The 288,358-nt window shown below is 44.3% G+C and overlaps 2 protein-coding genes across 17 annotated transcripts; both read left to right on the plus strand.

The window, feature by feature from the left end:
- The first annotated feature begins 676 nt into the window (after positions 1-676).
- Positions 677-58,981, plus strand: GPATCH2L (G-patch domain containing 2 like). Of its 11 annotated transcripts, none has more exons than XM_076345145.1 (11): positions 677-746; positions 1,665-2,335; positions 8,683-8,747; positions 12,109-12,285; positions 12,621-12,700; positions 14,790-14,854; positions 15,657-15,696; positions 17,805-17,890; positions 20,547-20,588; positions 27,388-27,479; positions 32,729-33,829. In XM_076345145.1, the coding sequence occupies exons 2-11, from the start codon at positions 1,677-1,679 to the stop codon at positions 32,899-32,901; spliced, it is 1,479 nt and encodes a 492-aa protein (XP_076201260.1). In that variant the 5' UTR covers positions 677-746; positions 1,665-1,676; the 3' UTR covers positions 32,902-33,829. The 11 variants fall into 11 exon arrangements, with proteins under 11 accessions (XP_076201260.1, XP_076201262.1, XP_076201261.1 ...); XM_076345144.1 differs by lacking the exons at positions 677-746; positions 15,657-15,696 and adding exons at positions 1,420-1,555; positions 15,749-15,803; XM_076345147.1 differs by lacking the exon at positions 20,547-20,588.
- A 28,395-nt stretch (positions 58,982-87,376) lies between these two features.
- On the plus strand, positions 87,377-224,523 carry ESRRB (estrogen related receptor beta). 6 transcript variants are annotated; one of them, XM_076345156.1, is made up of 8 exons: positions 87,377-87,525; positions 117,976-118,076; positions 179,410-179,819; positions 190,711-190,827; positions 206,440-206,550; positions 207,199-207,360; positions 213,351-213,620; positions 220,067-224,523. In XM_076345156.1, exons 2-8 carry the CDS (start codon positions 117,997-117,999, stop codon positions 220,309-220,311), a joined length of 1,395 nt encoding a protein of 464 aa, XP_076201271.1. In that variant the 5' UTR covers positions 87,377-87,525; positions 117,976-117,996; the 3' UTR covers positions 220,312-224,523. The 6 variants fall into 6 exon arrangements, with proteins under 6 accessions (XP_076201271.1, XP_076201272.1, XP_076201274.1 ...); XM_076345161.1 differs by lacking the exon at positions 117,976-118,076 and adding an exon at positions 93,734-93,763 and having other exon boundaries at positions 87,498-87,525; XM_076345157.1 differs by lacking the exon at positions 117,976-118,076.
- The last annotated feature ends 63,835 nt before the right edge of the window (positions 224,524-288,358 follow it).

The following is a 288,358-nucleotide window of genomic DNA, read 5'->3' on the forward strand; positions in this document are numbered from 1 at the left end:
GTTAAAAAAAAAACAACATGAAACATGAAAAATAAAGGGGAATGCTAAGCAAAACTGGACAGTGGCAAGGTCACACCTGGCTTTACTCTGATGGCTGCCGGTGATATGTAAAATGATAGGAAAAGAGGTGCAAGGCTTAAGGAGAGAGGAATAACACAGGGAGGTTTAATTTAGGAGGTAACTAATTTCCATCCTGATATACGCAATTAAATGTGCCAGCAGCGAAATGGAGGAGTTTGGGTACCGAGTTTATTCGTTGCCTATTAAAAAAAATAATATAACCAAGCACCTGAAGGGTAAGCATATGGCAAGGGCTGCCCTGTTAGCAGGTAAATGATCCGCGGCACCAACCGCAGCGTAAATCGACTGAGAAGCGATCAAGATCCTCACAGCCCCGCAGCCCGGCCTCAGGGGCGGGTCTGGCGGCGGGGGGTTGGCCCGGCCGTGAGGCCGCTGCGCCGCGGCGGCGGGATGGGGGGTTGGCCCGGCCGTGAGGCCGCTGCGCCGCGGCGGCGGGATGGGGGTTGGCCCGGCCGTGAGGCCGCTGCGCCGCCGGATCGGCGGGATGGGGGTTGGCCCGGCCGTGAGGCCGCTGCGCCGCCGGATCGGCGGCGCAGCGGCCTCACGGCCGGGCCAACCCCCCCCGCCGCCAGACCCGCCCCTCAGGCGGGGCGGGCGGGGAGGAAGTGGCCCGGGAAGGCCGGAAGCGCCGTTGACGAGGGGCTGGCGGAGCGGGGCGCTGGCCGGTGAGTGGGGTCGGGGTGAGGCCCGATGGAGGGCGGCGGGTCCGTGAGGGGGGCGGTAAGGGCAGGGCTTCCCCGTGGGGCCGGCGGTTGTCCGGCAGAAGTACCGGCTTCTCCTCAGAGGAGGGAGACGGAATGGCCGGGTCCCTGAGGGCGCTCGGACTAAGGGAGGCGGCCTGCGGCAGCAGGTGCTTCACCGGGATGGGGGCGCGGGTGTTTCTGAGCTCGGTAGGAGGTTGGGAGAGAAATCCCACGTCTGCAAGGCACGGGTGGGGAGAGGGAGGTGGCGAGGTGAGGGATTTGGCCAGGACTTTGGTATTGGCTCCCTGACAGCCCTGAGGTGGAAGGGGCGGGATTTTTTGGCAGTAGAAGTTGGGGCTCGGTCTCATACACCCTGTTCTAAGGAGCATAGGGTCCCGTGTGCCTTGTTTTGCTATTGAAGTGATTCTGGCTTGCAAACTACCTGTTTTACTGTCTGTTTTACTCTCAGCTTTGTTGCTTGTCTACTTTTTGGAAGACTCAATCTCTTTGCCGAGCAGACTAACCTTTCTCTGTGGCTTGCCGACACCAGGTAGTGAACTAGTTGCAGGCTCTCATACCCTTAGGATATGTAATAGAGCATGTTGCTTCAACACAAAAGATGCAACCTTAAGGCCTTTTTCAGACACAGAGCACTTGACCCAACTGCTGCAGTAGTGAGATCTCTGCTGCCATGGTTAGAAGAGGGATTTAACCCTTGCAAAAGGAAGGAGTGAGTGTTAGCCCAAGAAGCGGCAGTTGTCCTGCATTGGGTTCTCCCAGGCAACTTCAAAGTAAGTGTGTAGCTTGGTTAATGTTACAAAGGCTATAGCATACTGTAGTCTAGTGATGTGTTGGTAGTGGCATTTATGTCTGGTGCTTATTGTTTGTTGTCATTTTTAGTAGGCATTGCCAATGGATGAACTGGTGCATGACTTGGCCTCAGCCTTAGAGCAGACTTCAGAACAAAACAAGCTGGATGATCTATGGGAAGAGATGGCTCTAAGCCCACGGCAGCAGCGGCGTCAGCTTCGCAAGAGACGGGGTCGTAAACGACGCTCAGACTTCACACATCAGGCAGAGCATGCCTGCTGCTACAGCGAGGCCTCGGAGTCAAGCTTGGACGAAGCTGTCAAGGATTGCCGTGAGGTGCTGACAGCCAATTTCAGTGACTCTGATGACATGGCAGTGGTTAAACGACACCCAGCTCTCAGTGCCACCCTGAGGAGCAAGCAACACTCGTGGCATGAGTCAGACTCCTTTACAGAGAACGCGCCCTGTCGACCTCTCAGGCGCCGACGGAAAGTCAAACGTGTGACATCAGAGGTGGCTGCCAGTCTCCAGCAAAAGCTCAGGGTGTCAGAGTGGAACTACGAGAGGGGCTGCAGGTTCAAGTCAGCCAAGAAACAGCGTCTTTCACGCTGGAAAGAAAATGCCCCTTGGACATCATCCAGTCATGGCCTTTGTGAATCAGGAGAGAACAGGCCCTTCCTCAGCAAAGGGGGAAGGAAGGAGCAGATGGAGTGTGAAGCTGATGAACAGAAACAGGGCTCAGATGAAAACATGTCAGAATGGTGAGATCTCAGTTTCTTCCCTCTGCTTCAGATGGCCGCCTTGCTTGCAGCTGCTTGTAAATCCTGTGCCTTGCTTTTAGAAGTTCTTATGAAAATTATTCAGTACTGTTCTCTTTTTGAAGAGGAGAAATAGCTCAGCTACTTCTAAACTGTAGATTTTTTCCGAGTCTTTCCTGTCAATGCTGTACTGATGACCCAAAACACTTCCTTGAAAAGTTGGCAAGCTGATATGTTTCTTGCTCCTCTTACACAAGGAGCCCTCTGAAATGTCTGTGGCCCTGCAGCTACAAAGTGGCATGCTTGTGGCCTGAGTTTTGGAGAGTAAATCCACTGTTGGCCCTTGTGTTGCATGATTGATATGAACTGATCTCAGTTTCTTGTTTTCAGAATTTACCGTAAGTAGTAATAGAGAACAGACAGATCTCCCATCGTGACCGTTAGCCCTCTGGGCAGGTGCTGTGTGAACCTCAGTCAAAACATCTTGTTTGCAGTTCTGCATCTCTACTCTGGATCTGGAATAAGGTCCTGAAAGGCTAGCTATGGGGGAAAATGTAGTGAGATGATAAAGAAGTTATCTTGGGGGATAAGATATCAGTTGGGGGAAACTGAATTAATACTTACAGGGTAAGCCTGTGCAAACAGTGGAGTCTGGCATGTCTTCATGTCCAGTTTTGGAGAACTTTGAATATGTGGCAGAATCTCATACAAGAGGTGAAAACAAGAAGTGTAAATGTTATGGTCTGAATTTGTTTGTGTGTCACTCTTGGGAAGTTTTCCCCTTGAGTGTGACTGTTAGTCTCTCCATACAAGGTTTGGGGTTATAAAACTGTAAACTTCTGTACGAAGAGATTTTTCAGTTTAGAAAAGAAACAACTGCTGAGAGTCAAATGGAGGAGATTTCTTAATGACCGGCATACAGAAAGTGATACGGTCATTTATTTGCTAATTATCATTGTGTAAGAAGCAGGAGACATTGAGGAAACATTTAAAACAAAAAAAAAGTATTATTTTTCATGAAACATGAGGTTTGGAACTCTGCTGTGGGACATTTTGGAGGTCAAAAATTTAAATATGTCCAAAAGGGGGATGTGGAGCATAGATTTATCAGGGGCTGTTAAGCATTACAGCCCAGATGGAAGATCCGGCTCAGGAAGTCCTTAAACTGCTGACTGCTAGAAGCTGGAGGAATATACAGAGGAAACAGTCGGTCTGTATTTGTCATGTTCTCATATTCTTTCCTCAAGCATCCACTGTAATAGGCACTATCAGAGAGAGGACAGTGGATTTGGAAAGTATAATTGTTTGATCCAGTATAATTGTGCATATGTTAAGGTTCATTTAAGTGTTCTGGCTGTCTAGCTCCCGCAGTTTGTCAGAGTGGAGAGGTGGCACTTGGTTATCGAGGACTTTGTGGATAATAGCTGGAAGTGCAAACTTCTCAATGGTATTTTCTGGGAGACTGTGAAAAGCATAGGTTGTAACATGTCTTCACTGTTCTGATCCAGGGAGCCACTATTGCATTTTTACTGAATCAGTGTGGTCTGTATGTAACCATTACAGGGTGGAAGTAGCAAAAAAGCGGTCATTTTTTGCCTTAAAAAGTGGCTATTGTTTGCTTAAAAAGTGGGTACAAAGCGGACCTTGTAAAGAGACTAGTGGATGCCTTTTTGCTATGAGTTGTTAAAAGCACTTTTATCTTTTCAGAGCTATTTGCTGGTAGTCCAGGAAAGGGAACATGCTGAGTAGCCCCTGAGTGTTGCATGTCAGTGGTGATGGACTGAGAGATACCCTTACCTGATGTGGCAGTGATGGACAGTGTTCCTTGAGGGTTTTTTCTTCTACCAGTCAGAGTCTGTTCCATCATGTCAAACTTGAACTTAAACCAGCAGGCTTTCATCCAGCCTTTATTTGTGCCAGCCTTTGAAAGAGTAAATAAACAGCTTTGTCCGGACTGTTACTTGAGGACCATGCTGGAGGATCACTTTGTTCTGTCTCAGTTGTCCCTTGCTCTCAAAGTAATTATTGTGCAAGTGTCTGCATCAAATGACATTTACCATCTGCTGCCAAGTCCTTGGGATTCTCTTTGGAAATCCAGGGGTTGGAATATTTGACCTCTCCAACACCACATGTGATCTGTGCTATGACTCACCAGGGAGGGTCAAAGTTGGAGAGAGAAATACAAACAACCCTCTTCACTGCAGAGTATCCCTCACGGCAGTGAAGGATTGTGCTTTGGTCTCTGCTGCTCTAAATATAGCACTTTACTGCTAGCAGCAGAGTGAAACTGGCTGTGCTTACCTCACTCTCACTCTGCTCTAGCTGTTTTTTCTGGTACCGTACAAAAGAAGTACTTTGCACAGATGTATAGTAAGGGCATATCCTGAGGAAGGGAGAAGAAAATTGGATGCCTAGGAGATGGAATGGTATGGTTGTCATCACAAGCTGATGGGAGGGAAAGTGACTGATACAGATTGTGGGACTTGCAAGCAGTCTGTGGTGATCTGGTGATTCACGGAACACTTTGATACTGAATTTGTTCCACTACTGTTCACTCCTCTAGCAGTGGGGAGTGTCACAAAACTAATGTGTTTTTAGGCAAACTAAGTTGCATATTCATAACTGATTTTTTTTCCCCCCACTTTCTTTTTCATCCCTTCCACTGACACTTGCTTTTCTTTGTTATGTAGGAATGAATCTCTGTAAATGCTAAAATATCCAGCATTTTCTCTAGTTTCTAGAAGGCTCCTTATCCTAAGTCAGATCAAAAACCTACTGTATTCGGTAGATGAACTCCCATTCACAGAGAAAGCTTTGGATATGGATCCTTAATGAGGAGGTAGTTTTTATAGTTTGCTTGTGAGACTGCACCCACTCTTTTTCTGGAGGAAGATGTGCTGCGGTATTGTGATTCAAAGTGTGTGTGAAATGAAATCTTTGAAATTGTTTGCCAAACATGGCAAGAGATTAACACAAATTGAGAGAAGGAGAGATGTGCAGGAACATGATGAGGGAACGATGATAGTTCTAAATTGGGTAATGACACGACTGAAAGCCTGATATATAAATGGTTGTGGAAACAACAGAGGAAGCAAGTGGTCTTAGTTTAAGTAGCCATTTGCATATTTGTACAAAGGTGACAGTTAACTGCTAAGACTGTTAGAAGTAACATGTCCTTCTGTCCCTTAATGCTTTGAGATTCCCTGCAGCCATAATAAAGCAAAGGCAAATTATATATTGAGTGCTGAAGTTCTTTCTCTTGTTGGTCTAAGCTGAGTACTCCCAGAATGGTCTGGGTTTGGCTTGAGGGCAGAACAAACCATAGTACAAGAGCTGTCTTGAAAAATCACTTTGAATGATGTGCTTACTAGTGAGAGATGCGCAGTTTGTCTAATCTACTCTCAAGTGCCATAACTCTTAACGTGACTTTTTCAAACTGGGGATTGTACTGACCCACCAATGCTGTGTGACTTCACTGGCTTGATGCTGATGTATTTGTCGTGATTTAACCTGGATAGGCAGCTCAGCTGCCCGTTCACTCCCTCACAGTGGGATGAGGGAGAGAATCGGAAGAGTAAAAATGAGAAAACACATCGGTTCAGATAAAGTTGATTTAATAGGTAAAGCAAAAGCTATGTGTGCAAGCAAAGCAAAACAAGGAATTCATTTACTGCTTCCCATCGGCAGGCAGATGTTTAGCCATTTCTAGGAAAGCAGGGCTCCATCATACGTAACAATTACTTGGGAAGACAAACGCCATAATTCTGAACGTCCCCCCTTCCTTCTTCTTCCCCCAGCTTTATATGCTGAGTATGACATCATATGGTGTGGAATATCCCTTTGGTCAGTTGGGGTCAGCTGTCCCAGCTGTGTCCACTCCCAACTTCTTGTGCACCCCCAGCCTACTCGCTGGTGGGGTGGTGTGAGAAACAGAGATGGCCTTGGCACTGTTTAAGCATTGTTCAGCAATAACTAAAATATCTCTGTGTTATCAACACCGTTTTGGTCACAAGTCCAAAACATAGCCCCATAGAGCTACTATGAGGAAAATTTAACTCTATCCCAGCCAAAACCAGTACAGTATTCTGGCCTGGGAGGGTAACCAGTGCTCATCCCGAGTATGCAGTACAGTCGCTTTACCCTTTGGAAGGGAGCTGTTTCGATGACAGCCTGCAGTGGCAGTCAAGAGCCAGGCTAAGCTGATGAATTGGAGGTCAGTCTCTCCGTAAAGAAAAAATTCCTCTCTCGGAAGGCAAGTGACAAAGACAGAGTGTTCAGCTTCCCCTCCTTCTCCAGCTCAGCCTGACCTTCTGCAGCCCCTCGGTGCCTCTTGTTTTCTTATTTTTATAGAAAATCAATATCCCTCCTGACACAAACAATAGCTCAGGCGAAAGAATAAATGGGGAAAACCTGAGATCTCTGTCCATCACCTCTCACTTTAACTCCCCCAAACTATTTAATTATAAGCATGCTTTGCTCCAGGTGTTTGCGACAGTGAAATTGCTAAATGAGGACCATTTTAACCAAAGATTGGGTGATCAATAACACTCTATAGCAGTAGCTTGTCAGATCAATAGCATTCATTATTTCATGGTTAAGGTAAGTAGCCTCCTTTGCAAGTGGAGGTCATTAATCAGTGCTTACTGGACCTGCAGAAAGGCTTGTGTAGGAGTCTAGTTTGTGTTCAGCCCTGAAGTGTAAAAGGAGTGGTGAAGAGGGTGAGATCTGTGAAAGTTTGTTCCAGTAAAGCACTGGCAGTAACGCGTATCTATAAGGAACTAAAGAGCTCAATACAACAGGATGCTTAAAGTACTGTTAATATGATCTGGAATCTTGACTTAATGCTTTTTCCTTTCTCAGGCACCCTTCCTCTGAGGATGCTAAAACCCTTATGAAGCAGTCACTCAGTCCTCACATCTGCTGCTTGTGAGGACTATTAATCCAGGCTTTCAAAAGGGAAAGCAGACACGCTAAGAGATTTGCCCAGGGTCATACAGTGAGTTGGTAGGAGAGCTAGGAATGAAATGAATGACTCATGGTTCTCAGTCCTTGGCCTTAATTGCTACAGTGTATATGTGGGAGGGTGAATGGATGGCCAAACTTTGTAATGGATTGATTTGGAATTTGATATTAACTTACATACTGAAATGTGGGAATCATGTACAGACTGTTCATCCTTTAAGCTTAAATGGTCTTTATACAATGATGAAGATGCAGGGTTTGTAGATATCCAGCACGATGAGTTGATTTGGCTACACTCTAGAGTGCATTTTCTAAGAGCAATAACATGCTTACGAAATGGTGTTTTATTATGTGCCTGCAATTCTTTGGGGTGACGCATCTTGTGATCCCTCATCCTTCAGCCTTTTGAATCGAGGGGTCTCCAGTTGACACTGGTGTCTAGTGATCCAATTTCCCTGGAAAAGAGAGACCCAGAGATGCTTTCTAACAGCAAGCTCCGATCGGAGATTGATTCTAGTGCTGAGTTATACCTGATGTTGGCATCTAAGGTCTTAGTGCTAAGGGGGTGGACAGTAAGTAGTTTCTGCTTGTTCTGATATCTCTCAGCTAAATCAGAGGAAGTATTGCCTGAAGTGTCCAAGGATTGATTTAATATCGGCATTAAAGCCATCAGATGCTTGGGACTGACCTGAGCATGTGCTTCTGCTACAAATATTCATCCAGCTTTACAGTCAATTAGCGACTTTCTACACATTAATTTCTAGTTTAATTCTTTGGTTCAAGAATTAAGTCTTCTGTAACTGCTTCAGCAAATGCAAAGCGTGCTGTAACGAGGTTGCATTCAGCAGCAGCAAGTCATGCTGTGCTAAGGTATTTAGCTGAAGAGTTGTGAATGTACTAGCTGCTCTTCCCTCCAAATAAAATAAAAGTTGCCGTAGATTGAAGGGGGGTTTATGTACCTGTATAACATTTTTGAGAAAAAGGAATCTGAAGTAGAAAACTTCAGAGGGTTTTCAGTAGCTGTTAAGTGACCCAAGGACAGAGTTTTTAACTGCATTTAATTTCCTAGTGAGTATTCCAGACAATGTCATAGTTAGGTTATTAACTCTAGTACCCGAGGCAAATGCCATTGTATTAATTACTTTTTGATAACTTAGAACTAGACTAGATACAGGTTCTACTCTTTTTCAAGTGATGCAGCATTGCTAAGTTTTAACAGAAAGCAATTATGTCCCATGCTAGAGCCAGCTATGTGTCTGAAATGCAATTTCTGTGAGATGTGTAAAGCATTTTGGGCTCAGAGAAGCTAGTACAATGTAATAATGTGGTTTTTGTTTTGTCTCTGCTGCAATTGTAACAATGGGGTTTTTTGTTTGTTTTTGTTCCAGTGAAACCAGCAGTGTATGCAGCAGCAGTGATACTGGCCTGTTTACCAATGATGAGGGCCGCCAAGGTAAAAACTGTCCTATGATTTTCCTCGTGTGTTGCTGGGGAATTTCTCTTAATTTCTTTAAAAATACAAAGAAAGATCTATGTTTGAAGAGGGACAGAGGGAAGTATGGGAGAAAGGCCAGTGGCTGGGAGGGGCTAGAAGTTAAGAAATTAGCTGAGGGCTACAAAGGTGTGATTTTGAAAACAGTACACTCTTCCTGCTGAAATACTTTGTGTATCAGATCCATAACATTTGAAGTATAAGAAGCTATTATTATGGAAAGGCACGGAAATGCAAGAGGAGTTTTAGAGCTCTCCATAATGAAAGAGCAGAGCTTTTGATTTGTTTCTATAGGTGTTTTAACTGTTGTCTACGTGCCATTAGTGCCTGAATCTGTTAGTCGTTTTCTCTATAGGCAGGAAGAGGCAATGTGAAAAAAAAATCAGTTAGTACTGACAAGTCACCTAACGGACTGTTCTAAGAAGACAATAGTAATATGTGATAGGTTTTATTTCTTTAAATACACGTTCCTCTCTTGCTCTTGTGAGTACTGATTGAGCCTAGTATTTTCAATGCCTGTTGTAGAAATGGTTTCTTAGGAGGTTTGAGTGTGGAGTGTAATCTGGTTTTATTTATCAGTGACAGCGCAGTGTCCAGTTTATGGGGGATATGGCAAAAGTAAGTGTGAAAGAGGTTGTAGTAGGCACATAGGCACTCAGGACTATTATAGTTGGAGCAGGTGGAATGTGACCCTAAACACCTGTAATTCTGCGCAGCTTGTGCTGGTGTGCACTCTGATTCTGTCACATTTCATAAGCTAAGATTTGGATGAGATCTCTTCTGGGAATACGAGAGTGCTAAAGGAAGTAGTATCAGTAACTCAGTAGGAAATGCTGCTTCCACTAGCTTGTTACTGACCCAGGTATCTGTGTGTGAGGCAACACAGTGATAGCAAATATGCTTACATGTTTTCTGATGATATGTTAGGCTGTAGGGCTGATCTGTTGTGATCTTAGGTGGCTATAATACTTTGCCTAAGAGTAGGGATTTCAAATATCAGCTTTGACCTTTGCTGAAAAATAACTGTTTCCAGCCTCCCATCCTTCAAAAGCAACAGAAAAGTCAAATCTTTTATCCTCTCTTTTTACCGATGACTGTTGTGGGGGAGCTGAAATTACTGAGTGCTTGCATATCAGATGACGAAGCAGGGTGGTGACTGAAGTGTTGAATTTTTACTTCATCACGCGAGGCAAGATTGATGTAGACTGGATAAGTAGATATATACACTTATCTATATGCTTGCTCTATATACTTGCCCTGGTTTTATACCCTGTTTTAGGCATTAACTTTCAGCTGCTACTAAAAGTAGGATACCCAGTATACAAGAGCATGTAGAATATACCACTTAAATAAATTAATAAAATCCAATTACAGCCTTCCCTGTCTAGGTACTAGAAGAGATTTGACATCTTAGTCATCAGGCCTCTGTCTGTTCAAACAGTTTATACTATAATAGCTCTCTGTCCAAGATGTTTTATCTTACAGTTATGTTAAAAAGGGTTAAAAAATGTTGTTGTACTTTCAGGTTAAATAAGAAACATTTGCCTTTCCTTTTTTTTAGACAATTTCTAGTCGTAAAGTAAATAATAAACAACAGCTCTCCACTTCAGTGAGATGGAGAGAGCACAAAACTTTTTTTTTTTTTGTCACAGATCATCACCTTAGAAATAGTTTTCTAGTACAATTCCAAACTGAATAATGGGTAATTTAAGATAGCAGTGTACTTAAATTGAATGTAGTTTTTTTTCCCCCCTTCTTTTGAGGTTATGTCATGTAATATTTGTGCTGTTGCTAATTAAATAGGTTGTCTTTGCAATTTCAGCTACCAGTGCGCTTCTGTAAGCAGAGAATGGTCCTAGTTTATAATTTGATTGTAAGGGTTTTTTTTTTTGTTTAAATGCATTGGGATCTCTCACTGTGAAAGTTACTGAGGTATTAGTATATGATCCTGATTGTTAAAGTTTGTCTTGTGAAAGTAGTGATTTGAGATATGACAGTGCACTATGCTCATAGATCCAAAACTGTAGGGATGTTTTTGCACAAATTATGATCACTTAGAAGAACTATCCAACATTACTTAGTTTTAATTTACTATAAGGTAGGTAGGGATATTGTAAAATATATTTGTCACAAGCATGCTAGGTCAACTGACATCACAGAAATAAAAAGCAATGTCAGAGCTTTGGGATGAAGTGTTCTGGCTGTTCCACCTGTTGGTGATTGGAGTTGGTTTTGGGTGTTGCTGCTTCTGTTATGTGCAAGATTGCAGCATTCTTATTAGGATGAGTTTTTTTCTTTTTCTTGGTTTTTTTTTTTCTTTTGCCTGGCAAGATGTGTGGGTAGGCATAATGGACTTCAGTCAGGAATAGTGTAAGTCGGTGAGGAAAGGAGAGTAAGTGGGGATGCTTGAGTTGAGACTTAATGGTAGGCAAATGAGAGTTTTCCCTAGGTGAGGTGTGTTAGTTTTTTAAGGGAAGTACCTTGCAATTACATGGGACTCTCTTAGTTGGGCTACTGAAAAGCTAAGTGTGTCAGGTTCTTTGCCCTCTTCCTGCTTTTTCTTACACTGCTCACGTGCTACTGCTCTCAGGGGATTTCTGGCCAGGCAGATTTACCATGAATGGTGTCTGATGCAGTTCGGTTTTAGACTGCAACTGCATTAATTACAGTGACCCTGCTTTATGGAGACTTTGATTATGATTTCTGTTGCTGCTGCTCTAGTTTTGCAGAGGGTTTGTAGTTCTGACAGATTCTAAGAAATTTTGATTGAGACAGACTCACAGCGTGGTTAGTACTTACACTCAGACTGTTGTGTGTTTTCCTCTTAGTTGCGGTCTTAGGAGACTAGGGATCTTTCTCATCAGTGAGTATGCTCCCTTTGCTTACTCTGTGAGCCTGGTCTTCTGTTGTGAAGTCTCTCCCGTGACAGCCTATAAAGTGTGCCAAATGATTGGCCTCTACCTCTGTCACAGTAATTACTTCGGAGAAAGAGTTGTGCATAAGACATCACACAACATTGAACTAAGGTTGATGAGATGCGTTTGCAAGAGTGCTAAAGCTGCCCTAGGCAGGTCTATAAAGAGGGCTTTGTTCTATAGGGAAATTCTGTAGACTGATGAGTTGGATAGTTTAAAGCATTTAGTGAGGCCCCATAGTTACTGCAGATCATTGAAACAGAATGCAAATATAAGGCTCTTCAGGAAGGAATTCCTAATGAGACTTCAGCTGTTTCGCATCCAGAAATGCCTACCTGTAGTATTTTGTGGGACTGTCAGAGGGCACATTGATGTTCCTTGTGGCTAATTCCGTCCTATTTCTTTAGGAGATGATGAGCAAAGTGATTGGTTTTATGAAGGAGAATGTGTTCCAGGATTCACTGTCCCCAACCTTCTTCCCAAGTGGGGAGCTGACCACCGATCTGAAGTGGAGCGGATTGACTCGGGCCTGGACAAGCTCTCAGATTCCACGTTCCTTTTGCCCTCGCGGCCAGCTCAGAGAGGTGAGGTCCATAAGGAATGCCATGTGTTTGAGAACTTCTGATGTGATGGCAAGAGTAGATTCTGTTCATAGGTGCTGCAATTTAAACTGATATTAGTGATCTGTTTTCTTTTAATGATCCAATTAAAAATAGCTGCGCTACTGGAGAGGATACTAAAATACTCATACCAGCTGCCCACATTCTTGAGTCTTCTTTTGGCATATCTACCTCTTGCAGATTGAGAAACAAGAGACAGAGGAGCTGATGTGACCACTGAACTAACTGTTTTTCCCAGTGGTTTTATCAGGAAGAATCTTCTGTATTCGTTGCTCAGTTTTTCTGGGTTTGGTTTTCAGGATTTCATGCTCGCCTGAATCGCCTTCCAGGAGCTGCTGCCCGTTGTCTCAGAAAAGGTCGGAGGAGGCTTGTTGGCAAGGTATTCCCTTTTGCAGGATAATAATTTTGTATTTCCAATGCTGATCAGTCCTGAAGTACTATTCTAAGATATCATGTGAATTGTTTTCTGCAGAAAGGGGCCGTGTACATTTTCTGTTTCTTGTATTGTTTGATTTAACTGCTTTGACTGTCAGAAGTTGATTGAGTGACTAAGAGGATTTTAAGGCAGGTTTGGGGTGGCAAAGACAGTTGATCAGTGCTAAAAGCAGTATGAAAGGAGGTCTGAAGATGAATGACAGGAAGCATAAATATCAAGAAGATTTAGACAGAATGTAGGGGAAAATGATGATGGCATAAGACTTGTGCATGCTCATAATCTGAGACTACAAGGGCAGAGAGGTGACTCAAAGGTGAATGAAGGCCAAATTTTAGATAGGGAAGCAGACTGATATGAATGGCAGCAAAGGAAGGTGGTTTTAGCAGTTGCATTTTTAGTGGGGAGACAGAAGAATAAAAGGGTATATGCAATAATGCAGACAAAGTTACCCAGAGCCATTCACTAGGTTTATTATATGTAGGGCAGACAACAAACAAAATATTAGTGCAGTTTCTAAAGGAATAAGCAATACTTTGCAGATGCCTGTCTAACAGAGGGAGGAGATACACCTGGTCGGGTCTAGATCTTGGAGTGTTGAGTGCTGCTGTCTGTCGTAAAAGATGTTTCTGAGAAGGAAGGTGTTGGCTGTGTTTGGCTTTACTTTTATTGGGATGCGCTTTGTGCTTTTGAAAATATTAGCATATATTCTGAGCTGACTGGCTTTAGAGAGTCTGTTAGCAAGGTGTGTTAGAGGGGCCCAGAGTCTAGAGGAGTGCGACTTCTTCCTTCTGTTCAGTCACACTTGAAAGATCCTTGTTTGCCCCTTCTTTCTTCCACTCACCTTGCTTAGTTGTAACCAGTGTTTAAAATATGAATCCTCAGCTGGCAAGAGAGTGGCTTTGGGTAAGGTTCCTCAGGCCACCTGCAAGTGGCTGGGCCTGTTGGCAGCACCTCTAATGATCCAAATGAGAAGGATAATATTTACTTGTTTAATTCATCTTCATCACCTTAAAGGGATCTTTGTCATTTGCAGCGGAGGTCACTGCTCCCCCTTCCCCATCTCTCTCTAAATTGTAATCATAAATAATGAGTTTCATTCAGAGCTCCCCGCCAGCGAGCTGCTAATTACCAAAAGTACGGCTTGTAATTTACACAGTAATAAACTGTAAATTTAAACATTACGGCACTTTAAGTTAATAATTTTCCTGCTGTAACAAATAGCCCATCTTTCACCCCTGCTGCTACAACTCCCCCCAAACTTTGAGCGTGTTTTGCCTATGTACCTGGCACAAACTGTGAAGAATCTTACCTGTGAAAGCCTTTTACCCTCTTCTTCAGACCCTTACTGCAAAGTATATTTCTTTCTTGGAGGTAGTTGCCATGCAGATACGAACAGCTGGTGCTTCAGGCTGTGTGTGTATGTGTATGCCAGCATCAAGCACATACACAGGGCAGTGTCTCACGGGGAGAAACATGTTCCCAGAACAAGTCCTTTCTCCTAGGATCTACCTTTTCTTTAGCTGCTAGAGTCCCTACTGCTGAATTGCTGCTTTCAGAAAGGGCAAAAGCTTCATACGTACCCCTTGTTTCATTCACCTGTGCTTGGTGAATCCCCATTGTTAGTGGGACAGTGTGATGTCCTGTCTCTCAGCCTGTTTCTGGCCCAGCTGACTCCAGCAACCTGGAAATAAGCACTTCTCAGCTATTCCCCCTGTTCTTAACTGCATCCTTGTGCTGCATACTTTGTACAGGTCCAGTCCTTGGTGTGCCCCTGTGCAAGCAAATATCATCACTAAAATAATAAAAACCAAGCCCCACAAATAAAACTAAATGATTTTCTGCCATTCTAATTAGTTAAATCAGCTCAGTTGAGGTTCTAAAAGGAGAAAGTGAATATGTTCAGCTGAGAGTGGGCTGGAAAGGAAAGGATGTGGCCCAGGGGAGTAAGATCTGTTCTTATTGGCAGCAGCAAACTATTATGTCTGCTCACTGTGTAAGAGTCTGCAACCTTTTATCTGTCTTTGTGTTTCAGGAGACCTCCATGAGCATTCTGGGCACCGAGAGGCTAGGTCATATTAGTGATCCGCGCCAGAAAGAGTAAGGCCCTTAACAGCTGTTGTGCAGAACTTTGGGAGGGGAGGAAGAGCTATAGGGTCCTCTTCCTTCCTGGGACGGAAGGGAATGATGAGCTGGGTGGTAACTTAAGCATGCAGTGACCTGTGGAATGGGAGACAGTCCTCTACTGATGGCTTTTCCGTTTTCTTATTTGCAATTGCTGACTTCCCTTTTGTTTATAAGGCTGCCCCAGTGTGTGGACACTGCTCAAATGCCCTTTTGGTTACAGTCAGCTTTTTCTTTCCCGCTCCCTTATAAAGTGCCATTGCAATAACTGCAGATCTTCTGCACAGTACGAGAGCCCTATATGTTAGTTAAAAAGCTTCTGTGTGGAGTCATGCTATGGGTGCATACCCAGACTGCAGAAATGATGCTGACAAGTCAGCTGCGAAATTGCTTGCTTTCTTTGGTGTTCTGTCTCCTTCCCCAATTAGTGTATTTAAATTGTAGTCAGCACTGGAAATAGTCATGGTGCATATCCTTTGGCATCCCTCTAATGCTATTCTTGTTAGGCAATGGATAGGTAAGGGTGGCACCTCTTGACTGTAGTGCAATGGGTCCAGCCTTCACCAGCTGTTGGTATCCAGTTTTCTTCCTTGGATCTGAAATTTGTTGTTCTTAGTATGAGTCCTGCTGATGTTTAATCTTTCTCCTTCTCCCTCCATCTTTGTTCTTCCCTTCCCCTTCTCTCTTTACCCCCAACCCTGCTCCCCCCCCCCAACCCCGTGTTCACTCCTTCCTTGGCATTGTTCCCACCTGTCCTTCCGACTCTGCCTCCTTCCAGTTTTTGGTTACCATCCATGGGGAAGAGAGGTCGCAACCAGGTAAGCTGACTCTGCTCTACCTTTTTTATTTTCTTGGTTTCCTTCTCTCTAGAAAGAACAAAGTGCCGGCTTCTGATTTCCCACACACTGTGGCCTGTGCACATGAGGTAAGGCATCCCTATCCCTTCTCATTTTGGTAACTGATGTCTTCTGAGCTTTGAACACAACCCATGTCTCTGGCCTATTGTCTATTTAAACTGAATAGCTCAGGAGCTCCTTTTGTTTATCTCCCTGTTTCAGGTTAGTGTAGGCCTTCCTCTCTGACAGTGAGTGGGAGGGAAAATGCCTCTTGGCAGGAGGAACTTTGGCCTCTCAAAATTCCGTAAGAATTGGAACGTTTTTCTTTTTTTAAATGCTTTGTTTTGTCTTGTTTGGCTCAGGCTTCTACCTGATAGTCTCATCAACAGAGAAGGGAAAAAAATGGTGAGCTGACTGTAGTTAAATAGCAGCTGTAACAGGAAAATGTAAGAGGTGATAAGCAAGAGAAATAGGCATTCTTTTAGCTAAAACTCTTGTGTTTGCACTTTTATATTCTTCAGTAAGTCTTTCATAGCTTCAGTGTTAGAAGGCTTTTTTACTTAAGATATAAGAGCTTGGTTTCTTGATAGCAGAAAGCAAAAAGGATCTTCCATTTGAGCAGTCGTGTTGTTACAGTGTTCCTAGCCATGCACACTCCCTTCTATTCCTTTGCAAGTTGGTTTTTGGTTGGTGAGCAGTAGGGTTGAAATCTGTTTTACCCTTCAGGTGACTAAAAATACATATATGGCAAGAAATAATTCTCAGGCCTTTGTGCAATTGTGTATTTTCTGTTAATAAGAACATACCACATACCACTTTTATATTGCTAAAGATAAGAATGATAACTACATAAGCTTTAAAATGACCAAAATAAATTTTTCTTAAATGAACTTGAATCAGATAGAGAGGGTTACTGGTAATTCTCCCCTACTGTGCAGCTGCAGTGTTACTTCACTGACAGTAAACTAACAGTCCAACTTAAGGAGGAGCTCCCTGATAGCAGCAGCTTTGTGGTTCATAGTGCCTCTTCTTTCTCAGAAAGGTTGAAGTCCAAGGCCTACTACTGAGTTCTAGAGTTGCAGATAGCTTTTATGACGGTCATGCTACAGCTGTGGATTATTCATTTGTCCTTATTTAAAAATGCATCAGTAATCTTAGTAATACAAGAAAAGTGTTCTGGAGATTGGTGTAGCACTTTGCAAAGCACATGGAAATTAATTTCCTGCTTGTTGTGTGAATTATAAATAAAGAGGAGATGCTGAATGGAAATGTAATGCAGGTACCCCAGAGAAACTACCAGTCTAAACCTTCTATTTGCATATTGAGCAAAGTTTGCTCCATGCATTGATTGACTAGATTATTCCATTTCTGTCCTGACCTTTAAAAAAAAAAAAATCTTGAGTTGCATCTTCTACAAAAAGCTGTCTGTTTGATGCCTTCAGGATTTGTCTAGTGTATGTCTAACAAAGGATCTAAGATTAGCCTGACCATGCAGTGTTTCAGAAATTTGTTTTAAGCAGTTTGCAGAGAAAGCTTGTGAGGTGGGTTGGGAGTGGGAGGACCAGCTCACTTGCTGTGGAATGAATTGGGAGCTCATTGTGAGCTGAACCTGGTGGGCCTGAGTCTTCTAGAGGTCTGTTTTAGTGATACATACGACCATAGGGAATATTGGAACTGCTTTGTGGGAGGTTCTGTGCTTGCACCATTCATAACAGTGACTTTTCTCTCTACAATGTGAAGGTAGACAAGAGGCTTCCTGAAAGGGAAGCAGACTTCTTGCTCATGGCATGCAGCAGTTGAGCTCTTTGAGTATGCTGTTAGTCAACCAGAATTTGTAATAATGCGAGTTGAAAGAGGAGTGTGCTTATAAGGCTGTCTGTTGTGAGAAGATGGTTATGAGATGTGCTGTTGCATCCCGTGCTAGCCTTTTGTCTGAAGTGAGAGTCAGTTCTCACCTGGTCTCACCCCTTGATGCGTTGGAAAGGTCTCCTTGTACTGTATGAACAACTGTAGGGAATAGATCTGAGCAGCTGTATCTGGAGACTATTTCTTTTTACGCTTTGCTTAAATAAAATCTCTTGACTTTCCAGTTCAATCCATTATCTCCTCTGTACTCTCTGGATGTGCTTGCTGATGCTTCCCACCGAAGATGCTCACCAGCACGCTGCACTGCCAGGTAACTCCCTTGCTCTGCTCTGTTGGGGTTGTCTCACTTCCCTTCCATGGTTATCTTTGGTAGTACTATGTGGTCTGAACAATAATTGTGGACCTGGAGGTTAATGCACTTTTCCCAAGGAGACCTGTGTTCAAACTTAGCATAAAGCATACCGATGCAGATTATTTGAGAGTCTCAATACACTAAGCACTTAGAGTATATGAAACAGTGTATGACAGACAGGCAGAACATACTGTGCTTTTAGAAATAAATCTGATCTGTTCTGGGTTGTGCAGTGAGTTGCTGCAAGTGTGTTGTATAGGTATGTCATGGTTTAACCCCAGCCAGCAACTGAGCACCACACAGCTGCTCGCTCACTCCCCCCCAGTGGGATGGGGGAGAGAATCAGAAGAGTAAAAGTGAGAAAACTTGTGGGTTGAGATAAAGACAGGTTAATAGGTAAAGCAAAAGCCGCGCACATAAGCAAAGCAAAACAAGGAATTCACTCACTACTTCCCATCGACAGGCAGGTGTTCAGCCATCTCCAGGAAAGCAGGGCTCCATCACGTGTAATGGTTACTTGGGAAGACAAACGCCATCACTCCAAACATCCTCCCTTCCTTCTTCTTCCCCCAGCTTTATATGCTGAGCATGATGTCACATGGTGTGGAATATCCCTTTGGTCAGTTGGGGTCAGCTGTCCCGGCTGTGTCCCCTCCCAACTACTTGTGCACCCCCAGCCTGCTCGCTGGTGGGGTGGTGTGAGAAGCAGAAAAGGCCTTGACTCTGTGTAAGCACTGCTCAGCAATAGCTAAAACATCCCTGTATTACCAATGCTGTTTTCATCACAAATCCAAAACATAGCCCCATACTAGCTGCTATGAAGAAAATTAACTCTATCCCAGCCAAAACCAGCACAAGGTACAAATAGGCATAGTATTGTTGCCCACTATTAAAATCAGAACAAGATGAGAGGAGTAGTGCTGACAAGCTCATGTGGGTGACATGCTGAGGCATTTTGGAATTCTGGGTGCCTAAAATAGACCCTCTGAACAGATTCAGAACTCACCTGAGGTGACGTCTAATGGCTTGATATCTCTCTTTATTGCTGTAGCTGAAATTTATATCTGGTCTGGCCAAATGTTGAGGAATATTTGAGTCTGCATAGTTGGGGTTAATATGCTATTCAGGCACCTTCTGCTGACTAATCCTAAATTAAATTCAAGTGTTGGCCTTGGAGGTGACTCCTGTTCTTGTGCTGCAGGTGACTATCTAAAGGTAAGGTGCCCTTGAGCTCTTTCCCCGTGCAAGGAGACAGAGCCTTGCTTGAGACACAATTCTGCTTATGTGCTTGTATGAAGGACCGAATCTGAAAGAAACGTCTGGACTTTCAGCTTCATCATTTTCTTTCCCTTGTTAATTAGCAAATAGAGCATGAAAAATGTACTGAGGTTGTATGTGTCTGAACGAAAGCTTGGCACCCACCCAGCAAAGCCTCTCCTCCCACTGGCTTCTGCAGGGAATTTTGTGATGTCGCACCATGACCTCATGCTGCTGTAGCCAGCATGATAAAGCTGGAAAGGGAGAGGGAGGAAGAAATCAGCTCTTAAACATTCAACTGGATGAGAATAAAAAGAATTCAGAAGATTGTGCATCAGCAAATTGGTTTCTTTCTGTGCTTTTGCCCCCAGTCTGGGGATGTTTTGTGCCCATGAAGTAAGAAGATTGATTGGTCTCTTCATTTACAGCTAGGATAACCTTCCTTGTGCCTCAAGTGTTTTACTTAGCGCTCTACAGAAGTTTGTCTTCCAGAAAGGAGAGCTAGACAAATCCTGCTCACAAATTCAAACAGGGCAAAGTCTCTACCCTTATGATGATCAGTGAAGGCCCTTTCCAAAGCTACTAGTTATGGCAAGGGATTTCTAAACCTGGAGGGATCATGTTTGCTTGATTTTGCTGAATGCGTAGTCTAGTTAACCAAGGAATATATGCTTGGTTCCTTCCTCTAATGAACAGGTGGCTGGTGTCCTGACAAACATGATCCCCGATGAATTGTTACTGAATGTTGGCAGAGAAGTTGTCCCATCCCAGAGGCGGCTGTGTTTTTAAGTGCCTGTAGTTTGAGAAAGTAGTTCCTATTTTAGTGTGAAATGTGCTCAAGAATCTTTATGGGAGAAAGAAATATGGAGAGAATGAATGTGTTATGTGGCCGCATGTATGTGGCAAGGATTGAACTCTTCAGTGCAAGGTGCTTGCTTTATGTAAAGATGCTGCCAAGTGCATGGAAGGAAATTGCTCCTCACAGAAACATTTTCTTGACAATAGTTGTTCTTTAGGTGCTTCAAGAGCTAAGCCTATTGGTAGTCCATTTTCTTAGAGGAGGTTCAGGTGATCTCTGTAAGTGCTGTTCAGCCATTGCCCCAGTTAATGTCTTCCTCTTTTGCCATGGATGGAGTCGATTCCAGTAGTTGTGCTTTAGTAAGCTCCTAACAGCTTGCACCTCATCCTGGAGAAACTCTACTCGGAAATCTGTCAGAATTGTGTCTGTGTCGGGGAAGCTAATCCCCTGAGAATTATATGAAATGTATTAGAGAAGAAACTGTCTTGATGTTGTGGACATCCAGTTTCTTCAACCTGATGCCCATCGCGCCATGCAAAATTACCTCTCTCTGTTTAGTTTCTGCTATCATGAATGTGTCCAATGGAGTACAGTTACCAGGTGAGTCTTTTCTCTCCTATGAAAATGTTTTCTTTGTCTCAGTGGTGGATTTTGGCGCAGTTCATCTGGAAGTGCAGTTCATCTGGAAGACTGGTAACCCAGTGATTCGTTTAAACAGAGCTGAAGGCCAGAATATTGAGCACAGTTGGGGGTGTTCAAGAAAGGCTTTTCAGTGTTAAGGAGGAGGTTCTATGTGGAGGGTTCCTTGGGAAGTCTCATTTGAAAGACTGTATAAATTGTACACTACCAAGATTACCTTTCTTACTTTATGTCTGTGATGAGAAGAGATTTCATTCAAAGTGTATGCACAGCACTGGGAATTTCACACCCATCATTAGAAGCAGTTTTGTGTGTGTGGTGACTGTTATCATTAGTGGTATAATTTTATTTTGTGAAGCGAGGAGAGTTTCCTGCTTTCTTGCAGTCCTCCCGAGGGACGGTTGGTGTATTAATTTGCTGTATTGCCTCCTGGCTGTTCCCAGGCTGTTTTTCCTCTTCATCATGGAATTTTTAATGGCCCTGCTGCCTCTCGGGAGGCATGCAAGGAAGAGTACCTCAGGGATCTCTTCCTTTTTTCACATGCCTATAATTACTCTCCTTTAAGAGCACAAAGCGTTTGCTAATCATGTCTTGTCTGTTAAGGTTTCGGCTTGACGATGCAGGCTGTTAAAAGCAAGCAAGTAGAGACTTGCATGGACAGCCCAAGTGATCCTTCCCCTCTTTCCCCTCTGCCCATTTGCCTTTCTGGGAGAAAGGAGTGGTCTGAACAGAATTTTCTTCTTGAACTCCTTCTACTTAAGAGGATCTTGTACAGGCTCAAGTGGAATATCTTATTAGATTTTGGTTACTCAATCGCTCTGTCAGTGGGAAGATGTTATGGGTTGTTGGTTGGTGGAATGTTATTCCCTTGAGGCAGGGTAGGAGTTTCAGAAGAGCCTAGAGCCAGTGTTCCCTTCAATTTGAGTTTGAATAGCAGGTAGAATAAGAGAGGAAGGTAGAAGATAAACTGTCCCTAATGCCATTTACTATTTGCCTCGCCTTGAAAATAGGGTTATGGGTGGAAAAACTCAATTAAATGTTCCCGCTAGAGGTCATAGGAAAAGTGGACCTCAGATGGCAAGTAGATGTTGAAGGTGGAGATTTGAAGAATTATGTTAGAGACACCTCTGAACAGTACAGATGAATTGAAGAAAATCGCTTTGCATGTACTCTCAGTTGATATTAACCGTAAACCTAGAGTTTAATTTGGTTTAGAAGCAAGTCTCTCTCATCTTGCCTAGAACATGGGATAAAGATCTAAAGGGGTGAGCAATCATCTCCTAGTAAACTGCCAGTTGCTCCATACCCTGGATTTGGTGGTGGTGTTAGAGTGAAAAGGCTTGAATAGCTCTAGCCTGCAATGTCAAACCTTTCCTGAGGCAGCTGAAGCAGTGAACGGATGTTCACGATTTCATGCTGTCCCACTTGCCCAGGACAGTGTCCAGTTCATTCCACGCAACCTATCCACACATCTTCATCTTCCTGGAATTGTCTTCATGTAAAAATGTCTGCTGTCAACTGCTTTAGGCATCTTTCTCCCTAGTTTTTTTAAAAATCTTTTTCCATTTCACTGGAGCATTTTCATGTCTTCCTGTGCTAAAGCCTGGCTAATATTGCAGTTGGGGATATAACTGAATTCTTCTGACAGGCATGCAATGAACAGCAGCTATCAACCTAGTGTCACATGCAGTTGTCCGAGGCCTAATGCTCCCATTTTGGTGAATCCTAATTCTCTGGAGCGAAAAATAAATTCCCCTTGGCTTCAGAATTTTGTTTACTTGCTATTGCTTTCTTTGCCTATAAAGCATGTTGCCATTATCAAATCTGTGTACTCAGCAGGTCTGGCAAATATTTGGACTCTTTCTGGCACAGATATTGTGTGATTCAGTATGAAAATAGAGAATGCAATATATGGGATCACATCGTCTCTGTTTGGAATGCTTACCTGGAAAACTAGAAGAAAATGTGTTTACTTGCATTTGCCACACACAGACTTTTAGGAATGGAATTGCTACGTCATTAGAATGCTTACTTGGGGAACAGACTGCTGCTGCATGAAGACCTATGAGATTTGGATGATTTAAGAAGTAAGCTGACGTGTTAGTGATTTTGGAATCTGAAAATGTGCTCTAGAAGCTCTCCCATGAGGCTCTGCAGGGCAGAGGAGACTGCTATGCACAGGAAATACCTGCAGTGTGATGTGATTGCAAGAACCACTTGCATGCATGGGAGCTTTGCGTGCAGATTGGATGAGCAACTTGTATTGATTTACACCTGTTATGTGCAGATCAGACTTTGGTGCCCAGCTGGCTCTATAGTCAAAGAGGAGGAAGAACTCTGCTTTTACTGTTAATTTTGTGAAGCCACCATCAACAGCCTCAGGTAACACTTCAGGGCTTAGAGAGAGCGCCTTTTGTTTGGCCTGTGTTTGCTGGGAATATAGCATCACAACAGCAACAGCTGGGTTGTGTGGAGTTTTAGTAGCAGTATCCTTGTTAAAAGGCTGTCTCTGAACATTTACTTTAACATGAGGATAATAGCATCCCTTGTTTGTATGACAGTAGATTAATGGCTGCCTCTCAATACATAATCTAAGTGCTTTGCTTCCTCCAAGGATAGGGTTAGAAGCTGGATGATGTGAGATTACAGCGAGAGGCATACACCCCCAAGTGTGTGATGTGCCTCCTGCCTCCAAGAAGGCCACAGATTGTCACAATTAGCTCTACAGGGTCTTCTCAGAGCCCTCCGTTGTGAGATTTTTTTACCCCAAATTTTGAGAGAGTGGACATCACTTTAGAATCTAGACTTTTCTTCACAGGTAGTGAGGGTTTCGGGGGCCTGATGCTGCTCGGTAAGGTTCTTTGTGGGCTGGTGTATACTTGTGCTCTGTATTGTCTCCCACAGATTGTACTGCCAATCCTAATTTTCTGTTGAAACCCTGTGGTAGATGTAAAATAGTGGCAAGCTCCTGTGACCCTATAGTGCAGCACATGGTCACCTTGAACTGTAGGAGTGAGATAGGAGTCTAGTGTATGCAATTACAATTCATTTAAAAAAAAAACCAAAACAAAACTAAAGTCATAGAATATATATGTGGAAAAGAAAAGAAAGGAAGCATTACTTCTGACACAGAGACAGCAATGAATCTCAGCTTTCTGCATAGCAAAGCCTGCTTTTTCTCCAGCGTGACCTGCATGCAGAATCAGGTGCCTTAAGTACTATGTTAAGAACAAGAGACAAATCCATATTTCCTGCATAATTCCTTTAGCTTGTGATTAAAAAAAAAAAATAATCATCACTGTCAGAAAGACACTGTAGACCTTTTTTCATATAAAACAATTTTGTCTATATGTATGTAATTTTTCATTCACTAACTCCTGGCAGTGAGAGGCTGCAGTGTGAGTTGGATATATTGCAGCCATCAGCGTAGCTGCACTTTGGATCCTGCTTTATCTCTCCAGGTGTGTTCTGCTTTTTCTCTTCCCAGGTTAGAATGTCAGTCCTCTCTAGACTGTAAACTAGGTTTTCACGTTAGTCGCTGGTCACCTAGCAGATCCAACTGTGACTGAGCACTGCGACTTTGTTTTTTTTTCTTATGATCAACCAGCCGTAGTCCAAAAGTAACCAGGCAATTATTTTCTCATTACTGTTTGTGCAACATTGAAGAAAGTATAGAAGCCTAGCAGAAGAGATTGAAAGCCAGTAACGACAGAGTAAGTACTGTTCTAGTTTCTCAGTTTAGGCCCAGATCTTTCATCCCACGAAGCTCTGTGCCTCAGACCTCTTCACAGAGGGGCTTGTGATAATGCATGAATGTGCATTTTCTGTCAGGCTTTCCTCTCAGCCCTGTTCTATTCTACTTCAGAGTCATTTTTAAACTGTTCAGAAGAGTTGTTAAAATTCAACTTTGGCAGAAAAACTAATTCGTGGTTGCAGCCTGTCAGTGAGACTTTCACAATTTATAGTTCAGCCTGTCCACGACGATGTTGTATGCTGTGCATACCCATGACCTGACTTTCCCGGTGGTGGTGTTTCTAGGAGTCTGCTGTTAAACTTGGGATTCACCAATTCTATTCTCTTACTGATATAGCACCTGTATGTGAGCTAGTGGTTAGAAATTTGTATTGAAAAGTGTGGTATCTACCAAAAAAGCATATTTCATAAATTATACCTCAGACACCCTTTCTGTCCATGTCTTAATGAGGACTATCATCCCTGCGTGCATTCTTTTGCTCCTCTCTCTCCCAAGGTACCTACCACCTGGAGATTCCCTGCATGCAGATTTATGGTGCCCGTAAAGTGCACCAGCCACTTGAAAGTGACACTTTTACTACCAGGTCAGTCAGAGCCAGTGAGTAATCAATAGGTTCCTGATTTACTAACTGAAGTGTGGGTGATCAATAAGGGATAAACCTGAATGAAATACATGTTACAGAGACAATTTATGACCTCTGAGCCTTTGTGTGTAAGAGGCAGGGCTGCTAGATGCAGTGTCCTTGCTATTAGTCTCCAGCTGGAATATGATTTGCCTTTACTTTCACTACACGAAGGAATTCTGAGATTCTCATATTCTGTTTTCATTTTTCTTTTTTTTTTTTTACCCCCTGTGTAATCATGAGGTAAGGGTAGATGTGGTTTGAGCATGGAGCTGAGAGCCAGGAGCTCTTATTCAAAATCTAGCTGTAACATTTGTGAACTGGGAAAAATTGCATAAGGTCTCTTGGAAGTGATAGTGCATACTTCTTTCCTAGTCCGTAGTGATTCTCCACCAAGGGTCAGCTGGCTAATGTTGGTGTAAGTTCGTAAAATTAAAAAGGGAACCTTATTATCTGATAAAATGAGTTGGATTATTATATGTAATTATGTAGTCATCTAGTTAGTAATCTAATACTGTGTCACTGATGCAAAATAAAAAACTGAAGTTCCACTTGATTTAGACTATCTTCTCCTTGGGCTCTGTGTGCCTAGATGTTTCAGAATACACGGTAGAACTCTGTTAAAATACTATATAGCCACTATCATAATCATGTACAAAAGCAGTTTTTAGCATATGTGAAGTCACTTAGAGGTTAGTCACTTATGTGTACAAACATGAGATTTGAACATGCAGTCTATAGGTGTGCTGGTACTTTTGAAAGCCTGTAGTTCATTATTTCAGGAGACTTCTGTGTCTGGTTATATTAATATGCATTCCCTGATTTGAAAAATTGGCTGTCAGTGAAACTTAGCACAATTTAAAAATTTTTGAAACTATTCCTAAATGTCAAATTTAGATGACAGATCTTGTAGACTTCTTGTAGAACTTTTGAATTTTAGTTGAGAAGACAGAATGGTAGATATTTCTTTCTTATTTTGTGGTTGCACATTTGTTACAGGTAAGTAGGTAGACCCAGCAGCATTCAAACAATTTATAGTCTTGGCTGGCATAGGAAATTTTTTGTTCTCCCTACACTGTTCTGTATAGCTACAACAGTACGCTTTGGTTTTGCATAAATTCAGCATCTAAAATTATAAATATGCTGCTTTTTCTTTTTTTTTTTTTTTAAATAGATTTTGGCATGGAAATATGAAGCCATGAACTTTTACTTTTGTTACCTGTAAAAGATTTCAGTACTTGATAAATGAGTTTGTTAAACTTTCAGGATTTTTTTTTAATCAAAATAACAAGCTTTAAAGACACAGAAGCTTTTTATCACTTAATCATCAAAATTTATATGGTTCCAATCTTTATACCATGCAAGCACCTCACAATCTTTAATGGGTTTTATTTGCACTGTAGTTCTGCATTTTGCATGTCAGATCTGATGCAGAGAGTGACCAAGGAACTTGCCAAAGAAACTCTTATCTCAGACAAAGCAGGGATTTGAACCCAACGTCATTGCTAAATTATGCATTTGTATTCATTATGGATTGTATTGGAGAAAGTTCTCTGGTCTGCTGCCAAGACTGTCTTTTCTGAATTAAACTTCTCTTCTTCCTATGTCTAGAACTTGGAGGAGTGCTCAGTTCAAGTCAGTCCCAATAATGCAGGTTTCTTCTTAATTGGCAAATGGTTAAACTGAAGTGGTCATCAGTAGGCTTCAGACTTAACAGTTGATATGACCAGGACAGATTATGCCTTTCAGCCAGTTTACAGGTGCAGCAAGGCTGTATTACCATAAGCCAGATTCAGCTGTTTTCACAGCACTTTGATAAGGAAATAATTTTGAAAATGCATGAGACCAGTTTTGCATTCCTAAATTTATGAACTTACTACTGTAGTGGAAACAATATGCATGGACGTTTGGAATAGAGATACATTCTAAGATGACTCTACAGTACTAAATAGGTTGCAAAGTAATTCCTGAGTAAGGGAGCAAATATCACACCATTTCTTTAAAGAGCAATCTTGCGGACACTTGTTATGCTTTATAGAAGTAATGGTAGGACATGTGTCGTATCACTGCTTGATCACATCTTTACTTATGCAAAGAGTTATTTTAAAGTTAATACAAAACCAGATCCTTTAAAGGCTAAGAAATAATTATTCTTCTGAGCAGTTTATGTGCATGAGCTCTTAAAAGAAATGGGAGCATAATGGTATATTATTGAAGAATGTGAGCAAAACTTCCCTGAGAAGCTTTTGATTTGTGCTGCCTGCTAGTTAAGAAGCTGATGGGAAGGTGGGAGTTGGAGGTTGATTGGAAGAGAGAGAAGATTGGAGAGTCTTACAGGAAGGTGATGCTGGAACAGAGTTTAATTTGTTTTAATTTCTCTATAGGCAAGCAAATGTACACCTGGGACCACCATGTTCAAGGGACATCAAGAGGAAGCGAAAGCCAGTTGCAGCCTCCATGTCCAGCCCGACATCAGGTAACCTGGATTTATCTTTGTGCCAGCATTTCTAAAGTCATATCCCTGTTGAGCAAAGTGCCAGAGTCACAGTAGTCAAACATAGCATTACCTTGATTTGAAACTAATGAAACGTGTGTGAGAAAGGCAATGTGTAAGAGAGAATATCATGTGCACAGCATCAAAAGCTGCCTACTAAACAAATCTTTGATGATGCAGCTATGGTAAGTTAATATAATTTACAGTGCTTCGCTGTACAGTGGGTAATAATCTGTTTCTTCATAAGGTGTTATTTCCACCGTTCCTAAATTATGCAGTACACGGTAATAGGGAGGTGATCACTATACAAATTGTGTTCCTTCAGTGTTGGGCTAACATTAGCTCTCGTGCCCTTTTTTAGGGTGTTTCTAGACACTTTCACAGGAGCAGAAATCTGGCAATTTTTGTATCATCACTGGGTGAGACCACTGGTTCCCTGGGAGTTGTCTCACTCTTGTGGATGAAGATAGTCACTTTTTTCTTTTTCTTGCTCTGGGGATGTAGTGATTAAAATGCTGGTTTATTTTCATGTGGCATATTTCTGGAAAGTGATTGATTAGTCCTCAGAATCTGAAAAAGTTTTAATCTATAGAACACAGAGGGGTTTAGGAGACTTCTTTCTGGCCTCTCACCCTACCCCCTCTTAAAATATTTTGCCTACTATCAAGTGACCCATGTTCTTCTAACTATCGTATTAAAAAACTATTGTTGTAATCCAGCAAGAAGGCAGTGGGTAGGCTGATGGGAAAAATGGTGATGTGAAAACAGTGGGGAAGGCCAAAGGAACTGATGATGAATAGGAGGAATGAAGTTTGGATTTCTTCCTTGGGCTGGTGGATAGACAGTAGAATAATGAAGTAGGGAAGAAAGCTGTGCTAGCTCTCCAGAACACAGATCTGGATTACAGACTGTCTGAAAGGTTCTGTATTAAAAAAGAAGAGAAAAAAGCATTAAATTAATAATCTGTTGCTCAGCAAAAGCGTCATCTGTTATTGACTGTTTATTTAGGGTATTCTTTCCTGGCTTTTGAGTATTCCATGCTAGGATATTCAAACTTCTGTAGTGAAGGTGTTGGTAAAATCATGTATCTGTAGCCACAGAATTTTAGTTCTGGGATACTAGGTTTTCTTGGTATGAATACTAGTGTCTCACTGTCCCCTGTTACCTGTCCATTTATTTATTGTCCAGAGTGTATTCTGTACTGCATTGCTGGTTACTTTCTATAGGGGCAGCTTCTATTTCTATGCCTACATGTTTCAAAATATTATGTAAATTGTACTTACCTGACTAGGCAAATTGTATAGTGAACACTTTTTGAAGAGTTGAATCTGCATCTGGAGCGGAACTCAGCACTGGAAAATAGCACAGAGGTTTGGAAGGTTTTTTTATGGTTTTTTGTTTGTTTGGTTTTTGGCTTTTTTTTTTTAGGAATGAGGGAGAGAAAATCAGAATATGTATTACAAAATAAGGAAGGAGCGTGTAGTTACTGGAATCCAGACAGGATGCTTGTGCTGATCATCAACAGAAAAGTGCTGCAAGGTCTTTACGGGTCAGAAATGGTAAAGATCTCTTCCTTAGACCCTGTTTAGAAATATCCCGAGCAAAGTTAACAGCTATGGGCAGGGTTTGCTACAATACTGGCTTGCTGAAAGAAACTTTTATGATTGGGTAGCTGAAGCTGTGTCTTAGCTGACTTTCTACAGCAGTCTCCCAATTGCATCTGGAGCACAAGCATGTAACTTGGAAACTTCTGAAATCTGATATTGTTTCTATCAAAGGTGATCTGACTGTGGAATTACTAATATCTAAAGAAATACACAGGATTACTCTGCAATAATGTAGAATTAACTGAAGGCTGTTATGCTTGTTAGGCATTGATGAGATAGATACAGATTTTTCTCCCTTGCCGTGCATCTACTCGCCCCTACATAAATGTCTTATACTGGGGTTCCCCTCTACCTGAGGAATCACGGCAGCCTCATTTTCTCACCACAGAGGCTTTTTATGTTTGTGGTGTTTTACTTCTGCAAAGGATGAAACACAGGTGAATCAGAATGCAGGCCCATGCCTGTCACTGCAGTCACACAGAGTGCTGGATTTCTTCACCTTTAAATAGCTCCTTAGCTGAGTCCAACTGCTCTTGTCTCACTTGTTGACCAGGTCCTGCTTCAGTGATCTCCTTTTTTGCAACCTGAGTGCCCCATGGAGGTGAAGGACACAGCCTGAGCTGGCTCCATCAGTCAGCAGAACAAATGGGCTTGCTCTGCCGAACATCGGGCCATCTCGGATTCCACCTCTTTTATAGAGATGAGTGATGAAGAGGGGCTCGTTCCGCTTTGCCGCTGTATTAATACACATCAGGGGCCAGCTCCCGGCACTAAATCACGCTACTGCATACATCTGTTATCGGACTCCTCACCAGTGTGATGAACAAGACTGCAGATAGAGGCTTCCTCGTGTCATTCTTTATAGTATTTTCCTAAAAGAATAAATAGCTCAAATCTCTGCCAACACTCTCCCCTGTCATTGTGATGAATTTAGCTTCTTTCTTAAACATGCAGCTACAAATCTTCCCCTGTCGCCTCACCCCCCCCACCATCCACAGAAAGTTTGGAGTTGAATTGGGCTGAAATCAGAAGATGGTAATAAAAGGCATATGAGATGTGGATGCTATCTCCCTTCCAGCTGCAGGAATGAGAGAAAGGAGCTAGAGATATGTTTATTTGGGAGCCTAGCAAACTAAGTATATTCCGTGTCTTCTCACGTACTTTCATGAATGTGAGTATTTATGGGATCTGGTAAAGCATCTTTTGTCAGAGACCCTTGTATGAACATCAAAAACCATGCATTACTGTAGCAGAAGTGCCTAGGTCTCTATTGTATTGTTATAGCTTTAAACTTCTGGTATTAGTCCTGCTCTTTGAGGCTAACTGGCCTAAATACCATAACTGAGAGAGCTGTTAAAGAATAGCATTTTGGAAAAAGGCATGGCTGTTGAGAGCAACAAAAAGTGGGTAGAAAATTCAGAATTCATTTGCACTTCAGGAAGCGACTGTTATCAAAATTAAGTTGGGCAAACTTATGCAAATGTTGAGAGAGATTGAAAATGAAAGTTAGTGCTTTCCACACTAGACAGTTGAGCAGTGTGTGAGCTCTAAAGCATGAGGCTTTCACCAGGTAAGAACAAAAGTCTGGCTAGTCTAGTTTGGCAGTAGAATAAGGAAATCTGGAGGAAGTAAGGCTGGCTGTACTGGATTAGACCAGAAGTTCATCCAACTCAGTGACCAACAGCCAGTGCCTAGGGAAGAAGAAAGTCTGTACTGATAAAGGTCCTTCGAACTTTCAGTGATCTAAGACTTAGGGGCTTCAAAAGGCATGGATAGTGTCCTTGTGTTTAGTTACTTTCCATTGCAGTGCAATAAATTTGGAATAATGTCCCCAGTGGCACAGTAGAGCTTGTCTGAGAAATACTGTATAAAATGTTATTCTCATGGTAGTTATTCTCTGGTTTGAAAGGGATCTGATGAAGACTATCATGTCTGTCTTCTGTTTGTCAGAATAGGCCACAAGTATAGATGGCTGTGAAAGAAATGGTGAACAATTGTCCAGCTTTACACTGATGTTTTTAGTGTTTATGTGGTCCAGTCCCCTATATACGTAGCAGTACATGTCATAAGTTGCATCCTATTCAGGTATTACAGTGAGTCTGGGGTAAAAATCTGCATAAATAGAATTTTTTCTGCCTTGGCATGTGTTCACATTTAGCTTGTGAAAAATAATAATTTCTAAATGGTGCCAGTTAACAGCCTCTGAAACTGCTTATCAGAGAACAGTCTGATGAGTAGTAACAATTCGGTGAATTTTCCCTCTCCTATTTCTTGCTAATGCATTCACTCTTTGTCATGGTGTGATGGTACCCAGTAGCAAGAAGCCTGTTTAGTCCTTTGCTTTTTTTCTTTTTATGAGCAAAGATGGAGAGCCTGAGTGGGGAGGCTGCTAGTGAGCCCATAGTGTAGTATTGGTGGTGATTATTAGTTTAAGGACTTTGACTTACATTTTTTTTTGCATTTTTCATATGACCTTCAGATGGAGGAAGTTGATGGGCTAGAGGTAAAATATGCAATGTACTGTTATCAGCTGTGTTGTTGTGGTTGTATGGGAATGATTCACTGTTTTGGATGTACAGAAGCAGGATTGTTGGGGTTCCAGATCTACTGAGTGTGGAACCTCAAGCATTGAACGAGCTTTTTATTTAAACTTAAAAGCAATCAGTCCTCTAGTTGAGGCTTGTTATAGCCTCTTTATCCTTCATCCACTACAGAGCAGCAGACACAACTTGTAATAAAAACACACAAACAACTATTAATCTGTTGTGAGAATACAATGAGAGAGAGATGTATTTCGTACTGAAGCAGTTACTTGTTCAAAAAAATTCCAGTTGCCCCAAAGACTCCTGTGGCAATTACTCTTTTTTTATCCTGCTCTGTTCTGCTTGTGAGGATTGAGTGATTCAGAATACTGAGAATGGGAGTAAACTCGCATATCTCTAGGTTTCTGACAATCCTTCTGGAAATTTGGGTGACTGTTGGGTTGAGCTATGGATCTGCAAATCTCTCTTGCTAATTATAGCCTGTCCCATTTTGAAGCAGTGGTTGTATTGAGAAAATGAGAATGGATTCCAACCTAGCTTAGCAAGTACCTTCTTGTTATAATATGCTGATTTACCATATTGGATGTATGTGGAGGTTGATGGTACTGCCTTTACTGAGTAAAGAGGAGAGGTATATTTTCCTCTTTAACTGACCTTTGCAACCTGAAATTTGCCAAGCCTTCAGCGACTTCAAAATTCTCAGATACAGGGTTAATTTAGTCTTTGTGGAGAGATCGAGTTGTCTTCAGTTGAGTGATTATGAATTGATTGAGTATGGGACAGCTAAAGCTCTTGATTTTCAACAGGAACTTTGACTAAGGGAACTAGTTAGTGGACTAGGAACTTGGAGTTCTGAGTGTGAGAATAATTAGGGCAAAGATGTTAATGCTATCAAGAACCTATATTTCAAAGGAATTTGGCAGGGCAACTTGTAGGAACTCAGTAAATAACACCTTCATATAAGAAGTTATATATATATATATGAGGCATTTGCCATGAAGTCACTTGTTCTAACTTTTTTTTTATTGCCCTTTCCTACTCTCTTCCTCTGTTCCCCCTTTCCTGCAATTTTATATTCCAGCAACTTTATCTGTCCACATGGATGCAGCAGAGTCAGAGCTACCAGCAACACCATCCCTGAGATCCCAGAACTCTGAGTGGACAGGGAAAACACCAGCAGCCGAGAAAGCCACTATTGCTGCCTCCAGTAACTTTTTTAAAATGCCACCAGAGAAGAGCCCTGGATACAGCTAAAAGGAAGCATTGCAACTTTAAAAACTTGCTGGATTTTGGAAGTGTTTGACTCTGGTGTGTGTCTTCACCAAACGTCTTGTTTGGCAGTAGTGATATCTCCAGTATTGGTGCATGATGTGTGCCATCATCCAGACTGATCTGCGTGCCCCACATATCTAAATCATGTTTGTGAATCTATGTTTAAAAAAAGGTAATCAGTGTTGGGACCGCAGTGGCTTTTAAAAATGTTCTTGCTATTGCTGTATTTATTATGCATTCATCTCCTTCCCTGATGCCAGCTCATATGTGCTGGGTCATGTACAGATTCTTTTAGGTTTTCAGATCTTTATTCACCCCCTGGACATGTTGCTTGTTTGTGCATTTGGTGTTTTTTTGGGTGGAAGTCCCACTACTGCCCAGGGAGGCAAAAGTCTCCCCCTGCTTTCCTCCAGGCCAGGAGGATTTCTTGGCTGGGGAACGAGGGGTGAATGCAAACAAGTTGAAACATGGAACCTGAATTCTGTATTAGCAGAATGTTTTCAGGCCATGTGCTAATGGACTCGAATCATGTTGCTTCTAGCAAAGCAAATACGGTGCTTGTCCATTCAGAAATTTCCATTGGCTCACTGGCAGCATGGTCCATTAGACCTTTTCCTTCTCCCTTGTTCTGAATGTCTTTAGTCTTGCTTGTGTATTGCATGTTCTTTCCTAAATCTCCTACTGGATAAGGATTTGGGAGAACTACTTGGACATAAATGTGCAAGCTGGCGTCCTGGAAAGGAACCTGGGCCCTTGAATATCCTTGGAGTATGGTAGAGGATATACAAAACTTCCAATTTCTCCGTGTATAAATTAAAAAATGACTGTTAGCATTTCTAAAGGACGCTTGCCGTTGAAGTTAACATGCCATTGAACAAAAAAGCCATTTAAAGTATCACCTGAGTTCAGAGCATTCTGGGTATTGTCTCATGTTTTCCCTCCCTTCAAAAAGTATTGTCTGCTATATCTACTGGAGGTGTCTCCACCTACTGATGATTGTACTTTACTCTGCAGCATACACAAAAGAGATTATCTTCTTTTCATAGCACTTCCACTTGGCCCCCTGTTACCTTCTGTGTTGCAGAATATATGGAGAGTGATTTCTTCCCTCTCTTTGCTTGAATTCTTGATCACACTCCACTTATTTTTCTTGAATTACTCTGTCTGGAGCTTATTTTGGGCTGTGTTTTTAGAATATATACCTACATAGCATGTGTCAAGGAACAGGTGGCCTCCATGGCTTCTTAAGTCCTTTAAAAATAGGATATATTTGTATGCATAGAACTCTTTTTGCTTTCCTCACTGGGTGGAGCTTTCAAACAGGACCATTTAAGCTTGTAAAATTCATTTTGAATGTGGAGGTGCAGCTAGCACTCTTAAGTAGATAACAAAATTTGCATGTTTTTAGTGGTTTTGCAGTGTTGTGCTCTCCCTTATAAATCAGATAGCAGAGGGACAGATTTGATTGTGAGGATATAAAGCGGTGATTTATATTTAACTCTGTATTAAAATGTTAAGTGGTCATAACATACACAAAACAAAAATTGAATGACTCACTAAATCATGATTGACAAATAGAGTTATATTACAGACACACTGTCTGTGTCTGATCCCCTAATACCTACTTATTCTTGGGGAGAGATCCAGATTGGATTTATATTTCGCAGCCCAAGCAAACTGTCAGATCCGTCCATGTAAATCCAATCCCTCTCAAAACTTTTTTTTTTTTTGGTGGTGGTAAGTTTTAGAACTAATTAGAACAGGGAAAGCCTTTTTACCTTGCTGAAGGAGTACAGAGGTCAGTTTGGATTACAGGACAAGCTGTAAGGGTTTTGTGGAGAGAGGAGTGTTCCTGTTTTAAAGTAGTCATTGGATTGTCTTATTTTGTACTTATTTTGAGCAATGGTACTTAAGAGGTAGCACAGGAAACCTCAGCACTGGAGGGCCTGTAATCTAGAACATGCAAAGAGAAGGTAAACCTGAAGAGTAGTAGCTTGACTATCTAGTACTCGTGAACACAGTGAAGGGGAAAGGTGGTCACATTCTCCTGACAACCTGCAGATAAATTTTAGGATTGGAAGCCTTGTAACCTAACTTGCAGGCTGTTTCAGTGTCAGGGAGTGGTTCGCTAAAAGAGCATTTGTGCAACTGAGTGTTCTTAATCTCATGAAGGATCCTCCACAACCTCTCTTGGTTTGAGTCTATTCAACAGACTTACTCAGATTACTGAGCGTTCAGCTAAAATTTTAAATTTTGGCTGTTGTATTCCCCTTTTTAAAACCAATTCTGATATGTGTTGCTACATTCTGAGTATTGTTCAGAGTAGTTCTGTTTCTTCTGTGGTGACAGGACAGTTATAAAAGTTTTAAAAGAGACGTGTTTGAGGTGTTAGGGAATCAACGGCCTTCATCTCACTCATTGCGGCAGGGGGGTGGGTGTGTGCCAGACTTCACACGATTTTTCTCTGGGGGCAGGGAAAGATAATTTATCAGATTTTCCTATTGAGGTCAGTAGCACTGTTCATCTGGTTAAGCCCTTACTTAGGTTGTAAGCTCCTAGGAGGACTTCCTTGCCTTTAAAGGTTGAATGTACCTGTGGCAGTACTGAAGAGTAACTGTGGCAGGCATTATCTTGGTAAGCCGTACTTCCTGCCGTGGCAACTTTCTGGAAGTGCCAGCAGATTCAAGTTCTTGCAGCTGCCCTGTCTTTCCTATTTCTAGGTTAGAATCCATTTGCAGGTCAGTCAGGCTCTCAACCAAATTTGATTCTCCTGAGTGGTAGACAAGCTAAACAAATTATCTATCTTGTTACTCCAGGGTATTTATCAAAATTCATCTTCAGCCTTCAGTAGCTTGATACAGATTTGAATATTTGCAGCAGTCTTAGATGAACGAACTGGGTGCATTGTTTTGTCTCTTTTCCTCTAAGGCAGATTCCTCAGAACTCGCACTGTACTCACACAGTACTTGCAGTGAAGGACGCTGCTTCAGATGTGGTTTGCTTGAGTAGAAAGGAATAATAACGTGCCTTGATTTGGTAGCTGTGCTTCTACTAAGGTGGTCCAGTATGTGATTATTGCTTCAAAGGTACACAGCTCACTCATATTCCACTTCTTGTCCACCAGGACTCCCCAGTCTTTTTCCAGGTCTGTCTTCTCTCCAGTTGTCTTCTCTCCTTGTCCTTATGGGAGACTTCAACTTCCCAGACATCAACTGGGAATACCGTACTGCTGTGACAAGCAAGTCTGGGAAATTCGTGAAGTATGTTGAAGATAATTTCTTGTCAAAAGTACTCAGTGAGCAAACTAAGAAAGATGCCCTCCTTGACTTGTTATTTGTGAATAGAGAAGGACTTGTGGGAGATGTGATGGTAGGTGGCTGTCTTGGCCACAGTGATCACAAAATGGTTGAGTTTTTAAAATTTTTGATGTAATGAGAAAAATGATCAGCAGAGTTGCTACCCTGGATTTCAAGAGAGCTAACTTTAAGCTACTCAGCGAGCTAGTTAGCAGTGTCCCCTGGGAATCTGCTTTTGAGGGCTTAGGAGTCCTTGAGTGCTGATCAGTTTTTAAGAATCACCTTTTAAAAGCACAAGAGCAGGCAATCCCATTGTGTTGAAAGTCAAGCAAGCAGCACAGAAAACCAGTTTGGCTGAATAGGGAACTCCTTTTGGAACTCAGGAGGAAAAAGAAATTGTGTGATCTCTGGAAGCAAGGTCAGGCTTCGCAGGAAGATTACAGAGCTGTGGTTCGCATATGCAGGGAGAAAACACAAAAGGCCAAAGCTTAATTAGAGTTGAAACTGGCCAGTGTTGTGTCAGACAAGAAGAAAGGCTTTTTGAAGTACATTAATAGCAAGAGGAGGTCTAAGGAAAACATTGGACCGATACTTGTTGAAGATGGTCACCTTACAAATTGGAATGAAGAAAAAGTGGAGGCATTCAACACTTTTTTTGCCTCAGTCTCTAATAATACTGTTAGACCTTGGGCTGCCTGGTCCTCTGAGTTGGAGGACCACGACTGTGGGAGCCGTGACTTTCTATTTGTGGACGCTGAAATTGTAAGGGACAAGTTGTTTCAGTTGAATGCTCATAAGTCCATGAGGCCGGATGGGATTCATCCCAGAGTACTGAATGTGCTAGTGGATGTTACGGTAGGACCCCTCTCAACCATCTACCAAAGGTCTTGAGAGTCTGGGAAGGTCCCTGCTGACTGGAAGCTAGCCAGCGTTATTCCAATTCACAAGAAAGGTGTGAGGGAAGACCCAAGAAACTACAGACCTGTTAGTCTAACCTCAGTACCTGGAAAAAACTATGTAGAAGATCATACTGGGTGCTATTGAAAGGCATTTAAAGGACAATGCAATCATCAGGCACAGTCAACATGGGTTCACGAAGGGAAAGTCTTGTCTAACTAATTTGATACCCTTCAATGATAAGTTCACCCATCTAGTGGATGAAGGGAAGGTGGTGGATGTAGTTTTTTCTGGGTAATAGTAAGGCTTTTGATACTATCCCTCGCAGCATCCTTCTGGACAAGTCCAACTCTGAGATGAGCAAGTACATGCTGCACTGGGTGAAGAACTGGCTGAACGGCAGGGCTCAAAGGGTTGTCGTGAATGGGGCTGCATCTGGCCGGTGACCAGTCACTAGCAGTGTTCCTCAGGGCTCAATTCTAGGGCCGGTTCTGTTCAATACATTTATCAATGATCTGGATGCAGGAGTTGAATGCACCATTATCAAGTTTGCTGATGATACTAAACTGCGAGGTGCTGTTGACCCTCTGAAGGGACAAGAGGCTTTGCAGAGGGATCTAGATAGATTGCAGCATTGGGCAATCATCAATGGCATGAAATTTAACAAGAACAAATGCCGGATTCTGCACCTGGGACAGAGTAACACCAGGCACAAGTATAAACTGGGAGAGGAGTGGCTGGAGAGCAGCCCTGCAGAAAGGGATCTGGGGGTGCTGGTCGACAGCAGGCTCAGTATGAGTCAGCAGTGTGCCCTGGCAGCCGAGAGGGCAAACCGCATCCTGGGGTGCATCAAACACAGCATAACCAGCGGGTCAAAAGAGGCTGTTATCCCACTGTATTTAGTGTTGGTGCAGCCTCACCTTAAGTACTGTGTGCAGTTCTGGGCCCCACAATTTAAAAAGGATGTGAAGGTCCTTGAATGCATCCAGAGGAGGGCAACAAAGCTGGTGAAAGGGCTGGAAGGCATGTACAATGAGGAGCTGCTAAGGACTTTGGGTTTGTCTAGTTTGGAGAAAAGGAGGCTGAGGGGCGACCTCATTGCTCTCCACTTCGCCTCCTCAGGAAGCTGTGGAGAGGGAGGTGCTGATCTCTTCTCCCTGGTATCCAGTGACAGGATGCATGGGAATGGTTCAAAGCTGCATCAGTCAGGGGAGGTTAAGACTTGACATTAGGAAACACTTCTATATAGAGAGGGTGGTCAAACACTGGAGCAGGCTTCCTAGAGAGGTGGTCAATGCCCCGTGCCTGTCAGTGTTTAAGAGGCATTTGGACAATGCCCTTAATAATATACTTTAACTTTAGGTTAGCCCTGAAGTGGTCAGGCAATTGGACTAGATGGTCATTGTAGAATATTTCAGTTGGAAGGGACCTACTCTATTCTATTCACGAACTTCATGAGGTTTCTGTCTCTTCATTCCTCCAACCTGTCAAGGTCCCTCTGGGTACCACCCCCACCCTCCAGCCTATCAGTGGCTCCCCTCCCCAACATGCCATTATTTCTGATCTTGCTCAGAGTATGTTCTGTCTCTTTCCACCAGATCACTAATGATCACTGAACAGTATTGATCCCAGTATTGTCTTCTGAGGCATGCTTTTCATAACTGGCCATCATGCAGATTTCTAACCATTAATCATTATTCTTTGAGCCTGACAGCTCAGCCAGTTTCTCACTGACCTTTCTTACTGGAAGGCATCCCTTCCATAGCTCCCCCATTTGGCTATAAGGATGCTATGAGAGACTGTATCAAGAGGCTTGCTGAAGTCAATGTAAACAGCATCCACTGCCCCGTACGCATCACAGAGCCTATCTATTCCATCATAGAAGGCATTCAGGTTCATAGGCATGATTTTCCCTCATTTAATCTGGCTGCCTGTTCCTAGTCACCTTCTTGTCCTTTGGGTGCCTGGAAATGACTTCCAGAACCTGCTCCATAAAGCTACAAGGGACCGAGGTAGGGCTGACTAGCCTGTCATTCCCCAGATCATCCTTCCTGCCTTTTTAGAAAGGTGACATGATACGTACCCCTTCCGGTCACTGGCAACTTCATGTTCTTGCCACAATTACTCAGAGATGACAGAGGCCAGTCTTACAAAGACATACTTCTGCAAACAGGGCTTTATTTATGTACAGGGAGAAGGTGGACATTTCAGTGAAAGAGAAATCGAGAGCTGGGAGGAGCACATTTAGCAGTTGTTCTTTGCACATTTCCAGTAGTTCCAGTGAGCTCTAGTGAGGCTTAATGCCCAGTCCAATTAATGCCTTAATTTGGAGAAGTGCAAATTAAAAGAATGTAGTTTCTAGCCTTATGGATTTATGATATTAAGGTAAGGTACAGTGAAGAGTGAAGAAGGCAACAAAACCGTAGCTGGAGAGAAACTTGTAAGAGGCTGGGACTAGTGCTGCTGAATGATAGATTAGCTTCATGATTGTGGTATGCAGAGGTGTGTCTTGCCAGCATTCCTGAATAATGACAATGAGAGGGTTAGTGCTGTCCTTCCAACTGTAGAAGCTCATACTGTTACTTTGTGGCTGTTGTGGAGACCTGCTCAGTGGGCAGAGGATGAGAAGGGAAATTGGAGGAAGGGCAACAAGAAGGGTGCTTGAGTGCCTCTTTCATTGTAACCCCTTCTACACTGAAGAAAGAAGATGCTACAAAAAACAATGTGTGTGCCTGGATATCGAAAAGGAATTATGTAAAGTGGATAACAACTTTGCTTTGTTGTCTTGAGGAACAGTTTTGTAACCAGAGAACAGGTGAAGCAAAAATGAAGGACGCTACCAGTCATTTGTTCAGAAAATGTATTTTAATAGTCTGTTAGGAGACTATCAAAGGAGGACAAACTTCTGTTCTCATTTTGATACTGCATTACTGTGTCTTTGTCCCCTGCATTCTATTCCAGTTTGTGTTTTGTGCTTGAGACATCCTGCTTTTGTACCATCAAACATGGGAAAAATAGTTTACTGCAATGCTTCTTAAGGTATAAAGCATAAGGGGCCACTTGCTATACAGAAGGCAAGACAAGATTATCTTAGGCCATTAACTTTTATCCAGTACAAGGATTGAACTCAGCATAGAGAATATAATGTCTTAATTATACCAAAGTGTCTCATTCTTAAGGAAGTAAACTGTGCCATAGGCAAGTGCAGGGAGACTAAACTGTCACCAGTGCCTGAAGATGGGTGCATGGCTGGCGCTCAATCACGTGACATACAGACTTGTGCTGTGGAGACAGAGGGAACCTTCAACATCCTTCTCAACTTTAATGTGGGTAAAATGCCTTCCCAACTGCAAACCTGGCTGTTAGTGTGACTTCAGTGAGTTGACAAAGATGTATTAACTGGCATACCAGGAAAAGAGAGTTCTTGTACCAACTCAAAGAATTGGTAAAAGTGGAGAATGGACTGGCACAGCCTGTTACATCAGAGAAAGATGCAAAATACAGATACCTACAGACAGTAATCAGAAAAAGTATTGCTGAGCCCTGCATGTATGACCCAGAGTATTCATTATCTTAAAGCAGAGCTGCCAGTATTATGAGGATGATCAGGGTTTTGCAAAGCTGCCCTCTTTTCCTTGTAACCCCTGAAGGAAATGGGATGAACAGCATAAGAAAGGCTGCACTGGGTCAGACCAAAGGTCTGTCTGGCTCGGTATTCTGTCTCTCTCAGTGGCTGGGTTTGGATGCCTAGGGGGTACTGTAAGGACAAAGTAGTTATATAGTGATACTTTCCTTTTACGTTCTCTTAGCCCAGTGTCCTGTCTCAAAAAGATTTACAAACTCTTTCTTCGAGGCTGGAGAAAACTTCTGTGAACGTTTTGGCTATAGTATCTATCCTGCAACTGGATTTAATTATATTTTTAGAAGGACATGTAATCTGACTTTACAAACATGAAATAAGGATTAGCTCATCTTTCTTGGTAATCAGTTTTCTTATTAATTACCCTCTTTATAAGGAAATTGCATCTTCTCTTGGAATAGTTTTTTTCTAATATCAGCATCCTGGCATTGTTTCTTGCTATGCTTTTTTTCAGCAAGATTGAAAAGTCCTATTCTTCTTTTACAATTAGGCTTCTTTGTCATGTATAACTACCTATACCCAGTCAACAAGTCCTATGTAATCCAATAACCCATATAAGTAATTTTTCATAAGCTTCACACTGTAAAACTTGTCATTTACCCTTTAATTATGTTCCTGCATGAAAATCCCCAGTATTCCACATCCGTCTGCATTCAATTCTAGTGTCTACACTTAGAGTATTCTTTACAGAAGCAGGAACACTTGCTTCCCTATTGCTGTTCAGGCTTCATAATCTCATATATCCAAACATCATGCTAGCCCTTGCTGCCCAAACACTGCTGTAACACTACCATAAAAGTGATATTCAGGCAGTCAACTCTGAATCTAAAGTTCTTATCACTGCTTTTCAATGCTCAAGATCCTGGAAAGTAAGAATAATCTTTTTTTTTTTTTTAAAATTCCAAAATGCATTGCATTTCCTTTAGCAGTATTACAGTGCAATTTTGGACAGACAGTTTTTATAATTTGCAATACTTAAGAGCTCTGTCTGTTTAGTTTTATCAGAAGAGGATCAGAGATGTCTCGCCTGTGTGGTAGTCCTTTATGGAAATGGAAATACTAGGTAATATTAAGTGTCTCTTGTCTTGAGCGGATGAGCATAAAAATTAACTTGAAACTAAAGCCAAATGAATTCAAGTTAGAAATAGGGTGTGAGCTTTTAACAGTGAGGACAGATTAACCATTGGAACAAAGTACTGTGGGAAGCAGTAGCTTCTGTGTATCTTCAGGCTTCAATTTGAAGACAACAGCTTTATGGAAGGACTGTTGTAGCCAAATATAAGCCATTGAAATAAATACAGAGGCATCTAAAAGACACTGAATGGTCAATTTTATAGTGAAGGTCAGTCTACATGAAATGATAGTTGATTCTGGTTTAGAACCTCAGAGAAGACAGAAGACTTTTTTTCTACAGTATAGAGATCTGTTGAAAAATGGGAGGTGTTTTGGCAAACACAGGGAAAAGTCATGGTGATGGAAGTTTTATGGTGTTACCAAAAGATTGTCATGAAATTTGCATGGGAAGGTGAGGTGAGAAAAAATTTATCTGTGCCAACTGAAATGAAGCATCATTTCTGCATGCCAGTTTATTTGTGAGTAGTATAATGACGTATTGAGTGTGCAGTTTTCAGAACCTACATGATCACTCAGTTGAAGAGCGTCCTTGGTGAGGATTCCCCCTTTCTTGCTATACTGGCAGCTAGAGCTCTGCTGTCTTGGGATAGTGTTCCCTGTGTACATGCTGAGCTTCATCAGCTCTGTCTCAGTTCATTCGCTCAGCTGTGTGAACTGCCTGCACATTGCACTGAAATCAGAAACAAATGAGGGAGAGCATCGGTGGGCTTATTACCTTGATAGGATACTTGCCAAAAAAGTATGCAATGTCTTTCTTAATCACTATAGCAGTTGCTTCTGCTTTTCTCTCTCATGACATGTAAGGAAGATGCCTCCTTGTAGGAGTGCCCTTTTGGTAGCCTGTAGCCTTCACTATTACACCGAAGGAGCAGATGGTAGGTTTCTCCAAGTGGAAGAGCTCTCCTGCACTCATCTGAGAGGAGATGGTGTGACTGGAGGAAGTAATTTTCTGGTAGTGTGTTCCCTAACATTAGGGAGCAGTGACTTGTTCAGCTTTTCAGCTTTAAAATACATTACACTGTACCTTTGTTTCAAAATGAATGTAAAATTCCATTGATGGAATAGTGCCACGTTTGAATTGTTGCTTCAGATCTCAACTCCTGGACATAGTGTTAATATCCCATGCTAGCATTTGGTTTTGTTGCCTAGATTGGTGTATTCTCATTGCTGGAAGCTCTTCTAAGAGTGCCATGAACTGAGACTGGTCTGGCCTGACCAGAGCTCCTGGGCACTGCTGAAGCCATTGAATATTCTCTCAAGGTTAGCAACACCAGACAGTTAGCCAAAGCAACCATCAGTTGCATTCTAGCTTCCTCCTTCTGTCCCGGAGGGCTTACCTAGAGATAGTTCATGAACAGGTCTACTCAAAACCTTTGAAGAGCCGCATTGTGCATGTCCCAAATGTCTTATGTGGTCATAAGATTTAACTGTTTGATAGGGATTGGATTCCGGATTCCTAGAACTCTATTTTGGGGGTAATATATAAATAAGGAAGATTCTTGCTTGTATTCCTGTCTTAAACATGATGTGTAGCCTCTGAATGAGGCTCTTGCAGAATCTTTGTTCAGATTATAGAAACTGGAAATAAATCAATATATGAAAGAAGTGTTTTAGCTGATACAAAGCGAACTGAGTTGAGAGTGGGAGAAGAGAGGCTTCACTGACATCTAACTAGATTTACAGTATTGGAATGTCCATAATCTGCATGCTTCCTTGACCATTTCCTTAAGTATAAACTGTAACCTGAAGGTCTATAGGGAGTTACTATGCTTTTCTTCCTTTGAATTACAAACTTGAGTGAAGGATTTGAGGTAATTTATCGTGTCCATTCTTTGTTTTTTGCAATGATTTTGTTTGTTTCCCAGTTTGTCATGATGTTGTCTCTAGACAAGTGAGATGCTCCTTGTTTGGAATTTGAACCAATTCCAGAGTTTCTTAAGTAGCCTTTCACTTCCAAGTCACTGCTTCAGATCTGCTCAGTCCCAAAAGGGATTTCATTTAAATGAGCAGGTCAGTCTCAATTGATAGTTTAATGGATATCTATTCATTTTGTCAACGCTAACATCCTTTTAAGATAGATTGGCATCATTCTTTTTTACCATGATAGCAGTGGCTTCAAAGATCAAATGAGCAGTGGACTTTGAATTTTCTTTTGCATATATTTGTGTCCCAGTATTGATAGCTATGCACACTTGTGGAAGGAACAAAACAGGACTCGTACATTAACTGTTCCAAGGAATAAAGTGTAAAAAATTAGACCCCTAGTTGTTCGAATGCTTTTAAACAAAAAGATCAAAATCCTTTGGAAATTGCTTCAAGTTCTCAACACTATATTCATGGGAGGGGGGGTGTCCAGTTTTTAAAAGTGATGATTTTCCTCTCTCGTCTGCAAGCTGCACCTGTGAGAACTGGGAAGTGTTCCTGGTGAAATGTGCTGATTTTTGTTGGGAGCAAGGAGAAAAAAAGCTCTTGATAATGGATTCTCTTATGGGAAGTGCCCAGATTTGGCAAACATGATCAACTATGGGTAACAGTCAAAAATGTCAGATATCTAAAAATCATTATGAGCTGACTCAGTCTTCCACCTACTTGCATTTTTTTTTCCTAAGGAATGAAGCATTTCATTTGATAATTAGAGGCATTTCTATTAAAAAAAAAAAAAAAAAAAGCAGCTGAATGGTTCTTGTTCACATGTCCTTAACTTTACACCCAAGGGCTGAGAATTTTCTCAGTTCAGTTTGAATAGCTGGTGGTAAATTCAGTAACAGGGCTGACTGTGGTGGTTTTTATCTATTTTGATGTTTTTCAGACCATGCTTGCTTCATACTTTTCCAGCTCAGAGAATCAACTGAAACTACAAATGAATATAAGTAGACTTGCTACATACTAATGGAGGATTTCTCACATCTAAATAAAGGGTGTTTCAAATCTGGGGGTACAAGATTTGTTCTTTACTGAAGTAAAGCAGTTTTCCAGTAAGAGCTGATACTTGATAATAGTTTTTTAAAGAAACATAGTATAAAGTTTTGAAATGCTAAATTATATTAATTTTGTTCATTTCTAGTGAGGGAGCAACAGGGAGGTATCTGAAGATGAGAACAAAAGCGGATCTTAGTCAGGAGTTGCTGCCATTAGGCAGATGAAACATACGGATTTTGCAAAACGCACTTTTAAAGTTGCACCTAGTTGGAGAAATCTTACTTTAAGAAGTGTCACAGCTTCTTCCTCACAGACTGCCTGCAGGGGCAGTGATGGCTAAATACTGTGGTATTTAGCAGTGGTTCTGCTAAATACCAACACTGACACTGATGTTTTTATAGTAATTTTCACACCAGCTTCCTGAGAGGTTCACCAACATTGCCTTAGGACTTTTCTTCATCCTGCTTCACCATATAATTTGCAAGTGCTTGGACTCACCCAGCCCCCACCATGGGGAAACATGCATTCCCATTTTGAGAAAGCCAGAGGTGAAGATGCTCTTAATGCCGAGTGTTGTATGGTGAGTGAAACAAGTCCTGTGTTTTCTTTCCTGGCTGTCCAGTGTCACCATGAAAGGAGCCTATACAAACAAGAGCAGCAAGGGAAGCTTTCGTGAGCCTTTTATCCCTTGCTGGTCCTTTCAGGTACTGTGGAGACAGCAAGGAGTGGGAATGAGGAGTGCAGGGTCTGATTCCCGGGAGGGGGGAGAGGGACCATGAGGTACAGCCATTGCCCTGCACTCAAGCAATGCAGGGACTACCACAGGGCTACCCTGGGGCAGGTAGCATTTCCCACCCTCCTGACCACATTGGTAGGCTGCACAACTCCAAGGCACAGGCTTCCTGTGTTTACATATTTAGACATTTAAACAAGTACCTTCTTTAACCCCACCCCCCTCCCCCAGTAAAAAAGAAAACAAACTGGAAAATTTGTGTTCCCATGACAAACAAGGCTACAATTCAAGCGGCCAATGTCGCTGTAATCACTGCCCTTCTGCATGCGCAATACAATGCAGTCATGGAGTTGTGTGATTTGTTGTTGGGTTTGAGGGTCGTGTGTCCTCTCCTGTTCCCCACCCCCCTGCTTTCACACTAGCTTCCTGCCTCAGTCAGTGTAGGAGGATTAAGGCTCTCTGAATGTACAGCTGCTTGGTTTTTGGTTCCCCCCCCCCCCCCCCCCCTCATTTAGACTGACTTCAAGCTTTATTTACTGCACAGCATCCAGACTCCACTCTGAAGAGGGAAGAAGTAATTTCCTTGTTAGTGTCTTCAGGGTACCTCCTGCTATGGCAGCTTAGAATGTTAATGAATTTATTTATGTGCTGAGAATTTGGATGTTATTGTTACCCTTATTTTATAGATGAGGAGTTTAAGTCAGAATGACTGAAGCAAAAACTAGGAGTTATCTCTGAATTTGGGGGGCCCAAGATGAGATACCTGGGCACTGGCAATTTGGAGTGGCTTACTTTGTAGCTTTTTGTAGGTTCAAATCACATTTCCTACAAAGTTCCGTAGCAGCTATGAGTGCTTAAAGCTTCTGCAAATCCAGCCACAGTTACTGATGAGGTGAGTAGCACTGTCCTCATTGCTGAAGCCTCTCTCTGGCTTCTCAGATATCAGAGAGGTGGCAACAGGCAGGCATCTCTCCAGGGCTGGTGGTCAATCGCTTTCATCGCAAGAACTTTGCCTTGACAGTTTCCTGCTTTGTCCTTTCTGTCTTTAGCAGCAAAATGGGTCAGACCCAACCTCCTGTTCTTAGCCCTCACCTCTCCAGAGGTGTGCGTTCTGTGCTCTGTATGAAGCACAGGAGTCTCATAGAAGATAAACTGTGTGATCATTTGATTTGGCATTGTGTAATATGTATGCACAGAGGGACAAATTAGGATGGCAGTTCATTTCTTCACTTTTGAGTATTTTTATCTGTAACCAGATATGTGTGTGTATAGATAGAGATAGATTTTTATTTAATTTTGAGCTAGGAATTTTTGGTATGTATTCACTTTGTATTGGGGTTTCCTTATACAGTATTTTAGCTTCCCAAAATGTGCTTTGTCTCTGGAAATATGTGTGATTCCTGAACTTCAAAGGAATTGAAAGTGGAAGAGCAGCCCAAATGCATAGAATCACAGAGGATCTGCTGTGAAATAGCTTGTCTACTACAACTCGAGAAAGAGCAATAGGTAGGTGAAAACTTGCTCTTGAGCAGTTACACTTTATATACTTCTACCTGAACATCATGGGACGATACGACTATTGACTCATGTCTTGCACTGATATTTCAAGTGTTGTCCTCTGATTGTCTTCCCTAAAGTCCAAAGTAATGACTGTCCAGTGCAGAAAACCTGGCTGTTATTTAACAAATGATAGGCTGCCTGTTAATGCCCAATTCAGCAGAGTTTTAAAATATCAGAGATCTTAGTGTGTATTTTGGGAAGAATGCCCTCGGGTCAGAGATCCTCTCTGGAACCAGAATCAATCATCTGACTGAGCTGTATCAGAAAGAAGGGGAAAGGTGCAAAGAAAAAATGGTACTAACTTTTGTCTTTATTATCCTATGTTTTATTCTGTTCTCTCCATTGGCTCTCAGGTCTAGATCTTCTAGAGAAACTAGTGCATTTAAAAAAAAAAAAAAAACAAACTTAAAACCTCCCTCTCCAAGTTTTTGTAGGATTCTTGTGTCAGACGTGGGTTCGCAGGCTCTGTTTGCAGCTGAATACCTGATTTCTGACGTAAACAGATGCCATTAACCTGAAAGATGAAAATCGGAATGTTTGAATTTCTATAAATACCATCTTGAGATTTGGCAGGTAGCTGCAGTTGTGGTATCCTTATCCTTGCAATAAAGTGTTGCGGACCACATCATTCCTTGCTCACACATTGCACCTTTACACCTGTGCTAAATGGGCATTTTTATGAGCAAAGTGCATTCTTTGCTCAACAGAAGCATAAAAGATGACACATGGTGTGTTGCTGTACACCTTATCTTCTCTCTGCTAATCGCTGTGGGTAAAGTGATGATTGTGCACTACTATGTGACTTAGAAACAACTTTGCTGAAAACCACAAATTTCTTTTGGGTAAGCTACATCCCACCTGTATGTATACTTAAATTGTAACTGTGTATTTGTTCCTGGGAAGGACCCAAATGCTTGTCACAAATAGCTGGCAACTAGAAGCACCAGCACTGGTGTATTCGGAATGTGACTACTCTCTGTCATTCTGCAAGTACCTTGAGTGTTTAGGATGTGGATGAGTACAACTTCTACTGCTTGTCACTGAACTACTGCTGGTAATTGAAAATTGGAATACAGTGTTCCCTGGAGCGTTTGTCTGTCATGGAGCTCAAGAGGTTAATATGTAGTTATGTGATGATACTATAATTTTATATGCATCTGCAGATACTGGTAATAGACATTAAAGTGGGCATTTACATCCTTATTATGGGTCAGTACTTGATATCATAATAAAAAAAGTCACATCAGAAAAGTATAGGATAAAAATCTGATTATGCACCTTTTGGAATGTAAATGGCTTTAAAATTCAAATTGTCACCTGATGGGAGGATCAGGAAAGAGTCAGAACAAGGGCAAAGGGGCAAAGCTGTGAGACACAAGGGGCAGGATAAAGGAGGAAAAAGAGACAGGCTGGACTAGGCCTTTGCTTGGGTAGTTTGTATCCATATGAATACTATACCCCATTACTTAGGCACCTCATGTCATCTAATTAAACGTAAGCTTGAGTGAAAGGTGGACTTTGCGATGGGGTGTCAATAGACTCCAGATCCTCTGTCTTTCCATAGAGTTCAAATCTGCTCAATGTTGGGAGGGCTAAAACTTCATGTGGGTTAATGCAGGTTGTTCACTTGGAAAACAAACAACATCAAAGCTAATGAAGTTTTCAAGGCAAGGCAACAGCTGAAACTCTCTCATGAGGCTGTCCTAAGTAACTATACAAGTAACTGCAACTACTGGCCCTACAGCCTGAGGAGAGGGGTGGATACTGGGGGGACTGAGACTCTGAATCCTGAAGGGCTGCGTAGGTTAAAATCAACCGAGAAATAGAGCGAGGACTATAGCAGTGTGTAGGATGGACTGCATATGCAGCTGGATAGATTGGGACAGAAGTTCAGCTGCAATGCACTCAAACGGTTTCTAACACCAGTTTGAGTGCCTGTGGGAGCTGAAACGCTATAGCATGTAGAAATTTGGAAGGGTGTTGACCCTTCCATTTCTCTACTGCTTTTTTATCCAAATACATCCTAAAGCACTCTATAAGGTCTTTGCAGTTGACTGAAATTTTAGGGACGTTATTTTCTTTGTTGGAAATGTGGGGTGCAAGGCCATGAGGTGAGGTAACTGAAAGGGGAAGCTTTCTCCTTCCATCTACACCCCATTGTCTACCCATGCTTGGCTGTAAGCTCCTGCTGCTTACCTTTCACTCCTTGGACCCCTTTGAGTCATGTCAACCCCCTTAATTACAAAAAAATGACTTGATTTCTGCTGGTTTAATCAGTTGATTTGGCTCAACTGATGTGTGTGAGGAGTGCCAGAGGCAGCCCAAGGCATGAGGGCAGGACTGGGGCTGGGTAGGCTGGGAGAAAGTCCTGGGGAATAATGGTTTGAATGAGAGAGACTCACCCAACTGGCAGCACCAAGCTTTTAACTTTGGCTCAATCGTTTACAGACCTGTGCCCACCACCCTGTGTTCTCCAGGGATTCAGCAGCTCGTAGGAACTCCACACAATCCAAGGCTGCACGAGGTGCTTCGGGGGGTTGTAAAGTCATGGGGAACTGCTTCCCTAAGAACTGTGTGCTCCTCTTCTCCCAGGTGCTCCTTAGGGGTTTTGACACCATCTTTAGCTGAGGTGAGAAGGGACATTTCCTGTGACATAACCGTATATGCTTCCTAAAAAAGGATTATATCTGGAGGGGACTTGCCTGCTTTAGAGAATCCAAAGTGTCTCTCATGTGGATCTCTGTTTAGGGGGCTGATTTGTTTACTTATATGGAATAATGGGTGATGGGGCAAAATGATGGAAAATACTTAGTACCTTTGCACCATGTTGCATGTGATGAGAACCAGCCTTTCTGGTGAATGAGAATGTTACTAAAAAAGCCATCTGTCCTTTGCAACAGCTTTCAATAGAAGTAGTGAAATGCTGAGGCCCACAAACAGCGTGCTCCACGGCCTTCTGGGATGCGATGTAAGGCAATTTTCTCAGGAAAACAAGAGGCACAGAGAGAAGTTAAAACTTTGCAAGGGTTATAGGGCAAATTTGTGGCAGGCCCAAAAGGCTTTTGAGATTGCCTCCCTAAAGGCCTTATAGTTCTGTGTCCCTGCACTACTGAGGGACACTCCAAGATGCTGTCTGTCCATTCAGTGGATCAGTCAGACACCGAGCAGGCTGGTGGCAGTCAGTCAGATCCTGAGCAGGGGGCCATTCAGTGATGAACGGATCCTGGTTTGTGAATGGCCATGTCTCCTGGCTCAGATGGCTTTTGGCTGCTAAGAGAACAGGGATGGAGAACTCTATCCCGCTGTTCGCAATTAGCGTTTGTTATTAAATGCTGACAGTGTGTTCTCTCCTCTCATGTATCTGGTCTTTGTTTATGCACTGGATGTTGGCGCAGGTTTCTGTGCTGTAATGTCTTGCATTAGCTGCTCTTGAAAGGAGTCCAAGGAGCAGTGTGCTTTGAGGAGGACAGGAGGGTGGCTTGGCACCGTAAGAGCAGGAGCAATTCTGAGGGAAGGATAAAAATGGGTTAAGTGGGATGCTGGCAAGGAGCAAGCAGCAATGAGACCATGCTCATCTCTGCTCTCAAATGCATTGCCAAACAGTTTGATGGGAATGAGGAGCTAGCTAGAAGGTGTAACTGATGGCAGAAAGGTGAGATAGCCTTGGAAATGGTTAGGTAGAGGGTGATTTTAGCAGACGCGGTATCTTCAGGTGGATAGGCAATGCTTGAGGTAGGAAGCGTGGGACCTAGAGAAGGAGACTACAGTCACTGGGTATCACTGTAGGGGTAGAGGTACATAGAGAAATGATAGTAAAATGCTTGTCGTGTTTCTTCATGCAGTGGGAATGAACAGGGAAGAGTGTCACGAGGCCGGATTTGCCTCCATTGGATGCACTCACTCACTGTGTCAACCTGTGACCTGACTGGTCACAGACTGTCTTTGCCCACATTCCCAAAATACAAGTGACTTTGGTGGTTGCACAAACTAGAGTCTTGGTGTTCACTGGTCTCCAGGAATGGAGTGGGATGAGCAGCATTATCAGGTACTACTTATTCATCACTGGGGACTGCTGTGTGTAACTGCCCCTCTGTGTGTTGCCATTTCGTCCTGTGAGTATTTTGCTGGAGTCTCTGCAAACTTCTCTCCAGAGTATCTTTGACAGCACAACTGACTACTGCTAGTTATTTCAAATATTTTGGATACATAGCTCTGTTAATCCAGAGCTCATTTGTTGGAGCAAATTGGGGTCCTCATCACCAGAAAGATACCTTGCTCCAGTCACTGCTCATCTAGCCCAGCTGGAGTGAGCATCTTTATCTTTTCCCATCTCTTAGTCCTTCCCGGTCTTCCCATCCCTCTGATGCTGCTCTGCCACTGCTCCTCCCCCATAGCCCACATTCAGGTGTGGCTGTTTAAAAGCAATCACTGTCAACATTTGTCATTAATCTGTTTCCATTTTTATTTATAAAAGAAAGAGAGAGAGTGAGAACGGAACAGCAGCAGTAGCAGGGCAATTGCAGATGAATAATGAAAGGATTCATCACAGCCATACCAGGATATATATATTTTTTGCAGCCAAGCGAGACGGATTCCCATCACAGCTCGGGGACTCGTTCCACACAACCACTCATCTTTCATGCTGGGGGGAAGGGAAGGGTGGAGACAGTATCATTATGGATGTAACAAGGCTCTGAAGTGACTGGTCAAGGTTGCTGCTTCAGTTGCAAGGAATCTGCTTACAGGAATTTTCTCTCCACCAGGTGTTATTGCCTGGTAAAGTAGCTGCCTTCTACAGCAGGCTGCCACTTGCGAAACGGAGGCTTAGGGTTTGCTAATGGGAATGCTTGCTAAGCAGTCAAATCACTAAAGAAGGATGAGATGGCCAAGTGAGGGTTTCACAGGAGTGACAAACTTGTCTCAGAAGGAATGAGGGACACGCTGGGCACGGGGTTGTTCTTTCTCACCTTTTTGTCTCTCGAGCCCACTCTCAAGTTCGCTGTCATATCAACAAACAACTCTCAGCTTGCCCTGCCCCATCTAGCTTTACAAATCCGTCGCTCTGTTGGGCACACATGCTTTGTTCTTCTTGTCCACTTTTAGTAGGTAAGGTGGATGAAAATTTGTCAGACGGGGAATGATGAAGGATTCTGGAGTCCTGAAGTTCTCTGTGAAGCCAGAAGAGAAAGAACTGCCATTTAAAAAGGAAAAAGAAAGAAAGAAAAAAAGCCCGAAATAGGCCTCGTTGATTGAGGTGTGCACTCAAATCCAAAAAGGTCTCTGTCTTCTCCTATCTGCCAGGTCCAGGGGAGCCAGGCCACGTGCATCCTGCAAGGGCAGTGTTAATGCTTCAGTACTGTTTCAGCTCTGCATGCCTGGGTGCACACAGATGTAGTGGTTGTGTTCCTCCACAGCTGAAGAGAGAGTCTGACTCTCCAGCGCTCTTGTGCTTGTGGGGAGGCAATCCAGGCAATGCTGTTGCCATCCAAGGCAGAGGTGGGCTGTGCCAAGTAATTCTCAGATGCAGAAGTACAGTTACTCTGTGTGCTCCTGTGGTTTGGAGGGTCTGGGTTTGAGGAAAGAGCATGACATTTGACTATATTTTTCCATCTAGAAAACCACTAAAGCAGGCTGATTTAAAGGGCAGGATGGTCTCATTTTCAGGCACTGCAATGACCTGTATTGCTGGTTATCAGTTCTACTTCCAGTTGTGAAAGTGCATCAGCCCATAAAAAGCACAAAAGACCTTGTCCCAAAAGACTGTATATTTGTCAGGCCTCTTGGCAACCTGGAGTGCTTCATGCACCTCTGGCAAGGCATTAGCATCAGGGCATTCCTGTATTAAATCCTTCCTCCTCTCAACTGAAGCGTAAGTGCCACTGGAGGCGATCCCAGTTGGATGGGAGGGTGCAGTACAATGCCACAGCTGAAGCGATCCTTGAAAGAGTAAGACAAGCAGATATGTTGCTTTGTTGGGTCCTTAGGGCTGTCACATTGGCAAGGGGAAAAAGCTGTGATCTTTTCTATTCCAGACCCTTCTAGTGCTCTCTCTTTTTCCTGCCTCACCAGCAGTAGAGGGATCAGGGAAAAGGGATCTGTTTCTCAAGCTGCCCCTCCATTTCCCTCTTGTACCCAGGGGATGCAATGCAATGCTCAGAAGCTTAGACTCAGTCTGTGTTTCTTACCATTCCCCCTCCAACGTGTATCTCCCTTTGGGAAACCATTTGGTCCATTTCCCAATATCCTGGTATAGGATTATGACAGCTCATTATGAACTGGATGTTAGTCTGGCTACACGATCCAGCTCTATCTATGCATCCTACTAGGTCTGCATACCCATCCGTAGATGAGGATCTCTGGTTGCTCAGAATAGAGATAGGTTTTCAGTTGAATATGGAAACCATCAAGTGTTTGGGAAGTACCATAGGAAGAAGCTTCTATATAAGGTGCTTGCTTATTCAAAAAAGAAAAATTGCTTCAGCTATGATAGGTCTCATCGTTGAACAACTGCAGAAGTTGGTTCTTACAGCATATGGTTAATGGCTCCTTACCTTTCTGCTGGAGGATCTTTCTTTTATAGAAACCATAGGATCAGGTCCCTGAAGGTGGTTTTGCTTCTGTGGAGACAAGACACCGTTAATGCTAATGGTCACCTCCTGACCTTGCTTGGTTGTAGCCAAGTGCTTGGACATTGAGGGGGGGAAAAAAAAAAAAATCAGCTTACTTGCACCTGTAGTGTATGCTTACAAAACTGGGTTGAATGGGCAGGTGAGAATCTTGAGCAGTTCTGAAAATGCTGTGAGCCTCCTTTTTTTTTCTTGGTGGCATTATGGATTATTAATAGAAAGCTTGCTTTGTCACAGCCTGGGAGATTGCCTTGCTTCTAACTGGTGCTTTCCAGGTAGGTATAAACTTGATGTATAATAAATGTGTAGTAACATGTTAGTGGAGGAGAAAGTTCTCTTTTGACTCCAACCAGCAGATGGTTTACAAGATCTCATCCCTCCAGTCACCTTTGTCCCAGTGATACTTTCACTGAATTCTTTTGTTTCAAGTGATGTTTTTAGTGGCTTCATGCAGTGACTAATTTAGGGCCTTCGTTATTTGGCCTCCATGTCTATTCTGTCTAGCCCTTTTCTCTTCCTCCAAACACTCCCAACCAAACCAGGAGCTACTCAAACAGTATTTTTCTATTATTTTACAGATGTGGTTGTTGTCACTGCATTCTGTTATAGGTCACAGTTTCTAGGCCTTGCTGTGTACCCACTCATACAGGCAGTAGAACCATGGTGCAAGATTAAATATTAAAGATGACGACCAATTCCCTATCACAGGGAATATCACTGAGATATTTCGCCTTTAAATAACAAAGGTAGATTTTCTTTAGCCTCAAACAGTCTGTAAAATGTTGCAAGCAAGAAAATCATTGCTCTTGCTGAAGGCTTGTAATGCAGCAGCATACAGTCTTTTACTGGAGCTGTCTCCTCCCAGCCATGTAGGCTCTTCTCACTTGGAAATATTTAACACCCTATTAGTTTCTGATGTGTTCTTTAATATATTGGTGATCTCAATGTTCCCTGAGAGGCCTCAAATTATGAGGATATAACCAGGCTCAGGTTTGCATAACCTGCTTTGAAATACTTCACTCCATCTGATGCATACTTGGGTTATTTTAGAGTTGCCATGGTGTGAGCATGCTGAAAAATCTGCACAGTGTCCAGCGAGTGGTGGCTGAAGAGCTTTAAACTCCTCCAGCAAGGGTCATGTGAAGAAAAGTCACTGGGAGGATTCCTGGAAAAGTAGTACTTCCATCTGGGAGATGTGAGAATTGTTCTTTCAGCAAAGCAATTCAAGGACCCTGAGAAACTGCTGTAGCCTGTGGGGTCATTGTAAACTCAGTCTTTCCTCACTTTCTGTACTACTATAGTCCCTAGAAGGTTCTGGTCAATACTGAAGTCCAGCTGACCCTGAGGCTTTATAGACTTTGAATAGGAGCATTTACTGTCCAGAGCATGTACTGTCCAAACAGAGAAAGATGTGGGCCACAAGTAGTAAAGGAGAGGAAGGGCAGGATGATACACAATCTGTGATGACATCAGTGTGAAATAAAATGGCAAAAAAGAGAGACTGCTGAACTGTTGATTGCTGAATTAATTGTCCTTAATTTTCAGGACCTGAGCCAGGGCATCTCAGGATACCAGCTAAAGCACACTGAAAGTCATCAGGGAAGATACATGTATGAAGGCATCTATAGGCCAGAAGAAGAGGAATGAAGATAAGAGGTAGATGTGTTTGGAATAGAGATCTAGCTGGGGAGCAGAGCCCACACTTTGGAGATGTTATCAGAGAAATATGAATTGGATTGACGGCTGAGCAAACTTTTGTTCCTTATATGTTACCCTATTGTCCACCTTTGGATTTTTTCATTTCGAAAGCCAGACTGCCCTGCTGACTGTGTGCATGCATTTAGTTCTCTGTGTACCCTACCAAAGCAGTGGGACCCAGCTAGAGAATGGTGTCTGCCTGTCCCCAGACATCCCTCATCCAGTGAATGAGGCACAAGAGGAGACCCAGGCTCAGTATAGATGCAATTCTGATTTGAGGCCTGAGTTGGGGAGGTGTTTTGCTGGTGACAGTGGCATGGTGGTAAGCGTTGTCCTGCTTTCTGCAGTCCCCATGCTTTGTGCTCCAAAGCTATGTTTTAGTGGGAGGATCCATTTCTCTAAGAGCAATCTAAAAGGCCAAACTATTACCTGTGGGAATAGTATTTCCTGGGCCAATGCTACCAAGTGGCAGCAGTTTAGTAGTGTCTTCCCTGGTGTCGTGGTTTAATTTAATAGAAAGGAAATTAACTCTATCCCTGCCGAAACCAGGACACCTGGATAGGTCAGTCCCCCCAGTTGCTGCTTCCCCAGGGTTGCTCTGTGGTGACTCCTTCCCATGTCTGATGGGATGAATGCAAAGCGGATCTTCCCTTGCTGATTCCTGCAGCAGTGAGAAGAATTGAGGAGCTGTAATGATTTCAGTCTGTTTCCGCTATACAGTTCTGGTTAAGGACCTAAAGGCAGTGGTGGCATCAGGGGCATAGAGCTGTTGAATCTTACTTTGCATGGGTCTAAAATGTTGCAAAACAATGAAAGAGTTGGTTCAGCTGTTATTGTCTGTAATAGCCCTGGTGGCCTGTGGGCTCAGCTCAGCTAGGGCAGAGACTCTGGGTTCTATCTGAGGAAGTATTTGAACTCAAGAAGCCTCTTAAGGACTGAAGGTCTGGCATATGGGCCAGGCCCTCCACAAAAGTATTTTGTTCAAGAGCAGATGTCCTAGGTGCAGAACCAGCTATTTCAGACAAGTTACCAAAAAAACACAGACAACTTTTCTAGTACTTTCAACCTGAATACACAACATCAAAGCAATATTAGCACCTCAATTTGCAAAGTGGGAGGAGAGACCAAAAGCTATTTGCCCCCAATTACTGTTAACGAAAGTTACCCTCCTTCATTACCTCTTTCCTCTCGTAAATCACTAGAGTTAGAGGATGATTCAGTGGCAGGGTTCTGGATGTCTCATCAGAAGCCAAGGCATGATTGGGACAGTGAGACTAGATCATCCCAGCACAAGATGAAGATCTGCTAAAAGGTGCCTGTGCTGTATCCCTTCTGAGAATAGGTAGAGTTTCACCCTTTGTATTTGGAATTTTTCAGGGGTGCTGAATTTGCACTGAAATTGCAAGGAACAAAGGTTCTTCTTCAGGCTCAATTGAGTCTTACCAAATACTCCAGCTCTCCTAAATAAGGCTGGTCTCTTACTGATCTGTGCCCAGAACCAGAGGCTGCAATAAGCATGTGTAAACAAGGTGTTCCAATGTGTTACCTGTTAGTCCCTGTATTTCCATGTTCACCTCAGGAGAGTGGCAAAGGGAGGGAGAGAGTTGGGCTGCTTAGTTTGACCTTGCTTTTTAGGTTTTTCCCCTGCTGTTGTTTGTTTTGTTTTGTTTTTTATTCTCTTTGCACGTGCCTCTAATTGATCTTGAAAAGAAGGGACAGTTAAAGAAGACGTTAAGGTGAAATGAAGCCATAACTGTGACTGGAGACTTTTATTAAGTGTGGCAAAGTTCCCTGGGCTGCGTAGAAATTGTTTATTGATTTTGGTATGGCTGGGTGCTCCGGAGTAATCGCCCGCAGAACCGCTAGAGAGAGAGAGCAGAGAGTGCTTCTCCAGGTCTCTGCTGCCTCCTGCCCCCAGATGCTCTTCCTCCTGCCTGTGCTGGTGGTCTTCTCTTTAACCTGTAAATGAGAAGCCACAGCTGGTTAACTCCTGTTGCGGCCAGCTCCTGCAGCCCAGCGCTGGGCTCTGCCCTGCTGCTCCAGAAATGGCCGGTGAAAGAATATGGTAAGGGAGGAGATGGCTTTGGAGCATATATCATACAAGCGAGCATGGTGTTGCTGAGACTTAAACTGCCCTTTGGCTCTTCCACATGTTGGTTGTTACATACAGAAACCTGTCTGTGATGGTCAGCAAGGTTAGTCATCTCTGAGCCTGCTTAACCAGGGGGCAGGTCAATTTTGTGGCAGGGCAGAGATGAACATGTTCATGCTTCTCAGTAGTGTCTATGAGGTTTTGGCCCAGTATCCCCTGCCTGCTCTCACATGCCATTCCCCTCTGTGCCAAAATTGCAGGATGCTGAGGAAGGGTTAAATGGCTGTCTGCAGTGAGCCATCCTGCCTCCCCTGTACCTGTCTGTAAGCCCAGGAGAACTTCAGCCCCTCCTGGTTTTTCCTTTGCTTTTTGTGACAGCATTAGCGTGGTTTTACTGCTGTAATTCAGTAAACCTCCCTATACAGAGATTTTTCACATCCCATCTGGGGAATTTATACCATTGTCCTGTCAGAGGTGGGGTTTCTGCTTTGTTCACTTCCCACGGAGGTGCTGCACACCATCCTTGCCACACTACTTTTGCACAAGGGCAGTTAGTTCTTTTGTTGTTTCTCATCCAGAGTGCTGTGACTAAAGTATGCTCCTAAAATACATTGGCCCTTCAGTTCCAAGAAGGAAATGGAAAGGGAAGCAATTTTATTGACACCTGATTGGATAAGTGAGTGAACTTTCTGAGATATGTTGCACAGGTCATAATACCCCCTCTTCTACAGGCAAGGTGCTGGTAATTAGTGGGAGGTTTTATTCTCTCTCTGCAATTCAGAGTGCTTATTTCTACCTCCTGGTAGCATAGGTTGGTTTAATCTCCTTCCTTCTACAGAAGACTTCAGAGGCCTGCAGTAGTGTGGTTATTAGTGTGGATATTCAGATGTAAATCTCTGTGTGGAGAGGAAAAGAGAACTTGTCCACCTGTTAGGGCCCCCTTAAAATCTGCTGAGCTTTAGTACAAGTGTCAGAAAATCTGTTGTTAGAAGAAGATGAAATAACAAACTGGGTTCCTTTCTTAATCATCTAATCTGTATGAGAGTGGTAATAGGAAGCCAGAGTAAAGGTAGGATCCTCTTTTGCATCATTGGGCAAAATTTTCAGGAGATCATGTAGATGCTATAAAGAGGTGTTTTCTGCTTTGCATGTACATTATGTTTCTTTAATGAAAAAGCTGGGGAAATCTGTATTAGTTTAAAATTTAATTTCCTGAAAGACATGATGTTAATGGAAGGCAAAATATCTCTAAAGTGTTGGCAATTTAACTCCTGTCAAAAAGGTTTTGAAATGGGATAAAATAACATAAATAAAAATTTGCATCTACGTAGAGAGTTCTCTGACAAAAACGACAGGTGAACATTACTGCTATGAACAGCAGTAACAACTTCAACTCTGATCGTTTGGTGGTTTTTTGTTTTGTTTTGTTTTTTTGACCCCTGCAATAAAGTTCAAAATTTTAACTTACTGTGGAATAAGGACAATGAATTATGCTGATGTTGGTCTGTCTACTTTGGCTAGGAGGTGTGAATGCTGTAACAGAATCTGCACCAGTCTGCACTGGTACTTCAAAGCATATACTGTGTATGTACATCACGTAAACTTTTGTAATGCTTAGTTGCTTGAATGAACTAAGACGACTGATTTATTCTCTCTCTCTCTCTCTCTCTCTCAAAAGAAAGGCCTTTTAGTTAAAGCTGCAAAACCTTCTGCCGTGCTTGAGTTCCCTGACTGCAAGTTCTTGCTCGTAACTGCTGCAGCTTACTGCTCCTGTTGCTTGTGTTGGAGATTTTTGAACCCCCACCCTTGGGAAGAACAGGCTGGCTTTAAATTCCTCAGTCCTGCACCTTAGACTGAAGGAGTTATTTTTAACCTGCCTTGACCTCTGCCTGAGCAAGAATAAAATAGGGATTGGGCAGAATATGACACAAATCAATAGGTTATCCCAACAGATGTGATCTTTGGCACCGTTTTGCCTTGGACACTTGCTGCAGTAACAAAGATAAATGGTGATTTGTTAACATTGTGAACTAGGGACTGGGTGGCTCAGTGGATCGTGTGGTGGCCTCTGACCTCTGGGTCTCCAGGCTCTGAATATCCAAGATGAAATCTCATTCTGATAGTAGGAAGGGAAAAAAGGTCCACAAGGGTTGGGTGATTTTGGTTCAGTGCTAATCACAGTGCTCCACAAAACAATCCAACAAAGACTGAATAGACAGTATCTCCTGGCAAAAAGGAGTATGAGGAATAGAGCGGGAACTGTAGTGATAGAGAGCTAGTGATCAGTTACTGCAGGCTAAGACTTGCAGCGCTTTTATGGAGTGACACTGGAGCACTCAGAGCTACTTTGTCTCTTAGCCTACCTATCAAAGAGGACTTGCAGCAGGGGCAATTTGTGGTGGCTCTCAGTAAAAGAGAAATTGGTTTCATGAAAGCAGCTTCCCTTCCATTTTCTGGGACAGTTTCTGCATGTCTTTTGACCTTTGACTGATTACTGAAGGATAACGATGCAGGTTTTTTTGGGAGCTGAGGTATTGGAAACAGCAGATACAACTGGGATAGCTGTGAGCCAGTCATGTCTCCACTGACCATGTGTGATCTGTTCCATATCTCCGGAGTCCTGTTGCAGGTCCTCTGTAGATAGCTGACTTTTAATACGTTCTCAGACGTGCACAGTTTGTCTTGCTTCAGCAGTCCATGATGGTGTATTCTCCTCAGGGTGAAAATAAATTCCTGCAACAGAATTTCTTCCAGGACATCTGCAAGGATTGGTAAGCAGTATTTGAAGACAATTCCATGTTGTAACTAATCACGTGTGAACAGGCGTAAGCCGCAGTGAGTTCTTGTCTCCCTTGGCTGGTGTATAATTCCCCTTGCCATGAGGAGGCAGTATGGCAGTATCTCGTTCTGAAGCTGAACCTGTCAACTTCAACTTCTTGGCTCTGGATCTCCTTACAGTTCTGCCTACAAGACTGACACCCTGCTCTCAGGTGCTTTACCATGGTAAGTACATCCTCTTGGTCTTGAATCATCAAGGGAACAAAAAGCTTGCACTCACTGGGAGCAAGGGATCTAGTAATTGCCTTATTGATGCATGCAAGTTGCTTACATATTGCTCTTAATCTTTCCCATGTTGTAGATCCAAGGGTTACATGAGAGCTCATGTTGTGCCTGGGACCCCAAAGTCTGCCTCTGTGACAATCCCCTGCAGCATCAGTCCCACTTTGTACTTTGCACTGGGCTGTGCATTGCTGGGTTATAGAGAATGATGTGAGTCATGTCGTTGAGAGTAGCCTCTTTCCTCATTTTTCCTCATCCCACCCATCTGTATGTTATACATATACCAACAGTGAGTTGCAATTGCAATGGGCCAGTGCAAGCTTCTACTAGTGTCTCTGTTTAGTGCTATCTTACCACTGACAATTGCTCTTGAACCTCAAATGGGGAGCCAGTTTTTAATCCCTAGATTGCGTGCCCTATGGGTTGCTCACAGCACACATTTGTTACTTGAGATGTCACAGAAGGAAGTTTGAGCCAAAGAATGTTGTCCTTCGTGTTCCTCTCCTCATGAGCAGGTCGTGGTGGGAAAGACTGGTTCCTGAAAACTTTGCCCAGTGTCTTCCTTGCCCCAGACCAAGGCACATCTCTGTACCCTGCCCACGTGCCTGTTCTGGCTCACAGTGCCCCAAGCTCCTCATGGCACTTGTTCCTCCAGAGACAGGGCCTGCAGCCTGCCCATAACCAGGAACAGAGCTTGTAGCCCCCAGCTCTATTCCTCTCCTTCCATGGGGACGCAGATCTCCCTGCCATTCTTGCCTGTCAGTCCTTGGGCAGAGGTCTGTGTCCCTCTCACCTGCAGCCCAGCCCAGAGCTTACCCTGGCTCCAGGATGTGCAGAGCAGAGTGCACTGGGCAGACTGAGTGAAAGCAGCATGTCCAGCTCTCCATGCCCCTGCAGCCAGCATGCCACTGTCATCAGGCTGCCACTACAGCCTCCTTCACACCCCCTGCTTCTTTGCTATATACAGAGTACATTTGGGGCTGAGCTTGTTGCTTGTACTGAACAGGGGGAGCAGATGGGCCAGGAATTTGTTAGGACCTGCATGCTGGCTGTGAAATAACACCTAAACTGGCTATGGCTGTATCCTTGCTATGGATGTCCAGGTATGCTGCACTAGCACTGCTGTTTTTACCTACCAGGCCTGTCATCCTGTTTAAAAAAAAAAAGGAAAAAAAAAAAAGAGCTGGAGAGAGAAGGTAGCAGCCTAACAAGACCTACTTTCCACTATATTTTTAGCCTCTGATTTTATTTTTCCTAGTATAATGGTGGATTAACTGTTTCATTGTTTTGTCCAGACTGAGGTCAAGTTTAACTGATCTAGAATTCCCTGCCAACATCCCTTTTGTCCTTTTCAAAATACAGGAATCTCACTATCATTGCTTCAGTCTTTGCCTCAGTTTCATGTTGGTTTTTTTTTTTTTTTTAAAAGGTGTTAAGTGACATCACTGGTGAGATCTTTGGAGGCTCTTCAAGGTGTAAATAAAACCTTCAATGGGAAGGTTTTATTTTCAACAGATATTTCCTCATGTTTCCCTTGATTATAAAGAACAAAGGATCGCCTCCATCATAAGACAAATGGGATGAGCCATCCTGTGTCCTTCCTGTTTTAGAGAGAATTACTAGCTACAGATTTCTGCCATCTCTCCAACTATCTAGGCCTAGACAAGGACATTCTTCCTACCCTAATATTTAGTTTTTGAGGAGAGAGCTCTGTGTGTGTGTTACTGGGAAATAACATTTTTTTTTAAAGATGTGAAGACTGAGGGGCAATAAACTGCCCCAACTTCTTTGTGATGCAGCTCTGCTCAGAGCCCACTTTGGTTTGCTGCCATGGAAATAGCTTTGCATATTTGTTGGTACAAATCGTCTTTTAGGGGTTTTCTTCTGAAGGATTTGTATTCTTATGGAGAGACATACTGGAGAAGTTGGTACTTCTACAGCACACTGCATTCAGAGTGCTCTGCTGTTGCTGGAATACTGGTCAGTGGTACTTCTGAGAAACTGTGAGCCATTCCCTCACTGGTACTAGAAAAAATGGCTGTACTTTGATGGGTCTGGTAGTGGCCAGGGTCAGGCCTTCATCTTACAGTGTATGCAAGTAGCTGTTTTTCTCTCTCAGGGCTCCTGGCCCATCTATTCCATGGGTGCTATGAGGAGAGCTGTCGTGCAGAGGCAGTAATTGCAGAGCTGGTGGGAAGTGGTAGCCAGGTCCTGTCATTTCTGTACCTGCTCCTTCTACTCCAGAAATACCTCTGCGAGAAATGAACGTCTTCTGCAGTCTGTAGAATCGTTGAATTACAGAATAATTCAGGTTGGAAGGGATGTCAGGAGGTCTCTGGTACAGTCCCTTGCTTAAAGCAGGGTCAACACTGAATTCAGACCTGGTTGCTCAGGGGTTTATCCAGTTACATCTTGAAAGCCTCCAAGGTTGCACAGCTTGTCTGTGCAGCTCGTTCCAATGCTTGACTGTCCTTGTGCTGGAAAAGCTTTTTCTTATATCCAGTCTGAACCTCTCTTGTTTCCATTTGTATCTGTTGTGTATTGCCAACCCACAATCCACTGTAAAGAGCCTGTCTCTGTCTTCTTGTTAAGGTCCTTATTGAAAGTCTGCTGTTAGGTCCCTCTAAGACCTTCTCTTCTCCAGGCTAATCAAGCCCAGTTCCCTCAGTCTCTCCTCACAGGGCAAATGCTCCAGCCTGCTGACCACCTTGCTCACCCTCCATTTAACTTGCACCAGTTTATCAGTCCCTCTTGTAATGGGGCCCCGAATCTGGACAACATATTCTAGATAGAGTCTGACAAATGCCAAGTGAAGTGGAGTAGCTACATCCCTTGGCCTACTGGCTATGGTCCCATGAATACAGCTCAGGGTGCTGTTGGCCATTTTTGCTGCCAGGGCATACTGCTGGCTTATATTCAGCTTACTACCTTTCAGGCCCCCAGGTCCTCTTCAGCAGAGCTGCTACACAACCAGGCAGTCCTTAGTAGGTACTGTCACAGTGGATTATTTCTTCCAAGGTATAGGTAGGACTTTGCATTTGTCCTTGTTGAATTTCATAAGGTTCATGTTAGCCCAATTCCTGCAGCCTGTCTGGGCTATTCTGGATGGCAGCCCTGCCTTTAGCATATCAACTGGTCCCCCCAGTTTAGTGTCAAGTGCAAACTTGATAAGAGTGTGCTTTGCTGTAGCCTCTAGGTCGTTGATACAGATGTTAAACAGGACAGGTCCCCGGATACACCCCTGCATACATCTTGTTACTGGCCTCCGGGTAGTGTATAATATACACCAGTATATTGTGTGATATATCCAATCAGTTTTTAACCCATCTGATAGTCCACTCATAATAGTGTTATATCAAACTTGAGACATTCTGTGAAACAGTGTTGAATGCTTTGCTAAAGTCAGGGTAAACGGCTTCCATGCCTCTCCCCTTGTCCACAAGTCCCATCATTTTATCACAGAAGAGAATCAGGTTGGTCAGGCATGATTTATGATTGGAATATCCACACTGACTGTTCCCAGTCACCACCTTCTCCTTCGTGTGCCCAAAATATGTTCTAAGGGGACTCGCTACATCATTTTCCCAAGGACACAGGTGAGGCTGACTGGCCCTAATTTATTGGATTTTGGACCTCTTTTGAAAATGCATCAGAAGGAAGTTATAGGTCAGAGAGAAACCCATAGTCTGTAAAGTCAGCTACTTTCAGCTGCTTTTTCCTTAGTCAGCTCACAGCCAGCACAGAGTAGTTGGTAGTGTGCATGTATGGGGTGACAGAGCTGCCTCAGATTGCTACCAAGGGACATGAGAAACCAGGAAGGAAGGGCTAAGATGCAGGTTGGAGTGGAGGTGAAATCTCAGAGGTGGGGTTTAATCGACATGGAGGTGCTAGTGGAGAGGTGGAATGGAACAAGGGGCAGAGTAACTCAGCTGCAATGCTGAAGTGGAGAGAGCCTGTCACAGGCAGGCAGGTCCTAGGAGAGCATGGTGGGCAGAGCAAATGGTGGGTTTTCTCATGAGTTGGCCTTTAAGCAATAACTGATGAAGCTGAGGGTTTGCTACTTGCTCCCTAATCACAGAAATGAAGATCTCTGAGGGATTAGATTCAGGGGCCTTAAAGCCCTTTCCCTGCAACTCCATGCAGTGTCACTCTGCCTCTCATTGAGGGAGATCTGCTTTCATGCTTGGGCATCTTCCTTCATGCTGTCTGTTCTGTATCTCTCCCTTTCCTTGAGGAGGAAAATAGACCTGTACTCCAACCCCAGAAAATGTCATGCACATTGGAAGGACACGTTTGCCCTGCCCTCTTCCTTGAGAGAAGTTCAGATAAAAAATAAATGCATCTTTTTTTGCAAGCCTCAGAGTGAGAGAGCTGGAGCATTGGTCTCATTCCTCTTGAGGTGTACCTGTCGGCATTGTTGTAATCGAAGCTGCAAAGTTCCTCTGTATGTTGAGAGCTTTCTGTGTCCACTTCCTTCTTGCAAGAAGTCTAGAGAGATAATTCCCTTGTTGGCAGGCCAGGAAGAAGGGAGATAAGGCTGAGAGAGGGGAAGAGGTGGCTACTGGGAGCACCTCTTTTGATCTGATGCTGGCCTCAGGGCAAGAGGGCAGGTTTCAGCCCAGTATCAGATGTTGGTTTGTTTTTGTCAGCTCACCTGCAGTGATCTCAGGTGAGAGAAACAGTTCTGCTGAGAAGCTGTCCTATTCCTAGTGTTTTCCCAGAGGGAAAGGGTGATTTCCATGTGCTCTGTCTTCTAAACGGGGGTATTTGCAGTGAGAGGCTTTCCAGGGCAGAATGTGACCCTTATATCCACTGGCATGCCTGCATGTGGAAATGCAAGTACCTTCAGCTACTGCAGACACTTTTATACAAATTCTTGAGCTCTTCAGCATGTACCCTTGTTTTCCCTACCCCTAGCTTTTGTGTAAGAGAACATTCACAGGAGAAATGTGCTCAAGGGAGGCTGGAAGTAAGGGATAGGGATGGCTGATAGGGATGGTGGAAGCATTGGGGTTCTTGCAGTGGATGTATCTCCTTGGAAACTGAGGTGGAAAAGAGAAAGGAATGATGTGCAGCTCTTGAGAGCAGGTAATGACATCTGTAGAGACAGTATGGAGAACAAACCAGGTTGGGCAAGTGCTCTTGGCTTTCAGTTACTGTTGCTTATTCACTCATGTTTTCTTTGATATTTTAGATGCATCTGAGTGCTGGTGAAGCATTTGATTCTGCTATATGAAATCCCATTAGCAGTGTGTGTTTGTTCTCCAGATAGGAGGGGGACTAGGAACTTAAAACTGGTCAAAGTATGATGATGATGATTTTAAAAGAATTATATAAGCTTGAGACAGAAAGCTCTGGTCTTTGCCATTGAAAACCTGGTGTTTAATAGCCTGAAATGGCCAGTGAGGTGGGACAGGGATCAGCATTCAAGCTGGTATGATTAATCCTTTTCATGACATATATGGAAGAGGAGATAAACAGACCATTAATTAAATCTGCAAAGGATACTGATTTGGGAGCACTGTAACCAGTGACTGCAGTGTGGAGATGCAAAGGGATTTGAAATTAGAAACAAAGGTAGGAAATAAAGGTCCCTGCTGCCAGGACACGTGCAGGTAAAAGAAAACCACATTGAACAAGATATGTGGAGAAACCTAAAAGACTATAGTGCCAGAAGGAGGTGCAGCCATGTGAGGGTATTCATTTGGTGTCTGAAGGCTGGTAAGTTGCTGTCCATTGGGGGAATCCTAAGACTGTGCTCCTTGGAGAGAAAAATTAGTCTGACTCATTGTTTGTGTAAGTCAATGGAAAGCCTCCCAGAGGCTTCAGTGAGGTTTGGATGTGGCCTATAGACTGTGTCTGAGTGCTGATGCATGAACCAGTGGGAGAGTGGTCAGAAGCACTATGTGCACCCAGCTGCGTCAGTGGGCATGTTTTGGAGCAGAGGACCCATGTCGTCTGCAAGGAGCTTCATCTTTAGGGTGTTAGGCCAATGTAGCTAATCACAGTGTCGGAAGGGATCTGAATGGGGAGCAGGGGTGGGAGCAAAAGGATTTTACTGCAATGCAGGAGCAGCAGAACGGCAGGGGAGGAAATTAGTGAAATCAATAACCAAATGCAATATAACCAACCTGCTCTTCTTCAGTGATCCCCTCCCAGCATTTCCAGAGAGCTGCTCAGACATGGCCTCCTGGTCAATACCATCCCCAGGGAAACTTCTGGTAGAGAAAGAGGAGCAGGAAAGCAATGAGGTTGGTGCCAGGGAGATGTTAATGTGAGTGAGCCAGGCTGAGGCCTGGGAGGCACAGGTTTTTGTTGGGACATTGGACTCTCACTTTGTGTTTTGTCCATTTAGCATTTGGGAGACAAAAGGGAGCAGTAGGGCTCTTGAAGGTTAACATTCACCCTTTGTGCTGTTGGGGAATCTGCCTCATTGTCAGCCTAGACTATGCTTGGCCATTGCTGCAGGTTGTGCTTTCTTATGCCTCTGACATTACTGTTCAGCTGGGACATGTGGTAAATGTGCCCCTACATCCCCCACCAGCCATACGTGGCAGCTCTGGAGAGTGAGGTGATGTGAGAGGACTCTGAAAATCCATCCCTTGAAAAGCAGTTCTGCATGTCTCTCTCACAGCTGGGTGCCATGAGTGCTGTGCTGCTCTGCGTGGGGGCTTTCCAGCAAGCAGGGTCATGGATGCTCCCAGGGGTGCTCACAGCAGTGATGAAGTCTCTACACAGCCTTCGTAGTGCTCAGGTGAGGCTGGCAGAGGCTGAGGGGAAGTGAATGAACTTTCCACAGGGTGAGCCTGCACCTTATATATTAAAACTGTTTTGTAGGGTAGCGTCGATTCTGACAGGCCCAAGAACCACTTTTACAACAAGCTCTCGATGAGGTTCTGCTACTCAGTTCAGGCCATGTTTGGGCCAGCCACCAAATGGTGGAGCTGGCTGGTCCTGGGCTGTTACATCATGCGGGAAATGCTGTGTGCGAGAGGGGGGATTTCAGCAGTAGTGGGTTGCCAGTCTGTAAAGGTCACGGAAGGGTGAGGCAGAGCTGGGAAGTGTAACAAGGGAAGGAAGCTTATCATTTTTTCCTCTGATGGCTTTTTGTACCCTGCAGTCCTTTCCAGCCTGACCTCCGCAAGCTGGGTTCACATGGCCAGCATAGTTGTTCCGCCTCTGGGTAACAAGGCAGACTTATCTTGCTGCAGCTTCTGGTGTCCACACCTATCTCCTCATCTAGAGAGGCAGAGGAGGGAGGTCTGGAAAGAAGGTGCAGGGGAGTTACACTGAAAGGAGCCATCCAGCACTTGAAATAGAGCTAAGTGGTGTGACATGTAGAAGTTATCACACCAGTTTGCACCAATTATCTCCCTGCTCCTGAGTCCTGTTTCCCAGGGTGGTTGATGCTCCAGAAGAGTTGAGTTTGGGGGTAAGGTTTTTTTTCCTCTTTCTGCTGGTTTGAGGTTGGCTTCAGCCTCCAATTTTGGATATTCTTTGCCTTTTCTCCAAGAAGGTGGGTCCAGCTGGTGGTGCATTGGCAAGCTCAGGGGACAGCTCTGTACAGTTCTCATCTCTTTCTGTAGGAACTTTAGAGATAGAAACAGCTATTGTGTCAGTACACAAAGCCTAAAGACAAATCAGGCACCTAGGACAAGGAGTTGCGACCCAATTTATCCATAAAGCCTGTGGGAGGCTTCTTCAGCTGGCATCCAGTTGCTGATGTGGGGCTGGGTACACCATTATTCTCTGATGTTCAGAGTCTTGCCAGCTTATAAATTTTAACTGAATCTCAGACTGTCAGGATGATAATTTTAGGAGAGGAGGTAGATTGTCCCAAACTACTATGAGGTTCTTGCAGCAATTTCTGGCTGCTGTCAGTGAGAGAATAGAGGACTGGAGAGCCTGTATAGATCACATCATAATTCATATACCTATCTGATCCTATTTTTAATCCTGCTTATTCTGTATCTTCAGTGCTACCTGGTGGAGGTAAGTCCCGTGAGTTAATGTGGCTTCATATATTCTGTATTCTCCAGGCACTTTTCTCTCCCAGCATTGCACTCCTGTTTCTGCTCTCTTCCAGCAGATATTCAGTGCTAACTGACTATGGTAGCTCTCTTTGAGGGCATGGTTCCCTTGTGCTCTTTATGGTAGTATCTAAGGAAGGAAAAAGAAGGAGGGCAGAGACGTTTCCCCTAAGAGATTCCTCCGGCATTCAGAGATAGTGCTACTGTAGAGCACAGAACATAGGGACAAAAATTCCTATCCATTATCACTTAGTATTTCCTTCCTGGTCTATCTGAATGAGTGTGGTTTGGGTTTTTTTTTCCCCTGCCCCGCCTTTTTTTTTTTTCCTTGCCACCGCTGTAGAGTGAAAGGTCATTTCCATTGAACTGTCTGTGTTTCCTGTATTCATTTGGAAATTCCAGCCCTATGGAAATGCTGTCTGAGGGCAGTCTGCATGCCTGGCTTTGGCTGACACGGATTACACCCACAATTGTCTGCCTTTCTATCCAGCTTTGTCACTCTGAGGTTCTTCTCAGTCCACTTTTACCTTGATTAATTTAAACTAGGCTGTCATCTGCAGTTTTCTACCACTAGTTCTTCTCAGTTTCCAGGTCACTCATAATATACCTCAGTAGTCCTAGCATAGACCCTGGTGCGACTGAGCTTTTGACCTGGTCTCATGCTGAAGACTAGCCGTTCATTCTTTACTAACATTTTCAGTTTCATCCAGTTTCTCATTTGTGACAGAACTTTCACTCCACAGATGCTGGTTTTCCAAGACTGCCTCTGAAAAAAAACGTTACCTGAAGGTTCAGATTGTCAGCTGGTTACCTCGCCAAGCTGTTTCAGAGGTACCTTGAAAGCAGTCCGCTAAGCAAAAGACCAACTCTTTTTCCAGAATGTGAGAACTGGCTTAATTGGTAGCTGTAAATTAATTCTTTATGTGTAGTTGTATATAGTTTATATGGTTGTAATTAAATAAGCTCATAATTGTAACTCCAGCTTGCATGGGTATAGGGATCAGGTCCTTGAGTGAGGGAATCATGGAGATCCCCTTCAGTGTGGCATTTTATTCTTCCCTCACATCTGTCATGGGTGAGCTCAGTCTTTTGTAGTACGAACCCATCCAGGTGCTCACTGGGAAAGCTGTGACATACTAGGAGGAGGCATACTCTTCTCAAGCATCAAGTCATGTTTAGGTGCCCTGACTGCAGCCATGGCGAAGTCAAAGGCTACTACAGTCCCCACCCATGGGAAGGGGGAAATGATATTGGGTGGTTATCAAAGATAATTGCCTTTGCGCTCTTTCCCCTTGAGGAGTCTCATTTAGGCTGATTTCTTAGAGAGGGAAATGAGCACTGAGGAGTTAGTAGGAGGCTGGTTTTGTGGGACACTTCACTCCTGAGAAGTCATTGTGGAACTGAAGTTTCTCCAGGACTTGTGGATGGATGCCCTTGGTATATCCCATTGTCTGATGCTTGACTCTCCCCTCGTTCCAGCATTCCTGGTTCCCTGCAGTACCCAGCCTTACAATACTGCTGCTATTCTCTGCTCACTGGCATGTGCTTCCCAGGTGCTCATACCCTCCTGCTTCTGAGGCTGACCCTGTGATGACAGCTGCCTGGCTGCCTATCAAAGGCTCCATTTAGAGCTAGCCTGAGAGCAGACAGAAAGCTGCAGTGTTAGACCCCGAAATCTGACACAGTGCGGCTTTCCTGCTTTTCAGTGGGTCCTTGACAGCCTTTCAGCTCATGTCTGTCAGCCCCCCTGCCAGGCACACAAGTTCACTTCCATCTTGGAAGAAGGGGAGAGAGAAGTGACATTTCACCGAGTGGTGGGCACGCCGGGGGATGTAGGGAGATAAGGCAGGATCACAGAAGCAGCTGAAATACCCAGCGGATATTGCGTTGCTGGCTGGATTGACAGGTTAAAAGTATTGCTGGGACAAGTCTCCCTGCTCCCTTTGTCCCAGAGGACTGTGCAGTGAGAACAGCACTCAATCCTAATGATTCTTGGCCTACATTGGGACCAGTTCTGCCATAGCCTGGCACGAGGACATCCATGGGGAATTTGTTTCCAACTTTCAACAGGAGCTACCCATAGAATGGCTTTTTAAATAAATAAGTTCACTTAGGAAACAACAACAGTAAATGAACAGAAACACTGACGTGGCCAAGGATGAAATATTAGCATTTTTCAAATCCGTTTAGCGAAGACAGCCCCTGGGCACTGGTTCAGGTCCTTGTGTTAGCGGGCTGTTTGCAAAGCACTAAGCTAACTTACAGCCAAAACCTGTCAGCTTCTTCCTGGAGCTCAGGAGGGCAAAACTTGTCTTAGCTGACAAACTAAGTCTGGTCTAAAAACATAATACCTTTGCATTTCTTTCATCCCAAAGTACTTATGACATGTCAGTCAGAGCACAAGCTTCAGGCAGTGTTTTGGTCACTCCAGACTGCAGGCAGGGAAAGGAACAGTTTTCTTCAAGCCCCACAAAAATGCCACATAGGCAACAGCAAACCGAGGTGACTTGTTTAAAGAGCACAACTTCAGTGACTATAGATGGTCATGACGCACTGAAACGGCTCCTTGTCACATCATAGCAGGGAGCAGCAGGCTCAAACAGTCCTGGCTTGGAGAACCTCCCTGCGCAGTTATGAACTGCTTCCTGCCCGTGGCTGAGTTTATTGGGGAAGTGATTTGTCCAAATGCTTATCTAGCCTTGACTGGTTCACCAGCTCTTGTGGGTTGCAGCACAAGATGGCATGGCTGGAGGCTGCTATCTAGCAGAAGTTTTCCAATCTTGGAAAGATGTGACTATGTCCTTGGGTAAGGAGAAAGTTGCATGGGGAGCCTTTTCTTTGAGGTTGCTTGATCCAACCTGATCTCCACCAGTAAAGCAGTGCCAGCTGTGTGATGTAAGTGGTAGTTTCAGCCCAGCATCCACTAGAGAAAATCCCATGTGCAGAAGCTAAGGCTAGGACTCCTAACCTGGGGAAAGAGGTGTCAACCCTCAGGAAATGGATATCAGAGTGGGATGAGGGTCTTCCTGAGGAACTTCTCTGTACAGCCAGTGGGGAAACGCTGGTGACTGACCAGCGTGTGACCCAAGCTGTTACCTGAAGGTCCCAGACCAGGGCACTCTCCCAGGCGAGTGAGGGGTCCCAGGAGAGAAGGAGAGTGCTGGGAGGTGTGGGGTGGAGGATGGGTCCTGCTGGGTCAGCAGAAATTAACTAAGCCAATACACTAGTTAGGTCCTGGCCAGGGGACCAGGGGGTGTATTTGCCCTGTGAGGAGGGTGCCTGAGGCCAGGCAGGTTGCAAGGGCAGGGAGAGGGGGGTGCACAATACCTGGGGATGCAACGCTAGGGAGACAGGGGATATAGCAGTGGGGCAGAGACATGCTGTCATCCTGCAGCCAGTGGGGAAATCGCACCAAGGAGTACTATGTGCCCTGCTTGCTGACCTGCCCACATCACTCTCCATTTCCTGCCCACTCCTATACGTGGCAGATGGAGGCACTGCCTCTGTTTTATGTTGTGATCTGTGTCCTTTCTCCCAGGTACTGTGATTCTGCAGTACCTCCTGCCTGTTGTTAATGTCCAGACTATTCAGCCCCAATATCTAGGGTGTGTTGTCCACTTCCTTCCCCCTGTTGGGCAACCACAGTCCCATTCTGCAGCCCTATTGCTCTGTTCTGCATGCAGCAGTGCCCCTTGCAGTCCCTACCGAGAGGTTAATAAAGACCTACTGCCTGAGTTACCTTTAGCTTTTATAAACCAAAAAATACAAACAGCTTGTAAGCAGCATTCATTACCTTGCACGCCTTCAGCTGCTTATTGGATACACATCCCCCTCCCTCCAGCATCTCTCTCTTTTTTTAATATGTTTTTTTTAATTTGTTTTGATGAATGAGTGACAACCCTGACACCCGATTCGCTGAGATTAATAGAAACGACACAATATTTACGTCGCGCCGACGAGCAATTATCCTGCCATCTATCTTTGAGATTATCTTTCTGATTGAAAACTACTCATCCGTGTAATCGGAATTATTTGGAATTAGAAGGGAATTTATGGCCCCTCTCACTCTCCCTCCTATTTGCCTCTGTCTCCATTCTTCTTCCCCTTCCTTTAAGAGGGATCCTTTCTTCCTTCGTTCCTTCCATCCTTCCTTCTTTCAGCCTTGTGGATGGAAACGTGTGCTTCACTGTACAAGGCTTTGCTGTACAAGGATAGTTGTTTGTGGAGATGCAAGAGACTGGCCAAGACTGTGTCCAGGCAGGCACTGGGGCCTGTGGGGATGCAGTGAGGCTCGGGCAGAAGGCTGGCATGGGAAATGGACATGTGGAGTATGTGACACAGCGGAGGCTGTGCAGGCAGCACTGCAGTGACAGAATAAGTGGAGGCATCTCACTTATCTCCCTTCTTTATTCTGTTTTACAGTTCCTTCCTTATTACTCTGTTTTGATGATGCCTTTTGCTGGCCCGCTGCTTAGTAAATGTGCTCCTTGTGCATTTATTTTATCTAAATGCTTATCTGAAAGTATTTTTCCAGCTCACTCTGTGTAGGAGAAGGACCCATGCTGGTGGGCTGCTTCTTGCTTGCTGTGAACCTTTCTGCAGCTGCTGCTGGTATTTCTGCTACTTCAACAGTCCCTGGAGACAGCCTGATGTCCTCCAATGTGTGGGATGGGGTCTGGCAGTCTCACTTCAATACTGGTGTCCCCCAACACAATGCTGTCTGTATAGGGCTCCAGGAAGTACTCTTGCTTATTTGTCATAGCTTTAAGAAGCTGATAGGTGGTATAGGACCTCTATTGTTTTTTCTCACTGGGAAGAGCTCTGTCTTTTGCATTTTTTCAGAAGCACCAGTGTTTCCCACACTTTTCTTTATTTGCTTTTCATTCTTTTGCTGGCCTGTGATGCAGAAGCAGCAACTAGTCACTTTGTCTCAGGTCACCTCTAGAGGCAGAAGACACAACTCTCCCTTTTTGGTGATTCCAGGATGGGATAGCAAAATTCATATATGCTTCCTCTCTTCTCTAGAAGCCCATCTCTTAAGACAGTCCTCAGTGAAGCACTTCCTACCTTTCCCATCTCCTGTGTGAAGACAGGAGTGGGACTATCCTACTACATATAGAAAAAAATCTGTGCTGTAGATCAGTCAGCACTGAGAACTATTCCTCCTCTATAGACACACTTCAAAAACAGCACTGGATTTTTTTACAAGTGGTTGTGGCAGAAACAGACGGTGAAGTGGATGTCAGGGGTTGTCAAGAAGCAGAGACATTTTAAATGGATCTAGTAGCATCTGTGTCCTTTGAGAACCACAGCGTGGAAAGGTCCTTGGCTCATGTGAATCCTGCTGGAGAAGAGAGAAGGGAAGCAATGTAGGTTTATGAGCAAGTGCCATGTGCTGAAAGAGAGACACAGGCTGAGTGCTGAAGGAATTCATCCTGAACTCAATTGCAAAGATACCAGCTAACGTACAAGCCAGGCTGACAAAGATGTTTGATACAGAGAGCACTGTAAACAGTTAATGACACAAGGATTTGGAAAAGGAAATGTGCTTTGAGGTACAATTGCTTTGTCAGCTCGAGAGATCTAGGCCCAGATGGGAATCCCAGATCCTTCCGCCCAGAAATACCCAATGTTGTTATTAATTAGTATGGAAATATTTTCCTTTCTTTAGAGAGGGCTGTTGAATTGCCAGTGGGATACTGGGGGGATGGGTGTGTGCGTGTGTGGGGTAGGCTATCAAGAAACTATTAATTAGGTTACTTCCCACTGCTGTTGACATGCTGGGGAAGGGGGTTGTTTGTGGGCCAAAATAAAAAGGAAAGGGAAATGGAAAGACTGGGAACGAGAATGGAAAGCATGAGGAAAAAAAGCAGTTGGGTAGGACAAAGCACACAGTCTGAAAGAAGACGTATGTGTAAAAAGACATTCCTAAAATTCCCAAAGCAGAAGACAGGAATAACGAGAAACCTGGATACGGTTAGAACCAAAGGGGAAACTCCTTTGAGACCGCAGCAGTGTGGGTTAGACACAGCCACACAAGGACTGACTGATCCTCTCCTGCCTTGTCACTGGTTTTGTTGTTCATACTTCCACAAACTTGACACCAAAGCCGCCTCATGCCACAGCAGTGATATTTTATGCCAACTGTCACTATGGAACAGGAGAGAATTTGGATGAGAAACTTCTTCAGTTGTAGGTTACCTTCCTTTGCTGGCTGGGTCTCTTAACCCCTTCCTTTGGAATGGGATCTTTATCAGCTTTGATGAATAATCATAAAAATACTAATTGGAATTTTTGCTTGGCTTCCTACATAATACTTCAACCACTTACTACTTTTATCAAGGTCTCCTTGTGGTCTCTAGCTCTGTACTTATGGTCATACTGCGTACAGCCCTGGGAGAGCCCAGACACAAAAACCAGCAAAAAGCGATAGTGTAGCCCTGTATCTAAGCAGTAGGTGCTGCATTTACAGTTCTGAGAGAGAGCCAGAACAAGAAAGAGACAAGGAATGTGTGTGGCAGTATGAGTTAGAATAAGCGAAGGATCTATTCACAGAGGGGAAAGAAAACTGAGCAAGTGGGTTACCTAAAAATATCAGTGCAGGCTCCCGGCTCCCTTGCAGAGGGAAGAAATCAGTGCAGTTGTGATTATTCAGAGGAAGTGTTTTGGGTTTGCAAAGGAGGAGGAGTGGAGTGGTAAGACAAAGACATAGCATTGATACCTCGTATGCGACCAACACAATCCAGACCTATTTATCCTGAGATCTGACTCTAGAGAACATAGCTGTCTGCTGCATTTTCTTCCAAGAAACCTGTCTAGTAGGAAGTTGGATTCTGAGCATGCAGAGGACCTACCCAGCCTCCTTGGAGTAATACAGCACAGAAGGAAAAAAGCTATCCAGGTTGCAGCCTACCATCATTACTTCAAATCCTCAAGTTCCCTAAGAGATCCAGAGTGCACAGAGGTGGTTTGAAACAGAGAAACTGGTAAAGAGAGGGACTAAATCTAGAAAGATAACTTGGCTTTCAGTTCCAGGGGTTTGTGCGTGACAGTGACAATTTATCAGCATGTGAAAGATCGCTGTCAGCCCGCGCACATCTGCTGGGGGCCAAGGAAACTGTTGTTCCTAAATCTGCCACCAGTCATAGAATCCAGGAGCACTCACAGAGCCCTTGCCTGCCCTCTTCCTATGCTGCATGTAAGGCAGAGCATGGTCAAGGTGGGTTATGCTTATCAGCAAGGAGAGGTATGGCAGCACAAGAAGAGTGAAGCAGGATGAAGCTGAGCACCGGACAGGTGAGGGCTCCTGATTTCAGATCCAGCTCTTTTTGGTTTAAAAGTGGGGTGGGGATTTTTGGTTGGTTTTTTTGGTTGTTTTTGTTTTGTTTTTTTTAAAGAAAATGAAATACAGATTATATTGCAACATTGTGTTTCTTAGAAAAATGCCTTGTCAGTTTAACTTGGATTTATTGTTAGGTCTGCTTTTCTAAGAGAATACTGCGTATGTGATTGCACTGGGTGAGTTTGTGTAACTTTTGAACCTGTTATCTAATTTCAAACACATTTTGCACCCAGTCAGAAGTCTGAAAGGTATTAAGTTCACGTAATTTTCATGAAATAGGTGACAGGTAGAGGAGGAAGACCTTATTATTATCCCTTAGGGAAAGACTGCAGAATGAGCTCACTCTAATAAGAGTCCAGGAAATCCACATGGGACAGGGACTGTCCAAATGCCCCAATTACAGAAGAGTTCAGCTGAGGCTCACATCTTACTGTGTGTACATCAGAGGATCCATTGGTTGGTCAGTGTCTCTCGTAGATTCTCTAGTGACTAGTAAGGCATGAGCTTCCTTCTTTCTGGACATTCATAATACCGCTAATGCATGTAGATTCCCTGGAATTTAATAGGAGGTGAGCAATATTGCAGCCTCAGTATAATACAGTTAAAAAGCCAGTCAAACACAACAGAGAAAGCTATTGGAAACAAGGCATCTTTGTTTCAGGTACCTGAGAAGCCAATGCACACCCAAAATTTTCAGTAGAAGATTCTTTCCAGAGGTAAATTGAGGTGCAGATATGAAATTGCTGATGTCCGTACTGATTGTATGTCCTGCCCTCTAGCTTATGTGTGCCCCAGTTTTCATCGCATTAGTCTCAGACAGTTCTGAGTACTGGTTTCACTGTGATTTTGGATCCCAGTATAGTTAAACTGGTACAGTTCTGGCATGAATATTACTTTGGTATGACATACTTAGTTCAGCATAGCTTCTTTGGAGATGTAATCTAGACTAACGTAAATGTGGTTATAGTTATATAACTTTGTTCGGTGCAGTATTCTTATAAAATCGTTCCTGTGAAGTGGGATAGTTACATTTATACAAAAATGATGCGGACCAGCCCTCAAATTACAAAGTATTTGCAGTAGAGACCATATTTGCATATTTAGATATGCGCAGTGTTTAGTGTCAAAGGGCGCAGGTTCTGAACGCTGCTTGTAACAACAACAACAACAATAACATAAAAGAGTTACAAGTCTGGCTGGGGAGTCACCACAGTGTGTCTGTAATTAGTTGTAGTAAAAATTATCATTTATGAGGCATCTGGAAACACAAGCTAACTCCGAGATGAACAGTAACTATGTAGTCATCTCTGTCATGGCACAGCCTTAATGGCATTTTTGTCACGGAACTTCCTTACTTTTTGCTTGCTCTGTACCACAAAATATAGGTAATGGCTGAATGGGTTTTGTTTGCAGTCTTGCCATTACGTGGACCACTGAGGCTCTTCATGACTCACTCACTTAACAACGTTTGCAAGGGGAACAGGTAACATTTCGCAAGCATAATGTGGCAATGCAGAAGCAGTTTCTCTGCACAGACACACATTCTGAAGAAGGAGATGAAACAAGAGTTTGCATTTATGGAGAACCTGGCTGAAGAAATCACCTTTGAAGGAGGGAATCAATGAGCAGTTCAGGGCAGGGGGCTGCTTCCTGATATTGTGGCTTTCAGTGTCAAGTCTTGTTTGCTTGTTTGGTCTTTGATTAAAGTTTTCTGGAGTGAGTAACAATTTCTCCAAATTACCGCCACCATTCAGACCAATAGTAGTTAACATAGAAGACTCCAAATAATTCCTCCAAAACTCAGCTTTTTGTTAAATTTCATAAAAGAATGATCAAGCTTTAGGAAAGTGTTTTCTTGGGGAATTTGCTGATACAGCCAAGAAATATGAAATGCCCTATGGTTATGACCAACAGGCCACCTGCCTCCAAATTAGAGCCTTGCTTTCTGCCTGGATGAGAGCTAGTGACCAATGAGAAAGTGAAGAATAAAATAACTTTTTTTAAACATAAGGTGTTTTCTTTGGAAACTTAAGAAGGAGACATGAAAAAATTTCCACAGGCTATATGTTTTCTAACATCCTGTTTCTACAACTTTAAAGATGTGAATTGTGTCATCTGATAATGTGGCAAAAAAACTTCTCTGGAAGAATGACGCAGATGTAGCACAACAACTCTGGAGAACGGGCTTCCCAAAGAGCAGAAGGCAGTCTGTCCTGCAAGTTTCCATGGGGTTTCAACAGATGAATGAATCCCAGGATCTCATGGCAAAGCATATGATCTGTTCAAGAGAGAAAGGTTCTGTTCTTGTCTATGCTACTTAAGGTGTATTTACAGGGCACAGGAGAGCACCACGCAGTGATAACTCAGCTCAGATACAATCTCATGGTGCTTTCCATTTGAATTAATATAGCCTGGTTCTCATCTGGATATAAAGTCCATATGAATGAGGCTATCTTTCTGCCAAAAACCAAAACAGCTCATTCAGAGCATGCTGAAGTAGCCCTGTATAGCTCTGTTTTGCTAACATACCCTTATTTGCTGTGTGACATAAAAATGAGGCTGCTTCTCCTGGAGTTTCTGTTACGTGGCTGTGAAGTGCTCTGATGCCACAGCCCTGCCTCGCAAAGACGCAAAGGGCTGAATCCACCACTTCTTGCACAGAGCTTAATGTTGCACAGAGGTGCTAAAGAAAGGTTGTGATTTCGTGGTGGGTTGGGTTGTTTTTTTTTTCCCCAAGCTTGTGAGCACAGGAGAGCTGCGTGGTACGTGGCATGTCAGGGAAGAAGCTACTGTGATTGCTTTAGATCTTCCTCCTCTCTGTGCTTAGCGGGGAGTCGCAGTTAGGCCGTGTGTGAGCAAGTGGGTGTGAGGCCATGCCCATGACACATTCCTCGAGGGAGGGGACTGGCGAGGAGCTGGGCCTCACCTCCCAGCAGCAGCAGGGCCCTAGGCAGAAGTGATTGAAGAGACTGGTTATTCCAGGAGAGGACAGGTCCAGGTGTGGCAAGAGCACAGACTAAAGCGGCAGCAAGGGACTGAGCAACCAAATGTCTGCATCTGAAACACGGACTCGACAGAAACCTTCCTCAAGCAGCTGTTTCCAAGGGGCCTTGGGTAAATCCACTTGAGGTTAAGAATTTGTCAGATTTCCCCCTTCCCCCCCCCTCACTGTTAAGCCTCAGTGAATGCAACATCTTTTTACAGGGGGAAGGTGGCGGGTGGGGAGGAGGATGAGGGGAGGATGGAGGACAATATAGCTTGCTATAGACTGTGCTATACCTGATCTCCAGCTCAGGTTCCAGCAGCTTTGACTATCTGTGGTGTACTGCAGGGCACCTTTGTGCCCAGGAGTGGCCCATAGCTCTTCGAGGAGCGTGGAGGGCAGGCACTGCATGCTCCCCACCAGGGCCTCAGAGGCATTGCAAGGGGGGATGCTGTCTGTGGCACATGCCAAGACTGTCGGTAGGGAAACTGTTGGGTTTTTGGCTCCTTCTCAGCCTGACGGGCTGTTGGCTGGCAGCACGTAGCTCCAGCTGGCTGAGGGGGCAGTTGCAGTGCGCTTGCCTGAGCACCGGCCACATTATCCTGGCACTGCCACCTCTCTTCTGGGACCGTGTGTGGCCCTTCCTTCACGTCCTCTCAGTGCAAAGCATCCTCAGACCAAATCCTGAGTGACTGAAACAAAGCTCAGCAGCAACACAGATGGACCCTGCAGCTTGTCCCCTCTCTGTGTGTGCTGTAGCCTTGCTCCTTCATCTGGGATGAGCTCAGTGCCAGGGAGCTGAGTTTCTGACTGCCTGGGGAGTAGAGGAAGGGAACACTAAATCCTTTTGCAAACCCCTTCTTTCTTGCAAATATGGGTAACTACATTTAAAGAAAAAGCTCCTGCCCTTTTCCCCTTCCCTCTCTCCACTCTCTGGGAGAGGAAATGCTCTGAGTTTTGAGGTGCTCCAGGCTGCAGGGCAGGAAGGGTCTGAGTTGGGAGAGCTTACAGAGGTGACTGGCAGCACTGGAATGAAGAAGGACTTGAGGTGATGAGGTGAGGAGGCCAAGGAGACTGCAGCAGAATCACAGTGAAGAGGGGGAAACCACCTCACTTATTGCTAAGATGAAGCTGAGCCAAAGTTCAGCAGAACTTGCTATAGTTAGCCTGAAGAAAGAGAGGCAAAGGAGGGGGGGATTTTACCTGGGTCTGTGCCTGTTCAACACATTACAAGGGCTTACAGCTCTCTGCCAAGGGCCTGGCAGCCACAGAGTGGGCTCAGAAGTGATTTTTAGATGGCACAGATCTGAGAGGTGTTAGCTGGAAATGCAGATCCCAGTTCCCCTTGGGGTGCAGGTGAACCTTGCCATAGCTTTATGTGCTGGAGAGGCTTCTGTGAGGGTAATGTTTAGCCTGCCATTTCGTGTTTGTTTTACCCACAGTAAGGGAGCGATATTATGGTGGCAGAACTTCACTGCCAGCAAGGGAATTGAGGCAGGCATCTGCATACACATCACTATGTCTGTGAAAGTCATGTGTGCCCTCAAGTGCCTCCCAAATCAGGTGGTTTAATTCCTTCATCAGTCAGGAGTTGTAGGTAGGGTTTTGGTGTGATCTGTGTGGGAGAACAGTCTCTCCCGTTGTAACAAGACAGTTTCCAGTACTGTTCAGGGTTATTTTTGGTGGCCGGTCTCCTTCTACCCATCTTTGTGGTGTATCCTGCCTGGCACAGGAGCCCTGGCGGCATCACGCCAGAGATCACCTGGCTGGGAGCACTTGCTTGCCTGGATCTCGGGTGCAGAGGGAGAGCTACTGAATGAAGCAGATTTTTTTTTTTAACCTGTTGTGGTTAAAAACACTTACTGTGGTGGGCTGACCTTGGCCAGCTGCGAGCTGCAGTTCCTTCAGGAAATATCCACCTGCTCCATCACGGTCTCTGTAGGGGACTGTCTGTTCCAGCACCTGGAGTGCCTCCTTCCCTCCCTCTGCTCTGACCTGCGTGCACACAGGGCTGTTGCTCAGTCCTTACTGCCTGTGTGGTGTTTTCTGTCCTTTCTTAAACATGTTTTCCCCCAGGCGCCACCATCTTGGCTGAGGGGCTCAGCTGTGCCCTGTGGTGGGTCCATTGGAACCGTCTGTGTCCACCATGGAGCAGCCCTGGCCTCTCCTCACAGAGGCCGCTCTGCAGCCACCCTGCAGCCAGAACCTCACCACAGACACCTGATGCAGATACGCCGAGTGACACTTGGCTGATGGTATTTTGACGGGGGTGAGAGCTGTGCCTTCTCCTTCAGACCAGTGAGAGTCCCAACCTCAGGGCAGGAGTAAGGGCTCTTCAGACACAGTTAACTTGGCTGGGAGACGAGGCAGGACAGGAGATCAGTGGTGTTGCTTTGGAGGGGGTTCACGAGGGACACACTGCAGAATTTCTCTTTACTTATTCCTTGCTTAAGAGGCTGAGGAACTTGCATGGCACCTCGCTTTCCTCCGAGAGCTCTGCTGGGTTGTGCTGACCTGCAGGCATGTCCTCAGTGGGGATGGAGGCAGGCGAGCAGCCCTGAAACCCCTCAGCTTGTACACAAAGGGCTTCTCCTGGAAAGGCTTATTCCTCATCTGGGTGTCTGCAGCCAGGAACATCCCCTTCCTTTGAGGAACTTCATCAGTTATTTGCCTTCACTTTCTTTTTTAAAATATCTTTTAATTGAGCAAGACACACAATCAAAGAATATGGAGCCTCTCCTTGGAGAGGAGAAGAGGGAGTGGTAATAACCCCCCGACACACGCCTTTGGAAAACAGTGATGATTTTTCTGGGGAGCTGAGCTAACAGTCTGGCTGTAAGAAGTTTAGATCTGGAGCCAGGCATCATGGTTAGGCCCATCTGTGGTTATAATGTAGTTGTTTGGGTTTTGTAGAAGTTGTCTGAAGGAATCTGAATTAAACACAAAACAAGAACCCAAGGGGAACCTGTTTCTGGCAATCCTGGTCCCTATTTGATCTGGCACCAGAACTGGTTTAAATCTTGCTTTGTCCTCCTTCTCCTGCTATCAAAATTGCTACAGGCTTTATTATGACAGTTACCATGCTTCCTCTTCGTCCCCACCACGGCCAAGGTCACTGAGAACATGAAACAGTATCTCTTGCTTGAAGCTGACCTTAGTAGGCTGCAGGGCTGCTTTGAGATTTGTCTGAGTGCACAGTTAATGCCCAGCCAGCACAGGTGTGGACTTGCTGGTGCTAAACAAGGTCCTAAACAAGTGGTACAACAACAGCAATGAGTTTCTGCAAAGCATCCACAATAAGTTCAAAGTGCAAAAGGTGCCTGCCCCAAAAGATGGAATTGACAGCCCAACGTTGGGGAAACGCGTTGCAGCGTGTGACTGGAAGATGATGATGGTGGTTTCCAGCAAGAGAATATTATGGTTACACAATTTAGGCAGGAGTACATCCAAGAACTCTGTTTCATTGCTTTTTGCTGGGTGTAAACACAGAAGCCCTTTTAGGCAAAGGCTCTGCAGTAGAAGTGGAAGTTTAGGAGGGATCTAAATGAGGTAAGGATAGAAGGGACTGTGTTACCATACTGTATGTGATAGACTGGCAGAGGTTGCGTGTTTAAATGTAATGCAGCATATGATTGTCATAGTGCTTGCAGGCTTTAGTTAAATCCTTACAGATTTTATTTCTGTGTGTATGTGTAGAACTGAATGCTCATTCTGGATAGTCTCTGAATGCACTCTGGTGTGTGTCTTGTTGCTCAGGCCAAGCTATTTTTCATTAGTGCATTGTTATTACTGGTGGACTCAGAAAAACAAGAGAGAGTAGCATTCTTCTGTGCTTGCTCTTGTTCTTGTTAAAGCCAATGGCATAACCTCTGCTGAGCAGCCACAGATGGTGCCTCTCCACAGTGTAACTCTGCAAATAGCTATGCCAGGTGAAGACTTTTCTCTGCCCACAGCTCTGAAAATGGAAGAATAGATTTGGGTGCTGCCTAATCCAGGAAAGTTCCTTAGTTCTAACCTGACATGCTTAGCTTGAAGCTGTTTAGAAAGTTTTTGCAGGTTCCCTTCTGCCAAAGAGCTTTTGGAGTCCTAATCTCCAGCTGGCAGGCAACTGGAGGTTGGTAACATCTTTAGCTAGAACGGCTAAATCTGGTAGGGGACTTCTGTTAAAATCTTAGTAATTTTCACATTCCTGAAAAATAATAAAATATATAGGAGCTAAAGAAGGAACACAGTTTACAGGTGTATTAACTGAGCAGTGTGACTTTCCTTGGTGATGACAGACTTGACATGGCAGCATGGCATGCACCATCCTGGAGGGTACAGGAAAGAACTGGATGCAGACGTATAGACTTTGGGTTCAGCATGTGCCAAAAAATATCCTGCTATGGATATTGGTGGCACAGAAAAAGAACATTGAAGTAATATGAAGTTTGCAGCATTAAAATCAAATAAGGAAAAATAATAGCAGCGTTTCCCTCTTGAGCATTTGCTGTTTTTCAGAGTACATGCTTTGTATCAAAATGCATGATACATGATATTTAACTACCTGTTAAATCACATCTAAGAGTCATACTATGTGTGCCAAGCTTCCAGAAGAGTGTTGCTACTCAAACTTTTCCTTTTGTTTATCTTTTATTCCTTATCTTTTTATTTTCACAGTCTTGGAAGAGGGGTTTTTTTGATGTTCATTTCCTTTATGTGAAAAGAGTTATCATTTTATAGTATCTTTTTTTGTGTTTTAGTCCCTGTTTTAAATCTGTACAATTCACACCCCACTAAATCCAGCAGGGCACTAACACAGCTGTCCTGGAATTTTGGGTTTGTGAGACTCTTTCAAAGTAGCGTGACTCCGTCAAAGAAATTTTTTGTTGTGTGTTACAATTATTCTTCTTAGTTTGTGGCTAGCCTTGGAAACTGCAGAGCTGACTTTCAGTTTATCTTTTAAAACACATATTCATACCTGCATTTCCTGATATAAAAGCAGCAGTGGTTCTGAGCTCTAAACTTATGGCACATAAATCAAATGTGCACAGAAGCATCTTGAGGCTCACGGGAGAAGGGACAAAGATTATCTGTGTGGTTTAATGTGCAGGTGGGAGAAATTGGAAGATTCCATTGACTGGACCAGTATTTTCAAGCTTCAATTGATTTTGCTGTGTCCCTATCGAAAAAGGGTAGCTGTGAATTTTTGGTTGTTTTTGTCATTAGAAGGAAAGTATATTTTGCATTCTTCTGTAATAGCTTGTATGCAGCTGAGCAAATTCTGCCCAGATTTGTATGTGCAAAGCTCAGACTCTTTGTGTTTGAAGAAAATTAAGCACTGAAATTTTACCTCCACCATAGACTTGAGAATCTGAGACTGAAATACACGCTTATGATGAAAGTGGCCCTAGCAAGAGGCGTTTAAGAAAATACCTTCCCAAACAACAGGTAGAAAAGACTGTAAAGCTGCACTTGCACTTCACAATGTCTTCTACTTGGGTGCCTCAAGGAAAGAGTTGAGCCTTTATACAGTCTACAAGTCACTGACATTGATCTTTTTTGTTTGTTTGTGGGTTGTTTGTTTTTTTTTTAATGTATCTGAGGGTGCTTTTGAAATCTTTTGGCTTTCTTTTTTGCAGTGTTTTGAAGTGGGCATTCAGTCTTAGGGCCTCTACTGTTGGATTCTTTCCCTGCCTCACCCTGAGTCTGGAGGCTGGAATTAAGAGGTGTTTGTGAACAGGGGTGCTGGCAGTGGGGGTAGGGGACTTGTGTTTGAAGTTTTACCTAAAGCAGGTCTTCCCTGGATTGCTGGGTACCACAGTGAGGAGCAACTAAGGTCATACATCCTGTTGTCTAAAGGCAGAGAGAAAGGATGGACGAATGCTGACTCCATTCAAGGTTCATCCATACTAGCTAACTGTGGCATGCTGGCAAGTCCTCATCCCTTCATCCTTCCAGAAAGTGGAAGGATGGGGGACAAATGCATGCCTAGGTCTTGCTCCGCTGTGGATATGGAATGCCAATGATAAGCACTGAACCTGAGAACTGAATAGAGCTTCCCAGCAACCTGACTGAGATGTGCCCAAAGTGTCCTCGTGATTTAGACTACATCATGGGGTTTCCCTGGGCTTCAGTTTGGCCCATGGCAATGTAATGGGGCAGGGATGATGCTGTTCTATACAACACAAGGCTTGATGGAGTAGTATTTGAAGAACTTTAGAAGTCAGCAATATGGAACGGCAAAGAACAGTCCAACAGTGGTAGCATGCTCAGGATCTATGTGACTATGCCTTTGTTAAGGCTGAATTTTTTGAAAGTGACTGATTTAGGTGCCCCTGTTTTGGGACCTTGGTCTGCCGTGCCTCAGCCTGATTATTCTGTGTACTGAGCTTCTAAAATTCCTTCCAATGGCGATGGGAAGTGTAAAATGTTTTACAGTTCTCAATATTAAAGCCCAAAACATTTGTACTAGCCAGCCCAAATGAGAGGGCAGAAATTCAAAATTTTCCTTGTTTGGTCAGGAAATTTTTATCTGAGATCTGATTCAACTAGGTGAAGGTGAAAGACCAGAATCCAGCAAGGAATTGAGTGTGTTTTCCCACACTGGAGCTTAGCCTGTCAGATACTTTTCTTTTTTCCCCCCTCTTCATTTGTAGGTCTTCATCTGTAGATATTAAAGTGCTTTAAAGTGCAGTGTTAAGTATTGTTATCTCTGTTTTTTTAAAGCTGGGGGATATGCAGCAGTGGTAAAGTGACAAGCCAGACTTCACACAGGGCAGTAGCTCAACTGAGGAAAATGTCTAAATGTCATGAGCCTTTGCCCAGTGCTTCTTCAGGCCCCTGTTCTGCGAGAAGGGCATTTTTTTGAAAAACTCGTTGACTAAATCCTACCAGCTTAGACACAGAGCATATTGACAAAAGGTGAATTATGCATGCAGCAAGGTTTGGCCCAAAAAGAGGAAATGACTTTATCTTTCCACATAATCAATATCTGCAGGTGAACTGAGACCTTGGCTATGATGTGGTGGGTCCTTGCCTTGCTTTAGGATAGCTGCTCCTGTTGAACTAACTTTCTTTACTCCAGCAAGAGCAGCAGCTGCAGTGCAGTGTAGACATGCCTAAACTAGCTTAAATAGTTCAGGTACTGTTAGCCACTGAGCCAAAGAACCATGGAGTTCAGCACGGGCTTGGTGCCTGAGGATTTTATCCTGCTCTTTATGAGTTCAGCGTTTCTTTACCATCTCAGCTCAAGCAAGCCTAGCAATATGTTGAAAAGAAGGCTGGTGGATCTGGTACTCTGTCTGCCCTAGTACTTTTGCCTGCAGAGCTGAGCATGGTGCTAGGGATGGTTGTAGGAGATACTGCCAAAGGTAGCAGTGTAGCGAAAGCTGTTTTGCCTCTCTCTGCCTATGGTTCTGCCTCTTCTTCCCCACCCTTCCCATGGTATTCATCAGGACCTGCCTTGCCTTGGAGTCCATTTGCTGTAAAACTGCATAGCCATTAAGGTTCTACTGGAGATCATGAATATCTAGGAGCTGGCGAAGGCTTGGAGAACCAGCTGCCTCCTGGAAAAGCTTTTGGCCTTGCCCGGCAGTAGCTCTAACAGGAGAACCTGTAGAGGTTACATATGGAAAAATCCAGGACCACTACCCCTATGTCTATTAATGGGGACCAGGGCAGAAGCATTCCTGATGCGTTCTCTCAAGTCATTGCCCAGATGGTGGGCTCCCAGCTCAGCCTCTGCAAAAGAGCTGTGCTGATATCTATAACTTGTCAGTTTTCTCCTGGCAGTCAAGGACCTGAGCAGGAATGATGGTTCAGGTCCTTGAGAGCTAAGTAACTTCTGCTGAGTCAATAGGGGAGGTACCATCAATGCCCTCAGTTTTGTTTTCAGGAACAGCCTCATCAAATAGTGTTTGTGGGCAGAGACCCGAAGTAGACTGCCAAGCTGTTAAATTGCTAACCTACCCACTAGCCCTAGTTTATTCTGCAGCAGAAATACAAGCACGCCTGGACCAACCCCCAGAACTCAACTCTGAACTCCTCTCTCATTCTGTCAGAATCCTCAACTTGTTTTTGAAATGCAATTTATTTTTGTTAAATTGCTAAAGAGTTGGATGCAGTCTGCCAGTTGTGCTTTCCCTCTCCTTCTTTGTGCATTGAATTTTGTTCACTCACTTTACATGCCTCAAGTTGCTGTAATGCTGCTGGGAAAGTAATTGCCTTGCACTTTCTCTTTCTGATGCCCACGGGTGACTGTGGGGGACTCCTCCCTGGGTACAGTGCAGAGTTAAAAGCCCAGCTTTTGCTGCTTTGCTTAAGACCTGGTTATTTCTTTTCTTTTTTTTCCCCCCCCCCTTTCTTTCTTTCTTTTTTTTTTTTTTTTTTTTTTTTTTTTTTGTCAGCTGCCTGTTATATCAATCACAGAGCTGAGATCTATTTATAGGTTGGGACTCGGAGTACTGTGTCCTAGTCACAAAGAGAGGCAGAGACGCAGAGGGGACTGTCGGCTGGTGCAGGCGGAACCAAAAGATATTTAATCAGCAATTAGAAACACCTGAGGGCAAGGGAAATTCTACTCCAGCCTCGAGCTTCATCTCTCAGCCCACAGCATGTAAGTAGTGAACTTCTACCTTTTATTGCATTTATGGGGTTGGTTTTTGTTTTGGGTTTTTTTGATCCAAATGTTGCTCTGCACCAAACCTTTTATCTGGGCTAAAAATTATGGCAGCTTCTCAATATGGTTAAAGGTAATAATGGTTTTTTTCTATTTTCACACTGTCAAAGGAAGGTCAGTGTGACCCACAAGGAGAGGAGTTGGTTCAGAACTTTGTAGAAATCGGGCGGTTTCACTATTTGAGAGTGGCTTTTTCCTCTGGAAATAAGCAAATGAAAGTTTGAGTGGAACAGTTTTGTTTTGGGAACAGAAACGGTCAGGTTTGCTGGCATTCCAAAAAGGTCAATGTACAGCGTAACTGCTTAAGGGCTTACCAAGGACAGGTGCTATTTATCCCATGCTGGTAAAGGCAAACCTGGAAACTTCAGCAGTCCTGTCTTAAAAGAACCAAGCGACACCCCTTCCTCTATTAAAAAACCCACCCCCCCAGCTTCATATCAAACCTTCTCTTAGCAGGGAGATGAAATGAAATTTTGCTTTTACTGAATGCATTTATCATTGAGCAGTTGATGTTTCTTTAATTTTAAAAGTCCCAAAGCAACTGAAGTCACTTCAATGACAAAAGAGGGGTGCAAGTCTTTGCAAAGTCGGCGCAGTGGCAATCAAGGAAGGAACTTCCTCTCTCATTGCCAAGGAGCTGTTTGCTTTAAAGCAGCCAAAATGAAAAATGTTTGAACAATAATATATTTTTGGAGTATTTTTGTAACAGGAATATGAAGAGAGGGAAGACAATAATTAGTTAGAAATTGTTTCTTATTAATAGCTTTTAGCATAACATTTTTTTCAAAACACAGAGTTTTTTCTTGTTTCATATTTTTGCCTCAGAGGTTTGGGTTATATCTTTTACGAAAGTTAGTTTTTGTATTTATTTTTAAGTATAGAAACATTTCCTTGATTTCTTGTATTTATAATGTCTACTCCCCAAAATGCCAATATTACAATTTTTAATTTCGGTATGTTAAGTTTTTTAGTATAGATTTCTCATGAAATATATGTTCTAAAAACTTTTTTCCCCCACAATTTACCATTTTTTAAAGTAACAACAAATAAAATGAAGCTAAACTTAAAATAATTTGGAGGAACAAGTGTCTAATAAAAATAGAATAATAAAATGAGAGCTGTCTCAGTTAAAATATCAAGTTCTAAGAAATACATGATAGCTGAATTGCTTGGACTGACTGTAGAAAGGTGACAAATAGTTCTTTAGTTCTTTATCCTGCATTTCTTTGATGTACATTTTATAATACTCGAAGTTTTTAACTTAAGTTCTAGGAACAAAAAATACTGACTACAAATTTTTTCTAAGTTTTTAACCATTGGTATAAATATTCCATCTTTCAGCTAGAATTCTAGATATAAGGAAGGCTGTTAGGACAATATAGATAAACGCGGTGAATTTACATACACAAATAATGCCCAAAATGATCATTACAATACACCACTTGCTATGAAGCTCCCCTCCCCCCGAATAAAACAAAACTGTCAGCCTGACCATTCTCATCATAGGAAGCTTCATTTTGATTATTAAGGCTTTTTGCTTTACTTAAAAATGAATGTATTTAAATTATTTAAGTCCTTTTTCTGTTTGTTTTGGCATGATATTACATTCATTGCCTCTCTGTGACAATGCAACGTTATTGTGTAATAAAAGGAGAGCAGGTTTTTCTGAAAGGCATTAAAGAAATAAAATTGCTGACTCTGTAACTAACAAAGAATCTATCATATAGCTGCTCTGAGGTCCCCCTAAAAATTGAAAGCCAGGAGACATCTTATTGCTTGAAAAATAAAAATTGAATCTTTTTCTTCCCTACACAAACAGAAATATCGGCATGACTATGCTCGGGAATTCCTGCAAAAACTCATTTACTATACATTTTTGCAGAAACCCGAGCATTCCCAAAGAAAAAACTAGAAAAGATTTAGTCTCAAGAATTTGTGTGAACTATTCAATAGTTGTGTCCACATAATTGCTGGACTTTATCCTTCTCTTTCAACTGCACGTGGGTCTTTTCCCCTGTTAAACCTGCCGTATCTTTTTATTACTGCATTTGGAAAAAATAACCAAGTGTCTACTGTCCTGTAGCATACCAAGGAATGGTTTATAGGACCACTTTTATTTGGAGAGAGGGAGTTATCTGTGGTTAGAGGGAAGACTTTGATGCATTATGTGGAAGGAAGTCTTTGTTGTTTAGTTTCTGCTTCACTAATGTTTCATGTTTTGTGGACTAAGCACCTATCAACCTCCAGACTGACTTATTCTACACAGTGTAGTTTGTCACAGGGCTGTTGCATGATTTTTTTTTTCATTCCTTAAAAAAACAAACAACAAACATCTTTTGTTTCATCCTAGTTTATTTGTTTCTTTGACTGCAAAGTAATGATTGACATGCAGATTCTCTTCTTCACGCCCCTCCTTTCATTGCTGAGTATGACATCTCTTGGGAATTATAAATAAAACCTGTGCCAAATCTGCTGCACAGGTGTCTGGAGTACAGCATGCTCAGGTGTCTTGCTGTAAATCCCTGAGAATACGGAGTAAACACCAGCAGGAAAAAAATACTCTCCTTGAAACAATTCTGTGTTTTTAGGGGCCTTCTGAATAAACCCCCCAAAGCCAGTAGCCAGTTATTAAAGATTGTGTAGCTATCTCTCTCTCTTGCTCTCTCTTACCTCTGTTATCGCTTCACCTGTACATCTGTCCATCTATTTCTCATCTCTCTATTTTTACATTTCATTATGCTATGCTTGCTCTCCCGCTCTCTTCTTTTCCTTTCCTGAAGACACATTTCTATCTGGCACAGAAAATAAACTCAGATTGCGGGTAGTTATGTTAATCTAATTCAATCCTCTGTGGGTTAGGAGTGAAATTCTAATAGTGGAGCTGTTGAGGGCTTTTTTGTTAATGGCTTGGGGATTACATTGAGTTAAAGGCTCATTTCCTAATCAAACAGAGAGGGAGAGAGTGACTCCGAATATTTATGAGTCTCCCAGCGCGAGTTAAACATTGAACTCCAAAAGCAGGATTTCAGTGCTGCAGAAAGAGTTAAAACCCCTCAGGGCTGCTATGGGGGGGGGCGGGGGGGAAGGAAACCAGTTAAGCCATCAGCATTTTCAACTGCTGTATAACTTCAGTTTGGTGAGAGAAAATAATCATCTCACAGAGCTAAAATGGAAACTGTAGCGAGATATTTAAAACAAAGTCAAGTGATGCTTCAAAAAGGCTCTTCTTTAGTGAAGCAGGATACACGCAGTGCATGCGCAGCCTAATAGAAACTCCAAATAAATACTCTTCTAAATGAGAAGGATTGGAGGGTGGGCTGCCTTTCTGTTATTAGTGCCTGGAAGACCCGATTTATTTTTTCAATGCATTTTATTTTTGGTTCTACTTAACTCTTGGGTAACCTTTTCTTAAAAAAAGAAAAAAAGAGAGAAAGAAGTATGGATAGGTCGATATCTAAATTGTTCTGCTTCTGTTCTGTAGACTGGTATCTTTTGAGGCATTTTTTTCTGTCCTTCTGTTTAGCTGGACTCTTGTGTCAGATAGTCTAGTTGGAGAACTGTATTCGCTGTCACAGGAATGATTGACCAAATTAATGCCTGATTGCTTTTGTGATGAGTTCATCATACATGCTTGGGTAGACCCTGCTGTTGCTGAAAAAGAGCAGGCCTGCCTGCCTGCAGCAAGCAGAGGACCTCTGTGTTGCTAAGGCCTGGTGTGTTGTGAACTAGCCGGCAGTAGGCTTTTTTGCCCCTAGCTTGGACTTAGAATATCTGTGTGCAGCAGGTGAACTGCACAAAATCCAGACTGTGCCATGATCCTGCCTCTCTTCTGTAAAGAGGTCCTGAAAAGGAACGGCGATAGAAACCTGCTGTCTTCTGACACATGGCCAAGTCATATCTCCATGTTCCTCAGTTTCCCTGCATGTAAAATGATACATGGCTGCTATCAAAAGTACTCCAAGATCTACAGAGAACAGTCTTAATAAATCCCAAATGGCTGGTTCGCCCATGGCAAAAATTGCAAATCAGTGACACGGGTGCATAGCTTGAAAACAAGAGTTTTTTGTTCTGGCAACAAGAGTTACCCCACTTTGCTTTTTTGTTTTTTGTTTTTTTTTTAAATACGTTTGGTACAAGCCACCAACAAGGCTTTCTGATTTTGGTAAGACAAGCAGATAGAAGGCTAGCTTACTCCTAGTATGATATTCAATGGCATTGTCCTACACACTAGGTCTGAATTTGGTCTTGGTGACTCTTGTTGAGATGAAGCTCAAAAGTGGTAAACTTTGGCTAAAAAAGTAAGTTACTGTTTGGTTCTGGAGCATGTGTATTGATGGTCATCCTGTATACACCAAACTTGGTGTGTTTGCTGACATGTCTGTCTGGGTGCAGCACCTTGAGGTAAGAATTGGCACCTTGCCCTAGTTTAAAAATTACTTAAAACTGTGACCTGATGTGAATGCGTGAGGCCCCTTTCTCTTTGTGCTCTGTGCCTGGACCTGCTGAGGAGAGCACCGTCAGCTAGAGTGTACTTTATTAAATGCATTTGAAATACATAATAATTGTGTTCTTTCCCTCTAATAACTGGCACCCACAGCAGATCAGTTTGAGACAGGAGTTTTCTGTGGCTGAGCTGAACACTGTGTAACATTTTTTCCTGCCTTCCTCTCCTTCCCATCCCAGTTTTCTTTCTGTTCACCTCAGCCTTTTCCTCTCCTGCACTATTCTGCTGTGGCCATGGCCTAGCAGTTTATACTTAGACCTCCCCTGCTGACCTTTCAGGCAAAATACTCTTCCTTCTCCTCTTTTTGTCCTTTCCAGTGCTATGCTGAATCCTATGAATGACCTGCTGCTGTTTACCCTGAAGGTGGCTGCATTTCAGTGCAGCTTTGCCTGGCATATATACAGTTTATGAAGAACTGGGGAACTAAAAACTGATTTTCAACTTTTCCACAAGCCACGTAGAAAGCTACTGTGTTCTTGTCCTCCATGCATGCCACAAGTACTTAAAGAATGATTTTATAATAGTGTAGGAATTTCAGGGAAGGAAATACTGCGACTTTTTAAACTTTTAAAGCACACAGTTTAGTTGACATGATGGCTTGAAAGTAATGACAGTTTTAAACTCTCAGGGCTCTTGAAAGTCTCTAGAAAAAGGGCTGTGTCTTTAGGGGAAATTACCTTTTGTAATGGGATAAAACTTGCAACTAGATCTTGTTATTTGGATACTGGAAAGCATATGCCCAGCATGTATGAGAGGGAAGCATAAGTGGCTATTTTTATTCATTAAGAAGTCGCTGCCCTTTCCTTTCCCTCAACCATGTGAGATGTGAATGATCCTGCTCACAAGAGTTTCATGCTGCTCTCAGAATGGATTCTCTCTCTCTTCGTAATTGTGTTTGCTGGATCAGCAGGAAATGTACTCCAGAAGTTCTTGTTTCCCCAGCCTCCTGTGATCACTTCTTTGTAGTAGGCCTGAGCAAATGACCGGTAGCCGTATACTAAAACATAGACATTTCATTGGCATCCCTCTAAAGGTCACAGGACCTAGAGGGTGACTTTCTGGGTGAGAAGAGAGGGTACGTCTGCCACCAGGGCTTCCAGACAGCTTTCTTTTTGTTTGCTTTGTTCTCCATCCTCAGGCCTTTCTTTTCCCACAGGTCTCCTGGGCTTTTTAAAATTGCAGTTACTCTCATTGGCAGCTCTTTCTACTGCTTCCCTTTAAATAAGTTCTTCCCTGTTGCATTGTGTCCCCATGGCCTAGTACAGGGGATTTCAACCTTTCTCTGTTGGTGATGTGAACTCATGTAGATTGGTGAAGAGCTCATGTGAATATGATTTTCTCGGTCATACTTTTTGGACCCACAGTCTGTAGCACTATGAGTATGGCAGCACTCAAGTTATAGCCATTGGCTAATGCTGTCTTTGCATGGGGGAGGGCAGCAAGGATTTTGTGAGTGAAACATAGGCTAGGAAGGGATTCCTTGCATCAGCATCCTCTCTAATGCTTCGCCCAAAAGCCATTCTAGGAGCCTACCCCAAGCCCCACTGCTTTTTGGGTGGAAACTTCTGTGTACAGCTTAAATGTATTCATGGCCAATCTTTATACCAAGCTGTTTGTTTCACTGTTGTTCTTTAATTTTAGCTCTGACGCAGACTCCCTGTTCAGTCTAAGGTGAGTCCCTTCACTGATGTGATGTGTTTTGCCCATCTTAAATGGGGTTCCTGCTTGCCTGTTCTCCATGATCTATGGAGAATTGCATGATCACGGCAAAACGCTTTGTGTTACTGCAGGCTCTGAGTACAGTCCTGTGTTTTGCCTCCGGTAGCCCCTATTCCCTTTTTTACATTGCAGATAATCACATGATTCTTCCATTCTTCCTGAGCTTTTGCCCCATCCCTCCTACCCTCTTTTTGCTATATAGGATTAAACTTCAGTTTTGTGTGTCTCTAAATAGGCTCTACTCTTGTGACTCTCTGTAATGACTGTCCATGCCACCTACTGCCTATGCAGCCCCCTTCTGTGGGTGTCCGCTGGTGCTCTGGGAGCGCGTTATACTCCCTGCACAGAAGTAGTGGGGGATATAGAGAGCTATGGTTTCTTTGGGACCCTTTATCCCGTACAAAGAAATCGGATGCAAGGATGCCTCCATGTGCTCTAAGGGCAGTATATAGACATGTTATTGCTGTGCTGAAGTAATGGGCCATACCTCTCTGCAATACCATGTTCACCTGGCTACATTACTTCCAGCTCTGTAGTCTCTTCTGGCACATAGGCTTATGGAATGCGTGTTTAAGGAGGACAGAATTAATGGGGCTGCTGCTGTGTGTGTGAAGGGTTAAATAATGGGGGATGAGAGCCACAGCTTTTCCTGGGGAATAAGAGCCACAGCTTCTCCTGGGGAATAAGGACTAGCCAGAAGAATTGATCGTCTTGGCTTATTGATCCTTCAGGAAACAGCACTGAAGTGATAATGCTGTTCCTGCCACTTTGAGGCACTTTGTACCAGCAACATCCTCTGTTTATCTAGGATAGTGCGAAGGAAGAGCTGCTCTGTTGCTAGCCCATTCCAGAAAAACCCTGTGCTAGACATGTGTTGAGTTTACCACTTGTCTGTCTGCTCCCAGGGAGAGGTGCACGTGCAGAGAGGTAGCTCAGCAAGTGTTTTTATTTTATAGTGCTTAATGGAGACTGGCTGCAAATGGTAGTTTGAGTTCCTATACTGAGTCTGTATATTCCTGGCAGTGTCTTGGTCTGTAGCATTCTGTGAAGTCTCAGGCTATCGTGTCACAGGGTAACCATCTCTCCCATCCTTTTCCCTCCTTTCCCCTTTCTGGCCAATTGGCAGTCATCCTCCAGTTGGTCTTGCTTGTAAGTTGAAACAGGGTGGTTGAGCACTTTTGGTCTTGTGAGCCCTATGCTAACTTCTAGCCACCTGTGTGATGGGGAGTGGATGATGAAACATCTGACCTGCTTTGCACTGAAGCAAAGTGCAAATGCCTGCCCTGAGAAGTCAGGCATTTCTTTCTGGCCTCAGGGTGGCAGAGGGAGAAACACCCACCTGCTACAGGAGCTGCTGGAGGAGCAGCGCTTTTTGTCTGCTCAGCTACACCACCCTTATAGATGCATGAAACATGTCCAAAGACCACAGCATGCAGAATGTCAGCCCTAAGGATCTGTTGGGTGCTTCTGCAACCATGGGCCTCTGAGGGGCGGGGCGCAATATGTTCCTGCCTGTTTCTGGGCTCTCAGTTGTCCTTGTAGCACAGTGGGCTGGGGAAGCCCTCACACTGTTACCCCTGAGGCACCAGCTGCAATCAGCTGACAAACTGGGCTTGGCTTGGCTCACACCCTTAGCTGGACCATTGCTGATAACTAAAAGATTTGGACTCTCACCTGTAGAAGTAAAAGAGCAGCTTGCTCATCATGCTCCCTATCTCCTTTTCTCTCTGCTTTTTACTTGTACATGCTTTGTACCCTTTCTCTTTCTGGATCTGTTGTGTTTTGAGGAATCTCAGGCAGTCTCTGCAGCTTCCCACAGCCAGGTCAGAGGGCCAGGAAAGCTTGGGACCGTTTAGAGGGTATTGCAAAATCTTGCACAAAGCCAGGGGGGCCAAAAAGCTATTGTGAAATGCTTCTTTATTAAGTCAGGCCAGCTTATATACAGAGATACGCAAATAACTTACAGAGCTATTTAGTTACCCTATATGTTATTTCTGTACTTCATCCTCTTTGATGTTACCAACAACTTTATTGCTGTACTTGATGTTTGACTTTACATCTCCACCATGTGAAAGCAAATTATGAGAAAAATTGCAGTTTTGTTTTAAAAGTAAAAAAGTGTCTAGACCACAAAGTTTCAGGGAACGACTAAAAAACAATGCCAACTATCTTTTTTTTTTTTAAGGGGGTGATAAGAATAACCACCAATGTATCATATAGAATATAATTATTTTGGGCTTTGATCAGTAGTTGAACATTTGAGGCTCACAATACTGGATTTAATATAGTATGCAACACTGTATTATGTAATGTAAAATTATTATCTACTACTTAATAAATCTCATGCTGTGACTGTTCCACTTCTTTTTAACTAGCTCTCAGACTATGGTTATGAGTTGTACTGGGAGCTTTGGCTGTTGCTTCCATTTTGCCCTCGTTGTTTGTATCATGACACATTCCCTACTGCTAGGGCGGCTGCATTTAGCCATGAGACAGCTTCTGTCTGAGCGAGCTTCCAATCTGATTCAAGACAAGAGACTACCAGGGGGTAGAGTCAGTCATGAAGTCTGTGGCTAGAAGAAAGATGAGGGTAACCGAGGTAGGAATGTGTGGTAATGTATTGCTGCAAGTGTGGTTTGTTTGGAGTACAGGTGGCTTTGCTTGCTGTGCACTTAACTAAAAGATAACAAAAAAATAGCATAGGCCTTTATTTTCCTGTGTAAAACCTGCCTAAGTCTTTGCTTTGCAAAATTAGCACCTCCACTTTCTTAGCTAAGGAGAGAGCTCTGCTACATGTTCTCAGTATCTTTATACTTCCATGTGTGTTTTCCCCTTTTTTTCAATGCTGTAGTCCTTTTCTCTTTAAATAAATCAAAGGAAGTATTTTTTCACATAACAATTAAACTGTGGGATTTATTGGCCCCTGCATCATTCAGTGGCAAAGTTATGGATGGATTCAAAAAGATATCAAGGAATTTATGGAATGTGTGGACTCATCAGTGGCAAGTAGACATTATGGTCTAGAGGGAACAGCCTAAGGCACAGGCTGCCAAGATACTGACTGTGAGGTCTGCAAAGGTGCAGCAACGTGAAGAGCAGGGAAAAAATTCTCCTTTCTTGTAGTCTTTCCCTGAGCACGTGTTAGTGGTTGATATCAGAGATAGAATATGGGACTAGGTGACTTCTTAACTTGACCTGGCATAGCTGTCCTCACAGTTTCTCTTGGAACTGGAACCGGCGTTGTCACTCTTTGCAGATAGTTGAGTTACTTGTTTACATGATACTCTGTTACAGACATGCAGCATCTGTATTTTGGAGTACCTGATCTTGCTTACCCTGAATGTTTTTCTGCTGTTATAGGCAGTGTTTCTAAGGCTGTGAAAGTCCCTAGGATAGATAAGCTATGCCACTGTGACAGTAGCAGTGAAGACAAGAATGCAGCCAGGGAGTGAGGCTGAGCTAAGCAGAATTGATGCTTCCCAAATTTATCCTTTCTGATTGGTACTGTGTTCCTTCCCACTGACTGGGTGGCTCTTGTGGTGGAATTTGCAGGGCAGAAGTAGTCCCAAAGGGAAAGAGGCAATGGGTTAGAGGATGCTTTCAGATATTTATGTTTAAGACCAAATTATGCAGCAGCTGTGAGTTTGTTTCAATGTATAACATCCTCTGCCCTGCAATGCATAGGTCTGCAGAAGGTTTAGTCACCTGATGGGTTTTGATTTGGTGGTGTGTTGAGTCAGAGGAGCATTGCATTGCTGTATCACCAGTTGGTGAAGGTTTCTTGAAGTAAATGGGCACTACGTTATAACACCCAGCAGGGCCTTTGCCATGCTGATACTTGTTCCTTGTAACTGACAATGGCTTCTTGCTTCATCTTTCCCATCTGTGAGCGAGGGGGAGTGATGTGCCTGCAGTACCTTCCTTCTGCAGTGGAGCATCTGGGAACACCTTCCCAGGTTTTACCTGACAGAGGAGGCATTTGGACAAGAACAAGATATTTTGCTTTAAGATGAGAGTCCAGTGTGAGAAAGAGGAAGGACCACAAACATTTGTGCACTCTGGTTATATGGAGCAGCCTGCTTCTTGTATGACACCTACCCTGTGAGCCCAGAGTACTGAAAAGTGCTCTGTTATCTGTTGAAAACTGTAACTTGGTGTTTTGGCTTTTTTTCCCCCCAGATTTCATGGGCCTTTCCCAATGCAGCCGTCTGTAAACTTGTAGTTGTAAACCTGTGTAAACTTGGAAGCTGTCTCGTGTAGTTTTGCTATGTATGTCTTCAGTAAAACATGAGTGCCTTGGGGCTTCTGAGCAAATTTACTTTCATGGCCCAGAATTCACCTCTGTAGTGAGAGGACAGCTCTGCATTACCTTTGGGGAGATAGAAGAGGCCAGGCAAGGGGCAACAGTGCCTCCTATCTTGCTTCAAACGTAGATTGTAATCTTTTGCATGTTTCTTCAGTACTTCGCATTGGTAGGTACTGACCCACATGGGAATCAAAACTGAAATCTCTTACGCTGAAGTCCTGATAAGCAATCAGACCTGAAAAACTCGTGACAGGCCTGGAGTGTTGGGGAACCATGCTAGTTTTAGCTCTCCATCCCAGCCAGAAATATTCCCAATTTTCCTTTTTTATTTTGAGCTCATCATTAATGTGGGGCAATTATGTGACTATGAAGACTGATTTGATATTGTACAAACATCTTTTTGTACCATTTTCTATTTAAAAGCGGAGCCAAGCAGGAATTTATGCTGCTGGTTTCCCATTCATCTGGGAACTGCTGCAACTTTGGTAAAGGCACGTTTCTGCGGAGAGAGGACTCGAGCTGCTAATTTGACTGTAGGAGTTTATTTCTGGAATGCAGCCGTGTTTCACCAATGGAGCAGCTGTCCTGGAAACACTTACCACATGGGGTCATTTTCCTCTCTGTGTGTAATCAACAAAGCCAGCCCAGTTAATCTGAATCCTTTTAAGTCTCCTGAACTAGACCACAGGGAGTGCAGAGAGGTCTACAGGACTCTGACCTCCTTCACTTCCTTCTCCTATCATTAGGGAAGAAAAAATACTCCCATGCTTAAATGTCCCTTAAAGGGAAAGCCTATAATCTTTTCTGAGCATGGAAAACTGTTTCTATCAGTATTTGTGGGGAGGTGTTGGTCCTTCATTTTCTATGGATATTTTGTGACAGTAGCTACAACTCTCCTAAGTTTACCAGCTATTCCGGGTTGTGGAATCACAGCAGTCAGAGGTGAGAAAAGCTTCCTGTGTTATTCAATTCTTTTTCTTCTGTTTGATTTGCTTTGCTTGCACAGCTTTCTTCCACCCCTGTTCACTTCTGAGGTGACAGTTCCACAGCTCAGTTCCTTCTGCTACGAAAGAAATTTTCCTGGTTATTCAGTTTAAATTATTTCTTCTTTTCTTTTTTCTCCCTAGTTCTCTCTCATGTTGCCCAGCTCCTTCCTCACTGTTTCCACTCTTCAATACTTTTTGGATGTGAGTCCTGTCTCTAAATCCTCCTTGCTTCCAGTAGGCTCTATGTTTCCCCCCCTCCCCCGCTACAACCTTGCATCAGTCTCTTGAACTGCTCTGTAATCTTTATTGTGGTTCTATTGAGAAGGTTTTACACTTTGAGTTTAGTGATTCCTTTCTTTGTCTTAAACCTGTCTTCTAGGCCAGGGTGCAAGGCCAGTCACAGGTAGCAGTTCTTTGTGGGTAGGAGGATATTCTCTCTCAAGCCTGGAGAAGGCCTTTTTTGAGAGGCTACCGCCTGGCAGGTCCTGCACCTGTGATCTGGGCCAGCCTTGCTGCAGCCCTCATGGGTGCATCACTGGAGCTCTGCAACAGGAGTCTGCATCTGCCAGGATTCAGGGACTGCTTCTTCAGTCAGGTACTTGAAACTGAGAACACAAATTACTCTGATGGCTGCTGTCTCCTCTCTCCCCAGGCGGTGCTAGTGTAGCTTTTCAGATGAGTAAGTATGACTGGGGCTTCCTAAAAATTAACAATGTTGTCAAGGAGTTTTGCCCCTGCAATCAGTTCTTTCAGAAAGTGATTTTTAAAAAAGACACCTCACTGAATTCAGCTAGAACATTTAAGAGCTTAATTTCAGAGTGAAGAAAACTCTAGAAAATACTCACTGGATGTATAGTTTCTTTTTCTTTTTGTAAGTTCTTTGCCTTTCCAGATGAGTGATGGGGTGAACATAATTAGTCCTGGGTCACCCTTATGGAAAGATAGAATCTGGAAGGATGAAAAGGTTGGTGTGATCCCTTTAGAGAAAAGGCAATATAGATTTTCCTTACTGAGAGCCAAGGGGCAGTAAGTTGTAGTAGGAAAGTTTTGTTTTAGAAGCTGAGGCTGAGGTTTGAGAGATGTTGCAGAAAGGACAGGTGATCAGTTTTTAACAACAGCCTGCTATGACACAAATCAGAGAGGGCCTTGGAGAACAGTAGTACATGCCTTTAAGAAGCCTTCAATAGGCAATAAAGTAGTAAATTGACATGTAATGAAGAATAGAAAGATATTTTCCCCAATACTATGACAGAGTCTCTTCTGATGGAACATGGCTATGTTCACTTGAAATTAAATGATGGATTTATTTTATCTGTTAAAACTAGAACAGTGTTTGGTTAGCCAGAGTATGTGAGAAACTGGAAGAACAAGGATATTACTCTCCCATTTATGAGCACGTGTTACGGCAGAGTTCACAGCTTGACTTCAGGCTTCCAGTGCACCCATATTGAAAATGCCTACTGTAGTAGTGAAGGCAAGCCTGGATAGTGAGGCAAACATATTGGGATTGACTGACAAACAGCTCTGTTCACTCATTTTGTAACCATGATGTACTGGATTTATAGTATTTGTTCTCATGAAGCTTGAATAAAATTTCAAAACAATAAAGGAGATCTTTAAAAAAATAAGTCTCATTTTCCTCACCTCCACCCACCCCAAAGATTACTGAATTCAAGACATGAACAGATTTAACTGACTGCTTTTCCTCTTGTTTATGATTCACACACTGCACAGCCCTTGCCGTTAGCCTTTATACATTCTTTATATATGCTTTATACATTCTGGTAGATGAAGCATGTGTCCTCTGGCAAAAATGGGTAGTTTTTCATAGCAAGGTGTCCTGGTTTTGGCTGGGATAGAGTTAATTTTCTTCCTAGTAGCTGGTACAGTGCTGTGTTTTGGATTTAGGATGAGAACAATGTTGATAACACACCGATGTTTTAGTTGTTGCTCAGTAGTGCTTACACTAGTCAAGGACTTTTCAGCTTCCCATGCTCTACCGACTGAGAAGGCTGGAGGTGCACAAGAAGCCGGGAGGGGGCACAGCCAGGACAGCTGACCCAAACTGGCCAAAGGGACATTCCATACCATGTGACGTCATGCTCAGTACATAAACTGGGGAAAGCTGGCTGGGGGGGCTGCTGCTCGGGGACTGGCTGGGCATCGGTTGGCGAGTGGTGAGCAATTGCATCGTGCATCACTTGCTTTGTATATTCTTTTATTATTATTGTTATTATTATTACTATTTTACTTTATTTCAATTATTAAACTGTTTTTATCTCAACCCACAAGTTTTCTCACTTTTTATCTTCCAGTTCTCTCCCCCATCCCACCTGGAGGGGGGCAGAGTGAGCAAGCGGCTGTGTGGTGCTCAGTTGCTGGCTGAGGTTAAACCACGACACAAGGTTACTATAATGTATAAGAAATTGCCTTATAAAAACCATGTATGACTCCTCTTAATTGAAGCTTATTGGGAACAAACAAGGATTGGATAGTAGATACAGCACAAACACTTCTTAGTGAATGGTTTAAGCAGACCAAAGCAGATGCTGTCTTTGCACACATTTGTCTCGCTTTCTACAACTCTTAAAGAACCACAAGGGATCTAAACAGATTTTAAGACAGACCTATACCACTCCCATGCTCTAGGCCTAACTGCATAGCATAGGCCATTAAAATCCACCTAGTAACCGCTGCACTTATCTGGGTAGCTTCTCAACATCAATGTCTTCTAGAGAGACATACAACCTTGATTTAAAGACATTGCTATAGATTATCCAGCATGCCTCGTGGCAAACTGTCCCAATGGCCAGTTCCTGCTGTTTAAAAATGTCTTTATTGCTAAGTGAAATTTGTCTAGTTTTGGATACTAGGAATAGTCTTGTCTTACATCCTTTTAAAGCTAGATTAAAGAACTTTCCACTATTAAATTTTCCCCCACTTACAATTAGATCAGGTCACCCCTTAGCCTATTCTTGGAATTAAATGTATTATGCTTCTCAGATCTCTCACTGGATAGACTTTGTTTCAAGCAGGTATTAGTATGACAGCACCATGCTTTTCAGTTCAGTAATTTATGTCTTTCAATCTCATTCTGTCTCAACCATGTCATCATTTACCTACATGAAAGGGGAAGTTTTCAAAGAAAAATACCCCAGATATGAGTGCTTTTAAGAAACCATTTGACCTTGCTAATGTTTTCACAACTTTCACAACTGCTGTAATGCAGGGGTCATATGTCAGGTACAAGTATTTGTGTACACCTGGACTTGTAGTAATCCTGCTTGTGGTCAGTTTGAATTAAACTAACCTTTTGGCATTTTTAACCCAGATCAGCTCCTCAATCTAAGCTGTACAAACACATGTGTTAATGCAAGGGAGGAGGCAGGACAAATGTGGCTCGGGTGGGAAGGATGGTGGGATCTCCTCTTTCAGCAACAGAGGTGCATTAAAAAGATTCTGCAGCCTATGTAGAGAGACCTCATTTTTCTACAATCCGATTTGTCAAAGCTAAACTCCTAAAAGAAACAAATAGGCAAGAACAGTGTAGTTTTATGCTCTTTGAATGTAACACACGTTATTTGTATCGAATTAAAGGAAAATCTACACTTCTGGGGGGGGAGGAAGAGATGCGATTCTTTAATTGGTAATTTTTAAACAAAACTCTTATACTAAAATCTCCCAGAGAAAGAAACTCAGTAGGCTCTAAAAGCCTTTGGGCTTTGCCCATACTGTATGTGGCAGAATGTAGTTGTGTTGCTCTGGGAAGAATCTGGGGAAGAAATCCTGGCTTGGGTGCTTCTATGTTCATACTTTCTCCACTTTGCGCAGGAATGGATGTTAAGAACAGAGTTACTTCAAGGAAGTTGCGCTCTGAAGGAGAGTGAGTTTCATACGAGGCCAGAACTAGTAGCCTGTTGTTAGGGGCATGAGACGGCCAACCTGACAGGGAGTGGGCTTTCTTCTCTCTTGCAGGATTTTAGAACATTTGATTATTTGTTCTGACGTCCCCCCCTGACCTGCCTGCTGTAATGCCATGAGAAGGCCATCTCCTTTCATCCTTCTCTGCTAGGATATTAAGGCTAGTCAAAATCAGACCTTGTGAATGGTTGTAGTAATGAAGCCCATTCATCAGTCTCAAATGCAGGTGGCCTGTACATCCATAATTTTACCACAAGTTTTATTCCTCTTCTAGTAAATTAGAATTTGATTATCAAGAGAGCAATTGTAAGTGCTTTACCAAAGAATTCCAGAACCAGTTGGTAGATATATTGAGTTGCTTGTACGTTCACTATAGCTGTATCCTTAAAAGAAAATACTTGGATTATGAAATCAAGGTAATGGGGCTTCATGCATCAGAATTGCAGCTGCTGGAGTGAAATATACCCTTCTTTGTACTTTCTCTGAATAATGTGATATGGACAGTCCAAGATTTATGGAAATAGCTCCTCAGCTGGTGTAAAATGGTACAGCTGTGGTGAAACCAAACGAGCTCTGCCACTGTACACCACATTACAAATTGGCCCTTGGTGTCGTTAGGTAGATGTTTCCTTGCTTTTAAGTGGTCAGGTTTTGTATGTGCAATAGGTAACTACAGGGTTGTCAGGAACCTAAACCAACCCTAAGCGTGGTTCTAGCAGAGGGTTTTACTTTCAGACTGTACCTACATGAGGGGAAACATTCCTATCAGGTAAGTGGAACACAGTAGAGAGCTGAAGGAGAGAGTGTGGGGGAATGGTAGTGACAGGCAAGTCCGATCTGAGTTGTCATTGTAGCACGACAGACCGAGGGGGCAAAGTGAGCAGGTTGCAAATGTTGGCCTTTGTATGAGACTTGATTGTGTTGTATGCAGGCAGGACACCATGAAGCAATGAGGTAGTGTTCTTGTTTAGTACCGTTCTGGTGAGACTTTCAGCTCTGGGCACTAGCAGCAAAAAATGCAGAGGAAACTTGGAAGGTAGTAAGAGAAGAACAACAAAAATGGTGACAGAGCTGGAGGGATTGTTTTTATGAGGGAAGATCAAAAGAACTAAATATGTGGAGCTTGGCTAAGTGATGACTAAGAAGGGAACATGAAAACTACCTACAACTGCTTGAAGGATATAAACACTACAGGTGAGCAAACAGCAGGGAGAAATAGTCTGTGAATTTGAAAGTCATTTTCAGTTCAACTGTGTTGCCACCTTTTAGTGCTCACTTTCTGTTAAGACTTGTGCTTTACTGAAAACATTTTCAGGGAAAAGCACACTTGTATATTCAAATGCTTCAGTATCTGCAAGGGAATTCTGAAATGTAAATTCACACTTAAATTTTGAAATTTGCTTTAGCTTACATAAGTCACCTAGTGTGTAGTACATTGCGCTAATCAACAGTAGGCAAATTTTCTGCACGGCAAGTCAAATATGTGGTTGAAAACTGTACTTTCAGTTTTAACATGGTACTTGTGTTCTTCCCTGATGGAATTACTTAGTTAACCGAGCAATGCAGGATAGGTTCCAAATGCTTTCTATCAGCTTTGCGCAAAAAGGTGAGGCATTTGCTTTTGTTGACAGGCTGTATTTTATAAATGGTATGATTTCTATGTTGATCTGTTAGGGGAGGTATTTTTTTCTTTGACAAGAGTTAAAAGTGACTAGAGCCCAGAACAAGAGTGTGCTATGTATATAAGGGCTGTTGGTGCAGTTTCATGAAGTTGTCCAGGTGTGCTTTTGCACTACGAGAGAGATCTTTTCTAATTTTTTGGTGCAAAATTCATCAGCTGAGAAAGGTGAATTTAGCTCCTGTGACCCCCCCCATGGACAGTTAGAGCAATTGAATTAAGAAGAAATTTCAGGATGAGTTTAAGAAAATATTGTGTTGATGGTGAAATTTTCTCCTCCTGGAGGTCCACTTGTCATTTAAAGCACTAGGGCAAAGCAGTGGAAGCGGTTGCTGGGCAAGCCTCAGGTGAACTGACTAATTTGGTAAGTCATTTTCAACTTTGGTGATTTGTGAATTCAGGCATTAAAATTCTGTGTTAATACTTTTCTAAGCGTCTTTCCCTGTTAATGCAGGATTGATGCGTGCTGCCCAGCGAATGACAAGAAATACACGGTCAGCTGTGTAGATACACTCTTTAAGAAAATGCCTCTGGAAACAACTGTATGTATGTATGCACACATGCGTCAATCCATACTGTACACAGAAACTACAGGCATTGACCTATGCAAACACACACCAAATTATCACTTCCTATAAACAAATTAGCATGCTTTAAAAGGTGAAAAGCTCTATAAAATTGTCTGCCCTGTTGTTTATGGTGTGAGCGGAGGATGCACTGCATTACAGAGGAGCTCACATTTCTCTCTTCTCCCCCCCTCTCTAAATGGACGTGTGCTCCGTCCGTTTCACCATTGTTCCTGCCAGCCCGATCCCAGCAGGGGTTCCCTAATTAGCAATCTCTTCATTTCCAATCAAAGCACAAAGCGGCCCCAAAAGCCTCTCTTTATGAGGGAGCTGAGCGGTGGCTGGGGACGTGGAGTGGGATAATTGCCTTCGCCACTGGCAGCAGTAAGCAGCCTGGCTAATTCATTATTGTAATAACTTTGCTTGTCCTTGGGGAGGGGGGGCTAGGGTGAGGAGGACTGAGCCTGGCGGTGCTAGCTGAGGACAGGGGGAAGGGGGAATCCAGCCAGAACTGAGGTGGAAGAAGGGAACAATTGGCAGGAAAGGAGAAACTATTCAAGATTTTTCTGTCTGTCCCCCCTAAATAATTTGAGGATGACGTTAATTTGTGGCATGGCTGCCAGCGCTCCCTGAGCAAGACTGCTAAGAGCACCCCTCTGCTCTGCCCTTGTTCACAGAGAGGGCCGTCTGGAAAGGCATGTAACTTGGCCCCAGGACTGCTGGGGAGGCTGGGGCCCCAGGACTGCTGGGGAGGCTGGGGCTTGGTGGATGAGGAAGACTCAGGGGTTGCCTTTCGGTCCAGGTAGGAAAAGTTGACACTCAAGCATTGAGATAAGGTTGAATGAGTGAGCTGCTCACATCCAGCAGTTTGTGGCTTTCAGTGATGCACAAGAAGTCACCAGTCCTCCCGTGGAGATTGCATGTTGTATTTCTTCGACGGAGCCAGGAGCTGGTAAATCCTGTGGCAGAGTTTTGCTCTTATCTATTTTCTCTTTAAAATACCTTTAATCACTTACCTGTCTTTGTGTGGCCTGCAGCTTTGACTTTGCTGGAGCTCTGTTGGCTTTCAGTAGCAATCAAGGCTCTGCCCTTGTGAACAGACAGCTAGGCTGAGATGCCAGCAACTGCTGGAGCTGCTAAAGGGAACAGGCAGTGGTGGTGGTTACTTCCTCTTACCTGAAGGGAAATGTCTGTGGTGTGGCACAGTAAGTTTATTAGGTTTTTGGTTTTGAAATGGGTACATATTTTAAGTGGGTAAGACCAATCATATATTTTCAGACCCCCTGGTTTGTTTCTTTGTGCTTATCTCAGATTGGTGTGGCAGGGTCTTGGCTACTCTAGCTGACTGGTAGGACAGCTCCTTTTCCAAATTCCTTTGAGCTGTTACTGCTGTGTATGTTCATTGAGCCCATCACTCTGAGACTGTCACCGTTCATGTTTCTGCACTGAGATGGCTTGTAATGTAGCTATGCATTTTACTGTCAAAGTTTTTTCACTGAAACTTATTATTTCTGACATAAAATACAACTAAAGAAACAGTGAAATCAAAGTGCAAGTGCCAAACATACAAATTTGTGTGTTGCAGGGGCAGTTTAACATTAAATTATGCCACTGTATTAGTGAACACTTCATTTGTGTTATGGAGAGGCACATGGAGCAAGTCCTCAGCCTGATGGGCATTTCAATAATGTGTAACAGATCCTTTGATTCCGAAAGAGTTTAGCCACCTAAGATGCAAAATGCTTACTGGGAGCAGATGTTTTTGGGGTAGTTGAATGAGGCAATGGAGAATTAATAGGTGTTTGGAGCAGAATTTCGTTGGCATTGTCCCAGAGAAGGACAACGAGGCTGGTGAGGGGTCTGGAGTCTTATGAGGAGTGGCTGAGGGAACTGGGGTTGTTTAGCCTGGAGAAAAGGAGGCTGAGGGGAGACCTCATCGCTCTCTACAACTACCTGAAAGGAGGTTGTAGCGAGGTGGGTGTTGGTCTCTTCTCCCAAGTAACAAGCGATAGGACAAGAGGAAATGGCCTCAAGTTGCGCCAGGGGAGGTTTAGATTGGATATGAGGAAAAATTTCTTTACTGAAAGAGTGGTGAAACATTGGAACAGGCTGCCCAGGGAGGTGGTGGAGTCCCCATCCCTGGAAGTATTTAAAAGACGAGTAGATGAGGCGCTTAGGGATATGGTTTAGTGGACATGGTGGTGTTGGGTTGACAGTTGGACTCGATGATCTTAGAGGTCTTTTCCAACCTCAGTGATTCTATGATTCTATGATTCTATGATTCTTGTGACCAGTGCTGTTTTCCCAGCTGCCTTGTGCTAGTTGCTATCTAGCAGGTTTCTCCACCTCTGTCTTCTCCACCTCTCAACCAGACATTCAACCTCTTGGAGACCGTGCTGCCTGCAGCCAAAGGAATGTCAGCTCAGTGAGCTGACAAGCAAGAACAAATTTCCTCTGCCTGGTACCAATGTGTGTAAGCAGTCCATAGTGGTGATGCTAGAGTCCCAAGAGAAAATATGTCTTCTGATTTTTATTTTTCCATGATCAGTGCTGTAGTCCTGGTTGTGTTGTGCTTCTTGCTGTCTAATGTAAACACCATACAGGGATGAAGGTTCAAACAGGCCAATGAGTGCACGCAATGACTATTGTGGGGGATTTCAATCACTTGCTGTGTGTCCTGCGCCATTTCTCTGCTTCTGGATCCTTTTTGTCGAAGGATCCTTGTAGCAATGATGGGGGAATTGCATATTTCTCACAGCTTGCCCAGTTAATGAGTTGCAGCAGTAACAGCACATAGGGTTGAGGTGAGCTCATGTAGGTAACCCTGTCTGCTAGAAATGGAAATATCCCCATTTGTACATCTGTGGGATTCTCCATCATGTGGTATGTCCTACCCCTGATTTGCATTTATCCCTCCAGCCCTTTGAGAGTACTTTAACTGTGTGGAAAGTGTGGTCACCAAGAGTTAGAGCCACGCAGTGGCTAGACTCTTTGAATGAATTGTTTTCTTTCCTTCTGTTTCCAACTGCTCAGAATGAGGATAATCTTGAATCCCTTTCCTGATGGTTTAAGAGGCTATGGATCTTAAAGACCTTTTGGTAGATAAATTGTGGACAGGCAGTTCAAAGGTTCAGGACAGGCTGAAAGACATCTGATATACAGCACACTGGCATAAGGTTGATGGGATGCCAAGATATGGGCAAGGGTGGATGAATTGGAGTAACCATGGGCAGTTTAGTCTTGACTTCTCTTCACTTCTAGTCTGAGACCCTAAATTGTTGCATTGTTAGCAATTGCTTGTGGAGAGGTAAGAAATTGTGGCAATGGGCATGAGAAGGAATATTAATGATCCAATTTCCAGCTGGGTTCCACTCCAAGGCCTCGCTGGGTGATGTGCATTTTTAATCATAACAAACCAGAATGAGAAGGAGTTGTTTGCAGCAAAGCAGACCTGCGTGTGGAGCCACAGAGTGTGACACCATCTCAGACTTCTGCCTGCTGCTTAGAGGAGGCAGTCACACAAGGCTGCTGTGCTTGAGTGCCACCACAAACTAGGTTGGACTGTGACCACAGTAAAACCTGGGTCACCACTAGAAATGGATCCAGGGAGGGAGTCTAGTAACTATCTTGAACAGCCTAAAACTCTTGACCAGAAGAAATCACTGAGTTCAGCTGGAGCTTTGGATCAAAACTGGCCCTGATCTGAAAAGGGCAGAAATAAGATTTCTAGATGCTAGACAGCATTGTGCTGTAGCCATGCTGAATTTCCTGCTAGCTAGTTTTTGCAGTCTTGATGGTTTCTGTGGTAGGGTCTTCTTGCTTGTTTGTGTTTCTGGAAAGTGATTTCTCTGACTTTCAAGGGCATGCAGTCTGGGTGAGTGATGTGCCCAACAGCAAGACTGCTTTGATCCTTTCAGTCTTAGAGGCACAGAGTTTGAGAGAATTTGGGAGAACCTTGGAGGTTTTCTTTACCCTCTGAGGTGCTTTTCATTCTGTACTTTCAGCCAGAGAGCTTTGCTGTACTTCTTTGGGAGCCCATCATCGCATGGTTCAAGCAGCCAGCAGGAGTTGCTGTTGAGGGACATGAAGCCCCCCTTGCCTGGGGCTAAGTATTCTGTGATCATTTAGCAGTGGGACATGCAGCTCTGTGCTTGATACACATTTGAGAACGTGCCAGCTACGTACCCTAACTTACCTGCTAAGCTTCAAGCTCCGTTGTCTCAGGACAGGTCCCTCTTTACTTGTCCTTCATCTTTTACTCTGTCTTGGTGACTGTGTAACTGCTTTGTCTGTAGGGTTAAATGGCTAATAGTCACTTACACCAGTGTTTTAGTTACACAGTTGTCTAGTGCATGTGAGACTATGGTGCAGAAGCACAGCCTTTTTGTGGCAGAGATGTCTGATACATCTCTGTGGCAGAAGCAGCAGCAGCTTAGCTTTCTCAATACAGGACTTACAGTGCACACACACTAAGCAGGACAGTCATTGCATCTAGCAGAAAGCAGGGGTGTCACAGATACTGTCTCACTATAGCGCAGGAGTTCTGGGAGGAAGAAATACTTGTCTCGCATCTCCTCAAGTGTATATTAAGGCCAGAAGTAAGTACTGACTTTCCTCTTGGAGTTCTCAACAGCTATTCAGTTGCTTGCCTACATGTTAGTGGTAACCCAAACTAGGGAAAAGGCCTGACGTACTGCATGCCTGGCCTTTGTAGCATCATGTTTTGTGTATCTGGCAGAGGAAAGGTGGCTGGTGTGTGATATCCCAGTACTCTTGCTCATTATTTTCAAGTAAACAAGGTGGGGAATCTGAAAGAGTCATGAGAACTCCTGTGCTGGTTTTTATCCCATTAAACTGGGAGCTAGCATTCTCTGGGATGGTCCGTGCTGACGCAGCCTTCTGTATTGTGCTGGCTGGGATTAGAGCATCACTGCAGAAAGATGGGATGCTTTCTGTCAGAGAAGGAGTTTCTGAAAGAACACAGACACCTGCAAAATCAGAGCCAGCCAGGCCACTCATGTCTGCCCCAGCTCCTGCCTGCCGCAGTGCCAGGGGAAATGCCAGCAGTTTAAAGACTTCTGTTTTGCTTAGGAATAAAAGTTACATGATTCGTGCAAGAGCTGTTTCACCTGAGGAAGGGAATTCACTGAGGAGGGAGTGCGGAGGGGATGGGAGGAGTTGCCTTTCAACATCCACAGTAGATGCTGCCTCTGGCGTAAGTGCCATGGTTGGAGGACAGAGTGAGGGGTTTGTACATGTTGTGTTCATGCAGCAAGTCTGGCCCTGACAGAGGCACCTTTCCACTTGGCAAAGCTGCCTTGCTGCTGCTGCTTGACACTCAAGCAGCTAACATGCCTCCTCCACAAAAAGCTTTGGTTTGAAATGTTGAAAACTGCCGTTCTGTGTGCACGTCCGTGTGTGTGAAGGGGTGGAGATTGAACGGGCAGTGGTCCCCTCCTGGCGGGGGGAGGAGGCTGCCAAATGGATATAGCTTGCTGTGATTTTACAAATGCTTTTTGGGGAAGATGGGTACCATTTGCTGAGATAGGTGTTTGTTGCCCAGGCAAAACTCCCAGTGTATTTACAGCAGCTCTACACAGTCTCTGTGTGTGTGGTAGGTATGTCTGTGTGCATGTACATGCTTGTGTATGCCTTTATTTCCATGCTCCAGCTGCCTGCCTCTGATTTAAGGGCAGGTTTTATTCCCCAGCTGCCTCAGGGCTCCTCTTTTCTGATTGCATTAAAGTCTCCGTAATTCTCCCCTCATTAATGATTGGCATATTTTTACCTCTCACTAAAGGAGCTTGGAGGCAACTCCCGTGGGGCCCTGCTCGCCAAATGAAACAATTTCATCCTGCTCCAGAAACGCATTAAAAAGGGTTTGTCAGGATCTTATCGCTAGTTAGGGAAAGCTAATCAAATTACTTCTATTTATTAGCTGCCGCAGCAATGTGTCATTCCATCAAGTACAGGTACTGGGACAGGCAGGGATTGCGTGGAGAGCTCTGTGCATCCAGTGCTGCTGCCTTGTTCTGCACAACAGCATCTCTTGCCGAGGGAGGCCACAGGGCCAAGAGGGGCTGTGAACTTCCCAGCAGCGGAAGTTCTCTGCTGCCCTTCTTCACTCGTCTTTTCCAGGGGACTCTCCAAAGTCCCTTCCTAGTAGCTCTCCTGAGCTTTTACAATTGAGTCCATTGCTTCTGCATTTGGTTGATCACTTCTTGCTGTTACTGATTATATTTTGCTGTGGGCTATTTGTTTTGAGATGGTTTGGTTTTTTTGGCAAGTTTAACTCAGTATTAAACCAGTCCAGGAATTATTTGTTATTTAGTTTCTCTTTGTGCCTGGGCTGACAAAGGGGACAGTGAGGCAGGATTATGGGAATTTGGAAAATAATAAATATAGGTATTTTTTTACTTTATGAGACTCTTAGGAAATATATTTTTTCAAGTTTGTTGTTTTTTAGTCCGTGCGGTCTGGAAAAGTAATTAAAATTGGGGGAGCAAGAAAGAAAACAACTGAGGCTTTATTGAATAAACTAGGTCCCAAGGACCTAGCTGGGACTCTGAAAAGAGCACCAACTATTGCTGGACTGATGCTGATTGCATGAGCAGTAGTGGTTTGTGAAGCAGGAGATGTGAACTCAGACAGTTAAAAGCTCACTCTTTTATTGATTCCACATGTGGAACATGCGTTTCCCTCATGCACATATACAGCGCGCTTGTATTTGCAACCGGGTATGCACTCCCATTCTTGCACATGATCCTAATTCCCAGGGTTACTGTACCTCCTGTGGGCTTGCTCAAAAGGGACATGGAGGTAGGTACCTGAGATGCACTTTCAAACTTTAGAAAGTATAAATCTATTTCCATCTCTTTACTATTTCTTTCATCTTGAAACTAGGAGCAATGAAATCTCTGGTGTTTTGGATAAACATGAGTTTGCCAGTGAAAATGGGCTTGTTTCCATGTAAAGTGATCTCATATTAGAAAAAAACACAAGAATAAAACCATTTAGTGGATGTATTTGCATGAAGTGAAGTGTGTCTAAATATAGTTATGGTGATTCACAATGATGATATTGCTGTGCGCTTCATGTAAACTTTTGCTGTTTCATTTTGTCCATACCAAGAATTTCACCTTAGCACAAAATCCTGGGAGAGCAGTGAAAACACACTGTTCCCATGAATAAGTGTCCATTTAAACACAATGGTGTGCACGTTGTTTGTGGTGTTGGTTTCATTTAGGGAAGGTTTGTGCTGGTTCTCAGCATTTTGCAGTGTATGTACACACATGCACGCTCTGTGTTTGCATAGAAATGATGGAGTGGTTAGAGGTTTGACAGTATTCTGGCACTACAAGCAATGATTCCTGGAGGTTGGGTTGGTGGGGGACAGGCAAGTGCCCCAGCTATTATAACTGTGTGAATTCACTATATGGTGTGAGTGGCTGCCAAGCTGCAGGGGCACTGGGTGCCATTCCTGGGAGCGGCAGTGTAGCAGGACTAGTGGGGGAGTCTAGCCCCATCAGCCCCATGCAGTGAGCCACACTCCAGCATCCTCATTATCCACACAGTTCAAAAGGCAGTCCTGAGCGGTCCGTCACGTCCCACAAAAGGCTGTATCGATTGGTCTGTCGGAGCATTTCCCGGGGTCCTTTATATCTCCCTGCCTCGTCGTCAGTAATGAAGAGGCCGAGCGCAGGGAGAGTCAGCAGACTCCCAGCTTCTGGGATTTCTTCATCTTCTCATCAGGATTTTAATTAGACACGTCCGAGAGGGCAGCACCGTGTGAGGGCGGGTGGGAGCTTTATCAAGCAGGCCACATCTTTAATTACTGTTTACTGACAGATAACAAGGGAGGGGAGGTGGCAGCAGAGATGGTTGTAGGGGGAAGCAGGGAAAGGACGGCAGTCCCCAGAGTGTGCGCTCAGCAAAGAAGGCCTTTGCTAGGGATCGAGTGGAAATTGTTCCCCCCCCATCCTGCCATGCTGTTTACCTGTTGCCAGAGTGAGAAAGGTTCCCCTTGCCCCTTTCCTAGGGGGCAGAAGATAGATCTGAAAGGTGTTAAGTGGTAAGGGCCAGAGACACAAGAAATGAAAAGTATAAGTTTGGTTAGAGAAAAATGAGAGAACTGTCTCCTTTAAGCTGCCAGGATCCTCAGCTGAGCTGTCCTGTGCCTTCCCAGCCTTGGGCAGCCCTGTGGGTTTTCTAACGCTGCACAGTAGGAAGAAAAATTATTTCCTTCTCCTCCTGTCTGGAATTGGCAGCCCTCCTCTCTCCCACTGCCACCATTGCTGTTTTGTCCAAAACAAACCTTCTTCCATCTTTCCATGTGTCCTCAGCATTCCTGGTATGAGACTAGTCTGCTCTGCGGCTGCTGCTGTCACAGACTTCCTCCCTGCTCTCTCATGGGCCAGCTCTCCACCTGGTGTGAATCATATCTTAGAATCATAGAATCATTAAGGTTGATTCTTAACCCAACACGCAACATGCCCACTAAACCATGTCCCTAAGTGCCTCATCTACTCGTCTTTTAAATACCTCCAGGGATGCTGACTCAACCACTTCCCTGGGCAGCCTGGTCCAATGTTTAAACACTCTTTCAGTAAAGACATTTTTCCTCATGTCCAATCTAAACCTCCCCTGGCGCAACTTGAGGCCATTTCCTCTCGTCCTATCGCTTGTTACTGGGGAGAAGAGACCGACACCCACCTCGCTACAACCTCCTTTCAGGTAGTTGTAGAGAGCAATAAGCTCTCCCCTGAGCCTCCTCTTCTCCAGTCTAAACAACTCCAGTTCCCTCAGCCGCTCCTCAGGAGACTTGTTCTCCAGACCCCTCACCAGCTTCGTTGCCCTTCTCTGGACACGCTCCAGCACCTCAATGTCCTTCTTGTAGTGAGGGGCCCAAAACTGAACACAGTATTTGAGGTGCGGCCTCACCAGGGCCGAGTACAGGGGCACAATCACATCCCTACTCCTGCTGGCCACACTATTTCTGATACAGGCCAGGATGCCATTGGCCTTCTCGGCTGCCTGGGCACACTGCCGGCTCATGTTCAGCCGGCTGTCGACCAGCACCCCCAGGTCCTTTTCCGCCAGGCAGCTTTCCAGCCACTCTTCCCCAAGCCTGTAGCGCTGCATGGGGTTGTTGTGGCCGAAGTGCAGGACCCGGCACTTGGCCTTGTTGAACCTCATACAGTTGGCCTCAGCCCATCGATCCAGCCTGTCCAGGTCCCTCTGCAGAGCCTTCCTACCCTCAAGCAGATCAACACTCCCGCCCAACTTGATGTCGTCTGCAAACTTACTGAGGGTGCACTCAATCCCCTCATCCAGATCATTGATAAAGATATTGAACAAGACCGGCCCCAAAACTGAGCCCTGGGGAACACCGCTCGTGACCGGCCGCCAACTGGATTTAACTCCATTCACCACAACTCTCTGGGCCCGGCCGTCCAGCCAGTTTTTTACCCAGCAAAGAGTACACCTGTCTAAGCCGTGAGCTGCTAGCTTCTCTAGGAGAATGCTGTGGGCCAGCAGCATCCCTTTTCTGTCTGGCCCCAGAATCCACATCTCCCTCCAGCTTTTGTCTCCTTCCCCTTAAGGTGCTTTTTGGACACCATTTGTAACCCAGCTGCTGTGTCCTGCTGGATCATATCCCTGTTTTTAATTTTGTGGAGCTGCATCCAGATTGGTTTGTGTTATCGCAGGGGAATGCTGTTCACAGTCCCCACCAAACCAAGTGGTTGGGCCAGACTGCCGTGGTGGATCACTGCTCCCTGGCTCAGCCAGCCCTTTGAGACACGGGATGCCTGCAGTGGAGTGCAGCAATTGGTGTCCACATGGCAGTCCTTTGGTGAACTGAGCTCAGCAGCCTGTCGCTCTCCAGAAATTTGCTCTGAAGTTCATGCCACAGTCTTGGCTGTGTTTGTATCCACTGTAAGGTAGTCTGATGCTTCCAAAATACTGTTGCCATCCCAGCATGGAAGATGGCCTGTGCCAGAGCTTGCTTTCCCCTGGTGCCAACAGACTCCCACTGCTCTGAGCAGAACAAGATTTGGAGGATGTGCTTGGGATCAGCAAGGACTCAGAAATTGGACTGTTGTTCTTTCATTTTGCTACGCAGTAGCGAGCAGATTATAGAGCCCACACGTTATAGATTTCCTGTCATCCCTCATGAATCAAGCTCCACTGTCTTATTTACTGTCGGCCAAGGCCTGTGAATAACATCACCGAGGGATACACTCTCACGTAGTTGTGCAAACACACAGTACAGAGCAGTTGTATGCACCTTTGAGCTGCCAGTTCACCTTCCCCCATCACACCACCTATGGTAGAGAATGGCCCTCTGTTTCCTATCTGCACAGAATGGCTCCTGGCTTCCCTGGGAGCTCACAGTTTGTAACACTGGAGGCAAATCTGTATTATCTGAATAATATTAAGTAAGTCCCACATTTTTAACTTTATGACATTTCTAGTTACAACTCTGGCCTTTTTGTACACTCTTATACCCACATGCACAAAGGATGCGGACTTCCAGTTTCCTGGGAGCTGTTTCATATGAAATCTGGCAGGTCTTCGTTGCTTGTCAGTGAGAAAAGATTGGTTTGTGCTCAAGGCACAGCACTGGAAGTCAGGACCATGGGCACAGCTCTCGGCTTCATCGAGGACAGCTAAGAAATTTTGCTGCTCTAGCTAGTAGTGTAGTGAATGTAATAGATCATAGCCTTGATTTATCAGAAGATATTTTCTCAAGTTTCCCAAAATTTCAGCTCAAGATTTTGAAAGAGCATGAGAAATCGAATCCAGCTGGCAGATTTGCCTCAGTGAAGGGCTAGCACTCTTTTTTTTTTTTTTTTTTTTTTTTTTTTTTTGTAGCTGCAGTGAGGAGTTACTACTGAATCACTTGGAGTCTCCTAGAAGTGAAGGGAAATTTGGTTTGTCTACCGCAGGCTAGCCTGCTAGCTGCAACCTTGTTCCTTGTTGTAGGTGTTTGTAAAAAAATCTGTGGCCTTCCAAGCGATAAGCTTGGAGACCCAGGGATGAAGTTAGAGGGACTGAGGTGCTAACTTGTTTCTGTTAGGCAGGTTAATATTTCTGTCGTGAAAATCTAGATATTAGGCAATGTCTGGGGAATGTGTCTGAATGTGTCTTCAAATAGTAAGAGGCTTTGTCCAAGAGGAAGTGATTAAGCTGTTTGCTATGTCCGTTGTTGATAGAGCTGAAAGTAAATGGGCTTTGATTGCAATGTGGGAGATTTCAGTTTGATGTTACAAACTTGTATTAGCAATGATGCAGGAGCATTAGAACAGACTGTCTGAGAAGGGCTGAAAGTTTTTTCAGAACAGGCTGGAAAAACATCTGTCAAAAATAATGCTGCTATAGCTGATCCTTTGTTGGGACGGAGGGATGCACCAACCACCTGACCTGGTCCTAGCCCTATTTTCTGTGACTCTGTGAAAAGTTAAGACGTGTATAATCTTGTGTCCAGCTGATGCAAGCTTGAGATGGGTGCAGGTTTGTATATCAAATAAGCACTAGTATCTATAAGCTACCAGGATAGTGTACGAAGAAGTACAGGCACTCCACTTTCCTTCAAAGGCCTGCCATCCAAATGCTAATGTACCCAACCATGGCAAGTCTTAAAAAGAGATGGCAGCAGCACTCTTTCTTGCTTAACCATCTTCCTTAATTTTTATCTTCATTTTCACTGCCATGTACAACAAACAGACTAGCAGCACCATCTTTTTTTACTAGTGCTTCCTGTAAAATTTAGTTTCAGTTGTTCATACCACTGCCAAGCTTTAATCATTGCTGTAAACACTTTCTATGCCTCTGATTGATAGACTTGTTTTGTGGAAATTTTTATCAAAACCAGCAACTATATATATACTTTTTTTTTTTTTTAAAGAAAAAGTAGGGAGTATGCCATGTTTTTGAATTATGCCTTCCTTCCATTTAAAAACAAATCAAGAAGATTCCTCTTTGCAAAGCTCTAAATCAGCTTGTGTTTTGGAGCCAGACTGCAGGGACAGCTGGGGCTGTGTCGGGGCAGAGGCAGTGTCAGTAAGTGGGGCCACCAAACAGTAACGGAAAGACAGGGCAAGGGGAGCTGGGCAAAAAGGTGAGGAGGAGAAGCAAATAGTTATAAGCAGCTGTTGAACAAGGAGGCTGGGGCTGTGGAGTGTGGGGGAATGGTGTTTGGTTGGGGTGAGCTGAGAGCAAAGGAAAGGGATGGGGTTAGAAGGCAAAGGCAGTGAAGAGAAGAAAGTGGGCTAGGATGGTCTGGAGAGGAGAGAGCAAGCACGACTTGAATTGAATGGTTGGAAGAGCCTCTGAATCATTATTACTCAGCTGTCATCGGTGTCTGAAATTCATCCGGTGTTTCATGCTCCTCATGTTAGTCTTCACAAAGGAGGATGAGCTACCCTTGCAGCCCATTTACTCCATTACCTTGGTTGTAGTGGTCCACATGATGGATTTGTCTCTTCTGATAATCCACAAAAGTGTTCATCGTGATGCTTCATGAGGGAATTGGTTTGCTGTAACAGAAACTAACTCTGTGAAGAGGGCACTTTGAAGGGTGCTAATGCAAGAACTGGAAGCTGGGGGAAGACCAGTTATCCTCTGCGTGCACTTCTGTCTACCCGACTGTATGTCTTATACAACTCATGTTTTAGCTACGTCACTCTGTGCTGTTTCTTCCACAGGACCCCCGCCTCATTCACTGCATGCGATGGACCTGCTCTGAGATAAATCTGAGTTGCACAGTGAAAGAGACCATCTGTAGGACCCCTGCCTCATTTGTCAGGTGTGTACTGAGTGAGACAAGGGACTGCAGGAGAGAAAGGGAAGCTTTTATAGCTGAGGCAGTGAAATCCTGACCTGCCAGTTGACTTTTTTTCTGTGACCATTTCTGTGTGATAGTTCTTAGGTTTTTTGAAGCAGCTGTTGTGCCAGTGGTTGTTTAATTGTGCGTTCCTTATTTTATAGGGGACGTTTTTGATCCCAAAGGACCTGCTTTACAGAAACACTGAGTGCTTACAGCTGCAAATGAAGTGAATGGGAATCCACTGAACCCAAAGTACTATACAAGCACAGATCAGTCAGGCTGTTGGTGTCTCAGACTGGGCACCCAGAATTAGCAAATACCTTTTAATATGGTCTTCAGTCATTCACCCGTAAAATGGGAATAAAAATACCCCCTCCTCTTATAGAGGTGTGTGAAAATAAATGATCTTGGGCTGGTGAAGCTCTTGGACAGTGTAATGATAAGCCCATAGGAAAACACATAAGGAAATGAATAAATCTCTAGAGCCAGGTTTGAATAATGTGTGGTAAATAAGGCCTGGGGCCACATACTGAACAATGAGCAGAAACCAGCATCCCAAATAGCTGCTCATTACATGGGCACAATCCCTTCTGAGTGCAGTCTGAGATGGGGTACTGTGGAAGGAATATGATCGTGTAATTAAGGGCTATAAAATAATGCATATGTACATGAGGGCTAAGAGTATTTCTCACAAGTAAACACAATTGTGGCATTTCCTGATTCTTGAATTCATTTGTAGTCTGCCCTATTTAAGATACAGGTTTTTTGTTTGTCTTTGTTTCACGGGTCCTGTCATGCTTTGCAGACTTATGTGCTGTAAGATGGTGTTTTCCCAGCCTCTCCATTTGGATTAAGTGTTGCCATTTCATGTAGTTGCAGATCAACTAATTGTGGTAGTCAAAACCTGCTCATCTTATATATTATGTATTCCACAAGTTGTAATCTCCACTGAGGTGCAGATTTGTGTGAGGGAGAAAGGCAGATCTGACCCTGTAATTTGCCATCATGAGTAAAACTGACACCCAGATGCTGCTGTTCTTAACGGTGAAGGAATTGGGGATATTTGAGATCTTACAACCTGCTAGCAGCAATTAAAATAATAAAAACCCCAGTAATTTTCCCATGCAGCAAATATGCAAGAGAGAAGAATGTCACTAGGGCTATGAAATGACTTTAAAAGTCTTTGCTATAATGGGTGGAGGAAGAATGGCAAAGCTTAAGCTCCTAGCGAAAGTATGCAGAAATGTAATGCTCAAAATACCTAATTTTAAATAACCACATTTTTGATGACTGATTATGTGCATGTTTAGGAATGAATATATAATGACTGTAATGGTAATGGAGTAGTATTAGAATCTATCAAGTTGAGAAGTTGAGTGTTAATGGCGCTGGATCAGTGTCCAAACCTAATGCTGGTTAACCTTTCCATGGCATGTCTGGTATTTGCTATAATTCCAAGGGAGAATGTTATGAATAGTACAAGAAGTGGAGCTGTGACACGTACCCATGACATTTTGTTTGTAGGAAGTAGAATTGTCTATTGCAAATGTCTAAGAAACATACCATAAAATCTTTTTCTCTTATATTTTCCCCTTCTGTTCCCCATTGACAATCTCAAATACTGGAAGAAGAATTCATTGGCCTATTTAGGCTGTAGAATGTGATGCCTCTCTCAAGGATGACTAGTATCACTGTTGGGCAGTTGATGACTTGGAAAGTACTGGTTCCCACAAGTGCTGCAGATAATGGTTTGTTCTGGAAATGAAGTAAGCCAAACCTATCAAACACATTTTAATCTGTGTAAGAGACTGAATGAGTGTCCTTTGTGCAGTGGTTTAACTGCTCAGTTTTAACAGTTTCATCAGACAAATGTATTGTATGGTTTAAAGAGGACAGAACAAAAAGTGATGCCAGAGTACCCAAGCGCAGGAACTCTGACAAAAGTCCCCTCAGGCAGGGCCTGGCACTACTGGCCAAAGGAGAGAGGAAAGGACAATTAAAAAAATACAACAATCTGTTCTTGTAGTGGTCAGACAGCAAGATGCAGCACGTGTGCTGGGTGGGAGCCATCAATGAGAGCTGGTTTCCCCATGGGATATGCAGACTTGGACTATCAAAGTAAGCTGGGGCTGGGACAAACAGATGTTATGCCAGACACGTCAGCAGAGCTAGTCTGTTTTGCATAGGTGCCTGATCTTACTTGGCATGTTTTAAACTCTTTCTTTTCTGATCTCAGGGTGCAATATAACCATTATGATTTAATCCTAAGTGCTCTGTTCTCCACATATGATGCAGCTCTGGGGTACTACTTCTAACCTACACAAATGGGAAGCCGAGGCACAAGGTGGCGTGTTGCCAGGTGCACAGCAACCTCAGCCACACGCCTCTGCTTCCCTTCGATGAGAGAAGGAAGAGAGGCTGTGGGGGCACTGCATTACCAAAGTGAACAGTCTTTCCCTACAGGTGTCTTATTGACAGAGTTAGGTAGTTTTAGTGCCCCAAAACTGATGTTTGAAAACACCATCCTGAGGCATCTCTGCACAGCAGGCACTCTGCCCTCTGGAAAACCAGCTTAGGACAGAGTGGGGAAAATGAACCTGAACATATGGGCTAGTGGCCCCCACACCACTGTGGCAGTGCAGGGGTAAGGTCAGGCCTTGGCATTGCAAAAACTGCATGTGACTGGAGGGTGTGATCCTACCCGTGCTCAGGGGCCCGCAAGTCAGTCTCACTCTTTACAGACCTGCCAAGTGGAAAATGTTTATTTGCTGCTCTGGATCCACGATCTAGGAGAAAAGAATAAAAGTGATTTAACGTCCAATGTGAGGAAAATCACCTGACTGAGCAGGATGCAGAGGACAAATGGGACAGAGGGCCTTACCTTGCCTGGCCAGGAGGGATGGGGAAACAGAGGTGAGGCACAGGATCAGATTCGTTAATTATTATTTGTTATTAATTTTCTAATTTTTCCCTTGCTTGGATTCCACAATTGCTGGAAATAAAGGCTCCTCTAGCTCTCTGGGTGCATCTGTGACATTGACTCTGTCTTTGAGATGGGGAGCACCCTCTGGTGGTTAAGGATAATCTGACATTTCCTGGGATTGGCACCCATCATCCCCACAAGCTGCCAGTTAAGGTGGGCGGGAGGCAATGCTGGCTTTCTGTCACTGCTGGGATGGGTGTTTGCGGCACAAACACTCTCTCTGACTTTCTAGCCCAGGAATCTGAGTTGACCCCTTGGGAAGCCTTTTTGCCCTGTGAAAAAGGGCGCAAGGTGTGTGTGTTCTCCCTGCCCTGCTGTTGGGCAAAAGCTCACGTTCAGCCCCTTCTTGCTTTCTCCTGGTGAGACGGCAAGTAAAGCTCAGTTTGCTTCATTAGTTCCCAGTGGACACAAAATCCAGCCCTGTCTCTCTCCCTAGGGACTGCTGTTCCCTGCCTCTGCTCTTGCTCCTGTCTCCCAAAAGCACTAGTCTTGCTCCTAGAGCTCTCCCCAGTCCAGCTCTGGCTGGATTTGCTCTGCCTAGGTGCTAAAGCCAGCACAGTACAGTCCCTTGCAGGGAGCACAGGAATTCAGCTCAGGTTTCCCTTCTCCTTCCCTAAGTGGATTAACAGGCTGAGGGGATCGTCTCTGCCTGCCTGACTCAATCTTCATTAGCTAACATGTTTCGCCAGCCGCAGTCACATCCTGGTCTGGAGAGCTGTTTGACAGGAGCGGATTCTGGCCCCAGCCTCCCACAAAGGCTGTTGCGTCTTCTGAGAGGGTTTTCTTGATAGCAAGGCTCTGTGGGCTGCCCTCGGTGGTAGGGATGTAGGGCAGGAGCACTGCAAGATGTGCATCCTTGCTCTATGCAGCGCTCACTTTACAATAACTAATATGCATCCTCTGCTGACTGAGACCTGCACCCCTATGTAATGCACATGCTGTACAAGTGTCAGAAAATGTTCTGCGTCTCTGAAGGTGCACCCACGTTTGGTTTTTTCCCCTCATGTTTTCCAGCCAAGGGAGTATCCTGATTATACTGGGACGTCCCTGAAACTTTTGTTAGTTGGCTGTCACTTTTGGATGCCCTTTCTTGGGTGCTTGTACGTAGTCAGTTTGAATGCAGTATTTCCTAACAAGCTGTGTGCAAGCAACTGACCCTATCTCCTCAGCCCCTTCTCCTCCCTGCTGCTTTGTGGTAGTTATTAATGGGTGTTGCACCCTTGCACAAGCAGTCATTTATTTTACAAGTGGTGCTGTTTCCTCAGTCCAGAGAAGATTTTTTTCTACACAAGGAAGCTGTACACTTTAAATTGCACCGATTTTAAAACAATCCATTTAAACTACTGAAAATCCAAACTGTGGATGCTCTCCTGCCAGTTTGAGGATGCTTCATTTTTGCTCATTAGATGTCTAAACAGGTTTAGTTTCAATAGTAATAAGTGCCTTTTTCACCAGCTTAAGTTAATCTATTTAAAATCGTACCTTGAATAATACTGCAGTAACATTCTCATGCAAAGAAAGCCTGCGAGGAGAGGAGGTGAACACTGGGCATCACTAATACCAAATGCCATTGGGGGACCCCTATGCCCAGCAGTATGGAGGCATTTGATATCTGTGCAGAGGTCTGAGCATACCTTAGCAGGAAGAAGAGGCCTTCTCCTGGCTGTCAAATGCATGTAAGTGGGTGCAGATTAAGCCTTGTATTTCTGCAAAACTAAGACTCTGAAAGCACAGAGCATGCTACAGAAATTATTGTGACTGAAAAATCTCAATGGGAAGCGTTTCACAAGGAAGCAAATGTTCTTTAGTTTTTGTAACCTGACCATTGCGGCGGGGGAAGTTGGTGTGCCAGGCTCTGAAAGCAAGGTTGACTAGCCAGGAACAGAGTCAAAATGGACTTTTTTTCTTTTGACAAGTTGGAAGGGAAATAAAAAAGGCAAATGAGCATGAAGGGGCAAAGGACACTGCAGACTCTGGAGGATTTTAGAACATAAAGCTGTGTTTAGCAAATGAAGGGATGAATTGAATTTCCCAAACAATGTGTGTTAAAGCACACAAATGAATAACCCCGGCACTTATGAACTAGCAGTGTTTTTGGTTTGGCCCTGTAAAGATTTTGAAGCCACAAGTCAATGGTCAAAGCAGAACAGCTCCCCAGAGAGCCCTGGGTTGTCTCTGCTCTAGCTCCCTGGGTGATGCAACCCTCTCTGGAGCAGCCCTGTCAGGGTTAAGTAGCTCTCAGTGCTTAAGATGTTCTTCCCAGAGCGGGAAACAAAGGTCACACAAACCCTAAAGATGTAACCTGTCTCTGAACGGGCAGCAAAGGAAGTTTCCTTTGAGAGACCAAATAAGACCTGTTTCATTGAATGAAAAATGCATCCTTTTTATACTGCCCTTTGTTTGGAGGAACGTAGGCTGGGAGAACAAACCTGTTTTTATTGGGTTTATATATTTACAAGTAGCAGAAATCACTTTGTTCTGTGTGGGGAGGAGCAGACTGGGGAGGACGCAGTCTGAGTTAGGACTCGCTGAAGCACTCTCGCTGTTAGACTTTGTACCTTTTTGATACTGAGGCTACCTTAGATCACTGATCTTGATGATGATGATACTCTCTTGTTCTTCAGTCCTTTCCTTTTCAAAGGTTTCCCAAAGCACTTTATGCATTAATGAGTTATTTTGCTATCACAACTGGTTTTACAGTTGCTTTAATGGCACAAAACAATGTACTGATTTGAGATCAGAATTGAGAAAGAATATCATTGCTGGGGAGTCATGCAAGATATACTAGCAGAGGTGGAGCAGAAATAAACTGGGAATGTTGAATGAGATGTGTCTAAAGCAGTAGTTCACTGTCTGCTCCTGCCCTTTTCATTTCAGTCTCTGGCATCTCATCAGTAATGAATTGCAGGGAGACGTGAATTAACACAGCGCAGGCTGTACCACTCACATAATCTGTTCAGGCCCCATCAGTGACCCTTTTGTAACACTACTCTTCCGCAGCATCTTCCAGTGAAAAACTCTGGTGGTGTTTGATAGTTTCCAAGCCCTGGGTCCCCTTTGTGGCCCTCTGACCAAAGCCAGAACAAGAGGATAGTTGCCAGATCTGTCTGACTGGACAGATCTGTCTGTTTCTGTCTCTACAGCTCTTTTTTAGTTAGTGGTGAAGGGTGAACTCTGAATACCGAAGGGAATTACTCCTCTTCATCCTCCAATTTGGGGAAACAGTAAGAAATTGCATCAGGAAAGACAGTACTGTATTTTGAAAAGGAATTCTTGATACGATATCAAGAATTCTGTATTTCCATGCTGACTTTTTCAATTCACTTATTTCCTCCTGTTTAATCTGCTAGTCCTTCCCTCCCCCTTAAGTTTAGGATGTTTAGATGAGCTTTGGATACAGACTAGACTGACGTGCTTTCTGTGCAGTTAGAATCTGGTTGCATGTAACTTCAGGGTTGCTTTATCAGCTGTGGATTGAATTGAGGATGTCTATTGGGAGTTTCAGGTCTTGGTTTTCTCACTGGAGGTCCTTCCATCAGGCAGGTCTGTTAAATGCTTGCTGAGTCCTTAGAGACACTTGATCTGTGTTTAAAGGGAAGCAGCTGAACCACGAGAAGAGAGAAACGGCTGTGTACTCAAGCACTATTGCTCTGAAGGGATCTTACTGTAAGCTGTGAAAAGCTTGCATGGCAATCTGGGTGCCTGGGAGCCTATGTGCTCCATCCCAGCAGAGACCTGTGTGATGCTCTTTCTGGCCTTTCCTGCTCTGAGAAAGGCAGTTGATGGCTCCTGGATGCTTTGGGCATGAACTGTGTTTAACTCTCCTGAGGCCCAGGCCAGGAAAACCTCTGGAGGATTCCAAGCAGCACCCGCCTCCTGCTCCCCACTCCTCTTAAAGCTTCTCCAGTGGAGACACCTGCTCAGGGAGAGCAGGAAGTCCATAAATAAATAATTCCCTCTGTCTCTCCTGATCAGCCCAAGCAGCTGTGATTGCTCCTGAATGCCTGGGTTGCTTTCTTCTTAATGGCTTTTAAACCAATTTCACCCTCATCTGATGACCCAGCTTCTCCTCCTATTTTTGGAAGAACAATTTCTTCTTTTAGAAAGAGGGTTTTGGGGGGTATTTATATTGTGTCAAGACTTCTGGCTGAGGTGAAATAGTATAGCAGTGCAGGGGAAGCTACAATTTACTGGTTCTACCGGGCTGCCCCATGCCTTATTCTGACAAACATCTACAGGGCATACATACAATACAAAACATATTCATACAAACATCCCTGGGTATTGCAGCTAGCATTGACCCTTGCTTGAGAGCACTGGACACATGTGATGCTCATGGACATCCCACAAACATTTAATAACTCTTACACCACTCTAAGACACTGCACTTTTGGACATGTTTTACTGTTGGGAGAGCTAATCACTGAGACATCTGAGTGCTTATCCTTTGCCCCACAGTGTGTTGGTAAAAGTTTGGGAACATAAGTTAGGAGTGCAGGCTCTCACTCATCTGTTCAGCTGACCTACAGCATCTCATTAATGGGTGTTTGACAGCTTGCCAAATATTTAGGGCTTACATTGGTGCTCTTATACTTTGTATATATGAACTGTAGTAGCTCAAAAAAAAAAAAAAAGTGGTCCTTACATAGCAAGCGTGTAGTCAAATCTAAAGGTGCTCGGTTTGTATCCTAGTGCAACCCCTAGAGATATTTATTGCTCATCTGATGGGTGTCATCTAGGTTTGTCTTTGCAGAAGTATTCTGTATTTCTGGAAGTATTAGTACTGCCTCCACAGGCAGAACGTACCTGCTGGGCAGTAGGACATGCAAGGCATGTTCTGAACATCCTTACCATGCTGGTCAGGTATCCTATATGATGTGTACTAACACAGCTTTGTGTTGTGTTGCAGGCCAATGACAGTCCCCCATAGTGCCTTCGGAAGAGGCACTAGTCTAGCTGGGTGGAATGCAGCTGCCATGCCTATGGTTATAATGCTAAATGGGCTGATTCAACCCAAATGATTGCTGGCTAATCAAGGCTAATGACCTCCATTTTTTGTTTGTTTTAACCATCCTGCTTGACCAATCAGTTTAATGACTCTCCTCATGAAATGAGCCCCTGGAAACAAAGTGGTCTCTCAAGGTAGTCTTGCCTTGTACCTTCTCCCTCAGAAGCAAGGCAGGGCCCTCCTGGGTGCCATGTCATTGGCTGTTTGGCAGACCTCTGTATCTGAAACAGTGACAGCCTTTCTTTCCTTCTGTCCTGCTTCTGTCTAACTTCTTGGTACTCTGAAAAAAGCAGTGGGTTTAACAAGGAGAAGTGATGTCCCCAGGCTGTATGGTTCCCAGGACAAACCTGGTAGCAACAACTTCTGGAAGTTATGTCATAAAAGCCTACCCTTTGCTGAGTTGCTGACCACATGAGTTATGAAATACTGCCAAATGTTGAGGGGCAAGGTCTAAAAGATGAGTTCAGTACTACTGAGTTCAGCTGACTATAAATATTTAATGGAAGATTGGTATGTTCAACAGAGGAGCAGAGAGGGGAGGCATTGGTAGTCTCTGATCATCGCTAAAATAAAGGTGCTCAAGAGATGAGCGAAAGACCAAAACTGGATTTTCCTTTGTAAGCACTGTGGAGACCAAGGGGACCTGTTGCTAGGAGGCTGCAGCACCAAAGTCACCCTCAGACCACATGGGACTGAGATTTGAGTTTGCCTTAACAATGATACTGAAAAGTAATCTTTCCTAATGCTGCCACAGGAACGGCGAAGCTGGCAACATGCGGCTTTGAAGGATGAAGGCATTTTTGCTGAAATCCAGTGACGCATGTTCAGGTCCATCAGGAGAAGGCTTTACCACTGCCCACAACTGCCTCTGTGCCTGGATCTCTGAGAAGCTTAGACTTGGAAGTCATGTCAATAAGACTTTTTCAAAGACATCCAGGGACGTGTACTTCCACGCATGAGAAAGATTGCTTCTTTTGGAGTACACAGGGCTGCAGAACAGAAGTAGAACTAAGCTAGTGAAGCTTCTCCTTTCCTTTGTATAGAAAAGCTTTTTTTCTGGTAACCAGCATCTGTCTCCTTGTGACTAGCTACCCTCTTGATACTGTATGTGCATATATTGTGTAGCTAAAGCAGACATGTTTATATGGTCCTGAGTTGCCCTGCCTCTTCTAAATGATGTTTTGTGGTATAGGCAAGGATTGTTTTTCTTATTCTTTTTCCATTTCTTGTTCATGGTCTGTAGGCATAGTGTTTGAATGTTAATGACTTGTAGACAGAGCAGCAATTTCCTAACGTGTTTTACTGCAGGTGTCTGAATGAGTTACAGTTGATGGAACTCAGAAGTTAAAAGTATGTTAAGAAGCTTGGGATAGGGTTTGTTGGCAAAGCTGTCTAATCAAATATTCTGACACACCAATTTGCTCTTATCCAGAAAGTGAAATAAATGTAGTTCAAGTAATAAATAAACTCAAAAGGGAGTTGTGAAAAATATCTGTATTGTTGTTCAAACACTAAAGTTAGTACAGAACAAATCTTCGAAATGGTCGTGTACTTAACTGAGCTGTTTGGAGATCCAGAGCAGAGGAGACTTGCGGTTGTTGTGCTGCCGATACAGTGTGTCAGAAGGAAGCTGGCCTCTGCAATGCCTGGCTTTAGCCAAAACCTGTAGCCCCTTACTGTTAGAAACTGGAATGTTCTGAGGCTGGAGAAGGTGACCAGGAGAGCAGTCCTGATCATCTGATGATCTCTGCTTTTTCCAGACTGTCGTATATCAGGTTTCCTAAGGTCACTTGGGACCTGCAGGTTCATCTCGCTGTTAAATACTTTTGCATAGATCCACTGTCAGTGAGCTCCTCTGTATTTGGCCTGGCTGACCTGGTGAAGTCAATAGTCTTCTATTGACTGTGCCCAGATGAGGCCAGATGGAGGTTCCTGCAGGGAAAGGAAGGTCTTTAATCCTTGCTTTCTTCATCCTTTATACCCTGGATGGAAAAGTCCTTTCACTGCTTTGCTTCTTTGTAACTGCCTACACCACTTTCCAAAGGACTCTGTTACCTACTCAGAGAACGCGGCTAAGAGGAAATTGCACACTTACCCACTGTTTTTTGTCACATCATGGTATTTAAACGGTAAAGTCTGGGCCACTGCAGCCACCTCATTGCTGTTGCTGGGAAATAAGTTATCTTGTATGTGTTTAAGTTCCTGTTTCCATCACAGACTTGGAGAAATTACCCTCCATCTCCACTGCCTAGCCCTCAGCAGGCATGCTCTCTAACAGTTGTAACTCTGAAACATTTTGGTTCTTTAAATCCCATTCCTTTTCTGGGTTGAGACACTTGGCATTTTCAATGCACATGCCAAAAATGTTTTAATTCTTTGCTTGCAGCATAACAGTAAATAAGTGTTATTTCTCCTCACAAGACAGGTATTTCTTTTGATCAGTTCCGTGAGTAAGCTGGTACTGTGAATATTAGGGTCCTGAGGTGATTAGAATGCATGGGCTTGGAGAGAGAAGCAGCAAATCATCTCCCCAAATTAGAGGAATGAACAAGCATCCCCTGTTCTCCTGACCTCCCTCCTTGGCCTTTTGCAATACAAGACTTGAAGTTAGTGTACTGAGGTAGGAAAGCTAAAGGTGACAAGTTGCTGTTTGACTTCATGTCCCATCTGACAGGATGAACCACTACACTGGGAAAGCCATGTTTGTGATGCCTCTGTGCTGGAGGATTGGCAACAGCTAAGCAGAGGTATTTCCAAGATTCCTTGATGCCTTGTGTTCCCTCCTTCTTCCTGGTAGCTGAGCAAATAGCCCAGCTACTGCTCTGTGGACACCTGGGATCATGGATGGGGAAGGATTCATTTCTGCTTTGCTGCAATGTGGAAGGAGGATGGGAAATAGCAGTGAGTATACTGGTAAATGATGTGTAGCTGTCTGTGAATAAAATCACTTTCCAGCCACTGTCTTGGTCATGTTCTGCCCGATCACAGTGGCCCAACTGAGGGTTAGTGTAATACATCACGGGAAACAGATCAGCCACAGGTCAAAATTTGGAGCTGGATCACAGCTCTCCATTGAAGTATTCTTAGTCTGCAAGATCCATCTACCTCTGTGTAATTACCTATCTTTTTTGGGGAAGGTTTCTGTCTGCTTAGTTAAACGAGTTAGGCAAAGACTGACTAAGAAGCAGACTGACAAAACACGAAAGCAGATGCCCAGAAATACTGCGGTGTAAGGAGGATAGAACTTCCTATCAAACACCTCAGCTAACTGATGATGCAAGAGAGAGCAGAAGGCATAATCCCAGCTATATAATTTCCTCTCCTGCCTCTCTCTATGTTTGTTACTACAAGCTCTTTCAAAATCTGGAAAACAATATCTCTCTTCCCATCGTCTTTATTCTTTCCCATTTGGTAAAATACTCTGTGCCTGCCTCTTACTCTGATGCCCTGTTTTGAATTCTACAAAAGTTAGCAGGGCTTCACCTGGTTTGTCTTTGTGCGTGTGTGTGTCTGCGTGTGCACTTTCATCTAAGATGTCAGCAGGAACATGTTCTGCTCTGGAAACAGAGTCCTGCTATTAACACTGCAAAGACAAAAGCAGGTATAGAAGGACACAAAACAGCATTGGCCCTATAAAAACAGGGGTTATTAAAAGAAAGTCTTGACTTTTCATTGGCAGTGTAGGGACTATGTTTGTCTTATCTTATCTCAGGGCTCCTAACACTGTTGTATCCAAGCACAGAACTTAATGAAAGGTCACGTTTTTGGGACAGAGAATTCTCATTCAAAGCAGGACAGTAAGGGTTAAGACACTTCTATTCAGAATCTTGCTCTGCTACAGATTTGCTCAGATTGATCTGGGGCAAGCCACATAACCTCTTTATGGTACGATTTGGCAGTCTATAGGTTGAGAATTATAACACAGATCTTTTAAAGACTAGGTAATGCTTGAAGCATGTCTAAGGATGTTCAGATGGGCAGTTATTTAAAAATTACAATGTGAAAACTATTTCCTGCTTAAATAGATGACCAGCTTCACAATGGTGGTGATACCTTTTAGATGGAAGCATATTCTTCATAAGGCAAATTAGGTTTTTTTGGAAAAAAAAAAAATCTGTTGGCGTTTGGCAGAAAACAAGACATTGCCTTTGGTGGGGAGAGCAAACTGTTTTGTTTGGGTGTAGTAAGGGAAAACAATAGAGCCCAAAATAAAGAAGGCTGTTTTGTCCTCATTGATAGAGTCTGTATCTGGGCTAGTTGTTTGCTGTGGAAGGGGATATATGTGGGAGTGGTGAAAGCCTATCAACAATCAGGGACCTGTGCTCAGGGGACCTAAGTGTCTCTCCAGGGTTACTAGCCTTGCAAAGCAGAGGCATCAGGGCATGCAACACAGTGACTTGTGTGAAGTCCAGGCAGTACTATTGGCCTCAAAGGTGTGAAAGGGTTGTCTTCTAAATTCATCACAATGACCCCTCTGTAACTGTTGTTTCCTTAAATGAGCCAGGGGCTGGGAAAGGTCTCGTCATTGAAATCCTCTTTCCCCAGCAGACAAGATAAGAATGTATGTACACAAGTCTGTTCTGCCCAGCTTAGGTCTCCTAATTATTATGTATGTATTTTGCCCCGTGCAGATACCACTTCACCGACTTCCTTGTGAGAATACAATAATAGGGCCTTCATAAAAGGGAAAAAAATCCCAACCCCCCCAAAGTAACTAGATCTCTCCCTCTGCTGCATTTTCCTTATTCACAAAAAACTAGCCTTATCAACAAGTGAAATCAAGTTTGTTTGGCATGATTTGCAGGTTACTCCTATATGAGACCAAATGAAATTTCTGTCAGTCAATCAGTCAGCTTGCTGGGAAGTTGATCATTACTGCATGATAAAAGTTAAAAAAAAGTAAAAAATTAATCTATCAAAAACAGATTAGTCATTAAAGGATGGGGGGAAAGTCTCCAAAGAAAGTCTCTATCCGTCATCTCTTGGAAGAGCCAGCAAAAGCTGAGACACGTCTTCGCAATCCTTGCTTTCTTTCTGGGGAGAGGGATTGCATGTATCAAAGAACTGATACTGCCTACAGCTCCATCAGCCTATAGCACTCTGATTGTGCTCTGTCTGAGGCTAACGTCGATGGAAAGTCGTTGCTCTGCATTCAGACCATGTGTGAGGAGAACTGGCGACCTCAAAAGCCAGAGGCTGCCTTATGAAAGTCATCCCAATGGGTAGCACTTACTAGAGCACCTGTGGGTATGCTCTGCTCAGATGCCACGGACTGAGTGCGCAGGACTGTTCCTGCCCCTCCTGCAGGGAGAGAGCAGCAGTTCCATGGCAGGATTCGGTCAGGATGGCAAACAAAGGCTGTGCTCACAGGGCAAGCTAGTGTGAACTAGCATGTGCAGTTCTGCCTTGTACTTACCCAAACTGAGGTTTTTGGCTTCCAGATCTGTCAGCTTAATCTTACAGTCCTTTCTAACCTCGTCCTGGTACTTTTTTAAAAAACACACGTACTGGAAGGATGGCCATGTTGAGATCAGTGTTTCCTTCTTTATTCTTTGGGGGGGAGAGAAATTGGCTAAAGCTGTGAGAAGAGCTCAGCAAGCACTGCATGTGGAGGGGTTTGCAAAAGAAGATGAATTCTCCTGAAGTTCCAAAATCAGCCTTCAGGACTTCTGTCCTCTTTCTTGGGGAATTCAGGTTGGCAGATCAGGCCCCGCCAGCAGAAACTATTCCTTTATATCCTTCTCAGAAAGGAAGAGCCAGGCCTCTGCACAACTACTCTCAAGGCAGGGGAAGCTCCATTTGCACTGGGTCAGAAGAGATTAATGTTACATTTCTGCACCACTCCGTAAATACCCACCTTACCCAGGCAGTCCTCTGTCAGCAGCAGCCCATTTCCAGAGTACAAACCCACCATTGTACTGTTTATATCAGTTAATTTGGCCCTGTGGACCTTGTGCCAGGCGATCGCATGGCTCCCTGCTTGCCTCACCTCGGCCTGGATAAAAGTTAAAGTGCAAAATTAAAACATCAGCTATTAGGAGAGCAGGACCTGCCTGCCAGGGCATTCCCACCGTGGTCTCCCATTCAGTGAGAGCCCACACCAGAGCTAATCTCTGCACAGTCAGGATCCAGCCAGGGAGCATCTTTCTGGAGAAAATTGCTTTCCGTCAAAATCAGCTCACTGAAAACACCCTGACTGCTCTTGAACTGTAGCCTGCCCAGGCCCTGACCCTGTGTGCCTTCTCCAGCCTCTCTTGCTACTGTGCATCAGGAATCTTCTTCACGGGGCAACTAGGTCATCACTGAGTCCCTCTCTGACCTCAGATTTCTGTTGGAAACACGCTGGTGCTGGTTTCGCCCTACTTGCCTCTGCTTGGGTCAGGTGTTCTCCGATGTGGTCAGTGAGATTCCTTGCTTACAATCTTGGGCCCTACTAATGCTAATGCCCTACTAAAGCTCTTGTCTTCTGTCCCTTCAACATTTAAAGCATCTTAGAGTTTCTGCTGGGCAGATATACCACGTAGGTGTACAAAGATATATGTGTATATGTTCCATTTGTATTAATTCTGCTTCCTGGAAAGATGTATAATCTGAATTGTGTCACCTGCAACATTCAGGTAATCAGATTCTGCTGGAGTCTTAAAACTGTGGATGAGTCTTCTGACTGACTCCCATTTTGTAAACTAACCTGTTTTCTGTGCCATCTTCATATGTACCTTTCACCATAAAAGACCCCTGTTTTGACACCCTTAGGCTGTCCTGTTGTAAGGATAGTTGATCCGAATCACACAGCTTGTCCCCACACGGCCTGGGGACACGCTAGGGCATACCATTAGTTTGTATGGCATTTGTTAAGATCTCTGGTAGAGGAGGTAGTGAGGAAGTTGCACTGGTAGACTTCAATAAAGCAAGGATGGTTTACACTGGCTGTGAACTTGGCCATTCCTCTTTTTTGAATATTCTCAAGTTTCTACAAATACTGATTGCATGAAAAGTTTTAGCCTAATGTAGTCAGTGCTTATTGCCATGTTTATAGCTGAACCACACTGCATTTTCTTCTATGCTGTATTGGTCCCCTCGCCTGAAAAGCTCTAGTCTGCCCTTTGCTTCTCCCGGTGTTGTACACTCTTGCCTCAAATTAGATACTGGGGTTTATATTAAGAAATATCCTCTTAGCTCCTATTTTTTTTCTTTTTGTTTGCCTGGGATAAGAGAATGAAGCTTTTATCCAGGTGTGTTTGTGTGTATTTTCCTTTTAAAAAGGCCTCTGGTTCTTGTTTATCTGTTAAGGATATTTTTATCTATTTGAGCACAAGACATCTAACCATGAAGTAGATGCATAGGAGAGAGGCGAGTGAGGTTTGCATGAGTGCAGTTTGGAAGGTGGAGAGTAGGTAGCAAGGGATAAATAGACCCTGTAGGGCACCTCTCTGGGAGTCAGGCTTTCAGTGCAAGACTGCGTGTGCTAGGCACGTGCCTGAGAGGCTCACGTGCTTGTATGGAGAGGGATCTTCAGATGGTACGCTGCTGTAAATATGCAGTGGAATTGTATGAGTGTGAAAATGCGTGCGGGAATTGTGAAAGCATGCTTACTCCAACGGCAGCCAGTATGTTTGCAGAGCTTTGAAAAATGTGTCTTTCATGAGGCTAGTTGTGTGTGCCAGTTTTGACGTTTGCGAAGATTTCTGAGAGGCTACATCTATGGTTTGTGTACCTGGGAATATGCACTGTTTTCCTGAATGACTGATTCTGATCTCATGTGCCAGGATTTATTCCAGTGTGGTTTCATAAGCTGCACTGAATTGACATCTGAATTACATTGCTTTGAAATGGGACTCGGGCACTCTCCTGCACGCGTGTATCAGAATTCGTGTGTGTATGGGAAAGCAGATGTCCGAGTACAGTGATTAGGCTGTGTCAGTGTGAGACGTGGATCCGTGCACGTGCACAAAGTGCGTGTATATGGAGTCACGGGATTGCGTGTAACGGTGCCTGTGGCACGCATGTACGAAGTGGCACACTGGTGCGTGGTGCAGTGCATGTGGACTGCTGTCTGGGTGGACAGAGGCCCGCCGGCATGCCCGTGCGGGGCGGGAGCGGCTGTAAAATAGTCCATGGGGCACCCTTCACCTCACGGTTTTGCTTAACCCTAAACTCTACAGCCGGTGGCCACGGGAGACAGATCAGCGGGTAAGAGGCAAGGGGAGCGCGCGCGCTGCCGCTGCGATCGTTCCCGTGTGGGACCGGCCTGGAGCTGCGGCTCGTGTCACCCGCGCCGCCGGCGGCCCCGTCGCGCCAGCTGCAGCGCCAGGGTCAGCAGTGCCAGCGGCCCGCGCTGCACCCAACTCCTCCGGCCCCGGCCCGGGACGCCCCGCCGCCTGCCCCGGGGGAGCGCGGCGCCTGCGGGGTGCCGCCGGCCGCGCTGCGGGGCCGCTGCCGGGTCCGGCGGCCCCCCCGGCCGTGCCTCCCCCAGCCGCGCTCCAAGCCCAGCCCCTGCGCGGGAGCCAATAGCCGCCCTGCCGTCTCCATCCGTCTCCCGGCGTTAAAGCTACAGCGGGGCTCGGGGCGGCGAAATCCCCCGTGGCCGTGTCCTGCGCGCCGCCCGCCTCCTGCCGCCGCCAGTGTGTCCGCACGCGGGTGCGGGAGCGGAGCGGCGCGGCGCTGCCTCCCCGCCGCCCGCCCCGCCGCCTCTGCCCCGCCGCCGGGCTCGGGCCGGCTCCCCTTCCCGGGGCTCCCCGCCCTCCCTGCCCGCTGCAGTTTAGTTGTTCTCTTGTGTTTTTTCTTTCTTTCCTTTTTTCCTTCTTTCTTTTTTTTTTTCTCCTCCAACCGGCAATGCTCAAACTGGACTGATGGACATTTCCGAGCTGTGCATCTCCGACCCGCTCGGCTACCACAACCAGTGAGTGTGCCGTGCCGTGCCGTGCCGCGCCGGGACCGGGCGGGCCGGGGTGGGGGGGGGGGAGCTGGGACCGGCGCTGCGTCCCGCTGCGGGTGGGACGGGGCAGGGACCCCGCGGTCCCGCTGCCTCCCTGCCGCAGAGCCGCCTGCCTCCCGCCCCCGCGGGGCACCGGGTGTATCTGAGCGGCCGGCCGCGGGCAGGGCGGTGCGCACCTCCGCGCGGGCAGGTGCGGCAGAGTCCGCGGAGGAGCGCTTTGGGGGGCCGGTGTGTTGGTCTGTTTCTTTCTTGCCTTGTAACTTCTCCCCCTAATGCTTCATCTCCTAGGAACAGGCAGCTAACGGTGAGCACTGGCAGTCCTTTCTGCGCAGTTTTACTTTCCGCCTGTGCTAGGATTTTTATTAGATGAATTACTAGGTGTCTATGAAGAGATGTGCATATAAAATTACACAAAGTAGATCCATTAAAGCACTGTCTTTGTCTCTTATAAAAAAAGTCCGTTTTTCACCTGAAATGCCCTATGGAAATTCAGTGTCCCACAGCTTACTGTTTGGATAGCCAGCCCGGGGAAAGAGTGGAGTGAGTCGGAGGGCTGGCAAGCAGACATCCCGAGCTGGGACCGGTGGCTGATACCTTAGCACCTGCTACTGCTCTTTGTATTCCGAAGTGGGCTGTGCCTGGTAATGCTGTGTTTAAAATCACTTTAGCATGTTAAGTTTGGTTTGATCCTTTTGGGGAAGTTAGGAAACAAGGCAAAATCTTCTCAGCGTTTGCATCCAACTGGCTGGAGCAATTCATTTTAAATGCATTTCTCCTCTCCGATAAATCTCACCCTGAGCAGAGTCCCCTTTTGTGTGTTTGCATGTTAATCCGTGTGTCACCTACGCAGGTTCTGTGGTGTCATCAGAGGTGGGAGTGAAGTAATTTTGCCTATTTCATTGCTTTTGTTTTAAGAACACGTTGTATTTAGTAAAATTAAAACAATTAAAACCAAACAAAAACCCCACAGTGATACCTACCCCTCTTTCCGCATTACAGCTGTCTTTTATCTGTCTTTCTGTCTCTTGTTTCCTGATATTCCATCTGTTCTTACACTCATTTCTTCTTCCTTTAATCCCCGGCTTCCAGCAGTTTCATTAAAATGAGACTTAGTATTGTTAATAGAAATTAATAATCTAACCCATGTGATTTTCTTTTCCCCACTGGTACTTCACTTGTGGCTGCTCCATTTTGAATTAAAAATAAACAAACACTTTCTTAAGGGAAATGTATTCTGTATGCCGCTGGGAGTCTTTTAATATTAAAGCAAAAATAGAAAGTGCATTTACCTTCATTTAAAAAAAAAAAAAGAACAAAATGCCACAATCAAAAGCTAGATCTTCCATCACTTACTATATTGTGTCTTAACTTTTTCCTTTTATTTTTTCTACTTTTGGAATTGAGAAAAGGAACTCAAACAACATGAAAATAGTAAGAGGTATTCTGCATGTTGTATTACTGTTCACCCATTTTACTTTTCCATGGGCTCTCAGTCAGCTCTCAATAATGTCAAGCGCACCTTACCCATATTCACAACTCTTTGGCTACTGAGTAGACAGATGAAGGTGGCCCTGGGGAAGTGCCACTGAGCCCCTACAGCTTTACAGTAGACAGAGAGTGCTGCTTTTTGAGATGAGAAACTGTTGGAGAGCTCTCTGTTTAGAGAAGTGCTTGGCTTGGTTCTGTGTGCCAGCTAATCTCCTCTTTAACATTGTTGAGGTTGGGGGAGAGAAACAGAGAAATATAATTTAAAATATCTCAACCTCTATTTTTCAATCTCTTTTTTAATTTTTTTTTTAACTAAAGGAGTACAATGATGCAGGGAAGTATGGCTAAGTCTGAAAAAAGTTATTGAGAGAAGGAAAAGATGTGAGAAGCCTTGAAAATACAGTATATTTAAAGGTGTATGTGCAGTGTGCCAGGTACTGATTTGATTTACATTCTGGTTTTGTTAAGGTTAGATTTCAGATTGCATTCCTGTAGCTGAGGATAAAAGTTGGCCCAATATATATCCCTTTAGCCATTTTTTTCTCCCACTGTAACACAATTATATTGTGAACATATAATGTAAATACAGGTATTGCATTTGTGCCTGTATCGCTACCTAGCTGTGTGAGCTTATTATCCTTATTGTACTGATTTACTCTTCTCACTGCTAGCTATTGAAAATTTTAATAGTTATTTTCCTTTTTAAAAAAACGTAATACTGCTTTTAATTATGTGGACAGCAATTTTTGTCAAATTAAAGCTGAAATTAGTGAATTTAAAAATATTGCAAACTGCCTCTTCTTGTTTAGTCACTTGTTAAGCTATAGGAAAAAACAGGAGGAAGAGTAGAATGCAGGAAGAGAAGTGGATGTGGTCACTCAATACGTGATCCATACAGTTACCTGGAAACTGTATTTCACCTCGCAATTACTGAGAGAGAGGGAGAATGAACAAGGCAAAGGAGAGAAGAGGTGACTCCCTTCACCTTGGAGTTTAAGGAGAACTTAATTTTTGTAACAGTCAGACCCAAGAAGAGTCTGAACAAAAACTAAGCAGAGGAATTCATTGCCCCTAATCCCACTCTTCAGGTTTTGGATTTGTCTTCCTCAAGCAGTGAAAGTTCCCTTTCCTTTGCCTGCGTGTGTTGATCTGAGCGATTGCACCAGGAACCTGCGGAAGTTCTGAGCAGCGGGTTGTGTGTTTCCCTTAGTGCAGGATCTTGCAGGGAGAGTAAGAAAATGCTTCTTCCTAATTTTGACCCTCTGTGCATGTGTCCTAAGGCAGAGCACGTATTTCATTTCTTGCGTAGGAATCCACTCTTTAGCAACCGCTTACTACCTTTTGATACTGACCTTTGGGAGAATTATTCCTGGGGTAGGTGATGCAGCTCCAAGGAAGAAGCTTTTGTATGAGTTCAAATTGGGAAACTAACAAAGACAGTGATTTGTACCTGCAGTTTGTCTCTCAGGTGAGGGCATATGGCGAGAATACATTAGTTACACCGTACTGACAACGTCTGTCTGCAGTACAGCGGGAAGGGAATGCGTGTGCAGACACCACAAATGTACACTTTGACATATAAAAGATGTGATTATATTCACACACAAACACGTGTGCATCTATAAATATTTATGTGTAGGAATATGCACCATACATATGTATGGTCATACTGAATATTGGTGTTGCGTCTCTCTCATATGCAAACCTAAGGCTGTTTCAAAGGAGAGTGAAATACGGCATTTTTACTTTTCCATATTAACTTCCACACGCCTAGTTATAGTTGCCACTAGAAATGTTGATAGGACTGCAAAATTGCCATCTCTGTTTCTAATTAATATTCTACATGACAGACAGAAACTGACCAAAGAACCATCATGAAGGGAAAATAAAAATCATTGGCAAATGAGGGCATCCTGCCAGATGCTATGTCTCTTACACTGTTTCCTCTGATGTAGAAGAAAGACACATGAGTCATTGATCTGATAAAAATGAAAATTATTTTATGAACAGAAGGAGAAAGTTGAAAGGAGTAAGTGATACATTTGATAGAGAGACGGAAAGGTATAGCATTGGAATTTTAAGTCAATGAAGGATTGAATTCTGGACCCTGTGACAGAGAATTAACGAAGTTGTTGTCACTGACTCTAATGCACAGACTGAGGAAATGTGGCTTGATTTCAGAGGTTACTGGAAATCTCTGTATTCCGTGAATGGGAGGAAATCTGAGTCAGAGAAGCTGAATGCAACTGTCTGCTCTGAGTATCTCTGAAAGTCTGGGATAGGGAGGAGTTGTTAATTGGGGAGAATGGCGAGGGAGTTGTTTGTTTTATTGACAGAATAAATAGAAAAACCTCTGTAAGGGAAATGGCCTAGTTACTGGGTTCCTGACGAGGTTCCCATCATAGGATGGGGTCTCGGTACACTAAGCTTATTGAGCACGAGGCTGATGAGGAAACTGGTACCTTTAAAGTATTTGTATTAACTTTTCCCTCCTCTTCCAATTCCACTTGTAAAAGTAAAGATGATCTAATCATTATCAATTATTGAGAAATATGGAAAGATCAATATATTTAAAAAATAGGATTTATTTCATTATATTGATTTGAAGTAATCAATAAATATTGCATTTAGCCTGAGAGGGGAAAGACTTTGGAGAGATTGCATCAGAGAAAGTTGCTGTGACAGAGATTTCACATCCCGTTTTCTTCCTCTCCAAGAGAACGTTGCTCTACTCTCCGTGCCCTTTCTGCTATTATCCCCCAGCCCTGTTTCTGTGCTGTTACTACTGCTCAGAATTTCATGTCATTTGAAAACATCTGTATTCTTCAAGTAATTTTAGTTCAATAAGAAGTTTTGTGCATTGTGTCAGTGGGTCTCTCTACCAAATTTTCCAGGGCGCAAAGGATACAAACTCTCTTAGGGAATGGAAGAAGGGAGAAGGTAAAAGGTTTAAACCTGAGACTAGATGAACTTTACAGGTTCTGCTGCGAACACAGTAGAATCTCTCCAAAGAGTGTAAAATGTCTAAAAGAGATTTAATTAAGGAAAGAAATAGTAAAAGTAGAAAAAAATGGTGACAAAGCTTGGATATAAAAGCCAAAATCCTTTCCCCAACTTCTCCTTCTAACTTGCGCTCCCCGGTTTAGGAGTTGGGGGTCCTAGCGGCAGCTAGTGTTGCTCATCAACGATTCCGCTGTAGATTGCAGAGACTGGGAAATTGTTCCCAGTAAGACCTGCTCTTTATTCCATGGAGCTACTTTGAAGGTAACTTTCCAGCCAGGGAGCACAACAGAATTCTTAGTTTGTGCAGTGTGAGCAAGTAAATTTAGCATCTGTCCAGTACCCAGCAGCGAGGTTCCTAGGTAGTCCTGCTACAGAAACTGGGGGTAAAAAAAGGAAAGATCAGAGCTTCCATGGCAAACTACAGATCAGATTGTTGGTTGTTTAGCGAAGGGACTTAACAAAGAATGTATTAGGAGTGTTCGGCTATGGTGCCCTTGCCGAAAATAGGAAAACCTTGATTTCTTTCTGTCTTCCCGGTATCAGCTGCATTTGAGTTGTGAATGTAGTCATCTCTATGTAGCTTGCATGTGTAAAGTGCTTTGTGCCTGTCATCGGGAACAGAACATAATTTAGTATTATTTATTAGTAATAGCTATTGACCTGGTGAGTTTTACTTCTTAGGAATTAAATTGTAGTAACTTATTCTCTGCATTTGTTTCCATCCTTGCTATGCTGCCTCTCTCTAAAGCTTTGCCCTGTTTCTTCAGAGCAATAGAGATGCCCACAAAATGATCCTTGCAGCTGGAGCACAGTGCACTTTGATTCTTCCAGTGCTTGAGAGTCTGGCTGCTGGCAGTGACTGTCCGTGAGGAGAAACATGCCTGCTCAAGGTGGAATGCACTGTATAATAATATATTTGTCATGTTTGTAATTGCAAATGTAATTAGCAAACAAGCTCTTGGGGATTGAGGACTTGAAACTTTCACTGCACATCATTTGACCCTATCTTGACTGGACCGGAGCTTGCATGCCACTGTTAACCCTTGCTGTTCTTGCAAAGAAGCGTTCCTTCTAGTCTGACTGCTGCTAAGTTTCCTGTCTTCTCCGCCCGCCCCCCCCCCCCCTTTTTTTTTTTTGCTATGAGCAGCATTGTACCTGTATTTGCTTATACCTTCTTTTATTGTGATGGCAAGTGCTTATGTTCCTCCTGCGACACACGCACTAATATTTCCTCTCTTAGCACTTCTGACACAGTCTGGAAAGCATTCTGCAATGCCCTTTGTGAAGAGCGCTGTGTACCAGTAAGTGCTTTTGCATACTGAGCTGTTCAGTGCATTCCTATCACCACAGGCAACGCTACTATTCAGTGCCCCTTGCACTTCGCAAAGACAACTTGCGAAAAGCAGGTGGCAAGCTGTTATCACACAACCTGCGATGGCTCTGTGTCCCTGCTGAGCTGGAATTTTCTTGCACTCCCCTTCTGAATGGGGGAGGAATAAATATGTAAGAAATCCTGTTCAGTTTGTGGGATCCTGGCAAATCTCAGTCTAGTCACCCTTAGGATGACTTTGTCCTACAAAGAATATTCCTGATCCATAAGGATTTAGCAAACAACACAGAATCTGTTCATAAAGTCACAAACTTAGGTGTGCGTAGGAAGCAAAGAGGGCTACTTTGCTTTTTCATGTGAATATTGTCTCTTATTTGTTTTCTTTTTTGTTTTTAAGATAGGACTTAAATTGCAATAAAATTTGTGATAGGACTGTTCTCGTTTTGGACAGAGTTTTATTTATTCTTGCATTTTTGTGTGTGTGAAAGGAAATGGCTTAAATGTAGAGAGGTGGCCGTTTTCATACAATTTTTGTCATGACTGTAAGGACATCTCACAAATATTGCATCCTGTTGAAGGCTTGGAAGGAAAAGGAAGCCTTTTCTAGTTTCTTCTTGGTAGGGTAAGAGTCTTTGATGAGAACCCCTTCCTTCAGTCCAGATTTTCCTTTTCCATTCCCGGAAATTATGTTGGATTTACCATGTATTTTAAGGGTCATATATTTTTCTTAAATTAGAATAGCCAATAATGTGGGTGATGAAAGTGGGACCTCCAGCTTAGAGTATCCTGCGTAAGAGGAGACAATTTCTCATAGCACCTTTTGTTTTGAATTGATTGCCTGTGTTTTACTGCAGCTGGTTTTAGATGAAGATTTCTTGTTGCTCTGTGTCTACTGTTCTGAAAGCCTTTTTGTACATACGGCGTATTTGGAAATGTTATTTTCTAATTTCCCCCCCTTTTTCTCCTGGCACTTTAAAGTTCCCTTTAGTAATAATGGCCCTCAGTCTCCGGCGATGGAGCCGTCACTGAACAATGCTGGTGAGTGTATTGTCTCGCTGTCCTTTTACTCAAGAGAAAGGTCAAAAGAACAGCTTTAAAAAAATGTTCAATTCTCTTGTTATGATTTTGCATATGGAGATGATGATTTTAAGAATGTGTAAGCACTGGGTGAAAATAAGACAGAAATATGATTTTCCATCAGTTGCCGCAAGTACATTTTTTTAATGTGCTGACATGAACGATTACAAACCAAATTTGTCACTGAGATTTACACCATTTTATATATTAAAAAATTAAACAGCTGAAAATAAGGACACTGAAGAATTATTCTTCAACAGATTTTATTTTTCTCAAGTCTTCTGCGTTGTTGTTGTTTTTGTTTTTATTCAGTCAATCTGACAAGTTTCTCATTCTCAAACATATTATTTGTTTCCCGATTTAAGAAATTATACTTATCTAGGTGAGTTTTTCACAGATGTGGCAACATAGCAGTGGAGAACATAGGGTGTTACTGATTTCAGGGGTTTGGTTTAGAATTTTTTTTTGGTGCACATAACCAGAATTAGCTGAAATGCATTTTCAATGTGTACATTTTCTTCATAGTTTGCTTTTTATTTTTTAAAACAATCTTTGATTTATACAGCAGTTTTGAGGAGTTGCTGTCGTTTTATTTTTCTTTGTTTCTGGACCGTGTATGGCATGTGATTGCTATCTAGTTTTAACAGTTCAGAAAGTGCTGTAGAGGAAGAAGAGCAATTTAATTCTTTAGAACACACAAATTCAGTCCTTCTTCAGCTCCTTTTCAGACATACATGATGTTGCTTCTACTTTTATCTCTAAGAGTTTAATTCAGTGTCTTCGTAGTTTTTGTATTTCTGTTGATGAGGTTTTTTTGGTCATTTTTGTAGACTAAGGGAGTAATGGTACAGGGAGATACTGAAAACATTCTCCTACGAAACTAAAACGTTGGTGCCTATTGCCTGACACTCTTTAGTAGGCATTTTTTGTTGTCAGCTTCATTGGTAGTGCGAAGGTATCTGGCTGGATCAAGGCTCTCCGTACACCTAACTGTATTACGCAGCGACTTCCAAGTGATGATGTGCAGCCTGTAATGCAGCCTAACCAGGGACTGGGGCAGGGAGGGGGCCACAGCTGCCCGATACAATCGAGACTCACTTTTAAAGCCAAGGAAATCCCGACATGGGAACTTGCATTTCAGTGCTTGGGCTTTCTGAAGGATGTTGACTTTACTTACTGTGTGTTCTTTTTGCCTTAATAGCTTGTAGCAAATATGACCTTTTGAAAATGATGGTTAAGACTATCGATGTGTCCATATGCATTACTTTACATAGATGATACCAGACGCGTCTCCTTCGGAATAATTGGTACAAGTTGCGTAGTGGCACCAAGCACGCTATAGAGGACTAGAATGAGTCGAAGTACGAGAGAAACAGTTTTCTTGCATACAGTGATCTGTAAGTGCATGTATGTCAGGGTGTGTGTGTGTGTATACTTATTTTTAAATACATGTGCCCATACTATAAATTAACAGAATGCACATGAATACGAAATATAGAATTTTATATATAACCACATGTTCATTTGATATTGCATAGTGTACTGTTTCACTTAAACAGTTATCCATACAATGGCTTTTTGTATGCATATGTAAACTTTTCTGCATATGGTTGTGTATTCTGTGTGTGTATGTGTGTATAAATGTATACAAAAAATAAGGATAGGTGTGTCTGTCTTCATCACAAGGTTGTCCCAAGTCTTTGTTAATTAAAGTTTGTAAATCTGTTGATAGCCTTGCTATCAAGGTGTTCTATAAATTTAGAATGCTGTACAAATATACCATATGTAAAATTTGTGCTTTAAAAAAAAATTGGTGTTTCTCTTGAAACATATATAATTATGGGTTATATACGGTTAGCTGCTATTAAACAACTGCAGTTAGATCTTCTGTTTATAAATCAATGCATATTGGAATTTGTGATTTTTAAAGAGGAACAGAGATTTTCTCTAAATAAAGTATCAGAGAGGAATTTGAAAGACGGTGTGCAGAACATAGGTCTAACTATAACATTGTCCAGATAAAGCTGGGCTCATGTGCCGTAGCCAGAAAAGTCAGTGGTTTGGAATTTCTTTTTTCTTTCTGTTTAATTTTCTGTTATTTTCGAGACTTTTATTTCTTCTTTTTTCTTTTTAGTGTGATGTTGGTTTTGGAAGGCACAAAATATAGAGTGCTTCCCCTTACGAAACCCCTTGCTTAGAAAGGTATTTGACAATGAGATACTTTGTTTTTTTATTTCAACACCTACAGTGTTTCTGACCATTCTCTTTTTATTCTTTTAGAAGTGTTGTTTGGGGTTTTTTTGTTGTTTTTTTGTTTTTTTTTTTTAACAGAGCAGTTCCTTTTCTTCTAGCAATTACAGCTAGGGGACTGTCATTGCAGAGGATTCTATAAGCCCTAATCACTGCCCATGATCATTACTTCTCTAATAATACCGACCGCCTCTGTCGAAATTTCCCTTCTTGAGTTCCTATTCTAACATGGACTTAGTTTTAAAAATATGAACAAATTTAATTCCACAGCCTTTTTTAAATAACATAATTATGAAACAAAAAGCAAAAGCTCTCACAGTACAGGGATGTGGTATTTATACATGTTTTAATACACTAATTCTCCTTAGAATTTTCCCCGCAGGTGTTTAGGGAAAAACAGATGCAGCCCACCCCACCCCCCGCCCCTTTAATTGTTGGTTGAAAGAAGAAAAAATACCTGCTTTTGGCTGGTCTGCTTTTTCAACATACTATTACTTTGCTTCAGTCTCTGAAAAATGTTATAGATTCAATTCCCCTGTTGGACCAAGAGTTAAAAATTAATTCATGAATAATAAAACCCAATCAGTCTTGTTGAGTTTAAGAAGGATTAGGAGAAAGGCTTTTTGTACAGAAGCAGTTATATATCTTGGTGGTGATGTTGTTGGACTAATAGATATTGTACTAGGTCCCGTTGGTTATCTGATAAAGGTAGTTGATTTGCAAATAGGATTGTTATCCTGATGACTAACGGGTCTAATATTGGATAGATTAAAAGAGGTTGGGCGACTGGTGTCTATTATAAGTTCTCGACTCCCTCTTAGGAGATAACTTACTTGATTCAGACGTGTAGATTGAAAAGGGACCAGGTAAATACATACCATAAAGGAATGGTTCATGCTACTTTACTGCAGTTGGGATTTTCAGGGAAGGCGATGTGACTTGGGTACCGAATTCCACCAAGTGTCAGCATGCCTGTGGTGGGGAGAGGCACGGTGGGAGGCCTGTACAGACATCAGGCTTTTTGCGCTCACAGCATGTAGCTGATAGAAGGTGGGCACAGAAATACTCTTGATTCCCTTGAGATAGAGGAATGATTTGCACCCCAAATTTTGTGATGCAAAACCTGACCCTGTCCCTAGATAGATCTGCTGTGTAACACTGGAGAGGGGGAGAAGGAAGTAGGAGACATGGCTTCGGGGGAATGAGGGCATCCAGAGTGATGGAGATCTCGTTTTTTTTAAAAAGGGTTCAGAGCTAAAGCTAGAGTTTAAGGGAAGCCAGTGGACAAAGGTGGCTTGTTTCAGGGACAGTGCTTGAGCCTGACATGGGGTATAGGAAGAAGGTTGCTTTTCTGCACCAGACAGCCATTCAGCATGGTTAGGTGGAGGTCTGGGGAAGGGTGGAAGTAGATATGGCTGCCATGGGTAATAAGAGGAATGGATAAATCTTTTCAAATATCTGCTCCATAAGAGCTCCTTAGGACTACAGAGCCTTGGTGGGAAAAGCATCTTCAGTGACAAATTCTCCTCCTGTAAGAGGAGTTCACTGTCACACTTATGAGCTGCAGCATCTCTGTCTTTCAGCTGTCGTTGTAGGAAGACTTGCAAACGCAGGATCTTTGGGACGTTAAAGACAGTGATATTCATCCTGCAGGCGACTGGCTGTTAGATTTGGGTAGAAATAAAGGCAGCATAGAGAGAAGTGTCCTTCTTTTGAAAGGAGAATAGTTTTGCTTCCTCCAGTGGGGGACTGGGCTCTGCCGACAGTGCGCTGGGCACCTGGCTGCTGTGAAAGGGGCTGCAGGGCCTGCCTGGAGAGCAGCCATCGCACCTTTCTTTTCACAGGCCAGCTCTTTGGAAACGTTCAAATTACTGTGTCCTCTAAAAAGTACATGTGGGTTTCTTCTGGGCATCTTGGCAGTGCTCTCATTACTGCATTAAGAGAGAGTTTCCATGTTTACGGACCTCGTGGAGCCTCCAGGGAGGCTCTTTGTCATCCCTGATGGGTCCTACTCTGCACACTCCCTTCTGTATCTTACTAGTATATGTTTGGACGCTCTCACCACATCCCCTGAAGAGCGATTCCACCATCTGTGGAGATCTCATGGTAAAGACGCTTGATGAGGAAAGAGAAACCTTAGTGTTTCCCATATGAGTTTCATGCAGTCTTTGAGAAATACATAACTGTCTTTATGAGCACATCTTTTGTGTATTTGCACACTGTTTCCTAAATGAAGCAATCTCTTGCTTTCTCACAGAATCACAGAATGGTTGGGGTTGGAAGGGACCTCTGGAAGTCATCTGGTATAACCCCCCTGCTCAAGCAGGGCCACCTAGAGCCAGTTGCCCAGGACGATGTCCAGACGGCTTTTGAATATCTCCAAGACGGGAGACTTCACAACCTCTCTGGGCAACCTGTGCAAGTGCTCAGTCACACTCACAGTGAAAAAGTGTTTCCTAATGTTCAGACAGACCCTACTATGTTTGGGTTCATGCCCTCATGTTGTGCCCCTTGAGGTTTTTTTCTTATACTTGAGTTTACCCAATCATTTTATGGTGTCTTAAAACTATCTAGTTTGTCAGTCTCTTCCTGATAAAGTGACACATAGAAATTCTAGGTACATTTAGGTTAAACCTATGTGGAAGAGAAGTATCCCCCTACCTGGTTCCCTGGCAGTATATCTTGATGTCACTTGTGTAGGTGATTGACAGCTGGGAGTATACCTGTGTCATTGGGTTCTGAATCGCTGGGCTCTTGCAGCCTGAGTTAAGAATGACAGGTATGTTGTCTTAAATTCACAATTGCTTCATCAAGAGCATCTATTGTGTCTCATCAGGAGATACAGGAATTTCTCATCTAGTCTAGAGTATAGCTTGTCCACATCACAATATGATGAATACGTAGAGGTATTTGTTTCAAATATCCTCTTTATCTTTTTCTTAGTCAGTAGCTGGTTTATCGGGGTTCTTTTCTTAACAGGTTAGATGAATAGCAGTGGGCAACAATTAAATGCAGATTTAACAGGGAACACTCCATTCATTTGGGGGTTGCCGTTATTTTGACCCATGTCCTCAATCCTCATTGTCTCTGGTTTCTTCTGGGAGAACAACATCTGAGTGGTCTCACTGAATCTTTGGTACATCACCAATATGAGAGTTAGGATAAAGATTTGACACTGTTCATGATGTGGACTACTGAACCAGGGAAAAAACCTTTAATAGCTGTAGAGAAAAATCTCTGAGGAAGATGCCATAGTAAAATAACTTCTACTGTGATAGAAAACCTTCTGTCTGTAATAGTGTAGTCAGTACTTGCTGCCTTCTAGGAGCGACTACTGTGCTAACAGGTTCTGTTTCACTCGCAGCCATAGGTAATTTATATCAAGTTACTTCATCTTCTGAGAGCAACTAACAACCATGAAATGCTGTCACTGTTGTTGAAGGAAGAGGATGGTGTTAAGAATTTATATGGGAAACTAGACAAGCAGAAGCCACAAGATGAAGAAGCCATCTACAAGCTTTGAGCGTGTTTGGGAACTTGCTTTTTAAAACTGTCTTCTAAGGTACTTTGGATCTGAATCTGCTGTCATTTTTACTTGTGTAAATGACAAGTAACTGTGAAAATCAGATGGGATACACCAGTGTAAAACTGGCACAAGATTAATCTTAGGCCATTCAGCTCAACATCACAGTAGAGGAAGATATACCTGGAACTAATATAAGAAATCATATTGAAGTGGGGGGCGGGCGGAAAAGACTAAAGCTTTGTATGGGAAGGACAGAAACTAGTGATTTTCCTTCTGTAAAACTCTTCCAGGTGCTGTTAGTGCCTCATATCACCGGCTGCTTCTTTCAGAGTTCAGGTTTTGTGCTTCTAATGCATGAAATAATTCTTTCAGCCCTTTGGGAATAATTTGAAGTATGTTGGAGAAGGCTACATAGTGGTAATTGGGGAGCAGTTTGATGCATTGCTAAAATGCACAGAGGACAAAATGCCAAATGAGGTGTGAGAGGAGGTGGAGTGTGAACTCGCTGAAGTTGCAGAGAGTATTATCGGGATAAAAACACAGCAGAGGTGAGTAAAGGAGGACTCCAAAGAAGCATTCCGGCATGTGGAGAATTCCAGAGAGCTCCAGATGAGAATGTCCTTTGCCAAATTTATGAGGATGAAACCTGTGGAAGGAGATGGCCTGTGCAAAGGAGAAAGACGACTAGAACAAGATAGCTGGGAAGAAGAGACCCGACTCTGGTTTCAAGCTCCTTTTAAGGTATCTATATAATGCCATCAAGCTGAGCAGCAATTGCATCTTTATAGCAATAGATAAAATCAAGAAGAAGTGGAAGGCAAATGTAACAAAGTGTGCCTTAAGCAAAACCTCCCTGATATTCCCCTGTGGGTAGGAAATCTAAGTTTAGCACCATCTGATTCTGTAGTATCCTGAGAACTCTGATGCTGCAAGGAAATGCAAAAAGCAATGCCAGGCAATACTCAACTGCTCTAGACAAGAGATCCAAAGGAGAGTTGGTGGTTCAGAATGATCTTGAGCATTTTGGATTGTAAACAGTATACTTCCACTGGACACTGTTGGAGCTGTGTTTGATTGGAGGAGGTGAGCTGGAGGAAAGACAAGCAAGGGTAGAACCTGTGTCATGGAGCTTGAGATCAGACTGTGACGGAGCGATGGTGACTGAAAAGCCGAGGACAGCAGTCCAGTCACTGTGGCTGTGTCTTGCCGTGCGACTGAGGTTTCTGTCTGAAGCATGGTAGGAAACATCTATTTCTCACCGCTTTTCTCGTTTTACTTACTGAATCTATGCTGAAAACACACAGCCATTTCTTCCTGCAGAAAGTTGGAATTTGGATACAACAGATTTAAGAGAAGGAGAGATCACAGAGGAGGAAGAAAGATTTTGCTAGCACATGCACAGGTTTCTGTTGCTAAAATTGAATGAGAATTTGCTTAAAAATTGGGGTCAAACTTTGCAAAACTACTGCTTTGTTTCTCTTCCAGCTTTTTAATTCAGTATGCACTGTATGGCCACTGGACTGGAAATGGGCTTTCCTTCAAATTTGCAGACTGTCTTGTTTTGTCTCTCTGCTACAAGGTGAAAGTTGTCAGCAACATCCTTGTGAGGTGAAGAAGAGGCACATATGTAAAGCCTGCCCACACAAACACACAGGTCCCTTCCACCTGACAGCCCTATCGTGGCCCCTGTCACTGGCTGAAAGCAGAGCCTGCCTCCTGCACTCATTGTGGGGAATGTGAAAGCCAGGTGGTGCTGGGAGCAAATTGCACTGGGGAGAAGTGATGAGACGTAGGGCAGCAGGATATTTCAGAGGGCGGAGGAGCTTTGAAATGGAGCTTTTGACATTGGAAAGAGCTGCTGTGTGTAATGTCATGGGGCCTGAAGAAAGAGAACTGTTCCCTTGGGATGAGGAGATTTATTACAGTGTGTTTAGCATCCCTGCAACTAGAGAAGGAAGATGCACATTAGCAGCTGGTAGGAGGCCTGTGCTGCTGCACTTCTGCTCCAAGGGAGCAGAGAAGGCAGGAATGACGCATTGCTCTGTGGTGGGATGGGAGTAGAGTCCTCTGCATCATTTGGGGCAAGTTAGAGCAACACTGGCTTGGCATGGAAGAAGGAAAAACTCAGCTGACCTTTTTCATTGTAATAGAGATGTTACAGAGTATCTCCGTCAGAAAAAGCTCACAGTCAGTGAGCTGGAAAAGGGGGGAACTGGGGACCACCAACCAATTTTAAACATTTTTATGGCCTGTTCTACTGGCTGCTGCTGGCTATTAATATGGTTTCAAGTCTTTGTGCTATGTTGCAGGATTACGAGGTGCTTACCTGTTGCCTCCTTGTTGGCTTTTGGCAGTGTGGTGCAGGAGATGGTTTCACTTTCTCCCAACTTTTATTTCTATCTGAAGTCCCTTCTGCTGAGTGGGAGGGAGGGAACAGAGAACAGCACATGGCAACACCTCCTGCACTTGAGAAGTTCATGGGCTGATGGCATTGGTTTGTAGTTCCTGTTCTGGTGGCTCTTTACATTTCTGCAGTGCTTGCTCTAGCTGGTGTACATAGAGATGGGGAAGGAAAGGAAGGTTCTGTGTTTTACCTGTTTTTGAGGAATACCTTGCATTGATATTTCATATAAATACTTTATATGCCAATGAACATATGGAGAATTACACGGTGTCTATCTCCTGCTTCTTGGTGTAAATGGATTTGTTGCCTCACTTACGTGCCTTATGCATGCACCCTTTACACACCTCTTGTGTGTGTCCATCTGTACTAAAGCAAGCAAGGATATCTCCTGTGAAGCTCCATCTTGGTTGCAGGAGATGCTTCTTGCTGAACTGAGTCTCAGAGCATCTCCTTGGCCTGAGGAGGGTGCTGTTAGGACTTCTCCTGTAAAGGTAGTACGTAAAACAACCTAACAGGAGTGTGAACTTGCTGAATGAACATATTAAATCCCTGAGAGAATTCCTGATTCCAGCAGGAGATGTAGATTTGGGATTGGGGTTATGGAGCCAACACTTATTTAAAGTGTCATCAAGAGTGAAAGGTATTTTGTGGAGGTGGGTTGAACAGCATTTGCTCTGAGGAGCTACAGTTTTAACGGACAGGGAGCAACACAGCACTGGACAGGAGCATCTAGCACTTCAGAAATTAGTTTTGGAAAAGCCAGTCCATGACATTGCTTAAACAAGGTTGTTGCCTATCCCCCGCTTTCTGCAAGGATTTAAAGGTGCGAAGTAAAAGATCTTCAAAGGAATAGGATGTAGAAGGTGAACCATGTTTCCATGCAGCGATGCTGAACCTCTGTCAGACATGTCCTTTCCCTGATGTGAATTCTGACGTTTGCTTATCACCTGGGGAGCAAGGGCACATCTTTTACCTCCAGCAGCCCGGCTGCTGGGATGGAGTAAATATTGTTTTGTGGCCAAAGGGGCCTGTTAGCCTCCAGGACACACCAAACAGCAGCACTCAGAAAAATTAGCAGCAGTAAAAGTACATTATACAATTCATCAATCTTTTGTTTTCAACACTGAAGCAATGCTACTTGGGGCACGCAGGTTACACCAGGGTCAGCACTTTCATTAGGAGATCCCTGGTCCCCCACCCTCAGCCCACTACTCGTCCCCAGGGGTGCAGCAGAATTGCTTCCAGCAGTGGGTGCAGGCAGCTGCCGGGTATGGGTAAGTGAGGCTGGGAGCAGCCGTTCAGTTCTAGGCAGCGTGAAAAATCAGAGGCAGTTAGGTACAAGTAAAAATATTATAAGTTTCCCTGGTGTCAGCACAGGCCACTTCTGATTTTAAAAATGAAATATGGCAGCTAATTAATCTAGATCACAGCTTAATCGCCTGTGGTGGGTTTTAAAAAAAACATTTTTGTGTGAATTTAGCACTCATGAAAGTGAGAGGCTGAGATTACTGCATAGTCCAAAGCACGGCATGGATAAGCTGTCTCCTGCTGTCTCTGTTCATGCTCCTCTGTGGTGGCCTGCAGTAGCCACTGCTATTACCTCTGGAGCTTGCCTTTCATACCCTCCTCTGCCGCAGCATCCACACACCCAGTGTGACACACACCTCCCCAGTGCCTCCGCATCTCCTTTCAGGAGCAGTCGCAGAGGTTAGAGGCACAGAGCAGCAGATTTGCAGGTTCATCCCAGGATGATATGGGGAATGCCTCTTCCTAGGGCCCAGGCTGTGGTGTGCTACCTGCTGTTAGAGGTGCGGTGAAACACGGTACTGCCCTGGAAAGTGTGGCGTGAATAGGGAAAGGAAAGGTATCAGCAGAGAAGGCACCAAGGCAGCGATCAGAAAGCTGAGAAGACGAAGGATTTGCTATCTCTGTTCTTTCCCCCAGACCAGCAGCAGGCCAGCACTGGGGAAAAGAAAAACAATCTGTCCAATTTTATAGACTGTGAGTGCATTTATGTTTTGTAAAGATTTTGAAAAGACAGAGCATGAGTCCTTTGTTGCACATCTCACCCATCATTAGTGAGTTGCTTTCTGCCAGTGTTTTCAGTAGATGTGGGTCTTGCGGAGGGATGTGTCACAGGCACTGGCTGTGAGACAATGTCAGCCAGTTCATTGACTGAAGTGAGGGATGGCATGGGGGAAGGCTGGTGCGTGTTTGAAAGACGGGCAAAACAGATGGACCAAGCTGAGTGCATGTGATGGATAACAGAAAGGGCCAGGACAATGTGAGAAGAGACTGTCTATTAAATTTTGTGGAATGGCTTTAAAATAATCCATCAGCAAAGCAACAGCTTTCTACTCTGTTCAATCAACTCTTTTAGTAAGGAGTCTCTACAGTTAGGAGCAAACCATTTACTTTCTCCTTCCTCTTCCATTCACGCTTACACTAAATTGTGGTCCTGACTGTTCTTAAAGGTTAGCAAAGCTGAGCAGGAGGCAAGCAAGCAAATGTGGAAGGCAGGGCAAGAGCTGGTGTTGCTGATGAAAAATTCTTTGCTCTGAGAGCTGGCACCTCAACCTGGCACCAGGGTTGTCTCTGTGCCCCTGGCACCCATCGTGGCATTGCAGTATTGGTTATGTGGTGGATACCGATGTTCTGATTAAATTTCAGCTCAGACATTTACATTGTTCCTTATTTCCCATTATAGTTTCACTAGGACAGACAATTCTTTTTTCACTTCTTGAACTCTGGCTGTATGCTGCAGAAGAGCTGCTGCGTTAGGCTTCAGAGATGGGATGAGTGAAACGATCCCTAAATGTGCATACAATTTTGAGTAGCAGTTTGAAGTCCTTGTGGTTGAAAGATGCTGCATGTTGCTTCTTATTCACCATAAATCACCATTTTGTAATACATTTTTTACAGTGACCTGAGTGGATAAAAAAGGAACTCTTCCATTTTGTGAGGTAATAACTGTATCCTAGGTGAAATAAAATACAAAGCCAAAAGCTTAAACAAAAACGGGTTGTTAATATTAATAAAACACAATAGTACTGTTTTATATCTATAACCTTCAGCGATTATACTGACCTATGTAGGAGCAAATACTTGATGCTTAATTTGAATAAAACCATTATTTCTTATTTTGTCATTTAGATGAATTGAGAAGATGAAGCAGTCACGTTTACTGAGGGCGTGGGGATAGTGAGGCCAGAGGGCAATAGAGATCTGAAGAATACGGTTCCCATTCAGTCAGCGTTATGACCAGTACAGAAAGTCCTGTCTCAGCATAGCAGCTGGGGAACAGACATGATTTTCAACTTGGAAACACAGTATTAACGGGTTGTATTTTGTTGTGCAATATTTGATCCATGAGGGCCCTGTGGCCAGGAGCCTGTAAAGCAATTTGAAAAATGTAAGGTATGTGTAACAAGGTAAGAACTCAGAGAAGAGACAAAGAATTCACAGCAATGTGGAATGGGTTGTAGTGGGGAAAAAAGGGAGAGTTGCACACATCAAAAGGCACTTCAGAATGATTCAAGATGTGCACACATCTGCTAGGTCAGAAACAAGGAGAATCTGGTTTGTCCTCTTCAATTTACCTTCATTATTACGCAGCACGTATCCCCACAGCATCTCAAATCTCGCTGTTTTGTCTGAGGAAGAATAACATATACATGAGTTTTTTGGAATACCTGTGATTTGTTCTTGCAAAACAGGGCTTTGCGAACCCTGTGGGCACACAATTAACTGTTTCATTTTAATTCAGCCCTGTGGGAAGGGGTCAGGGTCTCTCACTCTGTCTCTTTGAAATTGCTTTGTAGAGTAGATGGTTAGTTAGCATCTACTGAGCATCTGCCATCGAGGCTCAGTGAATAATCACCTGATCCCGCTCTGGATTAGGACAGAAGAGAGAAATCAGACAGAGCTGAACACCAATGATTAGTTAGCTTTACTGCAGCCTGGGGATGCATATGGACTAGGCGGCAGGACTTACTTGGCTTTCCCAGTTTTAATTTCCATGATTCTTCATGAGCTAGCCAAAACAAGGCAACCAGCCATCTTAGAGGGAAAAGAGCGGAGCTGATACCTCCTTTTTATCTTTCTTACTTTTTGTGGCAATTCTCCCCTTTTTGTATTCCTTCACTTGCCATTTCGGGTCACAGAAGGATGAGAGCATCCCTGAAGATGGCAGCACAGACTCCCCAGACCCTAGCTGCAGTGCTCACAGAGTGTGGAGTTAATGCTTTCTGGCCTGGCAGAGGGAACCTTTCCCTGTTTCCTTCCTTCTCCTGCAGACACTCAAGTGGATGTTTCTCCTGTCCAGGACTTCCTTCTGCTGTCTGGTTCGTGTTTGCAGTGAGTGGGGATTATCTCGACATTTTTTTTTTTCCTTCAAGGAAGTAGTAAAATTTTAACTTGAGAAAATTGATTATTTTGTTTCAGCACAGCTAGGGAAAGAAATGGAGTTGTCCTTGCATAGTTGTCATTTCTGAGAGAAAATTATCTTTCTCTTAAAATAAATGAAACAAAATCAAAGCAAACATACATCATGAAAGAAGAAAAATCCTGAAAATTCTTCAAATGTACTTATACTATAAGTTTTGGAGCAAATTGAAAAGATTTTGCAGATGTGAACGGTGTTTTTTGGTGGTGGTGTTTTTTGTTTCTTCTGTGGTATTATGTCCCTACCAATAAATGAAGTACATCCATAGCTCTTGGAAGCACGCGAAGTAACTCCTGTGATTAAGCTGCTCTCCCACTTTCTGTTTCTTAAGGAGGCTGGATGGTCTAAAGCTGGGATCAGGATCAAAGCCCAGTTCCCAGCTCTTCTATAACTTTCCTAGGTGAACTGAGCAAACACTTCAAGTCTCTGATTCTTTCCCCCGCCTGTAAATTGTGCATCGAAATATTTTTTTTCTTTTAGTCTGTCTTTGGAATGCAAGTTCTTACGGACAAAGACAGATCTTTAATATGTAGTACACTGCCTAACACTTCGCATCTGTGAAGTGCTTTTGTAATGAGAATAATGCCTTTAATAATATAACCTGCCCTGTCCCAGTCACCATCCCAAAAATTAGATTGTTCTCCATTTTTGCTTTGGTGGGAAGGAAGTTCCTGAAGATGGGTGCCATGTGCTGAGCCCTTTAGCTTGAATTTCTGTAGTCAAGATGAAAGCTTGCGTGCTGTGCAAATGCATCAGTGCTACATTGACACAGACTTTTTGGCTGAATGGCAGAGACTCCTTTGTCTCTTTTCCAAGCATGTTCCTATATGCTTATATATAAACTTACACTGCACATGGCAGTCCTGATTTGCACGCTCAGATATTGGAGATAAGCACATTTTGTAGTTCTGGAAAATATTCCCCTTTGAGAGGCGGTCTCTGTGTATTGCACCGCGTGCGTAAGCACTAATTTCAGAGACCTTTTTACCCCGGCAGCATCTATATCACGCTGTCTGTGCCCTACCTCTATTCATACGCTGTGCCAAAGTCATAAAGGACAAAGTGTTTTTCTTGCTTCTCTTGCTTACCTGTTGACCATCTCCTTTTGAGGCAGGTCTGCTGCAGTCTGATCCAGTTCGCCTTTGATTTACAGTTATCGGAACCTATTTTTCTGTTTTTCTTTTCTGCCACCTTTTGGAGTCTTCAGAGAGTTAATTTCTGTTCTACCCCATCTCCCATTGTTCCCATCTTCTGGGTTGGCTCTGTCTCATTAGTGAAATCCGGGGCTTCCCCAGGACTGCATCACATGCCTTTTTAAGCCACTGAAGGTTTGTTTCTCCTCTCACCTCAGCCAGGCCTCCCCCTGATCTGCAGTGTTGCTTTGCCCCAGATTGGCTGAGTTAAAGCTTTTGAATTCTACCAATGTGAATGCTGTGTGCCTCTGCTATTCTTGGGAGCTTTGTGACTTGAAGAAGGGCAATATTGATGGGTTAATTACTTCCCAGGTCAGTATGTAGGGCAAAGCTACTATTCAGGTTTATTTCCTGGGCAGTTCTGCAGCATCATCCTTTACTTCTCAAATGTAGGACCTGAGTGGCCAAAGGCTCTTTAAAATGAAGGTTCAAATAGGGAAACTTTACTTGGCACCAGTTCCAGAGAAGGCGGCCTGTGGATGGCTGACACCAGAAATCTCTGTACTGGGAGTCTTCAAATAGTCTCTGTTCACCATCTATTTGTCTGATGTGCTCTGCAACTGTATGGCTCTGTTCAGACCCAAGCAAAGCTTAGTGGTATCTGCAACAGAAATTTTAACTTCCTTGTTCCTTCCTTCACCAGATAATGGCTGTGGTTTCAACACTAGCATTGTATCTTCACCTGTCTGGAAACTGCCACTATCAGCAGCACCTACCTTTATTGTGACAGGGTGCCATTCAGCAGCCTTCCCTCAATTTCCCAGGAAAATGGGACCACACGTCACTGTCCCTGAAGTGCAGCACTACGTGTATGAAGTGTTTTGGCTGGGGTTGTAGGAGATCCTTTTCCCTGTGTTGGATTCAGTTCTAGCCGTCCTGAAACACCTGCTAGAGCTAAAATGTCTGTTTCTGTAATGTTAGGGAGGCAGGTTGCTCTTTGAGAGTTGAGACATCACTGAACATGCCAGACATGAGAAGGCTTTTTGTCCTTTCACGTGCAGAGGTCTAGGTTTCTTCAACTCCTCTTTCCTATAGCCAGAAGTTCAAAAAACCTCAGTGATTTCCATCCGCAGATTGTTGTATAATGGTAGGCTCCAGACTGACTTCCAGGTGAAGTAGATATTGCTGGATGCCATGCAGAATGTTACAGCCCAGCATTGTTAAAGATGTTAACAAGAATTAAATTTCTTCACAACGCGTTTTCCATACGCATGTTCTGTCCCCTGCCCCTCTGCCTTTGAATATTGAGGTTCTGTGGGAAGTGTATGCTGCTCCATGAGGTCTACACACAAAGCAAGAAAGTCTCCCAGTGGAAGGTGCACACGGACAACACATCTCAAAGCTCCTAAGGCCAGCTGGTTGGTAGCTCTTCTTCCCTTTCTTTGTTTTTCAATGAGTGAGTATACAAAAAGGAACTAGAGTTTCAGGTAGGACATTGAGCTGAGTCCTGAATGTGTCCTGGCTATATCTTTATCACACTGGAACATTGAACACACTTCTCAGGTTATGTGATTTTTGAAGTTTGAGCCTGATCTGTGTTTGAAAGATACACTGGGTATTTGAAAAATACAGCAAAAGTTTGTAAAAGAGAATGAGGAAGGTGCGTGAAAATAATGATGCTAAACAGTGCAAGCGAAAGCAAGCTTTATTGAAAGAAGAAAAGCAACAAAGATGGAGAAAGGAGGAGTCTGTAGTCTTGCAATATTTGATGAGGCCTCTTTTTTGAAGTGAAGTGATGCACCAGTTATGGTTTTGTTTCATAATGCAAATTTCTTGCCCTCAGCATTGCAGAAGGAAGTTTGATATCATGGTTTGAAAGCATGCAAGTAACCCAGGAAACTGAAACAGACACAGAAAACAATATTTGTTATTTGCAGAATTTCCTGATTTTAAAGCCATTTTAATAATTTTTCAAGGGTGTAATTTAGGTTCTAGAATTTTGGGTGCTTGAGTTTGGTGACATGTCTGTGGCAGGTATGAAATTAAAGAAGTGGGATGGACTGAGCGCTGCAGGGCAAATCTCAACAGAGACTGTTAAAGTCATAGGCAAATGTGGGTCAGGTTTGTACTTCTCCAGAACTCCAAGACTGAAATCCCCGTGGGCTGTATTGACAGGATGGCTTGATATGGGAGGCAAAGGTACCTGCCACTTTCTCCCTCCCTCTCTCCACAGGCAGTGCATGTTTGGGGCCTTATCACATAGTATCAGATTTGCACCCCACCCCTTCTCCACCACCACCACTTCCCAAAGCTCAACAGCTAGAAAGAAGGAAAGTGGCTCAAAAGTGTCAGCCCTCAGGGTACAGTAGTTGTCACCCACCCCTGGGAGGGCTGTTGTGCCTGTCTTATTCCAGCTAAGGAGAATAAAACGGCACAAAAGCCTGAGGCTCCATCCCAGATCTGGTTCTTCCTAAGCCACAGGGCAGTTTGCTGCCTTTGTATCGCCTCTGGGGTAGCCCTTATGCTTTTCCATCTGAGTAATTTTCCCCTTTCTCCCAGCTGTGTGCTTCTGCTGCCCGGGGTACGTTCCTGGAAGAACGCTGCCTGTGACACAGCAGATCAATGGGCGCAGACCCAAGTCCCCTCTCCCAGGGATCAATATGATGTTGGAGTATGATGCTGGGGCTGGCATTGCCTACTCCTTTCAGGTCTGGCATTGATTAGCTGCAGCCTGCAAATAGAAGTGGAGCAGTAATGCTCTGCAACCTCGATAACCCATCCTCAGGAGCCTGCCAGAGTCAAGGGGCTCCTTGCTGCCACCGCAGCCAATAGAGCCATTTCATTAGGCTGGAAAGGTTAATTGCATTGAAAACTGGCGTCATCCTCGGCACATAATGGTTGTAAAACTCCACAGTGGTGTGAGGCCTGAAGCTGTCTCAGGGAAAGTGGAGCCCATCTGAGCTCTGAGAAATTTTGCTCAGCAAGGCTTCTGTGTAGGGCAGTCAGACCCCATATCTGCCACAGTTCTCTTGCTGAGGTCCCCTTACTTTGTTTAGAGAAAGCTGGTGAGGGGGTGACTGATAGGGGTGGTGGTTGTGGTCAGAAGGGCACTTGCTGGTTTCATATAACCTTTGGATTACATCCTGCATGCATGCATGCATGCAGTAAATATGGAGGAGCAGCTCATACAAACTACAGGTTTTACTCTGAGCCACGCAGATGAAGGAGGAGTGTAGCAGGTTGGGAGTCGTGGTCCCTGTGCGCTGTGGCTCTGCACTAAAAAGGCACCTACGATCGTCTCTGTTCTGTGCTAACAGTGAGAAGAGCTCAAGTTCCTGGAAAATTGTTGCTGCAGCCCCTTAAAAGGTATAGTTGGGGTTTTCTCTGCTGCACGATGCCGCTTGTGTCCTTCCAAGCTCTAGGAACTGTCACCTGTCTGAAAACCAAGAGCAAGGCTCCCTCTGCTGAAGGTTGGCCCTGTGAAAGTTCAAGTGTTTTTTTTCTAGTGCATTGTTAGGCTTGTGTGTATGTTAGCTATTTGTTGGTCAGAGAAATTTGTTTTGTAATTGACGTATTTTTGTCAGGATTTTCAGGGGAGTCTGCTGTGTATGCAGAATGTCACAATTCAATTTGCCAGAGTTTCAGAAATGAAGAACATTCTGGTCATCTGAGAACTTTTGAGGATCTAAGCAGTGTATTTCCTCACAGCTAAAGAGGAATTTCAATTTTTGAAGTGATTTTTGTTAAGACACAGATTTTCTGTTACCTTAGCAAGTGTCCTCTCGTCCTTTTGTTAGAAAATGTCTTAGAAAGCAAATAGTTATGAAGACTGATGTTGAGTTCTGAGATTTGGCTTTCTAATGTGTGTGAAATGTTTTGACTGCTTTTACTGAAAATACTAAAACAGAGCAGAAGATTGCTCCCCAGTATGACACAGAAAACCTTGCAAAACCAGAATCTTCACAGATTGCTTTATTCTCTGGTTGTTGGTGACAGAGCAACAGACGGGCTATTAAATCAATTGCAGCTTCTTCTATAAACTTTTTTCTGCCTCCCCATCATAGTCAGCCTTTGTGGGCAATCTTACCTAACATTTTTTTCTTACATCTTCTTGCTCCTCTTTTCCTGGGTGCCACATTTCAAACCAGAACGTTGGTTTCAGAGGGTGAAACGTGCTGCTGCAGATGAGAACTTCCACTGCTAAACAGAGAGAGATTAGGACGGAAGGATGTGAAGATGCCAGGGGTGCGTAGTTCCTGCTTTCTGAAGGGAGCCCTTTACCGTGCACTCAGTCACATCTCTGTCAGGATGCGGCTGTTGTGGCATCCCAGTTTTATGTGCCAAGCACCAGGGCAGTGCCTAGCATCTTGTGTGTGACCGCAGGGCACCTGTGTTGAAGTCGGACCTCCCCTTGAACCTGGTCAGCTGATTGTCCACCTTGCCCACTTCTTATGGATTTATGGGACAGGCCTAAAAGGGCTCACATGTTCTCATTGTGTCTAATTCCTAACACATACCAGGGCTCTGTAGCTCCCCTGTCTCCTCTGCCCTCTGTGCAGGGACCTTCTGCTGCATCTCGACAGGAAGCAAATGAAAGAAAGGACTTAAAGGTCTGAAGGAGGAAGACAAGAGAGGAGGACGGGAGGGAACATCTCAGGTTCAGAAGAGCTGTTTTGAGGTGCTCTTCCAATGTGCACGGGGTTCTTGGTGGGAAGGGCACAGTGAAGAGCTTTCTCTTTAATACAGTGTGTGTTTTATCTCCGCAGACTTCTTGCAGACTTAGTTTAAAGATCTTAGCTCAATACCATTAGTGTATCTCTGCTGAAGGCCCTTTATAAAATTGATTAGAAAGTGGGCTTTTGCATGTGTGTGTGTGGGCTCTAATCTGATTTCAGTCCGAGATGGTATCTTTAATTCAGTGCATCGCGGCAACTAACTCACGAACTTCACCGAGAGTCAGAGCCCCTAATTTGGTTTGAGAATACATTAGCAAAACGAGCTCAGAAGGCCCCTTTTCGGGGAGAGGGGGAGGGGGTGTCTTGGGGGGGGCCTTGGGGGAGGATGGGAAGAATTGACTTGACAGAGAGGAGTCGTGGATTTAAACAAGATCCTGGGCATGATATTCCTGCAGTGGTTCCCAGGAAAAAAAAGGAGGAAAGAGAGAAGATTGATTGATTGCTGGCCTTGCACAAACCACGGGGAACAAAGTGAACCTCAAAGGAGGCTTAACCCTTTTTTCCCCACACAAACAGACAGAACTTGAGGTGCTGTTTATCCAGAACTGTTTCTCCTCTTCCCATTCCTTCATCCTGCTCCATGGCCTGGTGCCTAAAGCAGACACTAACATTGCGGAAGTAATAGTATGCTTTTGCCCTGGTAGATGATCCACAGTATCAAAACTTTTCAGGACTGATCCAACTCAAAGTGAAATGTTAAACCACATGTCTCTCCTTCTTTCCTCCTTACTTCGTGAAATAGAAAAAAAATTGTTAGAAAGAAATAAATAGACCAGCACAGCTGGTGTCTGCAGTGGGACAGTGAAAGCAGTGTTTTGATGCAGGTGATATGTAAAAGCCTACCCTGGGGATCATTAGACTTAGCGGAGTAGATATGTACATCCACTGCCTGCTTTATAACTAACCTTCACTCTTCAGATCCCTTATTCCTGTATGATATGTATTGCGGGTTGTGTAGCATTCTGTATGATCCAAGAGTTATGGGGGGCAAAAAGAAACTCTCCAGATTCCCCCTGGCTCCTTTTAAATAAAGGATTATTTTAATTTAAGAAATTGTTAAAGTAAATGGGGGAGTAACTCATCTTAGATTCTGTTGGGTGCTATAGAAATACTCAAGATAGAAGTAAATATTTAATTTGAAAATGTAATTAGTAAGCTGTTAAACACAAAACGTTTGTTGTGTTAATTCAGTTTTATGGCTGAGGTCTTGTACACACAGATGTCAGAAAACTCCAAGTTCTGCCTCCTTCAGTAGCAGTATTGTATTCCCCTTGCAGCTGGGTAGTATTTCCTCTTGCCAGGAGTATAGTGTTCTAGGACTTGCTGCCCAAATTTTGTAAATTGTTACAATTCCATTTATAGCAAGGGAACTTTACTGGTTTATACCCAGTCTGGCCATTAAAGTCATGTCTGACTTAGTTTTCAAATGGAGTCTCCTAAATTGTGTTTGCAAAGTACTTACGAGATGCACATGTGATTGTATAGACAAGGCACTCATGGTCACAAATGACTAATATAGTTGCACCTACATGTTTATGAATGAAGTTGACTGAGCCATTGTTTTTGCAGTAAAAGTGCGTGTTTTGTAGTTGCAATTCAGTATTTGTGTTCGAGAATACGACTGTCTCTGTGCAATGCCATGTTATGGTTGTTTTAGGCAGAGTAACATCAAATTTCCTGACTTGAGTGGAAGTGTTTGGTATAGTGGTCCTTTATGATATATGTTTCCATTCCATTGCTTGAGTATAAAATCAGCCAAGACCACAGCTGCAGAGAGGGCACAACATACTTAGAGAAGATTTGAGCCCCTTCCTCTCAAGCATTGCATTTTGGAAGAGGGAACTGACTATGCTTTCAGGAATGAGGAATCGCAAAAACAGATGCCTCAGAAACGGAAGGCTTTGGCAGTAGGTCTTACTACTGTCATTTGGATATACAACTGGATACATGACTTGATTCAAATGCCTAAGCTCAGCTGCCTTCCAATAATTATTTTTGTTAGCCTTCATGCTCTGCAGGTAGTATACCATATGCTTAGTTGAGGTTCCTTTTTCCACCTTCTCTGATGAACTGCTGAGGTCAGCAATTTTACTTCAGTAGCTTGCTCTGATGAACTTTATTTCTACACCAGCCGCCCCATCCAGACAACACTGCAGTGCAGAGAAATAATCCAATTTTACTTGATTATTAATAATTACTCTCAGCTGCTATTTTTGCAGTTGATTGATTAGAATAAACACTGCTCTGACGGGATACACCAGAATCCATAACTCCCCTTTCGTCTCTACTGGTACTTCAGCCCCTACTTCTCCAGGCACAATGTGAAGTGGGGGGTTGTAATGCAGAGTGGCTTTTTTAAATGTGCCTTCTTGCTGTTTTTTAACTAGCTGTGACCAAAATTCATTTATCTGGATTGATGGAAGTCCACAAGTCCTGAATAATGTCTCTGGTTTGCAAGCCAGTGCTTTTGCGAAACAGGTATGTTTTCCACTGTTCAGGGTTGAAGCTGGACAAAACAACAATCTTTGTTTTAGTCTTCCAAACTGATCAAAGACTATAGGTTTGTAGGAAGTGTGCTTCATATTTACAACCTTGTCCTGTGTCTGACTGGTTGTGTATCCCTCCAGCAGGGTTTCAGGCCATGAGTCACTTTGGAGGGATCTCATGTTGTAGTTGTGTGAGGTTTTTGCTGTACCAAATTTGATAGTTTCCTTTTAATATTTGGAAGGAGCATATCAAAAGGCGCTCTCTCAACAACTCTTGGCCTGAAACTCTTATCCAGCAGTTCTGCAGGGACAGAGGAACTTTAAAGTGTTTGCAGATTTGTGAGGAACTTAAACACCTCAGCTAAATTATGCACACACAAAAAATATGAAAACGAACATTGATGTTCATGTTTGCACCAGCTTTGTGCACAGTCAGGAACAACGTCTCCCAGCACTGCAATCTGGTCTCTGTGGCTCCCTTGCTGATCCAGCCTATTTTGTACCAGATTTGCTGTGAATGCCAAGTGGTGAGCAGCACTGCAGCTAGTACCTCAGGAAATCAGAACAGGCAGTTCAGGTGTAGCTGGGATGAGCAGTGATTTTCCTACGAAGTAGCTGCTGTTAACCCTGTGGACTGGAATTCTCTCTGGGGAGGTGGTCGGTGCAGCATGGGAGAAGATTTTGCTACTTGTAGCTGTTTTGATTTGCAGCTTGGGTTCCCTAAATTCATCCTGTTTTGAGAATAATACTATTTCCAGGGTGGGAAGGTGGGAAGTGAGAAGATTGCTTGAACACGGACAGAATTTACCTCCTCTTTGCAAGCAGGACAGTTGTCAGAGGTACCTAGAGCTTGGGCTATTTATCTGCTTAGGATGAATCCAATGAAATAAATGAATCCCTATTAGAGAGATCTTTTTAGGGAGCCTGTTGTTGCTGAACTTACTCTCTGGAGTGAAGTGCACAGGGTGGACAAGCCTGTCACAGCTGGCAGCAAAGTAGCTTCCAAGGGATGCTCAGGTCAGTGAGTGTCACCCGGAGATGGAGATGTGTGAATAGATTCACTGTACCCCATGATTTGCGATGGTTGGGTAGGGCCATCAATCTGTGCAGTGTTACTGGCAGAAGAAGAGTGTTTATTGGGGTATGTGGGGATTTCTGAGAAAGCCCTCTACTGGGAAAGATTTGTTCATCTTGCTTTCCTTCCCAGGAACATTTGAAATAAAACTGTGTTTGAAGAAGGAGTAGTTTACCACTGGAAGACAAGTCTCCAGAAATCCAATGAAGGGCATGGAATAGCTGCAGTGCTCAACATTCAGATGACTCTTCAGATTCTGAGGTCCAGTTCCTGTTCAGATCAATAGAAATCACGATTTAATTTCAATAGTAGTTGGATCAAGGCTTAAATGAAGAGATAGGATACTGTCCCAACTACTTGTGATTTATTTCCACTGTAGCTACAAAATGCTGGGTAGGGTTCAGGTGGCAGGTAAGATACTTATATTCAATTCTAACAATTTTTCCTCAGGTTGTAAAATGAAGCATTGTTTTGTGGCTCACAGCGGTCCTAAGAAGTAGCACTCCTTGCCGTGAGTGAATGAGAAAGAAGTTTCATTCAAGGTCTCATCAAAGTGGATAAAATGTCCAGGTCAATTTTTGTAAGTTGATAGGGAGCCAGGGTTTTGGCACTTCTGATCACATGCCAGCAGTGGTTTCATTGTGATGCAGAAGGAATGGGGTAAAGCTTAAATGGCACCAGATGGAAAAGCAGAGCTGAGTTTCTCCAGCAGCACTCAGCTTTCAAAACAGAGGGGTTGATTTTTGGCTGCGGGATGCTCCTTGACACATGGTTAATCCCTACCATGTAAAAGGACTGAGTAATACAGGATGACCATTTTATATGAGTTGATGACACAGCTTCTATGGTACTCTTGAATTTTCAGAAGTGTCAAAACGTTTCTGCGTACATTAGAACATACATATTTCTTGAATGCATATAAATAGAGAAAAGAGACCTGATGAGTGAAGTGCAAGCAGAGGACTGTGTGGAAGATACAGGGAGTGGAGCTGCCTGAAAATTAGAATCTTGTTTCACAGAATATTTGTTGTTTCAAAATGTTATTTCATCCCAAATCTGGCTGCAACCTGAAATTTTAAGCAGAGTGGAAATTCCAATGAAGTTTATTTTGAGGAAAATTCCAATATTTTGTTTCGTTATGTTCTTGAAACAATGCACAATTGGTCAGTCAAAGAACACATGAGGCAGCACATGACAGGCTAAACAAAGTGCTAGGAACAAAGCAAAATTAAACATCTCATTTTCTTTAAAGTTGTTTTGGAAATCTTACAGTGCAAAACATTGCCAAAATTGACTTAGTTCTGTAATGAAACATAATAGCATTTTTTAACAAAATGAATTTTTGATGAAAAACTTGTAGTGAGGTGTAACTGCGAAGGAGAAGGAAAAATGGGTTGTATGGAGGTGTGGTCAGGAGGCAGTTGGTGTGTGAAATAGCACCTAGGGAGATGGAGATAGGATTAGGCGGTATTAGAGATAAGGTTATTGTGTAGACAGGGTCACAGGGGACTGGACTTAAAGTACAGCCAGATGTAGGAGGAGGTCAGAATTGGTTCTGTATAACACAGACAGATTTGTGAAGCCAATGTTTTATTCCTCTGGCTAGCTTGCATGCAGGAAAACACTAACTACTTACACAGGCAAATCTCTGAGCTGCAGTGCTGAAGAAAGAGGTTCAAATTCTGCTGATAATCTGGAGCGGAGGCCATCATGTGAGCACTGGGCTTATCTCTCCATCGTTCTGTTTAGCACACTCAACTGCACACTCCGTTCTTTCAATCATAGTTGCTGATTAACTCTCACGATGTTCCTGAGAGTTAGGTCATTCAGGACCATATCCCTGCTTTTCAGTTGGGGAAGCAGTGTCTTGGAGAGCTGCAGTGACTTGCTGAAGTCTATGAGAAGATTAGCGTTGAGGCTGGAATTAGTCTTTGAGACATTTTGGCTGCATTTTAAGGGCTCAGTACACTGTACTTCAGTGCCTCGTGTCGTAAGTACAGAGCCAGTGACTAGGAGTCATAACGTATATACGGGTCCTTAGGCTGTGTTTGGGGCATGGATGCCTAGTGGTTGGCAAGAGATGTGATCTAGGTGTAGAATGGTTCCCAGAAAGTCTGCTCCCAAGAGTGGGCTCAGAGAAAGGATGGGCACAGAGACAGATCTGGGAGAGCAAGGTCTACAGCATAGACCTGGCCAGAGAGAGATGGGTGTGGGACACAGGCTTAGTTTGCCAAGGGCAGAGGGAACTGGGAGGCTGGGCACGCAGAGCAGATGAAGTGTGAGTGTGTGGAGTTATAGATCCTGTCTTTATGCGTCACATTGATCTCATTCAGGGTGTTATACTTAGCATTTTGTTTATATAATGTCAGGGTGTTACACGGGTTTGTTTATTTTTAACTCATGGATGACTGGCAGTTTCAGTTTGGATGCTGTCTGGTAATGAAATGGGAGAAATTTGTCCAGGTCTGGCAAAGGATCTTTGTCAAAGAATCTCTAGAAATTGAGAGAAATGCATTTTCTTGACTATTTATATTGCCTTGTCACCTGGGAGCTAAGTCCAACACAGACACACTGTGCAGGGGGTGGTGAAAGCACTGACCACCATTTGCGTGCATAGAATCATAGAATCATAGAATCATTGAGGTTGGAAAAGACCTCTAAGATCATTGAGTCCAACCGTCAACCCAACACCGCCATGCCCACTAAACCATGTCCCTAAGTGCCTCATCTACTCGTCTTTTAAATACCTCCAGGGATGCTGACTCAACCACTTCCCTGGGCAGCCTGGTCCAATGTTTAAACACTCTTTCAGTAAAGACATTTTTCCTCATGTCCAATCTAAACCTCCCCTGGCGCAACTTGAGGCCATTTCCTCTTGTCCCATTGCTTGTTACTGGGGAGAAGAGACCGACACCCACCTCGCTACAACCTCCTTTCAGGTAGTTGTAGAGAGCGATGAGGTCTCCCCTCAGCCTCCTTTTCTCCAGGCTAAACAACCCCAGTTCCCTCAGCCGCTCCTCAGAAGACTTGTTCTCCAGACCCTTCACCAGCCTTGTTGCCCTTCTCTGGACACGCTCCAGCACCTCAATGTCCTTCTTGTAGTGAGGGGCCCAAAACTGAACACAGTATTCGAGGTGCAGCCTCACCAGTGCCGAGTCCAGGGGCACGATCACTTCCCTACTCCTGCTGGCCACACTATTTCTGATACAGGCCAGGATGCCATTGGCCTTCTCGGCCACCTGGGCACACTGCCGGCTCATGTTCAGCCGGCTGTCGACCAACACCCCCAATTAGTATTAGTAAATGGTTGTGTCATTTTGTGATTTACATTTCATTTAGGGATTTAGGTAGGAAAAAGAAAAGGGGCCAAGGTGCATTCTGCATCATGCAGTAGGAGTCTGGTGCAAAACCAGCCACCTGGTGAAGTACATCACATGACCAGAAGAGTTTGGGACTAGAAGTAGTCTCATAACCATATAGTCATGCCTGACCTCACTGCTGGTGGCCGCTCACTGACTTGCTATTTGTGCTGTGTTTCCCACTGTAGACAGGGTTTGAGTGAAATCAGTTTGGAGATTTGGCAAAGGATTCCCTGATGTAAACAGAGTGCTGAGTTAATAGAGACCAACACCTGCCAAAGATCCATCTCTTACCAACACCTCTGGATGACCCTCTCTTGCTGTATCACTACCAGGTTCTCCAAAGGCAGTCACATTTCCCGCTATACTGAAGAATCCAGCAAGGACTAAGAGGGTTTCCTCCCTGCAGGTTTACACACAGCATCCTGCATACAGCTCTAGGGCCTACTGAACCCCAGTGGAGCTAGGCTCCAGAACTTGCTTTCGAAATGATCCTGTTTGCCCTGATGGGTTTGCAGTGCTCACTGCTGGCTTGTCACAGACATTGATTTACATTTCCCATTGCTCTGAACTCTTGCATGGCTCACACACAGTGAGCTCAGTCTATCTGCTATGAGCTGTCGGGGTTGTCCACTGGAGGGAATGTCTTTAGCTTCCAAGACTTCCCACCATCAAAATATTTGGCAAAGCTGTCTTGTAAATGGATTTGTGATTCTGCCTATCCCTACCCCTTGTCCAGGTTGCTCACACCTTCTGTTCTGCACACGTCTATTCCCCTTCAGCCCAGTACTGTCTGTCCATCTCCTTCTCTTTCTATGCATCTAATGGAGGTTGGTAATCCCGTTAGGTGCTTGCAGCAGGCATTGCCGAATTTGCTTGCAAACGCCTGTGCCAGGTCGAGTGTCATTGCCAGCAGCGCTCTTGGCGGGATGAAGGTTGCATTAGTGAACAGTAATTGAAATGCAAAATAACATTTTGATCGAGCGAGCAGGCTGTTTATTTATCAGATCAATAGCCAAAATGCCCCATCTGGAGAAGTCAGCGTGATAATAAGTGATAGCATTCCAAGGGCAAAGGGAACAAGCGCAGCAGGGAGGACATGCCGGCAGGGTGGGCTGGGCTGGGCTGGGCTGGGCTGGGTCACACCGGGCCGTCGGTTGCTGAAACTTGCTTCTTTTTGGGTCCCTTCTTTGAAGAGGGCAGCCCCCCTCCTAGTAGCATCTGCAAAGGGTTCCAGACCTCTGGACAGAGAACAAACGGTTCTTAAATACGAGATCAGACAGAGTGCAGACGTATGTAAAATCATGTGAGGTCTTCTCCTTCTCATGCTCTAGTAGACACAGGGCTGTGACTGAAGGTGCAGACTGCTGATGATGTAGCTCAGTTAGGCAGTGTTTTTTGGATTGTTTGTTTTTGCTTTAGTGCATTATGTTTGCTATAAAGGTCTGGAAATATGAAGTCATAGTTTGGCTTCTATAGCAAAGCTGCTGGAATGGTATCTAGGTGCATCCACATAATGAGGAAAGAAGAGATGTGGGAGGGGGTGTGTGAGGAAGGGGTTTGTGTGCATTTGCATGATAAATTTATTATATGTATGCATACCTGCTATACACAGATACCCTACAGAATAAAGCTATGTAACGTTTAAGCCTATCTCAGAAAGGTACTATATGAAAGTGTAGAAGCAGCTGTATATCTTCTTCGTGGGTGCCTGACTGCCTGTCTGTCTGCTTTGCTGTGTCTGTTGGCTTCTGCTTGTCCGTGAGTAGGGACACTAAGGACAGGGAATGGGAAGTGAAACTGAGGTTGAAGATCTTGCAAGCTTGTGGTTTTTTTCTTTCATGTCCCAAAATAATAACAGGGAAAAGTGAAGACTTCCTGGGATGAGGAGATAATCTGTTCACCATGACAGAAAGGAATATTTTTGGTGGTTTTTTTTGTAATCACATTTAGTTAAATTTTCAAACAGTGATGCCAATTTGGGAGGAAAATTGAGGTAATTTAAAAGTATTTTGCTTTACAATTTGTTTGGGGTGGGTTGTTTTTATCTAGAGAAATGAATGTACAAGTTACGCAGAATGTTGGGGAAAATTATGTACTTGTTCTGTTACACAGTTTTCTGTCTAAAGAGTGGTTTGTTGGCCATGGTCTCCTCCTCATCTCTTGGTTCAGGCAAGTAAGAAAGCAGGACATTGTGGGGCCTCAGGTAGGGCTTGGCTTGAGTGGACTGGAAGCTACATTGTCAGTCAAAGGAAAAGCGAACAAACAGTCTGGAAGATGGATGAATGAAGTAGATTTAGAACAAGTCATTAGGGTTTGAAACTGGAATTTGGGTCAGCTGCAGTGGGCTACTTAATATATGCAGTGTGTGGTAAGAGATCTGCTAAATACCTACCAAAGGTGGGGTTTTAAAGACTCAGCAAAACTGAACCTTGAGGTTTCCTTAAATAGGTAGCTAAAGATAATCCTGTATGTTACAGCAGTCTAAGGTGTGCAGAAGGAAACTGGGTATTTCCATGTATCACCTATTCTCCTCAAACCCGTGGTGTTCATAAGCTTGAGAGGAGCATGGTCTACAGTTACCTTTGTTATGTACTCCCTTTCTCTGCTTGTTCAAGTGCTGTATCTCAGCCTCACTGTGTAGCACAGGTTTCTTGTCTGTCCTTGACCCCATGCAGTTCTTCTCTTGTGCCTCCATCCTCACCGACAGCCCAACTGACTCCCACTTCCACACTTTTCCAGTGGTTCTGGGATATCTCCCCTATGCCAGATCCAGTGTTTGCTCTCACACTGTTATCTTGCTTTGCTACCGTATCATCTTAGAAATGCTTTCTGGAGAGTCAGGGATAAAAAGATTTCAGACTGAAAAGCACTAATTGCCCATTGTTATTTTCCATGTTGTAATTTATGTGGAACTAATTTCAGTCAGTTTTTCAGGATCTGTCTGATTTTGAGTAATGTTTCTAATGATGAGGCACTTAATTACAGATTTCTCCAAGAGCTACAGGTGGAATCTAGGCAAAGCCCATCTATTCTGTCTGGATTGTCTTGGCAAGGGTGGGAGAAGGAGGCAGAATTCCACTACAACTGTAAGTTTTGAAGTGTAAGAAACAGAAACCCTCAAAAAAAAAATTAACAGGTCAAACTCAGAATTCCTGAATGCATCCAGGTTGGAGAACACACAAGTTCAGATTTTGTCTGAATAAACCTAGAGTCACCCTTTCAGTAAACTAGTATTCATAAAGAAACGTTAATTCTTTAAATGTTAAGTCTCGTTTCACATTTGTTTCTAGGATGATGTCCTTGATTTGTAAGTATCTCCCATCTTAACTCCTTCCTCAAACACTTAGAGAAATTAAGCAGTACCTCTGGGTCTCTCTTTTTTTCCTGCCATTGTTCATCATGAATTGTAGGCAAAGTTGAAGAGAGGGGTGCTTTCAGTGGGTATCTTGAAATGCAAGGAAGTGCAGGCTGAAGAATTTGCACTGGTGGCAATTTTCTCTCAGAAATGCTGAGAGGGTACTGAGTGAAAGAAAAGGTCTATGTGAGATGAGACGAGCGATCAGGCTGGGATGCAAAAATAAATGTGATATGAATGGCAGTGCTGGAGGTTTTCCTTTTCTTGCCCAGCTGAAAAGGTGGAAGCAAAATTCTGATGCACAAGTGTTTGAAGTGTGCTTTACTGAACATGTTGTTGTATGGGTCTCATTCACAAGTGTCTGAAGGACACTGAAGGTACTAAGAGAGATACAGATTATAAGTGCCCTAGATAGGCAGAGTATAAAGAAAGACATTCAAGAAGAAATGAAGGTCTAGCTGAGCATTTCAACAGGGGCTGAGTTGCAGCTTTGCTGTATGCAGGCAAAATTGTTGAACTGGTGTGAGCAGTCTTCCAGATGTAGAAATCCTGGGGGAAGAAGTGGAAATGTGAAACACAATGATAACATGGGGGGAAAAAGTGTGGTGGTAGAATTTGGATAGATAGTGAACAGCAAGTCAATTGTGGTTCTTGTTTTCCTGTGATATCAACAGAAGTATAAGCAAGAAGCATTAGCTCAAGTGCTAAAGCAGTTCACTCTGGAGGGAGTGCCATTAGTACACCATAGGGCAAGGTACCTTCAAAAGACAATGCGTTAATACAAGAGTGAACTGATAATATATGTCACACCTCCAGATTAATTGTCACTTCATCTGTGTAATACTTCTTACCATTTACTAACAAGAGTGTCGTCCTAAGGGTGAAGAGAAATTGCAAGAATGAGGAGAGGGATGAAGACTAGTAGTAAATCCATAATGTCTTCTGCCCATGAGAAGCCTTTTTTATTTAAGAAGCCTCCAGACAGTTTGCTGCGGCAGCTTTCATCAACACGAGCTAACTTGGGCTAGAGAAGATCTACCAATACGTAACTGGGCTCTGGTTATGCAGTGGGTCAAAGGGATAAAATGTCTCTTGGGCATTAGACAAGCAAATACTATTTGTGTAAGAGCCAGAATATGAGCACTTGCTGTCTCCATCTCCTTAGCTTGCAGTAGAGCCCAGCTTGGGCCTCCATCTCCCCTGCTGTGCAAGGAATATGTTCCTCCAGTCTACATGGCAGAACGGGTCTCATCCAGCGACATGCTTCAGTAGATCTCATACAACACAGGTCTCTTCAGGAATACCAGGGGAACTGACCCCTGGAGACAGGTTTCTAGATAGGCTCTTGCAGGTGGGGAGCTGTGGGACTTTGCTGGCTTCCTTACATATTTTCATTTTAGCTTCTTCAGCCTCCTCACTCAGAAGTTCTTCCCCTGACCCACTGTCAAATTATAAAGCAAATTAAAAAAATCTAGATCTCTCTTCAGAGCAAGGGTGAAAGGCAGGCCAAGTGTGATGCATTTTTACAAAATAAGCCAGGTCCAGATGGCCAGCAAAGCCAAAAGCAACAGAAAATGGTTGTAATTGGAATTAGGATGGTGCAGCTCTTTTAGAATAAAATGCTGACAGTTGGACCTTGTTACAACCTGGCAGTCCAGGTTTGTAAACTACAGGTTGGTATTCATGCTGTGGAGTAGAAGTCACACAACGCTTTCCACTCCAAATTAGAGAGCAAGCTCATCAGCCTTTTGCTAAGCTGTGGTTTATGTTTGTTCCAAAGACAAGTATGTAGTATTAGTGTGGGCTTATTACGGACAAATGCCTTGCAAACAGGCTGTCTGGGGCTTGTCGTACTCTACAGAATAGAAGCATAACCCACGCAAGCCAAAGGGAGCCGCCACTAGCAAACATGACAGAACTCTTAGAGATCACATCTGCGCTCCAGAGAAAAATATTTAGATTGATCTGAGGTTCTGATTCTCTTGTCCTTTATAGCAATGCAAAATACTGTGATTTAAACAAAAAACCTCTAAAGCCTATGGCCTGGTATCTTGGAGATTTATGTTTATGATCATGCCCATCACGTGTGTACTACCCAAGCTCTTGCCTACCCCCAGAGAGAAATGAAGTTTGCCCTGGGAACAGGATATGTTCCTGTATGATAGAATAAGCCCAGAAAAGCTTCCTGGACTGTGACTGGTATGGCTGAGTTACCCACAGTTATCCACTGTACAGGAGTAAAGTGGCATATTGGCAGATCCCATTATTCTTGGACTGTTGCATGGAGAAGAGCTATCAGTAAAGATGAGGAGTCCCTAGATGATGTGTCTCTCATTTGAAGTCCATATTGAGTAGAAGACCAGGAGAAACCAGTGGGTGTGTTGACCCCTTGCCTCCCTAGCACCATGGTGGGTGTCCTCGAAGCAGAGAGGCAGGGATGGGAGCATGTGTGTGAGCTGTCCATGGTAAGAGCAGGTTGCCCAACAGGTGTGGACATCTCAGCTCCGTGACATTAACTCTTTGCATGTGTGACCTAAAATTACACTGGCTGTTATTGCAGCTGTCACATCTAGCCTGCCACTTGGAAAACATTATTTATTTCTGTCTCCTGTATCTAAAAAAAACCCCTAACAAAATGTGGCTTGTTACTGCAGTTGTGGCCAGTGTTTGAGAAGCTGATCTATATTGTTTGTCAGGCAGCTGTGGCCCACAAAGGACACAAAGTCTGTGTTGCCCAAACGGCATCATGGCATGATATGCACATCTCATTTACACATGCAGTGCAGGTTTATATCATCTGGGCCAACAAATACTGATAGCAAAAATAGGCCTGTACCGGAGAAGAGGTTGGACGTTTTATCTCTGTTTAAATCATTGGTGTTTCTGTAGATTAAAGCTTCTTTGGTCTTTCATGGCTGGTTTAAAAATGTCTGTGCAATCCAAAGTGTGCTTTTGTCACAAGCTGGGGCCTGAAGTGAGCAGGTTTATAATGGCAGTCTTCTCAGGTTTTGTCAGTAAAGCTTGAATCTACTGTGAGGACTCCCTATTCATGGACTTCAGGACTAAAGTGCAGTTCCACAAGCACAGACATAGGGCACCTGGAAGTTACAAGCTGTACAGGCATCTCACCTGCAGGGGTTTTCAATTTTATGGTAGATCTTAGAGGACTTAAAAAAAATCAAGATTTCATTCTGTCTGGAATCCACATCCAGCTGTGAGAACCACCCAAAAAAGCCCATTTCTGACCTTTTACATTTCTCCTTATGCCCAGAATAGAGAAGGTTTTGCCTGAGGAGGACCTGAGTGTTCTCTTGCTCTCCCCTTCCCTCAGCTGATAGTAGTCCTGCAGCTATATTTCAGCATTCATTTTAATGACAATTTCAGTCTTACTGTTGGAAATCTCCAACATGTTGGGTTGGTGAGTGTGTGATTTTATCAGCAAATACTGGTGAAGGGACTGGCCTACATGGTAGAACTTCTGATGCCCATTCCTTACCTTCCTCTAAGAAACTGGAGTATAGCACTGAGCTATCCTTGCCTTTCCTATTGAAGATCACGTAATGAGGATCAGCCACTAGAGAAGCTCAGCAGAGTTGCCTCTAAATTTTCTTTGATCCAGTTTGGAATAGGGAGTGCTGCATGAAGAAGGTACAGGGTCAAATACGTGGGTTTGCCTCAGCACTTAGATTAAGTTACTGAATTGTGGATACCTTTAGCTGATAGAGAATTCTTCTGATGGGGAAAAGTTACCTTCTGTTACAAAGCAGGACATTGTCTTGCTGAGCAGGTGTGAGTGTTTTCTCTTGAGTCAGGTGAAGGCTTGTAGATAGAGAGTACTGAATTCCTGTAATTTTCATATCCAGAAGTGGGGTAAAGAGGTGAACATAGCTACAAATGACTATTTCTGGCAAAAATAACCTCAAAGGATGTGCAATAAAATAGCCTTATCTGCATGGATCCCAAACTTGTAATCCTTGAAGTTTAAAAGAAAAAAAATTTGGGGCAATATTTACTGCCTTGATTTTATAACAGTAATCTTTTGTCTCTTTCTGGTCCTGTCCATCTAGCAGTCTTTCCCTCTCTTATTATTGCTGTTGTTCTCAAGAGAACATTAAACTCATAAGCAATCCAGCCATTATAGAGGAATAGCAAAAGATGAAAGGCTAGAGAAGAATTGGAGAAACTTGTAACATTAACCCAGCATCACTGCCCGAGGGAGATAACGCTAATGGATAAAAACCTAAAGCGCAATCTCGACTTGGTCTAAACCTGCGTATTTACATCCAGAATGACTGAGATCAGAGCATGCTTGTCTGAGGGCAGTTACAGGCACGTAAAGGCTAACAACATTGTTAGTGATAAACAGCAGTAGGTTTATGAAACAGGAGTACAGCAGACAATAACCTTTCTTGATACAATTAAATAATTAGTGGGACAAAGGAATGCAATGGATAGACTGTCCCTGGACCATGCATGGGCTTTTGACACAAAGCTGTGCAAGATCTTATTAGGGAAATTAGATCAAATTGGTTTTGATACAAATCCTGTGAAATGAATCATGGATTAGCTGACAGAGTGTAAACAGAAGAGTTAGAGACATTCTTTATCCTTCTGCAAAGGTAGTGTCCAAAAGGGCAGTGTTTTGATTTTAAATATTCATTCGTGACCTGGAGGAAAATGGAAAAGGAAGAGTTCTCAAATTTACATTTGACACAACTGAAAGATACTAGAAAAAAATCAGAGTAGAAAAAAGAAGAGCTAGGCTGAAAAAATGAGCATTATTAACAGGCTTTGGTAAAACAAGTGGCAATTAGCAGTGTGTGGCTTAAAGATGATACTGGATCTACTTTGGAGCAAGGAGAATCTCCAAATTTCATGTTGTGCAGAGCACGGTGGCAAAAGCAGCTTATGTTCAGAGAGGTCCCAGTGAGACAGTGGCTATCAAATGATGTGAGCTGATGTGCAACCTGATGTCTGGCAAAGCTACTGCTCAGTTGGTCCATATGTCTGCCCGGCTGTGTGCTTTCCAGTGTGACTCTCCCCTGTAGTGCTGTGGCATTGCACTGTGCGATTTGGGGCACCTTGCTACAAGAGAGACCCAGGCAAGTTGGAACAAATCCAGAGACGGGCCACAAAGATGCTAAAGGGATTAGAGGGAATGACCTATGATGAGGAAAGGTGAAAAGAACGAAATGTTTAGAACCTCTAAGCCTGTTACAGGGGCACAGAAATAGTAACGGAGTTTCCTGTGCCAGCACGGAGGAGAGTTGGATCAAGTCTCTCTCCTTTTACATTCCTATTAAGGTAACTAGAGCTGAGCAAAATGGCTGTTCATCACTTTGAACTCTTTGCAAAAAACATTTAGCTGTTCTTCTTGAAGTTCAAGATGTTGTATTTCATTGCCAGGGGACACTGAGTCTGTTTAAAAATCACCACGGGATCTCCATGAGACTTGCAGAAAGTCAGAGCTGGTGAGGCTTAACTCAGTGTGTGCTGCCCAGCAATAATCAACTATGCAAGTTGTTCCAGAGGCCAGAAAAGAAAAACACAAGCTCTGGAATGGCTGGAGTCACCTTAGCTATGATCTTTGATCTGTCTTGGTGTTAAGGACTTTTGCCTCTAAAGCATGCATTCACATCTAACCAGAACTCACTATGTATTACTGTCTCCTGAAAGGGAACAGGAGCACCCTCAGCTGTAAGGATGCAGGGGGTTTGTTGCTATCCTTGATTCACCTTCAGACAGTCACTGTTTGCCTGTCTTGGGAGGAAGGCTCCATAATTGAGGTTGTGAGTTGAGAAGTGACTTGGTCCTAGGACACTGATCTCCCCTCTTTTTTTTCTTTTTTTTTTTTTTCAGTGGAGGGAAATACCTCAGTGGGTCCTCTTGAGGTCTTCTGTAAATTTTGGGCTTTTTAAGAGACAGAAGCTGGGATTTGAACTCCGCTGACTGAGTCTGACAGTACAGCTCACCTCCTTGTCATGCCTTTTTCATAGTGTTGTCCTCTGTCTGCCCTTAACATTACAACTCCAACTCCTTTTACTGTGGAGTTCCTCAGCGCAGAACAGTGTTTTATTTTGACCCTAATCTCATGTTATGGTGCCTAGTGATCTTCAGGTTTTTACTACAAACGCAATTCTTGGGTAGGGAAGGGTTCCAGAATCTGGCCAGCACAACAGCTTTCAGCTTTGCTATGAGATGCTAAGATCTGGTCTCAGCTAGCAAAACTTCATCTTCCTCCACACAGCTGGCATTACACCAGGAGATCTGCAATCTGTCTAGGTGCCTTGCGGGATTAAAGATGAATGCACCTGCAACAATTATTCCTGTAACTGCTCCATGACCTCTGGTCTAGTGTGACCCTCTGGGCAAAGCATGGGCATTCATCAACTCATCACGCTGTCTCTGAGAGGGACCAAACTCTGGATTCCTCTCAAGTAACACCAGGCAAAGCAGCCGAGGAACGTGAGATGCCTGCCCATAGTCTCAAGGTCAGCAGTCTTGCCAAAGAACAAACTTGGCTAATCGATCCCAGAGATAGGAGATGAGGTCAAACATCGGGATGAAACAGAGAAGGGAAAATTAGGAGATACTTGGGTCAAATGAGATCATAAGGATGCAGGACTGTGAAGCTGCTGCATATCAAACATGTACATTCATATCAACAGACACACAGATGTGATATATATATGTGTGCACTCCAGCCTTGCTGTATCACAGAATGTTTTGTCCTGTCCCCTGACGGGTTTGACCTCTTGGCAGGAGTTGCCACAAATACCAGGTAAATAGGCTGAAACTGAAATAGAAATAGAAAATACCCACATGACCATGGTATGGTAACTTTAAACCAGCAGAGCTTCCAAGAAGAAAAGTCAAGCATCCCCAGTCAGTCAGAATTCTTTGGACATATCATCAGGAAAATGCATGTATTTAGGTTTTCTTAAAAGCCTTTGACAAATTATCTTGCTGAAGGGAAAATTTAACCTCTCAGGTTAATACTATTATCAATTAAAAAGTGTCTGACACGGAAAAGAAAGGGTAGACACACCCTACCCAGAAAAGAAAGAGAAGTCAATTTTCAGCATGATAAAGGCTACAAAACTCACCCAAAAGATCAGTGTTGTGGTGTTTGATCCATGTGTTAATCATCTGGGAAGAGGGTGAACAATGAGACTCTGCAGATGACATCAAATTATCAAGGAAGACTGAAGAACTCCAGAGGATCCTAATAAAGCTGGGTGCATGAACAGCACGGTGGTAGATGAAATACACTGTTGACTATTGCAAAACATTGCACACCAGAAGGCATTAATTTGATTTTTCATACATCTTAATGGATTCTCAATTAACTGTAGCAACCCAGGAAAAGATCTGAGGATTGCAGTAAGTAACTTGCTGATATTCTCTGTTGAAGAAATGATAACAATTTAGATGTTAATTTAAAGAGAAAAAAAGCAAACAATGTAAGGAGTTATATAATAGATAGGCTGAAAATAACATTGAAAATATGGTAACGTCAGTAGGTAATTGATGGCGTGCCTTTGTCTTGACTACTGTCCAGACCTTCAGCTGGAGAAGTGATGGAGCAGTGCCAGTTTCACGCTGCTGAGGAGCTGGCTCATTGAACTCTGTTCTGGACTGAACAAAAATAGCCAGACTAGAGGAAGTTCAGAGACGGATGATGAAGCAGATAAGAGGTCTGCAAAAACTTCTGCGTGAAGAACAATTATATAGATAATGAAGAGCTGAATGAGGAGAACATGGCAAAAGTACATTTCCTGAGAAGAGTCAGGAGATGTTCAGGGAGCCTGAAAGGCTGCAAATACAGCATGGGCAAATACAAGTGGGATTTTTTGTTTGTTCATACACTGCACAGGTAATCTCTGGAACTCATTGCCGTAAGATATCATAAAAATTAGCAGTGTTCTGGAAAAAGCCTGAACATTTATATAAGGAGTAAGACTATCTGTGACTACAATAAATAAGAAGAGCTTGCAAATTTGGTAAAGATGCAGTCCTTTCCATATACTTAAGAGCATAACCCTCTCTCTAAGAAGTGGGAATTTGAGAGAAGCGTCTCCATGCAAAAGCCTTATGCTAGTAAATAGAAGAAAGATTAAGATTTAAGATTAAGCTGGAGGAAACTTTTGATCAGATGATATTCCTTCAGTTTCTAAGCTCCCCTTTTAGTGATGATAGTGAAGTGGGGGGGAAGGAATCCACCATGAAAATTAATCAAAGACTTCTATATTACAAATGAAAATCCAATCTGAGCAGGTCCTTCCTGCAGGGTCTGCTAGTGAACTTTTTGCTTAGAGCCAGGGCAGCGCATCTTAAACTAACCAAACATCTTTTTCACCTGGTCTGCCACAGACAGGCTCATGTCTTTCTACTGTCCCAGGGGCAGATTGTGTTCTTGGTAGTTTGTGCCTCATCAGCACTGATGCCCCTTCCCAGCACTGCAGCCTGTGAACAGCCTGAAGTGGTGATCTACACGAATAGCCTTGACTTTATTTGAGTGTGAGTTTGTGGGGAGTAAGCGGGCTGTTCTTAGTGAGTTGTACTGATATTCCTGAAGGAGAAGTACCTGGGGGCGGGTTGAACTGCCTGAGCCAACTGGAGTTGGACTGAGGTGGGAAAAGGAGGGATCTCTTTTGACCAACCTGGAGCTGGGTTTGGCCAGGAGGCCGCTGAGTGCCTTTGCTCTCTCCCTGCAGGCTGCTTGGCAGAATGGCCACAGAGGAGCGGCACCTCTCCTCCAGCTGTGGGTCCTTCATCAAGACCGAGCCCTCCAGCCCATCTTCTGGCATCGACGCCATCAGCCATCACAGCCCGAGCGGCTCCTCTGACGCTAGCGGTGGCTACGGCATCACCATGGGTGGCCACCCCAATGGCCTAGACTCACCACCCATGTTCAATGGCACAGGGATTGGCAGTGGGTCCTGCCGTAAGCGTTACGATGACTGCGCCAGTGCCATCATGGAGGACTCACCCACCAAGTGCGAGTACATGCTCAATGCAATCCCCAAGCGGCTGTGCCTGGTGTGCGGGGACATTGCTTCTGGGTACCACTACGGCGTGGCTTCCTGTGAGGCGTGCAAAGCCTTCTTCAAGAGGACTATTCAAGGTATGGTGGGAAGGGAGGGAAACTGAGACGTTCATTCCATAGCAAAAAAGGAAGACGGTCCCAGACATTGCTGAGACTGCAGTGTTTCCATGTCATATAAAAGGGGGCAGGGGAGGGTGAATGTAATGTACCTAACCCTCCATCCTTTTGTATGCCTCCTCTCTCCTCCTGCCCAGCTCTGGTCCTTCCAAATCCACCTGGATGTGAAGTTAGGCTTTGTGGTGGTAGGAACCTTTGCCAAGTTCCTAGCCTGGCTGGCTACCAGATCTGGGTGTCTGGCCTAGTGGATCTTCCTGCCTCTGCTAGTGGCACTGATACCCTGATAATGGGGCTGCTAGTGGAGTGAGGCCTGGAAAGGAAATGCTTTGCACTCTAAAGGTGGTTTTAAGGCCCATTTGAAGAATGGATGCCCTCGCCTAGAGATGGCATCTCTTTAGAGATGTCTGCACCTTGAGGTGAAAGCTCCAGCATTACAGGAGTAGAGAGGTTCTCACGCTGTCCCGCCAGTCTTAATTTGTGGCCATGGACTCCATACAGACCTCACCACAAGGCGGGACAGGGCACTTGGATGAGAGTCAATCCTGTGTTCCTCCTTCTCCAGCTCCACTAACCCTTTTCATTAAGATGCAACTTCTATGAAGATAAAAAATTTAGGCACTGAAGGAGGTAGAGCTACCCAGTTTCTGTCAGTCTTACTAAGGATGAGAAATTCCTCAGATGATTTTGAAAACCTTAGTGCATGTATGTGTAGATGAATTGCAGTGCATTGCTTCTGCATGTACAATTCACATATGAGGCGTATGGCTTTGTCCGGACTGCCAAAGGTATGCTGCAGATGTGCACACACGCAGGTACAACAGTATAGCCAAAAGTGCGAGTGCATCCAGGCAAGCTCCAATATCCATGGATGCTTGGGTGTACTTACACAAGCAGGCCCCGTGTGAGCAAATGTGCCTGGACGTACAGATACTCCCTTTATTTCCTACACTCCCTAACTGGAAAAAGGACAGGATCATTCACCTTCCAGTGGAAAGTGTATTGAGTTTACCCAGCCATGGTGGGGACAGATGTCCAGTGAGCAAGCAGCTGTGTGTGTACTTGGCTGTTGGCTGGGGTCAATCCACCACACTAACACTTCCTTGTCTGCTGTGAAATGAAAGAAATGCACATGTGGGGAGAGCACACATTTTATTTTTGTTCATTGAATGGACCTGATTACACTCCGTCACTGGGGATGTTCAACTCTGGAGTGGAGAGAGCAGTACAGGGTGCAGTTCAGCCCAGGTTTCTGCAGAATTCACTATTTCTAGCTTAATTTCTTAGATTCTAGGTGTCTCTCCTTACTATTATCCAGCTGTTGAAATAATCGCTCTGTATTGCCCCACTGACTCTTCCTCTTTCATTATGCTGTGTGGAAAGCATGGCCATCTCTAGGGCGTTGGCCTGTTCCCCAGCAGGATTTCTGTGATTTGTCATTGCTGAATCTCCTGTGATTGAATGTGAACTTTTACTTGGACTTCTGACTGTCGACACTGATTCTGTCCCTCCTCCAGCACTTGGACCCATTCCCAGTGTTTCTTTTTGGCACATTCAGGTGCTAAAGGAGGGACAGGGTAGTACTCTGAAGCAAAGCCCTAGGGGCTCCTTATATAGGAAGAGACTGAAAAACTAACCCTTCATGGGAGCGATGCTGGAGCATCTCTGTGGCAGAGCAGAAGAGAGGCCTGACCTGGAGAGAGAGAAAAAGGAACTTTTGAAGAGTTTTCAGAGAAAATCAAAAGAAAATGATGCAGGGTGGCAGTAACTAGAGCCTTTATCAGCCTGGGTGATATGTCAGCTGACAATCTGAAGAAGGGAGAGTGCTTCTTTCCAACCCCCTCTCCCCAGCACAGCCATATTCTCCCTGTGGTTCCCTAATTGATTGCCTGTTAACGTGTAACAGATGGGGGAAAGGAATATGCGGAGATTTCTCTCACCCTGTCATCAGCTTGGGCTGGCGACTGAGGTACCAAAATGCTTTTATTCCCAAGAGTGGGAGAGTTGAGTGTGCTGTGCCTGAGGGTGAGCAATTTCAGCTATGGAGCTGAAGGCTGAGCCCAGGGGAGTGGGCAGCAAATAGAGCTGCAGAGTTTGGTTGAGTCAAGAAAATGCACCGTTCCTAGGGCTCTGCTGCAGTGCATGTGATATCCAAGCACAGCCCTGGGTATGCAGGGGAAAAGGGTTTAAGGATCACGTAAAAGAGACGGCAAGTGGCAAAAGCATTTCCAAAAGGTATTCGTCCTGCAACTTTATTATGTTCAGTAGACGTGTTAAGCATCTAACTGAAGAAGTGGGAAAATATCCATCCAGGCTGCCTAACATCAATATAGGGTGTGCAGAAAGCATGCAGATGTGTATGTTATACAATTGTATTCCCTGCTAGTATCAAAAGACTTGCCATGATTCTGGTATCTGGGAATGGCGTTGACTCAATGGTTTGATCACAGAGATGGAGCTATGACCCCAGGATTTCCCAGGTGCTCAGAGGAGATGCAGTAGGTAAATTCATCATCAGGCTTTTGTGGTCTTGGACCAGCCACTTCACTTCTCTCTGCTTGAGTATTGAAAGATGAAAAACTAATGACTGTTATGAGAGTACTTAATCTGGTGGCCCTACGTTTGGTAACTTTAGCATGCTGCTATAAAATGGCTCTAAATCTGTCCTGGGTGATAAGACTCCTGCAGCCCTATCTAGATACCCCTGATCATGAAGCAGAACTTCATGCTAAGTCCCCCCTCCAACTACCCCCCTCCCCTGCTACAAATGATCCCAGTCTGCCTATTGTTTTTTTTAGCTGCATTAACTCATGTAAAACCTGCATGTCTTGAGGCAAGAGGATCTTGCCTCTCCATTCCCACTGCTGCTGCCACAGCAGTGGGAAGAACAGACATCCAAGCTGCAGACCTTCTTTGAGCCTAACAGCTCTGCAACTCACTTTCCCCCTTAGCCAGGTGAGGCCAGGCTGTCCTGGACAGCACGAGGGCTGTTGCTTTTCAAGTGATGGGGAGAAGATAGGCTGAAAGCCAGCATGGACACGGCTGGTTATCTCTGAGGTCACTATTGTAGCTATGTGGGAGTTTTCCATCAGTAGGATTTTTCCAAAGAAAAGCAGCTTTTTTACCAAGTCAGATTTCCCCAAGGAAAATTTTGATGATAGGAGAAAAAAAGAAGTCAGGAAAATCCAAACCGTTGATTCACTTCAAGCTGAATTGGAGTGGTTGGTTTTGCTGAACTAAGCCAGGATCACACAACACATCCTAACATGTCCCACAGGTTATGGGGGGGGTCACACCTGTGACCTCTCTCACATTGTGTTACATGGCTCAAGGGAAGGATCAAGGCCTGGAAACCTGTGTGTCATTTCCACTTTGCAGCACTGGCAATGCTTGAGATGGAAAGGTGAAAACCTGAGATGAGGTGACAGCACACGCCACTGGGCTACGGGCCTTTCTCTCTGAGCATGTTATTTTGAACCCCAGCGCTGGACTTCCCACACTTTGAGGCAGAGTCAGAAATTCTGAACTCACTTGAAGCATTTTTGGTCAGCTAGGCTGTCTGACAAAATTTTAATCCTATTTCTCTATCATTGTATTGCTTTGTGGGAACTGTGCTTTGGGTCCCCATTATATTCTAGCAGCAGTCTGCATTTACCTCCATGATGCAAGTGTCCTCCATAAAAACATGTGCCATGGACATCACCTAACTTTGTGAATATTGTGGAAGGTGCAATCTAGTGGAGATAGGAAAGAATCTGAGTTTTGGGCATGTTGAAGTGTGCTGCTATTGGTGCTTAAGAGAGATCTGATTTGAAACCAAGAATTTCATATTAGTTGAATGTAATGGAACGGGTCTGTTACATGAAAGATAATGTGTTTTGGATGTTTCTGAATTAAAACTGTTTGAATTTCTATGCCATGGAAATCCTAACTAATTCTCTCATCCAAATTTAGGACAAAGGCAAATGCTGGATTTCTTACGGGATACAAATTCTTAATCTAACTCTACTCTATTCCTTCTTTTAATAGTTTTCTCAGTAGATAGAACATTATGTATCAATCAAATATATTGTCATTATCTTTCATTCATCAGTCGTTACAACTGGTAGGTAGTTTTGCCTATTCTGAGTATTAACTAATAACAGTGCTATGTAACCATATGAGCCCTTTATTATTCAACATACTCATGACTATGACTACCCTTCATCTATTTTTCATCTTCAAATAGTGAAAATTAAGGCTATTTCTAAAATGACCCATTAATATAAAATAAAAGCTTAAAGCTCAGCAAAATAAATCTGAATTAAGATTTCCCTCTTTGTGATCTTTGAGAATCACCTCATTGTGTGCTTGGAACTCATACCCATAGGTGATACAACAGGACTTGCAAGGAGTGATACTGGGGAGAACTGGTTATTGGAGAGTCAAAGAGAAGAGACACATTTACCATCATCTGAATAGGCAGGTTATGTATCAGGCAAAGTGCCTGCATCTGTGGATTCCCTGCTTGAGTCTTGCAAGCTTCAAACTCAGTAAGTGTAGCAATACAACCGCTGTGCTGGGATGCCCTTACACCAATAAGGGGCTTAAAATGTGGATATGCAGCTCAGAAGACTTGTAGGGATTTATAACAGGCTTGTAATAAAATCCGTAGTCTTCTAGGGCTTCCTGGTTGTCATTACAGTGGTTAGAGTGGCTCCTGGGAAGGGAGGAGCAGTTGAGAGAGTTTGCTCATTTTCCTCAGTGGAAGAGCATTACCATCCACAGGATCAGCAAAGGGCCTGTGAGATGCAGAAAGGAGGTTTTGTGTCCCTACAGTAGCGGCCATGGCAGCCAGGCACTGTCCTACCCTTCTGTGCTTCTCAGAAATGTTCGTGCTACTTCTCAGGTGGGAGTTCACAGCCAAAAACCAGGAGATGTTCTGAGCTTTCCAAAAACTTTTGAAGCATTACCAGGGAAAGTGCAGTATTCCCTGGATCTAGTGCCTGAGTGCTGCTTACTATTCACAGCTCTAGCACTTGGATTCAGAAGACCATCTCCAGTGCAACTCAACTCTATTAGTCTTGTGTTTTCTTTTTGCCTCGGTGCATCTGTACAGAGAACTCTGTGCAGAAGGATCTTTTCTGTGGAACTTCAGTAAAGTATTTCTGTGTCAGAAACCCTACAGACAAACTTGCTGCCAGTAGGTAGCCCCAGGACCCGTCTCCTGCATCCTCGTGCAAGCAGGAGGCTGATTTGAGGTTGTGCGAAATGTCCAAGTCCTCTTTTGTGGAGCAGGAGCCAGATGTGCCACCCTGAGGAGGCCAACAGTGCTGGTGTTACACCTATAGCTACCCCCTTTTCCTCTCATAGCGTCAAGTCCTGAAGCCTTGGTCCTCACATTTCTGTTTTTCTTACTGTATGAGCCGCATGAAGTAAAATTTTAGTTAATCCAAGCACTAGGGCTTATTTCACCTGCTTTTCCAAAGTCTCATTTTCCTGCAAGTGATAAACATGTGTACTAGGGTGGGGAGGTTTTTTGTTTTGCTTTTGGTGGGGTTTTTTGTGTGGTTTTTTTGGGTTGGTTCGTTGTTTTTTTTTTTCTTTCCAAAAATAGGAGCCTCTACGGATGCTTGTGTATACTCCGGCACCTAGACCAGGTACATGTCCCTGGAAGCGTAGGACAGCCCTGCTGAAAATCAGGTCACTTATTCAAGTGCCTAAATACAGATTTACAGGTCCAATATTTGAATCCCTTTCTTTGAAAACTGTGGCTTAAAAAATAGCCCCTCTTACCTCATGCAGATCATTGGAGAGATTTTCTTCTGATTTTCACAAAGTACCTCTCCTCACACCAGGACTCAGGCTATGATGCCTCAGTTAGAAGGGCTAATTTAAGCAGAATGTAGTAGAGAATCCACTCCGTGCATATTATCAGTGTTCCCCCTCCTGGTGCAGGAGGTCAGGCTGGTGCCTGCTGAGGGCAGAGGAACTGCTGGTCTGGCACTGCACTCACCGAGGGCCTTTTTACAGTTTTCAGGTCCCTTTTCACTGAGACACCCAAATGATCTGTTTACCTTCAGAATCAGAGAGAAAAAGGATTCAGGACAAAAGCTTGTGGGTACTGAAATGAAAGTGTCATCAGAGCTAGTGGCTTATTGAAAAGTCAGGTTGCTTTCTCCAGCAGACTGTCCCAGTCATGCAGAATAGCTGTACCATGGAGGCATTATACTGACTGCCTGATGGGACCTTCCTAAGGCAACGGTATTCTGCAAGCAGTTCTTGTCAAACAAATGAACGAACAAAAACCAAAACCAAAAAAACCCAACCAAACAACCAAAAAAACCCCATGGGGGCAGTGTAACAATTGTTATAAAAATTGGGATAAAAGGAAACAAATGTATGAGCTGAGGCACCTGTGAGATGGATTTCCCTGGGAATTCCTGCTCTCAGCCCTCTGGCCCCAGGGGACCAGCAGAGAGTGGCCCCACCATTGGTCACAACTGCAGCATGCTGTGTCAAATCACTAGGGTGAAAGACATGACTTGAATGAATGGAATTTGGAACTTAATAGCAGATATGTCTGAATCTGGGTTTTTCCCTGAAGTTCAGGAAAAGCTGCAAGTCATCTGGTCCTCTGAGTCACCCAAAGAAGGAGATGAGAGGTCTGTGTGCAGCAGTGCAGAGCAGGACATAGCATGCGAGGAAGGGAGAGGAGAGGGAAAGAATGGTGAAAAGCAATGAAGAAGAAACCAGAAAAAGAGGAGAGATGGGGGGGTTCTTCAGAAAACAGAAGCTGAAAAAGTTTTAGCTTTAAAGACTTTCTTGGCTACTTCTATATAATCTTTCCTGAGTTTCCTTGTAGAAAGGCTTTATAGAAAGGCAGGATCAGTAAGCAGGGAGCAGCTTATGCTCTCAGTGCTGTACTAATTCTGAGCTCAACTCCCCTGAGGAGCCCTGTCCGTAACTTAAGCAGGAGCCGGGTGGGACTTTACTGCGCTCCCCAAGCTCAGGGAGGCATTCTCCTCTTCCCAGTCCCTCCCCTTCCAGAGAGGTATGGTGACTATGGGGTTTCTTGAATGTCCAAGCTCTGGTGTGCAATTTTCAGGTGCTCCTATTATGTGTGTGCTGGAAATTACGTTCCAAACTGTTTAACAGTCAAAGGTCTAATTTTACAGAAAATAGGGTAATTTTGCAGTTCTCCAGCATAAAAACCATGATCTATCATTTTAATAGTCCTTGGCTGTTTCTTAGCATCTCTCATCTAAAGGCTTTAAAGTGCAGTTAGACCTTAATGAATCAAGACTCACGATCTCCCCAGAAGGTAGGTTTGGTGCTCATTTCATTTTGCACACGAGCAAACTAGGACAGAGAGAGGAAGTGATTTGCCCTCCAAGGCCACATATGAAGGCTTAGAACAAATCCAAACTCTGATCTGGCCACCCACCACTTGATTTTTTGAAGCCATTTTTTAGGTAAATCTTGTGCCGTGGCATCAGTGAGGTCCTAGCAGTTTTTTCAGATCAAATGTAAATATTGTCTAAGTCAAGGAAATCTCTTCTAATAAGCAACAGTTCAAAGCAAGGCCTTGTCGATTAGATTATCCCGTTTTCTGCCCTTTCCTTGTGGGTCACATAATCTACAGTTCACGACACACAGAGACTTGACTCAAATTTTATACTTGCATACAGACTTGTCCATGTGCACCCTTGTGTGCTGATGCTCTTCTGCAGGGCCTTGTAGCACCCCCAGCTGCTGCAGTGAAAGGGAAACTCTTTCTGATCCCCCTGCGCTGGCAGCCGGGCTGGTGGTGTGACCGCCAGCCGCTGGGAGGCTGCTGGAATTTTGATGAGTTAATCTCATCACTTTATCACAGGGCACTTACAGAAATTACAGGGAGCTGTGAGCAGCTCACTGTGCTGGCAGCCAGCCCCAGGACCCATAAAAGAAATTGAGACACACACACAAAAAAAAGTCAGAGAACTTTGTTAAAGTTTTGGAGACGATAGTTTTTCTTGGACGAGTTCTGCTTGGGTAATGCTGATTGTGCCTTCCCTGGTGATGTCCCTGTTTCCTGCAATAATGACAGGTATTGCCCCCAGCTGTAGGTCTCAATCCATGCGGCGCAGAGCATGTTTTGGGGCCTGATATAAAACACCATTTACTTTGGCAGCATTGTCTTGTGTGAAGACGGTACAGTGGGCCTCACCTCTAGCATTTGCGACTGTAGAGAGGGCTGTAAGACACAGCTGCTGGTGCTTTCTTCCTTTAGACTGGGCACGGCATGTGGAAGGGGCACATGAGCCTGTGTTCAATGTGAAGGCAATAAGGCATGCTGAATGGGACGTCCCACCAGTGCTGGGTGTGTTTTTTCACCTGTGCTTACCAGCAAACCACATGGCTGCTGCACTATATGGTTGCCACTGCTTCGCCATCCAGGAAGGGGAGCTTGCCCAGTGCCCACCCTCCTCTGGCTCTGCTCCTTTAATGGTCGTGATCCCAGTACAGAAGTGCCTTTGAAAACTGCTTATTCAAGCTGTACATACAGTGTGTATATGGTAACCAGTACCTACTCTGACATTGTCACATTTAGTTGTGATGTAGGTTTTGTAGACCATTTCCAGTACTTTGCTTGTCAAGGGGTCCGTGGGCTGGAGGCATGGGGAAGCTGGGGGATCTGCTTGACACAGTGTAGAGGAACCTTGAGCTGCCAGATGAGGGCTGTCACTGCCTCCCACTGCCATAAGGGCTCAGTGCCCTTGGTGTAGTGTCTCTGTGTTAGGGGGCAAATTTTTTGGCCTTGGGACCACATAACATGAAATCTTACATCTCTCCAGAACTCTGGTCCTGGCTTTGGTGAGAAAGATGGGCATTGAAACTAAGGTAGAACCTTCCAAAGTGAGACTGTGTTTGAGTTTTATCCCAGGTTTGTTCCTGCTCTGTTCCTTCCTGTGTGGGGCACAGCAAGTGTCTGATCATGAGGTCAGGGCCTCCGTACTCATGGGTCTGTAATGTGCTGGAGCTCTGTGTCTAGAGCAGGAGTTTGTTTATTACCTTGAGATCAAGCCTGAATCTCAATTTCCAGCTCTTTGAGAACCTTGATACATTGCTGGCTATTGAAATTCAGGTGCTGCACAATGACGAAATACAGTCTGAATGGAAGCAACTTGTGCAGCACACTCTGCTCCTGCATACAGACTGCATTTTGGGGGCAGATGAGCAATGGTGAGGAATGGGGTGGCTGGGCTGGAGCTTAGGGGCAAATTGCAAGTCTTGTAACAAAACAAGAGGCAAGAGGTAGAAGGTTTATAACTAGCAGGCAGATCACCTTTAGGCTTTGGGGGTTGTCTGCTCCTGGGGTTTCACCCAGTATGGGCCAAGCACAGTGAGATAAATCAAATGGTGCTTTCTTCCTTTTGAATCTGTGCTCTGTCTTTCCACTCAGATTCCCAATGGGCTTTCCAACTGCTTAGTTAGCCCCAAGGTCTAATCACCACCCCCAGAGATTGGTATGTATCAGATTGTTGGTCTTTATTTAGAGGAAGGAAGGGTCTTGCACAAGAACATAGAAATCCATTGCAGAAGTAGTAACAAAAATCAAGTCCTGTCCCCGTGCTACTAAATTGTAAGCTCTACTTCTAATATGATGGTATACGAAGTCCATACTGTGTGTTCTCTCAGCTCTTACCTACACTCCTCCCTACAGCTCTGATTGAACTTTGAACTCTTGAATCTCAATTTCCTGCTCTAAACCACAAAACCAACTTTTCCCATTCTTCTGAACTGACTGTAGAGCTCAGAAATCCTTTTTGGAGCTGCCGGATTTACCCAGTAGCTAGACTGCCTTAAATGTATTGTCATTGTCAATGCATCACTGTCAAGCTTAGATTTCCAGTCCTGCTCCACAGCAAACATTGAATAGCCCTCTTCAGGAACATCACCTCCAAAGTGAATGGCAGGATGGAGACAGCCGTTTCTGTTGTCTTCTAGGGCTAAATAATTGTTGCATTACACTGTGAACCAGCATAACTCCACTTACATCCTCATATCAGACCCTCCCATCCACGTTTCCATTACATTCTTGGCTTATGATAAAATACGATGTGACCAGAAATAAATTTGGGATTCTTCTTTCCCTGTTTTGTCTTGGAGGCAGAGTTAGGAGGTGATCATAAATGAAAGGAAATGAGGAAAGAAATACTGATGCTCTGTGCAGGGGGATGAGAGGCAGGTGCACAAGGACTAATAAAGTAAAACTGGAAAGATTTGCATAGAGAGCCTGTGTTCATTTTACAGGACATCTTACCCGTCTTTCTCAATCCAGACCTACTGCTTCCCTGCCACCTGTAGTATGCCAGCTGGCAGGAGAAAGCAAAGGAGGAAATGCCATTTCTGAGCTCCCTGGTCTCCCAAGAAAGACAAGAAAGGACAGGTGACATCCATCCCACAGACATGGAGCAAGACTGGCAGCAAGGGGAATGCTGCTAATGTCTGAACTGCTCCCACTCTCAGCCCTGGACTTCAGGGAGCAGGCCAGGTTATAAGGGGTGCAGCACAAGGGATGCTGACGTGCCTGGAGGACAAATTGTGCCTAAAAGCCCAGCATTGCAGTCAGCCCCTTGGATGGACAGGTTTCTCCCAGTACTTAGAGCAGTATTGCTTTTTTCTGAAATGTGTTCTAATAAGTAGTGCTGGGCTCTCTAAGAGCCGTCATCAGCCGGCTGTGATCTCAGAGTTATGTGTGCGTGCGAATGAGTGAGCAATCATACAGCATATACAGACTGATGGTGGTGGGAATATCTGGGCACTACAGCCTGTCCCTGGATCAGTGGGGAGAACATGGTTCCTGGGTGACCATCTCTGTGTTTGATTGCAGGGAATATTGAATACAGCTGCCCGGCCACCAATGAATGTGAGATCACGAAACGGAGGCGCAAGTCCTGTCAGGCCTGTCGCTTCATGAAATGCCTCAAAGTGGGGATGCTAAAAGAAGGTAAGACAGAGTCAGACTGAGAATTGTTCTCTGTCCCAACAGCACCTGGGACTCCAGGCCTTGCAGGATCTCCTAGGCTAACTACACACTTGCCCTCTCTGGCTTTCCGAAGGTATCTTTTTACAGGCTTTGTAAAAGAGTCAGGATGGGCAGTGACCAAGAGGGCAGTCCAGAGAGGAGAGTGGTTCTAGTCAGCACCCTCATGCTAGGATATTACTTCTAGCACTTGCAAATTTGACAAATAACTGGAAACTGGCTGTGCCAGACTGTTTCCTTTCCAAAAGGAACCCCAGGCTGGAGGGTGTTGCTCTTCTTGCCCCCCAAGTCATTTTGTCGTGTTGGTGAGGAGAGGCTCTTGCATGATCATGACTGGGTTGGCTGGGCTTCGTAAGGAAAGGATGGAATTAATGCAGAGCTATGGCACAGTGTACAAAGAAGGTCTGCCCATATTCCCACTCAGGAGACTTTCTGAAGATGGTGGGTAGCACAGGTTTGTCTGGGAGCTGTGGGTCCCCTGCCCTGCATGCTCAACCTGCGTTGTGCTCAGCCTATTGATCTGTTCAGTGCTCTCTGAGCAGTGTTCAGCTTCTCTTTTGTGCTGCTTTTCCTCCCCTGACCCCCTCCCCAATCCTTGTCCATTCAAGGTGAACCCCAGGGAATTCAGTGGCAATTAAACACATTCTTATGGATTGACTTTAAAGCTTTGTTTCACTTGGGTCCCTCTGGGAGAGGCAGCGAGGGGAGGAGGGGGAAGGAAGGAGAAGCATTGCATGTAATCCTCTGCATTGCTGTACCTGGCAGAGCATGGTCCCCTCAGTTTAACCACAAGGAACAGCAGCTGGCTGTGATCTGTGCAAGTCCTGTATGCTGGAGCCAAGATGCCAGCATGCAGCTTGCTTCCAGGTCATACCATCATAGCAGCTGGTGATGAATTGTACGATGTCAGTTGAGCGTGTATTGCTTTGCACTAGGGCTCTCTCATTTCTTGAGAGGCAGCCAGTGATGTTAAGAATGTAGATTAGATGTTAAACCCTGTTCTGTTCTTTGATGGATGTGTAGTTTCTGTGGTTAAATATCTTCCTGCTAGAGCACACCAGTTACCAAGGGAAGGAGATGCAGACTTGTGTAGTCTGGCCCTCCCTGACCTAGGTGTAGAAGTGGTAGACTTGGAGGATCTTGATCCACTGCTGGGAGGGAGGCACCTACTTTTGGAGTTAGAGAGGGACCACTGGAAACCTGCTTTTCTGCATGTGGTAGTTCAGGGAGGGGATATATCCCCTTACTCACACACCAATCCACACTAGTGACATTGGCTTTAGTGGGAGCACAGATTGGTAATATGCTCTAGCCTGCTCATATGAATCCCATAAAACAACCTTAAAAGCCTCATGTGGCTCCAGTCACTCTGCAGAGCAGCAGCATGGGTCCAGGCTCACTGGCTGCCTGTGTCTGTGCTGTCCTGTGTCCAAGCAGTTGAGCCTCTTGGAGCTGGCAGCTGGGGGAGCAGAGTCACAGGAGCTGGCGCTGGTGTGTCTGACTGTGTGGCCAGGGCATCCTCTGCTTCCAATTCTGGGAGTTCGACACAGTCCAGAGCAGGGTCCTGTGAAGGGTTTTGTGGCTTAGCCTCCAAGTTGTGTGAAAACAGTTAACTGCTTCCAGACCAGAGTTAGGCTGGAAAGCAATGTAGGTTCACTCACACCATGCTGTGCCTGAACTCCTGAGCCCCGCGGGATACTACTTATGGCAAACTGAAATTTGACTCTAAGGCTGCTTTTGTGCTGAAGTGTATTTAGTTATTCATATAGAGATTGATTCGTCATCATTAAAGCCACTGGGGAAGGGTGGTTTGCTATTGATGTTAGTGTATCTGTGATCCTGCCCATAATATTTAGAGCTGTGGAATATACAGTATAAAGATTTATTGATAGTAATGGGATGCAAGAACACATGACAATATCAAGAGGAGCGGAGGAGACTACACTAGCAATCTGCAAATAGGACTCCTGTGTCCTAACACAGGGTGGTCAAGTGATGTTGGGCAGCCATCTTTTTTTCTCTTTCTTTTGCTCAGTTTCCCGAGCTGAGAAATAAGGGTCATACTGCTTTGCTTTGCAAAAGGATTGTGAGGACCAATTAGTTAACTTTATGTGAAGCCTGGTGGAAGCACAAAGTATTAGTATACAGAATTCAATCAATACGCATCTTTAAAAGCAAAAATCCAAAAAGGGAGAAAAATGGTTTTACAGTCTTTGGTCTCCACAGAGCCAGGAGTTTCTGGAAAGAACAAATCCATAATTGTTTGACTTGCTCAAAAACACAGAATTGACAAGGGATTTTGGATTAGAAAAGGTCCATTGGTCTTTTCCATCTCTGATCTGTCATCCTATTAGCTCATCCATCCCTTTTCTCTGCCAGGGCAGGAGTGTTCCCAGCTGTACATTTCTAGTAGTTTAACTGTTTTTAAAAATCCCTGATGTCTTGGTTTCCCCAGAGAGCCTATTCTGCAGTCTCCAAGCACTCATTAGGACAAGATGTGTCTTGATACTTGAGCTATGTTTTTTTTCCTTTTAACAGTTCCCCTTCCTACTTTGCCTTGGTGTACCTCTCTCTTCTTCCTTGGGTTCATCCATGGCAGAAGGTTGTTAAGCCAGGTTCATTCTCCTGCTTGATTACCAGGAGTTTGGGGAAAAACAGTCTTGTGGTTAAAGGCGAGATCTAGAAACCAGTTCTTCTCTTGACAGGCTTATCCTTGATGTCCTTGGCACTGGGCTGGTAACTTAGTGGGGACATTTCTGGGTAAAGAAACTGTCCTTCCTCTGAAGAAGAGTATGATATTCCGTTAGTACCTAATTAAGGGCTTCATGATTTCTTCTTATTAAGGGAGGAAAGATTTTCCTGGTTCTTGTTGTCATACATGATGTATATACCACCTCCTGCCCACTGGGCGTGTGGTGTGAGCCTGTTCTTCGGGCAGAAGGCACCAGTATTCAAAGATGGCAAAAACAGGTAAGCATGACTTCAAGCTTCTGCCTTATGCTTGAAATGCTCGGCTTGATGCTGCAGGAGAGACTTAGGCCCTCGCTTTGTGGAGTGCCTATGAGGGTCACCAGACACCTTCTCTCCTCCCTACATGGGCTGCAGCGAGGCAAACAGCTGTGAATGTAGCCCTTTAAGATCTGGGGAGACTGCCCCTAACATAGAAGTGCAGGTTATTCAGGCAGTGCCGAGTGAATGAGGATCAGGGCAGGAAGAGAGCCGATGGAGCAATCAATAGGTGTCTCAGATATCCAGGCCACTTTCTTTAAGAGAGCTCCGATCAATGCATTGCAGCGAGGGAACTGCACGGACACCAGAGCTTTGCTGTCTCAGGTTCTCCTGGCGTGACGCTGCAGAGCAGGCGAGACTTGCTGGGGAAAGCGGCAGGCGGAAAGCTCTGCCCACGGAGCCCAACTGGCTCAGATGTCTGAAGTGTTGGCCTGTCTGGCTGCCTGTCTCTCACTTTCCCCTTCCATCTGCAGTGTGCCCCCAGAGAGCATTAATTAGCCCCTCACTAGCAGGCTCAGATAGGAAGCTGCTGAATCTGGAGTCCAGGATTCCAGCGGACTCCAGTCCCAGTGCCCCTGTGGAGAGGCACCATCCCCAGAAAACTTGTGCTCTGCTGCTCTTGGCCTTGCTGAAGCACCAGCCTGCAGGCAGCGGGGGATGGGGCATCTTCACAGCTTCATCCAGCAGAAGTGCATGCCCCCCTGCTCTGCAAAAATCAGGGAAACCTGAGCAACCTGGGATACTGCTGTCCCCAAATGGAGAAGATGATATCTACATATATGCCTGGCCAGTGGGGATGGCCAGTGAAGGAAAGCATGCCCTGCAACTTGCAGAGGAGAGGCATTGTTCAGAGCTGGGCATCCCTGTCTTTGGCCACCCCATTGCCTCTCTTTGCTCCCAGCACGATGTGGTTTGTGCTCACAATGACCAAAGTGTAGCTCTTTAGCTCTGGGCTCTGCAAAGTAGATCTAGATTTCTCTGGCTCTCTAGAATGATGGATAGAGAAAGTTCAATGGTTTGGCAGGTCTCTTTTAAAACCTCAATATACCTTGTCACTTTTGGGGAGAATATACCCTTGCCATTCACGCTCTAGCCACCCATAGCCTTTCTGTTCTACAGCAATTTGTTTGTCTTCAAGAGGTAGATGTAATTTCAGATGACACATGGCTTGTGTAAGTGGGCTCAGAGGTTTGATTTTGGACATTGGCTGGTTAAACATGACCTCACAGCCTTGCCCTCCACACCTCTGCTGTCTCTCTGAAGTCACAGTCCTGTGTGTCACCTTGCAGAACAGCACCGTGATGAGGACAGTGATGTCAGTCCTTCTCTGTGTGTCAGTGTGGTGAGTTGACCTTGGCTGGCCACCAGGTGCCCACTAAGTTGCTCTCTCACTCCCCTTCCTCAGCAGAACAGGGGGAGAAAATATGATGAAAAAGCTCGTGGGTCAAGATAACAACAGGGAGATCGCTCAGCAATTACTGTCACGGGCAAAACTTGACTTGGGGAAAATTAATTCAATTTCTTGCCAGTTAATAAGAGAGTAGGATATTGAGAAATAAAACCAAAACTAAACCCACTTTTCTCCCACTTCTGCTTCTTCCCAGGCTCAACTCACTCATGACATCTACCTCCTCCCCCCCTGAGCAGCACAGGTGGATAGGGACTGGGGGTTTGTGGTCAGTTCATAACACTGTCTCTGCTGCTCTTTCATCCTCACGCTGTTCCCCTGCTCCAGCATGGGGTCCCTCCCATGGGATACAGTCCTTCATGAACTTCTCCAACATGAGTCCTTCCCATAGACTGCAGTTCTTCAAGAACTGCTCCAGCATGGGTCCTTTCCACAGGGTATAGTCCTTCAGTAACAGACTGCTCCAGTGTGGGTCCCCCACGGGTCACAGTTCCTGACAGAAAACCTGCTCCCACATGGGCTCCTCTCCACAGGCTGCAGCTCCTACCAAGAGCCTGCTCCAGCATGGGCTTTCCATAGGCTGCAGCTTCCTTCAGGGCATGTTCACCTGCTCCAGTGTGGGGTCCTTCACGGGCTGTAGGGTGGCTATGTGCACTGCTGTGGTCCTCCATGGGCTGCTGGGGGACAATTTGCTTCACCATGGTCTTCTCCACAGGCTTCAGGGGAATCTCTGCTCCAGCACCTGGAGCACCTCCTCCCCTCCTTCTTCTCTGACCTTGGTATCTGCAGGGCTGTTTCTCTCTCATTTTCTCACTCCTCTCTCACAGCTGCTGCACAGCATTTTTTACCCTTTATTGAATATGTTATCACAGAGGCACCACCAGCATCGCTGATGGGCACAGCTTTGGCCAGCGGTGGGTCTGTTTTGGAGCTGTCTGGAGCTGGCTCTGTCTGACATGGGGGCAGCTTCTGGTGTCTTCTCACAGAAGCCACCCCTGCAGCCTCCCGCTACCAAAACCTTGCCATGTGTAAACCCAGTACAGTCAGTTCATGAAAGGGAAATGTTCTGAGATTGTGGGAAGAGGGATGGGGATAACAGGTGAGGTGCGATGGGGCATCAAGGCCTCTCATTACAGAACTCGTCTTTGGGTGGAAATGACAGACAGGCAAGCGGAGAAGAGGCACTACTGGACATACCAAACCATACCATACCAAACGGAGCAGACTGGCTGTTGTCTGGGCATTTGGTCCTTTACTGTTGTGGAAGCTCTGCAGAATTTTTTCTTCAATGGATTCCCACTTGTATTGTTTCTAAAGCTGTTCTGTTCCCTGTTCTGTTCCCTGTTCTGTTCCCTGTTCTGTTCCCTGTTCTGTGCTGGCACATCTGCAGAGACCCAGATGGAGCCTAAACAGTTCTGAAAAGGAAGCAAAGCTGGGTCACTAATGCCTTCATGAAGTGCATGCGTGTGCAATCATGTGTCACATCAGACAGTGACAAACCAAACAGCTAAGAAAAGAACTGCCTAAAAAATATCGTCCAGGCATTGAGATGTCATCCATTATTCCACCAGCTGTTGAGTCTTGTTTTCCTTCTTAATAGGCATAATATGTATTATGTTGCTGAAGATTGGTTGTCTTCTGCTCCCTGCCAGTGCTGAGACTTGTCTCCTCAGCATCCTGCTCATGACTGAGGCCTAAGAGTAACTTTCTGAGATGTGTGAGTGGCTTCTGTCCAGTTTCTTGCAGACATCACTGCTTGGCTTCCAAGAAAGAGGGCAAAGACTGAAAGGGCACTGGGGATGTGTCCTGTGGTAGACCAGGTATACCTTATTTCAGAAAGTAGAGGATATTTCTGGAGTCCCCCAGATCTACATGTGTTTCTTGTGATAAAAGCAGGAGTGGGAATTTCCAGGATAGGAAACCTGCCCCATATGAGGTGCTTTGCCCCACTCTGAATGTCTTTGAAGGCAAGTTGTCCTCTGGCCTAGCCTCCTGGCTCTGAGGAGTCACCCAGCAGCTATTTCTCACGTGGTGAGGGTGAAGTCTACAAATGCAACGAAGAAAGGCAGAGGAAGATAGTCTTGATGTGGATGCAGAAAAGGGAGGCTCTTTAACAGCAAGAGAGAGGTTAGGCAATTATCCAGGAAAGGCATATGATTTATTTTATCTACGTGACTCTGTTTCTGCTGTGGTGCAGTAATCCCAGGTACAACCATTCCTTTCCCAGGCTTTGCTCCTTTGCTCCTAATGCATTTCCATAAGAAATGCTAGAGAACATGTTAAAATACAATAGGGCACCCAAATTCTTTGTTACAAATCCCCCAAGCTCTTGGACTCCTATCTGTCTAATCTGATTTCTGATGCAGTAATTGCTGGAATGTGCGGATACTGACACCACAGGGCCAGGTAGTGAAATATGAATGAGAAGTGAACAGAGGAGAGCCACAAAGTTCATTCAGCTCATCTTCCTCTTAATTGTTCCCCTTTCCCTCCTGTCCCCAGTGTCTTTGGGAATACCCTGCCTCCCAGGAACTTGCAACAACCTGATAACCCTTGTGCTGCCTAAGCGCCTGCATCTCTGTGAATGTTGGAGGTGGTCCCCACCTCAGAGATGGTGAGTCTGTAATCTCCAGATTTCAGAAGTGGCTGTCTCTTAAATCCATACTCCTCCTGTTCAAGACCCTGGCTGATTAGGAAACCCTGTAGCCAGTGGAATTTTCCTAGTGTTTACTCCTAACTCTGCTGTTTCCCTTACCAGCTGCAGCCAGTGGCTGGTGTCGTAAATGTTTCCCAAGGAAACAAATGTGTCACCCTGGGCAGGCCTGGCTCTGTGATGTTATAAATTGGGTGCAGTCATGTATCTAAACAAGGGATTCCAAGCACTGGCAATCTCAAACCACTTCCACTTAGTAACTTTGCCTTCATCCTTCACTAAAATCCAGATAACTGAATCAACAGCAGAGCTCCTTTTCAGCAACATAACCAAATGGAGGGTGTTTCATTTCTGTTTTCAAGTGAAAGAATCTCTCAATGGAACAGTGTTTCCAGCAACCTCTCCCCTCTCCCTCCTGCCCCCATCCCTGCTTCCAGACCATGTGTTCTCAAAAAGATATTTGATTTCAGTGAAAGCTCAGCTGACATCCCTGCAATATGCTCGGGTTCTTGCTTTGTGCTTCCTGGGAAGGATGAGGGCTCCTCCGGGGATTCTGGGTAATTGGGTTAGTGGCCAGCTCATGTCAGGAAATTAAAAGGCAGCCCCGATCAGGTTGCTGCTGCATGCGATTTAATGGCTTTGTATTTATAGAGTATTCTGCCTCCAGCCGGTGCCAGAAATATCACTAGTGGAGGCACCCAAATGAAAAAAGAGAATGAAAAATGATTTTTCTTTCTCTAAAATACCCCTGTGTTTAAAAACAGACAGGCAACCCCCTGTCCTTTGAAACAGGATCTCCAGGTGCAGTAAGTGGCATCTTGATGTCTATATCATCCACACCCAACTATTTTCCAAGGCATGAATTGAGCATTTGCGATGCGGCTGGAGCTGGGCTGGGTGATGGCGTGACACAATGCATGTGCTGCCTTTGGCAGGGCGATGGTAATTCTCCTAAGAGGAGGCTTCCAGTGGATAGGCTGTCTGCAAATTGCACATTGGGCTGATGGCACTTGGTATCTGTTTTCTGGCCGTAAGAGTGGTGCATCCAGGACCCCCACACACACCTTCTGCCATATCCAATGGATTATGAATCTGCTTAGTTTGGTTCCTCCCATTTATTTTGAATTATTAATCTGCCTAGGTTCTTGCCATACCTAACTAAATCTCCATTCTATCAAACATGAAGTCCAGGCTCCATTGATGTACATCTGTATGGATTCAGAGAGGCATCACCTCTACACAGGTTTATGATAAACACTTTGTGCATTCTGTCACCAGAAATTGTGCTTAGTGTTCTTATAACACATACAGAGAAGAGGAAGCTGATAAAAGCTGCAACCACCCAGGGATGTTTAGACCCCAACCATTGTGCTACAAGCTTTTAGGCAGTTCTGACAACACAGTAGGTAAGATCCTCTGACGTGAGCAAGAGTGGGGTGGGACTGAATCTATGTCCCACTGCTCTACGGTAATTTAAGGCCTGTGCATCGACATTTTCACAGCCTCTGGTGACCTACGTTCACCAGTGACTCAGCTCTGCCAAGATTCTCAATCCCTTCCCTGACCCACCTTCAAAGACTGTGCCAGCCCTTGGGCTGCAGGGTATCCTGAGAGGGTCTTTACTCAGAATGGCCTGGCACAGCTGTTCTAATTTAAGAATTAAATTATAAGTGTACACTAGTTCTTAGGGTTGGAAAAGCCACTGCTGAGGTGAGGACTTCAGGAGAGACTTCAAGGCTGCAAGGCCCAAGCAGAGTTGCTCTGAGAGGTTGGCCAAAGCAGCAGCATGCTGTGTTGGTGGGTCTAACTCCGTCACCTCTGTGGATCTCAGTCACAAGCAGGCCTCTCTCCCTGCAGTGGTGGGGGCCTCTCTATTGCGTCACGTTTCTAAAAATTTGGTTCTTGCTCCATGCTTATGCTCCTCTACCTGTTCCAAAAGGCTCATAAGCTCTACCTAAATAGACTGAGGCAGAAAACTGGGCTAGAGAAAGCATTGGTTTGACCTGCAGGGGTTCCCTTGGTAGTCAATGGAGAGAAGTATCTGTCATCACTCCTCCTCAGGTAAGTGTCTGGCTGGTGAGATGAATGTGAAGGTGCCTATCAAAGGGAGCTATCAAAGTCTAAAATAAGGTGAGTTAAATCACACCCAGGGCTGCAGGTTCCTCTAGGCAGCAAACACCCCTTTGGGGATTTAGCTCTGAGCACTACCTCTTGGAAAGTCAGTGGGGCTGGGGCTTTGTCATCTTTTAGATCCTCTTGTGAAAGGCATCCTTGGTCTTTTCCTGGCAGGCACATGCCTGAATCTGTTCCTTTCACACAGTGCCCTTCAGCCTGCTGCTATGCAGGCATTGCTGCCATGGGTGACATGGCCAATAGACCTGCTGTCCTGCTTCAGACTGTTTAGAGGGTTGGGAAGGGAAGCAATCAAAGGAGAAAATTTGCATGGACCACGAACACAGGGTGAGTGTGTGGGTGTGGGGGTTATTACAGAGAGCTGAACAAGGTATTCTTTATTCCTATCTGCCCTTGAAGCCCTTGTTAACTCCTGACTTTCCAGGATGATTGGGGGGTGAGGTGAGAGGGGCTTAGCACGGGAATGAAGCTGTACATTTGAGAGACAACAATGGCTAGTGCTGCAGAGACACCTCTGCAGAGCTGGCAGCCATGCAGCTGGCATTGGTGGAGGAGAAGGGTTGGTTTACAAGCTGTGTGAGTTACGCCAGATCCTGTATGCTTTGAACCAACCACCTGGGACATGCTGCTTGTGTTTCTGTGTGTCAGGAGCAAGGACGCCTTGTGTCACTGCTCCAAGGCATGTGACAGCCTCTGGTACCAGGTATCATCAGGCATCACAGAGCTAACCTGTCTCTCTGAGTACAGGGACTCTTTAGCCAGACAGACAGCAAAGGAGCTTTCCTACCCGACTAACATATCCCTGAAAACATCAAAGGTGGAGCAGGCTGCAACATCCTGCTTGAACTGATCTAATCTCTCTGTAGGCCCTTGTAACACAGGAGATGGATTTTTCAACTCCACTGCCTCCCTCCCCAGGCTAGTTCCCCACCCTCCCATTGCAAGTGTCACTCTTAGGCTTGCTGACCTGCACCGTGCTAATCGATGGGTTTTTCTGGCCATGCTGACCTGCCACCCTCAAGTCACTTCCCTATGTTTCAAATGAGGTGGGTAATTGCACCAGCCATCTACCAGGAGATTTTCCAGGGGCTGGCCTCTTTTTGCAGCAGTAGAACAGCTTAATGGTATAAAGGGGTGTTTTCCCCTTCCCATGCTGGAATCTCAGAGTAACAAAGGAGAGCCTAGTCAGGTTGCAGCCTCTCCACTCTCATTGGACAGAGATGCCTTTCCCTGTAGTCTATTTCTTTCCCCATCTTGGCAAGCCTAAATTTTATGGTCATTGCTGCTCTCTGTTTCCTTGATAGGCCTCCTCCTGGCTCACTCATCCCGTCAGCACATCCTGTTGTCTCTCTTGAAGTTCAGAGCAAAAAGAGGGAGGGAAATTCTGTAGTAGACACCTTGGGCACAGTCCTTCTCCCCTTTCTTTCTTCTCTGCTCTTAGCCTACGCCTTCCAGCTTCCTTGGGCAGTGCCAGTCCATGTACTTTGGACTGCAGCTCCTGGGGACAGGGGCGTCTCTGTTAGCTGCAGAGCACAACCCCAGCTCAGACCCTGGGAGAGCAAGCAGGCTGCATTGATGCAGAAACTGCAGCTCAAGGATTAGGTGGGCAGCAGGCACAGGACCTGGCCGGTGTATCGGGGAAGCTCAGCAAAAGCAGCCCCGTGGGCATTGCTCCCTGGCCAGCACTTGCCCTGTGTTCCCTTTGGTTGTGTCCTTCTTGGTTTAGACACATATTGTACCGTGCAAACCCTGTAGCTTGGCTCCTCCATTGGCTCTTTTGGCAAGATAGATCTTTCTGTTCCTATCAATTCATAGGCATGTGATAGGACTCGATGGAAAGTGAGGTGAGGCTAGTAATTTGACGCGACAGCTGATATTGGGCCTAGACTGCATTTTCCACTGGCCAGGGCTTAGCTTCACAGAGCTTTTAAGAGTATTTTTAGTCCCCAGAAAATAAAAGAGAAACTAAACCTGACTCTGTGTGCTGTCGCCTCTGCATACTCGGCTATTTTTACTTCCGACAGACTCGGCCTGGGTCCAGCTTTTAAAAAAAGCTGGAATTATTTTACTTCCATTAAGAAAAAAACCCCAAAGCCTGATGTTATCAAGTCAGCAAGGGGACATCTGATCCCAAAGTTGTCAGGCAGACGTCTCTCCAAGGGGCATGTCAGAGAAATGCAGGGAGCTTGAACAGATCAGCAGATCAGCTCTCCCACTGCAGAAGCTTGGTGCTGGCACAGACATCTCTGCAAGAGCGCTTGGAACACGAGTGGCACCCACAGGACACTTAGAAAACTGACATCCCTACCCCAGGCAGCATGCTGAGCCGAAAAGTCCTGCAGAAGTCCTGGCCTTGCCCTCCTCCCTGCAAGGTCAGAGGGGGCTCAGGCAGGCTGGGGAGCTGAGAGCATGCTGCCGGTGAGCTGGGACTCAGTCCCTGTGGTGGACACCAGGGTCAGCTCCACACCTAGGTCAGACGGGGTGGCAGGACTCTTAGGCAGGGTCCCTCAAAACGTAACAAGATTAAATGAACAGCAGCACTTCTTGCAACACAAGGGAGTGGGAGGAGAGGGGATGTTTCCAGCACAGATAGCCTTCGTTTGTGAAGAAGCAGCTGCCAGAAAGGTAGGTTATCAAGGGGTGGTACTTCCCAAACTTTGCCCTGTACTGTTGCATCTCACATTGTGTATGTGAGCCCTTCCTTCTTTGTTGCTCTAGCAGCCCCTTCTTGCTGATACTGCCAAGAAGGGGCATGCAGGAGTGCCTATGGTGGTGACAGTTTTGCAGGATGAGTACCTTCTCTCCTGGGAACTGGCCAGTTGGGATCCATGTGAGAAATGGGTTTGTGCAGGAGCTGGAAGGCAACTACTTTCTCTTGCTGCTGTCTTGTTGTCAGGCTGTGGCACCAAATCCTATGTAAGAGTCTTCAGTACAGACCAGCTGTGTCTCGTAAGTGGCTGCTGCACCTTGCAGTTAAAGCTCAGATGGCTGCATGTTTGGTGTCAAATCTGCCCTTGGGGTTACAGTGTATGTACCGCTCAGCCTTGCTCCAGCCATCTCCCTTCTCCTCATACTCTCTCACTTCCATTCATATCTCAGTTTACATCCCCCTCCATTTCTTCTCTGCTCAGTGCTTTCCTTCATGCTGCTTCTCTGAGCTCACCCACTGCACTTCCCCACTCCATTTTAATGTCCTTTAGTGTCCCTCTCAGAGCTGCATTGTAACCAGCCTGCCTATCTTAAAATCAGCCACCGAGGAAATCAAAGTAGAACGGCCACCTGAATACCACAGCTTAGTACCAGGTCCTGATTTTTGGCTATGCCCTTTCCTTCCATCTAGCTATGACCCCTTAGGCTGTCAGATCTTTGGGGAAGGGATTTTGCCATGATGCTTATGTCTGGAGTGTCACAGTCAGGGACTCAGGGGTTGAAATGCTTTTGTTTGCTGTAGCACCTGCAGGTCACTGCACTCAGCAACTGGCGCTGGGATGCGCTACGTAGGGGTCAGCCTATTCACCGGCTCTGCGGCTGGAGCGATGACGACAGAGTAGAATAGTGGCTCTGCAAATGCTGATTGAAAACATTTGCCTCAAGGAGTGTCACGCAGGATGGGGAACAAGAGGAGGACAAACACTTGTTCAAAATTAACAAGCCAAAGTCCTTGGGCAAACAGACCTCTATCTGCTCAGTGAGGGAAGGAGGGATGGAGGGTAAATCTCTCTGTGTCTCTCTTATCTTTTTTTAATGCACTTAAGTCCTTTGTGTCCTTATAATCTGATTGAGGGTCCCTAATACTGCTGCAACCTGTGCAGCCATCCCTCTGCCAAGCACTGGAGGATGGCATGCTTCTCCTTGGGAGAAGGAAACGAGCTCCTTCCCTCATTTCCTCCCTACTCCCCCAGTCCCCCCTCCCTGCTGCTTATCAAACTGCACGGCGAAAGCATCCTGGAGGGCTGTGTGTTGGTTTCTCCTGGGCTAAGAATGGTGTCTCCCTGCAACAGTGATACCCTGCCCACTGGCGTGAGGGAGTGGACCCCCCTGTGACCCTTTTTCTGTGAGGGTCCTGGGGAGCTGTAATTCAGGTCTGAAGTCCTGCAGCCTGTTCTGGATTCCTCCATAATCTTTGAACAGTGTATTCCTGACCCTTTCAGTTTTCACACCTGGTTACTTGGTTTACTGGCAGTTCCTGAAATTTGTGTCTCTCCCTCATCTCCTGCCTTATAGGTAGGTGTCATTCATTCAGCAGAACATGGAATAGAGGTCTTCTTTCTTAGGAAACCAGGGCACATTTATAGAGGGAAAGAAATCATGGATGGAAATGAAAGTTTCCTGCTTCATCCAGAACTTTATTAGTGCTGTTCCTCAGGGATCTCCCTAGATAATCTCAGGTTTGGGACTTCCTGGCTGCCCTTTCTGAAATCGCTGTCTGGAATGTGTTGGGACTCCCAGGAAGAAGTCTTGCCCACAGACTACCTGCTGCTGGAGGTAAAAGAAGCAATGATGGGCAACATTTTCAGAAACAGTACCATGTAATGGAGGAGAAAGGAGAAATGCTTAGGGATATCAGTGAATTCTCCACACAGAGTCAGAAATAGGAAATGGGGCAGGGGAAGGAAACTATGCAGTTTGATCTGAGTTCACCTATTTGGCTTCATGTCTTTCTCTCCATCTTCCAATATCTGCCATCCTCCCATAGCAGCCACTTGCAGCAGCAGTTCCTTTGCTCTGGAAAGCTCCAGGCCTGCTCATTCCTGCTTCTCCTGCTCAGTGGGAGCAGGAGGACTCTTAAAAGGAAGCAGCTATATAGCATTAATAACATCATGCCTATGAGCCTCTGTCCCCACACACAGGTAATGCCACCTAGACCTCCATGTGGGTGTTGCTACTGCCAGAGAGATCTTGCTGTCAGACTGTATAACTGAGTGCTGTTGGCCTGATTGGTGTTGGTTATTCTTTGCTGTTGCGGGGCTGTTGGTACTGTCTGTCAGTCAAGCTGGTTTGGGTGCTCCAGCTGTGAAGAGTATCAGGACCGAGATGTCGTGGCAATTAACGGTTTCATGTGGTGCAAGTGGGGCTGGTGTGAGCATTACAGTAAAAGCTTTCTCTTTTCCATGACATAGTAAGCAAATGTGGCATTGAAACGCACAATGTAAGTGACAGACATGTGCCTCTTTCTGGGGTAGAATATTTGTCAGCAGACTGCACGTTTTTTCAGGTGTACAAGTTGTTCAAAAAGCATCACTTCAAAACTGATTTGGAGTGTTTGCTTTTAGATGTTTGTGTTTATGCAGTGGATTGATTGCAAAATATTAATGGCTTGATGTGATTAGTAAGTGTATCGCATAATTGGTTCCTGTGATCAGACTAGATAAACTCCTGTGTGTTTCTAAGGAAGTACTTGTATAGTGTAAATTCAAATTTTTATTCTATTTGAATGCTCCTACATTTACCTTGAAAGATTTTTTTTTGGCAATAGCTGTTTCTCCCAGCAAGACTGAATTACTCCAATTTCACAAGAACTGCTTACCAGAGATGATATGGCTGGCCAGAAATAACTGACAACTGGACAAATATCTATGGCTTTTTTCACGATTTGTTTTTAACATTGTATTTTGTAGTGACACAGCAGTTCAGCTGCTGTTCCTGGTGTATTGATGCTGCTATGGTTTTTTGCATGGTGACAGTCATTGGTGTTTCCCAGTCACTGGGAACTGTTTTCAATGTGCTATTTGCAGTTTGAGACACTGTATTTTGAAAGAGCTGCAACAAATTCTTCAGTGTCTCCCTACTTCAGCTTTATCATTGCTTTATTGTAGTAGAGGTTGTTTCTATTTATTTGGGTTCTACTTTTATTACAGTTGCCTTACTTGATTAAGGCTGAAACATCTTTGTTGAATTCATAGTCCATAATCTATTTGCTATTGGTCACTTTTTTCAAATATAAACAGTGAGAGGTCACAGAACATTTAACTTCTCATTTTTAAGAACAATCTAAAAGCTTATTTTTATAACTGCAGGTTTGATTGACATTTAAAGTCTTCCTTTTTAAAAGCAAGATCATCTAGAGGGCATTGAGGTCTGAAGCTTTTCATTTGCCCATCAGATTGATGGTGATTCAAGAGTTTGAATGGGTTAATTTCTGTCTTCATTAATGTTTTGAATAAAAGTAAAGCTCACAGCAGCACGGTTAGAGCTGGAGGCAGTCTAGCTGGTATTATTGGGATTGCTGGGTTCAGCTGAGATCTCAAGTGTTTGGGAGAGGGAAACTCCCTGGAGTGTGAGGAACGTCTCACTTAGCAAATTTTAGCATCTGCATGTCAAGGTTCCCTGTGGCACTAAGGAATCATGAGGATTTATCTTGTTTTACCTGCAGGTGTTCGTCTGGATCGAGTCCGTGGAGGCCGCCAGAAATACAAAAGGAGACTGGATTCTGAGAGTAGCACTTACCTGAGCCTACAGATCCCTCCCCCAGCTAAAAAGCCACGTACGTATTGGTCTTGAATTGTGGTCCTCTGAGCAACCGCTGTGTTTCTTTTTATTGGTCTCCCAAAATGTACAATGGAGCAGTTGTCACTTCTGATTCCCCTATCAGTCACCAGCACTAGGATTTTTTTCTTATGATCATAGTGCAGAGGTATATTAGGTACAGCTCAGGTGCTGTATTCATTGTACCTAGGGTTACAGACCAGACCTTTCCTAGGAGATTATGTCAATCAATTTAGTGATACTCTGATCTTTTCCTGTATCCAAGCTATGTTAACAAAACCGGTCCCATGCTGATTTCTCTTCCATACTACCCGTAGTTCTCTAAACTTTTCCACATCCCACCAAATGATTATTCATGCCTCCTCCTCCCCTTGTTGGACCTACCTGAGACAATGGCTGACAACCTTACAGTAGCTTCCTGCTTTTATCATCCCTGTACAGAGCTGGTTTGGCATAGGCAGATCACTACAGCTTGTGTAGCTGCAGTATCGTCTTCTCCTGTTGTGACCAAAACCATTTCTGAGGTCCTATGGCGACTGTAGTCATGTCTTATCCCAGGAAGGCCCTTCTAGAAAGGGCTGTTACGACTCTTTACTGTTATATGTCATGAGAGATACAACAACAACTTCTCCTTTGAAATGTGCAGTGACTAAGATCGTCTCCCACTTGCTGGTGGCTGAGCCAGAGAAGATTTATGCCATGCCTGATCCAACCATGCCAGAGAGTGACATCAAAGCCCTGACAACCCTCTGTGACCTGGCAGACAGGGAACTGGTGGTGATCATTGGCTGGGCAAAGCACATCCCAGGTAAACAGGAGGAATTTCAAGGATGTAAGCATGAACAGCAAAGGGAACTATTATTTATCACTGTGCTTACCAGTTTTGTCTTCAACCAGGATTTTTACATATAGTGATGGGTGGAAATCGCTGTCACAGAACACTGCTTGTGGTGGGTCCTCGATGGTAACAAACTCCAATATAGCCTATGGCGTAGGTGCATAAATTGATGACTGTATGTGTGTGTGCCCTGGGATTATGCAGAAGGCTTCGAGATGATATAAGTTCTCAGTTGTACCTGGCATTCAGTGGCACAGCGAAAGTGCTTGGGAAACAGGCCTTGGGATGGTTTGGTGGACTTTAGTGATTTTGCACTGCATCAACATGACCTAGGTCTGTTGTGTGTATAGATGAATAAATGTTACGGCAGTGACTGGACTTTACTGCTAATGACATGCCAGTTACCCACCCTGTCTGTAGTGGGCATTCTTGCCCAGACTCAGGAAAGCTTTTGTCATACTGGATTCATCACAGAAGAAGTCCCATTGGGATGGAGGACATACTCACTATTGTCAGTGAATCTCCAGGCTTTTATGCTGACAAATAATGAGGACACCTTATTGGCAATGTGACTAGTCTCTGAAGGCTCACTGACTATAACCAATTAGGGTGCCTGTGTGATTGAGTGACATAGCAAGTGTCTCGCACCTGCAGGCAGGATGGACCCAGGCAGAAGGAGCAGACATGGCCCTCAAGGGGGTTCTGGGGACAAAGATTTGGACTGGGAAGGGAAAATGCCCCCTCTCTCTAGTTCCCTGCACACCCCCAAAAAAGATTGGTTGGATTTGGGTGTGGAGAAGGTTGGCCAGGGAACTTAGGGGATGTCCTTGGGGTTTATGTGGCTGCTTTCCAAAGACTGCTTCAGACGCTCACTATGAAGAGCTCACTACAGCTATCTCCTGCCTTCTGTCCCCGTTCCTTGTGTCAGGAGAATATCTGAGGCTCAGCCACAGGATCACAGGATTTAACCCATATTGCACGTTGTCTGTGTCTTCTACTGCATGGGTCTGTGTTCTCTTGCTTTGCTTCTTGGCTTTAAGTTCTTCCTTGCTTGGGGAGGCATCTTAGCATGAGTGATCAGACAGTTTAGTTCTCCCATGTATTTTGCTTCTCTTTGTAGCTCCTCTTTTGGCTTTTTGGTGGCTGCTTCTCTTTTTTCAGAGGGAGTATTTCTTCTGTGACTCAAGAGTTAGTGGTTTCCTGGGCTATATGTAGTATGGACTGTTATGTGGTAGGACTATAAAGCCTGGAGAAACTTTTTCGGGACAGTGTTTCTGAGTAGAGGTTAATCTCAGTGGTGCCCTTCTTACATGAGATCTGCAGTACCTGCAGGGATTACACCCGTCACTAGTGCTGGAATCCATCTGGGGCTGATTCATCACAAGTGGGGTTACAGTGGCGATTAGGGAACTCAGCCTGGATTGCTCTATTAACCCAGTACTTGGGGTGTTAACAGGAATGGTTTTAATGCAATGCAATTAACTGCTACAGCTGCCCAGTGAGGTGCTGTTGTATGTTCTTCTAACCTTGGCTATTTCTGTTCGCGCAGGGTGCCCTGCTGTAGTTCCCTAGCTTGCAGCTGTGGGATGAGCGTTGGATGCTCAGCTCCGAGTTCCTACAGAGTTTTCCAGCCTGCCATGGTGATATTATCTCAGAACAGGAATATAGTAGAGATACTCCTGCACTGTGAAAGGGGCTCTTCCTCTCCTTTCTGAGGAAGCAGGACATACCTGCCATCATCTCAATTTTCTCTGTGTGTTTTCCTTTCCTATCAAAGGCCCTGCAACGTGGTAACAGCCATCAGCCTGGCACAGTTCAGACCAGCAGCAGTATTATAACAGCACTGTGTGTACAGGAGAGAGCTCAGGGATTGTTACACAAGGGAGCAGTACCAAGAAACAAACATAATAAAAGACAGTTCATAAAAATGGAACAAAATATCCTATAGTTCTGAAACAAGCATGAAACATACTGAGTTAGGCAGCAAGGGGGCAGAGCAGGGCAGGGCCAGGAGGCTGCCAGGTGTCTAGATTATCCATGCCCCGTATTTCTGCCTTCCAAGGATTTTGAGCAAAACAGGACATTGCTTCCTGTGTGCATGAACTCTTGGACAAAGAGAAATGGAGAAAGGAACAAAAGTCACATATTCCTGCCTTGTGTTCACACTGGAATTGGTTAGGAACAGTGTGACCTTAAAGTCATACCAACCCTTCAGGATCCCAGGTGTCAGTACAAACTTTTACCCCACAGTGTTAGCAAATAAAATCAGTTAAGTTTAAAGACACTTTCCTATGATAACAAGAAAGCATGATTTAATGGTGTTTAGCAAATTTTATTAGCTCAATAGCCTTATTAGGCATCAGCTCAAAAGCCACACTTAGCCATTGTGGAGTTGTCCCCTTCTGTATGAGGCCTCCTCTCGCCACTACTCATCCTCCCCCCTGTGCTAATTGTCTTTGAACAACATCTACCTTTTCTGTGTGCCTTGGTGCAGGGAGACAAGACTTCTCTCGAGGGGTGATGACGAAGACTCTCCCAGGGTAGCTGTTGTGCTGTTCTCACTAGGAAGACGATAGTACTAGCACAGAATGAAATATGGCAAGTGGAGTGACAGCAGCTGTGTCTGGAGTGGCCTCAGATCCTATAATTACATCTCCCTTTATTACCTCTGCTAATGGCCCTCCAGGATGACAGAAATGATAATAAATTAACAGATTATGAACTCCACTTGCCACAAATTATGTGACTCTTTTTTTTTTTAATTCTGGGAGCTCCCACTGCCCAACCACTGAAATAAAAAAAAATTCACAAAAAATAAAAAACCCGAACGTCACATCAGCTATTGCAAATAAAGCAGCTTTTCTCAACCTCCACCTGGGAAGGAGGGAAACATGCATGCAGCTCTGTGCTACAGACAGAGGCTCCTCTTTTGGGAGCCTAGGGATGGCAGTGGAGTATTCAGCACCTTTCAGGATAAGACCTGAGAAAAGCAGCAAGAAACAGATCACTAAGGGCACTTTCTGGATGCTGTGCCATCAAACAGCTCAGGAATGCAAAAGGGCTGGATTCTAGGAATTCCTGGGAGCTGTAAGATGGCAAGGCAGTTGAATTTCACAACTCACCAGTGTTACAAACACTGTTACAAACAGTGTTACAAACCTATAATAGCAAACCTGTGATTTTGGCCGGGTGAAATTAGCATTTACCTTTCCTGATCTCAAGTTTTATAGCATAGGAGACCCTAGGTTATATGATCTTCCCTTGTCTATGCAGACTGCAATGATACAGGTACAGTCCTCCAACCGTTGCATTCTACATGTGTAAACACTGGAGGAAAAGGGTCCCAATTCTGTCAGACATTTCAAGTCCAGGCTTGGCGCCACAGCACTCCCTCCCTCATGCCTGCCTGCTGGAACTGGAGTTTTTGGCTACCTTGGAGTGCTTCTGGCAGGGGGCTTTCCCAGGTGGGTAGGATAATTGCAGCTGGCTCTTCTGTTCTCCTTGGCACAGGGTAAAGCATGGTCTCCCCTGTGCAATTCCCACCTGCCATAACTGCCTCTGGAAAGAGTGATTAACAGAAATGCTGGATGTACAGGCTACTGCTAGGGTTAAGTCAATCTTTCTACTTTATTCTCTAGCAGAAAAGCGTGAGCCATGTCTGTCCTGAATCCTCTCATTCTACTACATGACTGTTTCTCAATCTTTAACAAATTTCGTTGGCAGACCGCAGTGAGGCGATGGCATAACGCCTTTTGTAATCCAGATGGAATGAAGATGCAAAAAGGCCACGCGACTGACCCAGAAACTGGACTTAAGGCAGCAGCCTAAATGCTGGGCTGTTCTTCATGGTCAGAGCTAGGAGAGGGGTGACAAAAGGAGAGATTCCAGGTGCTAGAGACTGTGACAGTGGCTGTGCACAGCACCATTACCCCTGTCTCAGGGCTAATCTCATCAGTTCCCTGTGCAGCAAGCAGGAGACCTGGGGAGACAGGATCCCAAGCCTTCGAGCTGCATCAGCCTGCGCTTGGACTCAGTCAGGAGGGCTGCATTCAGGAGCAGCACAGTACTGACTGCAGGAGGTAAGGGGCAGAAGGGTGAGGCAAAGGATGAGGCACCCCTGAAGTACTCACAGCCTGAGCAAGGGGTGGGATTCACCAGGTGCCCGGCTACATGGAGCACAGGCTGTGCTGTACAGGAATCAATCTCACAGTCATGGAGCTGGATTTGCAGCTCTTCTCCCCAGTAGCCTGGACTCCTCTTTAGCTGTTCCCTCTGGCACTCCTCCCCAATGGTTTATTGATTCTTCCCTCCCACCCACTGCTCCCCTCAGACCTTGCACACACAACACGTGACAGCTGATTGGTATCTGTTAATTAATGTGGCCTGGGGCCTCTTTTCTATTCAGTGGCCTGATAAGGGAAATTGGATGTCCAAGGGCTGCCAGGCCATTATCACCCTTTGCATCCCCTGGCAACACAAACACAAAACATGGCGTAGTGATAAATAAATACCACTAACCCACCCTTCTGCCTTCCCTTCCCCAGCTGAGATAGTGCAGATAGAAAAAGAGAACCCACAGTCAGTCAATATAGCAATCATCAGCTCTTTTGTTAATTGCCAACTTGATAACAAGAGAAATCAAATGATCATCATGGTGGCTGGCTACCTAGGTCCCTATACAGGGCCAAGAACTGTGAGCAGGGAGGGCTGTGGGATAAAGGAGTTCTGCTGAGCCTAGCACACATCCAGCGGGACTGGGAAGCTCCTGGACAGAGGCTAACGAGCTCACAGGCTTCTTGGTGAGCCCCGAGGCTTAATAAGCATCTGGGGAGAAAACTGGCAGGGGAGGCTGGTGGAGCATTGCCCTCCCAGCTTGAGGGGTGCCTGGGTGTCCCATTCTTTCACAGCTCAGGGAACCTTTAGACATGAGCTGCCAAAAAGCACAGTCCCTGCCTGTCAGTGGTGGGCAGGAACTGCCTAGATGGGACCAACACACTGTGCTTGGCATCCCTGTTGCACAGTGCCCATCTCCCAGGATCTTTCATGGTCTGGCCTTCAAGGGTACCTGGTACAGAGGGCATAACAGACACAGCTTTCCTTCCATGCACTTTTTTTCCCCCTTCAGGACAGACAGTGCCTCTGTGTTTTGGCCTCTCCACTTTCTCAAGTGGGCTCTGGGGCTGTTGGGGGGTGTCTATCTCCAGATGGTGATTGCTCTTTCTGTATTTGAGGAGAATGACTTGGTTCACTGCTGGGTGCTGGTTCCATTGGTTTGGCTGTGATTTAGGTACTTGTATGGCACTGTAAAGATGTTTTTGACACTGGGTAGGGTTGTTGGCTGTGAGGTGCAGGAAGCTGATGGTGTGGAGCTCAGGGAGTGATGAGGAATAGAAGCAGATTCTGTTCACAAATGTATTCAGCTTTTAAATACATTTCAGTGCTCTGTTGTGGCAGGACCTTTTCTCATGTTGGCCAAAATGAGAGACTGTGGTATGCTTGTAATTCAGGCCTGTATCATTCCCTCCTATCCCATCAGAAACCCTCTTTTCTGCCATCTGGAGCTCTTTGGTCAGCTGGGGCAGATGAAATAGGCTGCACTACAAAAATACAGAGGAACAATGAGCAGGACGATGTGGTACAAAACAGTTGCTGCTATAGAAGAAGCAGTGATCATTGAAAAGAGGTTATTATTAACCTTGGGTTGCCATAAATGCAGTCAGAGCATCAAGAGTCCTGTTTGAGGCTGTGGGTGGGCATGGGAGCAAAGAGAAGGGTAAGGTCCATGTGTGCTGATTGCCACAGAGACAGGGTCACTTTAGTAAGCTTTGGGGTTTTTTTTGAAAGCAGCAGGCCAATGGGGGAGAGTGCTTGCGGTGAATCCCAGGGAAACTTAAGGACCCCAGACTCCTAGAGGCTTTGCTGCACACCCATTTGACCCTGCTTGTCTTTTGCCCTGCCAGGGTTCTCCAACCTCTCCCTTGGGGACCAGATGAGCCTCCTGCAGAGCGCCTGGATGGAAATCCTCATCCTGGGCATTGTGTACCGCTCCCTGCCATATGAGGACAAGCTTGTCTATGCTGAGGACTACATCATGGATGAAGAGCACTCTCGTCTGACGGGGCTGCTGGAGCTCTACCTGGCCATCCTACAACTGGTGCGCCGCTACAAGAAGCTCAAGGTGGAAAAGGAGGAGTTTGTCACGCTCAAAGCTCTGGCCCTCGCCAACTCAGGTACAGCCCTGGCCCAGCCAGCCTCACAATCAGGGAGTCAAGGCCCATGCTGTTATCTGGCGTGGGAGGAAACTAGAGCCTACTGCCCGAGACTGTGCGCTGCCTGTGTCATGCAACATCCTCAATGCTCCTCTCTGTCCACAGAGCAGGACCTAAGCTGGAGAGCAGGGAGAAATGAGGCTTGCTGCTGCTAGAGCCCCAGCTGTGCTCTGGCCATGTATTAGGGAGTGGAGCCAGGCAGGGATGGGCTGGCTGCTGGTTTCTAGCAGTAAAAGAAAGGCTGTGGAGCCCTTCTCCACTAGCAAGCTGACTCCAGCACCATGAGTTCAGAAAAGGGGATGTGGGCCACGCCTGCATCCACCTCAGTAGCGCTGGTCAGTTACAGCAAACAGGGAAACCCTGGTCCCAGTTTCAAATAGCACAAAAAGCTGTGGGATTGGGGCTGCCTGGTCCTGCCCTGGAGATGTTCAGTGACCACAGACACTGAATCCCCTTTTAACGGAGACAGTATGGATCTGGATGGTAGAGAGTAAGACATGCTGGCAGAAGCCTGATGTTGCCTGTTCTGTTTCTTCTTGTGAAGAGGATGAGAAAGGCCAGGGCCCTCAGCCCAGTGCCTTGCATCTCAGTCTGGGGAGGGCTGCAGCCCTCAATCCAGCAGGCTGTGGGAGACACAAGAGGTGATGTGTGCTGCACTGATGTTGCACAGAAGCCAAACACGTATTTGCTCACTAGTCCCTTCCAAAAGGGAAACTGCTAAAGCTACTGTGTGACGAGGGCTCCCTCTACATCCCTTGAGTCTTCATTGTCTCACATCAGATCTTGCTGAACTGCATCGTGCAGGTCACAGAATTCACCCTTGCAGCCCAGCAGTGAGTCCAATATCTGTGTTTGGCTAAAACTGCCTTCCAGAAAGACACCCAGTGTGAAGCTGAAGGGATTAAAAGAGGAGGAATCTACATCTTTCGTGGTAGCTGACGCTAATAATTAATCATTCTCTCAGTTTAAAAATAAAAAGAAAGGCACCATATCTTTAACATCAGTTTGCTTGAGTTCAGCCTCCAGATACCGGTCTTTGTTGAGCTGTGTCCTATGACCCTAGGTCTTTTTACACCTGACAGCTTGACACAATAAAGTTCCTGTTCCATAGTTGCATTCCTTGGCTATAGATATATTACTTCAAGTGTAAGCAAGTGGTACAGAATGCTGTGAGGCGGGCAGCCTCATTGTCTCACATCACCCTATCCTCACCATTTTACACCATTCTGTTCCTCTTTGCCATCCATGCTTCTTAGCAGCAGCAATTTAAAAGAAGAAAAGAAAAATTACTTACAGCTCATTGAGAAAAATGTTGAATAGCATCTGGTTTTTTACTGATCCCTGTGGATTTCCACTAGAAAACTCCTCCTTCAGGGATGATTCACCACTGATAGCTACTTTGAGGTCTGTCATCTAGCCAGTTACTAATCAATTGAAAGTGTGCTTTATTGATATTGCATAGTGCTAATTTTTTAATGAGAATGTCCTGTGGTGCTAAGCCAAGTGCCTTATAAAAGCCTAAGTCTATTATATGTAAGCAGTTAACTTTATCAACCAAACTTGTAATCTCATCAGAGAGTGAAATCAGGTTTGTTTGACAAGACCTCTATTCCAAAGTATTGTGTTGACTGGCAGTAGTTGTAATACCATCTTGTAAGTCTTAATTGAACGTCGCTTTTTTTTCCCCTTTATTTTGCCCTGGTTCACATCAGGCTAGCATGGACATTATCAGATAAGACCTAGGAAAATACGTGCATCATTAGAACTTTTCCAGTCATCTTGAATTTCTCAAAAATACCAAGACTTGTTGATCATTAATCTGCCCTAGATGGGCCTCAGCCAGCAATTTTAGAACTCTTAAAGCCAAGTTGTCCAGCTCTGCTGATTTCTGTAAAGTTTGTCCCTAGCAGGTGTCTAACATCTTCTTGCATACACAACAGACTAAGAAGTCTTCATCATCTTCATATAACACAGGTACATAATGCTCCTTTTGTCTAAACACGACAGAAATATGCACTGAGGACTTCCGTCTCCTCTGCACTGCTATTAATAGTTTAATCATCTCCAGGTGAGAAGAGCCCCCCTACAAATGGTCCTTTTTCTTCTGTTTCTTAAATATTTATAAAACTTCTTCATTGTCCTTAGCCCTTCCAGCCATGGATTTTCTTCCGATGTCCTTCACTTCCCTTATCAATTTTCTACACTTCATAACTTCTGATTCATATAAATTGCTATCTAGTTCCCTTTTACAATTTCTCATATATTGCTTTTTTAGCTCTGATTGGTGCCTTTACTTTGCCACTGAACCAGGATGGGCAGATGGCCAAGGCTGGCCTCTCTCTATTGTGGGACGGTGGCTTTTGGCGATGTAATCAACTCTTGTTAAAGAACCTGCCTCCTGTCTACCAGGAAGGTCACAGGATTAAACAGGGAGAAGGGCTCCTCAGAGAGGCTGAAGTGCTAAGGTAGTGGTTGTGACAGGGTGACAGGATAAGTGCCACACCAGGACATTTATCTGGCCCATGCTATGAGCAGAGACAGTGCAGGACCTGAGCCTCGGTGCTGTCAATTTCCTCACGGTGCAACAGAAGCACTCTCTGCTGATGTTGCTCCCTGTGCGGTCAAGACTAAGCCTAGGGTAAGCCTTATGGGACAGTCTGCATCAGGAGTGGAGAAACACTGAGCAAAGACAGAGCAGAACAACCAACACACATCAGCTGCTTTGGGGTTCTGTATCCAGCGCTGTGGAGTAAAGAAACCAAGGTAAGGGTCAGGAGGCACAGGCCAAAGCATGTTCTCAGCTGGATGGGAAAAGCCATTCTGACTTCACTGGTTTCTCCTAGTGCTGCTAGAATTGCAGCTATGTAGGGGCATAATCCACAAAAATCCTGCTTTGTTATTCGTACTGAAACATGTGAAAGTAAAGCATGAGATCTTGTTTTTCATGTAATTAAATCCTCTCACAACACACAGATAAGGAAGCTAGAATAGGGCAAGTGTATTTTTCTAATGTAACCTTCACATTCAACCTTCGCATTCTTTAATATAAGTTATTTTTCTTGTGTATTTTTGACATGGAGTAAACTTGCAGAGCCTGCATGTATGTGCTTGCATGCAAACAGCTGATTCCTAAAACGGTAGGAATGCAGACTACCTCTGGGCCAGGCCTCAGCTCCCTTGGGTCAGAGACAGGGTTTAAAGCTGAGCACTTAGATTAGCACCTGTGCTGCCTAGACCTGCTTTCTGCCTTGCCTCCCATATAGATAAATTCCTGAATTTCCCCTATCCCTGCTGGGTGTAATTGTTCATGCAACCCAGCTTCTAGGGACTTTCCTCTCTTCCATGCAGCTCTGTGTATATTGACCCTTTGTTTCTAGGAATTAAAACAAATGAAAACAGAAGTGGGAGCTCACTTGCTCTTTGCTAGAGGAGAAACTGACAATAGGCCGACCTTGCCAGAGCTGTGGCTGATCTCCGAGTCCTCAGTGTAATGCACCAAGGACACACCTGCTGGGACTGGCAAAGACAATTCAAGCGAACTCTGTCTTTAATAAGTGCATTTTAAAGAGCTGAGAAATGAATTCTTAATGTCCAGAACAGCAGGCAAGTCCCAACAATATGATCACTCATTTTTTGACAGAGTAGGGGTGCTGTAGAAGTAACTTGTTCACTTCAGAGCCAGCAGTCCCTTCTTAGGCATTCCTAGGTCCTCTTTCCTCAGGAATACAAATTGATCAACCTGTGTATTGAAGAGCCCTCCAGGTTAGCATACAGCATATGTTCAGTTAAAGACATCCCAGACTGGCCAAACCTTATTTCCCCTTTTTTTTCCCCAATGCATTTGAGTGCTGAGATGGAGTGAACACGGTCTGGATCTAGCAAGGGGATGTGTAGCAAATTCTGTACTAACGGGTCCTGTGAGGTCTCTGCTCCTCCTGCTCCTGCCAGAAGCTGCAAGAAAAGAGTTAGGTGAGGAGGCAGTGGGCCTTGTCCATTCTCACACCTGCCCTGTACCCCATGCCAGCAGTGCTGGAGAAGGGCTCCTGACGTGAAGCCTGACTTCTAGGCCAGCTGACCCTCAGGGACATGGTCAGGCAGCCTCCCTCCACCTCAGTGCTCTTGACAGCTGTAAAAATTCATAGCTATTTATTTTGTAATTAACAGTTTATCAATGCCATCGACACCAGTTCACTGATGGATTGCAAGGAAATTAATCCTGCAATGTTATTTTATTTTTCGCAGTCAGCTGCCAATTTTGAGCTTCTTTCAGCAAAGAGTGGGGGGGTGCGGCAGGCTTTGATCTTTATTTCCCCAATTCCTCTCCCTTTATACGTCTAGTTATTTAGTGCTGTTAAGCCTCGTCACCTTACAGAAGTCAGGTGGCAGAAGGGCACAGCTTTGGCATTCTGTCGACTGTACAGCAGCATCAGTACCCAAAACCAGAGCACCCACTTTCACCTGAAGCATGGCTCGTTGCCTGGTGCTTCTAGCATCCGCTGGGATCTGCAAACTCTGATGGGCTGTGATTACTTCTCCCCTGTGTGCCCCTAGCCAGAAGGACATTAAACAGAAAGGCTGGAGGACGTTTCTCTCCAAGCTCCAGCTCTTGATGCTTCCAGTCTCCAAAATGACCTCTGCAACTTGGCAGGAAACAGACCCCACTCACTTCTCCTGGATGGTGCATGGAAATTTCCTAGAGGTGCTACCTGGCTGGGACAAGTTGCCAGGCTGACTTGGAAACATGCTTCTCCTTCCCTACTTTTCAGAATCGACCTCTGTGGCTAGCTCAGGTCACTGTGATGACCTACCAGCCCCTCTCTGAGCTTCTTTGCCTGGTCTCTTGGATACAAAAAGCAAATGCAGCAAGAACAATCCTTCCTCAGTAGGCTTCTTGGAAATACAACCCTTTAATATCTTCTCATTAGTGCATTCCTTCTAAACAGCTTCTTAAACAGCTTTCTTGCTAGACATGATTTTTTCCCAACTGTTGTAATACTTTATAAATCATGCATCATAAATAGCATTTACTGTACATGTATCTTATGAAATTCACAGTCTCTAATTTGTGTTGCACTCTCCATAGAGATGACACGTATTTCTAGAGAGATTTTGGCACTTCAGCCGGCTTTCCTCCCCTTCGCTGCTGTTACACTGAGGAACCCATGTCCTCAGATGTGTGTTCTATGTGTGTGGGCTGAGCCAGAGCATTGCCACACTGCAAAGCCCAGCTGCAGTGGCAGACGGTGCAACTACATGTGTGCACGTGTGCTTGCCATAGTATCCCTTTGCTGCTGCTTCTGGATTTATTGCCCTGTGGCAGGAATCTTTATCAATGGGTTCAGTATCGATTAAAAGTCTCCGAACAATGAAGACCAGGCAACACTGTCTCCAGCTCTGACAGGGTTGTAAGAAAGAAGCAAGTATCAGCAAGATGAAAAGGAGAAAAACCTTCAGTGGTGCCGTGCCTGGTTAGCTTCTCTAATCTAACCTCTGCTCTTTGGTGCTGCCCTCTGTCACCATGACTTACCCACAAGTTTAGCAGCCTGTGTTCGACTCAGGTTCCCCAGCTCAACCCTGGACTGGGTCACTACTAGCTGCCTTTGCCTCAGAGACACACCAAGGAGCTGTGCTAGCCTCGCAAACCCTGCTAGCCCCTCCGGCAGCTTGTAGAAATCTAACAACTGGCAGCCTAAGGGAAGAGGTCTTGCAGGAGGTGCCCGTTTCCTTTACTGAAGCAGGAAGCTCCCCGAGCAGCTGCTGGCAGTCTCTGAAAACAGGGACATATGCACAAAGGTGGGGCTGGCAACACCCCTGGGCACACTGGTTGTGACCTACTGGGGCTTTTCTGTCTTGCTGACACCCTGAGCAGCTGCATGGCAATTAGGCAGTTTAGACAGATGAAGCGCTATAGCAGTGTTAATTATTCTTAATGAGATTGCTCCCAAGCGGCAGCACAGCAGCTGCTGCCCCTTGCAGGGTGACTCTCCCCATAAGGAGCATGGAGGGCAAGTGAATGTGCAAGTCACAAAGGCTCCCGGCTGACCCCTGCACAGCCCCAGACCCCTGCCCCTGGCTGGCAAAATGGGCAGCACACAGGGCACAATGTGTCACCTACCCCTGGCAAGCTTACTGTCCCTGCGCTGCTAGGGCCACTCATTGGGCTGATGCTGAACTTCACAGCAGCACCGCCAACACCTGCCAGCAAGGTGTTTTTTTCCCCTAGAGAAACAAAACAACAACAAACACCCCCCAAAAAAAAAAAAACCCAAACACCTCCCCCCCCCAAAAAAAAAAAAAAAAGAGGAAAGAAAGAAAAGGAAAGAAAGCATCTTTAGCTTCAGGACCATACAGGATTTCCTTCCTCATGTCTGACTTGTCTGTTTGCTGTCTTTTCTCCCTCCCCCTAGACTCCATGCACATAGAGGACATGGATGCAGTGCAGAAACTCCAGGACCTTCTCCACGAAGCCCTGCAGGACTACGAGCTGAGTCAGCGCAACGAGGAGCCCCGGCGAGCAGGCAAGCTGCTCCTGACCTTGCCCCTCCTGCGGCAGACGGCCGCCAAAGCTGTGCAGCACTTCTACAGCATCAAACTGCAGGGCAAGGTTCCCATGCATAAACTCTTCCTAGAAATGCTAGAGGCAAAGGTCTGACAGCCCCAGTGCCAGCCGACAGTGGCCGGGGAACAAACTAGAAACAAAGATGCAGACAACGGAGCAATCCAAACAGCAGCAGCAGCCACCGCCGGCTTTTATCTCCAGTCATTTATTATGGAAGAATTATTTAATGTCTATCTGTCGGCGTGACTGCAGAAATCTCGTGTACAGGAGGGGGGAAACTCTTTTAATCAGTCACCTGTTTCTCTTTTTTTCGTTTGTTTTCTCTGTGGGAAATACCAGAATATGCTCTTGCACTTGTTGAGGCGGTCAATGGGGCTCAGCCCCTCTGAGCAGTGATGCTCTCAGCGCTGCCCAGGCCACCTGCTCCCCAGCTCCCTCCGCCAGTGCTGGAGGGGGAGTGGGGACAGAAGCAGGAAGAGAGGAAGAATAGAGTCAATATAAACTTTATCTGCTGGTGTTGTGAGGGGTCAGATAGAAAGGGAAGCAGCCAGGGTCCTTCTTTTTGTCACCTTTCTGGCTCTAACCATAGAGCAGATGCTCCTTTGGAGAAGAGTGCTGCTGGACCTCTCCTGATTAAAACGGCTGCTTCCCAGGCTCCTCTAGCGACAGCTAACACTTGTACATACAGGCCCCATTTCTCACTGGGAAAGATGCTCCTAACTGTGTAAGATATTCTGCGACCTTGTACAGTGTGTCATTACGCCTGGCTAGTCCCTCCCATGTACAATCCCCGCAGGCCCCTGAAGAGGTAGGATGTATGACCCTGAGAGAATGCAAGTCTCCTTTCCCAGATGGCAAGAAAAAGAGAAGAGCCTGATGTTATGCTTCAGTGCTGGGTTGACATGATAATCTCTGCATCCTCTCCTATGTGGTGCTAACTACAATTCTTCCACACTTTTCACCCCATAGTGTATCAACCTGCCTCTTCAGCTCAGCTGAGTGCCATTCCCCACTTGTTCCTTGTGGCAGAGAACACAAGGCTTTGTCTGCATGGTTACTGCCCAAGTATAAATACACCCCAAAACAGGGCTTTCCTAGACTTCATTAAAGTGAATAGCTCTTTGCCTCCAAAAAGATTTAGGCTTATTGCCAAATGCTAGTTAGGAATCAAGGGCACTGCTTTTTGGAGGAGGCAGCTCTTGAGCCTGAGAGATTGCTTTTTTGTGGCAGCCTAGGGAAATAAATTAGAGGGTGGCATGAAACCCCCGATATCTCAACTACTGTCTTCCCCTGCCTCATCCCATTATCCTCAACAGCAGCAAAAGAGCTAGCATAGATTATACGTGGGCCTGGTAAGAGGTTCTCTTGCTGATGGGAAAGCAAATACCTGACTTTGAGGTGGTGGGAGAAGTGGGGGAATGTTTACTCTCTCACGTAACCAGCTTCCTGCTGTCTCCAAGCCCTGGTTTAGATTTGCTGCCGAAGCCACAACTGCTGCATTCCCAGTAGCCAGAGGGGAATGTGGGTTACTTGACAAAACTGGCTGTTGGCATTCTCTGAGATTTTACTTTCTAGGTCACTTAGTTTTGAGGAGCCTGAGCTGATGAAACCTGAATGTATTGTCTGTTTTGTGGTCAGCGGCATGGCAGTAGAGGTGAGAAAAAGCCTCTGATCTACATTAGAGACACCACGAGCTCTACTGCCTCTGTTCCCCTCAAGCTTCCACCCCTTCCTGGCTAGCCCAGGAGAAAGGTGGTATGGCAGAGGAGTAACTTGTCCCCAGCAGGCAGCCTTCCAAACCAGGGTTGAGGCACGTGATCAGGGAGACACTGGGTGCTTGTTTTCTGCTGGAGCAGAATGTGTCACAGCAGGGCTGTCAGTGCTGTAGAACAACGCCCAGGCTAGCTCAGAGACTGGGGGTGCTAACTCATGCTGACCTCTCAGCTCTCGTAGCCAGCTCGCTCCTGGTACTTGAGTTACTTCAGTTCCATCTCTTCCGAGTTTTCCCTACACTACCCAGTCGTAGCTACTCTCACTCATTTTGTACTCACTTGATAAAGGAATTCAGTCTTGCTTCAGGCACATTAGTAAACCAACAGAGACCTAAGGGGCAGGACGCACATGGGAGCTGGGACTGCTTCCATGCTCACAGCAGTAGCAATTACACAGTGGCCTTGTGCTTTGAACAGATACTTGTACTCTCTCCCCAGCTGCCAGCTGGGGAGAAAATGAGAGGCTTTTGGTAGCGCTCATGTTCCATCTGTGGCTGAGAAGGACCAAAGTGAAATGCATGCCACCACTATAGAGCCAGCTTGCCATGTGCTACACCCTGGCAACTCTTTCCGGCTGTGGCATAAATGGTCTCACAAATGCGCTGGGTTGCGCTATCACCTGTAAGTTTGACGCACTTGATCACTGTTGCTTCCCTGCTGAGTCCCACCCAGCTCAGCCACAGCACATTGTGTCCTGACCTGCTATGCAAAGGTAGCTGTCGCAAAATGGGCTGAAAAGATACTGAGAAGCAATTCTTACTCTGTTGGACCCTGGCTGGAAAGGTCACTTACAAAAAAAAAAAAAGAAAAAAAAAAAAGGCTCTTCCAGCTTTATTGTATTTGGACTCGGGCCTGCTTTCCAGAACAGGGAGGGAGAACTATCTACAAAACATGATTATGGAGAGCTGCCGAGTTAGCTTCTAGCCCACAGAGACTGCTGGCTGTTTAGAGTAGGGCTATGGTATGGAGGCAACTCCTGCCTTGGCAGAACAATATAAAGATACCAAATACATTTTTTTCCAGGACCTTCTTTCTCCATTACAGCTGCATAACCTTGGAACCCATCTGGATATCCCCCATTGCTTGAGAGAATATGCCTGGAAATGTTTGCATTGCTTCTGAAATAGGATGGGAACTGAACCAGACAGTAATTAGCATATATTAATCTCTTTAAGCAAGGAATGCAAACTCTTCCCCAGGAACTGGGACAGAAACACCTGTCTAGATTTAACCCTTAAAAGGCCTGTACCATCTTATATTGGGAACCAGGTCAGGTCTTGGGCCCTTCAGACCAGTGCAGGAATGACACGCATCTCTTCCCAGTTATTCTGATCTGCTGTGCATCGTTAGTACTGTCGTGCTGCCACAACTGAGAAGCATGTCCAGCATTGCAGTGAGCTGGGCTTGCAGAGAAGGGTAACATCTTAGTGTAGTCCTCTCAGTGCACTTTGAAGTAGGAAATGAGGCTTCAGCAACTGCTTAGGTCTTTGAATGCTCACAGTCTCTTACAAAAAGGTCTGGAGATGTGGAAGTTGAGACATGAACTAGGAAATGGGTTCTGGGTCAGTGCTCTTTATACCGTTCCTGTGTAATATAGGAGTTACAGAGTCAGTGCCATACAGCTGTCCTTCTACATGGGGCAAAAGATGATGGAGCTTGAGCCTTGGGACACAAATGGGCTCATGACTTAAAGAAAAGCAAAGCAAAGCTGTAGAGGTAAGTGTATCAGTGACAGTGAATAAGCATGAAGCCCACATCCAGCAACTATGGTAAAAGCAGCTCCAGCCCCTGATTTGCATGTGCAGATAACAGAAACCACGTACCTGTCAGCTACTACAAAAGGCAATTCTTCCCAAGTGACCAGCTCTTCTGTTTCGGGCACATTCTTCTCTGGGAACAGCGGTGCCTGGCCTGTAATGCAAAACAAATTTCATGGGGATCAATTAAAAGAAAAGGTAAAATACCACACAGAATTAGGTTTCTGGGGAAACTTGGGCATTACACCTCGCAGCAAAACTGTGAAGCTATAAGAAACTCCCCCACAACAATCAGAACCTTGCAGTATTGCTCATGCTAAGGGGGCATTATTTTTCTCTTTATAAGCTAAGTAATCTTTTTTTTTTTTTAAACTATTACAAATATATAAAATAAAACATGCTGCACCAGAAACATGTAAGCAGCTATTAGAGGGGAACGTCATTGAGAAAGACCCTAGAATGTAACTTGTTGAGCTTTTATTACCAATCAGAGATGAGAAAAAGAGCTTCCACTTTGTATCCACAAGCTATAATCGATCATATGGCCAAAGGCCACTCTGTTGTTTTTGTGGCTGGGTTATGTGGAGAAGCCAGAGAGACACAGGCTGTGAGAATGATGCAGGGAGTTATAGACTGTCAGTGAAAAACAGTATCTACTTAACTATTATCTGCTCCTAAAAAAAAAAAAAAAAAAGAAAAAAACCTGTTAAATAAATTGTATTCTTGTGGTACAGGTCATTTCAAACAAAACAAGAAATAAAACACAGAAATGTAAAAACTAACCCAGACAGAGTAATGTTTATTGTGTTTAGGAGCTGCTCCGTTCTGTTCCTTGGGATATACATAGTCCCATGGAAGAGGCTGGGGTGGGGGAAGGCATGATCTGTGTGTGCTGTGGAAGGGGAGTAGAGCCCCAGTCCTCTCACTTCGAAACGCTCATTTGGTGTTTTCCCATATCCAGAAAAAAAAATTCTCAGCAAGCTTCTGAGTTTTTGTGAGATTAGCTTTGTTGAGGACTGGTTAGACAGGCACTGTTGTCAGTCTCTGCCATGGACTGGTCTGTTTCTTCCACTCACCCATTTTCTCCCCACGTTCTGCACTTCACTGGTGCAAGAAATAAACATGAGCTAGCAATGAAAAAGCCTTGAAGTTGTTCCAGTGAAAAGCAAAATCTCTAATCATAAAATAGACCACTGGCTTAAACCCAACGGTGACATCATGAGTGTTGCAAGCTGTCCAGTGCTTATAAAGTGGGTGCAAGTGCTGAAGTCATGGCATTTGCATTGATCTGGCAGTCAGGCGGTGCAGGAGGGCAAGCTCATGTCTGCTTGAGAAAGCAGAAGGAAACACACTGTGGTAATTGGGGCAGAGATGTGAGAAACAAGGACCCCAGGTTTTTATTCTACCTCTGACTCTATTGAGCACAGATAGCATCACACCCTGTCTAAGCACTGCCATCTCCACACGCCTCACTTAGCCAACACTGCTAAGGTTCTTCTCCCAGGCAATGGCACTCACTGGGATGATGCATCTAAACCAGGCAACCAAGAGGCTCTCAGCCTGCCCGCAGGAGGAGGAGGAGGTGGCTGAATTAGTGGTGGCCGGTAGGAAAGGCCATGGGCTAGAAATGAGCTTGAATGAAAAAACAAGATGAGCACAGAGCTGGAGAGGGAGGTGAAGCATGACAAGGTTTTTCTACACTTACAACAGCTACCCCCAGCCCCACAGTCACCACCACTCTGATTGTGACAGGCTCAACCTTTAAACCAACACAATCCCTTTCCAGGTTCACATAGGCACCTCACAGTCTCCCCCATAGCCCACCTGCATCGAGTGCTTAGGCCCTCTGAAGGTTGTATCTGTCCACAGAAGGTTTGGATTTGGCCACCACAGTAGTATTTTAAAATGGACTTTACTTTGGGTTAAACATAGCACAGGGACAGTCAATCTGTGGCTTTGTGAAAGGCAGCAGTTTTGGGGTTCTGAAAAGTTTATGTGGCACTGGAGCTGCCGGTGTCAAGAGATTGGTAAGGGTAGCCAGAGGACTACAGAGAGCCCAGGCCCCACTGGTCTCTTCAAACACCATTCAAGGGATGTAAGCTTTCCTCAGTCCCTTACCTCTAAGTGGCAGCTGCCTGCATTACATTTCCTGGGCACCCTTCTGCTTTGACTAGGTTTTTCGAGACTTTCCTTACTATCGTTCACTCACACTGGAATTAAAAAAAAGGGGGGAGGGGGTTGTCTTTATAGTAAGCACACTGAGCATTGGGAGAAACTGAGGACAACCTGAAATTTCCTCTTACAGAAGAGCTTCACAGGAAATACTAGAAAAATATATTTTCTCTGATTAGCTGGGGAGGGAAGGAGGTTTCTTTACTAATCAATGTGGAGTTCTCTAAACACATTTCTCCCCCCCAAGTTAAAGGCATGCTTAACTGCTGGGATATGTTCTTAAGCTCCAAATGTTAAAACATGATTGCAGTAGTTTGTGGGTACCTGCACACAAAATAAAATGAAAACCAACAAGATTTTTCTCTTTCAGGCTAAGGTATCACACAGGGAATCAAAACAAACATTAGCTGATGTACAGAAAACTTCAGTGTTCAACTTTCCAGTAACAGAAAGCTGGAGAGGTTGCGCTGTGTGCCTGGCTTTCTTTACAAAGACGTTCTCTCCCATTGCAACCATTCTGAAATGACACCATGGCAAAACCTGAACACCTGCACCTGGGAGCAGGAGGACTAGCCCAGCAGCATGCTGGGGTGGCTGGAAGAGACAGAGGCTGGTAAGCGACTAATGCGAGTTGGGTTTAGAAAGCACCAGGATGGTTCAGCAAAACACAACAGCCCTGATCTAAAATACTGCTGCCAGCCAGCCAAAAACAACAGCCTTGCTCCAAAAGAACTGCAGCCAGTGAGTCTCTCTATATTAGTGCTAATCAGCTTTGAGAGGCCCATCATGCTTCTGGTCTTTGTGTGCTTCCTTCCACAGGGCTTGGGTGAGGCTAGAAAAGTCTTCAGCTCTGGGAGTAGCAGCATCCAAATCATAACAATTATAAGTAGGAGTGAAGTCACAGGGAAGATCAGAACTGGCCAAAGGCTCAAAGCATCTTTTGTAAGAAAAACTGAGAAGACAGACAACAGCTACCACTGACACATGACAGATTTGCTAAAGACTTCAGTGCTTCACCGAGCCCTTCATAAATCTAACCAGTCACACACTGTCTGCAACCATCTCTTGGCAGCATGCATAGCACATGCAGAAACAGCTGTATTGGTTCAGAACACAGGCCCATTTAGGCCGGTGCCCCCTCTCTGCTAAAGTGGCCAGCAGCAGATGACCAAAGAACATAAAGACAGGGCGAGGTATAATTAAGTCTCCCAGTGATTTAAGGATCAAAGACTACTGAGATTAGGTCTTTGCATTTAACAACCCCCAATGATTTTTCTTACAGTAATTTCTCCAGTCCCGTTTTCAACCACAACAAGCGTTCAGCCCCCACAGCACCCTGAGTTCCATGGACCAGTGCTCAAAGAAGTATCTTCTTTGCCTTTTCTGAACATGCCATCAGCTCATCCTATTTCGTGCTCCTACAGCTTGTATTAGAAGACAAAAGAAACAGTCCACTGCTGCCTTTTCCCTACCATTCTCAATCTTCTAGGTGTCTCGATTTCACCCACAGTCATTTCTTTTCAGGGAAGAAGTAGAGCTGCCAGCCTTACCTCTTCACTGGGTACACAGTGCATCAATTAAGTTAGGAAAATGTGATAATGAGAAAGGCAAATGGCCTTCCACCACTTGATCTTGATGCTTTAAAGACAAGTACAAAAACCTAGTCCCTGCCTGAGATGCAAAGACAGATACAGACCTCTCTTTCTGTAGCTATCTACACACAAACATACACACTCATTGCATCTCTTAGTTATGCTTTCATTCACAGCACTACTGGAGTTCACATTTACATTCAAAATAGCTTAGAAACAAGATTAGTCTATTTAAACCATATTTTCCTAACAATAATAACAATAACAGATCGGAATCCTTCCTCCTTTACATGGATGCGGCCTTTTCCCCAACAGATCTTTTTTCTCTTTTTCATCCATCTGAAACAAACAGAGGCAACTAAAAAGGCACCTTGGCCTTTCTCTGATATAATCCTTTTATTATAACACAAATGAGTGTTTTAAAAATAGAAGATTTTAATGCATTCCTTGATGTATTGAATAAGAGATTTTTTTTAATTTATTCCTTCCTATTGCACAATAAGAAGCTGGTTTCTGTTTAGAAATCCCAGCTTGCTTAATTCAGAAATACCAAACTCTTGCTTTTCTAAATGCTTAAAATCAGCACATTGACCATTCTATAAAAAGTCTCAGTATCAAGTGCATTATTTTGATGAATGAAATTATTATACATTTTGTTCTCTGATTTCAAGAAACTGGCATTACATTTTCAATAAGCTTTATCACACATCCCCGATGTAACTGCAATTGTTGAATAATAAAAGGCAGGGCAGTGATCAGATAAGGAGAAGCCAGGACAGAGCAAACTGAAATAATTTTGCCTAAATTGGCAAGAATCAACACAAAACAAGGCTGCATTTAATAGATCGGTTAGAACAAAGCACATAAATCATGTTTTTGAGAGGGGTTAATTTACACCATATGCCAATTAAGTCAAGTGCAATACATAAGTTATGAATAATCTCATTGGAGTGAAGAGTGTTATATTTGGAAGGAAAACAATTTAACTGAAGCCAAAATTATAATCACCTTCAATAATTACATTTCCAGCATTGTAAATTTTTTTCCATCGCAACACTGAAAGCAGTCAATGCTGCAAGTAATTTTCTATTACCATTTACATTATTAAACTCAAACACATTAACCAAACTCTTGTTTATATTTTTTGTCAGTGGTTAATGCTACTACAAATGAATGATCCTTTGGGTCAGTCTTAGGAAGTACAATTTCATCAGATATTTTTCAATCTAATGAACCCTTGTAACCAAGCCTAGGGTAATCACTTATTTCCCCCATTGTTTCTGTCATTTCCCCCATTGTTTTTGTCATCACATCATAAAAATTCAGCAGTGTCCTAAGGGAGTGATGCTTATGGAAACAGCATTAGCACAGGCATTAGCTTTTCAGGGTGCTATCCCCAGCTCTGCCACTGCCTTGAGCTCTTCTAGCTCAGACTCACTTTTTCTAGCTGCAGAAAATCCTAAATCGCTACTGCTGCTTCTGCGCATTTCTTCTTTCCACTGCAACTCTACAATTGCTCACCATCAGGCACCTGCTATGATCCAGCCTGTTTCCCTGGCTAATCTTTGATAGGTTTTGGTTCCTTCACTACTGTGATAGCCTCTCCTTCTCCTGCCTCCCTCCTCCTGTCCTGTTTCTGGCCCACTGCCCACGTGGGTGGAGAAGCCACCAGTGAATAGTTGGTCCCCTGTGGCAGCTGACCCCACTGAGCTGCTCCAAACCCCTTGCAGGATAGGCTGCTCCAGCTCCCTTAAAAACAAGGCCCCCATGGCTAGCAGCCAGCTCACTGTTCTGGATACCTTCCACTTGGAAAGAGGGTCATCCCAGTTAACAATGTTCATTGTTTCCCATTGCTGAGGCTCTGCTAAGATGCCCTGGCCTTCCAGCTCTGCAAGGAATGCAATGCCACTCAAGTGACACTCACCAAACCAAGGGGAGGGCTACAGGACAGCATTTGCAAAATGACACCGTTACTGCCATTTGGGCCAGGTTATCCTTCCCCTTCATTCTCAAGTTTATATTTGCAGACAAGAATGAAGTACAGGCCTGAGACGCAAGTCCATAGTCAGACTAGATTATGACAGCTTCTGTGGCAGCTCTAGTTAATTAGACAAACTATGCCAAACCCGTGAAATACCACGCTCACCTCAGGCTCCACTGCGCACCTCAAGAGAACCTCAAAATCCTGCCTGCGTAAGCCAGCAAGGCCATGCAGCAGGGTAACACATAGCGACACATGGTGTTGCCAGTGCTGAACTAGAAAAGCTGCGTTCCCATGATGCTGTGTTCACTTGGCAAAATAGTTATTAACCCAAATTGAGTTAGAGCAATTATAGAAACACCACCACATTCACACTCAATGATCACAGAAAATAAAAATATTTTACAAATAAATCATAAACACTTTCTAAATATGCCTAGGAATGTAACTGTGAGAGAAACAAGCAGTCAAAATGAAAGAACAAAGCCTGAACATACATTGAGCTCTGTTTCTCAACTTTCTTGAATCAAGAAGCCACCTTGCCTTTTCAAAAGAAAAAGAAAATGCCTGGACTACCTTAGGACCCATGTACGTCATCAGCTGTAAATGAGCAAGGGATAAACAAAACCTCAGTAGACAGGCAAATAAAATGTTTTGGGGTTACAAAAATCGTAAGGTTATTATCATAACTATGAAAATCTTATGTAAAATTTTAATTGATAGAAAAGCAAATGTGACCACATTTTGCAGATCTCCCCTGAGCCTGCCAGCCTGTCCTGCAGGCAGAGTAAAACTGCATGAGAGGAAAAGCTTCATACCCTGAGTGTATTCTGAACTCTGTGAGAGAGACTGCAGCTGGATAACCCTGCTGCCCAGCACACTGAGCCGTACTAGCTCAGCACTTCCTTCTGCCACCCGTTGCCTACTGCAAGCATGTCAGGCAGGAGTCTCCTTTTAGTTCCATGGCTGCTCAGTGCACATAAAGCAGGCCCCTGGCTCACCTCTTCTTCCCCACGGGATGTTGCTTGCAATTAAATACATCCTAAAAAGTGGCTGAAACCTCAGATAAGTGATGCCTGGGACCTCTCAAATTCTGGGAGACTTAATCACTGCATTGGCTGCATCAGCTTGGACTGGGACTCGACAACTGTCTTTGTTTTTTGCTTTTCACATGGAATATGTCTACAAAAGGGGGCATCAATGACTCATTCTGGAGGTTGTGATTGCCATGTGTCCCAGAGCATGTTGCTAAGTTGCTCCTGTCAATTCTCTGGACGTTCTCAGAAACAAAGATAGCACTAGGCTACTACAGCTGCCTGACTGCTGTGCATGTTATTTATCCCACTACAAGGAATAAATAAATTACCCCCAAGTTGTCAGTGAGATACCATGCTAAGTACAAATGCTGTCACCTCCTTAGTACCAGGTTCCATACTCTGCTGGTTACATTTATTCTCACACAGGTCATCACAGCAAATGCCCTTTTCACTGAGTCTGGCCCTGCACCCTCCACAGCATGAATTGTTCATCTGGCAGATAAGCATTACTCTTTTCAAAGACTAAAAGAGTCAAAGAACAGAAACTGCAACAGAAACTGTCTGGGCTAGGTCTCTGAGTAGTTGCAATTCAGCTGTGATATGCCAAGGGAGAGGGGCTAACCTGCGTTGGGACAATCCTTTACAAGGTGAGCAGAGCTGGCTAGATGTCCTTCACGAAAGTGTCCTGGTGACTTCCCAGCCATGATTGAGAAATGAGATAATCATCTCTTCCTTGAGCACTCATCAGGTAACTAGCTACCCAGCAAGTCAGGAATATGTAGTATCTCTGAAACAAAAAGGAGAGAAAAAGTACGATATAATGATAACACAAAAAGAACATTAAGCAGCATCTCAGCATCTCTGTGCTTCAGACTTGGCTGAGTCAAACACCCTTTGCAGTTAGCTTTATGCTTCACAGTTACTGCTGCTAAACAGGTTTAAGAAAAAATCTCACTTCTCTTACTCCTCTCCCTTCACAGTCCCCAACCTCCTCTTCTTAATGGGAGGGGGGAGATGTGGGCATAATATTATTTCCCTGCCAGTCCACACCATAAGTACCACTTATTTCTGCTGGATCATTTCTCATGACTAGGAAGGCTTCCACCTTTGTGCTAAGATGTATTTTGAGCTTTCAAGGATAAAAGAGTGAGAGAAGCAGGACAAAGATAAGAAAACATGATACAGTTTGTTCCTTAACTAGTTGCCATAACTAGCTTTACTACCTGTTTCTCATTCATCAGCCTGGCAGGAAACTATGACATAGACATGAAGATCTTTACCCTACCTTCACCATCAACCCTTGCAATAGTGAGAGTGCAGTACGCAAATGGGAGGCCAACATGCTCCTGGCAAAGGAGAGAAGCAACCATTAACAACGGAAAACACTAATGTCACCTTGTTCCTCACCCTAGCCCTCAATATGACTACTCTGTTCCTTCTCTTCCTAGAGTGAATCTTGGATGATTTCTCCTGGGTTGCAAGTAGATGCAGGAAAGGAAAGGGAAGAAAAAATACATAGCAAAAGGGAGAATGTGTCAATTCAGAGCTTCAGCATCAATGAAGCTGAAGACTTCCTGAAGACATCAATGAAGCTTAATCAGACTCCCACATACAGGAGGGGTGACAAGCAGCTATTATGTGTTTTTACTGCATATTCTGTATTTAGAGGTGGGACAGTAATATTGAGCAGGATGAGAAAAGTCCATCTGAATAAGGCAGGCAGAGCCCAGAACTCTTCAAAGCCAGCAGAAAAGCTGAAAAGATATTTTTCTCATCAGCAAGAGATTTCCCCATACCTTCACCGCATTTTCTGTTCGCTGGGAAACATCTTTGGCTGAGAAGCAGAATTCAACCTATTGCCCCAAATCTGGGTTTTGATAGCCAGGAGCAAAGAATCCAAAGCAGAGGGAATGAGGGGCATTAGATTCAGAGTAAAGAAGTTCTGGTACTGCTTCCTAACAGGAGGTAGAGCAGCAAAAACTATGGTTACCTTTGAAATGCAGCCCAACCTGTATACACTTGTGTGAGCCACAGGGTCCCTCCTGCTCCCGCATCCATGTGTTCCTAGTACTCTTCTTTATGGAGAAGGGATGGCTATAAGAGTTGCTGCATCACACAAGAAAGTCCCTCTTGGAGAAGCAGGCCTTAAAGGCAAGTACTTACCCAGATATCAAAAGATAGTGCTTCTCTGTGCCAGACTGCACCAGAGAGAGACCTGCTGGAGAGACCTCTCTCCTAGAATTACCCTTTCCAAGTAATGAAGATGAGATACCTTCTGAGACCGAAGTGTCAGGAGAGCAGATGCTGGAACAAACTGCTAAAGAATAACAAATCACCAGCACAGTGTACCGTGTACAGCCAAGAGATCTGTAGGGGTTTGGGATGGAAGTGGCTGAGCTGCTAAAAACATGAATCTTCCCATTAAAATCAGCTGTTCTACTGGAGTAATGAAGGGTAGCAAACGCTGTAAGTTGTTCTAAAAAAGGTATATGGGGTGACCTAGGAAGTCACAGACCACTGAGCTTTACTTTGAATCAGGTAAATTGGTTGAATTATCAAGTAAAATTAGAATCACAGGAAAGGACTGGCACAAAGAATTCATTTAGTTTTGCTCCAGTGTCCTTGCCCTCTTTCCACTGCTCCTCAGTACCTTAAAAGTCCTGTTGATTCTTCTGAAGTCTCCTGCTTAGATCATTCCTCATTACTTTTTGCACATTTGGCTATGTCCTACAGAAGAATCGCTTTTCATCCTCCCCCATTCCACTTAATTCTGCCCTTGGAAAAACTGCATAAGCAAAATATTTGTATTTATATGTATGCAATGTATGCCATTGTGGGTACTACAGAGGAAAGCGGCAATAGCAGAAATCATACCTGATGTCCTAGTGATCCAGCATTGGTCCCTCACTTGTCCCGATCTTAACAGATGAGAACTATATATTCTAGGAGGCTAATTACTTAAACTACTGCAAACTGGGTTTTACCATGTGAAGACCATGCAACAGCCTGTAAGAACATTTTAGCAAAGAATTTTCTACATGAACCCTTATATGATGCCTGATCCAGATGGAGCCTTAGGATGGAACGAAAGGCCGGATGATCTCTTCAGTTTCCTTGGCAAGATACACAGAAAAGAATGATCCAGCAGGTGTCTTGGTTCTGTGCCTGGGAACTCTTTCCCTGGAAATAAGCATTCCCATCCACCCCCGCTCCCCACTGATTCAGGATTTTCTTTTACATTGCAGCACAACTCCTTTTTCTGAACAAGTAGTGGGGAGGAAGCAGCGATCTACGAAAGATGCTGGCCAAGGTATGGCCAGGCTATTGAGGACACAGCCAGGGTGTGACAAGCCAGAAGCAGAACAGGCAATAAATACAGAGTAAGCTCCACTCAAGGAACTGGGAGCAGGGGAGCTTGAAGCAGAAGACAGAAACCAGCATGGGTTTCTTCTGGGACAGCCAGGCAATGTGTCTAGGTTCCTACCTGTGGGGAAACATCAGAGGCTAAATGCAGAGGGATCCCAATCAGAAAACCCAGAAGCTCTGGTATGTGTCCTGCAAAAACCTATGCTGGAGGCGCAGGGGCACCCAGCTTGCAGGTGACATGCCCCAAAGGCGCACAGACAGACACTGTCACAGTTTTACTTCTTCTGTTTAGATCATTGCACCATGAGTATTTGCAAACCTACCCTTTCTTGCCTAGTAATTATTGACTTAGATTAGTTTAAGATTACATAAAGCCTAATTAACACTTGTTACTTTGGCAGGTTTGCGTCTGGTACTGCAATTACTACAGAAAATCATGTTTACTTAAGTAGAAACTTAACAGTTTTTATTGTTCAAGCAGAGCAGATAGATAGGATTTTACCTAATACCTCTTCATGCAGTCTGGTGTCTGGAAACACCACCCTGAAGAAGACACCAAAGAATCATGCTGATCCTATACTACTTTATCTATCTTGCATATTCATTTTCTAAGTACTCAGTGTTTCTAACATCTAATTCTTTAAGCACCAAATGTCACTAAGTAGTGACGTTAATGAACACATTAGACTATAATTCATATCACTTTGATCAAACTAACTTTAGTGTTTACTCGGACACTACCATAGTTAAATTGTTACTATAATTTCACTCCACATTTTGTTAAGCATTCTGACTTAACAACTTTCATAACTATCATGACTTTGTTTTCCTTTCTAACAAAGAAACTAGGGTCCCAGAATTTTTCCGAGTAGACATTAGCTTCCATGCATCCACATGATGGCATGCAATTCCCTTTCAAACTCCTGAGGTCGAAATTTCCCTGTTTGGTTTTCTGAAAAATTAGAACACATTGCAAGGTCACTACAATGCTTCCTTTTCACTTTAGTCCCAAGTCCAAGTGGATATTAGGATTTATAAAGCTTATGGCCTTTATGGCCTGGGAACTGGAGCATCTCTGTTCTTGCCTCTGAGTCACGGTGCACCTGATGCCTCACTAATCCCCAAGAGGTTTGGTCTACCACGGCACTGAACAGCTATAATTACTTCTGGAAGCCAGCTGCCAGTCAAGTGGCAAAGAAGTCTGCAGAGCCGTTTCCCCCAGCCCACATCACTGAGCACTTGGACCATTTGAATACAATATTAAATAGAAAAAGACGTGGGCAATATGTTATTTTTGCAAAGCTGAGCTTGTCACATTTACAAAATTAATCTGGTGTGGCAGGAGATGAAAGGGCCACCTTCTCCATGGAGCTCCCACATCTATGGAGCCAGACAGCGTGAGCCCAATAATGAAGTGCCTAGCTTTGCAAAACCACAAAGTTTTCAGACACAAAATGGGCAACCAGCAGTACATTGCAAGTCCTCTGAGATAAGCCCAAAGATGAGAAAGTAATGACAGGAATGGGTGAAAACAGGTATTTCCTACTAAGCCTAGGCAAAACTTTTCTGGGTCTCACTGAAGCACTGTGCCAACAGGCCTCTGAATTTTGTTGAAAGTGTTAAGCCCTCACAGTGCAGCAAGCCATGAGCACCTGGAAGGCAAAAAGCACTGGCAGCCTCTGGGAGACTTCTTTCTGGGACCTCTGGACAGTGTTGTGTAAATGATTTTTATTTATTTAGCCTCCTCAGTGATCCCTGCACTCCATGGACAAAGGGGAGGACTCGGTGCCTGCTCCAAGGAACCCTGCAGCCTAAATTACAGAGAAGTCCCTGCTGCTGTTCAAAGAGGGTTACTTTCTGGGCAAATTTCCTTTTGTTTTGAAAGAAAGGAAACACTTAGGATGTAATGAAGAAGATAAAACAACTGCCACCTTTACAAAGCACGCTGCGTTCCCTTGGTAAATACCAGCAGTATCACCACAGATTTAATTTTGTTCCTTTTGCCCTTCCTTCAAACAGAAGTTAAACTCACCCATTTCCTCCCTTGCACACTATCCTCTTCAGAGAAAGACATGGCTCAGGACACCACCTCCAAATCAGAACTTCACTTGGACATGTCCTGCCAATAAAATCCCCAGTAGAAACTGGAAGAAAGCGTGGCATCTTTTGCTTCTTTGGACAATTTGCAAGGTGGATTTTTTTATATACATATATATATATACGTGTGTGTGTGTATACACATATAATATATACATATAATACATATTGTACATATGCATAATACATGTGAATAATACACACATATATTCAGTGCTGCATGGGTGTCAGCCAACTCATGTATTCCCAAGACAGAGAGACACTGGTGAATGTGTGGAGAGCCTACCCTGAGCCTGAAATCTGACCAGGAAAGACTGTTTGAAGGAAACACGGGAGGCTTCAGACTATGTGTCCCATTCAAGCTTGACGTTCTTGGTGGAAAGCCCATTGACTGTGTGACACTGCCCATACAGCCCAGAACTGTCCACAAGCAACTTCGCAAGCCAAGACACACAGCAGGCTTTTGTCTCTTCCCCTCCAAACATAAGGTGAAGTCAGTGACCTTCTCTTCATCCCACTTGAGAGTCCTCTTTGGGAAAGAGAGAGGCCATTTCAAGAAAGGGAAGGTACGTCCTATGCTGGCACTGGGAATCCCTCTGAGTGACAGGGAGTGGTTCCACAGCAATTGCTTTGTTTAAAATGCAAAATGTGGATGTGTTTAGAGGACATATCAGCATCAATCACTGCATGCAAATACTGCCTGTGGAGAGGAGCTTCCCCTGTAAGTCACTCCTCACTGCCCTAATCGAGTTAATGCTAGTGACTGAGGGCATGTTGAACTCTGATGGGCCGCTGATAGTGCTGTCCCAGGAGAAGATTAATAAAAGGCAGTAGAAGTGCTTAGCCCCAAGCAGGGCACAAAGTCAGAGGGAGAGGCGAGGGGGGAGGACAAGGGTGTCTTTCTGTCTAGCAGTCATTGCCCATTACCACAGACAGAAAAAAAAGCAAAACCTTGCAGCCCTCTTCCACAATCACCAGCACGCTTGTGGAGGAAGGTCAGCACAGATGACATGCACTGACTTGGACAGAAGACATTGCTGACTTGCAGTCTGTAACTCCCTTCACAGGGAAACATGAATCCATAAAAGAGAGGTAAAAAAAAGGCAACTCCACTGCTGTTAAGCTTAGATGTACCTAAAACAGGGGTCTGCATCCAGCCTAGGGACCCACAAGCTGACATTGGAAACTAGAGTTGCAGAGAGAAACAATGCAAAGATTCGCTTAGCATGTCATGAAGGAGGAGACACATTACACACAGGCCCCGACAGTCACCGAGGAAAAACACCACAATTCTTGTGCCAGCTCTGTGAGGTTGATGGTGGCAGCCCTGCAATGCCCATAGTCAGTGCCTGGCGAGGTGAAAGCATGAATTCCAGCACTGGGCTACCTGTGACTAGACGGGAATGGTTTCCAGGCGCTGGTGATCTCTATCTAAGCCATGAAGGCAAGGCCCTGGCTGGAGTGAGCAGTACCAACTACAAGTGAACTTCTCTGGCAAATGCAGCCCTTGTCCCTTCCTGGCAGATGAACTGTAAGTACTGCTAATGATAGTCATTAACATCATTCCCTCTCTTTCTCAGCAGCCAGAGCAGTAGGAGAAGGAGCGTGGGGAGGGTGCAGCTGTTCTCAATTTTCTCAGTGCTGGGAGCAGAAAAGGAATGGAGCACTGCTAGTTAGGTTGCTTTTCATCCATCCATTGATAACAGTTTTAGTGCCTACACTTCCCCCTTCTCTTCCTAGTCAACTTCTAAGCCTTCTACTTTGCCACCTTCTCTTAGCTTCTCCCATCATCATCTTGGCCACATCACCCAGACCTGCTTCCTGCACCAAATTGTTGCCAATAGTTTCCTTCTTCTCACAGCCTCCTGTTGCGAAGACTTCCACCCTGAGCTCCTCTTCCACCGTGTCTGCCCTCCTCAGAACTTGAGTTATTGTCCCGTGACTCCGGTACATCTGAGTTACTGTCAGCTCCTTGCAGAGTGGGAATCTTCTCTTTTATGTATCTGTAAAGTGCTCAGAACATTTATATTGGTCTATAAATAAGGGTAGTAAGAGTCAAATGCTGGCAGCTCCGGCAGATGCATAGGAAAAGGATGATGGCCTGCCCATGGAGTGAGATCATTCTGCTTACTGGAAGATTTCATACCAAGACAGGCTTCTGCCTGGAGTCCAATACCTATCAAAATCCTTCTGAGCCTAGCAAGAGCAAAGCTAGTGCCGTGTTAGGGAGCTGATTTAATGCAAGCATTCTCAGCACTGCACCTCCACCCAGCAAGCAATACAGAGTTACAAAGAGTTTGTATGAGAAGTACTGTCCAGATATGCCAGTCAGTGAAGTGTAACTTTTGCTCTCCTACGAAACACCTAATAGTGTAAGGCCAACCTGGTCCATGAGGAGTATGAAATCAGAGATCGTACCACCAACCCAGCTGCAAATTTGTAATGCATGCACCTCTAAACCACTAAGAGGACACCAGGCCCAGTCCTCCCAAAAAAGGAGCTCATGTCATTAAAAGCCTTGCAAAGCTGGTCCTTCTGCAAGCAGTCTTACCATTACAGCCTGACTCTCCGAGGCAGGCTGAGGAGTCCCATACAGGGTGTACGCAATATTTCTAGAGAGACAGTACAATGTTTGAAGGCTTCTAGAGATGAGACTCACCATTACTGCTGAACCAGGAGTGAGACAGGGAAGGGAGGAGAAACAAATCCTTTGGCACAGTTCATGTTGACACCACAAACGGTAGCAGTATGCTGCATACCTCCAGCTCCAGACTACATTTTTGCAAGCTTCAGGTTGTTGTTATCTGAAATCATTGCCAGAGCGGGAAGGAAGGGGTGAATGCTAAGTCTCCTTTCTTCATCCTGTCAACTCCAAGTCCCAACAGATATTTCTGCTTGCCTCTGAGTTATTTCAGCTCGTCCACAGAAACTGATGGACCACTGATCTGCAGTTAGAGGGCTGCCTGTGGATTATTTGGGGACATGGGTGCAAGACAGAAGATGGCAGGATGCTCTTCAGTTATGTTCTAGCCCCACATATTCCACAGCTCTGACACAGGCATGCTATAGCCCAAGCAGCTCTGAGGGACTTACACTGAGCTGAAGGGTAGGGATTTTGCACACTGCATCCCTTTTTCCATCTCTAGCATTTGAATGCTTATGTCCTTCCACAGGCACCAGCTGATAAGAGTTCCCCAGATTCAGGACCAGCTACCATCTCTATGGGATAAAGATCAGCTATCAAATAAGCTTACTATCAGCTCTCCACTCCATGATTGGAGTTGCTCCTCCAAGGCCCGAGAGCTGAAACCCAGTCAAACCATCACCACTGGTCACAGCAGTCACTTCAGGGAGCAGAAAGGGTACTGCGTCTTTTCTAGTACCTGGTGGAAAGGCAGTTTGTTTCTGGCATGCAAGCTGTTTCCCTACCAGGGCAGGAGTGGAGGGGGAGCAGAAAACCTAGCATAGAGGGAGGGTGGGTCAGCAGCGGGTTCTGGCTTTACAAGAGGATGATAAATGATAACAGCATTAGGAACAAAACCAAACATCTTTCATGCTGTCAGAGCAATGAAGCCAGCACATAACAAGACGTGGGCACAGGGCAGTGCGGTTGCTTTCCAGAGAAGTGCACAACTATCAAGTTACTTCTGCTCTGAGTCAACAGACCAATTCATCTTCCCTGGGTTCCTGCAGAAGAGGGCAGGGGACAACGGGGTAGTCATTTCTCTCCAGTTAGCTAAGAGCTTCAGCTGCTTCACAGTGCATTGAATTCAATAGACAGGGTCAGGTCAGCACTGGATGCCAGTGCAGAAGAGCTGTAAGAGGATGTGGATTGGAGCGCTCTAGAAGATCATGGACTTCTTCCCACACTGCCCTAGTACTTACCAAAGGGTACTGTGGGACACTGCCTTAACAGAGAAAGGAAAGAGCAGTTCAGAAGATGACGACCACAGCGTCCAATACCCTTCACAGTGTTCCTCCAGATTCAGACTCCACAGCAAGCTTTGCCATCCTGCAGATGAGAATAAAAATCCCTTCCCGGGGCTTACCTCATCTTCACAGGAGGAGGTCACCAGAGCAATGGCAGTAGCTGGTGAAGGCAGGGCTGCAAATGCAATCACCTGTCAGGCTTTGTGAGGAGCAGTTTCAATAAATCAGTGTTCTGCTCAGTGCAGCTACCCTCCTGCCTTTGTTGTAGTCCAAGGCTTGGCAGTGAGGAAAAGATTAATGGCCAGGATAGAATTAAGAATGGGATGGGGTGTCATGCCCAGTTTTGCTTTTACCAGCTCCCTATCGTCTCCTTCTATGCCCAAAGTTGGCCCTGTTCCCACGTTGAATCAAACAGAAAACATGACACTCAGTTGAACATATGTGCATGTAGCCAGGAAGGACTTTCAAGCACTACTGCCCTGACAGACCACTCCTCTCAATATTAGGTGGTGCTGGAAAGTCATCCCTGCTAAACTCCAGTTCCCTTTAACCGAACAGTAACAATACTTGGTGATTTTCCCCTAACAACCACATCTCATCTTCCTCCACTAATGGCACGAGGCACAGATCGCTGTTACTGTTCTTAGCTTGCATCTGGGGAAACTGAGACACTGTAAGGGAAGTGCGCTTCCAAGGTCAAACACAGCAAGGATTCAAACATAGGCTTTCACAGCTCCCTACTCTCCATATTGTTTACAATCTCTTTGTTTTGCAAATGCTCTCTCTCAAGACGATCTAAAACCTCTAGCAACCCACATACTTAACTACCGGACTGTCCATGAACTAGGTAGGCATCCTCCTCATCTCACTGCAGACAACAACTCTGTAAGGCCCCATCAAGCAAGAAGGCTCTGCAATGCCAGCTTGGGCTTGTCTTCTTTTGGCTCTGAGGACCACTGGCTACTTTCCCTCCTGCTGTGAGGGGTGGCCACGGACATAGAAACTTAAAGAGAATGAATTGCTTACCTAAAGACACCCTATGCTCAAGAACACAAGCAAAATGGGAAAAGTATGAATATTCAGTGGAAAAGGCCTTTGGAGTCAGGCATGAACCAGATGTGTCATGTGACAAAATGCAACAGAAAATGCAAATCCAGCCTGGAAGAAAGCAAGAGAAAGGAACATAGAAATTCACACACCAGGTAGAGCTGAGCACATCTGCGGAATCCTGAAACCATCTACTGAACCCACTAAAAGTATCTTTGTGAGCAGTGGGATGAATTAATCCCAGCTTCCTATGGATTTGTGTCTCGTGCTGCATAAAAAAACAGGTGAACTCCAATCAGAGTTTTCCCCACAACTAGGACATTCATGCACCCCTTTTGCAGGACTGTCTTTTGTCCGTCTAACAAGGGATGAGGCTAGGAAACTTTCACTCACTGCAGACTCTGAAAAATTGTCTTCATGTCCAGGGAAATTGTTGGGACCTAGCACGTTTAAGATCTCTGCATCTCTTTCAGGTAAATTAATTTGGGGGTGAGAGGTTCAATCCAAAAGTTATTGTGAGGAATGAGTGAAAAAATATAGACAGATAAAGACAGTCACAGACAGACAGTGTGATCAGTTAAGCCTTGTTTCATTTGGAAATGAGGCTTGAAGGGATTAATATCTTCTCTATATCTACTGGAAATAGAAAGTTTACCAGAAAATTGGTGGGTCTTTGAATTATGAGATTTGCATTATAAGAGGGAGATTAAGGAAGACAATGACACTGTAAGAAAACAGCACTATTACTTTGGCACCGAAAATTTTGAGCAGAGATCAAACTTGGAATTATACTTTTCAGATGGTAAGGATGAAGCTTGGAAACAGCAAGACTCACAGTAGGAAGAACTGGAAGAAATAATAAATTGAAAAGGAACAATCTCCCAGGATTTTATGTCATTTGTTTGGGACCCCTGAAGAAGATGAAGAATAGAGCAGCCTTGCTGCTGAAACAAAGCACGTTATAGAAATGGAATTTGCTGCTCTACAGAGGGAATTCCAGCCACCTACCCAGCCTCTACAGCACAGTAAAATAGTTGAGGTCGCTGGAATTAGTGAGGGCAAAATCAGGCCCGTCCAAAGAGAGAAGAGCTTCCTCTGGCAACCTAGTTGGTGATGTTCAGCATGCCTGTGCATTTCCCCACTGTTGGATACATGCCCATTTCTCTAACCACTCCTGGCGTTGTTATTCCAAATAAGGATGAAGAACAACGAAGATATCTCCTCTGACAGAGACCTGAAGCTTTGAATTGCTTTTTTCATGCTGGGCTTGGCCCTTTTTTCCCTCACACACCAGCTGTCTTTTCTGCATCCTGCGTGGCTTAGTCTAGCTCCTGTTCTGGGGACATGCTTTCTCCCCAAGTCAAAGTGGATGATTCAAGCCCTGTTCCTGACATAGAAAGTCATGTAAGTGTTACTGCACTAATGCTAACATCAGTTCCCAATAAGGTCACACACTTGAAGAGCTTAGCAATCTCCTGAACTGGAAAAGGGGGAGCAAGAGAGGATTTGGAGAGTAAGGAATACTGGTCCTGTTGGAATATCAGGTGACCCACTGGGACCCTTACTGTGATTGTAAATAAAACAACATCTGTGATGGGAGTCAAAGTCTGGGGTCAAACAGTTGTTTGGGGAAGTAAGAAAAATCATCCAGCTGTGTCTGAGCAAAATCTAGGATGTATGAAAGCCTAAGCCATAAGCCAAAAGCCTATGCCATAAACCATAAAGATGTCATCTCTCACTAATGACCTTATGGAAACATCTTCTATCCAAGCACCAGTGCTCCTCCACAGGGAATGTAGTCAGTCTTGGTCCATCGTCCCCACTGCTATTCCCATGTCATTCCAGCCTAGATAGCTGTGCAATGCCCCATCCTCTCTGTGGCCAAGCACTCAGATCCTCTAGTACCTGCCTACCTCTCAGTCCAATCTGGACCTTTCTTGTCACATAAAATGGATTTTTAAAATGCATATTTAACTTCATAGAATTTATATGCCACTGAGGAGAAATTCACACCCTCTCCCCAAATGAAAGAAGGAAGAAATAAAATCCTGTCCTTGACTTAACCTTTTACATGCACTGTCTCAGTGAGGATGGAATTCATTCAGCAACAGTTCATTGTAGCTTTATTTCTAAATCACAAGTGACCAGTGCCTGACCCACAGGACAATTATAGCCTCCAGAACTGTACAGCAGTATGGGATAGCCTGGTGACTCTTTTATCACTCAAATCGTTTCCAGTGGTTCTTCCTAAAGGAGCCAATGTACAATGCTCAACTCAGACCATTTGTTTGAGTTCTGTGGAGCACCACATGGTTTGCCATGTAGTTTTCCTGGGTTGTACCTCTTTGTCCAGACATGGAGGACCTTTAATTTGTTGCACTGGAACCTATCATCAATGTGTTCACGAGGAAAGAAGTGGGTTACAGTTCCAGCTATCTGCAAGGTCCACAATGCAAGGCAGCTTGCTCCACTGAACAAGTCTCCATTAAGCGGTGTTCCCACAGGAGGTGCTGTGTACCCCACAGGGGCACACACAGGGTTAACATTCTTGAATTTCTTCCCAGAGACAAATGGTTTGTGTTGAGGAACTGCTGCTGGGAAGGAAGAAAAAAAAAGCCCCTTTTTTATTATTCTGAGGTGCATTTTAATTTGCACAAGCGACATTGTGTCTGTGATGGATTACACGAAGGGAAACATTACAGCCCAGCAAGCTCAGCAAGGAAAAAAATAAGGGAGATATGGGGAGGATTAAAAACAACCTATTGCAATGCAGAATTCTGATAAGGGGTCCATGGTGCCTTCAGAGTGGGAGCAGGTAGAGTTCAGAGTACCAAGAAAGAGAAGGGGCATGGTATAGTGTGAGGGAAGGGGAGCGGGGTGGGAGCACAGACTGGAAGAGACTCCTTGGTCATGTAGTCCACTCTCTTCCTGCTACCAGCACCATCACAGAAGCCCTTTCATAAAAAATCAGGCTCCATCTTAAAATTCATTCTGTTTCTTTTCCCTTGGAAGGATGTTACAGAATCTCACTTCTCTTTCTGATGGTTAGAAACCTTTGTTTAATTTCCAGACTAATTTATTCTCAGCCAGTTTATACCCATTTGTTCTTGTGCCAACATTGTCCTTAAGCTTAAATAGCTGTTCTCTCTCTTGAGGGCTTTGTGGTTTGATGTATTTATAGACAGAAATCATATCCCCCCTTTCCTCATTTTGCCTGACTGAACTAGCAAAGCTCTTAATATCCTGTGAAACAGATTCCCCATATCACTGGTCATCCTAGTACCTTTCTGTGCTCTGTTCCACTTCATACCCATCCTTCTGGGATATTGGTGACTGGAATTGTACATGCTATTTCAGGAGTGGTCTTAACAGGCTCTTGAACAATTGCACAATAGTTCCATTTCTGTACTGGAAGCATCTCTATGCTGAAAATGCCTCCTAGCTTTGGACCTTTCATCAGCACTATGCTGATCATTTGGCCAAGGCCATTAATGGTCAAGACAAGATCAGTCCTGAGAAAAGCCTCCTTTCAGCATAACACTTTGACTTTCAGCACTACCTGTTGCTGTCCCCCGCTTCAGTCACCCTTATGATTTCTCCACTAATCACCATGCAGCACCTTATCTAATGATTTTCTGAACTCGTGATAAACAAGCTCTAGCCAGTTATCTTATCAAAGCCAGCTATCTCATTGCTTTTTATCCCATCTTCTATTTTGCTCTTGTGCAGGTCCTTTTCCTTTAAGAGTACAAAACTACTGTACAAGCTAGAGAAAAATCCCTATTGCCTGCTAATGGTATACAGTTTATGGCACAAAGGTAGGTAATTCTGAACCCTTGTTGGGGGGAGCAGTGGTGATATGCAGTGGTCTCTTTACTACAATCTTATATTTTCTTACACACTCTTTGGGGTCTCAGCAGCATAACCAGACTCTTTGTACTTCTCCATTTTTTTATCCAGCCTCTTCTTGTTTTGAGCTAATACAAAAAAGCATTTCTCCAGAGATATTAGTGCCTGGAATTAAAGAAGATAGATTTCTAGCACTTAGGGATGGAGGCATTTAATAACAATAAAAATGCAGCTTGGTAGGTGGTCTGAGAAATGCCCTAACACAGCAGGAGAGACTCAAGAAAGCAAGCTGAATTAGGCAGCCTGTTGGTAAACCAAAGCATCACATTTTTGTACTGTGAATCATGGGGAGTATTTGAAGTGACCACAGTAAAGATTTATCTGTTAATTTATAGGATGCGTCTTATTATAAAAATCCAGGCACGTCCATAAAAAGGAATGAAAAAACCCCACCCAGAACATCCTCATTAATAAGCACATAAATAAAAAGAGTCAGGCTACTCTAAAATCTAGCTAAGCTGCAATTCAGAATAGTACTGAGCACCTGGAAACACCAGCTACTTCCCTGGAAGCTACACAGGCTCAAAATCTTTCCTAATCAGAAGTTGAAAGCCTATTGCCATAAACCCTGGAGGCTTTTCCTGCAGAAGAAATAGATGAGCCCTGTAGGACCCCTAAGGTCACTATAGCTGGCTCTGATGCACCACACGAATGGTTTCTGTTGAAAACATTTGGCCATCAGTGCATGTATATATGTGCATACTGCAATGTAAACACATATCTATTTGTCTCTCCTGTATGTCCGTAAATGAAATGGTGGCTAAAACCATAGGGGAAGGTGTGAGTACTTGAAGCCTAATGACTCCAAACATAATGTGCTTGATTTTATAAGGCTATCATTACTAAACTCACCCAGGTCTCACAAAATCATGCTGTATTCTGATTCCTTGTGCCTTGTCAGTAAGAAATGCTCTAAATGCTTAAATACTGTCTGGCCCTCACTGGTGCTACAGGCACAATGCAACTGCTCCCCTGCCTCCCTCCACATGTCTTCTGGGAAGTCACAGATTGGACCCATTCAGCTGGTAAGGAAGGAACAGAATCCTGCATCCTTCCCTATGGCCCTGCTGCCTCAATCGAACTACAAAGTAGAAGATCACAAATGCTTCTTTTTGATTCCAGAGTCAGTAAGGTTAACTCTACATAACTGCTAACAAGAAGGTAACATATTCAAAGACAGTTTTCAGAAATGTATTTTCCGTTTTCCCCGTTATCTGGAGCGTCCCAGTACTCTCTATTAATGAAAAGTTGACTCTGATTACTTTTCAGAGCAGAGCTAAACTCTGCTACTCTAAGACTCTAGAAAGGTCAGTGTTACACTTGTACTTGTCATGTCACAAAAGTAAGAAATCCCAGAGTCAACTTCCAGAAAATGCTAAGTGAAAAATTTTAATAAAATAGAATATTCTGAAATCCGCTTGTCTCTCTGCCTTCTGGCTAAACCTCCTGCAAGCAGACAGCGCTGTATGTGTGAAGAAACTGTGTATCTCTCCTCAGAACACACATAAACTCCGCTTCCTCCTTTGGGGGAGTAAAATGTGCTTCTTTAAATAAATTCATTGCAGAAAATTAAGAAGTATACAGTATTATTTGGAAAATTCAATGTCAGCTAATTAGTAATCGGCAAATAAGCGTTGGGGTAGGAAGAGACTGAATGCATTAGATGAGTCACTCAAACTGAATGCTTTAGGCAGCTCAAGTGTTAAGTCCTGTTCCTTTACACTAATGTTACTGTCACTGAAAAACAACAGAACTAAAAAGGGTACCGGTAACTTCTTCTTCTAGGCAGGGATTCTGAAATACAGCCATTTCCCTCTGTCCCAGTGCATCCCTAATCCTGCCAGTTCCTTTCTCTTCTAAGTGAGGTTTAGGCAAGCAGGCAGCACAGCCTAATTGGTTTCTTTGATGTGATGGACATATGAGGGGATCGGTTAAAGAGCTCCATGATAACCTTCCTCACTGAGATTTGTTTTCAAGGCAAAGTAGATGTGGCAGGTAGCATTAGTACAGCCTGAAGATCTCTCAATATGGGAAGTGTTCTTTCTCACAGTGATAGTATCATAAATATCCAGTCACCTAAGCAAGGCCCACCATCCTTCTGTGGAACGAATAGGCAGTTCTCAGCCCTGTTCCTGGTGCACAAACATGCACCTAGCGGGGGTGGGAGGGACAAACCTTCTCTCCAGACTCCTGAGCAAAGCGCTCTCACAGGCAGGGTGACAGTACTTAGAACAGGCAGCAGGGAGAACTGTTGATGGCCATTGCTCCTGCCATAGCTGCTCTGCAGAGAAAGCCTCAGGCACATCCATTCCCCCACATCAAATATGGGTTTCAAAGAAAATTATTCTACCTCAAATTCAATGGTATTCTACCACTGAAGCTCTCAGATTTGTTCTTGCTCCCAGCTAGCAGAGTCAGTACTGTTTGAAGTGGGGAATGGATGGCTGGTGTCACATAGAGGGTTGGGAGGGAGTAAAGAGAATGCAGGGCCCTTGCTTCTTGTATGTGGGGGCCCTGGGGAAGCTACCTAACAGATTCAAAGGAAGGTGAGGTGGGGTAGGAGGCAGTCCAGGCAAGTCTCTGCTCACAGTCTTACACAACTCTGCCAGGTTTCAAACTACCCAACATAATTGTCTGCCTCTGCTTGGACACAGAGCCTGCATGTTTACTTACTGCCTTGACACGATATCGGTGTTTTTCCAGAAAAACACAAGCTGCAGGAAGGAAACACTGTTTTCTAGCAGCCAAATCCTGAAAACAACAAAAAAGCCCATTTTAAAAGTTCTTTCCCTGTCAAATTTCATACTGCCATGAAACAGTGGAGCTGTCAGAGCAGCTAAAAATGTAAGTTTAAAAAAGCTTGATTCAAGGCAAACTAAGGTCACTGCCTCTTTCTCTAGAATGAGACTGCTGTGAAATAGTAGGGATTTCTAGGGAAAACTCTGAACATTAAATCACTCACACAGAGTTTTTCAACAATGAGACAGCAGAGCAAGGTAGTGGCTCTGTCATGTCAGTGTTTGGTGTATGCCAGATCCTTGGGAGGAGCCAGCTGGAAGATTAATCAACTATCGAACCACCTTTTTAAAATTATGCTCAAAAAATATAGGTCAAGCTTCAAGGATCTTTACCTAAAAGAGACAGTCAGTGTCACCAGCCCACTGGTGTGTCAGATGCTAACCCAGTGCCCATATGTCCAGGTACAGAGTGAATCTCAGTTACCCTACAGTTCATGAAACAAGTTATGTGTTAATTCCACGTGTAATGGATGACTTTGCCAAGGTTCAGTCAAATCCTTTACATTATTAAAAACAACAGTGTCAGGTTACAATTACTAAAGAAGTCTCAAGTCACACAAGGCTTTGGAGATTATACCCAAAACTTCGCTGGGACAAAGTTTATGTGTCCATGGACTACTGCCCTCCTGAAAAAATGAGTCCAAAGATTTTCTGTCACTAACTCTTTGGGGGGTCCCACCCCCCCCCCCCCCCCCAGCCTCCTAGAGAGCTGCACAAGCTCTACTTTTGCTGCACATTTCAGGAGATATGACATGTTGGAAACACCTTGCACAAGCACTGTTTGTGTAGCTTCCTCTTCTGATTCTTTGCTGGTGACTTTCCTCCACAGCTCTATCCAAAGAGGATCACCATTGTCATCTTCATGCCTACACAGGCAGTGGGAACTGGGATATTCCCAAGTCAGGAATCATTCAGTTTAGTTAGTACAGTTTCTGCTGCGATGTCAGCCCACGGCTGGACACCTGAAAACATGGTATCCTTCTTTATGGCACAGATTCTTCTCTCTTCAGCAGAGATGGATTTTTAAATAACAGTATCAACAACCCCTTTCCCCATTATGCTTTTAATGATAATAAAGTATTATCATTAAAGACAGGTAAACAGAACACACTTCATCCTGACAAGTCTTGACCTTGAGCCAGCAGCTTTCCCCACATGTCAGAAGCATGGCTCTCTTCTTAGGCTCTGTTTTCATGTGCACAGTCATTAGCAGAATTAAGAATTGCCTTGCATTGCTCCTCATGGAAAAAGATTTCAAATGTAGACTGTACCACTGCACACTTTTTGGATGCACTTAACAGTGCCCTACATAATATTGTCTTTTGGCCCACAGAAAGATGCTGTAGGATGAAGCCAAATTTCCACCATCTCCAGGTAACTCTCTCTTATGCATAGATTGCCCAGCTCAGAGTACACTGAACACTTTCAAAAACAAGTATCATTGGTCTTTAGGGTGATGTGGAGCAGTATTATTGATTACTGAGTTACATAGTGAGTGCCAGCAACCATTCTTTTCCTGACAGGACAGAGGGAGTGTATATGAATCACGTGGGATAGGAATGACTTGAGTCATGCTCAGTTAGCTCCTCTATTTCTTTACTGAAAGATGCCTGTGATACTCCTTGGTCAGAAAATAACGCTAAAGGCTTTAAAGAATGAGAATAAAGAGGGAAAATGAGAACACAGAGGATTTCCTCTACTCTTTCCCCGAAGAGAAAAAAGATAAACTGCCAGATAAACATGAACTGACGTGTTCCCTTTGCCACTCTTGTTTTGCTGTAAAGGCCTTATGTCAAGAAGATGCACTATAATTAACTCCTGTTTTGTTTTACTGTTTATGCATAAAGGCTACTGCTCCTCAGATGGAAATGGCAATACCCACTGCAGGGCATCCCAGCTATCTCCTTGCTCATGGTTTCTGGCACCAGCCAATTCCTTTGTGTGATTTATCACCTGGTAATCCATCTCCTCCATCCATTATCCTGCACAAAAATCAGCTCTGGACAGCCGCTTTCTCTGCAGCATAGCAGGCAGAGCTGTCACTTTGCCTACCCGGTTCTCAGCAGGGCAAAGGAATTTTGTCTTTTCAGATTCAGTAAGCCTCATGGCAATTTGGTTGAATGTCTTACAGACGGAAATAACAGCTCTGTGCACATTAGGCTAGACTGATGACCTGCGTAAACACTTCTCTTCAGCTGGGATGGCTCTTCCAACTTGAGACTTGCCAGCATCTATGCAAGTGCAAGCATGCATGCGTGCAAGTTAGCCCTCATGAACCTTTTTTATTTTCCACAGGCTATTTAAGCATCAATTAATGAAGCCTCCAAAAACTATTTTACTGAAGTCCAACAGATCTGCTGCCTCTATGCTGAAGTGATAAACGTGACATACAGTGATTTCAAAGGCTCCAACTGTAGCTTGTGCAAACATTCAGCAATAATTTATGTTGTGAAACAATATATATATGCAAAACAATGCATTATTGCCTGCCAATTCTTTGATGTTTGAAATCTATTTCTAGGATTTTTATATATGCAATCCATGTGCATATCCATCCAGCACCTAAATAGTGCACCAGACTTATGGTACACTAGAATACCATTCATAAGCAGTATCAAAGGTTTTTATATTAGAAAGGTACAGCTATATCAATAAATTCAACACATTCTCCTAAAGTAGACATTTGCTTATTAGTACAAGCTTGGTTTAGGTTGATTTCATGTATGGAATCAACGAAGCCAACAAAAGTTTCTTGTGTGGACCTAGACTAAATTATCAGGGTTTGGGTCCAGATCACCACCTCCATATTTGTATGACAGCTAGCTAAGGACTACTCCAGTGCAAATATTAGCAGTGGTGAAGCATATGCCGAAAAATAACATGCTGCAATAGAAATTAAAATTCTCCTGCCTGCAGCTGTGCAGCTCACAAAATATCTCTATTCTGCAAAAAGCTCCGTGTACAATAAAGAAAAAGGGAAAGAGGGAAAAAACTGTTTTCCTTCAAAGACTCCACAAAAAGCAACACATCCTTTCAAAAACAAGACTTTCACCTTTGATACAGCTGTACTGGATCTAGAATTTGTCATGTGCTTAGGGAGAGGACTTACAAACCCAAAGAGAGTTCAGGTTGGGGAAAATAATTAATTTCTATTCCTCTCCTTCAGCTCAGTCAACCTCATCGGGGGAGGTGCCAGAAAACATTACTGCCCTCCCCTTCTTCAAATTAAAAAAAAAAAAAAAGTAGATGAGGAGGGAAAGGGGAAACAAAGATACAGAAAGAAACTGTAGAGGGGAGGAGTAGGGACGGGGAGCTGAGGAGCAAGAAGAAAAAAGCATTTGTAAAATTAAAAGGCAGGGCCCCATCAGATTGTGTCGGGCAGAGAAAAGCGTGTCGTAGGCAGGAGTAATTGGTAATAGGAGCAGAAGTGAAGAAGGGGATGATTTATGGGAGCATGGAGACAGGGGTGGAATAATTTTTGGAGCAGAACGGGGAACTTACTGAACGCCTGAAACTCAGCTACTTATCCACTCGTTCTCGTGATAAATTAGCTCTTGTTTAAAGTAACCGGAGCTCCATTTTTCATTCTGATTACTACACTTGATATCTCTCTCTCTCCTTCTGTTTCTCTCTGACCACTGCCCCTTAGCAGGTTCTCTGAGCTGAGGCAATGGGTTTATGGAAACTCTTCACCCCTTCATTACACTGTTTCCCCCCCCGCCTTCCAATTACTGTAGGGTTAACTCTTTAAGTTGCTGTGTGTTTCTCTGAGCTGCTTAAACTCTTTTTCAGGGTTGACCTGGGAGCATATGGAACATGATCCTCCATTTACGCTATGGTGGGGGGAAGGTGGGTGTGGGGGTGTGTGTGTGGGGGGGTGCGTGATGCTTGCATGCATATGGACCAAGCACAGTGATATGTCATGGCTTCCAGCATTTGTGTGTGTGCTTGCCACATGTGGAAAGCTGCAACATGTCTGGCCTAGAGCACATCAGGTTATTACTAGGAATGATTTATTTTACAGTACCACCCAAAGCCACCCCACCTCCCTCAGGCTCAAGGTCTCACTGTTCAGTTTACTGCCTAAATCTATATGAAGACTCAGGTGAGACACAACAGGCAAGACTGAAACAAGTGGCAGAAAGAAGGAGTTGGCATACAGTGACAGACTCGCCACAAGCAAGAGTAGATGATTTTAAGACAAACTCATTTAAAAATACGCTTTTAATAAAAAAAATTAAGACAAATAAGTACTAATAAATATCAAGTTTCTTACTGACATCAGAACAAGTTATTTTCCTAAAAGCATGAAAATACTGAAATGGATCACAAGGAAAGATTTGAAGGATGAAGTGGTTTTGCCAGTCAGTTCAGGGAATACAAAAGACAAAGTATAAAGGGTACCACAGGAGTCAGACCAGCTAGGTTTTTGCTACCTTCCCTTATGAGTGAGAAAGACATGAAGAGCAAATTGCTGAGAATACCGAGGAATAAAGTACAAGAATGGACAAGACAGGATGGCTTGTTATTGCCATTAGTCTAGAACTAGGATAGAAAAAGAAGAACGGGTTATTCACTGAAATTAAAAGATGACAAAGTAATTTTTCCACACACAAATAATTAGCTGGTGCAATCTTCACCTCAGCTGCTATTAATGCCAGGAGCTTGGCACAATTGAAAAGGATAAGGCTGGTGTAAGGACATAGGTATCTAGACCTATGTTGGTTGGTATGGACACCAACAGCTAAGTCCCTGCACAAGAAGCCAATTTCTACATACACAGTCTCAGCAGATGTGACCCCACAGTCCAGCTGTTCCTCAACTGCCCCTTGCCTGGAGCCCTTGAACCTTCTCAACTCATTTTGTGTCAGTCACAGCAAAAGACAAGGTATCAGGTTAGCAAAGGACACCAGATCTGACACATCACAGCAGCATGTGACCTCCCATATAGCGCAGCACAGCCATCAAGCCTTGCTGAACAAATATGCTGCCTGCCCGACATGGCTTATACTCAGTGAAAACTCTATCACATATGACAGGACACAACATCGGTTAAACTGCACATTCAGTTCTAGCTCTTGTGAAGGAGCCATATTCTGATTAGTGTTGTCTGTCTGATTTGCTACTACTGTCTGCCCTGTGACACCTCCTGTACTGCCAGCCTAAATACACTCTCCTAGGTACAGTTCAGTTAAATCACACCGAGCCACATTCAAAATTGAGCTAATTCTAGTAAAGCTAGCATAAACTTAACTCAGGTTTCTCTCATATTTCTGTAGACAGCAGGTGGTATAACCACGTGTCATCATCTTTATGCTAGAAAAGGTTAATATTATGGATAGGTACTTTTCCAAATAAGAAGATGCACCTCAACAAAATGTATTCATACTACTGTCTCTCAATACAGGCCTTGTTCTTACGGGCTTTCAATGCTTATTCTATAAACATTATGATCTTCAAGTTCAAGCAGAGCAATCCCACCTCTGTTGCCCCCCTATTCATATACTATAGAATTGTGTGTTACATGAACAACCTGGTAGCACTGAACTCCTGCTATTACCTATGTTAGTGCAAGAGGCGTTCTTTGAATAAGTAATTACAGCTTGAGTTATGAGGTGTTTAGGAGGAAAGCCTAGGTAAAGTAAAAAATTAGAAAAAAGCTATAAGCGTTGTCATTACCAAAACCAGCAGGTGGGCAGGTTGCTTGGAAACAATGATGGAGTCTCTGCCTTGAAGGAGTCACAGAGCGTAAGAGCCTAGCGCTCCTGAACACATATTTACAAGTTCACAGCCTGATGTGGTTCTCACAAAACTCACCAGAAAAGTATCTTTGGAAGATAAATGGGACCACCAAGTATTACACCATTAGTATTTCGCCAGTGATGTCAACACAGCTACCTTGTGCAGGCAGGGACTGCAGACCAAGGCCCAGAATAAAAAGCAGCTGCAAGAGAGGCAACAGGCAAGGACAAGGTGTGCAATAAAAGGGTGAAGATAATGAACGTGCGTTTTCTCTGAGGTGAGTATACTGCACATCCTCTAACCTTGGAGGATCCCAGGGGGGTTTGGAAAGGGGATGAGGGTGGTTCACAGTTGTTAATACATTTTTATTATATATTTTATTATATTAAGTAGAGGGCAAACTGATCACTATGACCAGACAAGGACAGGGAGATTAGCCTTACTGCAGTGATGGGCAGTTTCTTACTTGGAGTTCAGACAGCTAATCTACCCACCACGTTTCAGACAGCACTGTACATGGGAGTCCAATCCCATCTCTCCTTCTCATACCTTTGATAGCAAGCAGCTATATTTTTTGAGATTTCAGAAAGCCAAAGTGTATTAAGCAAATGAAGACTCTGAAAGTTTTACTTTTATACATGGCAATTTCAATGCAAGAACATCTAGCATAGTCTCAGAGAGGAAGTGTTACACCTGAGAATCCAAAACCGTATGCTTTTTTTTTTTTTTAATGTACTTAAACTTCCCCAGTTTGAGGCAAAGAAGTAGAAATCTATATTTTCAAAGAGAGATTCCTCAAAGCTGTGGAATAGGAAATGCAGCTGATACAAATAAATAATAATATTAGATTAAAAAAAGGATCTTTCAGAATTAGCCCAGAACTGGAACTGTCAGATTTCATAGGAAAAGAGAAAAATCAGTGAAACAAAATGTCTGCTCCTGAAACTCCAGCATAAGGGAGGAGAATTGGTGGATTTCAAAGAATAGTACTCTGTTTTCCTTTACCCTGCTCAGTGTTGCTGCACAGGAGCATATATTTTACACCAAAAGAATAGAGATATTTGTCCAGCAGCTTTCAGTAGCGTTCCAGTTTTGGAATACTTCAAGTTGAAAAGCATGAAGAAAGTATGTAAAATTTTTCTCTGGGGAGACCAGTTTGTTGCAGAAACACCAAGTAGTAATCTTGCATCCCTTACCACAGCCCATAAGAAGACAACTAGGAAAATAACCTTTTTTTTTTTTAATCCCAGAGAAGACCTATTGTTTCTACTCTTAGATCCCAGCTGACAGACTTGGCATTTGAGATATGGCACTTGAAAACACAAGCAGGACAAAAGCAGAAGCTGCATTTTATGGAAAATTTCAAAGGTAACAGGCCACAATCCCGAAGTAATAGTCCTATGCTTTCTTCAAGGAAGGGAAGTAGATGGGTCCTAAATGAGCTGTATGGTTCAAATCCAACCTGCATGAAATTTGGCACACCTGTAGTTTTAAACTGGCATCTAGAGCAGCTTGGGTTTTGAAAAACAAAGACACACTTATTGTTTCCTGAAGGATTCTCAAGTGGTGAAAACTTACTAGGCAGGTCTTGCTATAGACCGTATGGAGGGAATGATTCCTTTGTTAGACTGTGGTATTTTCCCTTGTGATCATTTTCTAAATGACCACTGTCATGGTGGCTTACAGCAGCGGCTTCTTTCTTCTTGAACTACCTGACCAACACAATGCTAAGATAGCACTGGAATGACTACCTCAGTGGACAAAGGAAGAGCTATGGATGTCACCTATCTGGACCTCTGTAAGGCCTTTGACACGGTCCCCCACAACATCCTTCTCTCTAAACTGGAGAGGTATTGATTTGATGGGTGGACTGTCCGGTGGGTGAGGAATTGCTTAGATGGTCACATCCAGAGGGTACTGGTCAACGGCTCAATGTCCAGATGGAGATTAGGGACAAGCGGTGTCCCTCAGGGGTCCATATTGGGACCAGTACTGTTTAATATCTTCATCAATGACATAGACAGTGGGATCGAGGGCACCCTCAGCAAGTTTGCAGACGACACCAAGCTGAGTGGTGTGGTCAACACGCCTCAGGGACGGGATGCCATCCAGAGGGACCTGGACAAGCTGGAGAAGTGGGCCTGTGTGAACCTCATGAGGTTTAACAAGGCCAAGTGCAAGGTCCTGCACCTGGGTCGGGGCAACCCCCGGGATCAATACAGGCTGGGGGATGAAGGGGTTGAGAGCAGCCCTGCCCAGAAGGACTTGGGGGTACGGGTGGATGAAAAGCTGGACATGAGCCAGCAATGTGCGCTCGCAGCCCAGAAGGCCAATGGTATCCTGGGCTGCATCCAAAGAAGCGTGGCCAGCAGGTCGAGGGAGGTGATTCTGCCCCTCTACTCTGCTCTGGTGAGACCCCACCTGGAGTCCTGCGTCCAGCTCTGGAGCCCTCAGCACAGGAAAGACATGGACCTGTTGGAGCAGGTCCAGAAGAGGGCCACAAAAACGATCAGGGGGATGGAACACCTCTCCTATGAAGAAAGGCTGAGACAGTTGGGGTTATTCAGCCAGGAGAAGAGGCGGCTTCGGGGAGACCTTACTGCAGCCTTTCAATACTTAAAGGGGGCCTATAAGAAAGATGGGGCAAGCTTTTTAGCAGGGCCTGTTGCGATAGGACAGGGGGAAATGGTTTTAAACTGAAAGAGGGTAGATTCAGACTAGATATAAGGAAGAAATTTTTTACACTGAGAGTGGTGAAACACTGGAAGAGGTTGCCCAGAGAGGTGGTGGATGCCCCATCCCTGGAAACATTCAAGGCCAGGTTGGACGGGGCTCTGAGCAACCTGATGTAGTTGAAGATGTCCTTGCCCATGGCAGGGGGGTTGGACCAGATGACCTTTAGAGGTCCCTTCCAACCCAAACTATTCTATGATTCTGTGATAGCTTATGGACAAACCAGAAGCAGCTTAGCATAAAATGGTGTACTATCTACCTCTGGCATCCGGCTGCCTTTTTACTGCCTTGGCTCCAACCTAGTTAGCAAACTGCAGAATTAGAGTCAGAGGGTTGTTTGCACCTCAGCCTTCCTGAGAAGACTGCGAACAGGGAAACTTCCCAGTGCAACTCTTGGCCATTTTCTCTGCAAAATGAGTAAGACACTAGTTCAGCTGGGACACTAACCCATAGTACATGGCCATGAGGTAGTACTGACTGGCTGTGTTACTGCAACGTGACTGAAGGACTACTCAATCCACAGCTAATCAACTGAGCAACTCTTATTTATTATACCTTAGTGTATCTGATACTGTAACCCAAAGGTTCACATATAGCAGCTGTCTCCCTCAGTGACCAAGACTACCAGGATGCAAATATGACACAGTCCCTCATGTGTTGGCAAACTCATCCTGTTAGCCTAGGAGCCCAGATGAGCAAGCAAGCAAGCATTATCTTTGCAGCCATCACCTTCCTCCCTCTGTCCTGCAAAACCAGCTAGCCTTCAAGGGAACATCCAGCACTCAGTGGAAAGGAATAGCTGAAATATTCAGAGGATGTCAGGACATCCCTTCCTTACAAAGAAAGCAAGCATTCATTTATGGGACAGAATCAAAATTCTGTGGCTCTGCTTTCTGGCCCTCTGAAGAGTTAGAGAAGTCATTGTTACTCAGCGGACAGTGAAAATTTCTCCCCACTTATTTCCAATGCCAAGCCAATGGAGAAAAACTTTTGTGGAAACTTTTTTTGAACAAGACCTAAAGTTCTTAGAGGTTCTTCCATTTCTGTTGGCCTTCTAGACCATATTGGAATTCAAATAACCTATCTGATTTATTTGGGAGGATGTAAAATACCACAGGTAGAAGGGAGAGGAAGGTGGAGAGAAGAATCCTAAGATACAATGGATATATTTATTTTTTTAAGAACTATCGTTGCTCTCTTCTGTGCCCCCTCCCCTGGCAAAGGTGAACTGCATATCTTTAGTTAATAATTAACTTGTCATGAGCTCCATCAATATCCCATCATCTAAGTGACAGAGGGAAGGGAGGCGATGGGGGAGGTGATCAGCACGACGTGCCAGTTCTGCCCGCAGCCTGCGATCTCGTCTCGGCCATAATAAATAGGATGAAATGCGCTCCTGATAAATGCCCATGTCATGGAGAGATTTTACCTTCACTCAGAAACAATGTAATATCTCAGCTATTACCCAAAATAATTTATCAATGTGTAATAGCTTTGTGCAGAGCTCAGATAGGAGGGGAGCAGCGCTGCCCGAGATGGATGGATCCTACCTTCTGCTTTTAATTTTTAATGCTCGTAGGCAGCTTCACATTAAAGGCCAGGTGTCATATATAGACTTAATGTAAGAATGGAGTTCATGAATTCTAATCAGGAGAGAATCTCCCTCTCTCTTCTCTTGCTTTAGTCACTTCTCTTTTTTTTTATTTATCAATTTTCCTCTCTTTCTGTACTGCCATCTTCTTCACCTCTCTCTTTTGGTCCATTTCTTCCCCCCTATTCTTCATATACATTTTACTCCTTGTCTCTTTAACAAAACCATTTGGGTAGCTATTTGCTACTTCCAGAAACTTAAGGACAAAAAAGAAGACCGGATCTACTTCTGCCTTGGTCCTGGTGTCATCATTTGCACCTAGAAGAACAAACTCAACACAAGTACCAGGCCAGAATATTAGCATTTTATATCCAGGCAAAAAAACCAGCACAGCAGTGATCAAGAGTGGAAAAATCTGGACTGTGGCCATCAAAATTCATAGTGGAATTGCGTTACTGAAACGATCCTGGCTGTAAAGGGCCAGTGGAGAAGGCCCATCCTATATACCAGCCAAATCACATATTCCTGCAAAGAAACATGTTCCTTTAATTGGCAAGAATACAGCACTGGGATGTGTGGATCCAAAAAATGCTGTATCCCAAGGTCTCATTTCCCTAAGATTTCTAGCCTCCTTACAGCCATGTCAGCCACATAAATGTTCTCCTCTTCACTTTCAACATTATGCATGAAAACCCAGTTGGGCCCCATCTCATCTGGTGGCCTGCATCAGAGGAACCTATTCAAGGACCTCTGTAGCAGTATGTAAAATCTCCAGTATGGACAATGGGACAATGCCAGGAAGTTCTGTCATTAAAAACACACCATTAGGGCTCACATTAGAAATACCATTATTGTATCAATACACTACATCAAAGTATGACGTACCGTCTGGGTGAGACATAACTGAAAGCAAGAGCAATGTATGACAGCTCTTCTTAGTTCTGCGCAAAGAATGGAGCTGTAGGAAGGAAGTGGGGAGCACCACTTACTGGCCAGAATGTGCAGCAAGGGACAAGGAGACAATTAATACAAGCAGCAGACACAAAGATCAAGGAAGAGCCACAGGCTGCAAAAAGGAAAAGATTGACTGTTGGGACAACAGCTTTTGTTTGCACTCCGATGTGAAGGAAAATAAGAGCACACCAGGGCAATACTGCCCACAGGAGGCGCGCTGCCAGAGCTGCAAACCCTTTTACAACCCCTTTGCTGACTTGCAAGTTATGAGGACACCAGTGCTGAGAGGAGCTTGGGCTTGATTTCCTGCTTTCTGTTAACAAAGGTAACGTTAACTGTTCTGTTTGCTGGTTGACAATGCCGGGACCACAGACTGAATGACTCTTGGGAATTCCTTCAAAAGAAAAGACTCCTCTTGTGCCTAAAGACCAGGATGGCAGAAAAAGGCTCTGCTGGTGCTGCTCATGAAATTTCCTTTTAGCAGATAAACAGATGACAGCCACCTTTAGGGGTTGCATTGTCAGTGAATTATTTCTCTTTTCCTCACCACTCAGACATCTTTCCTTCCAGAACATAAAGAACTTAAGACACAGGCCATTTATTCCCATGTGGTATTTAGCATATTCCTCAGCCTACCAGAACAACACAGCAGAGTTCTTGTTCTCAAGCACCGAATTCACTACAGAAACAGTCCATAGGAAACTTTCCTTTCTTGTTTCTTACCTTCTGCAAGGATTGCTCTGAGAACATTTCTCTATTTTCACCTTCCTCCTTCCCCGCTCTGCATGTCACACATTTCTGGAGGTCAGATCTGTCCCAGCTAAAACAAGTAGCACGCCCAAAACTTCATTGGCTTCTCATGCTTCTCACTAGGTAGCTGATCAAGGGAAGAGAAAGGCTGGTGTCCCATTGTGACAAATTGTCCTTGTTTCGGCAGGAATAGAGTTAATTTCCTTCCTAGTAGCTGGTACAGTGCTGTGTTTTGGGTTTAGTATGAGAACAATGTTGATAACACACCGATGTTTTAGTTGTTGCTAGGTAATGCTTACACTAGTCAAGGACTTTTCAGCTTCCCATGCTCTACCGACTGAGAAGGCTGGAGGTGCACAAGAAGCCGGGAGGGGGCACAGCCAGGACAGCTGACCCAAACTGGCCCAAGGGACATTCCATACCATGTGACGTCATGCTCAGTACATAAACTGGGGAAAGCTGGCCGGGGGGGCTGCTGCTTGGGGACTGGCTGGGCATCGGTCAGCGGGTGGTGAGCAATTGTACTGTGCATCACTTGCTTTGTGTATTATTATTATTATTATTATTATTAATTATTATTGTTTTATTTCAATTATTAAACTGTTTTTATCTCAACCCATGAGTTTTCTCACTTTTTATCTTCCAATTCTCTCCCCCATCCCACGAGGGAGGCGGGGAGTGAGCGAGCGGCTGTGTGGTGCTCAGTTGCCGACTGAGGTTAAACCACAACACAAATCCACTCTGCACACTAAGAAGCCATCTCTATAAAATGTTAAAAACAAGTTTTAAGAAAAAGTCATTGCATAATGGATAAAAGACAAGACTTAGCTTTGTATTCAGCTTTGTGAATGTCAGAATAAGAGACTGCAAATCTTTGGACAGCAGACCTGAAAAACAGGAGGGTGGAAAGACAAAGTTGTGTTGCTGGGCCATAGTGTGGTACTTCAGGGTACAGAGAATGTGTGGCTGTTTGTGGGCAGAAGCTCTGGAAACTTCAGGCTGTCTGTGAAGATTCCCAGTTTTTCTAGGAACATTTTACGAATACTACCTGCATGCTCATGCCTTACTGAGCACATTTCGCTGCTCTGTGTCTACGTATAGATGTAGCACTGCAAAGGCAAGACACTAGCATCCCCTGGTGCAGCAGCCTTAGGATACCCTCTGTGATATACAGTTATCTGAACTAATAAGGAAGAGAGATGTTGTCTGAAGATGGACAGAAAGATAGCCTTACCTCCCCTGAATACCACTCACTTAGTGCCTTTGGCCTGGCTCCAAGCCGGGAGGAGAGCAGCATGCCCTTGACTGCATTGAATGAAAGCCCATTGCTGGCTGCCAAATAGCCTCCGGCAGACAGTGACTCCAAGGACCAAACTAGGAGCTCTAAACTCATTCACTCATGGTCCAAGATCCTTCCTAACCCTAGGGGGTTGGGATAGAGAAAAAAGAAAGACGTCCCCCAGGTAACAGTCTCTTGCATCACACAGCCTGAGCCTAATAAGGGTCTATTGCTGTCTCATTCTATTGCTAACACTGTGACTCTAAGTGCCGTGTACTACAAATTAATTCATTCCTTCAGGCCTTGCTGTTCAGTAACTGGCTGTCACAGCAATCTCCCGAGGAGCTAATTGAGAGTTGTGATCCGTGCAGTATTTCCATTAGTGCTGTAATGACAGGCAGCCAGATACACACACATGCATGCTTGCACACACACAGCACAGGTTCCTCTGTCCCCACAAAGGGAAGTAGATAACAAGCCAGAGCCATCTCAAGTGTTAAGCAGCAGCTGGGAGAAAGGGAAAACAGGAGGAACAATTTCCATGATTCAGACTGAGGTCATTCAAACTTTGCCTGAATGAGAGCAACTTGCTGGGAGCTCAAGCCAAGCTCCTAATTCACATTAGTGGAGTAAAATCCTTGACACACTCTTCTGTACAGTGGCACTGCTCCCAGAGACTACAAATCCCACCCAACAAGTCACCTCTATTTGAATGGCCTTCCGCATTGCATGGTGGGACGTGTAGTCTCCATAGAGATGCTTCTTGAATAAGGATGATTACAGTTGTAGTTGTGTGTAGCACTGTAGAAGCTACTAATATTAGAGTCTTACAGGTTCTGCCTAGCAAACTAGAAGAGGTGTTAATTTGGGAAGAATGTATTTGATCAGTTGTGATGTGGTTCATTCAGGAATCTGGATAGCTCAGGCATGAAGTCTGTTTACGAACTTAAGTCTCTTTTTTATTTCTTTTTCCTTTCATGCCTAGTTTCCAGAGGATTAGCAGGAAAACATTAAGTACAGCACCTCCTGTAGCTGTGCCACCTGCTGGTAAAGACTTAGCCACCTTAAAGGATACATTTTATGTCCTACCTGGACTACATCCTCACGGTTCTCACCCATAAAGCAGAGGACATGCAATTCTGTGCTGCCACTGATGATTATTTAGCAGAGTCAGTTAGAAGGTGAGAAACCTGTGTTCTCTTGGGGGTTTGTACACTTTTTTGAACTAACTCTAGAATTAACCCTACCATATCTGAGGCCTTGTCTATGTACAGACAAACGTGTGTCCATTTAACTTAATTGTCTTAGAAGTTGGTCAAATTGATGCAGACTAGGTCAGTAGGCTCTTCTCTCACCGAGTGCTTTATTAATTCCAAAGCTGTGACCAGTTTCTTTATACATTAAAGACAGTTTCAAAGTCTGTTATCAATGGGAAACCAAATCACAGCAATTATTTTGAATGACAATGAATGAATCCTTTTAAAATATAGTTCTGGTGTTGGTCTCTCTAGCCTTAAAAAAAAAAGACTATTTAAAGTTTCCCTAGTAATTAAAATTCTGTGACATTTTAAGTATCTAAGCAAACCAGGTTGCATTTGCAAGTGAATTATTTCAAATTGATCTGTGCAATTATCATAGCAGTCAGACAGATCTAAATCAACAGCTCTAGTCACCCTCAAGTTGAGACCGTTGCAATGGCAGATGTAACCCAGATAGCCATGCCTAAGGCGGTAGCTCATGCTGGGGAAGATACCCTCGCTTGGGCCTGGACTGCTCTCACATAGTCCCAGGTTTCCACAGGCAACTTTTTAGCAAGGGAATGAGCTGCAGGTTCTTCAGAGCATGCCAGAGAGCACAATATGCTACTCTGACTATCAGTGTAGTCTGCCTTTATAAAAATGCCTAGGGAAGATACCTATTCAAAGTACACAAACAGCCTTTAGGGCTTAGATAGAGGATTAAGTTATTGAGCCTTAAGAAGTCGTGGCATATAATCTTAGCTTGATAATTGAACAACCTGCATGCTCCTGGCATGTGATAAATGCAAGGTCATTTGACTTAACCTAGGAGAAGACAGCGTTAAGTTGAATTAACCCACGTCTGCTGCAGGCTAGTTGTGCACACAGCGCTGTTACCACCGCTCAGCTGATACACAGCAATTTGTTCAGTTGTGCTAAATGTTACTGCATGTACGAACCCCGATTCTGCCCTCTTGTGACAATACCACAGGAAAATGAGGTTCTTTTAAAAGTCATATGAATTTCATAAAGAAACACAACGATTTCAAAAACTTTCACAACAGTGAAGTGCCCCTGGAAAGTGGGTTAATGTAGGATGTTCTGAGATATCCATGTAGACCTATACTGTAATGTGTTTGGCTTTCCTGTGTATAACTGTAATTACAATCTTCAATTGGACATAGCTGCAATAGATACAAAATAATCTCGGAGGGACACAGCGGAAGGCAACAGATCAGGTGCATCTGCCTCTTCTGCAGACAGTCAAACTGAAAGCTTACACCACACCCAAAACAGACCCTACCATCACTCATGGCAAGCTTCTGAAAAAAGACAAGAGGATGTCAGGGAAGAAAGTTCCAAAAGCCCAGGGGCAGAGGAGATCCTGGAACAGGCCACACAGCCCATTCTGGTATGGTGTGTCCTGGGACTTCATTTCAAGGATTATTCAGGATATGCCCAAGGAATATGCGAAGTGGGCATAAAGCTTATCTCTGTTATCAATGTTGGGAAAACTGTAGTATAAATGGAAAAGGTCCTGAGTTCTGACCAATAACTTCATTGTTACAGAAATACTATGTGCCACAGAATAGCTTTGGCTTCTGTGCAAAGTGTAAGTCACGCTTTTTCCCTTAAAATGTGATACAAGATGGTTTCCAGCTGAAGGGTGGGGGTGGAGTGTAGACATACAAGTAGTGATTTATTCCAGACTATTTTGAACTGATTACTTGGAGGGAGCTTCCAAAATGTGGTTACTGATTTAGTGAGTATGGCATGTATTTCAACAGAACTGATCTCTTCATAACTCTGCCATGTCAGCACACGTACAGTTACATAGCATCACAGGATCACCCCAAACAACCTGAATCAAACCCTGTGGCCGTAATATGTGAAAGAAGCCTCCGTTCATGTCAGCATTTGACATCCTCATGGTCTCCATGCACAGCATAATTTTTGGAGTCTGACTGTTTTGCTGCCAGCAAGCCTCAGTGTCTGTGTTTCCAACAACATAATCCTGTCAATACTTGCACAAGTTTTTTCCCATGGCTCACCAATGCTTGAATTTTTTTTTTTTTATAGAGGAAGACCTCAGGCCTCTCAAACTTTCAGTGCTCACTGCACTGTTCGGTTCAATCATTCAATCACATTTCCATAGCCTTTATTTGAATGTTCTTGCAATAAGCAATACAGTCACAAGCAGAACAGCTCTTGCACATGTGCTGTTCCACAGCTCGGTCATGGGCTGGGGTGGGCAGAAGGGGAAGCACGCTTGGACTCACTTGGTACACTGGCAAACAAAGAGCACTTGTGCACATAGGCTCAGGGAAGTCTGGTAAGTTCTTGCAAGATGCAGTGAAAACCAATTCCTAAAAAGATTTTTTCAAGTTAGGGCAACACGGAGAACTCTGGGCTGTACCTCCAGAGATCCTAGCGTGAAACCTGGGCAAGTACTCGGCCAGTGCATACACAGCTACTGTATGTGAGTAATGGGGTGTGTGGCTCTACAGAACTGCCATGCTCCCTCCTGGAAAGATTTGGCATATCCTACACTGACAGAATACTTGAGGGGCAGCTGTATAATGTAACAATGTGGAAATGTCCAAAAGCAAATCAATGAAACAGGTCTGTGATACAGTACCTGGTCTCATATTCACTGGTCTGTACTGGGTTGGGTACAGCAACATGAGGTCAGCCAGTCTCCTTGCTTTTATCTAGCAAACCCAAGAACAGAAGCGGAACACAAGTCTATCTGCAGCCTTGACAATACACCACTGCAGCGAAGCTCATCCTACCAATTAATTTTTGATAAGCCAGGCAGTGGCTGGTGAAACTTTTTCATCCATATAAACCTAGCAGTAAGGTCCTGAAAATAATACATAATCACTTGTATACATGAGAAAGCTTTACCAGTTCAACCTAAATCTCATTTTAAATCTGTTCTCTACCTTCACCAGCCAAAATATAAGGAGCTGCTCTCATACAGAAACAAGGATGTTGTAGTGGAACCAACACCAATTTGACTAAGCAGGTTTAGAGATCACCTATCAGCTTAATTAATTCAGTTGTCTCCAACAGACAGGCCTTAGGATTCTTCCCATTAGATATTATATCTTCATTGCAGCAGGGCTAGACCTACAGTTCTGCAAGTGTCATTTATTCTCTGTTAGGTTGGATGAACCATGGTTCCTTCATATTCTTCTTGCCCACCAGCAGGGAATAGGTTATTTCCCCCCACTACAGATTGATCTTCACAGGGTGGTTCTAAGCTGGAGGCAAAAAATTCCAGTGTGAAGTGAAAGAAAGGGCTGAGCTGCACAAGTTCATGAGATATACACACTGACATCTCTAGCAATGCCCAAGTCTGCTGCTGGCTCCATACATCTGACACAGAGAGCTGAGAAACTGGAGACAAGCTAATGTGGAGATGCGCCAAGTCATCAGCTTCACAGCAGAAAGCAGATATAGCAAATAAAGCCCCTTCACGCCACACCTTCTCCAGCAAACCCAGGCCAGCCCCAAGGTGCAGTACACTGTCTCAGCTCGAGAGGTCCTTGCAGCTTGTCTTTGATGGAAGACACCCGTCTACCCTGTGAATAGATCTGTTCCTGTGAGAACAGGGATCTTGAGAGAGGAGGAGTTGTCCTGATGCAGCGAGCTCATCAAATCGTTTGGAAGGAACCTTTGGGGGACACCTAGTCCAGTCATGAAGTGGGACTACTACCACCACTAGAACATGTCAGCTGTGCCTTTGTCTAGCTGAGTCTTGGAAATTTCCAAGGGTGGAAGTTTCACCATATCTATGGGTAACGTGTTTCACTGCAGCACAGGCCCCCTAAGGAAGTTTTGCCTATGCCTAATTCGAATATCCCAAGACATATCTTAGCGACCATGAAATGGTAGAATTCTCCATTCTTGGTGAAGTAAGGAGGGGGGGCAGCAAAACCGCAACCATGGACTTCCGGAGGGTGGACTTTGGCCTGTTCAGGACGCTGGTTGAGGGAGTCCCTTGGGAGACGGTCCTGAAGGGCAAAGGGGTCCAGGAAGGCTGGACGATCTTCAAGAAGGAAGTCTTAAAGGCGCAGGAGCAGGCTGTCCCTGTACACCATAAGAAGAACGGGCGGGGAAGACGACCGGCCTGGCTGAACGGGGGGCTCTTGCTGGGACTCAGGAAAAAAAGGAGAGTTTACCGCTTGTGGAAGAAGGGCAGGCGACTCAAGAAGAGTACAGGGATCTCATTAGGTTGTGCAGAGAAGAAATGAGAAAGGCAAAAGCCCAGCTAGAACGCAATCTGGCCGCTGTTGTTAAAGACAACAAAAAAAAGCTTTTACAAATATATTAATGACAAGAAGAGAGCCAAGGAGAATCTCCATCCCTTATTGGATGTGGGGGGGAACATTGTCACTGAGGATGAGGAAAAGGCTGAGGTACTCAATGCCTTCTTTGCCTCAGTCTTTAACAGGCAGACCAGTTATCCTCAGGGTACTCGGCCCCCCGAGCTGGAAGACAGGGACGGCGAGCAGGATGAATCCCCCATAATCCAAGAGGAAGCAGTCAACAACCTGCTACGCCACCTGGATGCTCACAAGTCTATGGGGCCGGATGGGATCCACCCGAGAGTGCTGAAGGAGCTGGCGGAGGTGCTCGCCAAGCCGCTCTCCATCATTTATCAGCAGTCCTGGTTAATGGGGGAGGTCCCGGACGACTGGAGGCTTGCCAATGTGACGCCCATCTACAAGAAGGGCCAGAAGGAGGATCCGGGGAACTACAGGCCTGTCAGCCTGACCTCGGTGCCGGGGAAGATTATGGAGCGGTTCATCTTGAGGGCGCTCACAAGGCATGAGCGGGACAACCAGGGGATCAGGCCCAGCCAGCACGGATTCATGAGAGGCAGGTCCTGCTTGACCAACCTGATCTCCTTCTATGACCAGGTGACCCGCCTAGTGGATGAGGGAAAGGCTGTGGATGTGGTCTACCTGGACTTCAGCAAGGCCTTTGACACCGTCTCCCACAGCATTCTCCTCGAGAAGCTGGCGGCTCACGGCTTAGACAGGTGTACTCTGCGCTGGGTCAAAAACTGGCTGGACGGCCGGGCCCAGAGAGTTGTGGTGAATGGAGTTAAATCCAGTTGGCAGCCGGTCACAAGCGGTGTTCCCCAGGGCTCAGTTTTGGGGCCGGTCTTGTTCAATATCTTTATCGATGATCTGGATGAGGGGATTGAGTGCACCCTCAGTAAGTTTGCAGATGACACCAAGTTGGGTAGGAGTATTGATCTGCTTGAGGGTAGGAAGGCTTTACAGAGGGACCTGGACAGGCTGGATCGATGGGCCCAGGCCAATTGTATGAGGTTCAACAAGGCCAAGTGCCGGGTCCTGCACTTCGGCCACAACAACCCCATGCAGCGCTACAGGCTTGGGGAAGAGTGGCTGGAAAGCTGCCTGGCAGAAAAGGACCTGGGGGTGCTGGTTGACAGCCGGCTGAACATGAGCCGGCAGTGTGCCCAGGCAGCCGAGAAGGCCAATGGCATCCTGGCCTGTATCAGCAATAGTGTGGCCAGCAGGAGTAGGGATGTGATCGTGTCCCTATACTCGGCACTGGTAAGGCCGCACCTCGAATACTGTGTTCAGTTTTGGGCCCCTCACTACAAGAAGGATGTTGAGGTGCTGGAGCGTGTCCAGAGAAGGGCAACGAAGCTGGTGAGGGGTCTGGAGAACAAGTCTTCTGAGGAGCGGCTGAGGGAACTGGAGTTGTTTAGCCTGCAGAAAAGGAGGCTGAGGGGAGACCTCATCGCTCTCTACAACTACCTGAAAGGAGGTTGTAGCGAGGTGGGTGTCAGTCTCTTCTCCCAAGTAACAAGCGATAGGACGAGAGGAAACGGCCTCAAGTTGTGCCAGGGGAGGTTTAGATTGGATGTAAGGAAAAATGTCTTTACTGAAAGAGTGGTTAAACATTGGACCAGGCTGCCCAGGGAAGTGGTTGAGTCCCCATCCCTGGAGGTATTTAAAAGACGAGTAGATGAAGCACTTAGGGACATGGCTTAGTGGGTGGTGGTGTTGGGTCGACGATTGGACTCGATGATCTTAGAGGTCTTTTCCAACCTCAATGATTCTATGATTCTATGATTCTATGACACAGTATGTACTGCCGGCCATAGCTGGCAGAAGACCAAGTCCTATCTAGACTATTCTAAAAATGGTAAGCATAAAATGAGCAAAAATAAGCAAACATTTGGAAACAGGCTCACAAATTTCTCATGCTACCTGAAACTCAGTACTAACTACAGGAACTCCTTCATGATTTCTGTTTTCAGAAGCTCTCTCAGTCAGCAGAACCGAAGAAAGATTATGGTACTCTGATAGCTCTGACAGAATAAAGCTGCATGAAAACAATCAAGAAGACATTAAACAATGTCTGACTGCAAGCCCAGCTTCCACAGCATTCTCTGTTCAGTAGGGCAGTTTACAGAGCAGGGACTTCAATCTCTGATTATGGTCCCCCATTTATGCTGCTCAGTTCTCCAAGGTAGTTATCAAGTACAAATAAACTCACAGGGGGACACTTGCCTCCTCTAGTTCTAATTCATGCCAATGAAACTCATCATTAGCTAGGTATATAGGGCAGCTCACACACATGTAACCATCTATCTGGAAACACCGATTGTATAATACCAAACAAAGGGTCTGTTGAGTGGAGATGCTTCTGATTCAGTTCAAGAGAAGGCTAAAGCACCAAAACTCATGTACCTCATTTGCCTCTTTGCCCAATTTCTTGCTAAAGCAAGGAACTAGTTTTATTCTGGTCTGCCATGTTCCAGGTTAACTCACTGCATAATTTAGTGTAGCCGTCTTACAAATCACACTTAGAATCACAGAATTAGAATTGGAAAGGACCCCTGGAGGTCATCTGGTCCAAACACCTGCTCAAAGCAGGCCCAGCTTTGAACTTAGATCAGGCTGCTCAGGGCAAATTGTGACTGTCTCTGAAGAAGACAGCCTATCTGCAACCACTCCCATTATGAAGAACTTTTTCCTTATAGCTATTTTAACTCCCCTGTTGCAAGTTGTATTCATTGCCTCTCAACCTTTTGCTGTGCTCCTCCAAGTAGAAACTGTCTCTGTCTTCTCTTTAACTAACCATTAGGCAGTTGAAGGCTACAATTAGATCTCCCTTAGCTTTTTCTTCCCTGGCTGAACAAACTCAGGTCTTTCAGTCTCTCCTTTTATCTCATGTGCTCCAGTCCTCTAACCATCTTTGTCACCATTGGCTGGACTTGCTCCCATTTGTCAACATCTTCCCTATACTGGGCAGCCCAAAAATGGACACAGGACTCCAGGTACAGTCTTGCGATTGCTGAATGGAGGGGAATAATCACTCCTCTCGACTTGCTGGATACAATCCTATTAATGCAACCTAGTATGTGCTCAGCCTTCACTACTGTAAAGTCATGCTGCTGAATAATCTTCAACTTTTCTATCAGGACCACCAGGTCCTTTTCTGCAGAGCTGCTCTCTAGCCACGTGGATTCTAGCCCACACTTCTTTCAAAAACAACATTCACTTTCCGACACGCCTTAGCAACATCACAAAATCAGCATGCAATTTGTAATTCAAGGGCAGTAAATACACCTCATGAGCAGAACAGAAAATAGATGGTTTGTGGGGGTGCCTGAATTTGCTTGCAACTGACTATTTAGGGGGTATTTAGGCATAATTTACAAATTGCATGCCCCCACCTCCTACTTTACTTCTTTTCCCAGCACAGTATCTGTGCCTTACACGTTTGTGTAAGATGCCACAACTTTTGCCTTCTCCAAGGCCTCATGCACCAGGTGTAGCAGGGCAGCCTGATCATCTGGGGTCCACTGGGGAGAGTGAACAAGGAGCAAATATCTGCTACCAGAGTCAAAGGAAGCAGAAGGGACACATCCTTGCACCACAATCTCTAACCTGTGGGCAAAAGAAAGTTCTCTGGTTCAGAGTATCTGGTTCAGAGCAGAGGCCAGGGAGCGAGGGGTGGAGGAAAGGCCAGGAGTTGAGCACTCCCTCCCATCTTCTCACTCTGAGTTTGAATGAACAGGGGGAGGAGAAGAAGAAAGAGGACCTGTCTAGTTGTCGTGGTTTAATCTCAGTCGGCAACTAAGCACCACGCAGCCGCTTGCTCACTCCCCCCCCACCCGGTGGGATGGGGGAGAGAATTAGAAGAGCACAAGTGAGAAAAACTCGTGGGTTGAGATAAAAACAGTTTAATGATTGAAATAAAATGATAATAATAGTAATATGATAATAATAATAATAATACACAAAGCAAGTGATGCACAGTACAATTGCTCACCACCCGCTGACCGATGCCCAGCCAGTCCCCAAGCAGCAGCCCCCCCGGCCAGCTTTCCCCAGTTTATGTACTGAGCATGATGTCACATGGTATGGAATGTCCCTTTGGCCAGTTTGGCTGTGCCCCCTCCCGGCTTCTTGTGCACCTCCAGCCTTCTCAGTCGGTAGAGCATGGAAAACTAAAAAGTCCTTGACTAGTGTAAGCATTACCTAGCAACAACTAAAACATCGGTGCGTTATCAACTTTGTTCTCATCCTAAATCCAAAACACTGTACCAGCTACTAGAAAAGAAATTAACTCTATCCCTGCCAAAACCAGGACACTAGTCAAGAGAGTAGCAGAAAATAGTGCAGCTCCTTGGAGAGGAGACCACAGCAGGGAGCAGTGAGGAGAAAGGTGGCTCAGGAGCCCATTATGTTTTCACCAAACTGCGCTCTTCCACCGGAATGCCTTAAATGTGTTAGCACTGCCCCAGGAACAGATCTACAACATTTCTCCTGAACCTGGTTCCATACCTGGTTATACCAACCTCCCCAATGTATACATCATCAGATTTTATATTCCGATTTATTTGATTTCTGGCACAATTTGCTTTTTAACTCACAGTATGTTTCTCTTTCCTGTGGGTGGTTTAGAGCAGATTTCACAGCTGTTAGGCTTTAAATAAAGTATCTGTTCTACTTAATTGTATTTTAAACGATTCACAGTCTGCAGGTGTGCCTCTTTCTCCCCTCTATCTGCTCTATTTTCCACTTTGCCCAAGCATGATAATCTCCTAAGACAAGATCCATTTTGTCCAGCACTGTAGCTATGTCAGTCAAGGGTGCAATCAATGTTAGACCATCACTTCTAGCAATGGCCTAGAGCAGATACTTAAAGATGATTAGAGACAGGGCAGGAACAGAATGACTGTGTCCTTGGGGCACTGGACTGATGCTTTGGAGATCTAACCACAAGGACCCAAAACCCCTCTCCAGGTGGTAATCTAAAACACAGCATAGTTTGGGTCTTTTCCTCTCACCCCCTGCCTTTGCTCTGGGCATGATTTCACATTTTTCAATACTGTGAAATCCTCTGTCATGGTGATTCTTCCATTTTTATTTCTTCACATATCAACACACTTAATTGTCCGTTATGGTTTCTAGTGATCTGCTTGGCCTAGAAAACTTCCCTTCCTTGTTTTTGGAGTTAGGTAGTATCTTTGCCACCTTCCTTCCCTCCCCATGATTTAAGTGAGATGTGATTTTGTGATGAATGCAGACACATTTACAAAACCTGCTAACGCAAACTTAGTAATAACTTTGGAACTGTGCTGAGTGGGAAAAGATGAGGCTGGTACAAGCCCTGTCAACAAAGCTTCACAGCTGCTGCCATATTAGTTGCATTCATGGTAAGCACTGGCCGCAACATATGGTAAAGCTTTCCAGGTATAATCTTAACCAAAGAAAGAAACCACCACCAAATACAGAAATTCACTTGGTGACCTACTTATTTAAATATATCAGTCTTATATATCAGAAACTATCTTGTAAGGGGACCAGCATTCTGTAAGGATATGTCCTTGCCCATATGAATCCACAGTCTAAACAACAGATGCATACAATAACTGTAGAAGCATATGCTGCCAACAGGTTCCTATAACATGGCAGAGTTTTAATGGAGAGTTGATCATTTTAATGGTTTCTCTTTTTATGTTACTCTGCCTTGTACAGATTATCTCTGTGGAATAACAAAATAAATTTATGGTATGTATTTTGTTTGTTCTGACCTTATATATAACTAACATCCACTCACGCAAACTGAAAGAACTCCATGGCAGATCTACTATTAAAATATTCAGCCTAAATAAACTAGGATTTGGCCAATCAGGACAGTATTAAAACAAAAACAATAATTAATAATATCCTATTGCTTAGTACTTATACCACACTTTACATTTAGAAGTACTGCAAAAAACATTACTTGATTGATCAATTAATCAAGAAGCTATAAAATTAGCTACATTAACTAATTAATTAATCAGGAAGCTATTAAAAGCCTGACTGAAAGGATATCGATTGCTGCTAGAAATAACAATGCAATTGCAATGTTGTGGTGCAAAGATAAGAATTTCAGAGTTGGGAAACAACAGTTCATGGATGTATGAGGATTCACGTGCATGGATTTAAGATGCACCCTAAAGGTGTGTGGCATGGGAAACCAGAAAAGAGCTAGAATATCTATTGCCAAATATAAGTGTAAGGGGTTGTTTGAAATGGCACCACTTTCAAACACGAAGAACAACCTATGGCTGAGATCCTGCCTTGCAAGAAATTCACACCCTGAAGAAAAGGTAGGAGAAATTAAGAGAAAACTTACTTCTACTTTATTTATCAGCCTTGGTATCAGCTGCTGCCTTTATTATGGGTTCTCAGAGACCTACTGAGATAAGAACTAAAATGGGTATTTACCAATTAATTAATCTCTGATGAGAAGATGCTAATGGCTTGTTCAATACACGCTGCTCACTCTATGATCATGACTCAATTCAGTCTAAGAAGTCTTTGCAAGAGCTTTGCTGTTAGCCTGTAACATAACCTTCAGAGGCAGGGGAGACCAAGAGCTGCACCCAAATACAGATAAAATAGAAGAAGCACAGACACCCTTCCCATCTCCACTGAGGGGCATGGTATGGAAGGGCCAAGCCCTAGGGGCAGGAATGCAATTTCCCCTGAGGACAGGTGAGTTAGACATCCGCTTACTCTTTACTCCTTGCTTATAACCAGGCCATCTATTTTACAACCTGAGCACCTTACCAAGCTGTATACCTTACAGAGCAGGACTGCAGCTATTTTCAGTAACTTCTCTGATCTTATCCTTCTAATTGCTGACTTTTTTGCCCCACTTAACAAGGCCAAGCAGTAGCTGAGTTTCATCTGCTATTAGCACACACGTGACTCTAAAGCTATGGGAAAGTGTGAGTGAAAGCAGCCACATTGATGACTGCCAGAAGGTCTTGTGCACAGGGTTTACCAGAACTACAGGCTGATTGTTCAGGATCCTCCATCTCCCAATCCTACAGTCATACTTCTGATGGGATATTGAATTGCAATAGCAGCACCTCTGGCACAGAAGGGGTGTCTGAGACACTGTGGATCTGCTCCGTCTAGCGATTCCAGAACATGTTAGGCTACACCTCTGTACTGGAGATGAAGACAGCTGCAGGCGACCATATAGGGCACTACAGACTGTATATAATCTGCAGGCTACTGCTTGGTGATCATGGCAGTAGAAGAGCTGAGGGGAGTTTCCCATTCTTCCTAAGCTGACCTGTGGTAAGACAGGTTTTATGTAATGGGATCATTAATCCCCTCCCCCCACTTTCTTATTCCAATTTTCAGCCCCCTCCCTTATATTTTATTAAATTTCAATCTCTCTTTGGTAATAGCGAACAAACAGAAAATGAGAGCAGAATATTATATCCCATAGCATCACAGCAGCTTGAGAGACAGACACATCAGCACAGCTGAAGGGGGGAGGAGGGGAAGCTCATACCAGGTATTGCCTTCCCTCATAAGGCAAATATATAGACAGAAAGAGCTCTTCACAAGTGAAGCAAGCCCTCAGTTTGCTTGGGTCTTGAAGCAGAGTACTGGAGCAGCCTACACATCGACTGAATTGGCATAAAATGAGGCACACTATGGCAGTCAGTGCCTCCAAGGATGTGCAGCAGAAAAGGATTATACACCCTGGCATGCAAGGCACAGTCTGGTCCCAATCCTTGCATCCTATGAAGACTGTGGTTTTGTGTATGTTGCACAGGTGACAGGGTTAGGTGCTACAACTTGGTGCAAAAAATGAACAGCATCTCTGTGACTCAATGTAGAACAAAGCCTAACACTTTCTATACAAAAAATTTTTCTATTCCATTTCCCAAATGGAAAAAGAAAAGCCAGTTCTGAAAAGCATAGACGCAACGTCTTTTTAGTCTAGCTGTAGTGAATGTCTATATGGCGTACTGCTGGTGAGGAATCTTTCCTTTCCCTGCTAACACTAGATTAGTAATTCTCTCTTTCACACTGTATGGCTCTGGCATCAACTCTACTGTTCAGGAAAAGGCCAGTCTCCCTGACTGAGATCACTATTTATACTGGATGCCCATTAATTGCATTGCTTGGAATGATTTGCTGTGGATTTTCTTTTTTTTATTCTAGCTGCATTATGTCGTGATCTGATGATTGATTGGGCCCTGTGAGCAATCATGAGCCCAAGCCTATTGCTGCTAGCTTGATAGAGTGTATATCTCTATTTCATATTCAATAATGATGAATGGTCATGGCTTACATTTATATAGCGCCTTTCATCCAGAAAGATCCCAAAGCGCTTTACAAATTGATTTACTGTGCAAACTATGGGGTTTATTCTCCGCTTCATAAGCTCGTATAAATCCCATTGAGTTACTTGCACTTCATCATGGTACTTGGTATTGCCCAAACAAAGCACAAGCACTCTTTATAATACACCTAGGAGAGAGTCAGAGAACACTTATAAAAATATGCATGTGTTCAGAACCTCAGTTTTATGTCTCATCGAAAAGGCAGAATCTTTAGCAGCAAAGCATCCACCTAACCCTGGGAAAGTGCTACTTTCTGCACTACTAACAGGGCTTCCTACAGCAAAGCATTCCTAGGAGAGGACACCACCAAGGGCTGAGCCTGCCTGCTCACATGACTGCACCCGGAGGCAGCAGCTGCTAAAAACAATCCGTTCCTTCTGTTTTAAAAAAAATGCTACTAAACAGAAAGCTACTAGCAGTTGAACATCAGGAGCCATCAATATAGGTTGCATGGGTTTCTTCTGGGTTACAGAAGAATGAAACAGGAGTAAGGCTCAGGCAGTCTTCCTGGCAATAATTTTGAGCAAATATTTAGCCAGTTAAAAAAGTTAGTACAGTTAAAAAAATAAAAAGAGAGAGAACAAAACCTTCCCTCCTTTATTACATTATGGACTGTTTGCCAAATTCTTTATTAACATCAGATCAAAAAAGGAAGATGACAAAGGTTAAGACAGGGGAAAAAAATCCCTTCTTGAAGACATGAGTATTTTGAAAAATAAATCTAGCAGCAGGATTGACAGCATCAGCCTGAAAGGCCCCATGCAACATGCATTCCTGGGGCAGGGAGGAGGGGGAATCACACAGGAAACATAGGAGGATTTATCCAGCAGTTTCATAATATGTTCAGGCCAATATAGCTGCAGCCGGTCCCTCAGTCATGCATGTCCCACTTCTGTTTTGGTCAGCTCTAGCAGCTTGCCCAATACCAGTAAAATCTTTTGGACAACAAGTGAGTGAGGTTTTAAGGAGGCTGTAGATAGAGATGTCCTCCTATCTCCCCCTGTTGTGAATATCCTGCCCATTTGATCTCAGTGGAAGGTGGTTACGGTGAATGTCATGGCAAATGAAGCACGTGGAAGCCTTAGAAATTTCCTGTGGTATAGACAGAATGCGACAAAAGCATTGCCCAACAGTAGATGTTAAGGCCAGTCAGATGCAGGGCACCTGCCCCTACTGCTCACCTAGGGCATGAGACCCCACTAACCACCCTGAAGACCACTCTCCCACTTCAGTGAACAGGGTAGCATTTCTGTATTTCCATTTGTCATCTATATTTTAAGCGTGGACCTTAGTGATATTTAATGCACAGCTGCATTTAGCACAGGGTTTAAGTGGAGTATCAGTTTTTTCTTGGACATCTCCCCTCTAATACCTAGATATGTCACAAACACTAAGAAATTTCTCTTCAGAATATCTGCATGGGAGCTCATGGTGTTAAAGAACTGCAAGATGAGGGATACAGCCTAAAGCCTACATCACATATTCTTTCATTTTAGGGGACCACCACGGTGTGGTGAAGGCCTGTTTTATCAGCCTAGCTTCCACAGCTTTTGTGTGGCTAAATTTCAGTTCAATTCTACTTCAATTCAAATTCCTCAATTTCATCTTCAACTTTACATTAGGTGCTTTGCATTTGCACCCACAAAGCAAGAAAATGAAGAACATTTTGATACAAATGGCCTGCCTAGCAAGAGGGGAACCCTAAACAACCTTCCAACACCTAAAAGGAGGTTATTAAGATACAGCCAGGATCTTCATGGAGGCACATGGCAGGAGAATGAGGGACTGTGGGAATTAATTGCAGGAAGGGAGATTCTGACTGAATATAAGGAAAAAACGTTTTCACCATAAATAAGCAGAGGAACATGTTACCCAGAGAGACTGTGGAATCTCCATCCTTGGAGGTTTTCAAGGCCCAGCCTGATCCTTCCTGCACACACTCCTTCACCCATCTAGCACTTTTCCCAAGCCCCTCCCTCACTTGTTTAATTCCTCTTGTGTCTTATGTTCTGCATACCAGCGTGGCTCTTTCTTCTCCTTCTGGCTTTGATGTCAATAGGAGGGGAATGAGAATAAGAGCAAGACTCCCAGTTCTGGTCTGTAAGATGACAGTGTTCTTCAGATGTTTGGAGAAACAGTGACACAGAAGACCAGATCAAGGCACACAGACCTAAGATAAAGCATGTAACTGCATCAACAGGAGAGCAAATGAGTAGTTCCATAACAAGGGCAGGTACTTGCTTGTGGCAGACAGAGTTATCAGAATTTAGCTGCCAAACACTACCAAGCAGCTATTGAGCTCATATGAGCTACTGAAAAAAAAATCTCAGTAACTTACCTATTTTTCATAATGCAGGGATACTGGAAAAAGTATTATAATGACCCTTTGCCTTATTTTAAATCCTTACCCCATTCCCTTCATGCTGTGGAGATATCAGAGTTCCTTAGCCAATAATGTAAATGCTGTTATGCAGACAAAATACACATTGCTGGCAGTCCTGTGGCAGGGATTTTTTTTAAGTTAAAACTGGAAGACGTTACAGGTTCCAGTTTTGTTACCAAACAAATGTTTAGAAAGTATGCACTTCCATAACTGTCCTATCTGGTGGATTTTATAACCAATGAAGAATGACTAACTCATGAGATCAAAGACAACATGAATATTTATAAGGAGGAACAGGCATGCTGGTAGAATAGCAAGAAATTCTTACAATCTACTATTTGTAAGCTTTAGAGAAGCCACAGAATCATCCCATAGTTATTGTTTGAGGTTGGGATGCAGTCATGGGTTCCACAACCTGACCAAGCTCTTCTAGCTGGATGGCCCCAGGCTGACACCACCAGAGCAGGGCACCAAAAGGCAACACGATGCCAACCCAGGTGGCTCCCTCCCACAGCTGCATCAGGAGTGCTAGGAGACTGAAGGCCACCAAAAAAAAAAAAAAGTGACTATAACTTACCTCAGAACCAAGGCTATCGGACTAGAAGGGAAACAAACTCCGTACTTTCAGAAACCCTGCAAGATTACCAAGCACAGGAAAAGGAGTTCATCCCATGTGAGGAGACACTGTCCGATCTAACTGTTCAGCAAGTAGTTGGAAAGATTTCATGATTTTTTTATCCTTAGAAAACTTGCTAACAATGACAGAACATCTCATCAACATTGAAGAAGAGGTGACAAGAAAGCCAGAAAGTAATTGTAAATGAAGGAAATCACATCAAATTAGTTAAAACAACAGGGTCAGAGTCCCTTTCCTGGCAAAATAGCTTTCCACCTAACAAGAAATGCCAACATAAATGACATAAACGGGACTTTTACTGGCAGTCAGCTCCAAAGCCAAGGACCAAAAAAATGCTGGAGACTGAGATTCTCCTGATCTAGGAAGATCCCGTCCCTTCATAGCAGGAGACACATTCACAGGGGCAGGGATGCCAGGGAAGCCTGCATCACTTTCCAAAGCTTTATTTATCCCAAGGATAAAGAGAAGATTCTGACAGCCCTCCACGTGCATCAGTCTACCCTTGTTCACCAGCATTGAGTTCACATCATATCAGCACTGTAAAAAACGAAAAAGACACAGGCAGCAGTTTTGGAAATGAAAGCAAAAGCTTTGAAAAGCTTTGCAAGAAGACAATGTGACTGCTAGTGCTCAAAGACCTTAATTTTTATACACAGAAATAAGAATAAAGCAATCTGGCATAAAATTTTCAAGTTTCTTGGCCTTTGCAGGCAGATCAGTTTGGACAGAATATAGAATCATAGAATCATAGAGGTTGGAAAAGACCTCTAAGATCATCGATATAACAGCGCTCAGCACAGTGCGTACCAAAGGTCTCAATGTTCAGCTCCATGAGCCTAAAACATCATTTTATCTGCCTGTACATAGTGCTTCCCACTTAGCCAACAAACTTTCCACCCTGCAGCTCCCTGGAGATGGTGTGACAGGAGCCCACAGCAGCCAGAGCTACATGTCTGGTAAAGCTCTCCGAGCTGAATAGGACGTGACAGTACCCAGGATCATCACTAAAGCAGGGAGTCCAAAAATATATATGAATCAGGGCCTGGGAAAACAGTGTTTTACCAGAGCTTGTTACAAAAGCAAGTGGAAAACTACTGTGCTCCTGGGGTTTTTTCCTTCCCAAAACAAGCAAGTGCCAGAAAACATGAATCCTATTTGTACAGGAAAACACACGATCCTCTTCAGGCTCCCAGTGTGGAGGAGCATGTTGAACCACACCATCCCCCTGCAGCCCTCCCTCCCTCTCATCCGCCGTAGATATACAAGGCTAAGTTGATGAGCTGTTCAGCTTAGTGTGAAATGTGTTACATTTTCCCCCCAGCTGCTTCCTGATTGCAGTATTTACTTTTAATCTCCTCTGCCTCAATGCCCGATAAAAACTTTGTCACATTAGATGGTGACAGATGGGAAAGAGAAGGGGGGGATCACTGCAAGGGAACGTCCTGGCTTCCCAATAATTTTTCACAACGCCAATTATGTCCTTCAGTGCTTCCCGGCATGTGCACCCATGTCAGCAGAGAAGGAAATAGAAAGGCATAAATAAAGACAAAACCAGGCACTGCGTGGCTTTAATCTGCAGAATAACATTTCTCATTTGGGTGAAATATTGTTGGATTCTCTCCTGTGCTGGAAAGGGAGACACACACACATATATACACAGAGACACAGATGCACAGAGTTCACAACTGCTTTCCTTATGCGTGGGTACTACCCATCCTCACAAGCAGCTCTTTGGCGTTGTGAACAGAAAAGCGCAGGTTTCTCCTGCTTTCTGAAAAGTATCCATGTCAGCAAGCCAAGTCTTGTGCTCTTTAATCCATCCACCATTGACTAAATAGGGGTAATGTGAGGATTCTCATCTTTAGGGTATCAAAACAGTTCTTAGAAAGTTTAAGACCATGACATACTATGCTGTGCTTGAGGCTGCTGCCAAACATCAGTTTCCAAGCCTAATCCTGGATGACACTACATTTGCCACCATTAGATGTTCCATCCAAGGTGATGGGCTACAAAGGAAAGTCTCTTGAATCTGAGTTACTTCTTGCTTAGGTCTCCAAGAAAAATGAAATGCATTAATAACAACCTGTATTGGTGGAGATGTATATAGCAATAGCTGAAGGTAATCATAGAAGCAAAGGGAGAGGGCCCCAGGAGGAAGGTGAGAGACAGCTTTGACCTGGGTTGAGATTTAGCCAGTCCTATCAGTAGAAAAAAACCTACTTTTTGTTTGCCCCTGCTATATTCAAGAAATAAGGCTTTATGTACCTTCTTTGTAAACAAGAAGGAAAAAAAATAATCAAAATATAGCACTTCCCAGCCATTTTTTCTTTGAACTAAGAGAACCCACACATGCTTTGGACCACAGCTGCTACTCTCTTCTTGACAATCCTGTCTCAGTCCCAAACAGGGACAAGAGTTCGGTCACTTCCCTTCCAAACAGAATGGGCAAGCAATGTCCCAGAGGAGTGCATAATGAAACAAGAGCAGCTGCTCTAGGGCGTGATGGAAGTGTAGCAACAGAGATGATGACGGGAGAGGAGCCTCAACTGGAACAGAAGGAAAGGGTAACCTTCCTAACAAATGAAGCGTATTATGATGGTGTACATGAATGTTCACAGGTAGGGCACATTCAGGCATCTTCCATCAGGCCAGAACTTGGCCTGCAGGAGCCTTGGTAAAAGCCAAGAGAATGCCCCCGTCCACATAAGATACGAAATAAGATATGTAAAAATGTAATAAAGCAGGTACTCTCAAACCAGGAGGCTTCCGGGTAGCTACAAATTGGGCATCAGCCAAGGAGTTACTCATTCAGTCTCGGGGGGGCGGGGGAGGGGGAAAGTGAATGAGAAGTCTCTGGGCTCAGGGCTAGAAGATTTAGCAGGTATCAGGCAGAGGGCTGTGAGCCACGGAAGCAATGGAGAAGTCACTGATAAAATGAACTATGCTTTATAAGAAGCCAGGGAACAAATGGCTGGAGCTGGCACAGAAAAGATAAGGCAAAGGACTGTTAGTGTTAAGTTCTTTACCTGTAGATTTGCTCTGTTGAAAATAGCGAACTAGTAACAGAAACACTATGGTCTGACAGAGTGTCCTCATGGTTGTGCATGACCAGATTTCGGCATTCATGTCTGTATTTACATGCCTGTCAGTATGGACATATTATAGGCAGGTTTACAGAACTGATTATGCCAATGAAACTCCCCCAGAAGCTCAACTACAATGGGCTCAGCATGATATTATAGTGGCAGAGAAAAATGCCCTTTTCCCTACAGACAGACCCAGTGAGGAAACACAGGTCTCTGAAGAACTTGTTGACTGAAAAGGGCACAAATTAGCAGCCCCAGGCCAGCTAGACCTCAATGGTTGTAGGAGCAAGAACAGCCACTTACAAGAGAACATTAGTGTGAAGAGAAAAGAAATGTCAAGGCAAATAGATTTAAGGAGAAGGCCAAAAGGGAAAACTTCAGGTCTGAATAATTTTTAAAACCCTGTTGCCTTTCCAAAGGATGAGTGCTGAAGGCTAGGAACTGTACATGGGCCTTACCATGTAGGATCCTCTGGGAAGTACCTGTGCTTGTGTCGTGGTTTAATCTCAGTCGGCAACTAAGCACCACGCAGCCGCTCGCTCACGCCCCCCCCCACCCGGTGGGATGGGGGAGAGAATTGGAAGAGCACAAGTGAGAAAAACTCGTGGGTTGAGATAAAAACAGTTTAATGATTGAAATAAAATGATAATAATAATATGTTAATAATAATAATAATACACAAAGCAAGTGATGCACAGTACAATTGCTCACCACCTGCCGACCGATGCCCAGCCAGTCCCCGAGCAGCGGCCCCCCCGGCCAGCTTCCCCCAGTTTATGTACTGAGCGTGATGTCACATGGTACGGAATGTCCCTTTGGCCAGTTTGGCTGTGCCCCCTCCCGGCTTCTTGTGCACCTCCAGCCTTCTCAGTCGGTAGAGCATGGGAAGCTGAAAAGCCCTTGACTAGTGTGAGCACTGCTCAGCAACAACTAAAACATCGGTGCATTATCAACTTTGTTCTCATCCTAAATCCAAAACACAGCACTGTACCAGCTACTAGAAAGGAAATTAACTCTACCCCTGCCAAAACCAGGACAGATAGAGCTGCTAAAAAATAGCATCATGTTTGCAAACAGATACAGTGGACAATTGCTTCGGTGTGGTACCATATCCTAGGGTGAGGTTCTTTGTCCCTTCCTGTTTTTATAAATCTGTCAACCCCAATCACTTGTGGTTGACTAATTGATAAAGATTTTAAAAAATAAAATGTAGATGTATCCAGATTATCTGTTTTCATCTAGCCTCCAAATTAGTTACTTGGCAAAGTAATATTCTCGGCTCTTCACGGCAATATTTTTGCAAACTTAATAAAGGTGTTTCTACAAAGAAAGAAAAACAAAATGCAGACATCTACTGTCCTAATGTCATTTGATCTAGAAGTGTTTTTTTCTTAGGCACAAGAAGAGCTGAATCACATTTTCTTTCTCTGATTCTCCCTAGAGATGGCCAATTAGTTTTACTTGAATTTGTTCTCATTTGCAAATTATGTTAAAGGAGTGGGACTGTTCTAGGAATCAGGGGCAGAAGAAACATTTTCCTACTTAAATTTTGGTTTCCTTCTAAATGAGAAGGATAAGAAGCTCATATGCAAAGGGCTCTTTCTCTTCTTTCATCCCAAGTTTATCAAGCAATACTCATGCCATGGTTTCTCCTCCCAGTTTAGCTGCCTTATCTTCCACACTTTAGCACAACATGATCAAAGGCTTTTTTGCCCACCTATCTTAGTGCTTACACTTAGACTGAAACTACTTAAGCACAATGACCAAGACTTAGAGAATTATTTTGTTTTTCCTGTTAAGAAGTATGTACATTTTCATGTTGCTCCCCCAAAAAATCATTTTCCTTCATTTAGGCACAATAAACTTCCTAATGATGGGAAAAAAACAACTGCCAGATATTCAGTGACCATGTAGCTGTGCACCAGGAGGATTCCACATGCCACCCCATTAATTTCATTTTCTAGAGAAAAGACAGGAGCTCAGCTTCAGTATGCACTCAACTTTGCTCTGCCCTGACTTTTCTCAGTGAACATCACCAGTTCCTTAGGGGAAAACTCCAGCTCCTGAAAATAACAGAAAATTCACTTGCTTTCCTCTAACCACATGGTCCAGCATATTAATGTCAGGAAGCAAGGTAATCTAACCTTCCAAGTCAAAGATCTGTCTCTCTGTTCAACACAAAGCATTGCAGATTATATAAACAAGATGGTCACTATATTACAGAATATAAACATGTAGGAAGGTCTTGCTTGTTTTGCCAGCAAACTGTTCTTGAAGGAAAAGAACAGAGGGCCCAACTTGTCAGCTAACAACCCAGCCAGCTGTCCAAGAAATACCTATGTCACATTCAAGGGGTATTCAGGAATTAAAAAGCATGCTCTTCCTTTGCCTGCTGTATGAATGTGTGCAGCACTTAAACCTGCAGCTTCTCAGAGAACTTGTGTTTGTACCTGGCAATGTGCTTGTCAACGTACTTGTCAACAATGGTACAAGAATACAGCCTATACTTTTTTTAAATAGTCCAGCAAGTCCCATCAGCTTTCCAAAAACATTGCAATGAGATTTGCAGAGGCCTATGGAGGTTAGATAACAATTCTCAAACCAGCTTCTCTTCAGTCATTTTGAACAGTCCATCCCCAGTTTGCATAACTCAAAGCAGTGACGGGGGGAGTGGGAGGGAGCAGTCTGCAAGTAAATTTTGCCTGACCCTTGCAATCTCAAAATCACAGGATGTTTACCATGGTCCTGTGGGAGATCCCATGTTTTTCAGTACTCAGCCAGCCCCAAGGTGCTCACTGTGTTGCACTGTTGCAGTGCCAGCCACAGCAGTGACATGCAGCGTGTAGCCAGCTGGGCAGAACAGTGAACAGCGCACTGACTCTTGTTGAGTGGGCCTCATTAAAACTTCCAGACCCTCAGTGAAAATTGAGTGGTAGTGGCTCAGAGTACACAAGTATTCATATCAGCACTTTCAGTCAGCCATTCATTTTCATAGTCATCCCCACTTGATACCTGCCCTTCCAAAGGAAGCATATGCAGATTAAAAGGATTAGCGATACTTTACTCAGCTGGTACTTTTGAGGTATTTAATACCATATATAATAATTCCTGACAAGGAACAAAAAGCAACATTCTCCCTGCCCTACACAACATTAAAGTCAAATACTGCATGCCTGCATCATCCATACTAGCGGTTTTCAGCTTACAGTCTGCAGACCACCGGGATTCCTCAAAATACTTGCAAGAGAACCACAAAAGACATCTACGAGAGGCAATCCCATTGTCAGGAGGTTCAGTGTCACTATACAGGAGCCCACACATGCATGGAAAAGTGTTTCAGAGGTCCACAAACTTAAAAAAAAAAGGCTGAAAGACGTAAGTGTGGCAAATACTACATAAACAGAAACATTTTAGCTGGACTAATGAACAGGTATCAGTATGTGGACACCATTACTAGATTTGCCGTGAAAGTCTTTAATGATAGTAACTGAAACTCCTTCTCAGTAAATTTTATTTATTTAAAAGATAAGAATAGGTGTTTACAAAGCATCCGTATTATTTTGTTTCAAAGCATTCCTTGGTGGTTTTTTTTTTTTTTTTAAAAGACTGCTAGATTTATTTAGGAAGAAATCACAGTGACATTTCCTGTGTTTCTCATTCAAAATCTTTGAAAATATTCTTTTGTTACAAGACAAGAGCATATTTTTCCCTTCTGCAGAAACTTAGTATGAATAGCAACATATTTATCTGTAGGGGAAAATAAGGCAATATGGCAACAGAAACCAAGAGATCTGGTTAGAGAGCAGTGATTCAGTGGAAAAGCCTTCGGTCAGAGCAGATAGCAAATTGTTCAGAAGCAAGCAGGGTGATTTTATTACAAATGCTGTTTTAATATTTATCTACAGACACAACTTCTGTGAGACAGATGGCTGACAGTAACTCCTCCTTATTCAACTTTAGTGAGAAGGTTTAGGGCTGTATTCAGTACTGCGCCCTTGCATGTCAGAATATAGGAAAATCGGAGAGAGTCCAAACAAGGTCTCTGAATCTGCTGAAGGGATTAACTAGCATATTCCAAGCCATTCAGCATGGAATAGAGGCATTGTGGAACACTTGGAAGCAGACCATAACTGTGAGCAGGGCAACAGGGGAAAAAAGAAGGGGGGAGAAAAAAAAAAAACAAACCCACAAAAAGTTGTTGTTAATCATTCTGGTGGAATGGCCCAAACTGATTTGAAGCAATAACTCCCAACTGCAAGGTCACTGTATCCAGTGGTCCTCAGATCACATCAGCAGACAAGAGCATCAGGCCTGGACCTATGTACAACTCATCACCTCCTACTGAACAGGAGGAAACAGCACAGGAAACTACTGGATATGGCCTGTGGGTCTTAGGCAACCAATGAACCACAGCTGAATAGGAGGGGGCCGCTATGACACAGAGGCTTAGCTTAAAGACTGCACCCTGCTCCCGCAGAACCAATGAGCAGCAAACCCACAGGCTTCAGCAGGATACAGCAGTGAGCTAACTCAGATGAGAAGGTCTGAGACATACACGTTAGGATCTAGGACCTCCACCTCTCACCTTCAGGTGAGAAGAAAACCCCACCTCTTTAAAGAGGTTTCGGAAGTAAGTTTTGACCAGACATTTTTGTCCACAGCTAGTTAAGATGTGAATTTGAGCCCTGTGGAAGCAGAACAGGGGCCCTTTTTGCTTCTCAGGGTTTGTGAAGGCAAGGGTAGTGGGTTTCAGAAAGATTATCTCACAGTTCAAACTCATTAATGAAAGAAATAAATTAACCAAGCTCATTTTTCAGGGAATTCTTGTGTAAACTGGAATTTTTCCAGTCTGTGAGCCCCGCAATGTGCTAACCCATAAATCACAGCAAGCAGGTTGTCTGTATAGAGAGAGCAGCCACGTTCAGAGATGGAGCAGGGGGAGAAACCAGCATATGTTCATGGAGGGAAAAAAAAAAAACCATAAAAGCAAAACAAAAAAAAAAAAAGAATACCTCCCTTGCCCACCACTGGAACAAAATAAAAGGCTTGGCCTCAGGCACTGGAACACACACTGTCTGCAAAGAGCCCCCCAAACCAGGGGAAGGCACCTGAAACAGGTCAGCTTTTAATTGAATACAATATTAATTACCGCGTGCACCATTAACGGTTTGTGGGATTTGACTAATTAATGTAATAGTTTCTGAGTCACGCTCATTAAATATGAAAATTACGCCGGTGAAAGGTATTGGTTTCATTATCAATCTTGTATGGACAGGAGTGGGGGTGGGGAGAGGGTGCAGTGGAAAGATTCCCACCCCGAGTTAGTTCAGGTGGGCAGAAGGAAGAGCCAAAGTGAAAAGGAAAAAGGCAAGGAGAACAGGAAGCATTGCCTAGTGTCATGAGCTAGTGGCTGCAAGTCAGGAACCAAAAGCTATCCAGCTCAGAGTGAATGTACACTTCTGCTTAGTGGACAGAGCTGGCTGGTCTGCACGTAGCTCCAACTAGTTGTTGTCAATTCCCATCATAATACTTAGCTTCCTTCATCCCCCTGGAAGAAGCGTAATGAGAGAGACTGATGTCACACGGGGTACTTAATTCATTAACCCATGTAAAGCACATGGTGGTTCCTTAGTGGAAAACTACAGGGAAGGTAATTATCACTGTTAAAAGTCAGCTCCAGAGCATAATTATGCTCTAAGGATGTGTTGAGATATACTGCCATGGGACACACCCCTCACACAGGGCAAAACTGTTACAGAAGGAGGACCAGAGATGTTACGCCTCTCATTCCTATCCAGCAGTCTGTGGTAGGGGCAGCACTGATGTACTCTAGAGGGAACTGCCATCAGTCCTGTATGGGAAGAAGAGTCACCTGCATGCAGGATCTCTGTGGAAAGAAAGGAAAGAGGACATCAGTGCTCCAGGGTCCCCTTGTGCCCTGCTTACCACAACAGAGCAAAATGCAGAGGTCACCTTCTAGACTAAAATTTGAGAATAAGTCCACAGCTGAGACAGTGGGGGGGGGGGGGGGGGGGGAACAACAACAAACAAACCCCAAGAGTGAGATAAAAGTCTAACATCACTTAGGGGGACCATTTTTCCAAGCACCATAGAGGGAGGTAGGATCACCATCCTATTAACAATGCATAAATGCTGCAGAGGGAGCCCTAGGGGAGTAGGAGGAGCAGAGATAATGCCAGTACTATTATTTTTGTAGCAGTCCTCTTGACTGATTCTTAACATATCTGGCACATGATATGGGGGTAAAGAGGGGAAAGGGGATGGCCTTGTGCCAGAGCTGCACACCTTCACATTCATGCTGCAGCTAAACACCAGCCTGGAAGGCCCAGATACAGAGAAGAGAAACCAGCAGATGGGGGAAAAAGCAAGAAGAGGACAACAGCTCATGTGCAAAACCCAACAAACAACTCAAATCCCTGATTCTCCTTAAAAGGTAGGGGAGAGAGAGGAAGCAGTAAACCTGTAAGAAAGAAGAAATGCCATACACTATGTTAGGGCTTTTATCACTTTGTCTAATGAGTAATGGCTTTCTGATTTATTTTTTCTTCAAAATAGATGCCAGTGTTCTTTCTAAATAGCATCAGCTTGCCAGGAATCTGTGGCTGAGCCTGTTGAGAGTTGGTTAGATTGTGCACGGCCTGTTCCTCTTTGGGCTTATAACATACACAACCAGGAACAGCCTGCAGGCTCCTGTACTGCATCTAAGGCTTTATCCCTTCTCCACTGTCCATCTGCAGCCCAGTCACTCACACGTAAATGTTCCTTCATAGTCCAAACCTCATCGCCCTGTACAGAGCAAGGAAGGCAGGTAGCTACAATCAGTTCTGTTTCATATAGGAACCATGAGTGCCATGGGCTCTGAGAAAGCTGTAAAATTTGGAGGGTCCCTGGTATAATTAAATCCAAACTTTAGATTAAGATGATGGCAGGGCTATTTGCAACCATATTAACAAGGCTACGTTTGCTCTCCATAACAAGACAAGTAATCACTCATTTATGGAGTGAGAACAAGTTCCTCCTATGATTCAAATCCTATACCAAACAAACAAGAACTCTTCTGGTCTGAAACAATGCCCCATACAGATGGTATTTTCTGGTCCTCCCTTCTTCCAGGTCACAGGGTTTCACTGAACTCCTTCCCACCTATTTTAAGGATGAGCTTTGCATATTTAATCTGAGTTCATCAAAACAGCCAGGGCACTGCTGCCCTACAAGCTACTCTGGAGCTGGCTGAAGGTATTTTGGGTACACCTTTGTATACGTTTCAGGGATCAAGTGAAGATCTAATTCATACTGCTCCCCCTCTTGCTTTGCTAAATGTAGTTCAGCCTAGGCTTGCAAAAGTCTTTGTAAGGACCTTTCACCACAGTAGTTAATATGAAACATTTGGCTCAGGAAGCCCCTAAACTGCTGGATTACCACACACTGCTGTTCTTCCCAGAAGTATGCAATAGTGCCATTATCAAACAGGACATCAAGCTACATAAACTCTTGTTCAAACTTTTACAGCTGCTTCATACTGCCATAGTTCCCACAGATTTTGTCAGTGAGGGTAGAGAGGACAA

Source organism: Aptenodytes patagonicus, chromosome 7, assembly GCF_965638725.1.
Source record: "Aptenodytes patagonicus chromosome 7, bAptPat1.pri.cur, whole genome shotgun sequence".
Taxonomy (NCBI): domain Eukaryota; kingdom Metazoa; phylum Chordata; class Aves; order Sphenisciformes; family Spheniscidae; genus Aptenodytes; species Aptenodytes patagonicus.

Coding starts and splice junctions, on each gene's coding strand:
- ESRRB (XM_076345156.1), top strand. CDS start 117,997: ATGCGATGGACCTGCTCTGAGATAAATCTGAGTTGCACAGTGAAAGAG. Junction 179,820..190,710: donor CTTCAAGAGGACTATTCAAG/GTATGGTGGGAA, acceptor GTTTGATTGCAG/GGAATATTGAATACAGCTGC. Junction 207,361..213,350: donor CTGGGCAAAGCACATCCCAG/GTAAACAGGAGG, acceptor TTGCCCTGCCAG/GGTTCTCCAACCTCTCCCTT.
- GPATCH2L (XM_076345144.1), top strand. CDS start 1,677: ATGGATGAACTGGTGCATGACTTGGCCTCAGCCTTAGAGCAGACTTCA. Junction 17,891..20,546: donor CCAGCACGCTGCACTGCCAG/GTAACTCCCTTG, acceptor CTCTCTGTTTAG/TTTCTGCTATCATGAATGTG. Junction 20,589..27,387: donor CAATGGAGTACAGTTACCAG/GTGAGTCTTTTC, acceptor ATTTCTCTATAG/GCAAGCAAATGTACACCTGG.